We start from the raw sequence: 263,995 nt of genomic DNA, 5'->3' as shown, positions 1-263,995 counted from the left end.
AATAGGGGGGAGGGGGACTTTTGACTGGTAGGGGCGGGGGGGGGGGGGGGGGGGTGGCGTATAAGAACATGAACAGTGAACACTTTGTATCTTCTTGTCAAAACTTGACTATTGTAACTCCCTCCTTATTGGCCTACCGGCATGCACACTTAAGCCTCTCCAACTGATCCAAAATGCCGCAGTTTGCTTGGTCTTCAACCAGCCAAAATTCTCTCATGTCTCCCCCTGTCTCCTATCCCTATATTGGCTCCCGGTCGCTACCCACACAGAATACAACACTCTGATGTTGGCCCTCAAAGCAACCAAAGGAAATGATGTTGGCCCTCAAAGCAACCAAAGGAATGGCTCCCCCATATCTCGCAAGTCTGATCGAAACCTACAAACCCTCCCGCTCACTCAGATCAGCCAACGCAGGGAAGCTGGAAGTACCGTCACTAAAAACGCCGGGACAACGCTCCACACGTCCCAAACTCTTCTCCCTTCTAGCTCCAAAACTATGGAATGTACTTCCCATTGCAATCAGAACTGCAGCCTCACTCCCAACCTTCCGCCATGGTCTGAAAACCCACCTCTTCAGACTCCATCATGGCCCGTAGCACTTGCCCTAGCCCCAACATTTTTATATAGACTTGGATAGCATTTTATATAGACTCATAGCATTTTTATGTAGACATAGCACTATAAAGTATACATGCATAGTTCCATTATATAGATATTCCACTGTTGTGTTCTTAGCTTACGCATGATTCATGATAACTACTTTTATGTATGTGATGTATTGCCATGCTTTTTTGTTCTTGCTTAATGTAAATCGCTCTGGATTAAGAGCGTCTGCTAAATGCCTAAATTGTAAATTGAACACAGTTTGGCACAGTGGCAAAACATGTTGTGTACACACAGCATAGCCTGAAAGTACGTGGGAGACTGGATAGTCCGTGATCATGCTCTGCCAGCTCTTCTCTCTCACTCTCCCCGTCTCTCTCTGTCTGTTGCTTTCTCTCTCCCTCTTTCTCTCATGAAAAGGGTTGAACGGGGGAAAACCCTGGCAATATAATGATAATTAATTAAATAATGCTGGCGGTGAATGGCTCTCTCCATGTTACACTTACATAGGGAGACAAAAGATGAAAACATGCTACAGAGCTACAATTACCATAAGAAATCGGAAAATACATATCAGATGGCTCGCTAGTTAACATGATATGATACTAGCTCTGGTCCATATAGCTCCGTTGCATTTAGAGCTACAGTATGTTAGCAGACCAGCCACTCGTTTGTAGCGTAAATATAAAGAAAGTTTTACCTGCTCACCAATACAAAGGCTGCTTGTGTTATTAGAAAGCTTACTTTCCGTGGTGGACGCCCCACACACAAATCTTGTCTGAGGTTTTCTCTTGGCAATATTGGTAGAGGGTGCAGTGGAGTAACTAAAAGCATTTTTTCCCCTCATCTATAATTAGTTTGTGTGCCGCAGCCTCTGCCTCAGCTCACAGCTTCACGTTGCGATGTTCAGAGTATGCAACCAATGATACTGCTTCACGTTGCGCTGTATGGGTTATACTTTTACGGCCCTAGTGGCCGGAGCGTGAACTGCAGGCGGACCTGTGGATTCATGACCGGGAAACCCCGTGGAGCTGGGCTTTAACATTGAGCGCTCGTTTGCACTTCCACTTTTGACCAGACGGTTCTTCCGGATGCTTCAAAACGCCGCTGAGCAACTTCCACTGACATGAACAGTGAGGGGCGGGGGGGGACTATCGCTCCGGTTCAGTCTCTATCCTTTTATTACTCTATGGTTCAGATTAGTTTTTTTATGGGTAAGTCTCCCATTGGCTTAGAGGCAGCCAACGGTCAACACTAGAGGTATGTGTAAATGGTGTCCAGCCGCTTTTCAAGCAGCTGGCAAAAACATTATGTACTTTTTGTGAATTTTTTGAATACTTTGAGCCCTGCCTGCCTGCACCCGTCTCTTAGGCAATGGCAGAGCCCATCAATGGTGTTCCCTTTTCTCCCAGAGAAATGTCTGAAGCTTTAAAGAAGCATGAGTTGTTCATGAAAATATATACAGTATACGGTAGCCTAGCCACTTATTTTGTTAAACAGATGGCACATGAAAACAGAAAGAGATGTGTATCTGTGTGAAATGGATACAAATGTTTTTCTGCAGAACATTTTGAATAAACATCACTATACCTGCTTGTACAATAAGTGCTGTGCCCGCGTGTTATATAAACACCTGTATCAGTATCATTACATAGGCTGTTATTCTCCAGTCTAGAAGACTGTATCTGGCAGTAGACCAGTGTTTCCCCTCATGTTACACTAAATCCTCTTTATTTTAATAGGGAATAGCTCCTCTCTGCTAATCCCATTGGAGTCAACTGAGCATCCTGTCCACTTACATGTTGGACATGAAGCATTTCATTTCAAGGACAAGATTTGTTCTTATATTTGCACAATTTTCCATAAAAGATCAAGAGATGTTGATTTACAGTAGGCTATGATCTGAAAGGGGTGCATGTGTTTGGTCCGACATACTAATAGTCCGACAGGCATTAGTCTGACACCCTACCCAAAGACCAAACCCTAAACGTAACCTCACAGGAAGCCACGGGTTAGTTTTAACCTGCCACAGGTTTGTTTTAACCTGCCATGGGTTAGTTTTAACCTGCCACGTATGTCGGGAGCCACAGGTTAGTTTTAACCGTTGTTGGGAGCAACGTATGCATCCCATCTAAAGTTAATGAGTGACACCAATATTATGCCCACACTTCAAGCCTACTTGTACAGGCTGGATCTTGAGTGTACTTGAATGAGTGAACACATTTGCCAGCAACCTTTCATACTGAACATCTGATTTTATTTTATTAAGCAGATGTTCGGCAAGTGCAAAACATGCTGCCTGAGCAATACAGCGATCTCATTTTAATTCACCCGAAACATACATTTTGTAACCACGACCGTCGACCAGTGACGCTTTAGTTATGAGCCATGCATAGGCCTATAGCTTGTTTTGATCAAAAGCGCAATCTGGGAAAAGAACCCGAACTCTTAACTCTTTGTCTACTTTGTCAGTAGATGATGCTGGGGTTGCAGGGGTTAACCTTGATTTACCCATAGATATATGCTGAGCACGAATGCTCTTTTTCAGCAGCGCCCTGCACAATCACACAGACAAAACAAAGGAAAATGAAAGGGGCTGAAAGAAACAAATGAGCGGTCAAAATTGAAGTTGAAAATGCGTTCTCTTTCTTGGATCAGAGTAATTGGATAGAATTGTCAACCCACCTGAAATTTGTAATTATTTTCCTTTGTTTACCAATTGGGCTGAAGGAACTGGGAGATTGACCCCTGTCCCTTGAAGAACTCGATATATAGATCCTAAACTTTTTAACAACTAACTTTACATTTTTACCAAATAATATCACTTACAATGCATAAAGTAAATGTTTCACAAACTGCCTTTTGTTGTTGATTTAATAGCGGAGATCATTCATGGATGGCACACTGTAAGTGTGATTGAGTGAGTCGGATATCCCGATGAGTGATATTTGTAGGGTATATATGCGTTTCTGTGGAGGAAGAAATGTAAGTGCTTAAATGCTTTAATTTCTGGTTTTGTGGAAAGGTCAAAATGTGCAGGTGAAGATATCAGAATATAACTGTATCTATAAATTAGGAAAAGATTCAAAGATCCAAATGGAATCAATAGATGATTGGGTGAATGACTGGACTGAGAAGGAAAGAGAAGAGAGATGCCAGTCCAGCCAAATGGAAATATGAAGGGTGGTTTCAAATGGACATTGTTTTGGTGGTTTGGGGATGCCGATGCACAGATACTGTAGCGGCATAATACTGATGAGTTCAACCAACTATACAAAAATGCACCTTGCTTGGCCCCTTCCTACCTGAACCCCTAACCCACTCACAAACATCTTCTACACTGTTTACTGTTTGCCCCTTAGGCGCCATGTCATTAAAAAATAAAGTGAGGAGTACATTATTCAGATTCCTCAAGATTTTAGACGGGCATCTTGCCATGGGGCCATCTTCCAATATTCATTACTTACTTACGCCTATTACCCCTTCTGGGGTTTAGGCCGTCGACAAGAGTTCTCCAAGCATCCCGATCCTCAGCCAACACTTCCAGCTGTCCCCAAGTGTGGCCCATAGCTTTCGCATCTGCCTCCAAGTCTCTGCGCCAGGTGTTCCGTGGCCGACCTCTCTTTCTTTTCCCTTGGGGAAATATTCATACCGCTGGTTAATCTTTCATGTGGCAAATAAGAATGTCAGTCTCCAGGTGTTCTTCAGAATGTGTATGACTCTGATTTATTATAACACGCTGTGGCACATTGGGAGTCCATGGAGTTTTATTTTCAAGGACCCGCATAACACCCCTTTTCCACTGGTTGGGAACTGGTTCAGTTCAGAACCAGTAGTCCATGAGCTCCAAAATTGGAACGTTATTATGATTTGAGTGGGCAAAACCATACTACCTATATTAAATTGTTTATAGGAAGCTTCCGCTCATGCTTCCGCTATGCTTCGTAAGGAATCTCAGGAAAGCTTTGCCCCCTTTCGAAAACACACGCCCCAGAGCCGGAAGAGTCTATGATTGTGTATGTCCATGGCATTGAAGAGAAATGTCCTTTTGCACACCTACGGTGTGTCGGGAGTAATGAACTTGAATAATGTAGTAATAAAATAGGAAAGCCAGCAGAAATATAATTTGTACATTTGAAACACTATAGGATGCCAGGTCAATAATGACCTGGCATCTGTCTACATACATCTAAATACACAATTGATTGTCAAAATGTAATGGAATCCCTGTTCCTATATTGAGCACATGGCATTTACATTCTATGCCTGCAGGCAGGTGAGGCAGCGTGGTCAAGACTGGTGTCCCTCATCATGGCATAACAATACATGTCAGTATTTCAGAGTCACCCTGTCATTACTGGACTAGAGCTTATTTAAGTCATATCTTGATACTACACCTTCCATGAACTCCCCCTGAACTTCCTCCTCTATTATACCTCCACTTGACTGTGCTCCCGGTTTTCCCTCCTCTACTAATTCATTAAAAGGAGTCATATTTTACCTGCCAACAAACATATCCTCAAGCATATGTATGTATAGTAATTAGTCAAAGGCAAGTTGCAATGTTTTGTTTAACACACTAATACAATGCTATAGTTGCAGTGATGGAGATACACATTAAAGAAAAACGGCTTGGGAAATTGTCCCACACATTTATACAATGACAGGATGCTTGATCTTACTTTTGACACAAATACATAATTCACATCTACTATTTAAAGCATACATCCCCGTCTGAGTTAAGTGATCATTGTATATTATGCCTGGAACTATATGGATGAATGAGTTCTCACTAGATTCATTGAGGTTTGGAACACAGCGCACACAAGAACATTTTGAGGTTTTTGAATACCCTTTATGTCTGTGTGTTGGTTAAATTAAAACAATATTGAACCAATGAAAAGTGGTAAAAATTAAGTGCTTTGGACAAAACCTGGGCATTTGCACCACCTTCTACATGTCAACTAGACTGATGCACCTCCGATCCTCAAACATTCCCAAATAATGACAACACTGTTCTACAACAAAATATTCAAGAGAGCACACAATGTGCACATTTTCATTAGTTTAATGTGGCTTCATTCTGACAGCACTTTCCCCTGTCTTCTCACGATGGCTCTCTGCCAATGAGCCTGTGCATGTACGTCCTTGCCCTCACCCTTCTTTCAATTAAAGCACATTGAATTGCCTTGTTGCTAAAACGTTGCCTGTGTGTAACTTTGTTTCAGTATTGAAAATGCAGCCAAAGTGCATTTTGGGCACATCATTTGATTTATTAAAATGTACGTTTTTTTATTTTTTCATTTTGAAAAAGTATACAAGGGAAATGTTTTAATTGCATGCTTTTACTTCATACTGAAAGCAAAACTCCCATACACTGTCTTCAAATGCAAAAAAAAAGAATTTTTGAAGACAGCGTGGTGGAATTTTTTCTTTCAGTACGTTGGGGCTCTCATTTGGTCTTCTCCTAAGTGCCTGTCGCCTTTGTAGATGAGCAGATTTGTTGCCTTTGTAGAAAATAAGTATCAATTTGGGGGTCCTTGACATGAAAACGTTTGAGAACCATGTTAAAATGTTCTGCTTCTAACGCACTGCCTAGAGCAGCAACACTTTGTGTGCAATAAAATAATTGAAAAAAGTAATTGGAAAAAATGCAACCAACCCCCCCCCCCCAGCTGTTATGAGCCTGATGTCGTGGGGTCAAGTGACATGTCATGTATGTGAGTTGTGAGGTTGTGCTGTAACTTTCTAAATGTTTTTCTTTTTTTGGCTTTCGCCGGAAATGGGGAGAGAGATGGAGGGACATGCAGTAAAGGCCTGTAAAGAAGTAATAAAGGGGTTATAAGTTATAACCCTTGCGTGGGGTTGTGTGTGTGGGTGACGCTGTGTAGTGTGTACTCTCTGCTGTTGTCTGTGACTATGGGTGCTGTGCTGCAGGTGCCGATTGAGTGACGGGATGATTGAGATGTAAGTGCCGCACAGGAGATGATTGGGTGCAACCTACCGAAGGGTATAATAAGAGGCCGGTGGTTACCAACTCCTGCATTCTCCTCTCTCCTATCTCGCAGCCTGACTACCAGGCAGCAACCACACCATTTGTTTTCTCATTGATTGTATTGTGCAAAGATATACTGAACTAACGGTCTACAGGGGTGGCTAGCATTTTAGGTAATTGTGGTAATTGTTAGGTAATTGTGGTCAGGTAATTGTAGTCTTTTGGTTGTAGTATTTTGGATAGATAATAAGTTAGGATGGTTTCTGTTGTTTCTTATTTTGCTTGTTATGGCCCTGGCTAATAGGGGTAGGCTACCAGCGCACATAACAAAAACCAGGGAAGACGCAGTTTAAAAGGTAAATTGGTATTTATTAAATAAACAAAGTAGGAATAAACAGATGAAGTGGGGAAATCAGTAAAGTCAGTAGTGTAATGCGTGTATGCAAGAGTGGATTAGTGTATAGTGTGAGCGAGAGTGTTACTGTTTATAGTAGCCTAACATAAATGTTGGAAGGAGTGCATAGAGAGGGTGAGGTGCAAAAATCAAGGATCTGCCAAAGGGCTATCATTAGTGTCATAATTAATCTGATGCTGCGTTGGTGCGACTCACCCCATTACTAACCCTAACTGCACGACTGTGTAGTCTGATTGCCTCTATCATCAAATCTGCAAATGACACAGTGGTGGTCACAAACCGCAAGAAGGTGGCAGACCTGTTCCTGTGGGAACCTGTTGCTGTTGCAGCCACTTCATTAATGTCCAAGGCAAGCCAAGAACAATATTCCCCCACCCCCCAAGATCAATCATGGGATACCAGAGGTAGGTGAGTATAGTTACTCTTGTGTCACATCACTGAGGACTTTCTTGTGTTGTTTTTCGTTTCTCTTTTAAGCAAACGTTGCCTGTCATGCTTATTGGTTTTTGTCTTGTTTTTATCTATTGCGTTTAATTGATTTATTTCTTGTGTTGTCTTTTCTTTTCTGTTAAGCAAAACGTAATTGTGCCTGTCATGCTCATTGGTTTTCTTCTCTCTAACCATACAGAATTACATTTTATTCATAAAAACGTTGACTGATTGATTGAATAATTTATTATAGAGGAATGCATGAGGTATACAGTCCGACATTTAGGGCGCGTTCGGCTATGCGTTCGGCTATGCGCACCGGGAATCAGAGACTCAGCCTTTTCCATAGCTCCAGTCATCACCCACATAGTTAACCTCTCCATCAAACAGGGACAGGTCCCCCAAGATTTTAAACTGGCCAAAGTAACCCCCTTGTACAAAAAAGGGAGTAAATTAGAACCCGGCAACTACCGCCCTATTTCTATTCTAAGCTCCATCTCGAAAGTGATGGAAAAAATAGTCTATGAACAGGTTGAAAAGTATCTTGCCACTAATAAATTGCTGTACGAGTTCCAATCTGGTTTCAGAACATCCCACTCCACTGACACATGCCTCCTCTATTTGAGCGACCACATCAAACACGAGGTGGATGCTGGAAAATACTGCGGCATGGTCATGCTGGACCTCCAAAAGGCTTTTGACACCGTGAACCACTCCATACTGGTTAACAAGCTTAAAGCTATTGGTTTTGATAGCACATCAGTGAGCTGGATGCAATCCTACCTGGAGGGGAGAGAACAGATGGTGGAGGTGAACGGAACACTGTCCCCTCCCCTCCCAGTGAGCTGTGGCGTCCCACAAGGAAGCATACTAGGGCCTTTACTGTTCCTAATTTATGTTAACGACATGACTTCAGCTTGTGACTGCAACTTGTTCCTGTTCGCAGATGACTCAGCACTGCTGGTCTCGGACAGGAACAAACTGCAGGTTGAAAAGACCCTCAGCTCTGAACTCGGTAGAATCTGCACCTGGCTCGCTGATAACAAACTATCCTTACACCTGGGAAAAACTGAATCCATCCTCTTCGGATCAAATAGTAAACTCAGCAAGGCAGATGGCTTCTTGGTTAGAGTCGGTGACAGTATTATCACACGAAAAGATGAAATTACCTACCTAGGTTCCATCCTGGAGGCTAATCTTTCCGGTGATAAAATGGCCACCAACGTAATCAAAAAAGTCAATCAAAGAACAAGATTCCTTTACAGGATCTCCTCACTGGTCAGCAAAAACACCTTGAAGACCTTAACAGGAGCCCTCGTACAAGGTTTCTTTGACTATGCATCCACCTCTTGGTACCACAGCACCTCAAAGGCCCTTAAAACAAGGCTCCAGACCTCTCAAAACAAACTGGTCAGGCTCCTACTTGGCCTCACCCCCCGAACCCACCTCACCCCTGCCCACTTTGACAGGCTGGGATGGCTTAGGGTCGACGACAGAGTACAGCATCTTGCAATGGGTCTGGTCCACAAGATTCGATACACCACCAAGATACCCATGTACCTGTCTAAATACTTCCTTAATGTAAACGAAGTCCACACCCACAACACCAGAGGGAGTGCAACAAACCATGTACAACCCAGATTCGGCACAAACAAGGGACTAAATTCTTTTCGCTCCTATGCCACCAAAATGTGGAACGCCCTACCAACAGTCATTAAGACATGTGAATCCCTTGACTCCTTCAAAACCGCTCTCAAAGGGCACCTACGGACGGCTGCAATTCGAAACTGGCCTCTGTAAAATCTGAATCCCCCCCACCCCCCCACCCCATTTTCCCTCACTGTATATTGTATCTTTTCCCTTTTTTGCTTCCCATATGATGAATTCCTGTTCTGTTCTTTACCTACAGAGAAATGTCTATTTGTATGTCTCTAAATGTTTGTATGTCCTTAAATGTTTTGATGAATTGAACAATGTGGACCCTGTTGTAAACAAGTGTAATGCTTAATTGGGTCGTCCACTCACAGTTGACAGTCTTTGTATTGAGTTTGTGCTTAAAATGTACTGTAAATTCTACAAACTGTTAATAAAGATTTCAATCAATCAATCAATCAAAGAATGTGGTCAGTTTGTTGAGTGTGGTGGGCGGTGACGTCACAGAGTGCGTTCAGTGTGCCTTATTTACGAACGACCAGTTACAACACACCATTCGCACTGAGCAACCCTACCCTGAGGGTAGGGTTGCTCAGTGCGTGCACTCGGCACACCCGGTGTGCAGCGCACTGGATTTTCGAACGACAACGCACTGAGTGCACTGAATAAACGAACGACAAGAGAGCACACCAGTGCGTTCAGGGCGCATTTCCGAACGCGCCCTTAGGCTAAAAGGATAGTGCTGCTTTAAATTATTTATAGTAGGATAGGACTAAATGTCGGACTGTAGGCCTACCTCATGCAGTGCCAAAAAATAAAATATAGTTTATTAATTAAATAAAGTGTGGATGCTGGCCCATGATGATACCAGACCTTCGTTAAATTAGCCTCGGAAACCCAGACGTGAGCTTGTAGATCAGCTATTTTTGTTACTTTTGTGTGACACTAGTGTGACAAGTGGTGCATTAATTTACAAAAATAAAAAATACAAGGTTGACTAGAGTGGAGAGCACATTCGGAAAACATCCCCAACTGCTACGCCCAGCCAGTAACATTGCATAGACTGATGGACGGGCTTTCACATTCATATTCAGGTCAGCCACTCACAGGGTTGACCCCTTCTGGTAAGACGCTGTTGTCCTGCCGTCGCCTATTAGACCTACACCTTAACTTAATTTGTCATTCTGATGCAGTAACTAAAATGGCCAGAGTCAGCAGAGAGGTGAAACGTTTACTCTGACCCTTACTGACATGGCAAGAGTAGGTCATGTGATGGCTGTGCAAAGAAGGATGATTAAATAATTAAGTACCCAATTTGTGCTGAATATAAGACGTTTTTTTCCATTGAAATCCTACTATAAATGCGCCACGTCTCTGCTGCGCGTGTGTGTGTGTGTGTGTGTGTGTGTGTGTGTAATGCACGTAACTCGAAAACCGTTTCACCCACCGACTTCACATTTGACACACACATTCTACACTCCCTGTCCCTGAATAACTAAATTCGTATTATTTGTTTCTAGGTTACAAATAAATAATCTTATCAATGAACTTATTGAAGACGCTATTGATCTTTATTCCATCACAATTCTTCTTTTTTTAAGGTCTTCTGCTGTGTAATGTAATAATGACAACATATAACAATGTTGCTGGCCGCCCGGCTCATATATATGCATATGTACTTGATGTAATATGGACCTTTTCTTTTTTTTTATTGATGTTTTCAGGCCTGAAACAACAGAGCTTCTTAATACAGCCCAGTTTGTGATGTGACATCACACCCACATTGCTACACAGCATCAGGCTGGGCTACAGGATGAAATGACTGAGGGGGAGCAGTTGAAAATGGTGAGGGGGCACACATCGTTTTTATATAGTAAAATAATATAAAACGTAAACAGAGGGGGCAGAATTGTCAGGACCCCCTCTGGCTGTAGAGGAAAGTTAATTGGTGATAAATGACTGCTTATAGATTCAATTTATATTGTGCGGTCAAGGGACACAGAAACAAGTACAGGTATATAATTAAATCATACACTAGACAGGACATAATGTTACCTTAAAAAGTTATATGACAATATTCAAGCATGCATGAGATAGATGCTCATGCCATTAATAACGACCTTATGATGTACCTACTCCCACCATGAAAACGTGCGTGAACTGCTGGGTTAGATAAATTGGTGCAATGGGTCCCTCTGGTGGCATAATAGTGATCTACATGTAGTATGTATTCAGTATTATGGAAAAAACTATACCTACCTTGGCCTAAACATCAGCAGCACAGGGAACTACAACCAAGCTGTAAAGGACCTGAGAAACAAGGCAAGAAGGGCATTCTATGCCATCAAAAGAAACATCAAAATAGACATCCCAATTAAAACCTGGCTTAAAATACTGGACTCTGTGATAGAACCAATTTCCCTCTATGGTTGCGAGATCTGGGGACCATTAGCAAACCATGACCTTGAAAAATGGGATAAACACCAAACCGAGACCCTACACACAGAACTCTGCAAATCCATTCTCCGTACCCAGCAAAAAACACCAAATAATGCATGCAGGGCAGAATTAGGACGATACCCACTCATAATCAAAATAAAAAAGAGAGCACTTAAGTTCTACAACCACCTAAAAGAAAGTGACCTAGATGCACTCCATAACAAGGCACTCACACACAGTGAAACTCTAGAGAGATGCCCCCTCAGCCACCTGGCCCTGGAACTCCGGGCACAAACACAAACAGAGCCACGAGATAGAAAACCCATTGGACTAAACCAAATTATAAAACAGCAAAAGGAAAACTATCTGACACATTGGAAAGAAGCAACACAAAAGTAAACTAGAATGCTATCTGGCCCTAAACAGAGAATACACAGTGGCAGAATACCTGAGCACCGTGACCGACCCAAAACAAAGAAAAATCTTAACTAGGTACAGACTCAGTGAGCACAGTCTCGCGATCGAGAAAGGCCGTCATAGGCAGACGTGTATCCCGAGAGAAGACAGACTATGCACCCACTGCACACAAAATGAAGTGGAAACCGAGCTACACTTCCTAACCATCTGTCCATTGTACCAAGACATCAGAGACACATACTTCCCACAGATTACAACCACACACAGAGATTTTGAAAACATGACCAATGACAAAAAAATCCCATATCTGCTGGGCGAAGTACAACAATGTGCAAACACAGCAGCAAGATTTGTGAGTTGCTGTGATAGGAGAAGGATATCAAATGGAACACAACCACCCTAAAGACTAATCATTGTGTATATTCCTGCACTATACAGGCATCGAGTGACCTGGGTACATAGAATTTGATCTATTGAAGATTCTGACCTTCAAATGTACATCATTTTTGTATTGATTGTATTGCTGTATTGTTGTATTGTTCTTTCTGCTTTGGCAATGTAAACGTATGTTTTCTCATGCCAATAAAGCCCTTTGAATTGAATTGAATTGAATATGGAGCCAGAACGGTCCGTGTATTTTACGGCCATTTGAATTATAATTTCGTATTTGACAAACAGTAGGCCTATTCAGAATACGGTTTGGTGTTCTGAAAACTGTTTGTCAAATATATAAATGGTAAATTAAAACATAGAATATGGTTCGTTTTCTGAATACTGTTAGAAATTGTTCATTAAAAACTTAGAAATAGGTATTTAAAACGAAAATATAACCCGATTCTAGATTTTCGTTGGTGTCGTTCGAAGCAGAATTAAGAATTCAAAACACGACGCATCGCGACCTGTACTGTGTTCTCTGGTTCATTTCTCTGCTGTAACGTCCATCACTATAACGCTTATAACGCCCTTGGGCCTATCATCTCATCATGACAACCAAGCTATGGAAGTAATTGAAGTATAGTAATGAATAGTGGGAAAAGGCATGCACGGCTTGGGAAGCCGTGGATATGCACGGCTTGGGATAGCCTCTCCGCTTGGGATCATTTTTTTACAGTCTGAGCTATCCGTGGATATGCACGGCTTGGGATATCCGTGGATATGCTCCTGAGGAGGAGGATTCTAAAAACGACTTATAAATCCCAAAGCCTTGTTTATACTTCACTGTGAAACGGTCCTATGCTGGAAAATAGCAGATATGCAAACTCACAGCACATCTCATTCAAGACACTGAACTTGCAGATCTGCCATTTTTGCCATCCAAATGCATTATATGGTTAAATGGGCCCTAAAAGACGCAGAAATTAACTAGAAAAAGTGCCCTTCTGGGCACAGGTCTCCACCAGGAGGATAGGAGAGTGTGTGATGTTTGGCAAAATGTTTAGGAGTAATTTAAACGTGTGTGTGTGTGTGTGTGTGTGTGTGTGTGTGTATGTGTGTGTGTGTGTGTGTGTGTGTGTGTGTGTGTGTGTGTGTGTGTGTGTGTGTGTGTGTGTGAGAATTACCTGCGGGAAAGTGAAGGCTCGTTTGAGAAATATTAAGAACAATCAAAACATTGATGTCCATTTATTGGAAACACCCAATCAATCAATCAATCAATCAATCAATCAAAAAGCTCTTCTATGATTAAAGCGCCAAACGGAAAGATAAGGATGGACTTGGAAGCAAAAGGAATGCCCATAGCAGATGTAGGCTACCCATCATAGGGATGGATGCAGTGGAATTAGGAATCCTAATTGGCGGAGACCAATATTGGAAAATGGTCACAGGAAAAATGAGACTGAATGAAGGGCTAGTTGCACTGGAAAGTGTATTTGGATGGCTGATGCAAGGAGAAGTCACCACGCTAAATATCATAACTGAAGTTGTGGACATTGAAGTGATGCACATCAGCGTCGGAGAGGAACAGGCACTGTCAGATCAGTTACGCAACTTTTGGGAAATCGAATCCCTTGGAATCCACATGAAAGAAATGCATTCTGAGAAGGAAGACATGGCAGTGTATCCCAAGCCGTGCATATCCAAGGCTTCCCAAGCCGTGCATGCATGCCTATTCCCACTATAGGCTGAGGAAGAAATGCCACTTGACAGTTTTCAAATCAGCCTCATGGTGGCGCTACAACAGGCCAAGTTGCGTCTCTCTCACGCACACACACACACACACACACAAAATGGCAGATCTGCAAGTTCAGTGTCTTGAATGAGATGTGCTGTGAGTTTGCATATCTGCTATTTTCCAGCATAGGACCGTTGCACAGTGAAGTATAAACAAGGCTTTAGGATTTATAGTAGTTTTTAGAATCCTCCTCCTCAGGAGCATATCCACGGATATCCCAAGCCGTGCATATCCACGGCTTCCCAAGCCGTGCATGCCTATTCCCACTATTCATTACTATCTAGGCTATACTTCAATTACTTGGTAATTGGTTGTCATGATGAGATGATTGGCCCAAGGGCGTTATAAGCGTTATAGTGACCCACCTCTTAGACCTCTATCAACATTCAATTGAATAACAAATACCTGTAATAACACAACAATCGACACAGATGACGATGATGAGGCACTTATAGTCTTATGTTATTGAATCCATCTCTCCATCTCATCTCTCTCTACATCCATATCTTTCTATCTATAAAAACTTTGTACTTTTGTTAGCTAAAATGGAAATTAACGTTAACGTTTTACATGATGGAACTGTTGAACAATTTATACTTTGTTGTACAGCGGTCTCTGGGTGGGAGGCGTTGTGATCTTAAGTTGTAGATCGGCTATAGTGGAGGAGCTTAGGGAGAGATAAGGGTGATTGGGTGCTAATTCATCACAAAGCGCCAAATTTTGCACAGATGTAGACCAGGACATGCTCTAATGATTTAGCTATGGGGCACCCGAGCTGGCGACCTTCGGGGTCGCCACAACAGCCAAATCCATGTAGCCACCATTAACATCCTATATAAGGCAATAAATGTCTAACTTGTCTAAATGTTAACTTGCATGTAACATGTCAAACTGGGGGGTTTTCATGATTTTTTCTTTAATGCTTTTTTGTGGTTTTCGCCTGTATTTTATATTTTTTATGGAGGGATAGACAGTAGGCTGAGAGAGATGGGGGGGGGGGGGGGGGGGGACATGCAGTAAGGGCCGTTGGGATCGGGAGTCGAACCCGCGGCACACTGCCAGACTGGATTACCAGCCAGGGTGCCTGGACCGCTGAGCCACGGCCCAGGCCACTGGGGGGTTTTCATGATTCTGAATCCATTCAAGCATTAGTTTTGCACGAAAACACTCCGCTCAAACATGCGCTGCTCCCGTGCTTGCGGTTATGGTTAGGTTAGGGATAGAGGTATGTTGTCGGTCTAATGACCGTTGGACCAAAACACGCTTTTAGACAAATTAGCACAAAATATCCCTAGGCTCCTCGACTACTATTCTCGACGTACAGACATAATAGTATATATAGCCTACCCGCTGCTGAATCAAACACACCAAACAGCAAGTGAGAAAAGGCAGTTTATTGATCATATGTCAGTTTCACCCTTCACCACATAAAATACCACATCAATCCCTGTCGTCATCAGTACATTTGGCAGGTACAATACAATGAACAAACTCAATATTCTATGTTCTTATGAATAGGCTGGCAATAGAAGTTCCTTCGCTTGATTCACTCAGCTAGGGAATGAAACTTTATAACCGTTTAAAAGGACGACTTCACCCATCTTCATATCCTAATGCTCATGATACTAATGCTCATGATATGGTACTATAGTCTACTCAGAGGAGGGCTGTGGACAGTTCAGAAACGTATCTACCAGTGACGTGATCGATGAGGAATACAAGCTAATACAGGGGTTCTCAACATTTTTGGTTGGAGACCCCCGGAAATGCTTTGGCCATGTCTCGCGACCCCCAATACAAATTGACCACTACAACAGAGCGTCGGAGTCTCGCCCCATTTCATGATGACGAGAGACCCAGTAAATAATTCCTCGTTCATTTCCCTCATACACTTTACACAACTCGAGTTGTGACAAAATTATGATAATAAACACAATGTTTTAGGCCGATCAAATAATGTGTTAGAAGAAAAACAAACAAACTGGCTTGCTATAATGGAAGCTATTGTTTACACGTTAATACAAAATGAAATAAAACGTGTTTAACGATGTCACTGGCAGGCGGGTTCCTGAACTGTACAAAGCCCTTCAATGAGACACATACTGGTGAAGTTGTCCTTTAAGTATACTGTTGGGGCTGGTTACATACTTTTATTGCACAATGACATAATGTTCACAATGACATAATGTTCACAAACACTCCTTCATTTAACAGAGTATTGCAGAGTGCCAACCACTACAGCTACAATGTAAAAATAAAAAAATAAAATCTGTAGGATTTAGGAATCAGGAGTCTACAAATCTTGTAATTTGGTTTAAACTTAATTCCTGATCATGCCATTCCTACAGTCATAGTCATGTATTGTAACCTCTATGTATTTTTTGTTTGCATGGCTCCATTTTTATGTACTTTATTATTTTCTACCAATCCGCTACTCTATGAGATTTTGCTATTTATCCGCTGGACTATATGACACAAGAAGCATATGGCAACATGCAGTGATTGAGAGACCCCGCCCACAGCTCACCTGGCTGATGGAGTCATGGGCAATCACAATGTTGGGGGCCAGCTGGAGAGTTTGACTCTGTCAGTCCAGAGTGAAGGTGAACAGAGAGAGTGAGACAGACAGTCTATACTGAGAAGCAAGAGGATTTATCCCAAGTCTTGCTATAGTCGTTTGTTGGATCGTTTGGATTTATACCATTGGAGAAGGAGAACTTTCTTTCCATTTTTGGATTATTTCCCTGGAGTTTGGATTTCGATTAAGGATGGACTTTGCGGAACAGTGTAAAGGATGGTAAGAGGAGACTTACCACTACACATAGCCCCTTTCGGGACCCTCCATAAAGCTTTTCTGAAATTTGGATGAGTTTTATGTAGGGTCCCTGCTCATAACTATATTTTCATATGGGAATTCTGGAACGCAGACATAAATATTCTCTCTACGATCGTATCTGCGGCGTTTGACGGCCTTTTTTAGTTTAAGTTATTCTGAATTCGTGAACTATAAGTACCTATACAAACCGCTGCGAATATCTCCTGTGGCGCGGAAGCCGTTAAGTATTTTTAATCTTTGTTTGACCGATTTGGTCGCTTTATTTCTTCTTGTTTGTTTACCGTTTATTGTACCGCCTCCCGGTGTGCGGTTGGCTTGTGCGGCTACGTCCCTGCCTCTGATCTGCTCTGTCATAGCTATAGCGCCACTAGCTAGCCAGATAGGCGGTACAATGAGGTGTCAATAAACAAGGAAGGAAGAGAAGAATCAAAGCGACCAAATCGGTCAAACAAAGACCTTAAAAATACTTAACGGCTTCCACGCCACAGGAGATATTCGCAGCGGCATGTATGGGTACTTATACTTCACATATTCAGAAGCCCTCACACGAAGAAATGTCGTCAAAGAGCGCAGATAGGCGTTATCCACGTTGTTTATGTTTTATGTATGTCCGCGTGGCAGGATACTGCTGGAACAGGACCCAATGGTCTGTGTCGTCAAAAAGTCAGTAACTTCAGTACCATTGGGTTCTGCTTGGAGGGCTACACTACACACAGCATTGACTGGTTTCCATTTGGATTTATTTTTGGACATTTAAGTTTAGTTTCAGACAGTGCCAGGACACTTGGGATTTCCAGTAAACCCTTTTGAGGCAGTTTTATTTTATTTCGATTTAATTAAGTGAACATTTTGTTATTAAACTTTATTTTGCTTTTGATTTAATAAATTACAGTTAAACTTATTTACTGATTCCTTTAGTGATTTGTATTCTATACTATTACTGACCCACCACCTCCCTCATTTTGCTATAATTGCATCTTCAATTGTTATTGTCGCAACCCGTTATAGTATAATGTATTTATTTTACTTCAGGCTTTATATTGTTAAAAAAAACAAGCAGAATAACACAAAATTGATACTACTCGTTCATTATTTGAGCAACAATTAAATCAAAGTCTATTTAAATGTGTCATCTAGGGTCGACTCGATGTCCAATGTCTATCATTTGAAGAATTATTAGCAGATCATTGGGTTAACCGTATGTTCCTCAATGTACCAAAGGACGACAAAATCTGGCTTAGCTGAGAAAAGATCTGACCTGTCTGAAGTGAGTGGTACTGTACTGTACTGTACTGTACTGTACTGTACTGTACTGTACTGTACTGTACTGTACTGTACTGTACTACCTGGCCTGTCTGTGTCTGTGTGTTAGGCTGTGCAACAGTGACACTTGGTGGTGAACAAACACTAACGCTATTTCCGTGCTCGGACACAGCCAGGGACAGACCCACACACATAGCTGTCTATAGACCGATTCCGTAGCAGGTCTCATGGTCGCAGCTTACGTATTTCCTGTAGGCGGACTCGACGTAGCTGCGGGGTTTAAATCCTCACCAGGCGCACCTCTTCTACTATAGTGAACGGCAGAGTGACGGATGTTTAGTCTGCCTCAAACGTTACTCTTTTACCTCCTTTTTACTAACACTAACATTACAAATATGCCCAGAACATCGTGATGAACCTGTGTAGTTTATGGCTGCTCCAACAGTAGGGCTGACCTCGATTAGTCGACTCGATCGGAACGGGTCTCAGTCGACTGACCACCTCTTAGTCGATGTTCATCGACTATTAGTCGACTAACAGCAAATTTATTCATCTATCAGTCGACTATACAAATCCTTAGTCGGGGACAGCCCTATCCAACAGTAGTGGCAACATAAAAAAGAAAAAGAAAACGGAATGTCAAAATATCCACCGCGGTGGCTGAGACCAGAGCCATTGAGTAATGGTTGAGACAAAGCAGTGAAAGGTCCTGAAAGATACATAACGTTAGTCTTTCCCAATACCCAATCTTTCTGTTTTATGAACACAAGGCTGCTGTATTTTATACCTCATACTAAGCATTTAAAGTATGAGGTATAAAGTACAGCAGCCTTGTGTTCATAAAACAGAAAGATTGGGTATTGGGTAAGACTGACGTTATGTATCTTTCAGGACCTTTCACTGCTTCGTCTCAATGGCTCTTGTCTCAGCTACCGCGATGGATATTTTGTCATTCCGTTTTCTTTTTTATGTTGCCACTACTGTTGGAGCAGCCATAAACTACACAGGTTCATCACGATGTTCTGGGCATATTTATAATGTTAGTGTTAGTAAAAAGGAGGTAAAAGAGTAACGTTTGAGGCAGACTAAACATCAGTCACTCTGCTGTTCACTATAGTAGAAGAGGTGCGCCTGGTGAGGGTTTAAACCCGCAGCTATGTCGGCTCCGCCTACAGGAAATACGTAGGCTGCGACCATGAATCGGTCTATAGGAGAACTCAAAAATAAAGAATCCACTTATTTTATCTGAAGCAAGCAACACTACATTGATTGATGATTGCATTGTTTCTTAAATAACAAAATAATGTGTATTCCAATTAAATTGTATAATTTAATGTTTTATAATTACTTTTATTATGACCAAGTACTTTTCTGAAAGAAATATTGAACACAACCAAACTCTCAAAGTTCAAACTTCATTAACGACAGTACAGTATTAGTGAAGTACAAGAGAGCTCTGCATTTGGGATGCCAAATGAAATCTAACCTGTTTCTTCTGTTGACCAATTCCTTTTAACTTATCTGAAGCCTGCATTATACTTCTGTCGTGCACGGAACACAGCTGATATACAAGCTCATAGTTACGTACTGTATTGTGAGTTTGCAGATTGGCTATTTTTGGTGCAAGTATAAATCAGGTTTTACAGAAGAGTGCAAGAGAACAGCTACAAGGAAAGGACAGACTTTATACATAAAGCCCTTCTAAAAACTAGGACTACAATTATTTGCTTCTCGTGTTGGACATTGAGTGCATTATTTGAGATACATTTATACAGTAAATAAGTAGTTAACCGTATACACAATATCAAAAACTGAGCAATTAATAAATTAAAGATATAAACCTAGCCTATCATTCATACTCATTAGCAGCGCTATTATCAATTGAAATAATGTTTTCTGTTAAGGCTATTTTATATTTTGTCAAACTACCGTGTCATGTGACAAAAAAAAGTATTTTCTACTGTAATAATGTGTTGATATGAAACACATTTTGTTACATGACATGGTCATTCAATGAAATATAAATTTGGTATTGTGGTAACCAAAACAAAATAAGGAAAAACAATATGTGCCTAACAGTAGTGCAGACTTGTTGTATTGTATTCTGTTCAATACATTTCATAATAATTTAGAACGTCAAATTCAGTGCTTCCAGCTACATAACCGTCCTGGAGGATAGGTTTACTTTAAAGCCGCACTATGTAGTTTGGGGTATCATCAGTGGCCACCAGTGGCGTGCACAGACATTTTGAGGGGCAGGTGCTCAATTGAAAAAAGGGCACCTTGTGTGGCGCGTGGAACCGCTGGCTGCCTTATATGTGAGATTTATAGATTTCCGGGCATAAATAATATATTAGCAGCTTTTAATCCAGAATTGGTCGATGTCACCATGTACCACATACTGTACACTGTAAAAATAATAATATGAACAAACAAACAAAAAAATTCAAAAGGGCACATTGCTGTCCAGAGGGCAAAAGAGCAGGTGCTCTAGCCTAGCACTATCTCGTGTCTATCTGTGCACGCCCCTGGTGGCCACTTTGGACACACATAACAGCCAAGGATTTTGACTTCATTACCCAAGATTCTCTGCAAGCATGTCGAGGACGTGCTGTGATTGGCCCAGTCGTCGGGTTGACACGCAGTTACATAGTTACTGCTTTAATTTTATAAAACGTTGAACAATTTGAATTCAAATGTTATTTTTCCCCCCAGATCATAAATTATGTTAAAACAGTAAATGTTTAAAATAATATCAAACTTATGCCTTAAATGGACATACAGTAAGAACAATGTTTGGCGCTTTACAGAATGTAATATCTATGAGGTCATTAGCCGAGCCCTTAGTTTTGAGCATATACAATAAGTAGTTGAGCACTTTGATCAAATACTAGAGATACATTATACTCTAGTTGCTTTGCCAAACAGTAAGACATGAAACATACTGTATGCATGTACAGTATCAGAGCTAAACAACAGCGTTGTTACCTTCTAGCCTAAGCAGCAATTATAACAACAAATGCAGTAGTACAGTATCTACGATGATAAATATGTTATATTTATATGTTAATATTAAATGTGTCTCTAGACTGCCCAGATCTTCATTAATCAAGGATGCCACCTAAACCTATACAATTAGACCCAAGCTTTAGCAACCATTTTACCTCATTTAGCAATGTAAACGCTTCCATCCTGAATACTTTACAGGACAATAATTAATTACCCTTGGTAGAAAAAAATAATACTGTGCTGAATAAGAATAGACATACAGCCTGATTCCAAAATGCAAAAGATCGTCAACTTGAACAATTCAGCTGAAGCAACAAAACTTTGGTCCCAACGATCCTTGCCCTAGCTTAAAGGTTACGAGAAATTTCTCGAATGGACGGTGAAGCACTTTTTTCTAATATAGAAATTCTGTTTACTACATCCTAAGCTTGTCTATAAAAATCTACTCATTATAGTTTGATTAACTATTCATAATATATATTTTGGAGTAATTGGAGTTCTTATGATTGTATTTTGAGGATTCAATATGCCAAACATTTTCGCATATCCTCTTTACAGTCTTGGATACAATGTAAACAAAGTGCAACCAATTACTGTATATGACAAATATATAATCCTTCAAGTCATTGACGGTGAGGTTCTGTCCTTTAAAAGATATGTACTGGACGTCTTGATGAATTTTAGGTGAACCAAGTCACCTGCTTTCCTTTCTTTCTCACCTGTATGGAAACCCAGCGAAGCAAGAAGAGGTTCCACACATTGAGCAGTCCCCATGCTCCTCACACGCCACAATCATTTGGTCTTTCCTGGAGCTTGCGAGAGACGATGAGGACGGCGGAGAGGGATGCAACAGACGCATGGAATAGCAGCTGCCACATGTTCCTCAGGCCAAACAGATAGGCATTGCATAGGATATTCACACTCCACAGAGTAAAGGCCATGATTTTCTTCAGGGATGAGTGGAAAAGGTACAGATGGCACTGTTGGTAATAGAGGGTTTTCATTGTGTTAATTACACACGCCAAAAAAATAAACATGATTGCATTAAAGGACCACTTCACCACTTTTCAACCTAACTTCATATAATTGGTCATCACTAATGTTCATGATAGAATGCCACATTTTGTTTCTACTCTGTCTGTGTCTCATGGGAGGGCTGTGGTCAGTTCAGAAATCCGTCCACCAGTGACATCATCGATGGGGAATACAAAGCCAATTTAATAGAAACTGCAGGCTTTCTATTCCTGAAAAGTTGCAATACGATAATGGAAGCCATCATTCTCACGATAATAAAAATCTAAATATATATATATTTTAAATCTTGTTTAAAATAATATCTGCCTAACGATGATGTCACTGGTGGAAAGGTTGCTGAACTACCCACAGCCCTCCTATGAGACACGGACTGAGTAGGAAAAGAAAATTGTGGTATTTCATCATGAACATTAGTGAGGACCAATTAAATGAAGATAAGTTGATAAGTGGTGAAGTGGTCCTTTAAGGATGAAAATGATTGACGTGCACTTTTACCTGAGAAACACAGCAGAGAAATGCCAGGAGAAATGCCACGACATTCCATATGCCTTCATTGTCGTCCTACAGTATGAGGAAAACAATAAAAATATCAGCAGTGTTTAAATGAAAGGCGTTCCTACTTCCTAACATTTACATTTTTGCTGATACCCTTAACACCCCGATCGCCCGGGGGTATTTAGGACCATTAAATCAGGGCGCCCAGCGATTTGCAGCTACGGAGCACATTTCAAGATGCACCAGGCGCCATCTGGGATGTAGCTGAAGTAGCTAAATGGAGCCAAAACACCCCGAGGAATACGATGGGCCGTCAAAAACATAATCTTTGGTTAGAAATTAGAATTGGACAGATTGATTTAGATCAAGAGTTATTTACGTTTTAAGATTTTTCCTCTCATCCACTAAAATGGATGGGGACCACTTTGGATGACGTCCCAACCGGAAATTACATCAAATGTTGCCCAACAGGAAGCTCCCAGCCTGTGGAGCGGTGTGCTCGGTTATGATATCATATCATTAATGTTCTGTCCTGTGATTAATCTTTTAATCGTTTATGCCGCTCAGGGTGTTAACTGCACAAACAGGTTAATCATTAATGTAACATTTCTGTGGCAATACAATACACAGTTGGCAAAAAAGTAACCTTGTTAGCTTGCTGGCATGTACAGTATAACTATTTCCAAACAAATTACTTCATTTATAGTTACAAAAGTACCTTGGTTAAATACAAATCAACAAATACTCTTTGTGTTGATCACATTTAATCAAAGAAAATCAGTTTTATTAAATATTATAATAATAAACTTTAATAAACTTTACAAATCAATCAATACTATTGCTGAGTATTTCTGAGTAAGCTTCAGACAGCTATAATTAAATTAATATGGAAGCGACCACATATCAAGCTCTGGTGGTTTGTTTCTAACAATTGTCAGCTCTTTGTTTTTCCTTTTTCCCTGCTTTGTCTTTCTTCGTTTTTGCTACCATTAGTTTTCAGTATGGAAACTTTGTTAATGTACAGGTACATTGTAAAATGTTATAAAATCATCAATAAAATATATAATTTGTTGCTGTCTGGATGAAAACACCGTTTTTGTTTTTGTTGCATAAATCAATGCTATAAACACCATTTACGTCTGTGTGTTGAGTAAAAACAATATTGAACCAATGGAAAGTATTAAAAAGTGCTTTGACAAAAAGCTAACTATTTGAGCTCGATGTTTTTTTTTGGAGTTGGGTGGTTTCTTCCAGACAGCTATAGAGATTTTCTTTTTCAAAGCAAAAGTCAATACTGGCCCATACTTGGAAGCTGTATTCTATGAGGTGGACGCCACGGATGAGATTCAAAGATGCACACATGATATTAAGTACTAGGGAGAGGATGCCTGGCGCAGTAACGGGTGCCAGTCTCAGATTCTGACCTAAGTGACAAAAGGAAAAACACACGATCATAAGTAAACAAAACACAATGATATTCTTTTTTTTCTCCTGCGGGACATTGTATTTTCTTCTGTAGGGAACAACTAGGCAGCTAGACCAGGCAGAATTAAATTAACACTATCCATCTGAAACGGAGAAGCCAAAGACATGTTGACAACTTGACATGTCAGCAGATGTCAGGGAAGAGCAGAAAATATCTTTAATCTCAGAGTTGTGAAAGGTTTAATACTGGATGCTTGGAGTGAGGCAGTTATTAATATAATATGGCTCTACTCCTTCAAATACACATGTGTTAGCTGCACCACTGTTCTAGTCTAGTGGTTCCCAAATTATTCAGGTCGAGACCCAAAAGAGAAATTACCGGTAGACGTTTGCCCGGGACCCGGGCAAACGTGTTGTGTTAGCGCCGGTGACCAAATGTTGCAGTTTGTTGCAGTGGTCACCTCTTCACCGAAAACTGGACTATGATTAGGCCTTTACCAGATTCAGGTAGCTACTAGCTGCTTTATATTATATGCTCGCTGGGTGTGAATCAATGCCATGCATGAGTCTTACCAGATTCAGGTAGCTGCTGCTCTATATGCTCGCTGGTGGCTCCGTTAGTTAGTTGCAGTTGCACATCCTCAACGGTGAGGACTTGTGGGGGCCGGAGTCTGAGCTCCTCCTGGACCTCAGCCAGTGTGACCTCCAGAGCCGGACCACCACTCTGGTTGTACTGCTGCTTCAGCTTCTGAATGGTGCCGTCTGTCCGTTGGAACACATAATGCCAAACATAGTGCTTATGGACGAGGCTGTCACGATTACCCAATTTAAGTTGACGATTCATTGTCACATACAAATAAATGCGATTAATGATTTAAAGTAGCTATAAGCAATATGTCAATTTTATTTTTGAGGGGCGCCTTTAAACACAGGTTCAATGTTTGTTTTGTAAACACCATTGACAATGAAGCGAAAATTTACATCATTATGCCTCATTACGTCATATTGTCTCTTTATTGTTAATGGCGTTTAATGTTGAAATCACAATTTCATCACCTATTCAACATGAGTTAGACTTTAATTAGCGCCCCTCACTTCACACGGGTGTGATTTTGTGATTTTTTTATGTGTGTGGCTGGGTGGGTGGGTGGGTCTGAACACGAAAACAGCATGGTTGTTTTTCACCACCTGTGTGTGCACAACCTAACACACACACAAACACACACACGCACATATTAACTGTATATATGATGATTTTGGGTGTGCCAGTACAGTACAGTAGAGAGGACAGAACCGTTTCGGACGCAGGGCAGCATGCCGGAACTGGGCCAACCCCCTGTGCACGTTCCTGGGGGTCTGGATGTTCCGCCCCCCCCCTATTTGGAAAGAGCCAATCTACATGCTCACAATGTGTCGTAAAGCGTAGATCATTTTGAAATTTTAAAATGGGTCATTCTGCACAATGAGTTGTATAATTTTATGCCAATATCTTTTGTACTTTTACGTACTTTTCAAGTAAATGTTGAATACCAAATATTTTACATGTAACAGAGTATTTCTACATTGATACTTTTACTTAGGTAAAAAAATTGAGTACTTCTTCCATCACTGGTCAGGCCTCTGTGCAATGTCAGAAAGCTATTTGACGACATTATGCAGTTATGCAGCTGGCACTTGGTTCAAGGTTGGTGTCAAAGTCAACCGCTATGGTCTCCCAGTTGAAACTGTCATCATCGCAATTTCCTTGTAGTGGATAATTGCAACAATGTTATTCTTAGTATAGTTCTAATCCATGTAGTGTTGTTGATAATTTATGTCAAGCCTGACCGTGATCTCTGAAGGAATCTTAGAAGTGTCACATGATGTGTGTGTTGCCACATGACTGCCAGTATGTGTGAAATCATAAGCTGCGTTCGAATTCATTCCCTATGCCCCATATAGTGCACTACTTTGGGGTTTTAGTGTCACTGTGTAGTGAGCATTTTTGCACCCTAATGTAGTGGTCTGAAGTATCCCACAATGGGAAAAATCGGGAATTGTAGGGACCATCCGATGGTCACTACCATAGAGTAATAAAGGTCACCACAGCGAAGCAAATCTACCCCATAATGCACTGCGCAAGCTCGCTCTTGAGCGCAGATGCACGCGTTTGCGAGCGTGCACCTCAGATGGGCAGAAGAACCAGCGAAAGAAATCAACACATACAAATGTACTTTTTAAACATTTGTTTTCCCCTCTCTTTTCTTCCCTGGCGGATCTCGAAACTACAGATCTCGAGACAAATGACCTAGTGCATTTATTTGCAATTATTTTATTGATTATATTTTATTTATAAATAAAACAAGTATATTCATTTGCAATAGTATTCTGATTCATTCTATCACCCAGTGCATGACGTTAGGAGAGGAATCAGTTGCTGTAGAATATATTAGCGAGAATAACCTATTTTATCACAAATGTAGGCTAAACTAAATATAATGCATGTGAGACACATTCATTGTGTCACGAACATATGTTTTATTAATATTCATTCATTCCTACATCATACATTTTACACGTACCAAATTCCAAGAATGGATAGGGCCTGGCTGCCAAGGCGACCGCTGTGCCGTGGAAGCGCGCGGTGAACTCCCAGCGCAGGTCTTCCAGGAAGCAGAAGGCCATGGCCACAGGGAGGCTGCTGTGACACACAGTCATGTAGGATACACCCTCGGAGGAGACGAAGCTGAATGAATGACAGAGGAGATGTGTTTAGTAAACAAACAGCCGGCCACAGCTTGACCAATATAGACACGACAAATCAAAATCAGATTTTCTTCCCATCCTCTTGGGTTGCCATTACAACAATACAAGAACGCTCTCCCCCAAAACACGCTCGCCTCGGGTCAAATCCGGCGACCACAGAGGTATTCCTAAACGTAACCTCAGCTAAACTATGTCAACTCAAAACCTTAAGCTTATTTCTAAACATAACCTCAGTAAACTATGCCTAAACCTAATTTTATTCCTAAACCTAATATCTGTAAAACAAATTAAATACCTCTGAACCTCTGGGGGCAAGCGGTCCATTGCGGTTCTGCGATTGTGTTTCGGGGTGAGCCTTCTGGTCACCCCATAAGGGTCAGGGTGCCTTTTGTTTTTCAACTAGAAGTAGAAATGGAATTATTCCATAGGCACCCTGACCCATAAGGTACCACTAAGCAGCACTAGTTTATATCCCAAGATGGCACATGTGACATGAAATAGTCTTAATGTGGGTGTTCATGAGTCCTTACTAAATGTTGAGGCTGTGGCCTTTGAAGGTCCCCTTCTCGGGGAGCAGGCCGAGGGCCTTGCTGATGGTCCTGAGCTGCTGCTTCCTCTCGTGGAGCTCCTGCTCGTGTTCAAAGTCTGTGGAGGCTGACAGGGGAAGTCCATCCCTGACCCGAACCACGAAGGCAAACAGGATCAGAGGCATGATCCACAAGGTCCATGGTGAAGAGACAACCTAGAGACAGTAGACACCAGGTCGACAGGACGAGTCAACATCATCCTATGTAACTGTCTACGAGTATATGTTTGAATTGAATCCATAGGCTAGGAGTCAGACCACAATGGAAACAAAAGTCCCAGCACTTTTTTTGTGTTATACTTTTAGTCTAAATGTCTGACTGTACCTCGTGCTGTTTACATTTCTGACTAAAGTATTAAATCAATCAAATTAATCGATCAATTTATTGTAGTTGTGACTACTAAACTTGTATGGCTCCTTTTCTCACAATTCTGCTCTTGACTGGCAATGTATTGCAGAAGGCAGAAGCCAAGATGGCCCAATAGTTCAAATGTAAATACAATGCTGTAACCTGTCCTGGTGGTGTGTGTTTATTATCCCTTACCTCATTATCCTTGGAGTCATAATTTCAAATGGTTGGATAGCTTATAGACAGGCTAGCTGTATTATAGCTACAACATAATGTAATAACATAAAGACCATCTGCAAGCAACAGTTTAACTGTGCATAACGGATGTGACTTTCAAAATATCAACTGTGAACAGAATTTGAACTTCGTAAAATAAGTGAGCAGCAGATTTTAATCAGATTAGCAAACAAGCTAGCTAAATAACAATGTAACTACTGGGTGTAGACAGGAGACAAAACAACATGCGAATTGCGAACACGACCACACCATAACACTGTATCTCGTACGGCAAGTCAAGAAGGACAAAAGAGATTTAGGACGACGTCCCCGATACTGTGTTATACAGATATTAGTGACCTATCGAATCATGTAACATAGCAGCAGCGCTACAGCTTGAAGAGAGATTGTATGATTTCACAAAATGTCAACATGTAAAATAATTAGTATTATTTTAAAATAGCAGATCTACAAGCTCACACCCTGTTGCATTGCGAATTTTGCGAAACGTTGCTACTTGATTGGCGAATTTAGCGACCTCTCTGTGTAGCCATGTAGTCAAGTAGCGAAGGGTCACCAATTTCGGTATAACATCTTGTGTTTTCTACCACACCAAGCCCTATGGAGTTATAACATGCTGCTGCTACGGTGACCAGTCAGTGACTAGCTATCTATTCTGCCGTGCTAGCTACTGCATACAGGTTGGTAAAGACATATGATCAAAGATCAAACATCTTGCATTAGGTATATAACAGTGATTTTTTTTATCTTCCCTTTTAAAGACGTTATTATTATTGTGAATGAGAGACACGTTCGCTGCCAGCTGCTAAGCTCTCTCTCTCTCTCTCTCTCTCTCTCTCTCTCTCTCTCTCCCATCTTGGGTGGAAGGATAAAGGCTATGTTGCATTATTTTCTTATACATCTCTGATGGAAAATGTGTGTAAAACCGTCAAGTTAACTCACTATAGACCTTTAGTTTTGATTATTCTACCATGAGTCCCTTCCTGGTGGTGTGAGGTACAGTTTGTTGCACGGATGCATCCCCCCCCCCGGCTGCAGGCTAGCATTGCTAGAATGGAATTCTATCCCATACTTGTTAATCGCTGCTGGGGCTTTAGGGGGGCTGTGGCCGTGTGGGTCTCATATCCTAACACATTAGAGACACAGAGACAGTATGCATTTGATCTGATTGAGTTGGTGTCATTGCATGGAATGTGAAGCCGAGCTACAGTCTAAAAGAAACCGAAAGCACAATGGGTGACATATCCCTGAAAGTTGAAGGTGATTGTTGTCGAACTAAACATGTAATCCTTAACACTTAACACAATGCATCCAGCTTCTATGCTACGAGTTAGGGCATTTAATTAATACAAACCAAAATGCTTACACCACAGCACTCACAGCATGTAAGTGGTTCTTTGAACGTTTTCATGTCAAGGACCCACACATTAATAAAGTATTTGGCCGCAGACCTAGCTCCATCTGAAAAGAGTTTGTGCCACGGATCACAGATCCCCCCCCCCCCCCCCCTCCATATGTGGAGCTGTCTATCATCACCTGGGTCTCCATGCATATATGAAGATCACGACACTGACCTCATCAAACCCTGTATAGCCATACATGGTTTGACATACTAGAACTGTATATGGAGCCGTCCAGCAACTCTACATCTGTCACCAGATTTATAGTTTAACAACTGCTTCTCAACTGTGCCGTATTATGAAGCTCTGTTGTTTCAGCGCGACCTCGCCCTTTAGGTCGCTTGTCGCCCTCAAGGCGTCTTACTGGTTATATAGGCATACGTTTGATTTATCTGCTTGGGTTGTCTTATTAAGTTGTATACTTGACTCAATGCCAAGTCAAAATAAGATGGCATGTGCAGTGCATTTGTACTATTTTTGTCACTGGTGTTATAATTCCTTAATTACAGGCCCCTGTCTGAATATCAAACAGAAAACCGTAGTCTGACTTTAGTATCTTTCAAAATGCCTGCAACTATTATAGATACTATTATTTAGATGACAGATACTATTATTTAGATGACAGATACTAGACTAAAGCCTAAAGGGAATTGGGGTGTGGCTGGCTTGGCCGTATGTAAACAAGGTCATTCTCACGGCAGGTTACAAATAAGGGATGGACTGATAAAATATTTTCTATTCAGAATTTCAGTTGTACACTTGTGAAACACATGTGTTTCTGCTAATGCAGATTCTAGGCCCTCCAAACTATTTGCTTTTATAGCCTTCCAGGTATTCGCTATGAAGAATGACTGTTGCTGTTCTTGTTCATTGCTCCATAGGATCTGTTTGGTATGTAGGCTTATAGAGAGGAGTGTCAACAAGACAAGGTCTTGAATACATTAAAAAGCAGGTATACAGTATGTATTATAGCAGATAAGCCTAGGCAACAAGTTGCTTTGTCATTTTATTCTAGGGCTCAAAAGATATATGTTGTCAGCTGTCTGAGGACTGTTGTTAAGTACACTCCCTGCATTGTGGAAATAACAGTTCCCTTATAATGATAGAATCTGTCACATGTAAGCCGCATAGTGCCAGGGCAGCTGCAGAACAATATGTACCCTAGACTGGTTAGTAGTGCATCTTTGGTTACACAGGGTTTCTTAGTTTAGCAGGACCTTGACACCTCCGCGATTTAAATCTAAAGCGTTATCTCATCTGTCCGGCCCCAGTTTCATCACGTCGTAAACACGTCCACTAGTAGTGTGGGAAAGAGGGGAGGGTCTCTAGTGACATTTCATCTGACATCTAGTATCTAGACTATCGCTGATAGTTCAGAGGGACAATGGGATTGGGAAGAGGACTAGGGAAAAACATGCTTTGAGGAAGTTGTGCTGTGACTGGATTTGCATAGTGGTACATTTCCCCATAGGCTTGACTGGGCTCTCTCTTTTCTCCCTCTCTTTCTCTCCCTCCCCTCCTTCCTGTCGTAGTCTTGTCTCTACAGTCTACTTCAGCCCACTTCCCAGTTCCCACTATACTTTTCCTTGTACTTGTCTTGCTCTGAGAAGAATGAACTAACTGTTTTGCTGCATATCTTATCGCTGGACTGAGGGAAGACTATATCTTTATACCACTTTTTGCTCATTCCACTTTTCAGGTCATCCAGACCTGAATCACAATGGGAGTTAAAGACCGTCCTCAGTGCTACTTTGATGTGGAGCTCAACCGGGAACCAGGTAGGAGATGCGGAATACTTTTCCGCTGAAATTGTGTGAATTGAACCTGTAGATTTTTTTTTTAATATATATTTTTTTATTAGGTTTTTAACATTTTAAAGAACAAAACATTTCGTTTCCCCACACCTTCCCCCCCCCAGCATGAATACAAATACATCATTGTCCTCTTTCTCTGTAGAACCTGTAGAACTTTGATAGATAATATGTAATAAAGATGTTTCAATTGGATGTTGTAGTTGTGTAGTTACTGCAGATATTGTGACACTTAAAAGTTAAACTCAAAGAAAGTCTTGTCTAGTTATACAAGGGCTACTAGGGATAGTGAGCCTGATGTGGCTGGGTTCAATTGTGTGATAAAAAAAAGAATCCACAACAAAGTGGAACAACTTGGCTATCAATTCATTGTGAGAGGGGTCTGATATTATTTACTTTGAATGGAAAATGTAGTTCACATTTGTCTGACCTAAAATGAAAACCAGAACTACTTTGGTGACAGTTCTGTCTGAAATAATTCAATTAACTTTGTTTGGGCACATTAGGATACAATGAACTCACCCTCCCTCCAATTCCCTTAAGCATTGTTTATTATTCAGTTTCACCACTTCCCATAACATTGCCACAGAATCCCTCTAATTGTTAGAAGTTATAATATGATATAAAGTTATATAAATATAATAATCGTGTTGTCTGAATAATTAATGAACATCGTAGTTATATCCATGGCCCATTTAAAAGACGTCCTAGTTTGTACCATTATCAATGTTTTTCAAAATCTACAGTATTGTACCAATCAGCAGCAAGACATCTTTATGATTCCAACCATCTCCATTTCTCTCTAAACTTAAAGCAATCTTTCCTATGGTAACCTTTTCTTTCCCTTTTTCTTTTTCTTTTTTTACAGTTGGGCGTATAGTCTTTCAACTTTACTCGGATATCTGTCCCAAGACAAGTAAAAACTTCCTCTGTTTGTGTACTGGTGAGTAGAACTCCAAACATAGCATAGCATAATATGCTTTAAAAAAAAAAGAAATGACGAGAGATTAATTTCTTATACCCTATTTTATGACTACTCCGGAACATGTTGTTGTGAGCTTGTAGTCGCACCATTTATGAATAGTCATAAGATAAGATGTCACACTGTAGTTGTATATTGTAAAAAACCTTCCCATAACTTCCAGAGGAAATTATCTAAAATGTACACAGTATATCACTTGATGGCATACAGAAGTTAATGGATGGATGGAGAGCCCTGGTCGCCCTCTATAGTCTGACTCTAGATACAGTTGTTGTTGCTGCACTGTAGTGGAGATGGTCTAACTGGAAATGGCTATAAATCTCTGGACAGGAGGCAGATCAATCCACCCTCTCAGTTTTCAACCGCACCTGGTGGATGGGTTCATGAGGCTGTCAAGGGCAGACTGACATACACCTACAAAGTGACACACCATTAGTGTGGTCATTTTGCTCTGGCTCAGTGAAAGCTTTTTAGCGTGTCAGTTTTAGGAGCCGCTCAGCTTGCACCAAAGGAAACCGAACCCTTGTGACGATGCCGGGGCCAGCAAAGTAAAATCCCAAGTGCATTTATCAACCTAAGCTTGGCTGTTGCACAGTCAGTCCTCTGTACCCAGAAGGAATTCCAAACGCCTGTCTCATGAAAACTCTCCTTTTTGACCAAAGTGCAACACCTTGGGGCGTCAGGGAGGGGGCTGCTTTGGTCCAATATCCTGGCCCCACACACACTAGACCAGCAGGGAAGGATCCCCTCTTTCTTTAATGAACGACACAGTCCTCCTCTGCAGACTTAACAAGAAGATGCCGGAACAAGGTCATCTGGTTTATTAAAACCCTCCCAACCCACCTGTGGTTTCACTGCATTGTTTAGAATAAACCATTTGTGGACGACGTGGCAGTGGCAACATGCAAGAGCAGGAGTTCTTAGACCTGCAGGGTATTTTATGGTTCCTTGTACACACTACCACCTTCTACAAATGCAGGCCTGTTGTATATTTCAGCGCTTCTCAAACCTTTCTGGACCATTGCCCACTTAAAAATCTTAAGAGTGTTCACGGCCCACCCAAATGACCACTTAACACAGCAGCCTGTCGGCCGCTGCTCTAGGTGGTCAGATGGAAGTTCTTTGTACATTTTCGGAGCCTGTTTCGTTTATCATCAATCGTGTCATGTCATGTGTCGATTGAACCAACGTAGTGTAAGTTAAGTTGCTAATATTGCTATATATCTGTAAGTAGTAAGCCTTGCTGAGCCATGATGCCCATAGGGCAGGAGCCTATCTCCTGTTTCTGTAGCGTGAGGCAGCTTGATGTACAAGTACACCCCCTGGACATGGCGCTAGTATGTCGCAGTGACTATATATCTGTATCACAATGAAAACCCTCAAGTTTTCTTTTTTTATACTATCATTAAAATCTTAGTGTTTGCCAATTATTTGGGGGACAACTTGCAACTACACGGAAGCCCACAGAATGGCTAGTATATTTTATGTGGTTTGTTCTGTACTACTAGTAACTCACTTCTCTTTTCAGGTGAGAAAGGAACTGGCAAAGCCACAGGGAAAAAGCTGTGCTTTAAAGGCTCCACGTTTCATAGAGTTGTAAAGAACTTCATGATCCAGGGAGGGGACTTCACTGAAGGTCAGCATGCCTTTTAAAATAATGACTATTTAATAACCAGTCATTTACTCCCAAACTCTTGACTGGGTTCATGAGAACAATAAGAAATGTGACCTTTTCCAAGGTGACTTGAGTTAGGACTGACTATATTTAAAACACAGTTTCACAGTTTTGTGAAATTTTACATTTTTTTAAATAATTTTGCTCTCATGTACTTCTATATCTTTCTGTCGAGCAGAAGCATTGTGTCTCAATTTCTTATGTTTTTCTATAACTTAATGCCCTATTTTATACTCGTACTATACTTTATACTCTATGTCTACAGTACAAGCTCAAAGTGTGACATGTTCTGACACATTTCGCCTACAATGACATAACCAAATTAGAGACACCAGGTTGAAACTGTAGTTGTTGTGTTTGTGTTGTTTCTTTAATATATATATATATATATATATATATTTTTTTTAATATATATATATATATATATTTAACAAAAAAAAAGTATTAACAAGAGATTGTGACACAAGAAATTGATTTGGACATGCAAGGTTTACACCTGACAGCGACAATCTAAGACGTAACAATTAAAAACATAATTCTGATCTCTGCAGGGAATGGAAGAGGAGGGGAATCCATATATGGGGGCTACTTTGAAGGTAAGCAGGAGTGTTTGTGTGATATGTGATAAACCCTGAGGATTGTTAATTCACAAACCTATAGACCGATTCAGAAACTGGTCCCCTGGTCACAACGAACGTATTTCCTGTAGGCGGAGACGACATATCTGCGGTGTAAACTCGCAGGTCTTATACTACATTGAATGGTAGAGTGACTGATGTTAGTCACAGTAGTGGCAACATTTAACTTTGGGGAAAAACGGAATGTCACAAAATACACAGCAGTGGCTGAGACCAGAGCCATAGCGTAATGGTTGAGACGAAGCAGTGAAAGGTCCTGAAAGATACATAAAGTCAGTCTTACCCGATACCCAATCTTTCTGTTGTATGAACACAAGGCTGCTGTACTTTATACCTCATACTAAGCATTTAAAGGTATGTATATTTTTTTACATTCCGTTTTTCTCCAAAGTTGAATGTTGCCAGTACTGTGCAAGTTTACACCGCAGATATGTTGTCTCTGCCTACAGGAAATGCGTTCGCTGCGACCAGGGGACCAGTTTCTGAACGTGTCTATACATATCCGGGAACCTCCATCAAAGCTAATTATGCATGAGCATTCAGTTGCATGTGCCTGTAGTGTTAAGCACAGGTTAACTCCCGCAAATATGCCTAATAATACCCAATGCCGACTTTCCCTTTCCATTGTCTTATTCTGCATAATTGTCCAGCCGAAATAATGGGTTTTATACAAATCAGCATGGAGGGTAGGCGTTCTCTTTATTGAAAGCTCCAATCTTCCTGCCTAAAATTGTCAACGTATTCTTTTATTTATAGAGTGTGGTCTTTTGCAAAATGAGAAGGTAAGAGATGTACACAGTTCAGTAACACAATGTCATCATGTGGATAAATGTTAGCCCTGGTGTTGATGGATGTCACCATTCATAGAGCTATCTGATGACTTTGAGACGCCAAATACTTTGGCTCCTTGTATTACTGAATGCTTTAACTGTATGGTGTCATAGGCATGTTCACTTTGATTGTTCTGACATGTAATTACAGGCCTTCTTTTGCTATTTTAAGTTGTGGCTAGTGGTCTCTCTGACCGCTGTTAAGATCCCATTAAGGTATCGAATGGAAATAAGGTACTAATCCTCACTGTGTTATCCCTGGTCATTTAAAAGCGTAGTGTAATTTGCTCTCCACTGAGAGCTTTTGTTTTGAATTACCAAGTCAATCAGCTAAGGCCTGTAATTTAGGTGGTGTATTGAGACTTATTTATGCTTTTCTTCATATCCAGGTGTGTATGGTTGGTTGTCTAATTTGAACAATTGAAACCCAAAAGTTTTTATGGTTTGCCAAAATTGTTAACATGGTGTGGGTAGGCAGATGGGTGAGGCAGTGGCAAGGCTTACTTAAAACCTTTCTCTCTCAGCCTCGCACCACATCCCTTATCATTCTACAACGGCTACATTCTGAGACATCCCCCCCCTCTGTCTCTCCTCCCAACAGATGAGAACTTCATTCTCAAACACGACAGAGCATTCCTGTTGTCGATGGCCAACCGTGGGAAGGACACCAACGGTTCACAGTTCTTTATGTGAGTATCATTCACTAAACTGCAAATTTATTGGTTTCCTTTTTTGTGCATGTGAGCCAGTCCTTTTTAAACTTTTGTTTTAGGTTGTGCGTTTTGTCCCTTTTTTTTTTTCTCCCCTCAACTGTTTTGATTCCTCAGAGTAGAATTTGACATTCTGTGTGAGAGTGTCAACAACCCTTCTCTGTGTGCAGTTAGAGTTCAAAGTGCAGAGAAACATGGATTCATTCTTTTTGTCTACAAATGTGTTACATTTTTTCTCTTGCCGTTTTTGTGTAACATTTGCAGAAACTCTAGCATCCTGCCCTTCCAAGGTAATGTGTCTCTCCAAGGCTGTGTTTCCTCTCTCTCTCTCTCTCTCTCTCTCTCTCCTGACTGTATCTGTATCTTTAAGTAGTCTTGTGTTAACACAATTTTTTCAGTACCATGGCTGGGCAATATGACTTCAAATCAATATCACGATCTTTTTGTCTCGATTACGATCATTGTGAGCTTAAAGAATATATATATATAATTGCAAATAAAAATGTAAAAAAAAAGTATGCCACCATTGTACAACAAAGTATAATGCATGGTCAATTTAGTTGATTACAAATTTGAAATTATTATTATTTTGTGTGGATTCGTTGATAGAAGTATATATTAAACAATTAGTGCTTCTCTATTTTTCTGTTGGTTATTGGTTCTAAATACCCTTATTGATATATTTTCGGTTAATTGCCCTGCCCTACATAGTAGGTTGGACACTTTTGGATATATAAATTATATTATTCACCAATGGTTACAGCTGCCACATCTAATTCAACCACGCTTTCCAGGCCTCTCATTTCAGTACAGGCCCACCATAACTAGGCTACGTCAACAAAAATGTGTTCATGCATTTACTGTAACTGCTTGGTACTCAGACTGCACACTTTGCATAATCCGAAATTGAGTAGATCATTTCCAGTACCCATTGTTCAGTGTGTATTTATTCATTTACTCAGATTTACACACAGGGATTCTCTGCTCTGTCCAATTTATTTTGTTATCTTAATCATGGACAATGAGTCTCATGAATTCTGTTCCTTTTGTGGAATTGTACATACAGTAAGTCCATGGTATTAACAATTGGTTCAATTATCTTGCTTATACTCATCCCCTTTCCTTTTCTTTTTTTTATGACCCAAACACTGCCCTCGGTTGACCCAAACTGGCTCGATTAATGACCGGCCATTCTTCAAACAGCACGACGAAGATGGCGCCTCATCTAGATGGGTAATTGACCTTGATCAGGGATAATTAATGAATCAGTAATTCATTTTTAATGAGGACATGTTACCAATTTATTCACACAGAAAGTGTCACAGAACCTTTTTTGTCAAGCAATGCTTGTTGAAAGGATCATTCAAAAAGTTTGGAGATGTGATGAAGTGAAAAATCAAAGGTTCCATGAATAAATAAAACGTAATTGTTAAAATAGCAGGTCTTCAAGATTGTGAGCTTGTAGATTATTTTCACTCATTAAATAGTTCTTGTAGGCCTATGTATTTATTTGGAAGTATGGGGAGACGGGGAGACCTCAAAAGTATCTTTTGGGTATTGAAACGTTTGGGAACCACTGCTATATCCCACTGCAGAGTCCACGTGGTCTTTGGTCTCGTCATCTCCGGATTTGAGGTGATAAAGAAGATCGAGGGGCTGAAGGCCGACTCGGCTAGCAGGCCTTACGCCGATGTGAGAGTGGTCGACTGTGGACAACTGATCACCAAGTCTGCTAATGATGGTAGGCTTTCATCAATAAATTATCTTCAAGTCTTTGATTGAATACTTACAATGATTGTTTAAACGGATAACCCAAAAAGCCATAGGGGCTTGTTTCCATTGTGGTCCTCCTCGCTGGAGGATTGATGACCTACAACCGTAACCCACCCTATGGGCCGATTCATACTCTTATTTAGTGCCGAAAAAAAGTCTGGAACACATTTTGTTTCTTATGTGAACAACGTGCTGTTTATTTATTTGTAATTATTTTAGACAGTATTTGTTTTATTGTTGAGAAGTTGAGAGCGAGTGGGGGAGGAGAGGAGCAGGTCTGACAACAACAACACTAGTGCAGCCAGATGGATTGCACGGCCAGCAAGAGGCATGCTACTGCCCTCTCTGCGGAGCTCACCTCCTGGCCACAAGCATTTCGAAGTTGACCTGTGTCTACCGACTACCGGGGTTTCCTTGGCTTCACGGCCGACAAATTGAACTCGAAGCTGGGCTGAATGAATGAGGAAATACCGCTGTAGTTGCCTTGTTCGGCTCGTCAGACAATTTCAGTGGCGCCGACTTTAAGACGGTTCCCGCCCACCGAATCTCGAATTACGTTGCATTGTAGTCTCTACAGAACCGGACCGAGTTTTTCTCCTGTAAAATAGGAGTGTGAATCTGCCCTATGCCTTCCTTTTATTCATTTGATTAATTAGTTATTTATGTAATCTTAACTAATGTAGCCCAGCCTGAAGGGAACCACATCTCTGTTGAAGACTTTTTCTGGTATGATACGAGATAGTCCGAGACAACATTTGTGAGTATGAATAACTCTACCTTGGTTTGTGGCTTAAGGAGAGAGTTGTTCATGTTAACAAATGTTTATTGTACTGTATACCATGGTAATAGCATGCATTCTTACATAAATTACTAACAATTTTGCATTGTAGAACACACTCCCAAGACTTTAAACCTTGCAACCCGTGCAAAGCAGAAAAGAGATTTGACAATTATATAATTTTTGGAATCTATAAATAGCTTTAGGCCTACGCCTTTTTAATTTCTGTTTTGTCTTCATCCCCAGAGCAAAATGTGTGTGTGTGTGTGTGTGTGTGTGTGTGTGTGTGTGTGTGTGTGTGTGTGTGTGTGTGTGTGTGTGTGTGTGTGTGTGTGTGTGTGTGTGTGTGTGTGTGTGTGTGTGTGTGTGTGTGTGTGTGTGTGTGTGTGTGTGTGTGTGTGTGTGTGTGTGTGTGTGTGTGTGTTGCCTATCAATGTAACTGGGTCATTTTTTGTGTCGATTCCGTAAGAGGATGGCATTTATCTGCTGACATTCCGCCTGGCATTAGAACAGGGCACGTAACTCGATCTGCTATTTAACGAGGGTCACTGATGTTATCTGTGTGGAGCTGAGCTGGCTACTGCCTTTCCAACTCTTAACAGAACTGCTTTCATTGCCTCTAACATGGCAGGACGAAGCCTCTCTTGTGGTGCCATGTAATACAACCCTGAGAATGACTCCTGAGCGTTTGAACTTGTCATCACCTCTTAGGTGTGCATTTAGATCCCAAAGGCAGACAGCATGGCTGTATTCTTTCTTAACAGTGTTAACTCTGCAATGTTTTCTGGTATCAAAAAGCCAATTGTCTGGTTGGATTCAGGAAGTTTTACATAAAGGTTTATCGTCGTCTTCTTGCAAATGAAGTGTTGCTATAAAATACAAACGATGTCTTCCTAACTGAACCTTTACCAAATTGTTGTGTGAGATAACATGCGTGTTGTCATTTTACTTCAGTACTTGAAGGCAAGAGGAAAAGAACTGCCCATTCAGCAGACTCATCCCTCAACTCCCAGGACTCTCAATCCTCCTCTTCCACTGAGTCCGAAAGCGAATCGGAGGGAAAGCACCGACATCGCAAGCATAAAAAGCACGGCAAGAGCAAGAGGACTAGGAAGAGAAGGAGAGTGTCCAAGCGGGAGAAGCACAATGACGTTGCACCTTCTGTCCAAAGGTGATTTCATCATTGTTGATTGTCAAAACAATTAGAGCCTGACCCATGACATAATTAGTCAGTTTTGGAGAGTTATAGACCAGTGGTTCCCAAAACGTTTTGCTCGAGACCCAAAAGAGACATTTTATGTCTCCCTGCGGGACAAACTAGTGAAAATAGCAGATCTACAAGCTCCCAACGTAATTTCAAAGCTAACAAATAAGGAAAATGTTGCCTTTGCTCCCACAGTCCTGTGAAGGCAGAGACGGCAGAGGGAGAGGGTGAAGTAAATGAAGAGAAGGAGCAGGAGCAAGGTGTGAAGAGAGGCAAGCCTGTTGTTCGGCTAGAAGAGATCCCTCCCGTGCCAGAGAACCGCTTCCTACTGAGACGAGACATGCCAGCTCAGGAAGAGAAGCCAGAGATGTGAGTTCTATTTTTATGTACCTTAAGTAGGTAATTTGGTTATGGGCCTCCTTTCATTTACACATGCGATAGTACAGTACATGTAAGGCTGTGTGATTATCAAACTAAATGCACAATATGGAGGTTAATTACAATACTAAACCTGAGAGGGGGGTTTGTCTAATAACCACACAACTCGGAATTCCAATTATACCATGGCCAACGATTAAAATATATGTAGTGTTTCAGGACAGAAGAGTTCTTTTAAAGTTTACCTTTGTAAAAAAATATGTGGAATGATGGTGGCGACCTTAAAGAAGGTCCAAGGCAACTCTGTTCTGTTCAAGTAGAAAATCCTTTATTCCATAAACACGGATTACAAAACGCTGTTGTTTCGGCCTTCATCAGGGTCCATTGAAACAAAAAAACCCTCTCCAAAGAGCACCTCTGTAGTCGCCACTATATGTAGTGTTTGTTCGCATTTTGCGGTCTTTGAATAGAAACTTTGCATTGGCATTGTCATCAATGTCAAAATATACGTCACCTTACTACTCCAGCAAGTGGGAGAAACCAAAAAGACCACATGATGTAAATTTAAGTCATCGGCTCTTAACCGTTGGCTTAGACTCAACGTAAATTTACGCCAACAGTGGTGAATGTGATTAAATGTTCAGCTTGATCATTTCAGGACCAAAGAAGAAGAATCATCTCTTCCAAGTGACATGAAACCAGCAGTCACTAAATCTGGACGGAAGATCAAAGGCAGAGGAACAATGGTACGCTCATGTCTCCAAGCTGCAAACAAAGATTGTCGATTACATTTTTCCTTGTGACGCTTAACCACATGAGCCCCTATATCTCTATTCGTCGAACGTTCTGCAAAATATAGGCTAAAATGGTAAAAATGGCAGATCATGCACTCACAGCATGTCGTGACGTGTTGTGAGCTTTTAGATTGGCAATTGTATTGTATTATGTCCCATAATCACACCCACAACCCCTCAAGGAAAAATGAGGCAATCTGCAAATTATCACAACCTCTGTTACCTTTGTGGTGCATAAGATAATGGCTGACAATTTGTGTTAAACCTTTTAATCTGTTTTTATCTCTCTCTCTGCAGAGATACCATACTCCCACAAGGTCTAAATCCCGCTCTGCATCTGTGGAGGAGCGTGGGAGCAGTGAGACCCCTCCGCATTGGAAAGAGGAGATGAAGAGAACCCAGGTTTACCAGCCTCCTCCCAGCGTGGAGCGCTGGAGCAAAGGAGACAAGTATGACTGACATGTTGAACTAAAAGCTGTTTTCATGTACCGATCCGACTTTTTTCCCCGTCCCGATACCATTTCTGATACGATTCTAGTGTGTAATTTAAACAAATCTAAGACTGTGGATCTCAAAGATGGTCCAAATGGTCTGTAACTCTGAACTTAGGGAGTAGGGGCAGCATACACACACACACACACACACACTTTAAGTTTTTGGTTGTAGTATGTACTCAGAACCCCAGGAAGAGTAGAGGCTCATTCATGTCATGTGTCTCTAATGGGGTCATTTAATAAACATAAACAAAGAATATCCTTTGCATTCACATTTTAATGTGAGGACCGAAACGTTTGCTTTTTAATTGCACCATGAGCACATAGCATGATAATATAAAAGAAAAAATATTTTTCTCAGTCTAAGGAGTTTTACTTCTTTTTCTATACGGTGAGCGAGTCTTTTCCTGTCAAAGTTTCCATTCACATTTTTACAAATCTTTTTTTTTATGTAACATTGTAAATGTTTATGGTTTGTTAGTGAATGATGATGATAACAAAGTTATTCACAATTTAAACGTTCTATAGTAGTTTGTTTGCTTGACTTATTATTGTTCTTAACAGATTGAATGACCGTGACTCAAGCCGATGGGACGACGGAAGTGACTCTGCGTGGTCCCAGTCACCAGAACACTCTTCAGACCACAGTTCTGAAAGATCCAGTCTGCAGCGCCCTCTCAAGAAAGAGAAGAAAAAAGCCAAACGAAAGAAGAAGGCGAAAAAACGCAAACGCAGCAAGAAGAGCACCAAGGACAAACGCCCTGAGTCTCACCTGCCAGATGGTGAAAAATCACTCTCTTCAAGGAGGAGGTCAAAGACCACAAGATCCCACTCTCCGTCTCATTCAACCTCTAGTAATCGACACTCAAGTAGTAGGAGAAGGCGGTCCTCGCTGTCCTCGAGAGACTCGCGGTCCTATTCCAGGTCCTACACCGCCAGCCGATCCAGATCTCGTAGGAGATCCCGGTCTAAGTCTTACTCGATGTCCAGGAGTCCCTCCCGTTCTAGAAGTCGCTCTGTGTCTAGGTCCAGATCCAGATCCAGATCTCAGACCTATTCTCCTTCACGGTCCAGGTCCAGGACGAGATCTAGGTACAGATCCAGGTCTGTGTCGCGATCCAGGCGGAAGAATTTGGCCAGATCCCCGAGGAGCAGAATGTCAAGCAAGCCAAAGCCTCAGGCCTCGGTCCAAGTAAAAGAGAATGTCCCTGAGAGCAAAAGCACAGTCCCAAGACTCCCTAATATTCCAGCACCAGAAAGTGTGCCTGTGATACCACTGAGTGACAGTCCTCCACCATCACGCTGGAAACCAGGCCAGAAGCCGTGGAAGTCGACCTACGTTCATGTTCCGGAAATAAAGGCAAAGCCCGCCTCAGCCGTCCTGCCATCCACTGGTCAAGCAGGCATTGGTTCTACTGAAAACATAAAGTCTTTGGCCACATCAGCTGGCCTCTCGGGGGGTTCCCGGGCTGGATATGGTCAGACCGATAAGACCCACAGGCCCACAAGGCGGTCACAGAGCAGGTCCTCGAGGAGCCGTTCGTACAGTCACTCGAGGAGTAGAAGTGACTCCAGGTCGAGGTCCCCTCGCCTGTATGACAGCAGGTCGTCCTCCTACAGCCGGTCAGGCTCTGAGAAGAGACACGATAAAGGCAGTGGTAAAAAAAAGCCATTGGACAAGCAGTGGAAAAAATATTACAGCTCTCTGAGGAGGATAAAAAATGTAGATAAGTACATTTCAATTCCCGACGGTCAAGAGCCCCACTCGGAGTCAGGTGGCACAAACAGCGACCATAGTCCTAGTCTAAATTGCTCCAAGGGAGGTGACTCATTAGGGCAGTTGAAAGAGAAGGGCATCCCTCAGGATCAGGGGGCAAAGCTTCATGATCCTTGTCCTTTGGAAGACTTGAAGACGGAATGGGACAGTGATGGTGATAAAGATAGTCAATTGAGCAGTACCAATAGCCTATCAAGAAAACAGAAAATGGCAGCTCAAGTCAATGAACCTTGTAATAAGACATTTTCTGCCCATGTGGGATGGGATTCTGAAAGTGATGCTGAGAAGGTGCCAAGCAAGGCACCAGCCATCTCTGAAAAAGAGGAGGGCGAGGCTAGTTCAGAGTCTGAACATGAGACCAGCAGAAACACTGCAGCGTCAGATGGAGCAATCGCTCAGGCTCCCATGATTGCCACTGCCCTTAGCCAATCAGAGCAGACTCCTCAGAAGGTCACAGTGGTGGAGAAACATAAGAGCAAGAAAAAGGCCAAACGGAAGCATAAACACAAGCGGAGAGGTGAGTCCAAATCAGGGTCTCGTCGCACTAAAGACAAGGCAAAGAGATCTAAACATCAGAAGTTAAAAGAAACCTTTCATTGGCAGCCACCTTTAGAGTTTGGAGAGGAAGAAGATGAAGATGAATCCCAAAAAGAGAAACGTCTCGAACTGAAGCTTGTGAAAGGGATAGACAGCCGTGCAGGAATCAGTAAAGAGAGGCCCAGCAGATCCCCTGTTGTTGGCCCGGATAAGAATGGCCCAGGTTATTCTCCTCCCAACCAGAGCAGTTCATTGCAGACAGAATCTCACAGAAGAGAACATCAGGAAAGAATGAGCAACCAACAAACGACAGTCCATGAAAACCCCAAACAAGCCGATTCAGAAAGGCAGTCATCTAACAGAAATAGTGTGAACAGTCCTAACCTGCCCATTGTTCGAGATCAGGCCGAGTCATATGAAGATATGGATATATGCACCCCAGAACATGATACTGAGACCATCGTTGAACCTCGCGTCACTGACAATTCTTTCAACAAACACTCTGAACTCACCCTGAAAACCACTTCCATCTCTCCAAATAAGATGAGCAAGGATGGTGATTCCGTCTGTCAGGCGCAGAACAAAGAACTGCAATCTGCACCACCTGCCGCCTCTGTGACGGGAGCTGTCGGACAGCAAGATGAAGCAGGCCTGGGCAAAGTTGCTGTTGACATGAAATGGAGGCCTCTGAAGGGAACGTCAGGTTTCCAGTCAGTGAGTCTGCCGCCGATCACCATGAAGAGCGGTAGACTTGCAGAGAACCAGACCCCCAAGTCCCAAAGTGTCAGAATGGAGATTAAGAGCAAAAGCCGTGTCCGACCAGGATCCCTGTTTGACGAGGTCCGTAAGACGGCACGACTTAACCAGAGGCCCAGGAACCAAGACAGCTCCAGTGAGGACAAGTCCCCCACAGCGTCGGGGACAAGGCAGTCTCGATCCGGGTCCAGGTCCCGGTCCAGAGGGCAGTCCCGCTCTTACAGCAAATCCAGGAGTAGATCGCGCAGCTCCAGCTACTCTTCCAGGTTAGAGTTGGAACAATTGGATGTTTTTTGTTACATCAACGTTCGACAGGGTTTTAGCTATTATAATCTTGTGGAATGTATGATGTGGATCATGTAGTAAGGCTATTACATTTTTAACAGATTAAGAATATTCTTTTTTGGGGGGAAATTTGTGTCTGTCGTTTTAACTCTTGAGAATAGAAGTTTGTGACGTTAAAACGTTTCTTTTTTCGTTAGGAGTAGAAGCAGAAGTCGCGGCAGAAGACGTGGCAGGGGAAGGTCACACTCACGCAGCAGCACGTACCACAGCTACAGGAGTCACAGGTACAACCTGGTGGATATCTATTGATCCCAGAGGAGAAATCCTTTTCATTCATTGAACGTGCTGTCAACCTGACAGAACAATGCCCTTGGAGCTGGCTGAGAGTGTCAGTGTCGTTTTCACAGATGCTGTAAGCAGGGATGCCCTAAGCAGCTGTTTGAAATCGCAGGAGATCAGAGCTGGGAACATTCCGTTACAGGATGGTCCGATCTTAATGATCAACATCCATATCGTATAGAGACACACACACTCCAAAGCCTCGCCTGTCATTCAGAACGAATACTTTTTGGGGCCCTTTGGTTGTTTTTGGGGGATATTATAGCATACTGTCCGGAGCAGTGATCCCCTCTGCTGAAATGTAATCCTAACTGAATCATACATGCTTTAATGAAATGGCGTACAATATTGTATTACAATGTCCAGAAATGCAGGACTGAACTCACCACCTGTAATGATTTTGTTCCCATCAGTCGGGCGTACAGCCGAAGCCATTCCAGAGGTCACTCTCGTCGACGAAGGAGATCCAGGTCTGAAAAACTCTTTACTTATGTTAACTTTTATATAATTATGCAACGATAGTTTTACTCTGGTGTTAATTTTCTTAAGAGAATTACCACGTTGACATTGTGTCATGTACTATTACCTAAATGTAATTTTAGGGTTTTAGGTTTTAGGTTTTATTTATTCGCACATAAAAAAGGTTAAAAACAGGAAAAAGAAATTCATACATATTAATATTGTGCAGGAGAAGTTAAAAGCCAAAAGGCTTATTGAGAAACCCTAATTTGAAGAATCAGACATTAAATATAAACAAAACAATACCAGTAATGCATTCAAATAGGTATGCTTAAATACAAAATTACATGCAGTACATATACATACAGTATATATTATTACAGTCATAATAACAACCCATCTGCAGATCTACTCACACATGTAGCCAACTGTGAATTGAACTACTATGTTTTGGATAAGAGTGTTTGTTTGTAGTTTGCTTTAAAGACTAGCAAAGATGGAGATCTTTTCAGTCTAGAATCAACAGCATTCCAAAGAGTAGACCCTCTATATCCTATTGAGAACTGCTTAAGGGAAGTACGACAATAAGGTATGTGCAGGTCCTTGGATTGACGTGAGGGCATATGAATGAATTAAAAGAAAAGAAACAATTAAAACCAATTGGAAGATTTTGATAGTCATATATGCATTGTACACAAGTATACATATCTGTAAAGAATTTACCTCGGAGACAGACAAAATGTTTAATTTCTTGAAAAGAAAAAGAGAAAGAGAGTTCAAATCGATCTGAGGAGATTTCTAGTCTAACAAATCTTTTGAGATTTGAGATGAATGAGTGCTAGCCCATATTATAGGATATGTAAGGAAAAATCTAGGAAAAATCTAACTATAATACAGGGTTAAAAAACAACTTCTGTTCAATAATGTACACCTTCCTAATTATGCCTACATACAGACTTATTTGCTTTTTTACAAACAAGATTTTGTTTTTAGAATTGGAGCAATCGCACACTGTATATTGCAATATTAGTCTGTGTTCTGCAAGGACATGACTTAAGTAAGTTATTTCACAAGGTGTGTTACAGTACCTACAGTATCTAGCAAACATGGTAATTTAGTTGGTTCTATTTATAACCAAAAAGGTAGGAACCTCCTGCACATGCATGGCTGCATGCAGGTGTGAGACACATCTTCTCCAACCTAATAACTTTCAGCCTCAGCATTCCATGTAAACTGCAGGAAGGTTACTCTATGTGGAGCGGAGATAGTCTGACTGCGTGTTTTATGAGAGGAGAAATACTTACTTGCATTGTCATGAGGTGAATTATGTATTTAATCAGAGAATGATACACCTGTGCCCCCCTCCACACACACACACACACACACACACACACCTAATGTCACAAATATTCATTGTAATTTAATCGTTTGATTTATGGTATTTTAGTTGGCACACTGCATTGGATGGCTAATTTCTTTTAAGGATTGCAACTTTAAAAGACTATGATGTGTATGTAAACAACTCATTAAATAAATAATTGATGCATCTGAATGCTGCCAACGTTCCATCGTTGCTTGAAGCTAGTTTCTAGAAGCTAGTGATCTAAAATGCTATTTAGATCACATTTCCCCCGAATAACAGTAGACTTTTCATCCGGCTTTATGGTAATGCAGGTCGAAGTCCTATGATAGCTACTCCAGTCGGAGTTGTAGCCGGAGTGTGAGCAGAAGACGAGGGCGCAGGCGGAGTGACAGCTCCAGGAGATCAAAGCACCGCTCCAGGTAAGACGGAGTGCTCCCTGGTGCAGCTCTGCAGACCTCGAGCAGGTGGCAGGTCTTGCCTCTGCTTTTCCTTTCCCTTCACTCTTCTCACTGTGGGCCAAAGTCAAATGGCATGGTTTAGCCTTAAAGCTACCACAACTGCATTCAAGAGTTCTCAATTTCATCACGAGCCCGATGGGCTTGGCCTGGGTTTCAGGCCGACAATGTCTTAATTGGTCTGTTTAGGTCTGGTATTCTACGAGTACATGTGCAAACATAGAAGGAAAGTCTAAATTAGACAAACGACACTACAAATCCAGCAGCTCACAACTATCCAAATACTATAAAGTACACATGTACTGTAGCGTAGCATGGATCAGAAATCAATTTCTGTTCCCTGTGACCGGTTTCAAATCTCCGTTTACCAGCTTATCCCACGTACCTTTTTTCTAAACATGATGTGGTCGATTCTAACCCTGATCTGCAGGTCCTACCGCACCTCCAGTGGCAGCAGTGGAAGCAGCAGGTACAGCTGAAAGCCACACTTCAGGGACAGTTTGTCACGTCGACGTCAACAGCAGAGGGACGACACAAGCACAAGGTCTGGCCACCACCGTGTCTCGACCACATGAACGAGGAGCATGTAGACGATGCTGCTGTCGGGCCGGAAACCGCATGCAGTCCAAAATGGTTACTTTTTAATAGGAAATGGAACACGGAACCTGTGTTCAAAATGGATCCAATGTACAGTAGGTTATTTAGGCGTTATTTAGTCACAAGCTCTTGTTAATACTTTTCATTGGTTGGATATCATTCTACCCTCAATTCAAAAGGGGGAAGCGTTTATCCGTCTGTCTTCTACCAAAGCATCCAGTTTGCACAAATCTCTACATGCACAAATAGTACGGTAATGCATGCCATAGGAAATACAACGCACTACATTGCATCCATGCAACTGTCCTATTAACTGTACACTTTGTACTTTTATGAAAATACGTTCTTGCGCAATACCTACTGCCCTGCTTGCTGTGATGAATTAAAATGCGTCGCCACTAGAGGCCCCTCCCCCCCCTTTATTTTACGCCTGAATATAAGAAGCAATTTAATATTTTTTTCCAATGGAAATAGCCTAACAAACGGGGTGGTATTATAATCGGTGACTAGACATTCAATGTTATTTTTTGAAAAATGGGTGTCGTCTTCTAATCGGAGTCTTATATTCGGGACAATACGGTATATATATGTGTGTTTTATGAAACCCACACCCACAGGCACACTTAACCACTTTCACTTATCAATCGGCTGTTTTTGCTACTTTTGTGTGACGCTGTAGTATGACAAAATAGGGCATTAAATCAAATAAATCATAAAAAGTTGTAATATGGACATACAAGGTTACTCCCCGACAGCAGTGATGAGTCGCAGCTTCAAAGACCAAAGAACACATACCATCTTTTAGCTTGAAAACTGGATAGTTGTGGTGATTGACGCCATATAAATAGTATAAATTAGGCTTAGGACTAACCCACTCCTGAAACCTCCTTTTTAATGATGTAAATAGTCTGAGAGGCGTAACAACAATTTTCTATTGTACATTTATATACTACTTTATACTTTGTATTGTCATAATAGCATGTCAACACAGTGTATGACAAGGATGATGCCTTAAGCTGCCTTAAAAGGTAAGGCAGATGATTTGAAAGTGAATTAAAAGGTAAGGCAGATGATTTGAAAGTGAATTAACTTTTCTATGTGAAAATACCTTTTTTATTTTATTTTGCCGCTGAGTGAAAGTGAAAACGTATTGTTTCTTTTTCATGAATGTAACAAATAAAGTTGCTGTCTGTCATCTTGATTACACTGAGAATGTTGCATTGTTTATAAACTGAATAAATGCCATCACAAGTTACACCATTTCTCTCCGTATTTTCTCAATGAGAATCGAAATTGGAATTTAGACTAGTAGGAAAACATACTTGATTGTTATATGCAAAAGTATTATATGGGTAATAATAATGAACGTCAATGGCGCCATCTAGCATGTTCTACGGATCTGCATGCATTATTTGCATTCACAAACTTGCACTGACAATAAATGAAATATGCTAATAAATCATAAGCTGCTGTGTTGGCATCAAAATGCATCAAAGGCTCACCTGATTGAAAGTGACTTAATTTTCCTGATTAAAAATAAATACAATGCAATTAGAAGTAGCAGAATAATGTAGCCTAACACTAACACCCCCCAAAGCACTTGACTTCACCAGAACAAGGGAATGGGGCTACAAATGTAATAAATAATTTATCATAGCATACTTAGTACTAGCCTAATTGAAAATTGGGTTCCCTCCCTGCAAAAAGTGCCAACATTTGCATACCGAGCTATGCTGGTAATTGTTGAACCCACCCAATGTTTCGCCATGGAATTATAGAGGGCTGCACATTGTGTATTCAACTGAAAAAGGACATTTCACTGCTGGAAGAAACTGCAGTCACTCAATGTTAATAGTATTTGTAGTAGATAACAGTAGCACAAATTGAAATGTGCACCCTATGGCCAGAAAAATAAGAAGTCTGTGTTTGACTGGATTGTTGAATTTCTACAATGCCCATAATGCTTTAATGCACTACCCCTCCTTGTGGAGAGGTGGGAGGCTGCATGGAGTGGTGTGACTTTGTAGTCCTGTAAGACCATGTTCATGACAGGTTGTTGGTCATGAACATGGCGTCATAACTAAAAATACTATATAAAAAAAAGAAAAACACATTACACACAGAAAAAAGAAAGTGTTTCTTGTGTCCTAAACATCATTAAAAGGATAAAGTACCAATCGGCACAGGTCTCCACCAGGGCAGGTCAGGTTGTGGCCTCCTGGTGGCGCTATAACAGGCCATTGAGGAATATTTGGGGAAGAGGTTCGTCGTTGGCATCCAGGGAGTGTGTGTGCAAAGTTTGGCATGGATCGGGCCAACGGTGCCGGAGATTAGCTGATAACGGACATGTGTTTTGCCTAAATCGGCCTCATGGTGGCGCTATAACAGGCCGTTGAGGAATATTTGGGGCAGAGGTTCGTCGTTGGCATCCAGGGAGTGTGTGTGCAAAGTTTGGCATGGATCGGGCCAACGGTGCCGGAGATTAGCTGATAATGGACGGACGGAAGGACACACACACGCACGGACGGACAGACGGACGGAAGGACGGACGAAGTGAAAAACATACTCTCCACCTAGTCTTTCGGCCTGGTGGAGACAATAAGCTCTAGTTGGCAAAAGGGGTGAAGTGGCCCTTTAAGCTCAAACCACGCCAAAAGGGTCGGATCAGGACGAGACGGTTTTTAAACGCGCATTCAGTGTCAGTGATTTGGGTGATTTGGATAAAACCCTAATCCGCCCCGGTAACAAGATGTGCACATGCACGCACTACAGTGGGGGACACGCAACAGGCCAACAGCACGCACACCAAGGTCCGCCCCCCACTCGATCATGATTGGCGGAAGGCCCCTCTCTATGCTGATGGATGACTGCTGGGCCACCTAGCCGAAAATGAAACCTACAGTTTTTTTTGACCCGAGGGGTTAACTGGGGAGAGGGCGGAGCCGCAGAACTCCTTATTGTTGCATTGGTGTGGTTGACCTTAAAACCGTTTTGTCCCCAGGAGTCCCTACCGGTGTGGTTTGTGCTTTACAGGTTTGTAACTCTTGAGTTATGGGGGACCTTAAAATGTAAAGGTTTTCGCAGCAGTGAAAACTGTAGAGAGGATAGCAGAACTTTGCACACATGTACCAAAACCACATGTGTCAAATACGGAATACCCTCTCTGTACACATTAGATTAGATGTGTTAACATCTAAATTGACATGCAGGCAACTAAGGATTTCTAAAGGCAGTTGGTGTATATTGGTTCTCAAGGAGGACCACTGCTGTGACCTCCGGAATGGCTTCGGCTGTACGCCCGACTGATAGAATAGAATAGAATCATTGCAGGTGGTCAGTTCAGTCCTGCATTTCTGGACGTAATACAATATTGTACGCCATTTCATTAAAGCATGTATGATTCAGTTAGCAGAAAGCATCACTGCTCAAAAAACACCCAAAGAGGGAACACATTGCCCCAAAAATAATTTGTTCTGAATGACAGGCGAGGCTTTGGAGTGTGTGTGTGTGTGTGTGTGTGTGTTGTGTGTGTGTGTGTGTGTGTGTGTGTGTGTGTGTGTGTGTGTGTGTGTGTGTGTGTGTGTGTGTGTGTGTGTGAGTGTGTGAGGTGTGTGTGTGTGTGTGTGTGTGTGTGTGTGTGTGTGTGTGTGTGTGTGTGTGTGTGTGTGTGTGTGTGTGTGTGTGTGTGTGTGTGACTGTGTGTGCACCGTCACACAAAGTTTGTCCCTGGCATAACTGGGACAGTGTCCGTTTTATCCGAGAGCCAAATGCTGAATAGCAATTTATTTTGGACTGACCCTGTGTCTGTTAAAATATTCAGACTCGTCTTTTCATTTTGAATCTTGATTGATTTATTGAATTAGTTATTAACAGTATGCAGAATGGGTAAATTTCAAAGGAAAGCACAACTCAATACAAAAACTGTTGGGCAACACCATAAAGACACCATAAAGACACTAAAGCATTCCACCATTTTCAATTAAACATAACATTTAGAGACGTACAATTGGACATTGTGTGCATTGACCTGCTGTGGTACATGGAAGTCTAAAACTTTTGATTTTGTATGATGTAGCTATGATGAGAAGTTTTACGGTGTGGCACACTAGGGGAAGAAATCATAAGGTCTTCACTTGAGGCAATCGGATGAAAACACAATTATGTGTTGTAAGCTTGAAGTACAGTATATCCTAACCTTTAACCCTCTTGGGTGCAGGCGAGGTACAACATCCATGTATGAATCAAAGTAGAACATCCAGGAAGCTGAAAGACCATGTCCAGGTAGACTTGGAACAGCTCAAAAAGCCAAAATGACTTTTTGGAAGCCATAAAATGCTCCTCAGGGCTTTGTCCAGGGGAATGAACCTCTGTTTTATCATGTTTGCCCTTTAGCCGGAGCATCATCAATGCTTTGTAGGCCTATAGACAAGAATGTGCTGGTATTCTGTTGTACCTTCTTCTATCATACCAACTTCCACAATAACACGGGACAGAGGACCTTCGACCCTGCATCTTTGGAATAATTTCCCTAAAGAAAGTAGACTGCGAGTGGAACTCCCCCATCCTGATGATAGTACTATTTCTGTTTACTTGACATGAGGGGCTGTATTTTGCGTGTCTTAAGTACCAGGTCTTATTACCTAACTTGAGTAAACTAAAGACCTGGAGGCGTGGTCAATGCTCTTTGGACACTCAGAATAGCCAAATGGCATTGATCACGCCTCCAGGTCTTTAGTTTACTCAAGTTAGGGAATAAGACCTGATACTTAAGACACGCAAAATACATCCCACTACTAGTGTGTACAAAGATGCTAACGCACACCAAAGTCCTTGTAGCAGTGCCGGCATACGGGAGAGAACTGCAGAGGTAATCTTGAAAAAACAAGACCTGCTACGTCCTAAATAAAATATTGGCACTCTGGCTATTGGGTGTGCGGCCACCTTCTTTTTTTTCAAGATTTCCTCTGTACTTGACATATGGGCTGTATTTTGTGTGTCTTAAGTACCAGGTCTTATTCCCTAACTTGAGTAAACTAAAGACCTGCAGCGTGATCAATGCTCTTTGGCCACTCAGAATAGCCAAATGGCATTGATCACGCCTCCAGGTCTTTAGTTTACTCAAGTTAGGGAATAAGACCTGGTACTTAAGACACGCAAAATAGACAGCCCTATAGTATCTTGTCAAATGATATATTTCCCTTTCCCCCCAAAATAATTCCAAATGTGCATGCCAATAAAAAAAAATGTGAGTGGTGCAACCACTCCGTTACGGAGCTATGTGGGTGGGTGGCTGTGTGGGTGGGTGGATGGCTGGGTGGTAGCCTACTGGGTATGAGCACCGGGCCGTCACCCTCACTTTAAACAGGTGTGATTTCTTTTTTTTAAAGAAATATATAAATAAGCGGAACAAAATGACCAATATAACTACATTTGAAAAACTACTCCTGTGGAAAGGCTATATTAATTTACTTACATTGACCCTAATATAGACCTGTTTTGCACACTCACATGGTATCCATATATCTGATCAGGCCCATGGACTATGTATTATTGTGTTATTTTTGTGCTATCTATATGATTGACCACAATGGAAACAAGGCCCCTGCAGGGACTTTTTGCGTCCAATCAAAACTAATGGGGGTCCTTGACATGAAAAAGTTTAGAAAAACTGGTGTCGTTCTTTGACGTTCTATATCCCGCATTATGCATATTGTATTGTTTGTCAAAATCCAACTCTCGCTGTCTGCCAGTGTCTGGTATGTCTTTCCCCTCTCAATGCCCTTGGTTATTGTCCCTCTACAACATCCTATATGAAAGCATTTCATGCTTTATGAAATGATAAAGCGTTTCACACACACACACACACACACACACACACACACACACACACACACACACACACGCACGTCGCACGCGAAACCCTAAATTCCACAGAGAGCATCTCCATCTGACGTCATGCCCTTACATGGAGCGCACATTAGAAGACGCGCTCTTTTAAGATTGTGTCCTTCGTCAGGATTCAGTCAGTCCATAATAACATTTGCAATTTGAAAAAATGTAAATAATGTCAGACAGACTACAGTACAGAGAAAATATGCCTGTCTCGCAACTCCACGTTAATACAGTACCATGTCCCTTTAAAACGTCTGACAAAAAGCCCATATGATCCCCGAGCTCCAATCACCAATTCCTTCAGCAAAAGCAAGCCTCTGCATTTTTGTCTGTCTGAATGCTACTGTAGCACGGGGGTAAAAAGACTGAGGAGGTTAAAGAAAAGCTGAAGAAATGTGAATAAGCAACGGTCATTTTCATGGCGAACGGAAAGCGGATGCAAAAGGCGTTATATTGGGACTCCTTTGAGCCTCTGGACGCCGGATCAAAATGGTAGGCTTCGGCAGAGCGCTGCATTTCTGTTTATTTTTTGTCCCTTCTTGATCTCTTGCAAATTTGAGCTTCTTAGCAGGCCGATCAAACTTGCCCACAGTTCTGTCCCGCGAATGCTTTTGTGCCAATCTCCGTGTAAAATGATTTTTTTTGCATTGTATTGTTTCTCAGGGCGAAGTTTGCAACTTAATAATGCATATCGTAAGTTGGAAATTGTAAAGCTGCTACAAGAATTGCAATGGCTACAATAGCTACATTGTTGCAAAGGAAGAGTTAAATTCTTTCATATCAGGGTACTTCAGCAAGGATCATCGTGACTGGTGCGTATTTGTGGAACTGTAAGTGAATATTATAACTATAAACAGTTGCCCCTCCTTTTGCACAGCAGAATTGGCTAATGCAAGGAGTTGGTATGCAATTATGGTTTGCTGTTACTGTCTGGTAGTCTCCTCTCCTTGACTTGTCTTCAATTGTAGGGACCTCAGATAACAGACAGTACAGGTGTCTGTACATGCTATTGTATAGGTTGAAGGAACTCTGACAAATAAGGTCTGCAGTCATTTATCTGCCCTCAGTGCCCCGTGCAATATTATTACATTTGAAGACCACATTCTGTGCTATACATTTTTATTTATTTTGCAAGCATTGTACTGCATTGTCGATCTTCATAGGTGCCCATCATTGTTTAATATCATAGTAGTAAGTAATCTGTTACCTGATACCTTTTCTAATACTGCATATCCAAAAAGATGCAGATCATTTCAGTGATAACTAACTTTATTCAACTCTGTGAAGCTACAGCAGGCATGACATTTATATATTCTCTTCTCTCAGGCCGATGAAAGGATGCATGAAATTGGACAAACGCGAGCAGCAGAAAGAGAGAGAGAGGCAGGCAGACATGCGGACATTCAGGCAGCCAGTCAGTATGGACTCTGGGGTCATGTTAGGATGCTTCCTTAGGAAAGCATGTGGAGCTGGCTGCAGTGGTGGAGTAATCCCAGGCAGCGCTGCGTTCACATCTGGAGGCTTGGGTTAATAACTGGGTCAGGTCAGTGGGGTCAGCCATGGTGCTCGCTGGGTGGTTTCTGGTACATGGGAGCAGAGACAGAAAGAGAGAGATGTTTGTTAGCATAATTCATATTTGTATTTATTTTATCCCCCTCCATCACCACCACAGCCTCCTTTTCATTTACCTTTTTCTTTTTTCCTTTTTTGCACGGATGATGGTAAGCTGTGATGGCAAGCTGCAAAGAGGCGGGTGAAATGTCCCAGTAAATGTGATCAGAGTTACTGCATCTTGAATATGTTGGTAAATGCTGACATGCCCCAGATCATTTAGGTAATTACTCTGTTGATATCAAAACACGATTATGGCCAACACATGTGTGAATTGATGGGAAAAGTATAGCTTCATTTGTTGAACTGCACAGTAATGACAGCTATAAACTGTTACTGAGTATAGTGCGCCACACAGTGAATCTAGGAAATTCATACACAGTGAAAGTGATGATGTTCTTACTATTCAGACTATATTTTATCAGTTTAGTTCGTGGCCAAGTTTTGAGTTGCTCCTTCGTATTGGCCCTGTATCCTCTCTGGGCCACTGGGGGTTTTACGTAATGGACTATTCAGGACATTCCTTCCTGCCCACCCTTGACTTTGAGGCTTTGCTGTCTCTTGGTGCTGAGCAAAGAGCTGGCTTTAGTCCTTGTGACAAGTGCAGTCATCCCACAGCCCAGCAACAAACTCTCTCAGACATCTCCGGCCCACAGTAGGAGGGCACTCTCCTTGGAAACGAAGACCTTAGGTGCCGCTAATTTATGCCCCTGAGATTAAAAACATTAGACAGGGCCTTTGCAGAATGCAGGGTCAAACTCACTGGGCTTATGTAAGCACTTTTTTTGTTTGTTGGTTGAAATAGATTGAGTTTGTTTGAAGTCACTTCTTCAAGTCTCTCTCAGAATAAGTGCTGTCAGGAGTTTCGTATTGTCTGACAATCACACCACTGCTGCACATCATTGTGCAGAGACGGGACAGTTATTGAAATTTTACTCCTATTCTGCTTTCTTCCACATTTATTTCATTTATTTGAAATGTATTTAGAGGATAAGCCCCTTGAGATGTATCTCATAAAAAAAAAACGATAAAATAATAATTGAATGTTTATGAACCTCAGTCAAAAATCCTCCACAGAGCTTTGAAGTTGACATGAGACTTAAATGTTTTTTTGTTTTTTTTCATGGTCAGACATTTGAAGATATTTCGAGAAATAATCAGGGTCCCACCCAAGTATTCCACGGGCTTTTACTTGAATTTGGGCCAGAGGAGGAGATTTAAAACAGATGGGCATGAGTTTAAACTCTTGTTTTAAGAGAATATTTAGCACGCAGGACTGAAGAATCACTCAACTGAGACCATTGCGTACTGTACTGCATATACAGGAGGTTGACTTTTAATCACACACCTTGTTGAATGTTTTCATTTTATCCCGGAATGACCGGTACTCACTATACATGAAATGCTACAGCAAGTAAAATGTTATTAAAATGTAAGATGTTGTGTTTTTTTTGTTTTAGAAGATAGCCCATGTAATTATGATAATAGCCTACGCCAGTTTGATTGATTGAAGTTTATTATTTATTAGCAGTTTTGCAGAATTGCAGTACATTTCAAGCACAACTCCATACAAAAACTGCTAACTCGGGACGACACCATAAAGCATTACACTTGTTTACAATAGGGTCCACCATTTTCAATTCATCATAACATTTAGAGATGTATGTACAAATATACACTTCTATATAGCCAAAAACAGGAAATCATCATAAAAGGAGGTAAAAAGGGTAAAAGTTTTGAATTGCAGCCGTCCGTAGGTGCCCTTTGAGAGCAGTTTCACACTTTCGCATATCTTAATGACTGTTGGTAGGGTGTTCCACATTTTTGTGGCATAGGAGCGAAATTAATTTAGTCCCTTGTTACTGCCGAATCTTGGTTGCACATGGTTTGTTGAACTCCCTCTGGTGTTGTGGGTGTGGACTTTGTTGACGTTAAAGAAGTATTTAGACGGGTACATGGGTATCTTGGTGGTGTAGCGAATTTAGTGGACCAGACCCATTGCAAGATGCTATACTCTGTCGTGGGGGGTTCTCAACCCCCCAAAATAATCACTTTTGAAGAATTGAGGCACGTATTGTGAGCTTGTAGATCAGTTGCCTCTTTCTCATATTATTTGACAATTTGGCCAATATTTGACAAGTTGTTATAGTATACAACATAGATTGTTGATTACCTTTGATGCAGTAATGGTATTTTTCTTTTCATCCTTTTCTTTCTTTTTTTCTTTTAGGTATAGTATTAAAGGGCATTAAAAGTTGCCCCCCCCCCCCCAAATCATGGGAGGACCCCCCTGGGGTTCTCGACCCACAGGTTGAGAACCACTGGACTATCGATACAGTTCCCGTCTGAACCTATATCGTAGCAACATACACCAATAAGCTCTCTCCTGTAGGCCACAATTGACATTCAGTTCACAGTAAACCCAATGCCATTTCAGTTTTTAAGCTCATATTCCCCGATTCGGGGCTGCACACATTGATTGGTCCGGAGGACATGGCTGTGATAGAAAGACGATGCTCCTCCTCCGCTAGTTCCCCACTGTCCTCGCTGACCTTCTCATCCAGGGTTGCCATGTCTGGTTGTTATTATAAGCCACTCTGGGCTTGTTTTTGCTGTGAAGTTGCTTGTAAATATTGGTATAGTTGCATGTTGTGTTTGGCATGTTTCTAAAGTGTAGTTGCTTATTTGGGCTTGCTTCCTGCTCATACAAGATAAAATGAGACAAGACAAAATTACCTTCTTTTTTTACCCAAGATATGATGTTGTTGAAACTAGCAGATCTACACTCAGTCACAACGCATCGGTTGTGGACTTGTTTTCATAGACCTGGCCGCTTGTTTCTCTTGCAAAATCATGGCAACACTGCTTCTCATCAAACATATCATTTCACTCCACACGCACATTGTTTCCCCACACCAGAGATGCCACCGATAAGCAGTGTTTTAGAGGCTTTGTGCCATGGTATGAAAGGGATGATGATGATGAAGATATCATAGCTTCATCCCCTGTAATACCTACCCCCTGGGTATGGCTTTGTCAGCACCTCTCCTAGGCTCTAGTCGTCACAATGTTCTTTAGTCGTCACAATGTGCTTTAGTCTCTGGCCCGGTGTCAGTTAATTATTCCTACCCGACTTGGCAACATTGAGTTACTATGAGTTTACACCCGATTCTATTTTGTGTTTTGCAGGGTAGTTGGTTATTGGATTTTGGATTTTTTTTTCTTGGCATTTTTTTGTAAATAAATGATGTGTGTGATGAAGTTTGAAGTGTGTGTGTGTGTGTGTGTGTGTGTGTGTGTGTGTGTGTGATGAAGTTTGAAGTAAGTGTGTGTGTGTGTGTGTGTGTGTGTGTGTGTATGTGCGCACTTGCGTGCCCTAAACCTGTGCCTGTTGGCTTGGAATAGTGCGTTGTGCCTCCAACAGAGTAGTGTTGTGTGAATCGCTTACGTGTGTGTGTGTGTGTGTGTGTACGCACGCACGCACACACACGTGTGAAGAGGAGATGCCAGCACCACAGGCCCCTCTCTTGGCCAGGCCTCCTGACTCAGCGCTTCCACTCCCCGCTCATTGGCCCAGACACAAACTTCCTGGCAGAGCTTCAGTGCGGACACTCTAACCTCGTCGCTGCCCCGCCAGGCAGTACCTTTTGATTATTCTACACCTCCTGAGTCTAGCTCAGTCATATCAGGTCCGGGCCGTCAGCGCGTGATGTCTTCTTTCAACGTCACGTCGTCCAACTTGCGCCTCCATCTCCCACGGCCGCGCAAATCAAAGATAATTTCACTTTTGCTCAAAAGGACAACAAGGGGTGAAAGCTGAACCTCCGAATCCAATCCAAATCCTGTGTGACGGTTACCCTCATTCGGCCATCAGAATTGTTTGTTTACAGATGAGATTACAGTCTCCGATGAGACACATGCTGTTTTCTCATCCTTATTTTTGTTTGTGCATCCCAATTTCATGCTTGACTGAACCCATATCACTTGTAGATTGGCTTGTCACCTGTGGTTGCATTAACATATAGATGAAATTGTATTTTAAATTTCATGGTGAGTGGTGGTGTGTAAACTCCACACATCTATAATAAGTTAACCCCCCCGAGACTATAGCACATAATAACTCTTATGCATATCACTGATTTGAATGAATGGGATTAGGGCAGAAAGGATATTGATGGTATTGTAATTGGGGCCAGCAGTGAATTCTGCTGTTGATTTAGTAAGCTGTACGTACAGTAATACAGAATTCAGAAATGACCATCAAGATTCGGCATACTTTTAAGTGCTTTCCAAAAATTGGCCTGTTTGCTGTATCTACAATATTATGATTACTGTAAATTTCACTCAGATTTTCAAGTGTGTCATGCATGTCAATCTGTTTGGCAATGAATAGCCTACACTACAACGTGTGTATCATAACACTTAAGTATATTAGTCAACTACCTGCTGTGGATGATTATATCATGTATGTAATGCTTTCGGCAATGCATTAGTACCAGTAAGACGTCTGACGTCGCGTGCACGCATCTGGGTGACAGCAGACTGCTTGGCAAGCACTGGCGCTTTGGCATAAGATCTTAATTTTCGGGCCTGTTAAGAACTCTAGTTTAAATGGACCGGTATCAGTCAAAAGGGAGACATCGAAGAGGAAGGATGGATGGGGAAGGTCAGCTTCATATATGGAGATCTAAGGGTTTGAGGTCAGATGCAGAGTTTCTCCCTGACAGCATAATCGGAGCAAATATCGTGCCTGGTGGAGACAATCATGTGGGGAGGTTGAGAACCCCCGGCCTATAGGATCACATTCCTCCAGAGACATCCTCCTTCAGGGCTGTCTTTCATACCGTCTGTCTCATTAAAAGCAACAGAACACACTTTTTTCTGTGCCCTGCACACAAGGGAGAACACCCCCCCACACACACACACACATACAAAAACACACAAACTTCATCATCTGACAGAGCTCTGCCGTTTTACTGAATATTTGCGTGTTCGTGCCACTGTAGGGTGTGAGCTCAGTACATTTTATGAACTTTTTTTAATTATCAAAGTCACCTTATTATCATATTTGTAAAAGGAAACTAAAGCTAAAAACAGTCTAATGTTCTACAAAACTGAACTCGTTGTACCTTCATTATCATACTGTATGTGACCATATGGCACACACGCACGCACGCGCGCGTGTGCGCGCGTGTGTGTGTGTGCGTGTGTGTGTGTGTGCGCGTGCGTGCGTGCGTGTGTCGGTCGCACAGGGTGGGGTGGGATACATACGCATGCAGGTCTGTTACTGTGTATATTCTTACCTCAAGGTCAGTGCTATGGGTCTCTGCGCTGATTGGATTGAGAGGAGAGCAGACTGCAGACGAGGAAGAAATTCCCCAATAGACAGGAACTGAAGGAAAGCAGACAGGACCTGGCCCAGTCTAGTTTTAACGCATTGACAACACACTCTCACTGACGTGGGGGGGGGGGGGGGGGGGGCGGACCTGAACATGTGGCCAAATACAGTATGATGGTACGGGATGATGACTGCAGACCACGTGGAGTAGACTACCAGTATTGCCCGATTTTAGAATGGATAGAATGTCCCCACTCCTTGGGGTGTTTCTACTAGGAGCAGTGAGCAGTGAGCTGCCTGTCTATGGCACTCGGCACTCTGGAGCAATCGGGGGTTAAGAGTCTTGCTCAGGGACGCACATCGACACGTTGCTGGCCTGGCCTGGAATTGAACTTGGGACAACCGGTGGCTCTCACTCCCCAGGTTGGCTCGCTTACCACTCAGCTATGGCAGCGCCCTTTTGCAAAAGAGAAATCAGCAACCAGGTCTATGAAAACGAGCCCAAAAGAAGCGAATCCTAGGCTACGGCTATTTGAAAATGGACGATCTCACAAGCTCACGACGCATCGCATTCTGAGCTTGTAGAATGTCTTTTTCAAAGCAGGTGATCGGGCCTCTTCCATTAGGCCTTGTGCAGTCGGTTCCAGTACCAAAAGGCTGTGCGATAGGTGGCGCTGTGGAACCTGGTTGTATCAATGGCTGGTTGAGCTTGCTTCGTGGTGCCTTGTCTAATGGTGGAATACGTACCGTATGTTTTGCCTAGATAGCATTATATGTAGACATACTGTAGCACTCTATAGTGTATAGTTCATAGCTTTACTGTAGTGTACAGATTTTCTACCGTTAGACAGATGCTATAGGTTCTTAGCTTTCTTATGATTCTTGATGACAATTATTTATGTATTTGATGTATTACCATGTGTTGTTCTTGCTTACTGTAAATCACTCTGGATTAAGAGAGTCTGCTAAATGCCTATAATAATATTACTGCGATATTATTATTACTCGCCATTTTGCTACTGTGATGGAGGGCTATTGCCTGTAATCAGTAGGCTCTCAGAATGCTCACAATGGCTCCCCGTCGCTCGAGCTGATGCAATCCATTGATGCACTCGTCCTAGACCTTGCATCTAGCCTCTCTCCCCTGTCAATGGTAGTGGGGTGGTGTGGCATGAGTCCTCTGCCGATGCAGGCTAGCAGTATGGGTGACTGCATTTAGCCATCGCTAGTCCACAGTTAAAGTCCCTTTTCCAACCGAGATTGTACCGGTTTGGTTCCACTTAAAATTAAATGTTTCATAACCCTAAAACTTGGTTTGGAACTGGAACCAAAAAATGGCTGCCGTTTTTGTGAAAGCATCAAGGTTCCAAGAATCTAGAACGGAACCAGTTCTAGAACCAATGTTCTTTTAGTGGAAAAGGGCCCAAAGAGGGATAGGTGGAGGGTTTGGATAATGGTTTTGGCATGGCACATGGGTTTGACCCATAGACTGTAAAAAATATGGACAAAGCGTTCCCCGGGTCTAACATGAACGTAAAATGAAGCCTGTCAGTCCTTGTATTGTAAATCGCCATCTTTCTAGATCCGTTTGGGCCCAGCTGGCCCATTGGCTGGCCCAGACAACGAGGCGGGACTTCCCCCCTTCTTCTTAGTTGGTTTTTATTTTGACTCGAGTGGGTGGGGAATCCCGATCATAGACTGTAACCGTAGCCACGCCCCTCAGAACATACGCGACTTTATGGTCATTCTTTTAATAAATGGGACCATCATTTTCCAAAAAGAATATTATGACATTAGAAATGAGACTTTAAACTAGTGACTGGAAGCAGAAAGTATTCATGACCATGTTTATTAAGGTAATACAGTCTAGGTGAAGTTGGGCCCAAATACATGGACTTCTATGGGGCTATGGGTTTTTTTTGGGCCCAATGACAGCGCCACAACAGGCCATTATATGAACTATATGAAGATGAGTGTGCAGGTTCTTTTCTCTTTCTCTGTTGGCATGGAACAGCCACGGTTCTCTCATCCATGGAGACGGAATCCGCTTCTTTTACCATCTCATCTCTGGGCTCTCTTTGACCGTACGTTCAGTCAGTATCAGCAACTGAGAGAATTTAGTGGTGGACACTGGACACACAGAGGTCACCGGTGTCTGTCATTAACCTGATGCCTTTTTAATGGCTGCCTGATTAGAGTACCCCCCCATCATGACATGCCTTTGTTCTGCCCTGTGCACCTTCTCTTAATGTTGCCTGTCTGTTTATTTATGAGGTGATCCATTGCCTGTGACATAAAAGTATGTATGTGGGCTTTTAGAGGCACTGGGCTGGGTTTGTATGTAGGGTCTGGCTGTCATGCCAATGGCTTGTGTGTGTGTGTGTGTGTGTGTGTGTGTGTGTGTGTGTGTGTGTGTGTGTGTGTGTGTGTGTGTGTGTGTGTGTGTGTGTGTGTGTGTGTGTGTGTGTGTGTGTGTGTGTGTGTGTGTGTGTGTGTGTGTGTGTGTGTGTGTGTGTGTGTGTGTGTGTGTGTGTGTGTGTGTGTGTGTGTGTGTGTGTGTGCGCGCGCGCCTGCCATCCTCATCCCAGTGAGAGAGAGTGGTGCTGACACCGTGCCCACTCTGCTTCCTTGCGGTGTCACTCAAACAGAACCCCAACCTGGGCCCCTCAGCAGGAAGTGGTCGGTCTGAAGCAGACTGCTGAGTGTGCGCTTTTCTTCCGTGAGTGAGAACTTAAAGTGGCCTTGGCTGCTACCGGCGTAGTCCAGGTACTGTATGACACCCAAACGCGTCTGGGTGAACTTGTGTGATCATTGCCGGGTGCATGTGTTTGGTCCGACATACTAACAACTAACTAACTAACCGACAGGCATTAGTCCGACACCCTAACCCTAACCTCACAAGGAAGTAAGCCACGTATGTGTCTTAACCGGCAACGCATGTCGGGAGCCACGGGTGAGTCTTCACCAGCCACGCATGTGTCAGACTGTCACGTCGGACCAATGTATAGGTGTAGGTGCCCCATCATTGCACCATCATGATCTACTGATGGATGGTTATGGTTTGCTGTTGCAAACTGCGGGCATGTCATTTTATCCGTTAACTGATAGGGGCGGCAGTGGCTCAGGGGTAGAGTGGCCAGATGGGAACTGCAAGGTTTCCGGGCTCCCCCAGAGTTTGTGTTGAAGTGTCCTTGAGCAAGACTCTGAATTGCTCCCGATGTGCAGGTTGGGGCCTTGCATTGTTTCCTCTGCCATCGGTGTGTGAATGGGTGAATGTAATGCACAAACCATGTAAAGCGCCTTGGATAAAGGTGCTATATAAATGCACCATTTAACATAGCTATCATTATTTCAGTTAATGAGCCATTTGTGGCGGGACCTGGCACATTGGTCTGACAGCCCATTATTCCGTACCCCCAAAAAGTCTGACAGATGTTAGGTAAGGGTTTAGCAATCAATAAATACATTAGACCAAGTGTTGCTTCTGAATAAAGAGCCGTCAGATCAATGCCATAACAGTTCTTTGGCCACAGTGACTAGTTATTACTTGTAGTCCTGTGACGAACAGTCAAAAAGTGCTTTAGTTTTCGAGATACCCCTACCGGAGTTAGGACCAAACACAACATAGTTTTTCCTCATCTCTAAGGTCTCCCAGACATGAAATGGATTCTTGTATAAAAATATTTTACTGCAAAAGTTGTGAAATTGATATATAAAGTTATACACCCCAAACTAAAAATAAAGCCTGTCCGTCTGGGGGTTGAGGCACTTAAAGTCATGTAGATTCACAATGGAAGCTCTGAGAGGTTCAAAACTTGGCATACTTGAAGCCAGAACATACCTCTACATTCTAGAAAAGACTGAATGTCAATATCTGAATGTCAATATGAGATATAGTCATTTGAACACATACCTACAGTAGGCGGAATTGTACATCTATGTAGATGTCTTCTCTACTTTGTAGTGACTCTGGAATGGATTGTCATAGCAACACATATGAGGGCTTGTAGGAAAGGTGAGGTTCTACTGAATCCAGCAATACCAATTGTGTAAATGTAGCTTGCATAATCGTGGAGTTATGCCACAAAACATATATGGTGTCCCAAACGGGGGGGGAAATAAAACGAATGAAATCTACAGTATCACATTAGTTTTATTTTTACTTCACTTATCAAGGGTGGGAAAACATAAAAAATTCACTTGAGTAGAAGTCCCTAAAATGTATGAAATGTCTCAAACTTTAGAAATTGTGAACAAATAGATGCCGCTTCAACAATAGTACAGATAAATATGCAAGCCTACAGTGGAACTACTAACTATTATTATGTTGCAGCACATGACCTGGATGTTCCCTCATCAAGCTCAAATCTCAATATTATCCTCATAAATATAAATAATCAAGTTATTAATTTCTGTTATTTGAGTTATTTGGTTACAGTCAATTTATACTACAGTATTTGGCTCCACCTATGTGCATCTTATGTGATCTTATATGTGAAGTGTATCGGAAATCGGGGCCGATCATGCCATTTTTAAATGATCAGATCGGGAGCACAAAAATGTGATTGGGACATCCCTAGTATCAATATGATATCCATATCATGATATTAGACTGGATATCGGAAGCTCTGAGAGGTTCAAAACTTGGCATACTTGAAGCCAGGACATACTTCTACATTCTAGAAAAGACAGTAAAGACTGTCTTCTTTACTTTGTAGTGACTCTGAAATGGATTGTCAAAGCAACACATATGAGGGCTTGTAGGAAAGGTGAGGTTCTACTGAATCCAGCAATACCAATTGTATAACTGTAGCTAGCATACACTAACGTATATGGTGTGCCAAACGGGGAGAAATAAAACAGTCCCAACTCCTAATGAAATCTACAGTATCACACAGATTAGATTAGTTTTGGCTTCACTTATCAAGGGTGGAAAAATAATAACAAATTCACTTGAGTATAATTAAGTCCCTACATTATAATGTATGAAATGTGTCAAACTTGAGAAATGAGAATGTGTGGTAAAAATTTATGCCGCTTCAACAATAGTACAGAGAAATATGCAAGCCTACAGTGGAACTACAGCAGAACTATTATTATGTTGCAGCACATGACCTGGATGTTCCCTCATCAAGCTCAAATCTCAATATTATCCTCATAACAGCAAGTTATTAATTTCTGTAGTTATTTGGTTACAGCCATTTGGTTACAGTCAAGTTATACTACAGTATTTGGCTCCACCTGCATCTTATTGCCTACAGTATGTGGCTTTCTTCATAAAATTACAGGTAAAATCATTTAACATATTTTGGAATGTGAAAAGATGAGATGAACCTTGTCAAATCAAGTAGCTATTTAGCTGACTGGAGTGGAGAGTAACCTAGCATTTAGTTCTCTTTAGTGTAACAGAGCCTACTGCCTGTCCAGTAGTCTACACTGACAATAGCAGAACCCTGCCCTGACACTGTTTCACCAGAATGGAAAATAGACTTAATTAGTATCACTTGTAATATGGTTACTGCACATACTATAGCCTAATAATAGTGTGCGCAATGCACAAATACTGTACAAATTCTGAAGTGTATCTTTAAAATTTTACCAAAATAATATATATATTGGATCCAAATCTTTGTATCATATTTGCTAAACAGTTGGAAAAAGGCACGAAACAAGACCCATAATGTACAAAGCCCACGGCAGAAGACCTTCAACACTAACTGTTGTTCAACAGAGAGATGATGTTCATAAAACCCTGGCAAACCCAAATTCAATATACTCTCCTCATCATATATCATGTTGAGAAAACTACTCCAGTAAGACCAGAGTGAGAGCATGCAGTCTCGTCAAGAAGACTGAATAGGGTACAACGATGCAGAGGCCAGAGGACAGGACACTGATAAGTAACAGTTAGTGAGATGAGAACGTGATGAATGCACGGTTTAGAAATGACACTGGGTATGGTGAGTCCAATTTAAAGTCAAAATATGTTTTCTTCTTTTTGGTTTAGGAACAACAGGGTAAATAATTCGTATGCATATATATTTACCTAGCCTAAGGGTTTACTAAAGGATAAAATACTAATAGGTCGGGAAGCAAAAACATGAGACCTAACTATGTTGTTAATTTTAAGGCCCCCCCCTGCCAGCCTAGAGAGGGGGGGTTACCCTTGTTGAGCTGGTGTAGGGTCACACGAGGGACCTCTACCTTGAAGTCTAGAGATGCACTTTTCATTTTATTTTATATTTTTCTTCTTGTATGTTTTTTTGTATATTTGCAGCTTGTTTGGGCAACTAGGGAGATGCTTTTCACTTACATGTTGAATATGCAGGGCATAACCTAAATGCAGGATATAAAGATAGTTTCATTTAATGTAAATGGTTTAATTAATCCAATTAAGAGAGGAAGGATACTTTCGAAATTGAGGAAGGACAAGGTACAAATAGCATATTTACAAGAGACCCACCTCAATGATACAGAGCACGCCAAATTGAACAAGTCAGGTTTCAAATATGTATACTCATCTTCTTACAAGTCCGGTCCCAGGAGAGGAGTAGCCATACTGATCTCACACACAGTCAATTATGAACACATATCAGAGGTTAAAGACAAGGAAGGCAGATTTGTATTGATAATAGGGAAAATAGAGGGGACCATAGTAAGTTTACTGAATGTGTATGCCCCTCCAGGAAGCGACTGGTCATTCTACAAACAAATATTCGATATAATGGTGACAAAATCACAGGGCATCCTCATCAATGCTGCTGATTATAATTTTCGATTAATACCACATTTGGATGCTTCTGGAGGCAATCCGGAACCCAAACCCATAGCCAAGAAAGCAACTGCATTGATGAAGGAAGTAGGAATAATAGATGTTTGGAGAGAAATGTACCCGACCAGCCGAGACTACACTCATTATAGTGCTCCACATTCGGTATATTCTAGGATAGACTATTTCTTCGTTCTCAATAGAGACTTTCACAAAATAAAGCACTGTAGCATAGGCCCGATAGCTCTGTCAGACCATAGCCCTATCTACATGACTATATGCCTTAATGGAAAACCGAGGTCCACGCTATGGAGATTTAATTCAAGTATTTTAAATAATCCAACAACTAAAGCTGAACTAAAAAAAGACATAGAAACATATCTTGAGCTGAATGACAATGGTGAAGTAACACCGTCAGTGCTCTGGGACGCCCTTAAGGCTGTGATGAGAGGCAAAATTATTTCCATCACTGCCCAAGCCAAGAAACTGAGGAGACAACTGACACATGATTTGGAAATTAAATTGAAACACCTACAAAGAAATCATGCCAATAGCCTGGACCTCGGGGTAAAGCGGGAGATGAAGGAAATAAGGAACAATTTGGAGGATTTGGGGACACAGGAAATAAAAAAGAAAATGCTGTTCACCAAGCAACGCTATTATGAGGTGGGAGGAAAGTCAATGCGACTACTAGCTTACAAATTGAGAAAGCAACAAGCAGACAATACCATTTTAAAAATAAAGAATCCTGAATCTGGTGTAATAGAGACTAGCCAGGAGAAAATAAAAGAGAGTTTTAACACTTTTTACAAGAAATTATACTCCCAACCACAAACTAATAACGAACCTCAGGTTGACTCTTTTCTTGCGTCTCTTGACCTGCCTACTGTCACGGAAAACCAAAACAAAGATTTAATAGCCAGAATAACAATAGAAGAAATAGAAGCAGCGATTTCCAGGCTGAAGGGAGGCAAATCGCCAGGTACAGACGGCTTCACGGCTGAGTGGTATAAGGGTTTGAGAGAGGATTTGGTACCCGTTCTATTAAGAGCCTTTAACTGGGTAATGCAGACAGGGGAGACACCGTCTTCCTGGAAGGAAGCAATAATCTCAGTTATTCCGAAAGAAGGAAAGGATAAAGTCGAGTGTAACAGTTACAGACCCATCAGTTTATTAAATTTAGATTATAAATTATTCACGTCCATATTGGCACAAAGATTAGATGAGATTTTAATTTGTATCATTTCAAAAGCGCAAACAGGTTTCATTCGCCAAAGGCAAACACAAGATAATATCAAAAGAACTCTACACATTGTTAGCCAAATAGTCCAGAGTGGAGAGGAGGCAGCTTTACTAAGCCTTGATGCCCATAAAGCCTATGATTCAGTATTTTGGAGCTTCCTATTCAAGGTATTAAAGAAGTTCGGGTTTCATAAGTCTATTATCAAGACATTCCAGGCGTTATATAAAAATCCATCTGCTAGAATAAAAATTAATGGTGACTTGACGGAATCTTTTACTCTGGAACGTGGTGTCAGACAGGGCTGCAGCGCTTCTTGCAGCCTCTTCGCAATTTTCATTGAACCATTAAGTCAAATGATAAGACAAAATAGAAATATTAAAGGTGTAAACATGGCAGACGGTGAACACAAGTTGGCATTATTCGCAGATGATTTATTAATATATTCAACACAGCCCACACAATCGATTCCAACTCTAATGGAGGGACTAGAGAAATACGGATCTTTTTCAGGCTACAAGCTCAATATTGAGAAGACCCAGGTTATCACTTTTAACTATAATCCACCTGAGACTATGTTGGGGAAATACGACCTAAAATGGGACGCAGACTCGATACGGTACCTGGGAATTGTCCTGCCTAAAGTTTTATCTAAAATAACAGATCTTAATTATGGCCCCCTGAATGATAAAATAAAAGACGATCTGGCGCGTTGGAGCCTCGTCCCTTTTTTGAGTCTTAGTTCCAGGATAGACTCGGTCAAAATGAACATCCTACCAAGGTTATTGTACTTATTCCAATCCCTCCCAGTCGAGGTGACAACCAACCAATTTAAAGAATGGGACAAATTAATATCCAGGTTCATATGGCAGGGGAGGCGACCCAGAGTTAGATATAAAACTTTACAATTAAAAAGGGGAGCAGGGGGACTGGGCCTCCCCTGTCTATTTGACTACTACTGTGCCGCTCAATTGAGGACTCTTGTGTACTGGTGTACGCCTTCATATTCAGCAAGGTGGAAAGACATTGAGGCAGCATGGGCTCGGGAGGTACCACTAGCCGCCATAATTGGGGATGATAGGTTAATAAAAAATATGAAAGATAGAAATAACCCCTGGATTAATACAGCATTAAAGATTTGGCAAGAAACACTGAAAAAACGTGACCTCAAAAATGGTGCCAGAATGCTGAGATGGTGTGCGTACGACACGGAATTTATTCCAAACAGAACTGATTGTCGATTTAGGGGTTGGATCTCTAAAGGTATAACCAATTACTACACTTTTGTACACAAGGGGGCACTCAAGAGCTTTGAATCTGTTCAGAAGAAACATGGCTTGGATAAGAGTGATTTTTACAGGTTTCTACAGCTTCGACACTATATAAATCAGACTCTGAGCGGTGCCTTGTTTTTGGAGTCTTCAGACCTCATGAGGGTGTTCTTGTCGGCAGGAGACTCTCCTACATGCAGTAGGATTATCTCTAGACTGTATAATGGTCTCCAGCAGAACACAACTGAAAATACGATATATGTCAAAGAAAAATGGGAAAGAGAAGGGAATTTTACCATAACTGAAGAAGAATGGGAGAAAACTTGCAATTCGCTTTGGGAGTCAACATGTTCAAACATGTGGAGAGAATTTAATTGGAAAAATCATATACGGTATTTTATAACACCTCTGCAAAAGAGATATAGAGGTACAGGAGTAGACTGCTGGAGATCATGCAATCACAATGCAGCGAACCATTTTCATGTGTTTTGGGAATGTCCAGTTCTAGATACATTTTGGAAGGAAATACATGATCATTTGGAAGCTGTGTTTGGGATCATCATCCCCTTTCAGTTCGATACATTATACCTAGGTAACCTCCCATATGACTCATTTGATGCTAATGATAGAAAATTAATTCTGACCCTCCTGGTCGCTAGCAAGAAGGCTATCACTAGAAAGTGGCTGCAGCCACAACCACCCACAGTAGAAGAATGGATCGAGATAATCCATGACATATACAAGATGGAAAAATTGACATACTCACTCAGATCACAGGAAGAAAAGTTCCTCTGGATCTGGACTAAATGGACTGAATATATTGCACCTGTCCGATCAGACTTTTGCTGAATAGGTAGTTTGTCATCACTCATCCTGTGCCTCTTCCTACTTTTGTTTCTATTTATTTTTTCACTCCTCTCTTTTCTTTTATTGTATCTTGCCGAATGTATGACCCTGTTTTTGTTTCCAAATAAGTGTATTGTAAGTTTGTGAAAGCTCCCCCTTTCCCTGCAAAGCTGCCCAGATGTTTTTGATTTTTGTTTTTGTCTGTTTTTTTTTTTTTTTTTTTTTTCTTGTCTGCTTTTTGTTTTTGTCCTTTACAAAAAAAAGAGAAAATGTAATTTTGGTCACCATTGAGCACATAGGAAACATATCTATATATTTATATATTATATGCAATTGTTATTCACTTGATCATATGTTGTGAAGATGTTCATAATACTTGCAAACGATGACCAAAATAAAAACATAATTTCAAAAAGAATAGGGTACAACATTGTTGAATAGGATACAACACTGTTTAACATACAAATATATTGTTTCATTTGTGGGAAGGCCAGCACAATTGATTGATTGATGGATTTAATAGTTTATTAGACATAAATGTAAGAACAGCAACAGAGTACAGTCATACAATCAGTCCAAAAGGGATAGCACAAAAAAGTCCTTGCGGTCTTGTGCAATCAGTTCATAGACAAAACCAGGACTACTGGTCAGAGTACCAGAGACAGGGCCTTCACATTCAGCATCAGAAAGCTCTCGTACCCAGATCTCTTTGCATATTTTTGCTCCCGATCTGATTCCGATCATTTTAATTTTGAGTATCTGCCGATACCGATTTTTCCCCATCCGAAAATTATATTTTTATGCAATATCACAATAGTACAATATCCCAAATCACGGACAATATCCAGTCTAATATCATGATATGGATATCATATTGATACTAGGGATGTCCCAATCAGAAATAACAGAAATGAATAACTTGATTATCTATATTTATGAGGATAATATTGAGATTTGAGCTTGATGAGGGAACATCCAGGTCATGTGCTGCAACATAATAATAGTTAGTAGTAGTTCCACTGTAGGCTTGCATATTTCTCTGTACTATTGTTGAGCGGCATCTATTTGTTCACAATTTCTCATTTCTCAAGTTTGAGACATTTCATACATTTTAGGGACTTCTACTCAAGTGATTTTTTTATGTTTTCCCACCCTTGATAAGTGAAGTAAAAATAAAACTAATGTGATACTGTAGATTTCATTAGTTTTATTTCCCCTCGTTTGGGACACCATATATGTTTTGTGGCATAACTCCACGATTATGCAAGCTACATTTACACAATTGTTATTGCTGGATTCAGTAGAACCTCACCTTTCCTACAAGCCCTCATATGTGTTGCTATGACTATCCATTCCAGAGTCACTACAAAGTAGAGAAGACATCTACATAGATGTACAATTCCGCCTACTGTAGGTATGTGTTCAAATGACTATATCTCATATTGACATTCAGATATTGACATTCAGTCTTTTCTAGAATGTAGAGGTATGTTCTGGCTTCAAGTATGCCAAGTTTTGAACCTCTCGGAGCTTCCATTGTGAATCTACGTGACTTTAGGTGCCTCAACCCCCAGACGGACAATTTCACCACTTTTGCAGTAAAATATTTTTATACAAGAATCCATTTCATGTATGAGGCCTTAGAGATGAGGAAAAACTATGTTGTGTTTGGTCCTAACTCCGGTAGGGGTATGCCGACTTCTGGGGGCAGTACTATTGTCACAGTACTATTGCACAATGCCTGTGCGGAACAAATGCCCCCATCGGTTATGCAATACCTGTTGTACTTGTACAGGCCAGTAAGTGTATACTGCCAGGGGAGCTCTTATCATCTTACAACATGGAGGACAAAACAAACAACATTAAACTCTGTCCATGTCAATGGCGTTTTGTTTAAGGAAAAACAAACAAAACCGGTATGATAAGTTAGGACACCAATTGTGATTGGCCGGAATGTGATGATGTATGATGATGATAAAAGCACCCCTCATTTCACGTGTGATTTTTATTTATTTATTTGAAATAAATCGGTTTCTGAAGATATGCAAAGGACACTCACTCACTGCACTCAGCCACTCTGTCCGTAGGTTACTAACTCACTCACTCACTGTGTCCACAGCTCATCTCGTAAACCACTGGGATGGTTGAGCATGGGACAAGATTTCTTGTCCATGATCACGTATTGTTAATATTTGTTTTTTTAGGACTTACATTTTATATTGGAGGTCTGAAACAGAAATAGACTGGCCACACTTCCTGCCAGAGATATTCACTCCCCTAAGCGCATAAACCTTTCTAGTTTATGATAGTTTTAGGGAGCTTTAAGGCGTGGTGTATGCTTAAAAGGGCGAGACATCTAGAAGAGTGTCTGTCTGTCTGTCACTGTCGGTCTGTCTGTGAGTGAGTGAATCAGTTTGCTAATCAAGAAAACCACTTGACCAATCAGTCTATTGGGCATGCTGCCAGTAGACCAAGGACATAAATCCCTGAATATCTTTCTGATTGTGAATGTTTTGTATTTATTGTTTTACTTTTAAGTTCATACTGAAAGTCAAAGGGTGGTGGACCGTGCTGAATCTTTACCCAAATAGGCTATGGAGATGACGGACGTCATAGACCAGCTAGTAGGATACATGACGTATGAGATCCACAAGCCACTATTAGACCATGTCTTGTTTTGATTCATTTAAATGCAACACAGTACAGTGTCTATGGCTGGAATTGAACCAGGGACGTTGCAAATAATGTATGTGGGGGTGACACACTATCCGGTCTGGAGAGAACTTCTCCCTCACCCTACAAATGATTCTGCAGTGTGCTGTGAGTGACATTGGGCTAATAGCTCAGGGTGTTCAACGATCACAAACTACACCAACACAGACAACAGAGATGGGGCATTGGGGCCCTATTTTTTTTCCAGTGCCTTACCGTTTTCTACTATTTTGAAAAACATTTTAAAATACTTAAAATAGCCGATCTACATCGACAGGTTGTGAGCTTGTAAAAAGAAAAAAAGGCAAAGAAGTTTAGGGATAAGCGGTAAGGCACTGGATAAAATAGTGCCCATAGCCTTCATTAATAATCTCCCTAACTTGTACTATCACTTGATGTGATACCAGGGGGTACATACTTAGTTTAGACTAGTCATTGGTTAGACATGGGTTAAGGTTAGGTTTAGGTGTGCTGCCCTGTGGGAGGTTAGGGTTAGGGTGAGGGTTTGAGATGGGTTGTAGTTGTAGGACTAATGACTGGCCTAACCAATGACTAGTCTAAACCAAGTACCGGTACTGTCTAAACTAAGTACTGCACCCGATACCAGATCTGTGTTCATTTCATACAAATAAGAAATCTAAGACTATGTTGAAATATATTTGTACAGCATCCGCCATGATACAAATGTAAGCCTGCAAAAATACACAGAAAGGCATGTTGGCCAGGGAGAAGGGAGGGGGAATAGGAAGGATATTGCTGCTACGCAAGGTTCCAATGTTTTATAGTTTATACTTCCCTTACAGTGGCCTCACATCGCTTTTCCAGATAAGCGTGCACCACCAGACTGCAGTAAATGGACAAGAGAAGTTTTAAAATGGCAGCTCTTGGGACGTCACGCAGCACATCGACAGTGGGCCAGCCGTTCAATGGAGGAAATGCAGACTTTATAGAGTAGTAAATCTAGTTGGCCCGTCCAGGGCATTGGTGTGTGTGGGGGGGAAGAGGGCATTTTCCCCTGAATGCCACCAGTGAAAGTCAAATTAGAAGAGGGATTTTTTTTTCACTCCCAATTCTACGAAATGCTTAGGCTCGTCCCCGCCTGGCGTGGTTCCATTAGTCGTCGGGCCAGTCGCTGAGTGCATACCGCCTGCCTAGGCCAGTGCTGAAGTCTATAAGTATTCTCCTGCTACTTACAGAACAAACCACTGCCAAGACAATGATTTGACTGAGATAGAGACACTGAGTGAACTCCATGCACCTCTGTGACTGTCTGTGGCTACTTAACGCTCTGGAGAGCCTTCTAATTGCCTATTGGCCTTCTCCATAAATCAAACAATATGTATTACAAATGTTAGTCATACTGCATGTAGTGTGTTTTTTTTTTTACTGATAATGAGGACAAGAAAAGGTTCACAGATACATTATAATAAAGAATTGCATTTTTATAGCGCTAGTGCACTTTTACAATGGGTTGTTCATTCCTACATTGGGAGGCCGTTATACTATTTCAGGCATCTTCACCAAACACAGCCAGTGCAACATGTCAGATGGCACATAATATGCTGCGTAAATGCTCTGAGCGGAGCCCATTTAAATGACACATCCTGGGTGTGTCATTAATCCAGCCTTTAGAGGTGTTTGTCGCCGGTATACGCTGTTTAAGATTAATGAATAATAATAATGTAATCCTCATGCCATGTGATGGAGAGGGTGGTTAAAGGTGGTGCTCCCTATAATGACAGCGAAACAAATGCTCTGACTGCTCTCCCTCGCTGACATTTAGAGGGGAGGAACGGGAGTGGCAGGGGTGATGCCAGGTGAGGACAATGAAGACAGACAGGGGATCGGAAAGAGGATGGATGTGCTCTTTTAAACTGAAAAGCGCTAGCTCTGTGTTTTTTTGTGTTTTTTCTGCATTTAGTGTTGCATGTCGTCTCTTGTCGTGTGGGAAACCTCATATTTTCAAAACTGTTACTTTTCAGCTGTGGTATGATGGGTAGGGTGTAAGTAGGGCGTTCATTTACGGGAAAAAAACACAAAAAGTTACAGTACACATAAGAGATTTTGGCCCGACAGCGACTATTATTGTTACAGACACAACAAACGGGCCACCGCAGATGTCTGCCTGTGGCAGAAATATCTCTTAACCGTCTTCCTGCCATTGCCGAAGCCCTTCGGCAATCAAAGCCTCAATTTGATAATACACCTTGCTGCCATTGCCGTAGCCCTTCGGCAATTATACTTTTATAGTGCATATGATCGATCACGCCATAATGCTACTCACGTTAGCCGGTTAGCTAGCAGTTTTGTTAGCACTGCACTGGATCGTTCAGATTAGATCGCGGTCGCCATAAGAATCCATTCTATCCGTTTCTTTCAATCGCCTGTATCTCCTATTCCTTGTCCCAGATGGCATTTTTGGTCAAAACAGCGTTTCTTTGACGGCACAGAGCCGACGTTGTGGAGTGCTATATGTACCGGCATTGATTCGATTATGTAAACAAAGGTTGTCTTGGCAACGTAAAGCTGGCAGGGATAAGCTCACTTCCGGTTGAGGCAAAATGTGGCTTTTCAAAATAAGAGCTCAAATTAAAAAAATGCTGGCATGAATTAGGTCCTAATTTCTCAATAAATGGCAGCAGTAAAAGGGTTAAGAATCAAGTCTGGATGGAATTAATGGTGCAACAGTTCACCGGCAGGAATGTGTTTGTCATTCATTAGGCCGGGTATACTGGATGTTGGTCTTCACATTATATGAATACAAATCAGTGTGAAGTGCAAGGCCTTTGATCATGGTCTGATAGAGATGGAGCTGACGAAGGGGCGAAACAAATTAAGATACTAGGTATCGTGTGATTTTGATTGTTGTAATATTGTGATAAAGCATAAATTATTCATTCTAATTTATGGCTTTATATCTATCCTTAGTTTTCTCATAATATCATCATCACAAGTGTCATTATCAATATCGAAATATTATGAGATTTGATTTAGTCAATGTCACCCAGTGCTAATCATTTCCTTTGGCATCTGGTGCAGTTACCTAACCCAAAATAGAAATATATAACAGTTGATGGAAGACTACTGACGAGATACATGCACATAATACTGCATAATATTGCATTCAGATGGTATGTAGACTGTAGAAATGTACAATACAGAGAGGACAGTCTACACACAGACAGAACATCTTTCTAGAGTCAACCCATATTCATGTCATTATAGCAGATGGCTCATTATGGTTTTCCAAACCCCATGGACAGATTTCATTTTGTTTACTTACCAGGGCCCATGCAAAATTGAGGCGAAATAAATGCACCAGTTAGCTTCAAGCAGTCCCTGGGCAGGGTGTCACCAAGCCATCACAAAATCCAATACAAAATCCAATTTGACAATAACAACAATACAGTCAAGAACAGTATTTAAAAAAACTGATGAAACTAGAGGCAAGTTGACATTCGAAAAGCATCGGTGTGTGCATAATTTTGAGTTTATTTTTATACATTTCTTTTAAATCCTGGCTATGCATTGTGGAAGAGGAAAGACATTGCTGAACCCACAGGGAAGGAAATGCATAATAGGATGAAGGTCATCACTCAAAATTGTTCTGCCAGCCAGGGGCATGTGGGTGGCATGGACGTAAAACTTCGCAGCCCAGTAAGCCCACCAATCTAGTGGTGTTGGGCAGATGGGTTATGGCCGGCTGGGTGTTCCGGTTTGTGTCGATGGAAGTGATGTAGTGTACTTGAAGTTCCTATTTAGCAGTATCACAATGTAACAGCAATGTGTAACAGCTGTGGCTGAACCACATCTAGCCAAGCCTTGTAACTGACTTTCTTGTGGATAAGTATCATAATTAAAAAACAAAAACAAATGTCGTTTTAATGTTAGATTATCATCGTAGTGTTTTTCTAATTATTTGGAGGCCCATTGGCAATATCTTCATGGTCCACCAGTGGGCCCCGGCCTACAGGTTGAGAGAGAGCCACTGATTTAAACGCTCTCCTCCGATGCAGATATTTGGGGTCAGTTATCCCAGCAGCACCAGGAGTCTATTCTATTTGCATAATAAGTCCACCTATTGTACTTTTATTCATATCATCCAGGAGTTTAGGCTTTGGCCCAGTCTACAACTTTTCATTGGATGCGATTTGGCGTGTCGAGATTTGCCCTTGGGCATGTCTGTAGCCTCGCGCTGAAAGATAACCCAATCTACACTACACTTTGGCTCCAAGTACAAAACAAGTGCGTAAATCCATGAATAAATCTAGCATTAGATAATTGAATTCTTCAAAGAGGCAGCAGGATTTTCAAGGTTAAAATGCAAGGGCCTCGACATTGATCGTAAAGGGTGAAATCGTTAAGCAGCAGGCGAAGCTAAAGAATTGATCATTTGCAGTTTAATTGTAATTTGTAGAGTTACACAGACTGGAACGTACTGCTCACACAGCAGAGGGCTCATGATGGAGCAGTGGTTCCCAAAGTAGCCTCTGTCCCAGCTTTACTCATCGGCCAGAGACTGCATTGCCAGAGACTGCATTGCCGGAAGTGTGGGGCCAATCACAACACTTGTTTCATACACGGCGAATGTGTAAAGCGTCAACGTAATTTACTTGAGCGGTACTTCCGCCAAAATCCTGCTACTTTTCAAATTTCGTGCTCAGACCCAGGCACCCACCCAGCCAGCCAGCCACACACATACGGTAGCTCCGTAAGGGAGTGGTTGCACCACTCAAAAATGAGCAGATCTACAAGCTCACAACAAGTCGCATCGCAACACTGCGGACCCGGGAGAGACATGATCACATTTCTCTTTTGGATCTCGAGCTAAAAACTTTGGGAACCACGTGTAGAGAGTCTACCGTTTATTTTCTTCATTTTCTGTACTTGGGAGAGAGAGAGAAAGAGTTCCCATTCTGCCTCAAAGGAAAAAAGGGCAGGAAACTGATAAATTCCATAAATTGTTGGTGGGGGGGGGGGGGGGTTTAGTTAATATTTATTTATTGTGATTTCCCCCCTAATTATTTCTCCGGACATGTTTTGTCTTGTGTATAATCCGCAGGTCCCGGGGGACCGCATAGTGAGTGGGTGTTCAGAGAGCGAGCTAATGGGAAGAGGTGGCACTGAATATCAATGCTCGGGCCAGACAGTCATTGTCGTGTGTGTGTGTGTGTGTGTGTGTGTGTGTGTGTGTGTGTGTGTGTGTGTGTGTGTGTGTGTGCATCCCGTGTGCATCCCGTTTGGATCGAAACCCTGCCCTTCCTGAGCTAAATTAAACCCACCTTGGGAAGCAGTGGACCTTGTTAGTTGTTGCAGAGTGCTGAGGGTTCTACCTTTTCAATGACCCCTACTGTGCAGCCACTGCTGTGAGTCTGTGACTTTGTGCTGTACTGTACACTTAACACCGTGGAATGTATTAACATGACAACATGCTAATTACTCTTGGGTGTTTCGAGTTAATTGTTATTATTAATCGCCTTTTTGTTCAGTAACATGAAGGCTTTGTTCTTGCTTACAATCTCCCATCAATGGAATGAGTGGTACTGGTAGCTGAATCCCCAATTCCCTCTGTTTGCACTTATGGAAAGTACAGTTACTCAAGTACTGTACTTCGGTCAAATTCTATGGTAGAATTATACTATATATACTTCAGTATTTCCATTTTTCATTAGGCTACATTACTACTTGCACTTCTACTCAATTACACCTCACAGGGAAATTCCTACCCTAATACTCAACAGTCAACACAATTATTTGAAAATTAGTTACGAACTTGGTAGATTTATATTATTAATACAAAACAATACTGCCACATTTTATACTTAGGCATTGGTAATGCTAATACTTTTGTATTACTCGGGTAATATGTTGCGGTATTTGTGGCATAATTGGGTCGAAACATCTGAGTAGCTTCTTCCACTTCTGTTTTGTGTGTCCACTGTCCAGCTCATAGTGGAGAAGACGACAGACTTCCCCTCTACTGAGTTCTCTCTGGTGGAGGATGTGGCCCTGCACTTCACATGTCTGATGGACAGGCTGAACGAGCAGCGCCTCTTCCAGCCCGACCTGTGTGACGTCGACATCGTCCTGGTGCGCCAGCGTAGCACCTTCCCCGCCCACAAGGGGGTGCTGGCGGCCTACAGGTGAGTTGGCACTAGAAACCTTTGGGGTCGATTTAGGACTTCTATTTTACTTACTTCTATATTACTAATCTAATTACAGTATTATGATCTGGGGGCGTGTAGTATGTCATATTGCAATTTTGGGCATGTTAAGAAGCGCTTTTGACACCCCGCGGAGTGCGCAAAACGGCCTTGAATTAGTCATGGGTGTGTTTAAGGCGTGTTTGAGACGTACCCAATCAACATGTCCGTACTATTCTCTTTACCAGTCAGCTGATGTCACATACGGAATGCGCACTTTGGGGATCGTGGTATGACATTTCTTCAGGCTGGCACCATAGAAGACATGACATGCCTTTGTCACATTTGGGTTAATTATTCCTATTGCACTGCATGCTGTCACCTTTATGCCTCAAAAGAACAGACCCACCTTTCAGATCGGAATGGAATTGCGAGTAGATAGCAGCATATTGGCAAATTGGCAATCCATGCATAATTAATTAATTCGATAACGATAGAACCATGTACCATACAGCGAATGAAAGCAAGATTCCTAAGGAATATGGAGATTTTTACATTTAATAAAACGGTTGAGAAATGAGAGAACCATGAGTGGTTATAGGCTAATATCAACGTTTTTTTATGAAAGACCAAACGGGCTGTGAACTTGAAGAGCTCAATCACCATCCCGACACGGAAGAAATATAGCCTAGTGCATGCATGTATATGCACTGTTGCACTTGCACACAGTAGCCTACACACGCTCTTTATTTGTTTCTATTGAAAAACACCAGTAAAATAACGTTTATTATATTTTATTTCATTCAAGTCACGACGAAGGAATGAGTTGAATGCGTGCTGCGTAATGCTGTGGCCCCGATGGTATGGTCTTCGCTGAGTTCGCTCGTAGCATTTTATTGAAGAAGACTTGAATCGGGTGTGATACAGCATATGAAAGCACATTTCCCACGGATTATGGAGATGTTTTTATTTATTTTTAAGGTTGAGAAATGAAAGAATTATGGCCGTTTCTAATCTCAACATTTTTTTTAAAAAGACGCAAAACTGCCATGTCTCATAGAAACAAGTAAATAGGTCTATAAAAATAAGCGCATATAACAGGGGTCTGTAACCTATTTTAAATGAAGTGCCATGTTTTTATTTTCTAAATAGTGAGTCTGCCATATCCAGATTAATTTGAATGACACCACATTAAAATAAAAAAACATTTTGATTGTCCACAAATATAAAGTTCTTCCTTCTTTTTAAATATGTTCTTGCACATTGTTATAATGATCATTATATATCCCCCTGCAGTCAGAGTTCATAGTTTTAATGAATGAATGTGATGCATTGTGAGCTGGTATAGATCTGCTATTTTCAAAAGTAATCTTTTTATTTAATTTTTGGATTAGCTGTCCTTAGTTGGGCAAATGCATTCATCTGGGGATCCTTGACATGGGAATGTGATGTGTGAGGATCACTGGTTTAAACAACATTAGGAGAAAAGCCCAAATAACCACTTTAGAAACAAGAAAAACAACCACACAGAAAGCAACTTTACAGAAAAATAAGCCGCTTATAATAAACAGACATGGCAACACTCTACCAGCCTCCCAGAGCCGCTCAAGTGTCAAATCAAACAGTGCTTTTTGCGTTTATGAGGTGGTCAGACCCACGTCTAATCGTTATGCGCTGAGTGTCTTTAGGTCAAGGGGCTTAATAGCAAATTGCGCAAAGCGAAAATAATTAACATATGGACACTCCCACAATGCTAAAATATTCAGGACCGCGGTAAGCCATAATGTGTGTGCGTTCAACACGGGTCAGTGCGTTCAACACGGGCCGATATGCCTTTCATAATACGAATGTGCGCAGAGCGAGGCCAATTTATGTATTTCCATTGGTAAAACGCACCTTCAAAATCTACCCATTAGTCTTCTGACTCTTCTCTGATTGCGTTATTAAGCCAACATTGCACAATGAATGTACATGTACTGTTGAACGCTACCACAGCTGCTATATTAAAACAATAAAAATACAGGGAAACTATTGTTATTGCTGATATAGATACATGGTATCTTCTTGCACATTTCCCAGGTTGATGTGACTGCTATTGTGTGACACAGGGTCGGCCCTAGCATTTTCATGGCCCTAAGCCAGATTGTGTTTGGCCTCAAAACTCCAGCACAACCACCAAGCGTGTGCACGCACACACGCACGCACACGGGGTACAGGCTTTAGTGATACTCCAAAATGTAATTAACAACTGTACTTACCGTGACTGTAGTCTGTGACTGTCCACCAAAAACGGCCATAGTCGTCATCACAAATTTGGTTAAGTGGCTATGGCTATGGCCAAACTAGGGGGTCTATAGCCAAACTAGGGGTCAAACTAGGGGGTTTTCATGATTCTGAACCCATTCCAAGCACGAAAAACATTCCTTGGGCTAAATTCGGCCATAGCCACTTGTGGCCCAAATGTGCTGACCTCATCACATTTGTGATGACGGCTATGGCTGTTTTTAGCCCAAGGAGTGTTTTCCATGCAAAACTAATGCATGGAATGGATTCAGAATCATGAAAACCCCCTAGTTTGACATGCTACACATGCTACTTAACTCTTTTATTGCGGCTAGCTGTTAGCATAAATAGTTCCAGGTGCCACCATATGCCACTTTAAGAGTCAGAAGTTGCCCGCCCCCAGACACACTCACTACACATACTATAGTATCATTGGCACAAGCTCACACTTTTTAATTTCGTCAGAAGCTTTTACATGGCGGGAGCATCGTGGTACAAAGGCACAGAGTATACATTGGGGTCCGTATATATACGGACCTGGGATATAGCGTCCCCTAGCGGCGGGGTACGTATACGGACATTGGAAAGAAAGAATTGAAGCACAATGAAATTTAGAACATTTTGCCTTATATTGGTTGTTGATGGTACCCCAACTTTCAGCAGCTGTCAAAAATTCCCCTAGGGTTGTCAATGTGGGATATGTTAGTGGTAAGAAATGTATTCCCAGATTTTATTAATATCCCCTGACTAATTGGAAATAAATAAAGCTGATCTGCCATCACCAGAGATGACTGGACAGGAGCAGACATCACAGGGAGAAAGAAAGGCCAAGCTGCTCAAGAAGCGTGATCTTCTGAGGTGGGAATGTTCACAGGTTTCTCAAGTTGAGACGAAGAACCATTTATGTCCATAATAACTATCCATAATTTATAAATAAAGCATGTGCGTGCGTGAGGGGGGGGGGGGGGGGGGACTGCGTCTCGCTTCTTGAAACGAAATACGAGTGGCGACCAATAAAACCCTCCCTGAATTCTCTGATCCTACAGCCCCTTCTTCTGAATTCTGTGATCCTACAGCCCCTTCTTCCACTCCCTGTTCGCCCAGAGCAAGCAGCTGCGCCGCGTGGACCTGTCCCTGGACGCGCTGACCTCACAGGGCCTGCAGCAGATCCTCAACTTCATCTATACGTCGCGGCTGCTGGTGAGCGGCCGCACCGTGCGCGACGTGCTCAACGCTGCCACGCTGCTGCAGATGGGCGACATCGCCGCCTCGTGCCGCGACCTCATCGGCAGCCAGTCGCTGAGGGCCTCCGCTGCCTCTGCCGCCGACCTGGCCGCTAGTCGCGACGGGCTGACCGGCGGCGCCGGCCATGACTCGATGGCGCTGCCCGTCGGACAGCTGTACCGGGAGATCAAGCAGGAGGCGGAGCTCGGCAGGTATGGCGTATGGTAATATTCAAATTTCCAATATGGGGAGAAAAACAATATTTTGCCCGGACGGTTAGCTCAACCGTCTGGGCACCTAGGCTGCTGATCCCAACCATAGACTGTAAAAAATATGGACAAAGCGTTCCCCGGGTCTAACATGAACGTAAAATGAAGCCTGTAATAATATGCTAATTCCTGATGTAAGTCGCCATCTTTGGTACCAGCTGGCCATTGGCTGGCTCCGTTTTGTATACCAGCTGGTCATTGGCTGCCCAGACAACGAGGCGGGACTTCCCCCCTTCTTCTCCGTTGGTTTTTATTTTGACTCGAGTGGGAGGGGAATCCCGATCATAGACTGTAATGGTAGCCACGCCCCTCAGAACATACGCGATGGTTTTTTTTCTTTATGGTCATTTTTTTAATTAATGGGACCATAATTTTCCAAAAAGAATATTATGACATTAGAAATGAGACTTTAAACTAGTGACTGGAAGAAGAAAGTATTCATGGCCATGTTTATTAAGGTAATACAGTCTAGGTGAAGTTGGGCCAAAATACATGGGCCTCTATGGAGCTATGGGGCTTTTTGGGTCCGGTCCAGCGCCACAACAGGCCATTATATGAACTACCGATTTCAAATGAGGCTTCACGAAATATCTGGCTGACTGCCCCCCTGATCCCAACGGCCTTTGCTGCGTGTCTCCCCACCATCTACAGTATCTCCCCATTTCCTGTCAGAATACTTTCATCCTATCAATAAATATGTCTTAGAAAAAAGAAAAACAATATTTGAATATAAAACAATAATGTTTAAGATATTTTTTGGGGAGGAAGGTTTCCTTTATTGATAGATTTCAGTATAGTTGACAGGAAATGGGGAGAGAGATTTGGGTTGCACAGAGCAAGGTCATCGGGGCTCTGTTTACCAGCCTAGGTGCCCAGACGGCTACACCAGACGCCCGGGCCTAAAGAAAAACAACCAAAAAAACCCCAATATATATATTTATTTGACAGCAACAATACAAAAAACTACCGGTATGTATCAAGTTATAAAAACAAACTAAATATATATATATATATATATTTTTTTTTTTTATTGGATTGGAGCAGCACACGCTCTTCCACTGGTATCCTGTTTTTACAAGTAATTTTCTATGGGCAAAGAATATATAATAAAAAATGATAATCAAATATATTCGATATTCGGGCAAATTTTTAAGATCAATATTGAAATTGAATTTGTGTACACACCTATTGGCAGGGTGTACACGCGCGAAGGCAGCAGCCCGTTCTCCGTGAGGGTGGAGGAAGAAGGGCCCCGAGGCAAGATGGCCGACCGCGCCTCGCAGTACTACCAGAAAGACGAAGGCTCAGGGGCCATGGGGGGGTTGTGTAAGGTCAGTGGTGTAAAGTACCTTCAGTGCATTTACTCAAGTACTGTATTTAGGTACAATTGTGAGGTATGTTTCACTTTAGTGGAAATTTCAATACTTTTACTTCTACTCCACTACATCTCAGAGGCCAATATTATACTTTTACTCCACTGCAATTATGTGAAAACTTTAGTTACTTCGTAGATTTTGATTATTATTACAAAACATTCAGCCCTACAGATTTAGACCATCTGAAGATAGTCAAGCTCACAATGCATTGTGATGTGTGGCATTGTGAGCTTGTAGATCTGTATTTTTATACATTTTAAACATTTGAAAACTTGTGAAATGGGACATTCTGCATAATGAGTACTTTTCTATTTGGCACTTCTGTTTAGCATAGAACTGGAGGTCTAGAACTTGGGTTCGGTATACTCTAATTACTCTTTGGCCTGCAGAGTACACCGATGAGGTGTCACTGATCCAAGTTCTAGCCCTCCAGTTCTAGGCTAAACGGAAGGGGAGGGGACTTTTTTTATTCTATTAATGACATAGTTCAAGTACATTTTGAATTCCGGACTTTCTTGTATTTCTATACATTGCGGTACTTTTACCACCATTGTGTAAAAAGGTGGAGGGCAACGGGGACGAGTCCTCGGAGACCTCAGACCTCCACGCATCCTTCAACAGAGACCAGATCATCGTGGAGGTCAACCTCAACAACCAGACACTCAACGTGTCCAAGGGCTCAGAGGGCAAGCTCGGCAGAGGCTCCATGTTTGGCCGGCCGCGTGCCCACCACCGCCGGGACTCGGAGGAGGAGGAGGAGGAAGAGGAGGAGAACGACGAGGATTACGATGGCGAGGACGCACTTAGGGATGAGGAAGAGGAGGAGGGCGACGGTAATGACGAGCACAAAGGAGCCGAGGACATGTTGGTGCAGAGCAGCGAGGAAGAGGAGGATGTGGTGGACGAGGAAGAGGAGGAAAACACCCTAAACATTCCAGGTTTGTTTACGAAGGAGAAAGAAACCAGGAAGACACTCTTCTGGTGGGAAGAGTTTATTGAGATGGCTAGTTCATAGTAGAAATTAAGGCCCTCATTTATCAACTGTGCGTACGCCAAAATATGGGCGCATGCCGAAATTACCGACATTTCCGGCAAAGCTTGAAATTGAACGTGACAACGTTCAAAACCCACGTCTGCTCGGCAGCTGGCGTACGCTTTGTCCTCACCTGTTTTTCTGTCGTAGAACGGCGGAGCAGCATTGTCTGACCAGCTGAGAGGCTGCCAAAGGCATGAAACATATGTATTCACTCCTAAAATGTTAATATAAAACTGTACACTGCCCGTATGTATATGGGCTACATGTAAAAAAAAAAAGGAAAAGAAAAAAGGAATAGACCTACAAGATGTGTCTTTGTGTCATATGAAATTTGTAGGAGCTTTCCAACTTTACAATTAAAATCGCGCTTGATTTAAGCCATTTAAACAGTGTTTTACATGAGCGCATACATGCGAGGATTTGGGCTGTCTGTGCTGGAATATTTCCATGACGTTGGAAAGTAGCCATAGTGCAATGCAGCTGCGGAGAGTCCCAACGTGGTATAGCCTACTGTAGCCTAATCTACAGCAGGCCGATGTCTTTCTGGAGTTACGGTATATGTGCAATATAATAAACCCGACGCGTCGCTCGAATGCCAAATGTACCGTGCCAGGCTGCCAGCGCAAGTGGGAACTGCATCGGAGATATAGGTATATTACCCAGCCAGCCCACTAACAGCCACACATGAGGCTATATACGGTTTTGGCTGCACATTCATATAATGACAGTTGACAGCCCGGCCACTGCAGTGACTAACGACTGCGAGGCAATCTAAATAGACTGTCGAACGTGCATGGTCACTTGGTCAGTTGGTCACGGACGGACCACTGTGATAGAGAGAGACAGACAGACAGACAGACAGGACAGGAGGAGCACCTGCAAAACAGCAGCGTGTGTGTGCCTATTTGTTATTTAATTATGGTTCACAGGTTCAGGTTTTCGTTCACTAATATATCTTGTTGTATATTAAATTAAAAATACTTTAATAATTTAATATACAACTAACAACACACAGTGAAAGTTGCTTGCAAATAGCGATATGTGCGTGCGTGCGTGCGGGGGGTGAGGCGGGCAGCAAGGGAAGCGAAGCGAGAGGAGAAACAGACGGCTTTATTTAATGTGTCATGTAGGTGCGTGCGTGCATGACAGCAAGGCAAGCGAGGTGAGAGGGAAACAGACAGGGTAGGCCTACAACTTTATTTAATTCATGCAGGTGTTCGTTCTTTATTTGTTTAACAACACACCAGTTAGTTGGGCTTGCAAGTTGCGTGTGCGTGCTGTGCGTATTGTATGAGAGAGGGGGGTGAGGCGGGCAGCAAGGCACGGGAGAAACCTATTTTTTCATGTAACCATGGTTTCAGGAAACGTATTGCCGTTGTTCATGTCGCAAAAACGAGGGCGAGGCTAGATTTAATAGGGCGTGCCAGATGAAATTCAGCCGTGACATTTATTAACGTCAGAACGAAATTAAGGAAGGATCAGCTGTTTGCGATCACTTTATAAATGCCGTGGCGACGTGGGTGTACTACGAAACCTGCACTCGAATCTGTGGCAGATTTTACACTCGATTGATAAATGAGGGCCTAAAACTGGGCTAAACCATGTGTAGCTGACAGCACGGCCTTCTGCACGGTATGAAGCTATTCCAGGTTTGTTATTGTACTGCAAAAGATTTCAGTCTTAGTAATAAATTGGTTTCGTGTGTGTGTGTGTGTGTGTGTGTGTGTGTGTGTGTGTGTGTGTGTGTGTGTGTGTGTGTGTGTGTGTGTGTGTGTGTGTGTGTGTGTGTGTGTGTGTGTGTGTGTGTGTGTGTGTGTGTGTGTGTGTGTGTGTGTGTGTGTGTGTGTGTGTGTGTGTGTGTGTGTGTGTGTGTGTGTGTGTGTGTGTGTGTGTGTGTGTGTGTGCCCACGTTCCCCTCTCCCATGCCGATTGGATCGAAACGCTGCCCTTCTTGAGCTAAATTAAACCCACTTTGGGAAACAGTCGACCTTGTTGTGTGTATGTATAGAATATGGTTATAAATTCAACAAAGATGATTGAATAATAATAAACGTTCCAGCTTTGGAACAAGCTGCCATACCGGAGCGAAGTCGCTGTGGCACCAGGGCCTTGGCCATGGCTGCGGCCGCCGCCTCCATGCGGCAGACCCTCGGCGAGGCCGCCATGGCCAACCAGCGGCGAGGGCGCAAGAGGACGGCCGACCCGGAGAGCCTGGGCCAGAAGGTGAGGCTGGAGGAGAAGCAGCACTTCGCCTGTAAGAAATGCCCGCGGGTCTTCAACAACCGCTGGTACCTGGAGAAGCACATGAATGTCACGCACAACCGCATGCAGATCTGCAACAACTGCGGCAAGCGCTTCCTGCTGGAGAGCGAGCTGCAGCTGCACCACCAGACAGACTGTGAGAAGAGCATCCAGGTACTGTGGCTTTCAACCAGTAATGGTGATCCTTTGAGCTTGTTCAACTTGCAGCATGTTTTTTCTTTTTTTTGATGGTCCTCTTTGGTTTGGCCCGGCCAGGGATTTGAAACCCAACTCCCTCCCTAACTCTTAGGGCGGACACTCTGTTAAACTATATCTCGAAGCCGAGAGTCTAGCCAAAAGGCCACTATAGTTTAACATGGTTAAAAGGACGATACTGCTGTCAGTAGTACTACAATGTCAATGTCTTTATACAGCCTCAGGCATACTATACTCATGCAGCATGGAGCATGGAGCATGTTCATGTTTTTCCCAGAGTCTTTAAAACAAAATGTATTGAGCCAGTGTTGGCTAAACATCAGTGCACGTTCATGGACATTTTAATTTTGTTCATAAATCATTCTCATCTCCAAAGACTATTTTCAGATAGATTTTTCAAAACCGTCTCTTAACTGCATTAAAACAACAACATAACTTTGACAAAATATCTGTGCATTGAAATTGAATGTGTTGGATTAGCTACAGTATCTCAGGCAAGTTTAAAGTCTGAAAGTAGATCTTAGAATCTCACTGAAATTTACAGACCTTCTCGAGAATCAAACCCACCATATTTTGCTTTGGGAAATGGTAGACCAAAAACAATTTGAGCCATTGTTGGCTTAACATGCCAGACTATTGGCATGGCCCTTTAGCACTATGAATACATTCATAATGTTTTAGAATGTTTTTGTATACAATCCGATTGTAGACAGTATTTGGACAGTCAGTGATACATTCTACAATCTCTCAGTACTTCCAATATTTTCATGATCAACTGCTGATTCATTCTGCTCACACTTGCGTACGTACAGTGTGTGCATAAGTGTCTGTGTGACCACATACACTTAGATGTGGGACTATTTTTCTTTCTTTTTATTTAAGATATCTTTTGCGGTTTACGCCTTTTTATTGGTTTTTGAAGGGACAGACAGTAGGCTGACAGGAAACGGGAGAGAGATGGGGGGATGACATGCAGTAAAAGCCGTGTCGGGCTCGGGAGTCGAACTCGCGGCACACTGCGACTGGATTACCAGTCGGGTGCCCAGACGGTTACGCCACCGCCTGGGCCGGATGTGGGACTATTAACTTGAAAAATTACTTAAAAATAAACAAAATAACAATGTCTACAGTACACCCTACATTTGCTATCTTTGTGCTTCAGTGTGTTACGTGTGGCAAGGCCTTCAAGAAACTGTGGTCCTTACATGAGCATAACAAGATTGTCCATGGCTATGCTGAGAAAAAGTTTTCCTGCGAGATCTGCGAGAAGAAATTCTATACCATGGCCCACGTCAGGAAGCACATGGTCGGTGAGTCACTTCATGAAGGATCCAGTGGGTCCAGCGTACATCAGACTGTTTGTGGGTTGCTGTCGAGAGTGTAATGTTGAGATAGCATCTGATTACATTCTTTTGGGTTTACCCCATTTCCAGCGGCTCCTGATTGATAGAACTGACACGCCCATTAAGTCAACAATGAAACAGTTTGTGCCAATGTAGCACAGAAGCCTAATATCTGCAATGGTCACAGGGGAGACTTGGGTTTGAATTCAGCTGGTAACATTGGGAGCTCGTCCAGATCGGGCAGTGAATGCCCTGATTGAAGCCCAGAAGCATAATGATAAGTGTATGTATCATCCTTGACAAAGCGGGGGGGGATTTCCCTATGGCCCTTTGTGAATAATTGAGATTGCTGCCTCGAAAGTATACCTCTGTTCAAAGAAGAACAACTCACATTTAATTATAATCTGTCTCTACTACATACATCATATACCCTTGAAAATGCAAATCCATCACAGTTATGGTTTTAAATTTGTATTGATAAAATAATGTGATGACAAAATATGCTGCTCATTCTGCACAAGCTATTAAAAACTTAACAAACTATTAAAAAACAATGTTCACTTAAATTACGAATTAGTCTAGTCCTAAATAGCCTGCACTGGGGCCCCGGCCCGTGTCACTATGCTATGGCAATGGCACTGGTGTTATTTTTTTCAAATGACCTGTCCTAGTAACTGTACACCGCTTTAGTGGGTGGGTGCACAGATGCGCCTGTTGGCAACTGAGGGTGGCCACATCATGGAATTGTTTTGACTCCTTGACAGGATGACTTTTTACACAGAGCCTGGTAGTCGATGGTCACTGAGGGGGCGCTTGTTTTACAGGCAACCGGATTAAGGTTGGTGAGGGGTCTGTTAAAACGACCGGATTAAGGTTGGTGAGGGGTCCGTTAAAACGACCGGATTAAGGTTGGTGAGGGGTCCGTTAAAACGACCGGATTAAGGTTGGCGAGGGGTCCGTTAAAACGACCAGATTAAAGTTGGTGAGGGGTCCGTTAAAACGACCGGATTATGGTTGGTGAGGGGTCCGTTAAAACGACCGGATTAAGGTTGTTGAGGGGTCCGTTAAAATGACCGGATTAAGGTTGGTGAGGGGTCCGTTAAAACGACCGGATTAAGGTTGGTGAGGGGTCCGTTAAAACGACCGGATTATCGTTGGTGAGGGGTCCGTTAAAACGACCGGATTATCGTTGGTGAGGGGTCTGTTAAAACGACCGGATTAAGGTTGGTGAGGGGTCCGTTAAAACGACCGGATTAAGGTTGGTGCGGGATGCGCTGCTCTGTGCTTGCGGTTATGGTTAGGTTAGGGTTTGAGACAGGTAGTAGCCGGCGCTGTAAAACAAGCGTCCCATCAGCGCCCATCGAAACCGAGGCTCTGCGTAAAAGGTAGTCCCACTCCTTGACACGGCAGAGGAAATACCTTATCCTGAAACGACTTCCTACTAAGATTAAACAAGTCCATTGTCCTCAGATATGCAGTACCAATTAAGCCTAAGGATCTCAAGGTTGTTGCTTTGTCAGTGGCAGCATGGTCTACTTTTAACAGCTATTTATTTTTAAACTTTCAGCCTGTTTATACTGCACTGCTGACATTTGATCAAAAGTGATTGTTCATGAATCACCATTAGCTAATGGAAGTGTGTGTGTGTGTGTGTGTGTGTGTGTGTGTGTGTGTGTGTGTGTGTGTGTGTGTGTGTGTGTGTGTGTGTGTGTGTGTGTGTGTGTGTGTGTGTGTGTGTGTGTGTGTGTGTGTGTGTGTGTGTGTGTGTGTGTGTGTGTGTGTGTGTGTGTGTGTGTGTGTGTGTGTGTGTGTGTGTGTGTGTGCGTGCGTGCAGCCCACACCAAGGACATGCCATTCACCTGTGAGACGTGTGGGAAGTCATTCAAGCGCAGCATGTCCCTCAAGGTTCACTCATTGCAGCACTCTGGAGAGAAGCCCTTCAAGTGTGAGGTCTGAACTCTCTTCATTAAGCTCTTCTGCTTCGTTATACACACACATGCATTACTAATACTGTATAGTTATCTTTCTCACCCTTGCATGTTGCACTCATTGCCACTTTAGAACTGCAGCGAGCGTTTCCAGTATAAGTACCAGCTGCGGTCCCACATGAGCATCCACATTGGACACAAGCAGTTCATGTGCCAGTGGTGTGGCAAGGACTTCAACATGAAGCAGTACTTTGACGAGCACATGAAGACACACACTGGTGAGGAGAACCTTCATAGGACTTTTGATAGTTTTCAAACCATGTTGGATTCCCAGCAAGGCAATGTCGATAGCAGTGGTTTCTCAAAGTATAAGGGGGTCCAGGGACCAAATGACAGGTCTGTAACTGTAAGATTGTACAAATGGAACCAAATGTCCATGAAATTAAAACGTTTGAGAACCAGTGGGGGGCGGCCATAGAGTGGTTAATGAGCCCGCCTGGGGAGCCAGAGCCCCTGGCCGTCCCAGGCACGACCCCAGGCCAGGCCAGCAATGCGTGTCCCTGAGCAAATTGCTCCCTGAGTGCCGTATGGCTGCTCAGTAGTTGGAGTTCATATAGGATGGGTAAATGCAGAGGACAAAATTAATGTCATGTCACCCCCCTATGTGCAAATATACAGTGACCCCAAAAAGGGATTGGGGACCAAAATGATTTATTACTAGAAAATTGCTATTTATTTATTGTGTTGCTGAAAGGTAAGCTTTTCAAGCATTTTAACCCAAATCTCATCACACTGTGTCCACAGGAGAGAAACCGTACATCTGTGAGATCTGTGGCAAGAGCTTCACCAGCCGGCCCAACATGAAACGGCATCGCCGCACGCACACAGGCGAGAAGCCGTACCCCTGCGAGGTTTGTGGCCAGCGCTTTCGCTTCTCCAACATGCTCAAGGCCCACAAGGAGAAGTGCTTCCGCGTCAGCAACCCGATGATGGTCGGCGACGTCCCTCTCGGCCTCGACCGCTCCATGGACTCGGCCGTACAGGTCCAGCTGGGAGCGCCGCTCTCTGCCATCTGCGCGACCACGCCCCCCGCTGCCGCCTCCGCCACCCATCCCCTCCATGGCGTCCCGCTGTCACACCCCCTGCTACACTCCATGGGGGGGCTGCCTCCCACGGCGCATTTACCCCCGCCGCCACCCCTGTTCTCTGCTGGTAGGATGAACTCCAACAACTAACGGTAGCGTCAAGAGCACTTTGGTATTTTATAAAGGTTGGGTTTATTTCCCCCCCCCCCCTCTTTGCTTTGACTCCTTGACCTTGGAGAAGACTCCTGAGACAGGAGAGCGATGTACAGTATATATATATACATATATATATGTATACATATATACATCAGTGACATTTGCACAGAGGAAAACAACTGCCATGTGAAGCCCATCCAGCTACTGCAGTGTGCTGGCGATTGGTTTCCACTGTTTAGTCTTAGCAGTCTGAACAAGTGACGACTAACATTAATTGGAGGCTTTTTAGTGACAATATAGTATAACTCTATTATACACTTACTGTACCATATTGACAATAGTTATTTTATATTCTGTTGAATACAGTAGATTAACCTCAGAGTCCAGTAGGACATGTTGTAAACCATGCTTCTCCCTCATCCTCTGCATTTACTCTCTATAGTGTTCGGTTTAATTTAACCATAACCCTGATTTTCAGTTAAACACACACACACACACACACACACACATACACACACACACACACACAGTAGTGTGTTCTAACGTGTTACGCTGGGGGCATGCAGACTTCGATAGCCTTTTTCTTGGGACAATGTGACGTCCGAGGTGAAGGCTTATGTCTGGCTATTGAGGTGATAATGACCACTGGCCATGAGAGTTTACGAAGTAGTTCACACATACGTATATACGTTAGAGTGGTTACTTCATTCGGTGACCACGTGCGTGTATATACAGTACGTGCACATGTACACGTGCCATGCGTGTGGGAGGGAATAATTATGGTATACCCTCCAAAAAAATAACTAGAACACACCACTGCACACGCGCGTACACACACACACACACACACATTTACATACGGTAGTCCTCTTCTATTCACATTGCATTGATTGTAGTAGCAACACTTGTTGAGTGGGAACTAATGAACGCTTGCCCTAAACCTAAACCAAAATAGAGTGCGGTTCAGACCTGACCCAGCAATAACCAAATGCTGATTAATATGTTTGAACGTATACCTGTATATGGCGTTGGCCAATAACCAAATCCTGTTAGCACCTGCTATATTTAGGTAATGTTATACAGCATTTATAAGCAATTCTGCACCTTATTATTAACCCTAGTGATATTTAATTGTCTGTACTCTTAATGTCTTCTCTCTTCTGTTTTTCTTTTTTTTTATCGTGGTAGCGTAAGTTGTGGCACGTTATCTTTGTAAGGATTGCAGAGAGGAGAAGAAGAGTTCATGTACGATGCACTGGTTGTGTGTGTGTGTGTGTGTGTGTGTGTGTGTGTGTGTGTGTGTGTGTGTGTGTGTGTGTGTGTGTGTGTGTGCGTGCGCACACAGGGGTGTACTGGATGTGGTGCAAAGTGGAGTGCAGCTCCACTACTTCAGACCTGCATGCGTGACCACACACGCGTACCCGTGTGCGTCGACCAACCAAACGGCTTTCGCACCCCTTACCAAAGCTTACAAAAGCTTGCGAGTGTCATCCAACGTGAATTAACATAGGTCCGAATGACCCTGGCTGGATGCATATCAATGGTCCATTGTGTGACACCTACAGTACTTATCAGTACTGTAGGTGTAGGACATACAGTCAGATGTTCTGAAGCAGTCCAAAGAGAACGTTTGGATAACAGTGGCTGATGGATTCACGAACTAATCACATTACAGAGGTGATGTATGCAAGGTAAAAGCATATGACAACGCTAAAGTATCCCCATTATGCAAGTAAATAGAATACAATTTGATATTGTTGGTTAATAAATTGGCCTACATATTAGAGAGGTTATTTCAACCGGCAATCAATTGCGCACACGTGTATGTGCTGCGAGCATGTGCGTGTGATGTAGCTCTCCACTAGTTAAAAAATCCACAGTGCACCCCTGTGTGTGTGTGTGTGTGTGTGTGTGTGTGTGTGTGTGTGTGTGTGTGTGTGTGTGTGTGTGTGTGTGTGTGTGTGTGTGTGTGTGTGTGTGTGTGTGTGTGTGTGTGTGTGTGTGTGTGTGTGTGTGTGTGTGAGTGTGAGAGAGAGAGATATATGAAGCAGAAAAGATTGAGTATAGGTGCTGTGGGAAACTGGGATCCTTAGATCCAAAAATCAGCCAACCACCGCCTGATGTTCCCCAAGGTGGGAAGTAAAATTATGTTGACTCTTGTCTGTTGCTTACATTAAGCAACATGCTGTCAAACCCTGTAGATCTGGCCTTGAGATGATATATGGCACTTTTCTGTGACTTACAGTATATAGTTCAATATACCAATCCCTGTATTTGTAGGTTTTAATCCCATGTTGAACTGTGGGACGCTTGTTAACCTGGCATATAGTGTTAAATAGTTTGTATGCGGTTCACATCTCACCTAAATCTTTTACTCCTGATGTGTGTTATGTGTTTGCAGAAAGCCAAGAGCACAGGGAAAAGTTTTTACTTCAATCTGCCTTTGAGGTGGTTGACTTAAATACCTATGTGCATTGTATTGCAATGTGGTCGATATTTCCAAATCATAAGCATAGTGTCGTATGCTTGTGCCGAATCCTTTTTGAGGAGCTTTTTAGAGAGCACTGAGTCAAAACAATTAATAGTATTGCACAGTGAAGCTCATCACTAAAATATAAAGTAGCCTAAGCTTTATTGCTTTGTGAATTTAATTGTGCTGAAGAAAAGGAAAAAAATACAGAAAATGTAACTTGTGCCTCTACTTGCACTTTTGACAAATGATATTCATTTGAAGGAGTAGAACTTATAGAATTTTAATTGAATCTTAATCATTAGAATCTGATCGATCGATAACTTTTTCCACAAAGATATACGCCCTGTGCACTATCGATGCTCACTTTATCTTTAAATGACCTACAGTACTTGTAGCATTAACTTGTGTATATATATTGTAAGGTGTGATCTTTGTGATTAGTTCCTCAAGTTTACATTTGGATTCAAATTAATACCCCCCTCCCTACTCCCACGTGTCTTGGTTGGTACTATTGAAAGTCTTTGAAAGTGGATAAGCTTTTATATGTAATAAGCTGCGTTATGTTTTCATTTCTTTAAAATAATTGCTTCTGCACCTTAGCATACGGTAGCTTATATGTCACCCCAGTTAGTAGTTACATGTGTGTTTATAGTAGTTGCCATGGTAAAATGGGGTTAGGGCCATTTAATCGATCAACTACATTGATAATGGTACTTTTTTAGTTTGAGGGGTTTTCTCAATGTGTCTAACACATTTTGTTCTTTGATTTGCTGCTTTTGTACAGGGTCCAGTTTGGGACTGCCCTTTAAATAAGAGGTTAGATCTGGTGAGCTGTTTAACTTTGAATGCTATATTTTGGCTGTGGTTTAAAAAAAAAAAAAAGAAAGAAAAGGGGGAAAAAAGAGTAAAGAAAACTGATCCTCTTTGGAGAATGAGCTCTACAAGCACTGTTGCCAGAAATTAGGTAAAGCCCTTACTTTTAATACACTTAAAACAACAGCAACAGATATTTGGATGTATTTTATTGTGTTGTCAACATCTTATTCCTATATCTGGAGTTTAATTTTATCATTGGTTAATGGGTGCTTGTGATTGTTGGCACAGCACAGATCTCTGAGACATGTTGCCCTCATGTGGCAACATAGTGTACTGCACTGCCTTAGGGAATAGAATAGGATACAAAAGAAATGCTCTCTAGAGCACCTTATCCTTAAGCATCTCTAGTCATCATTATATAGGACTGTACTTACTTTAGATGATCGAAGATAATAAAAAATAGAATATCAAGAAGACACAATCATGTACGTGTTTTGCCTACTTGACTGTTTTGACAACACAAGCCCGAAAGTTATTATTGATATGTTGCGGTGATATTTGGATCCAATGTGATACTTGATCACATTTGCCTTATACGGAGAAGGAAAGTATATGCCATGGAATTGAATGTTTTTGGATATGTAGATGATGGCTAAGGTGAGGAGGAATAGTAGTTAATACTACTGATAAATGCACTTTGAACTATGTTGCCACGCTAGCGCATGATGGGAACATGTATGCAGATACAAAGTGACCAACAGTTAAACCCCAATCTACAGGTATGCCATTTTATATTCAAATGTACCTTGGGGGAGTTTATTGTGTTCATAAAAGGTTTTGATCAAGCATGACAAAAATGTCTAAAACCACAATCAACCTTTACAGGTTTTTTGGACATGGTTGTACAGATTATGTCGGGTTTATTATTTATGTGGGAAGTCTATGGCCATGCTAATATGTGGTGGGTTCAGTTCTGACATGTTCTTTGCTGTTTTAAATAACAGTGTTCATTGGGGCATAGTACTGCAGTGCACTGCAAGAATTTTATCTGCGAGGAATCAGAATGTCACCCCCCCCTAGAACAAAGCCAATGTACACTGTGTATATTCGTGTGTGCTGCTGTGGTCTGTGGAGTACAGTATGCCTGCTTTGCACTGTTCTTATTCAGTACATTAATATGTATTGTTTGTAATTGGTCTCTCCTCAATCACAAAACTTAAAGGAAAACCGCATAGGCTACTGCCAAATTGGTTATAGATTGACTATAATATTCATTGGTGTTAGCACTTTATGCACATATTTAGAACGTGGCACAGCGCTCAAAGTGTTAGAGAAAGGTCTGGGTCTTGAAGATTAGAAATCACGCTGAAACAGAATTCACAAAATAGATTAGAATCCTTTTGGTCTTCAACAAGGATGACAAGACTGAGGTCTGTTTGCTCAGCTGCTCCCCTGGGCCATATTTTGCTTTTATGTAACACGTGGGGGAGGGAAACCCCACCCCGCAAGCAAGGGTCGGGGTTCCACCCTGACTGACATACAGTAAGAGCAAAAATAAACAACTATGTGAATTGTGCTTTGACATAGATTTTAATGTTATTTTGACATTATTAAATAGAGATTTAGAAATTGAGAGGGGAATCCTTGCACAGTCTGATACGTGTCTGTCTTCTAGACAAGTTTTTATGTTTTATTTTTTAATGGCCAAATTCTCCTTTTTCTAAAGGCTAGCAGCCAAAGGATTGTTTTTCATTAAGCAAAGGTGGACCTGCCCTTGTCCTAAAATTAGGGTACGTGAGCGATTAGGTGGTGCTTAGCACCCACAATAACTTTGCATTCTGCAATGAAGCAAATGTTTGTCGTCAAAAAGAAAGGGGTGTGTGTGTGTGTGTGTGTACTGGTTCAGCTGCTAGAGAGCAGTGGTGGAAGAAGTACTCAGATCTTGTACTTAGGTAAAAGTAGCATTACCGCAATAAAATAAATGTCCTGTATTACACATTTTAGTGGAAGTACAAACTTTTTGGCATAAATAAAATACCAAAAGGTAAAGTATGATTTTCAAAATTTGCCAAAATCTTTCAAAGTTTGCAGATCTACAATCTTAATGAAGATTAATGTGTATTTTGTAATAATCTAAATCCACAAAACCGGTAGTTATACTACAAGTAATTAAGCAGTTGAGACGAATAACAGTCCAAGTCCACACTAATTGTCCATAATGTATACATTATGGGTAAGGGGTCAGGACAGCTAGGCCTTTTCGGGGAGGAGTCAGAATACTTAGACTGTTAACTTATTTGTCTCAACTGTAGTGGAGTAAAAAGTACAATATTTGCCTCTGAGATGTTGTGGAGTAGAAGTATAAAAGTATTGAAAAAATTGAAATATTCAAGTGAAGTAAAAGTTCCTCGAAATTGTACTTAAGTACAGTGAGTAAGTACAGTGCTTACATAGATGTGCATGTAGCTACTTTCCACCACTGCTAGAGAGGAAGTGAATTCCAATAGGAATTGTGTCTCTGGCCTTGGTGGGAATTTCATCCATGCTAGCTTAAAATAGTATTACTTAAGAGAGAAAGTTTGTATATATGGATTTTAAAGACCTTGTTGTTTTTGAAGATAAAGAACTACAGTAGACACAAGTCATTTTCTGAATAGACACGTTTTGTTTTCTCTCCTTTTTTATTCAGCTCATATTTTAGGTGCAAACTAGAATATGACATTTGAAGTCAAAGTGTTGAGAGAATAAGTTATTTTGCACATTAAATGTTTGGACTTTCCCCTTTTGGGCAAAGATATAATGTGGTAAACCATAGACAACAATGTTATACTCAAATCAAAGATGTATTAGGATAATCCATATACCCCTCCATTTTTGCTGTATTTAACCCATATCGCAGCTGTATTAAAGAATTCATAATGTGTACTGTTATTTGCTGATTCTCTACTTTACAATGTAAACACAATGTCTTAGTTAACTCTGAAGTACAAAGACCATGTGTAGGCAGTAGTTGTCGACTCTATAAACAGAATACTAAAACACAAGGACAATTGTGTCTAGAGGTGCTATTAACATTAGACTGTATTTTGTCTTTTATTGTATTATTGACTATAGTGTTTACTGTCTGTATAACACAGAAGAGCGTAATTAAATCATTTCAATATTAAACAATATAGATCTATATTATTGCAAATATAGTTGTGCGTTGTCTTTTTTATTTATTTGTTTGTTTTACTTCTGTGCAGCAGAGCAGAGACACTGAAAGAATGACATTAATTTTAAAAGACTCAATATTCAAGGATGTATGAAGGCAGTCACCAACTTAAAAGCACAGGGACATTGCCTCAATTTAACCAGTTTTTGTTCTGGGAAGGTGCATCCAACCCTTCCAGTGCAAGAATGAAAGTTATTATTTGTTTAGTAGTAAGGTATTCAATCAAGCTATGTTCTCTGGTGTTACACTACATAATGATTTCGCTGCCCTCTACTGTGTCTGGATGTGTACAGCTTCCTGCCAAGTGCCGAACATTTAAAAGTTGTTATCTTGGTGACTGTGTTATACATTGTCAACAAAGTGCACATATCGTTATCCCACACAGTGCAAAAAAGTAATTCGGCTTCATGGATTTCTTACTTTTAACAATATCACTCCAAAAACGATGGTAACACATGTATAAAAACATTGATCAATACAGAAAAAAATAAATGGTAATATCAAGCCAGCACCACACAGTTACACAGCAATTGTATATCATTGTATAAAAGAAAATCGAACCATTTTAGCAATAAGGCCCAAATACATTACACTGACAATTAAGAAATCATACCGTGGTACATGATGCTCATCATGCTCACACTGTGGCCATTTTGCTATTAAGTAAATATTTCTTTATTTTTTGGTTTCTTAATTTCTTCCCACCCGCAAATATGACGTCAGAGCAAAATGGCCCCTCTGAATAATGAATATAGTCTATACATGTTATTGGCCACATTGGTTTACCAGACCTCACCTATTTTCTCCAAAACTGCTTTTCTGTTTGGTTTGGTTTTATTTGTCCATATTCAATAAATGTTACAGTTTGTATCTGAATATCTTTGTCAACTTTAGTGAAACTCACTGTAGCCCTCAAGCAAAAATGCAACACAGATTAGTTTGTACCTGTCCTTGGACTTCTATTAACCACAATGGACTCCTTAACCAGATAATGATAATGGTTTACACCTTGGTGAGACGGAGACTGTTGAGACGCACTCCCAGGACAGTGGCCCCGGAAGCATACTGGATCTCTCGGAGGATTCCATTCCATGTTCTCTCGGCTTCATTGAATCTGTAGAGGTCAGTGCATTATTGCCATTAGTTGCTGAAAGCCCTGGTCAGATTGTCATTTATTCAACAGTAAGTCAGAACATGGTGATTTAAAAAACAACTAACATTTCAGAGCTTATTTGACACTGTGAGTGTCAGTTTGAATTGTTCTCACCTCCAGATGTCCATCATCTCTTTGGGGAGAAGCTCATCACTGTCCTCCACGGGCATCATGGCGAATCCACCCACAGCGTACATCAACCCGCCAGTAGACACCAGGCTCAGCGAGCTGCGCTCCTGGGGAAAGTCGACAAAGTCTGACCACCTAGAAACACACACACAAAACAACAAGACTGTTAAGTACCAGTAAGACGACCTAAGGGCGAGAAATATGGGAATATATGGATCTTTTCGTATTGTTTTATTGACGTTTTCGGGCCGGGTAGAGTGTAATGTGTGTAAATGTGTGCTAATTAGTAAGGCAAGGCGGGGCCTCGGGCCAGCCCAGTTAGGGCCCAGGTAGGGCCGGGCCTTAATTTTTGGGCCTGTTGAGAACTCTAGTTTTCGACCTATGGTGGCAACAATACACTTAAAAAAAAAAAAAATATATATATATATATATATATACTGTATATGCAGAGGAACTCACTTGTTTGTAGTGATGTCGTATACTTCGATACTGTTTGTCAGTCCGGTGTCGGTGACTCCTGCCGCCACGTAGATCTTGTCCTCGTGAACGGTGGCTCCACACAGGGAGCGTTCGATCTTCATAGGAGCCAGCTCCTTCCATTTATAAACCTTGGTGTCGTACGCACACATCTTCTTGAGGCATTGCCTGTGTGCACAGAGAGTGTGACATTATGGAGCTTTGTTGTGTCGCACACCTGCCAACATTCCTCGGGTTGTATCTGTATACTCACTTGTTGTCTTCCTTGCCTCCAATCACATAGATCACGTCATTGTGGGACACTGTTGCATGTCCGTAGACCGGGTAAGGAATGGGCTCTGACTCTCCCCATTTGAGGGCTCTGTGGATAAGAAATAAAGGGTCCATCATATGAACATGTGACATGACCACCATCAGCTCGAAACAACTATAGGCAGCACAGGCACTTGATAATAATCATGGGAAAAATAAATTCATGTCAAAATCTGAAGTGCCTTTTCTGTAAAACATGGAATTCTAAGTCTTCTCCAGTGTTTTCAAGAAATGGCTTATGTGTAGTGCCGTGAAATGTGTTGATTTGTTAATATTAGGATATACTGTATGCGTCAGACTTGTGGGATCATACCAGTAGCCCTATTCTAATCTTCACCAAATGCAAAACAATAACATTTTATATATATATATATATATATATATACATCCTATTTCCAGAGCACGTTTCTGACCCATATACTCACTGTCTGTCGTAGCGCAGCACGGAGTCCAGCGTAACCTCCTGTTCCTTGAGTTCCTTCCCTCCCAACACGAAGATGCAGTTCTTGGCCTCAGCCATCCCGAACAGGAAGCGCGTGGAGGGGATGGGGGGCATCCCCAGCCAATTAGAACTGACCGGATCATACTGTGAAATTTGATTGATTGATTGAAATATTTATTAACAGTTTGTAGAATTTACAGTACATTTTAAGCACAAACTCAATACAAAGACTGTCAACTGTGAGTGGACGACCCAATTAAGCATTACACTTGTTTACAACAGGGTCCACATTGTTCAATTCATCAAAACATTTAAAGACATACAACCATTTAGAGACATACAAATAGACATTTCTATGTAGCTAAAGAACAGAACAGGAATTCATCATATGGGAAGCAAAAAAGGGAAAATATACAAATCACCAGAGTCAAACCGTTGTGCTGTAGTACAGTACACGTAAGTGTTTCATCATGCTTTCATCAGTTTTATGTAGGCCCTACCTGAGTTTAAGCAGTGGTGGGAAAAGTACTCACATTTGTTACTTAAGTAAAAGTATCAATACCGCAATGTAGAAAAAAGTCCAGAATTAAAATTTGACTTGAGTAAAAAAGTACAAAAGTGGTTCGACTCCCGATCCCGACGGCCTTTACTGCATGTCACTCCCCCATCTCTCTCCCCATTTCCTGTCGGCCTACTGTCTGTCCCTCTATAAATAAAAATATATAAAATAATGGCGGAAGCCACAAAAAAACAAAGTACCAAAAGTAGAAAGTACTTATGTACTTATGCAGAATGTCCCATTTCACAAGTTTTCAAATATTAAAATCTTTTGAAAATAGCAGATCTACCAGCATGCATCACGATTCACGATGCATTGTGAGCTTGTAGATCGGCTATTTTCAAATAGCCTTAGTTTAAATAGAGCTGAAGTGGTTAATGTGTGTTTTGTAATAATAATTTAATAATAAGCTTTCAAATATTGTAGTGGAGTAAAAGTACATAATTTGCCTCTGAGATGTAGTAGAAGTAGAAGTAGAAGTAAAAGTACAGATCAAATGTTTCTTTCCTAGGTAACCAGGTATGAGTTGAATATGAAATATGCTTTGGTTTTAATGAAATGAAAATGTTATTCATGAATGAAAATGTACAGAGGTAAATTCATAGTGGTGTTATTGATGCACATTGATAAAATAGCCACTCGTACATTTTCTTGTAACGCAATCAGTTCAATTGAATTATATTTAAATGGATCTACTCATTTATCCGGCTTCTAGGACAGCTATTCTAATAGACACCAACCTGCAGGAAGTAAGAGCTGACTGGGTCCTCTGGGTTGTCTTCGTCAAAGAATAATCCACCGGCCACAAAGATCTGGTTCTCTTTGGTGACCAGACTGGCATGGTTCTTAGGAATCTGTGTGGAGAGTGACGCCACAAAGCAGTCGTTTCCTGACGGGTCATAGGCCACCGCACCTGCATTGTTGATCATGAATATGAAGTTCCTTTTGAACATGCCGAACCGGAGGTTATCGTTCAGGATACCTGGGAGGAGGGCCTCTTCCTCTTCCTCCTCATCTCCATCGTTCTCCTCTTCACCATTGTCCTCTGTCTTTTTCTCCTTCTTGCTTTTGGTTTTCTTCACTTCCGGCAGTTTCCCAGCGCGAGCGTCCCGGACCAGCTGCAGTTTCTCCTCTATCTCGGGATTGGAGGAGATCAGTTTGTGCTCCTCCACCACCTCTGTCATGTACACCTCGTCGACCAGACGCAGGCGGACACAGTCCAGCAGACCCGGCAGGTCCTTCTCCCTGTTCTCTGTGTCTTGGTGCGCCACCCAGGCCATCACAGCCTCAAACACGGTCTCCTCCGTCTCCACGTTCAGTGAGTCTGCCGACAAAATGGCTGCCAGCTCGCTGGGCCCTAGCTGGAGAAAGTCCTCGGCTCTGGTAATGATTTTGAAACGCTCACAGGCGTAGTTCCGCGCGGAGACCGCCAGTCTGGGGCAATCCAGCATCAGGCCCAGCCTGAAGATGGCCAGACAGTTGCTGAGGCTAAGCCTCTTCTGAAGGAAAGACACGCATACAGTGAAAATGGAGGGGATCTGCAAGATGTTGGCAACGGCAAAGATGTCCTGGACGTTCTGCTCCGTCACGTTGATGCTGGACGTGTACAGGTACTTGAGGATCAGGCCCATGACGCCTGGCTCCACTTCCTCCAAGACAATCTCCTTCTTCTTGCTCTCGTCCAGGTCGGACAGGAAGATGCCCCGGAAGAAGGCGCTGCAGGCGCACAGGACCAGCCTGTGGCAGCGGAACTCTTTGTCTTTGATCTTCAGAACGCAGTCGACCAGATGGTCGTTCTCCAGCAGGTCGTAGAGGCCGTCTTGGAGCAGCGTCTGCTGGTACAGCCTGGGCTCGTCCAAAGGGTTTATGGGTAAAGCCATCGTCGCTGGTCCTCTGGCGAGGAATGTGGTGTCGAAATGGCTTTTGGCGAAGAGACCTCTTGTGGGTTTCCGATCACACAAAAGTGGAGCTTTCGTAGGTCTTTGTGGGTCTTCTTTCAGTTCAGGCTCTGTTGCTGTCTAACCTGCAAAGAGGAGGCAAGGGGGTTGATCACTCTGCTATTCACCCACACCAGCTGAACCCCAGGGCGGCCCACTTCATCAGCTGTCCTGAGCCTTCAGTTGAGCCCCAGCTGGGGGCTTATTTATAGGCCTGGGTCTTTGGTGTGAAGCTGTGGCAGCAACCATTCTGGAACATGTGAAATGCAATACCCACTCTTTCACACTGGGCCACCTCCCACCCCCCACCCTGACCCACCCTGACAGCTGACACATTGCTTCATGGGAAATACGTCCTTCCTGAGTCATGTTAACTTCTTTACTAGACAGCTCAGACATGAGCTTGCCCCCTTGTGGCTTTTTCTTCAACTGAGTCATCATACCAACCTGTAAGCACAACATATATATTACGGGTAACACCGTCACATATCCTTTTTCTAAGCCTTACTAAAAGGACTGCATTCGATTCCTCCATGGACCAAATTGACCGTGTAACGTGTGGTTTTAGGCCGACTGTGGTGTAGAGGGCATCCTCTGTCGCTGCAACTACTGTTCAGCAGGGAGTGGAACTGGGAGGGATAGCATGTTCTTCTGCACGTGTCATGCCCTCCTGGTCAATTCCTCACTGTCGGGTGAAGAGAAGCAGCTGGCGACACCTTGTGTATTGGAGGAGACATGTGGTTGTCTACTCTCTCCCTAGACCAGTGTTTCCCAAACTGGCAGTTGGGGGTCCCCAGATGATTAGCTTAATTATGCAACATTGTTTTCTCACTCAACAGTAAACAAACCAACATACACTAGGCCTATAAGTGTATACTATAGTATACAATTATAGTATACACATAGTATACACTGTAAAGTCCATACAAATGTGTAGATACCCTGTATACTATACAGGGTATCTACACCTTTGTAAAGTTAGTTTAATTACTTTTAAGACCTTTTTAATGCCAAATTGTCAAATATTACATAAGAAATAGGCAAACATTGTGAAAATAGCCAATCTACAAGCTTGTAGTTTGGCTATTTTCATAATATTTATCTGTGAAACTAAATGTAATGCCTACAATTACTGTAGTGCTGGTCAGGGTGGGGGGGTCCCCAGTTCAAATATTCACCCTTTACCCGTCCTAGACCAACGGTAGGTTTGGCAGAGACAAGGACTAATACACATGGGGACTGGGGTGATATAATGACTAAATTGGGGTGGAAAAATAAAAGGTTTTTAGTAGTTAAAAAGGATATATAGACTATAATAAACTTAGATTACTTTCCAGACCCTACTAAACACCTTTATTTAAACACAAACACTATTCCAACTGGCATGCCTTGACATATCTCAGAGGACAGTGTTGGAAGTGTTTCCAGTGAGCATGCAATGAGCAGAAATACCCATGTCAAACAGACTTTAATGACAACACTCACTGACTGTTGTATTAATAGGGAGGGGGAAAAAGAAGAAAAAAAACACTGTCTCAACTATGCTTTTATACATTATGATTGCACACAAACATATGCACACATAAATGTACATACACTAACTTTTACTCTATATACTATTCTTGTATTGGAGCCAAATCCAATACCAAATGAGATGTAAATGAATAAATAAACATAGAGCCATAGCCACATTTATTTTCATTATTTGTAATGGCTGAGAACGTGATAACAGAAGTTTGCATATGTCTGTAATTTTGTATAGCTGACAGTTTAAGAATAATGTTTACATAATATAAAACCAGGAAGAAAAATGTCAAGGCAGTTGAAGGCACATCAACAGTCCAGTTCACTTTAGTGCCTATGGTATGTTACAACAAATAGGACTGTATTTTCTTCATAAACCATTTTTTATATTTGTGTCTTTACAGTTGTTTGGCTTGTTTGTAGGACGTTAAGGCACTTAACAGCAGAATCAGTCTCCATTTAAAACATTAAAATTTAAATTGGCAATAATAATACATATCTGCAGACCGTGCTTGGCACTATGCAGTACAGTATGAATGCATTATCCTTCATTCTAGCACCTTAATGTAAACAGATCTCTCCGATTATACATTCCACACATTCAAATCTTGGCTGTTGCTGCTTTGTTATCTGTGTGATATAACCAAGAAGACCAGTGGTGGATGGTGACAAAGTGCATTTTTAGAGTAGGACTATCTGTACTTGAGTATTTGTATTTTTGGATACTTAACTTACACTCCACTAGTAATGTAAATGTAGTACAATTACGTTTGACCCCACTACTTTAACTGTACATGAACTCCCTCACTTCCTTCAAAACCACACTCAAAACACATCTCTTCAGCATAGCCTTTCTCAGTTGAGGTCTAGTCAGGCTGTCTCCCCAACCCTTGTTCAACTTTTTATCGTTTTAAATGTAGTACTTTTTGTTTTCGTTTAACTTTAGTTAAAGTTGGTTCCTTCCTTTGAGCTAGGAAAAAAGTACATATTTGTAAAAAATAGACGATCCACAAGCTCACATTTGTTTTTTTAAGTTCTGGAAAATCCTTTGGCATATTTTTAAAAGCATGTACCTCAGTACTTTAACTCAAGTAAAAACGTTCAAATTTGACTGAGCAACTTTCACTTGTAGTAATATTTGACCAGGAGTATTTGACTCAAGTACCGGAGTTGAGCTAAGCACTTTATCCACCACTGCTGAACGGGGCATTTTGGGGTTTTGTTGTGTTGAGCAGGAGGTGTAGACTACGCTGTTCATCCATTCTCTACTCGGCCTTCTCCTTGCTGGGGTCTACGACGGGCTGAACAGCAGCGGCTGTAGGTGGTGCGGTGGTGGTGGTAGTGGTGACGGTGGCAGTGGTGACGGTGGCAGGAGCAGTGGCAGGGGGTGGGACTACTGGGGCGGGTGGAGGGATGGGATCAGGGTCGTCAATCAGGGCCTGGCTCCTCTCCATCTCCTTTATCACTTGGATCAAGCAGTAGGTCACAAACATGACCACGATGGTGGTTATGGGGAAGCCTGTAAAAGAAACAAATCAAAATGAGAATCACAAACAAGTCAGTAGTCACTACTTAAGCTCTACTTTACAAAGTAGGCGGGGGGAAAGTGGGGGGAAAGACTGATTAGGTGCATTCAATCCCAGAGGATATATGTAGACTTTACGGTGCGTAGGCCGTACAAGGAATACAAGTATAGGCCTGCCCTACACTTATCAGTGTCAGTTGCCAATACCATCCTGAACATTCACATTTTCAGTATTAGCTTGCCACAATTCCCAGGAAATTTCAAATAATTGACTCAAATAAAAAATTACATTTACCTTTAATAAACAGTCTCTTGGTTACCAACCACGCAAAGTCCAAACTGTTCAAAGCCAGAACGTTGTACAAAACAATTGTCCAGAAGTTGAAGGTGTTGAAGACAGCTCTGATTCTGCGAGACATTCCCTCTGACATCGCCACCTGCAAAGACATTTAAGAAGCTTTTAGTGTTTTAAATAAAAATATAACGATTATTATTATTATTATTACCCACAGTTTTCGAAGTGGGGGCCGTGCCAGGAACCCCTAGCTGACTCAACCTACCTCGCATGAAGCAAAGGGCTCCATGGAGAACAGCGTGGCAGTCCACAGCTCAAAGTTGAGGCCTAAGCAATTAAAGAAGGCCCAGATCAGCACCACCTGGCAGGGTCCCAGCCATAGGATGGTGATGCCATAGGTGCACAGTGTAGCCACCAGCTCATCCAGCACATTCTGATGCTTTCCTCCCAGGTGATCATACACATACCTGTGCATATAAACCAGAATGAGTCTCTGCTCCCTCCGATTTCGCTTTAGTACAATACAATTAAATAGATCTGAATGTATCGCAGTTTAGCGGTTGTTAGGATACTCACTTGCACAGCCACTCATTAATTCCTCTGTCAAAATGACTACAAGGGAGATGAAGTAAAGAACAGCTTTAGCATTTCAGACTATAAGACTATTATAGAGGCCCATACATTAGACGGTTCTGAAATAAACTAGTCAGATCCTGATGTGTAAACATTACTCACGTTTCAGAAAACACATAGAGCATGGTGATACATTTTGGGGGCTTCGGTGGGTCCAAATGATCCAGTCTGGATATTGTGTTGATGACTCCAAACATGACGGCTGCCTTCACCCAGTCGTACACCAGGTTAGAGTACGCAAGTCCCACTGAAACAGAACCACACCGCAGGTTAGAATACGCAAGTCCCACTGAAACAGAACCACACCGCACGCAGGTTAGAATACGCAAGTCCCACTGAAACAGAACCACACCGCACGCAGGTTAGAATACGCAAGTCCCACTGAAACAGAACCACACCGCACGCAGGTTAGAATACGCAAGTCCCACTGAAACAGAACCACACCGCAGGTTAGAATACGCAAGTCCCACTGAAACAGAACCACACCGCAGGTTAGAATACGCAAGTCCCACTGAAACAGAACCACACCGCAGGTTAGAATACGCAAGTCCCACTGAAACAGAACCACACCGCAGGTTAGAATACGCAAGTGACAAGTCCCACTGAAACACAACCACACCGCAGGTTAGAATGCGCAAGTCCCACTGAAACAGAACCACAACACAGGTTAGAATACGCAAGAGTCCCAATGAAACAGAACCACAACACAGGTTACAGTACGCAAGTCCCAATGAAACAGAACCACACCGCAGGTTAGAATACGCAAGTCCCAATGAAACAGAACCACAACGCAGGTTACAGTACGCAAGTCCCAATGAAACAGAACCACACCGCAGGTTAGAATACGTAAGTCCCAATGAAACAGAACCACACCGCAGGTTACAGTACGCAAGTCCCAATGAAACAGAACCACACCGCAGGTTACAGTACGCAAGTCCCAATGAAACACAACCACACCAGGTTACAGTACGCAAGTCCCACTGAAACACAACCACACCAGGTTAGAGTATAAAGTCCCACTGACGGACCAGCATTAATTGACTCTTAATTGAATCCATAATGATAGCTAAGAGGTATACGCATGAATGAAGTGAGTGGCAAAGTGAGTTGCAAAGCGAATTTAACGTAGTTTATCGTTGTTTAATACAATCAGGTAGGACTTTTATGGGCTGTTAAGGCCAGAAAGTCGTTTTTTGACACTCAGTAGGTGTTCCCGCATTAACTTCCGGGTATGATGATGATGTCACACGCATACCCTCTATTCAAATGCCTGGATATAACCGCTTTCCTATGCCAAAATAAAGTCAGGAAATCCACTAACTGATTTGAAGTGAATCCAGATCTACATGAACGTTTTATATTGCTACTTATGTATATTACCACTAATCATGATTCCAATTAACAATCATGATGGCCAGCTGGCAAACACACCATCTACATGCCACAGCATCGGAATGGAGAGCAGGAATAGCAGGAACCGGCTCACACAGACCTAGAGCCCAGTCCGAGAGGTGCTTGAGGAGCTTCATGTCGCTGGGGATGGTCAGAATGTACATGAAGTGGAAGAGGGTGTCCACCACAAGGATGGCGCCCAGGTGGACCAGGCCCTGGAGACTGATGTTCCACATCTCACCCTCCTTCCTCGTCAAGTTGGACTGGTTGACCTGCAAGGGGCAGCAGCAGACACATGGTGAATTGGTTACCTCTGTTCATCGCCAGCTGTGAGTAGAACTGTCCATGTTTGTACTGTTGTAGTGTATAGACCGATTCACAGAGGGTTTCCTGGGGCTGGGTGCGGCCATTACTGAGGTGTAAAATTAAGCACAGCAGCACTGATTAGCTACACCTGGCCTACGGAGCACCTGCTCCATGGATTACACCTCAGTAATGGCCGCGCCCAGGGCACCCCTCTGTGAATCGGTCTATAGGCCAGGGGTCTTCTGTTTTTCAGACCAAGGACGTAGGGATTAGGGAACCCCATACATATAGAATTGTGTTGCATATTTAAATTATGATTATTCCTATTCTTTTTGAGAAAGCCTTCCATGTATCTTGATCATAGGCTTTCAAAGCTAGTTCACCTTACTGTAGATTTTGAGATATTTGATACTGTCTGAAAGTGTTTGATTTGGGACTCGGCATACATACATACATACATACAGTACTGGTCAGTCAACACAGTCAAAGATCCCTGCTTAATACATAGTATGTAACTGTGCTGTACTGTACCTGCACATAGAATTTATCAAAGGTCATGATGGGGCCAAAGTAGAAGAAGGGCAGGTAGAAGTTGTACTTCAGCAACTCCAGGAAGCTGTAGTTTCCATCTGTCCTCTCACAGTTCTCCAGAGCAAAGCTCATACAGCGCATGATGGTGAACCCACAACCTCCATAGAACAGAACATGACGAAGATCAAAGTCCCCTTCCACAAATCCACTCTAAATGTCGCAGAGAAGGAAGCACATGTGGCAGAGAGGAACGTTAACGGCGTGCACTGTTTTGTTTTGTGAAACATCATTAGGATTAAATCTGCTTAAGGAATTTTAAATAATGATCTATTTAAGTCAGAGTATCAAAACAATTACGTCTTGTGGCCACATGGGGGCGGCAACATACACAAAGAGTGGAAAAGAGTGTAAGCTAGATCTTTAAAATAAAGCTCTATTCCCATAGTGCTAGTGTTTGTTCCCTAATGGGTATCTCTGTCTCCCAATCAGTGATGACTCCTACAGGATAAAACAAGTGAATGTGTATATGTATATATATATCTCAAAACGACAACAAAGCGAGCAGACAACATCGGAACTGGAACACTATAAAATAGAAGTTGATAAATGGGTACTCTCTTGATTCTCCTGATACAATACAATACAATTGCATTGTATTGTATTGTATCTTAGTATCAATATGTATTACTGATGAATTGAGTACAATGGACCACAATAGAAACAAGCCCCTTGGGGCTTTTTGTGTTCTCCTTTTAGCATAACCCTATTCAATCAATCTATAAATCAAAACATTTGATGTAATACATGAAAATGTGTCTGTTTATTAAAGAGCTGGAGAGACAGAGATACTCATTACTGAAGAAACATTCTTCTATACTATCAGAACATAGAGCTTTAAGTTTTTAACCAAAGAAATATCATTTACAGCACCTTTATCTAGCCTACTACTTTTGTGAAAACATTATCAAAGGAAACTTTGAACACAAGGCACAAGCACCACATAATATTGTAACTTTACAAAGAACATACAGGGCACAACTCGGCTACATTTGCTACTTTTGCACTACATTTCACTTAACATTCTCCAATGGTAGCACCGCAGTAAAAGCAATGATTCTTAACCCATTTTGGGCAGGAACTCCTTTTGGTGTTTTAAACATTGTTATAATTTAGCTATTGAAAAATAGCAGATCTACAAGCTCATAGCGCGCCACCGAGTGGCACTCTACGAGCTTGTAGGTCTGCTATTTTTGAAAAATCGTGAAAATATTTATTTCAGAAAACTGGAGGATTTAGAAGAACTTTTTTAAATTTCGAGGTCAGGCCTTTTTCCATACGTGGCTCATAGCTTACCTGCCAGGACACAAAGGGCTCACACCTGAAGGTAGCGAGGGTGACGAGGCCGGTGACGAAGCACAGCCAGCGGAGCTTGACCAGAGAGATGCTGTAGAGCAGGATGCAGTGAGACAGGAGCAGTGACACGTAGGTCCAGCCCATGCTGGTCCACACGGCCAGCAGCCCATACGTCATGTACACGAGGGACCTGTGCTGTGGTACAGACAACATCCAGAAGGATTAACAAAGCCTTTGCTTATCTACTTTATACTTAGATGTACTATACAACAATGTCAGCTGCTGGGGGGCACGGTGGTTGCACAGTCGGTAATGGTGTCGCCTCACAGCTAGAAGGTCCTGGGTTCGATTCCCGCTGGTGACGCTGTGGGCACTGGGGGTGTGTTCCCTCCTCCACGTCATCGGTGCCCATACCCGAGGCGGGGTTGGTGAAAGGGCCTTTCTGTGTGGAGTTTGCATGTTCTCCCCATGTCCCCTACGGTAGGTACCCTCACAAAAAACATGCAGTAATCCTGGTCTCTAAACTACCTCCCCCTGGCCAGTCGGGGTGCCTGATGGAGGGGAAAGGAACTGGTCGGAATAACGTGTTCCTTCCACGAGCTATGTCCGGCTGGGGAAACTCCCCCGTCAGGTGAAAAGAAGCAGCTTGGACTCCTCATGCATAGAAGGAAGCATGAGGTCAGTCCGCTGTCCCCCCAGGTTGGCAGAGGAAGTGTAGCGCCCAGGATTACATTAGATAATTGAAATTGGGTGAAAACCGTGGGATACAAAATGAAAACTAAAAAACTATGTCAGCTGCCATAACAGATTTTGGACTGGCAACATGGTCGCTGGCTCGCTGCATGCAGCCTAAAGGAAAGTGATACCTACTGTAAGTATTAAAAAAGCCACAATCGGACTATGGACTGGTTTCCACCTGTCAGCCATCAGACTGTTAAACAAGTGCTGAGCCCTGTCACCATGTCGGTCTTGATGACACAGCTCAGCACACAGGCATTATCATCACTTAAGGGATATAACTATAAATAGAATACCAAACAGTCACCCAAAACGCAGTCGCCTCATATTCCTATGATTACATTTTGTAACTGCAAATTGTTGGAGCAGAACAGTTGGCCCACTCTTTTACTGTATGTGACAATAAACGTCATAATCAGTCATTATTAGCTTCCACTATGTGGAGATTAATGGCAGCCTGAGATATACTAATGCTCATACACTCTGGCACTAAGGATTGTATCAGTATACTGCACACAGTTCACAAGTTTCACAACCTATAGCCGCTATTCTAACATAAGCATTAAGCATGAGATATACTTAGTTGCACATGGGTGTTAAGTACTGAAAATAGCCAATCTACAAGATCTCACACGAAGCACTATGAGCTTGTAGATCTGAAGTTTTCAGAGCCCATGCTGACATGCCAAATGGTACCATGATACTGCAAAACCTGGTCCCTTTCATGATTTACTTTAACTAATGATATAAAAAGCTACTGTGGTCGGGGCAACAATACATTAGTGGCATATGGCTTCAATTGTCATACAGTATAAATACAGTAACACCCTGTAGTATCTTTCCACAAGAGGCAAGTCATCCAGTTGCATGGCAACTTTTCATCAATGGTTTTGATTTAATGGTGATTTAAACGTGACACTGTATTAATAATACAAAAGTAAGCAAACGTTAACTTGTTTGACACCGACTGCGTAGATTTTCTTTTGGCATTTTATCATGAACATTAGTGAGGACCAATTATATGAAGATAGGTTGAAAAGTGTTGAAGTGGTCCTTTAATATGAATAGACCAAAGTTCCAATTGCCATTATACTAGCATATAAATAAATGCAACCTTAGACATTTTAACCATCAAAATCAATCATCCAATGAGCCAATCAATGATTTAATCAATCAATCAGCTGTGCACGCACCTGTGGAGCTAGCATAGAGCAGATCTTGCCAAACAGCACATGTCCTGAGAGAGCAAACAGGATGTGGTCACGGAACGTGGAGAACCACATCACCCACTCAAAATCAGCTGTATCCTGCAGAACAAAGTGCACACAGTCACAGTAAGTAGACAGATTTGTTTATCAATTAACTTTATGGTTACAACACTTTCTTTCAGTTGAAAATATGACATTTATGTTGACTAACATGCATTCATTGATTGAATACTTTACTAACGGTTTGCACATAGTACAGTGGTACAATTTTAAAATGGAGCTAAAAGATAAAACAAAAAGGCCTAAGGGTTTGTATAAATTGTGATCCTGTGTATTCAATTAATTGAGATCTTTGAAGACATACAATAATATACAAGACATCATCAGCACTAGTAACAATAACATGTACTGTATATAGGCCTACAGTGGGGAGGAGGGGGGTTACTAGGAATTTACTAGGAGTCTAGGACCAGTTACAAAGTCACACTTTGACTGTTTGTAGGGCATTCCACATTTTGGTACAAACCATAGCAATGGAAGGAATTTAACCCCATGTTTGGTTGAACGAGATAAGTGGAGCTTTCTGTAGTGTTGTGCGTGTGTGTCTTTTATTTTACTTTGAAGTAGTTTGACAGGTACATGGGTGTCCGTGTCTTGAGATCTTGAAGACCAGGCCCATTGCATTATGAGTCTAGCTGTTCTGATTCCAAAATTGCAAGTTGCTGTACTCGGGGGAGAGTGTACCTAGTAGTTGAGTCACAGACTAAGGTTCTGTGACCATCCTCTGGCAAGGATGGTTTGATGATTGATTTGACCTCTATGGACCCTTTATAAAAGATTTAGCTCCCAGGTCCCTCGCAAAAATCCCGGCATTTTTTGCTAGAGGGCCAAATTCAAAATGGCGTCCGGCGCCATAGCCAAAAATGAACTTTTGATCTAGATGACCTAGAATCATGTATGAAGACACTTTCCATACAAGTCAAGCATGAGGATTCCAAATTTGACACAATTTTAATCATAAGACCTCGTTTTGGCCCCGGAATTCAAGATGGCTGCCATCCAGTGGAGTGAAAACATTACTTTTGAATAGGAAAGCAATCTATTTGGGGGTTGTAATTTTTACAGACACATAATACATGTGTCAGATAGCATTCTGTCACTGGTTTCTGAATCATCAGATTCAGGTGACTCCACCCTCCTCCTCTGTGCATCCTCCTCATCCTCATCCTCCACCTCCTCACTCCCTCGTCATCTTCAACTGGTAGGTGTGTTGGGAGAGCAGGCCGCAGGTGGCAGACAGGACGACGGCGACCACCCACCAACTCTCAATCTGTCTGAGTGGTGCTTCAGTGTGGGGTGGAGCACTAGATACACCAAGTAGTTGGTGTGGAGGCAGTGTTGGTGTAGGCTATCTCCATCTGGAGTGAGACAGATTCATTATTTTTTTCTTCATTCTCTACTAATTGGCAGCACAGGCTTCTTGTCTCCATAGATTACCTGTCCCTTATATGCAAATAACTATTGTTCTACCTCCTTCTCAAGGTCAAGGCTATCTCCACACCGTGAGAGCTGCTGCTGTGCCACAGAGATTTTTACCACCTTGTCATGATTTTCCTTTGCCATAGAAGCCTGAGTTGGCATCACAGCCTGCATAAACAGTGAAGAGGATGGTGTCAGCGTCAGACTGCTCAATGCTGTAGTCTTCCATCGGTTGTTGTGTTGACAAGTTGATGCAATGTGGGCCAACAGCATAGAGTTGACAATCGCTGCATTCACATCAGAGCATGTGAGCGGAGCGAGGGGATTTTGACGTGAGCGTGGAGTGGGTTTTTAAATGGGTCAGATTGACTTCCGGAGCGAGAACTGTCCTCCGCTCCGAGCCGCTCAGTGCACACGGCACGGCACTGTGCAAGCTTGGCTAGCAGTTTACATCAATCATTGTCTCTCAAGCAGGCCCGGCACCACGGGGGGGTAAAGGGGATGTTTGCACCCTTAAATCAACCTCTTTGCCTTTGTGCCCCCTCAAAAATCTCAATTGCCCTCAGTCATTTCATCCTGGCGCCGGGCCTGCTCTCAGACTCAAGCCCAGCCCCATACGTGTAATCTGCTTCACGGACTGTCCATGAGAATAGACATACAAATCACCAATGCACCGCTCATGGCGTGTCGACAGTTTACATATCTGTTCTTTTGGATTTGGACACATGACGATGGGCTACAACAGAGCATGTGAGCGCGAGCAGAGCGAGGAGCGGAGCGGGTGGATTTTGAAGTGAGCGCGGAGCGAGCGTAGAGCGGCGTGGGGGGAGATGAACGTGAGCGCGGAGCGAGCGTAACAAAAGCCGTCGAGAGCGGAATTATCGGCCGCTCCGCTCCGCTCACATGCTCATTCACATTCATTTTTGCAACCACTCATTGTTACTGACACTACACAGTAGTGTTTTGAATGCTTTGGCAGAGGGGAAGGTGTCATTCAATTTCATGTACGTGTTGTTAACATGTGCCTTACACTTACACACAGGTCTCGCTCATCATCTTTAGTTGAGTATGCTGCATTGTATGGGTCATTCAAACATGATACGGTGAGCATCACAAGGATGATGGATTACACCTTGTGGACATAGTCCAACCACTTGAATGGGTTGCCTTCTTGATCTCGATCTTCCGCTGATGGAGTTGCCATCCTCCAGATCATGCCCATCCTGGGCACTTTCCGTGTGCTTCCTCTTGGCTTCTTTTCGGGTGGCAAGAGTGTTGTGTTCCGCTCTTATGCGGGCCAAATTGTTAACATTTCTGGAGTGCACCAGCAGCTGCTTTTCATTTTAGAGGATGGAGAGCCAGCCTGACTTAATTTTGCTGCCTTGTTCATTGTACATTCAATCTACATGTCCTAGGCCATATTTGAATAATGGTTACCTGTGATGGACTGAGTGAAATTAGTATGAAGGAAGGCAACCTGTTCAGCAGGAAGAGCTGTCAACATCATCAGAAGTCAGGCAGACACCTCCCATACTTATTGTTGTTGTATGTTACCATCCATGGCTGCATAGCACGCAGAGAGCTGACATACTCTTCCCAGTTGCAGATTTGGACTGCATGCACATTCTGCATTAGCTGTCATGAACAGGAAGTGCCTCCAGTAGTCTGCCATCTCACTGACCTAATTATCTAATTGGGAGAAAAGGTTTCTGATGAGATTCTTGAGATCTGCATCATCCACCAGTGCTGCATGAGCAGCAGCAAGGGCTTCCTGGAAGACTTGTATTCCTCAGAATATCAAGATTCTCTCATCTCCTCTGTTAGGTTGGATATCAGCCTCTCCTTGGCCAGCTGACTCATAAGTGCCTCATACAGTACATCAGCCTCAAGCAACGCAGCCCCTCTTATAATTCTTGCCTTTCAGCACACAATCAACAGATCCCTCAGCAATGACTCCTCCCGCGACAAGGATATCTCCTAGCTCACTCCCCTTGTCAGAAGCAGTGAGTGCATTCTACGGCAATGAGACGCGGCGCTGCCGGGGGGAGGGCTGACAGCTGCCGGGGGTAGGTGGATGGATTATGACAGCTCCGTTCTGCTGCACTGTCGGTACATTCGGCAGCCGTGCTCCAGACGCCGCAACTGCCGGTAAACTGCTGGTAACAGCCGTGGCATCTGCCGGGGAAACTGGGATTGTCGGACTGATGCCGCAGAGAAACACTGTCGCCTGCCGTGGGTGTTCCGCGGCTGATGCCATGCGTTGCGTCATGCTTGTGGTTAGGGTTAGATTTAGGGTTTGGGGTAGAGTGTCGGACTGATGCCGCCAAGAAACACTACTGTACCTCCTGCCGCGGGTGTTCCACCGCTAATGCCGCTGCCAGAAAATGCACTCGCTCTCTCCCCCTTGTAGCGCTTGTTGATGGCACTCATCACACACACTGTGTATGGTAAGGACCAAGAAAGGACAAGATGTCATGGTACTTGTCTGGGTTCTCTGCCTTGATCAGAGTGATGAGGACACAGAATGATCTCCCCGTAAAAACGCAAAGAGCATGCGTTTTGTGATACCTGCAACAGGGCCAGTTGAAGAGGACGAGGAAGTTGAGAGTGAGGAGGAGGATGAGGAGGTGGAGGAGGAGGATGATGCACAGAGGAGGGTGGAGTCATCTGAATCTGATGATTCAGAAACCAGTGACACAGAATGCTCTGACACATGTGTTTTGTGTCTGTAAGAATTACAGCCTAGATTGCTTTCCTATTCAAAAGTAATGTTTTCACTGTACTGGATGGCGGCCATCTTGAATTCCGGGGCCAAAAAGAGGTCTTATGATTAAAATTGTGTCAGATTTGGAATCCTCATGCTTGACTTGTATGGAAAAGTGTCTTCATACATGATTCTAGGTCATCTAGATCAAAAGTTCATTCTTGGCTAAGGCGCCGGACGCCATTTTGAATTTGGCCCTCTAGCAAAAAATGCCGGGATTTTTGCGAGGGACCTGGGGGCTAAATATTTTATAAAGGGTCCATAGAGGTCAAATCAATCATCAAACCATCCTTGCCAGAGGATGGTCACAAAACCTTAGTCTGTGACTCAACTATAGCTGTGCCTAGCTCTGCCTAGCTCTGGTCCATGAAGCTGAACCAGAGCTACCCTCCCTGTGCCATCCCTTCTTAGCACAATGAGCAGGGGTGAGGTACTGTACATGAGTTCTAGGTGTAGGCCAAATATAGTAACCTGACCAGTTTGTTTCTGACAGGGTCTTGCAATAGTAGTCTTAATTGACCCAAATGATAGCTACTGAATAAACACTTTGAGAGAGAGGGGGAGGAAAAAAAGGAAAGCTAATTATTTTCACCACCTGACATTTGAGTGTCAGCTCAGGTGTTTTGGTCCAGCACCTTGTAATTTTGATGGGTGTGCTGTGCGACTGTGCGTTTATTTAAGCTGTAGACACCTTACCATTTTCCTCCCAAAGTAGTACCATCCTGGCTTCACGCTGGATTTGAAAGTCTTTCTGTTTACATTGGCTGGAAGAAGATCAAAAAGGACAAAAGTCACAGAAAACTGTGAAATCAAGATCCAAAGAGATGCCATGTGGCTATATTGTCAAACAAGCAGCACCTTTTGACACACAGTACGATACTACAGTTCCATTACAACCACCGTGAACCACAAAATAAATAACATGTTTTTTATCACACCACGTCTTTATTGTCTCCACCAGCCGAAGGCATGGGGGAGAGTATGTTTTGCACTCCGTCCGTCCGTGTGTCCGTCCGTCCGTGTGTCCGTCCGTCCGTCCGTCCGTGAGCAGCTAATCTCGGCCACCGTTAACCCGGTCGATGCCAAATTTTGCACACACACTCCCTGGATGCCAACCATGAACCTCTGCCCCAAACTTTCCAGAACGGCCTGTTATAGCGCCACCAGGAGGCCGCTTTGTACAAGTTTTTGCACAGTACACCTACAGATTTTGTCCAAACATCACGCAAATTGGTACACAGTCTCTCTAGAGCCATTCAACCAAACCGGTCTTTCAGATTTCTCAGACTCCATCCTGATTGGTTAAGATTGGCTTCCAAAATTCACAGGAGTGCTCAGTTTCAAACAAAATGCTGCAAATCATGAACACATCGCGTGATTTCCGTGAAATTGTGCACCCACATTCCCACTAGGCCGAGGACGAAATGCCACATGAACAATTTCAACTCAGCCTCAAGGTGGTGCTATAACTGGCCCAAAAGTGTTTTTACCTCTAACTGCACAGATCTGTGGATAACTTTGTATGCCAACTCCCTAGAGGCCAAGGAAAAACCTTTGCCTGGAATTTTTCACATCTGCTCTTTATAGCGCCACCAGGAGGCCGACATATGTAAAACACATTTTCTATTATTACTCCTTCAGATTTTATCCAAATTTCACGCAAATCGGTACACATGATCTCCATAGTCATGTGATCAAGAAAGGTTTGTTTGATTTCTCATATTCCATCCTGATTGGCCACGATTGGCTCCTACAGTTTTCAGGAGTAGCAAATGGCCACAACTCCTCAACGCAGCGTCCGATTGCGATGAAACTGTGCACGCATATTCCCACTAGGCTGAGGAAGAATCCTGGTGGAGACCTGTGCCGATTGGCACTTTATCTAGTTTCCCTTTTGATGTCCTTGGAAACGGACATGGATGCTTCAGTTCACTGGTGACATAATCACTGCAATAACTGCAGGGCCATACAATGCTATTTTCCTCTTATTGCAGACACCTGATCTCTTGACTTCTGCATGGCCTGCATAGCTACTACTTTTGGCCCTCGCCACTGAAATGCCCCCCCCCCACACACACACACCCCTGTTATTTTCCTGACACAATACACTGCAGCGGTCTGTTGTAACGCACTCTTAAGGCAACACCATCTGTCCCTGTGGGTACCTTACACGTCTATGGTGGTACTGGGTACATACTGTATATATTATACTGTATGTGTATTACTGTATGTGTATGTCTACCTACTACTACTGCTGCTTTAGGCAACTACATCAGAATAACATTTAACCGTTACTGTTAAGAGTAAAACAATGGATTGATGCATCAGGCTCCTGCAATATAAATGCTTGACAGTGTTTATATGCAGTCTAACTTGGACCTGATTAAAACCTATACTTTTATCGGAGGTGTGTGTGTGTGTGTGTGTGTGTGTGTGTGTGTGTGTGTGTGTGTGTGTGTGTGTGTGTGTGTGTGTGTGTGTGTGTGTGTGTGTGTGTGTGTGTGTGTGTGTGTGTGTGTGTGTGTGTGTGTGTGTGTGTGTGTGTGTGTGCTGAGGTTAATCTACTATATTCAACAGAATATAAAATAACTATTGTCAATATGGTACAGTTGTTTCCCCAGTCGTCTCCATACTCACAGCCTGACACCTCAACGATCCAGCTCGTGGCCCAGAACATGGCCAAGCACAGCACAGTGTTGTAGAAATAGAGCTCATACTTGGGAAGTGCAGCTTTGATCCCCATGGTGGTGACACTGACGGCTCAGGAGCCCCTACTACACAGACAGCAAAATAATCACAAACCATTCTGGAAGAAGGTCTGTGCATTTCGACAAAATGTAGGATTTTGTATTCCATTAGGACAGTGGTTCTCAACTTGATCCTTTGATCCCCATGTGGTGACACAGAAACTGACAGCTCAGGAGTCCCTAGACTCCCGACTACACAGACAGCAAAATAATCACAAACCAGCCTGGAAGGTCTGTGTGTTTGTGCATTTAGCATCTGTAGCCAAAAAGTAGTCATTTATAGTCCATTAGAACACGTGGTTCTCTACTTCAAATATGGTTATTTGGGAGGGTCACGGCCTGAAAAGGTTGAGAACCACTGCATTTAGGACTACTATATACTGCACTACATACATGTCTAGACAGTGATGGTGAGCTGAGATGGGAGACTTATTTTATCGCATCTTATCTTTGTATCTGCGCATGATCACTATAAAACCCCTGTGGGTCACACTTACTAAAAGAAAATAAAGGATTCTAACTATCTGCATACTGCAGGTCAGATAATTCGTCCCAATCCAATGGCCTAGTAAAATGTCATAAGACATGTCAATGTATCCAAATATAGACTTATCTATGTATGTGCATCATTTAAGCTTCAAATCATTGAGGGCAGTGTCATATGTCAACTAGGCTACTGTATGAATTCACAGGCCATAAACATTGTCTCCAGATAAACTTATCAACTAGTGTTTACCCAAATTACCCAATATATATCAAAGAAACCCTGTTGCATGATTTGAATATGAAGTCAAATCTGCAATAAAGGTATGGTAGTCATGTTCTCTTTTGGATCAGTATTTATTTCACATTACATTAAGCTTTCAAAGTTGAAGTTTAGAGTGTATCAAATGTATAAAACGGTAAAGCCATTATCATGGTTTATCTAGCTTTGTGATCCTGAGCTCTCAAGTGTTTAGCAAAGCAGTGTAGGGCAAATGTGCAACTTTCCACTGATTGGTATTCTGGGGCATTGAGGCATTTAAAGTGCAGCTGTCTGCTATTTTTAACTACTTATCACAATTGAATAAATGCATTTATTATTCCTGTTCCATGCCTTATGGATGAGAAAGAAACCATCTCGATAAACAAAATGTTGTCACATTTACCATATAGGCTACAAGACAATATTATATGCATCATCAATTAGCTATCTGGATATAAACTGACAATTAGCCTAGATGCTAGGTATATTGATGGTTATGATTAATTCGAAATTTAAAGTAGGTCTATTGATGGTGGTTATGATGAATTAGAAAAGTAAAAATAATTAAACATTATAGTAGCCTATAGTCGTTTCTTTCCTGCACAATGTCCAACTGAGACACAAGCTGTTGAAATACCATAGTCATGCATTTCATTTCAAGTTGTCCTCAGCAACACCTGTTTGTGATAGCCTACTTACTGACCTTGAGCGCGCAATGTGGTGAACCCAAAGAAGTTGTTCTGCAAAAAACAAATCTAATTCCCTTCAGAATAAAAAGATGAGTAATGGGTTATTCATGTGATAATAAATTAAAACGCCCCCAATAAAGCGTTCTAAAGGCAGAAATTGTGTGCCTCCACAAGCGGAGCTGGTGGGCGGTGTGGTGACTGGTGAGTCCCACTCACATGTCTCCCAGTGAGGGAGTTGCGAACGATTGAAGGTGAGCGCTCATGTATATTTATAGTAGGCTTCGCTACATGATGCAAGCTATACTTACTATTTGCTCTGAGGGGTGGAACACATAGCCTACTACAATAGACTGTTTTGTGTCAAACAATATGTTAGACCGATAGAGTGAAGTTACAGTTCAGTAGCGTATTACTATAGCAACAGCAAGTCTGTGTGCGCACGTGTTGCAGTCAGTGTATATAAATAAAGAGCTCATCTAAAATTGTTATGGATAGATCTGCTTCTGGCTCATGCATTGAGAAGTGGTAGGCTACACAGCTCGTTTTGTGAGAAATTATAACTTTTTATCCTATCGTGTAAAAATATATAAATAGAGAAAACCGTTATATAGGCCTATTCCTTTTTTTCTGATTCTGATATCGACGAGTGTCCGTACTCCGCGGTGAAATGTCCAAGTATTCTGCCACTCATGCATATCTGGCAATTTCTGGCAAAACGACAGTTCAAAGGAGGGAGCTGCACTTTTCTTTTCTTCTTTAGCTATTTTCAACATTGTTGACAGCTCTGTTTTGGGAGAGTAGCCTAGTAAGCCTATTGCATTGTTGAGCTTTGACCAAGTGCCCAGCATATGTCTGATGTCTCACATTCAAAGCAACCTCATCTGACTGGAGACAGTGGAGGTGCAGTGCAAGACTGCCAGTGCCCATGAGTGATACAAGCAGGAAAGTGCTCCTATCCTGGAGCATAGGTCTCCGCCAGGCCGGGTTGCGTACCCAGGTCCTGCAAACTTTGGAAGTTATGCTCATGCTGTGGAGTGTGGACCAATGGTCCACAACACACTGTCATAGTGATGTCTATTGATGGGCGTATATGATTATGTCTGAGTCCGAGTGATGTGGCCTGCATGGTCCCATGATCACAATTAAGGTATGGCACCCCCATATCTTGCAAGTCTGATCGAACCCTACAAACCCTCCCGCACCCTCAGATCAGCCAAAGCAGTGAAGCTGGAAGTACCTTCACTAAAAACGCCAGGACAACGCTTCCCATTGCAATCAGAACTGCAGACTCACTCCCAATCTTCTGCCGTAGTCTGAAAACCCACCTCTTCAGACTCCATCTTAGCCTGTAGCACTTGCCATAGCACTTGCCCTAGCCCTGACGACCTTACAGGCATATGCTAATAAGGCTCAACTTATCTAACCAGCCCAGTGGCCTTGTGGTTAGTGTCCGCCCTGAGACTGGGAGGTCGGGGTTCAATCCCCGGCCGGGTCATACCAAAGACTCAGCATCAAGGGTTAGATTGGGGGTAAGTCCCTGCGACATACTAGCGTCATGTCCAGGGGGTGTACTTGTACATCAAGCTGCCTCACGCTACAGAAACAGGAGATAGGCTACTTACTTACAATTGATCTAACTTAGATAGAATTTTATGTAGACATACTTAGCACTATATAGTATATACAGTATGCATAGTTTCAATATATAGATATTCCACTGTTAGGTTCTTAGCTTATGTATGATTCATGATGACGATTTATGTATATTACTATATTTATTGTTCTCGCTCTGGATTAGGAGCGTCTGCTAAATGCCAAAATTGTCCTGCCTATATGGGTGTATGGGGTTTGTTTATGGTTAAGTCGTACTGTATATTCATTATATGTTCACACGAAGAAATACGATAGCAACCATGAGGTACAGTAATTGTGCTTTTATAAGACCTATGGAATATTTGACCAATCAAAGACTGGAATAGGTGTGACAGTATTTTCAATTGTTACAAAAATAATAATTACCGTATAAGACAGTGTATTGGTCAATATAGGAAAACATTGCAATTTCTAGTATCACTAAACAGCTCTCAAAGATAAATACATATAAACAGTATAGTATATGCATTGCAAATGAGTAAAACGAAAGCTCCCATGTGATTGGGCTCTGTTATTGTATGAGCAGGCCTAGTGGGAGTTAAGTGAGGTTGCTGCTGAAGAGACCCATTATACTCTGCAAGAAAACCCTGGTGGCCACCAGGGATTGTGTTCACACACACAAGCAGTTACTACTACTACTACTAGTATACTGTATCATGCAGCTGATGTGCTACAAAATTCTCTATTTTTGGATTTCGTTGCATCATCTAATCGTTGTATTACTGTAACACGTGCATTTACATAAGAAATAAATGGATGCAGCATAAACATTGGGAACCTTTTCATACTTTTTGAGAATTTAAGTATGTGTTATATTAAACCAGTTCCATGTAAATAACAAAAAGTACTCTTAACAGGTTTTTTTAGGAGACTATATCAAAATGACAATATCGGTGTGTGTGTATAAAAACATCAAAACTTGAGTGCGGAATGTTCTCAGAGGTAGAGGTCAGAGAGGTTTTACAAGTAGTTCATGTTCTATTCTTTCTTTACAGTTTCTTGTCCCCCAAAGATGGGGTACTTTTTCTCCACCTCCGCCCAAGTCAAGATCCCACTGGCCAGATCTCGAACAATTCCTGGCAACTCATTGACCTGTGGACAGAGTGGTTTATACCTCAGTAAATGTAAATACCTTTAACTTGAAAGCAGTGGTGGAAAGTACAATACTATTGGTATCGATATCAAAATGTACCAAAAGCAGAAAGTACTCCATAATGCAGAATATGTCCCATTTCACAAGTTTTCAAATGAATAAAATGTATTCAAAATGTTGAAATTAGCAGATCTAAAAGCACACAATGGGCAATTGTATGTTTTGTAATAATAATCTAAATCTACAATGTAACTAGTAATTAAATTTCCAAATAATTGCAGTGGAGTAAAAAGTACAATATTTTTGACCCCTCTATCACTCTGAACTATGTTTTTTGTGTCACTACGCCCAAAAAGTTGAACGAAAGTTGCGCTGATATTTTAGAAATAGGTCAATACAAATGACGTTAGTTTTGTGAATTAATTTACTTTTACTGCGTGGCCCCAGTGCCCCCCATAAAATGACCGAAACTACTTAATATTGACAAAAACCAGAGCAGAACTCCCACCACGGGACTCGGGCAATCAATTAATACAGTTGCAACCACTATATTAATGGCAAGTATTTCATACAGCTTTAAGTAAAAATAAATCTGAACTATCCCTTTAAAGTAGCTCACATTAAATACACTTACAATAGGGTACACGTTCTCACATGAATATGAACTTTCTTTACAATCCAAGATCATGACACACATGATTGTTAGTTATCAGGTGTCCATGCAGTGGAGTAAAAGTAAAATTCTTATTTTAAATGTACTGAAGTTAAAGTGAAAATATAAACTGAAAGTACAGTATCTAGAGAGAATGAGATCCTCCCAAAAACTACTTAAGTATTGTAACATACATTACTTTACACCACTACCATGAAGAAACAGTCTTTAGTATAATACAAATATAGCGGCAATAATTGACCCAGTAGGATTAGAATCAATCATATTATTTTGTGCTGTTTAAAGCTGAGCTAAATGTAAAATGTTGTGTAGTGTGTACCTCGGCTCTGATCTGTGTCATTGAGTCACGGTCTCTCAGAGTAGCTGTGTGAGGCGTCTTGTTCACTGTGTCAAAGTCAATGGTGATGCCAAAAGCCACCCCGATCTCATCCGTCCTGGCATAGCGCCTCCCGATGGATCCTGAAGAGTCGTCCACTTTGTGAGACACACCGTTTTTGGTCAGTGCCTCGGCTGGGAATACATTTAACAGAGAGACAAAAAAGTTAAACTGAGGCTTTGATTCACACCTAGTACACAATATGTAAATAAATATTGATTAGATAATTTATCTAAATTATTGAAATAAAAAACAATCAAGCGATTATACAAATATTTTACAATTTTGTAAAATAAGAACGTTAATGAGTACAATAAATTAGTGAGATGAGATACCGTCACTACTCACATAATTCCCAGACAAAAGGCATGAACTCCTCTTTTTGGCTCAAAGGAAGGACGGAACATTTATATGGTGCCACCGTAGCTGGGAAGCTGAAAAACTGGAGAGCAGATAATGTCAGCTTTACTGGAAAGGAGCAACATACTAATTATTAGTTACATTAATAGTGTTCACTGTAAAATACAATCTAAATCACAACTGTAAAATATAAACGCCGACTTAGTAGTTATGTAATGAGTGTAATATAACATACAATAATTACGTTCTAGCTTGACAAAATATTGATGGATGAGGATATGGTTGTAGTTTACTGGGCATTTTATTTCAGCTTCAAAGAAATCCTACCGTCCTTTGTTCATCACCGGCCCGGACACCGAATGAGTGCTCAAAGATGCAGTGCATGATTCTTCCGATGCCAAAGGACGGCTCGATTACATTGGGAACAATCTCCTCCACTGTGTGGGGAAAATAGAGAGCTGGGTTTTCCCATGAGAACAAAATGGTACAGGTCTTAGTCTGTGTTTGGAGTACTTTCTTACCATGCAAAGTCTTCTGGATCCTCTTTACACTGACCATGTCTTTAGTGAGACTGAAGGTTTTGCCTTCTGTCTCAAAGGTGAACTCTCTGTATAAAAAGCATAGTTGCCTTTACAATTACCAATTATCCTTTTATAGCTGCGCAAAATATCGTTGACAAAAGTGGAAGTTACTTGTAGATCTAATAAAACATTAAAAAAAAAACATTTCTCACAAAGGTAAGAAAGTTCATGGGCCACTGTTTTTATTTTTATTTATCTTTTACAGCCTGAAACAGACAATAACCACCTCAGTCAATATTCACCCTTTCTCAGTGAGTAGCTTCTCCTGGTCAGTAATGTAGCATTCATCACAGATCGCCAGGAACTCCAGAATTGCCTTGGCATCCTTCTTGTGTACCATGCCTATGGCTCCTTTGTTGGGTTCAAACTGTACAACATTTACAACCTTGTGTGAATATATTAAGGACAATGAAGGGGAATGGAAATGCAACATAGTACTTACATGACTTATTTTTCGTAGGACACAGGGTGATGACTAAGGAATAATGTGGAACAGAACAGGGGGGAATTAAGTAATTGTACTAGTATTCCCACTACTGTGTTACTGTTAATTAAACAAAATCCTTGATTTTCGTTGATTGTGAGCTGAAGTTATCTAACAAGCACACAAACTGACAGGACCGACTACAATACCCTGCCACATATTGCTGCAGGCATGGTAATTGACTCGGGATCATTAATTTGCGACACAGTGGACACTGGACAGAATATCTGAAAAATAGGACATCACAGTTTGTCAGGTTCTCTGCATGGAAGGATATGGGTTCTTTCAGGTGCTTCTCGGCCACTAGAGGGACCTTGGTGGCTCTTGAGTGACATGTGAGATCATAACAAGAGCGGTCGGCACATCCTACAATCTCAATCCAGCCCTGATGGGGAACAAAAAGTATGAACTATTACTAAATATAGGTATAGAATAGATATTTGTTTATAATTACAACCTAGTATATAAGATAGCAAGGATGAACCTACGTAAGATGTTTTGGCCTCTGCATCCCAGCAGTCGCAAGCGTAATGGGCCATCTCATTCTCCATGTGCTGACGGAAGCGTACTTTCTCTTTGGACAAGCCGACCTTGATCAAATAGAGGTAGATTCTACCGATGAAGTAACCCAGCACAGTGTTGTTGATGACTCCCTGGAGACACGATCGGAGACAAACATTGTGTATTCTGTATTCGTGCTTAACGGGCCATAATCACAATTAAGCCTCCTTAATTAGTCTATGACGAGGATATTTCTTCACTATAGTCCAGCAGCCGGGGGCGTAGAGTGGGAAATTTGGTATATCGTTTTTTTTTTATTGGCCTTTAAAATATATAATATATATATATATATATATATATACTACATACATTCTTGAATCCACCTGCTGCCTGGCTGTTAGTGTTGAGCAATTTATTTTTATAGGGGGTTAACTTATGTGACCATGCCATTAACAACCTACCGGTGTGTATATAAGGGAAAATTTCATTAAGTCATTATGACGGCCATAGCCATCATCACAAATGTGATGAGGTCATCACATTTGGGCACATATGGGCAAGTGGCTATGGCTGAATTCAGCCCAACGAGTGTTTTTCGTGCAAAACTATTGCTTGGAATGGATTTAGAATGATGAAAACCCCCTAGTTTAACATGTCACATGCTACTTAAAGCATAATGAAATGTTGTAAATGTTGCCCATAGGTTGTTAATGGTATGGTGACATAATAGCCCCCTATAAAAGAAATTGCTAAACGCTAACAGCCGGTCAGCACGTGGATTCATGAATGTATTTGTATATAGACAATATTTTAGGCCAATAAAAAAACTATATACAAAATGTCCCACTTCGAACAAAAAAAGCCTGTTGGCTGCCGGACTACTATACCTGCTCCACAGCATCGCCCAGTCTCATGATGTGAGCTGACTGGCCACTGGTCTGGGCCTTGGAGGAGTACAGCAAGATCTCAAGGTTGGCCACATTGGAGAACTTGGGGTGGACCTTCTCAGTTGGATCCACAAAGTGCTCGATCTCAGCCATGGTGAACTCTCTGTACAGAGGAATGACAAATGTTTTATGCTGTACATTTAGAAAGCTATAAACCCATAATGATATGTTTAGTACTCTAGGTTTGCAGTTATAAATAGCAGACGTTTGTTTCATGACTACCTAACACGGATGAGTCCAGAGCGAGGAGAGATCTCATTTCTGAAGGAGTTACCAATCTGAGCTGCACCAAAGGGAAGCTTGCCCTGGTTGAACTCTAACAGACGCTTGAAGTTAAGGAACATTCCCTGGGCAGTTTCAGGCCTCAGATATCTGTAAAATTAAAAAAAAGTTTAATACAATGAATGAATGTAAATCAATATGATACAGGCTATGGTCCCATCCTTCAGGCTGTTCTATTTTGTAGCATGCTTTGTTGTTGTGTTGTGATGATCAATACCCTAGCATGTTCCCCGCTGGGCCAATGGATGTTTGGAACATCAGGTTGAAGGAGGTTGGTGGTGTAAGGCCATTTCCAGTTGAGGGAGATTTCACATTATATTTCGCAAAGAGATCTGCCAACTGTTGCTGAGAATAATTGTCCATCTGAAACGGAGAAGCCGAAGACATGTTGACATGTCAGCAGATGTCAGGGAAGAGCAGAAAATAGAGCTGTGGAGTGAAAGGATGCTTGGAGTGAGGCAGTTATTAATATTATATGGCTCTACTCCTTCAAATAGACATGCGTTAGCTGTAGTATACGTTATTAATTAAGCAGTATATAGGTTAAGTTTCACTTTGCATAAAGGCTTTGGAATTTTGCAGCTTTGACGCGTGTGCGTGCGTGCGTGCGTGTGTGTGTGTGTGTGTGTGTGTGTGTGTGTGTGTGTGTGTGTGTGTGTGTGCGTGTGTGCGTGTGTGCGTGTGTGCGTGCGTGCGTGCGTGCGTGCGTGCGTGCGTCAGACCTGAGTGATGACATCCTCCATCTCGTCTGCCTTCTCCACTGAACATTTGTTGTCTATCAGTTTTTTCAAGTGAGCTGTGGTTGGACACATTTAGCAACTTTATTTAGATATGGCAACTGACTCAGGCAAATGTTTATCTTAACTAACATACTGTATAGTTTATTTTCTTTTTTTAATAAAGAAACTCTTAAAGGACAACTTTTGTCAACCAAGGTTCAGGTTTTGGGTTGTTATTAGACAAAGTAAAAGATGAGTATAATTTTTATTTTATTTGCTGCTTTCGTTTTAGGGATTTTAGCCGTTTTTGACAGCGGGGCGGGGGCATTCGAGCATGGGGCTAAATATGTATTTATTTACAAAATGTTATAGCGATTCTTTTTTTATTATTTACTATAGTCCTACTAGACCCAAAGAAATCTGGCCACAAAAGATCACGGGATCTACTGAATGTGTCAAACTGACATATTGAGCCTATGACACACGGTGTGGCTTCCCCCCAGTAAGCCTCTTTCACATTCAGTAGATCCTGTGATCCTTGGTGGCAAGATGTAATTTCTTGGGGTCTAGTAGGACTATAATTTAAAAAGACATCGCTGTAAAATCTTGTAAAGAAATACATATTTTGCCCCATGCTCGAATGCCCCCGCCCCCCTGTCAAAAACAGCTAAAGTCCCTGAAACGAAAGAATGCAGCAAATGAAAAATAATTAACACTCATCTTTTACTTTCTCTAATAACAACCTAAAACATGAACCTTGGTTGAAAAAAACTAAAGTTGTCCTTTAAGCACAACAATCTTTGACTCAAGTCTTTGGTTTGGTTTAGGACTGAAGGGTCTGAGCTGGTGATGTGACGTCAGCTGATTCACAGTAACGGCAGACTTGAAAAACCCACCACTCAACTTCCCACCTGACCTAACACCGGAGGCTAAATAACTTGCTGACAGGTTAAATCATGCCCACTAGAGATCCCCTTGTTAAAAACTTCCTCTGTAGTAAATATTCAAATAAAAGACAGTTCGGCAGAATTTGTCATTGTTAAAATTCCTAGCTGATGATGTCTGATGTGAATGTGATCCTATTGTGTTGGACGATTTATGAAATAGACACTCCCAGCTGCTTTTTGGCCTATAAGTTGGGCTTTCTTGAAGAAACATTAGTCTTACTAATATAGGTAGGAACAGTAGGATGATAAAAGGTCAACAACATTATGGCTTCAGAGAGAACAGAATTCACCTTTAAGGAGGTGATCAGCACGAAAGCATTCCCCAGTCTTGGCATCTTTCACCATGTAGTCAGCAAATTTGTCCACATGCCCTGATGTCCTGTAAAGGATAATTTGTTAGTTATACTTAATTGTTCAATACAGACATAAATGGCCGTGTTTGGGGAAGGGCAGGGAAATATCTGTCGCTGCGAGTGAGTCATAGTCATACAGGTTGCTGTGGGTGCCTGTTCAGTGGTAGCCTGGCTCCAGAGTCCAGACTCACTCCGCAGAGTCACTGAGTGGACTTCAGTCTGACATACAAGGCTATACTACAGAACTGGGAAGAATAGCTTGTCTCTCCACTAGAGGTTCTCTGATCAGGTTTTTTTTTAGACTGATCCCGATCATCGATTGTTTTTTCTCACGATCGGCCGTTTCCAATATTATTTATTATAAAACCCACGTCAAAATGGTTCCTGTGTGTGTGTGAGGAGGAAGGGGAGAATGTTTAGGCCTGTCACAAAGATGCAAAATGATATTATACTACTGTATATATCTAATTGACTTTTATCGATCGGAGCACCTCTACTCCACATGAGCTACATCCTCCCAGTGAAACGCCTCACTGTCAGGTGAAACGAAGTGGCTGGCGAGTACACGGGGGAAGTGGGGAGACAAGACACTGCTGACTGATGGGACTTACTTGAGGACAGGCTCTGGGGTCAGCATGCAGCAGTCGATCTCCAATATTTGCTCCTCCTGGATGAAGTGCTGCCTCCAGGTTTGCAGGATGTTGTTCTTCAGGGCACAGCCCACAGGGCCAAAGTCATACAGACCGCTCACACCTGAGCAACAAGCAGGTTGTATTGGGCTACATTGGCAGTATACCTTAAATGCTTTTTTAAGATGTAATTCAAGTGACACATTCGGACGTCACAAAGATTGTAATTTACCTATGCCCCTTTATTTTCTATTAGGAATTTGTGTGATCTTTTACCTCCATAGATGGCAAATGCCTGGTCATAGAAGAATCTCCTCTTCAAGGTATCTTCCATCTTTGATCTGTCCACCGTGTCATCTTTGGGTTGCAAAGCTAGCTCCTGGAGATTTAAGAATGGATGAATTATTCATACAGTAGGCAGCTTATGGCATTATTGAAAGATTGGGCAATCAATTCTAATTTAAAGGAGATCTGCATAGCCTAGGCCCTATACAGTTGACATTAACGTTCTCATTTCTGCAAATTTACTGTGAAAAGGAGGAAATAGGTTTGTGAACCTCACCTTGGCTTCAAGGATTCTCTTCCGTGCTTTCAATTCTGCAACTGCTTTACTGATGTCTGCTTCAGAGGAACCCTGCTCTCTCATTTCATGCAGCAAATCACCCTTTGGAAAAGAAAAGTTTTTTCTCAAGTATTTACTGTCTCTATGACAGTCTGTCAATGACAGACTGAGACTGTCATGAGTGACTATAGAGATGTATTTTATCGGTTTTGACATTTGGAGATACAGTAAAGTAAGTCAAGACTTCTTCATCCACAGGTGTAGTTAAATTATTTCCCCCAAATCATACATTTAATTTGTAATTTAGTTGTCAGCTCACCTGTTTCCTTACTGCCTCTCTCAGAGGAGCCAGAACCTCTTCCATCTTGACAAAAAGGCACAGGTAGCGTAGCCTACTACTACTACTACTACTACAACAACTCAACTGTGACTGAGTTCAGTTGGACCTGGAGATTGTCTCATGTATGAGCAGAAAGAGGGAGCGGCGCATTGCCAGCAGTAAATCGTAGTCTCTGTAACCGGTCCTTTTGTTGCATCATCCACGTAGAAAAAATAGGAGAAACAGGTTAACTGCTGTCAGGTTACTGTGCCAGCCCACAAGGGGCACTGTGCACCCATCTTCCAACTGCGTAAAGCCATAGAGAGCTATGCGTAAAGCACGATTCGTAACTTTATCACACCAGGTTCGTAATGTCGCGCGTCGAAAATACAGGCATACAAGCTCACACGTTATCGATTTACAAGCTACGCAGCTTGTAGGTTGAGGTTGACATTATGCAGTAATGTCAAGCTTTTAAGCAACTCTTGACACATCATGAGATCTTGACACAAGCGTTTTGAGTGCATGCTGTCTCTCTCTAGCCCTTTTGGTTTTAGCTCTTTTGGTTTCCTGGTGATGGAATTCTACTAATTCCATAATTTTAATAGCCAACTCTATATTCTATTAACCATGACAGTTGTCAGTGTGTCAGATCATGTCAAGCCTTTCACTTTCAGTTGTGGCTTAAGACATAATAGGAATACTTGTTTGGAGTCACTGATTTAATTTAACTTGATCTATTATATTTTAAAGGCAACCAAACCATGCATGTTTGCCATAACACTCCATTATGGTTAGAAACAATAGAAAGCGTTATGTCCATAATACCTTTTTTATCAAAAATGGGTAGTGGTTAAGAGAAACTGATGCCTGACCTCATAAAGTAGTCAGATGTATGATGGCTGTTGATGAGATACTATAATAGGCTTATAGTAATAACTTATTTACACATTATGGGCCTGATTCTTCAACGCGCTTCCGCTTATATATTGACGTGACGCTAGCGGAAAGGCATTTACGTGGATTTCCCACATTAATTTGGAATTCATGGAAATGGCCGTGAACTTGACGCTGACTTTGGTTGATCGGCAACTCCGCTAAATCCTCCGCCACCTCTTTAGGTGGCGGAGAAATTTGCGGAAGCATACACTTGCATATATAGATTTATTCAGAAGGCTTTAGTCTTCATGCTGAATCAATAAATAGTCCCCAAATCTCAGATAAAATATGTAGGCATGTGTCCCCAACATATTGGTCGATCAGCACATAAAAAAACGATATATATATATATAATATATATATATATATAAAAGCCGAGTGCACTTGTATGCCTAAATGCATATGCATTCTAGAGGCAAGTTAGCCTATAGAGTCCCATAAGGAAACTGCCCCTGCAAGCCCCGACACCTTTTTATTTATTTATTAGGATATTTATATAGCATGCCATGCGCGATTGCGCTGCTCACTTGACAGCCTTCTCTAGGCTACTCGCAGTGCAAGCGTTGTGAGCTTGTAGATCGGCTCTCGCGCATGTTAAAAAACAAACTCACAATTATAATAAGAACATAGGCCTACACTTATCTGCATTTTGCACTGTACGAATCTAACGTTGTTTAGTGTGTGTTAGTGACTGTATTGTTTAGTGAGTCAGTTCTCTTGACTGTCGGTGTGTGTGTGTGTGTGTGTGTGTGTGTGTGTGTGTGTGTGTGTGTGTGTGTGTGTGTGTGTGTGTGTGTGTGTGTGTGTGTGTGGCGGACAGCAGCATGCTGCCGCTGAACCGAGTCCAATCTGGGTGAAATTTACATTGGAAAATTAATATAACGGCGCGGTGAGCCCGGCCAGGACAGAACACGGCCCGGCCCGACTGACATTCTGGTTCACAGACATGCCGGTCTGACAGACAGACAGCAGTCACGAGGGCTAATTAGCCCTATAAATCCACATTATGGCATCAGCGCGTGCAATTTGGCCAGTCAGTTTTAAGCCAGCTCACCGTAATTCATTATAATATGGGCAACGTTGTAGCTGTGTAGGCTGTAGGCTACTACATTGATCTCATCATGAGATCAATCAAGTTTGCCAAGTGTCCCGACTCCCGCGAATCATTTTAATATGAGGACATCATGAAATGAACCATGCACTTACATCTGACAAAGAGGATATAGGCTACCCGCTGTATATGGTTGAAATTCTAAATAGCTATGCCTACATGTCCATGCTCAGAACAAATCCATTCTCCACTATATGCATTCAGACAGCTGACAGTGAGATGATATTAATCTATTCCCCGAATGAATCAATGCAGCTCTGATTAAAAAAAAGTATCGGATATCTCTTTACTTTTGCAGGGCGCCTTTCTTTTTTTTATAACCCTGCAGTGCATTCATCCTGTCAAAATTAACTACTCTACAAGCTCATCGCGCTGTTGTATAGAATTGAAATCCTCTGTGCAGGCTATGATGACGTATTTCGAGATTTCCTGTTGCCCTTATATGGTGTAGAATGGGCGTGGATGTTCCAACTAACCAGGCGACACCAGGCGAATCGCTTGGGAAAAATGCGGAAAGGATACACTCGGCGATCCGCACAAATGAAGTGATTACACCAGCTTCCCTGAATAACACGTCCTCTCAACGTAGGATGATCGGACGGATAAATACGATATCCGTTTCCGCCACCGTTACACTCTGGCGCATTTCGTTTTTGAAGAATCAGGCCCTATGGCTATAATTTATGGTTTAAATTTAAATTTCAGGGCACGTTGTCTGAACTTGTCTCTCACTGTCTTTTGGTTTCATTGTGATGGATTAATTATCAGTGTATGGACTTTGAAACCAAACCTATATATTTCTATATCATCGTGCAGGACAGGCTTTGTTCTGGTGTTTTGGCTGAGTGCCAGTCATTAAACCTTTCACTTTCAGTATTTTCATTTAAGTTTTTTTGTGTGACACCCTCTGGTCACCCACAAGCCAATTTTAACAAAGATGTCTATTACTGATTTAAAAATTAGAAATGCTTGGACACACTGTTCTTTAAATTTAATTAAAAATGTCTCGGGTCTGTTGTCTCAAAGGCTCTTGTAGGACCTAGACTGGGAGGCATAGCCCTGAATCTTAATGTTCACGCATCACCTTAACCTCTCTAGCAGAGTGGAAGTTATTGATATTATTTGAGTCTATTAACCAACCTAAATTATCTGACTTGCATGAAGTTGTAGTCAAACAGCTGCTTGTTTGACCCTTTTTCCGGCGATTTAACATTTGAAACTTCCTAATATGAGCCATTTAAGTCTAAAGTCTTTGATTGGCGGAATGAAGAGTTCAACAGTTTTACTTCCTACTGGAAACATCAAACTTTGAAGTTCTTCCGGAATTTTGTCTGGTTCCCCACTGGTGTAGTAAGAGAATAAATTACTTTATAATATTGATTATGGGGTGGTGCTTTGTAGACAGATGGACCTAGATTACAGAATCACTACCTGTAGAAATAGTATCATCATTGCACTTGCAAGTTGCAACTTCGCAGACCAATAAGTACACTACACCAGATTAGTGTTCACACACTCACTTTTGACATAATTAGCTTTGTCGCAGGCTTTCTCCTATGAGAATACATGGATGAGAACTATGTCATACCACCTAGTATCCAAGGAACATTCTCTGTACCAGGAGAGCATGTATTTCAAGGAACAATATTCTTTGTGGTATCGTGCTTCAGAAACTTGACACATACTATGATTACAAGCCCATGTCCAGTTAAGTGCTGGTTGTGTTTAATAAATTCAAATTCAATTTGCCTGAAATCTGGAATGGTGAAAGCTTCTTTCACGCAAGACTCAATAACATTGACAGGTGGTCTCCCTTTTAACGTATGATTATACAGAACACTGAATTTCGGTGAATAAGTTGTTCTAACACAATAAGGACATCCTCTGTGCAGTCAAGTCAATCAGTTGCTTGTCAAATTACAGTTGCAAGACTCTTCCTGCGGGTTCATATGCAAAACGTCTCTAGGTATTCATAGGCCTGACAGGCAGATGAGTGTGAAGTTTATTCTTCAGTGTCTTTCTTGCTGGTCTCCTGTCCTTCAAAAATAGGGTACTTCTCACAGACGTTTCCCCAAGTCAAGGTGCCGTTGGCCAGATCTCGGATAATCTCGGGCAACTCACTGACCTAAGAAAAGAGGCAAAGCAGTTTGTTTACTTTTAGATTAGTCTCTTCTAAACAAACGAACAAAGATTTTCGTAATTGTATTTTTAAAATATATAATTGATGCAAAGGAAAAATGAAAATGTATAATTAATGCAAAGGAACGTAAATTTAACATGTAGTTTCAGGTTTTCTTCTGATAACCTGAAACTACATTATCAGACGATAACTTTATGCAAGTTGCACAAAAACATTAATACAAATGTGTCTCTTTATCAACCCAGACTCTTCTCTTACCTGCCATACACACAGCTTTACCGTTTGATAATCGATTAAACAATCAATATCATTTTCACTACAACCAAAACCATTTTGAGCTCGCCAAGAGCTGCCAGCACTGATGTGACCAACAGACGGTAGTTCAATACATAAATTAGGTTGTGTTGTCAACTTTTCCCTGGTATGTTATATTTGCACTAAAGTGAGTCCTGAATGTTTGCATAATTTGTCAGCAGTTAAATAGGAATTGTTTTTAAATAGGAATTATTTGTTCATTGGCACCTGATGCCAAGGAAGAGCATAGAAGGGAAGTTAGAAGTGGGTTTCTACAGTATGAAACCAAGTTGTGATGGCAAGAGGTTTAATGAGCCTTGTATCTGTTAGCTCAACCCCTTTAAATGCCAATGAGAGTAAAATCCATGTGTACCTCGGCTCTGATCTGTGTCATTGAGTCACGGTCTCTCAGAGTAGCTGTGTGAGGCGTCTTGTTCACTGTGTCAAAGTCAATGGTGATGCCAAAAGCCACCCCGATCTCATCCGTCCTGGCATAGCGCCTCCCGATGGATCCTGAAGAGTCGTCCACTTTGTGAGACACACCGTTTTTGGTCAGTGCCTCGGCTAGGAGTAGGGGGGATGAGAGAGCAAACCAGTGAGTGACAACATGGTATGAGTATGTTTTTTATTTTTCGCTGGTAAAAACAAATATCTTTGATCATTATGCTGGCACTTACATAAATCCTTCACGAAAGGCACAAATTCCTGATTTTGACTCAAAGGAAGGACGGAGCATTTATATGGAGCCACAGTGGCAGGGAAGCTGAAATACTGAAAAAACAAATCATTGTCAGTATGGAGGGAATAGAATACTCGGAAAATGGTATTCAAGAACTAGTAGCACTGTTGAACGTCTACTCTCGTTAACATTGTTTACTTACCGTTCTTTGTTCGTCACCTTCTCTGACTTGGAATGTGTGCTCGAAGATACTATACATTATTCTGCCAATTCCAAACGAGGGCTCAATTACATTAGGAACAACCTCCTCCACTGCAAAAATAAATAAAAAGTTAGTCGTCTCTCATTCACCCTTCGTTACTTCTTAACCCAATACACCGTCACTTAATGCCATGCTGCAAGCTTTGCTTCTGCTGTTTTTGCTTTTTGTCACTGGCACAAAACATTTTTAGATGGGGGTCAGCAGCCAAATGCATACAATTTGGGGGTCCTTGGCACGAAAACTACTGATTTAGAAGTAACTGCACAGTATTGGGTATTCATTCAACTCTGAGAATGATCCATTTGTCCACTCTCAAGAGTTAAATTATCACTCAGTTTTTCATTGCGTAAGAAACCGTGGTCTCACCATGCAGTGTCTTCTGGAAGCGTTTTACACTGACCATGTCCTTTGTGAGTTTGAAAGACTTTCCTTCAGTCTCGATTGTAAACTCTCTGTAAGAAACAGATGAGATTATTGATATCATAATTTAAGAAGTCACACAGATTATCACCCCCGATAATCAAGATTGTCATCACTCACCCATTTTCACTGAGTAGCTGCTCCTGCTCCGTAATGAAGCACTCATCACACACAGCAAGGTACTCCATCGCTAGCTTGGCATCCTTTTTGTAGGCCTTGCCCAGGGCCCCTTTGTTGGCCTCAAACTGTACAACATTTACAACCTTGTGTGATGATGTTAAGGGGAACAACAGAGGAATTAAGAGGCAGTTTAGCATTCCTAATAAAAGGTTAAACGATGTATTATGCTCTAACTGGTGTGTTGGCATAAGCAGGAGTTTAAAAGGATATGGGCTCCTTCAGAGGCTTCTCAGCAACCAGAGGGACCTTTGTAGCCCGTGCGTGGCATTGGAGATCAAAACATGAACGATCAGCGCATCCTACAATCTCTATCCATCCCTGCAGGGGACACAAACAAAGATGAGCAAATACTTACAACTTACATTTAGATGCATCCATTAGTTGACCATACTGACACAAGCGGCCATTTTACTGTAACATCATACTCAAGGGAAAACCCCACCCAGGCGGGATGTGATGACTATGCAAAATGGCAACCGTGTGAATATGGTCAATGGAGAAATATTGCAAAAGCACCAAGGAGGACCTACGTAAGAGGTTTTGGTCTCTGCATCCCAGCAGTCACAGGCATAATGGGCCATCTCATTGTCCATGTGCTGACGGAAGCGTAGCTTATCTTTGGAAACACCAACTTTTGTGAGATAGAGGTAGATCCTACCAATGAAGTATCCCAGGACGGAGTTATTGATTACTCCCTAAAACAGACAGAACATTGACATCAGACTGGTTTCCCCGAAGGCAGCATTATGACCAATATGAATTATTTAAGTATTTATTAACAGTTTGCAGAATGGGTACATTTCAAATGAAAGCACAACTCAATACAAAAACTGTTACTGTGGACAACACACTGGTAAAGCATTACACTTGTTTACAAAAGGGTCCACCGTTTTCAATTCATCAGAACATTTAGAGATGTACAAATTTAGACTTCTATAGAAAAAAACAACAGGAAATCATAAGGAGGTAAAAAGGGGAAAAAACATATAGTGTGGGGGGCCTTCAAATGGATTTTTCCACAATGGCCCGAAGGCAATCTCAGTAATAAGTACAGCGAGTTACAGTATGTCATTACCTTGTCCACAGCATCACCAAGCGTCATGACGCAGGCTGACTGGCCACTGGTCTGGGCCTTGGAGGAGTACAGTATTATATCCAGGTCTCTTACATTGCAGAATTTAGGGTGGACCTTCTCAGTCGGGTCCACAAAGTGCTCGATCTCAGCCATGGTGAACTCTCTGTAAGAGAATCGGGTTAAGGTCTTGTATGAGCATAACCATGTGAATCAGAGTGTGCAGTGCGCCTCCACAGAAGCACTCACCTGACACGAATGAGTCCTGAGCGGGGAGAGATTTCATTCCTGAAGGAGTTGCCAATCTGAGCAGCAGCAAACGGAAGTTTTCCCTGGTTAAACTCCAACAGACGTTTGAAATTGAGGAAGATTCCCTGAGCGGTTTCAGGCCTCAGATAGCTGAAAATGTGGATTAATTCACTTAATTGCCAGATAACACGTACAAGACAAGCCTTCCAAAATCAAGGTACTCAATGTTTGTTTACAGTGTTTATATTTGTTTTTTACCCTTTCATATTGCCTGATGGCCCAATGGATGTCTGAAACATCAGGTTGAAGGCGACGGGGGCGGAGACATCATTTCCTGAGGTGGGCGACTTGACGGCGTATTTCACAAAGTAGTCGGTCAATTCTTGCTGGGTGAAGTTGTCCATCTGGAAATCAAACACAAACAAACTCAAGATTGTTACATCATCCCACATACAGAATGTTGCTCATGATTCCCTTCAAGACCACTCGTCTTCAGTTGTACTGACCTGAGTAATGCATTCCTCCATCTCAGCCTTCTTCTCTGCAGCACACTTCTTATCAGACATCAGCTTCTGGAGGTGGGCTGTGGGATGCATATAAAGAAAGAACAGTTTAGCTTTCTCTTAATTTTGTCTAGGGCTGGATGAAGATGACTAGTTTCTAAATGGAAAAATCAATCATTAGACAACACAACAAGCGAACGTAGGGCCATCGAGCATCTGTAGCAGACATGTTTTGGTGGTAGTAAGACATTAACAGCCAGGGTTCAATCACTCAACTGTCTGGGCTTACTGAATCAGGCCCGTAGGCGTAGGGAGTTGGGGAGGGAGAGCTGTCTGTTCAGCCTGAGCAAGCCATAGCACAAGAATAAGCAGCAAGCCAACAACAAATGTGATAGTGTGGTGTGGTTTTGTTTAGTCTTCTTTTATCTCTTTTCGTGTACTGAATAATAATCCAAGCATTTTTAAAAGAAAATATATAAAAGCTATAGACTGTGCCAATCTGAATTTTCAATACATTCTCGAATCGATTCAGTGGATAAACTCAGAGTAGCTTACCTAGTAGTGTCAGCGACAGGTTTAACTTGACTTTTCAATAATGCTCAATAAGTAAGCTGTTGGTGTAACTAAGACAGTTAAAATCCAACAACAATGTATCTTTTACAAAATCTACATTTCCTGATTTTAAACCAGAAGTGGCTATACATCCAAATATCATAATGACTTCTGACTTGTCAATCACAATGTAGCCACGCCCTAAAGCAAGCATACAATGTTACTTTAAATGGGGGCCATCATTTACAAAATAAGCAGACTTCATTAGGAAAAATGTTAGAGGTAATGAATCAAAAGAGAACTATAGGGTAATTTTCCCATTGACTAACATCGCAATCAGGTTCATGCTGTAAGGATAAAGTCTTTGTAGGAGAAAGAAATACTTTCTGCAGCATGAATGCCACAAAAATGATGGAAAACACTAAACTTTCACATTTTCAAATAGCAAGTAACTTAAAAGACAGACTGAAAATCCCTCCCGAGTACTCTGTCCACGAGCTTTGGCATTGCTCCAACCCCTGTCATGCCAGATATGTTGTATTCTTATGGGAATCCAGTGTGATCCTTGCTGATCCTGCAGTTTCCCTTTTCCCTCAGGCACATCACTGATATCCCAGCTTAGCCAACTAGCAGAGGCCTCACACAACAAGACTATACAGTATCCACTCTTGATGAAATACTGAACATTAACTCGACTGAATTTCTGAAGATCCTACCCTTCAGGAAAGGGTGCAAGTGAGTGAAACAAGGATTTACTTTCTAAAGCCGAGAAGTGGCCAATTAAACCCAAGTGAAACTCAATGGAATACAGGCAGACTGGCTTACCTTTGAGGAGATGGTCAGCCCTGAAGCATTCACCATTCTTGACATCTTTCACCATGTAGTCAGCAAACTTCTCCACATGTCCTGAGGTCCTTGGGAAATACATAAATTATTATGTAGGCCTGAAAAGGGATTTATGAATGACATTCATCATACGTCATAATAATCGGCACCACTCCAAGTATTGATTATTTGTCAGACAATGTAGTGTAACATTTTTATTTATTTTTTCAGGTCTGAACGCAGCTTTAGAGATGCTCCAATAATCGGCCACTGATCGGCCTGGATACATTGATTTCACAAGCAAGAATGAAATTCAGGTTCCAGTTTGAAACCAGAGAACCATTGCTTTAACAAGGAACCAGTGTGTGTGGTGCACTTACTTGAGGACATTCTCTGGGGTGAGCATGGTGCAGTCGATCTCCAGAATCTGCTCCTCCTGGATGAAGTGCTGCCTCCAGGTTTGCAGGATGTTGTTCTTCAGGGCACAGCCCACAGGGCCAAAGTCATACAGACCGCTCACACCTGAGGAATATTACTGTAGGGTAACAGAGAGCTTAAATTTGTCTGTGTGTGTGTGTGTGTGTCATTAATCTTGTTTTAGATTTAGGGGCCGTGTCCACATGAAGCGTTTGCGTGACGGAGCACTTTGGATTGATGACATGTCCAGAGCACTACACACAGGGTTGGGATCCGGAACCGGAGGAACCCGGATCCAACATTGAGGAACCGGAATCGGTTCCATCACATTCAGAACAGTTACCTGAACCGGTTTTAATCACACTTTCAGAGCCGGTATGTGGACTTCAATGTCTGCTATACAATTATAATTCTGGTGGCTCTCACGCTTTATAATTTCTAGGCCACCACTTGAGTGTACAAATGGAACCTAGTGGACCCCATTTGTACACTCTCAGAGATACAGACCTGTAAGGGTCCATTTGGACCTTTTTGAGAGGGAATTATTCAAATCCTAAAGGATCCCAACGTAGACCCCTCTGCTCAATGATTGTTAGCGTGTCTTCCTAACCATCCTCTGCGCAGGAACCTCTCCAGAAAACAGAAGAAAGCATAGTGCCAAAAGAACGCTGGACGCCGAGAGCACTGAAATGCAATGCTCCACGCTAGGAAGATGAGCGTTCCAGCGTGTCTTTACCATAGAAATGCATGGCAGAAAATCACTGGTAGCTCAAAAATGCTTTGTGGCCACGGTTCTATAGTTTTCTTACCGCCATAGATGGCAAAGGCCTGGTCATAGAAGAATCGCCTCTTCAAAGTATCTTCCATCTTGGTTCTGTCAACAATGTCATCTTTGGGCTGCAAGGCCAGTTCCTAAGAAGATAACAGTTGTGGCACAGTCTGTCAACTAGCCAAATTGCATCCATCATTGCATACCCCTTATGGCTAAACTTGTTAGGCATCCTTTGAAAACATTTTAAAATAGTTCAAATAGCCGAGCTACAATCTCACAATGTGTCGATGTAAATAGGCTATTTACAGGCTATAAATGTACAACCCTTAAGGGACCCTGGTTAATATATACAATATGTACTGTATATAGGGTTTAAGTTGTTAACCGATTTACTCCGCAAGAAATATTGACTGACCTTGGCCTCAAATGTTCTCTTCCTTGCTTTTAATTCAGCAACAGCTTTAGCGACGTCTACATCAGGGGCGCCTTCATCTTTCATTTTGCGCACCAAATCTCCCTAAAACAAAAGAAGAAAAAAAACATAGGTGGAAACTAGACATCATGGAGGAAAAACCATAGAAACATTTTAGCCACAAGCAACTTAGATGCTATAATTCTATCTAGCATCAAGTTGCAATACCCATTACCAAACCATGAGAGCCCATTCATTGAAACCAAAAAGTGCCATCTCATTGTATTGCAGATGATTTTGAACTAAGTGTTTGAGTTTGGAAGCGCTAATTGGAAATCACTCAATGGTCCTGCGTAGTGCGTACCTGTACTACCCGTTTTTAAAATGTTTTCGAAATTGCACAATGCAGGAGGTAACAGGACCTTGCAACTCAAACACAAAATAATCACCTGCATACAGAATTTGACAGTATCTTGACAGATACAAAGAGGATAACCCAAGCTTTTCTTACAGCTGCTGCAATAGTGTATAAATAAATGTTGAATACAATCAGAACCAATGGGACTTGAATGGGCCATCAAGGGTTCAGGGTTGGAAACTTGGTAATATTGCAACTTAAATATCAGCATTAGCATTAAAGCTATGCGAGCAAATAGACACATTTAATATGACATCTAATAATAATAAGCTTTTCATACAGGGTTGCAGTTCAAAGTGCTTCACAGGCAGGATATACATCAAGTGCTTTACAGTTAGGTCATATAGGTTAAATCAAACAATACAAGACAAGACAGTGAATGTGCATGACATCAGACATTGAGATAAAAATAGGCATCTATTGTCTACATTCGGTTTAATGTAGCTCTGGTCCAAGTCCAACGCATTAGAGCTAGATTTTAATGTATCCAGCCTGCTGCTATCACAGCATGTTTATGATTTAGACTAGCTCTCTAGTCTTGATGCAAGACTGTGACCGTCTTCTGATCCAAAGCTATGAGCTCTCTAAACCAGTGTAGGCTACACTGTCTACACACAGTCACAGAGATCCAATCATCAGATAAAATCCTCAGTGAGCGCAGCTTTAACACTGTTATTTTACAGATTTTACTGTGTGTAGCAGGCAGCATCAACACACACACTTCTTCTGAACCCCACCCAGTCCACTCCACAGATGTGTGTCGCACAGTCAGACAGCAACACGCAGCGTGCTGAAACGTGGCGATAGAGAAACTACCAAATGTCAGCTAACGTTGCCGGCTAACACCCACGCAGGCTAACTAAACTGCAGGCTTTCAAATTGACTATATATCACTAGCATTCATTTAAGTATTGAACCACTACCACAGTGCTAAAAAGGTTGTGCGACTGTGACACAACAAACCATCCATATCTCATACAAGGGCAGGACGGTAAACTATACCGGCCCCGGGGATTTACCTGTTCTTTGACTGCCACCCGGAGCGGGGCCAGAACCTCTTCTATGTTACCATCCATGGTGTTGTTCTGTTGTCCTTCGGAGGAGACTAGCTGCTGCTGCTGCGACCAAAAGTCCTTGTTGTGCTTCTTCCTCTTCCGCGAGCAGACCGACAGTGAGAAGGGTCTCTGGTGGCGGGGCGAGGCTCTCTGCGGCGGGCAGAACAAGTTGGAGGAGAGGGTAGTGGTGCTCCGGGTCCTCAGCAGTGCTGATGTTGCGCTACGGAGTAGAAGCATATGGTTGGCCACCACAGCGCGGTGCCAAAAGAATGATGAAATCTCTGCAGCTAGGTACATGGCGCTGCCGCTCCGTGCAAGCACTTTCGCCACGCATTTTTGGTAAATGTATGCGCTTGGTGATGTCGGAGCAGATTCGAAGAATGTGTCAGAGTTTGTCTGTGCTATTTTTGGGCTAACGGCGCCGGCCGCGGTTCAAATGGTTAAAACATTTAAAGTAAAAGTTATGGTAATTTATATTGTAGAAATTAACAAACTTATTTCTTTGATTGAAATCAGTAGGCTGTCTGTTTTAACTAGAAATTATTTGGTGCAAAGAAAATCTAGGTTTCTCTAGACTATGCTCAAGCGAGTCGTGGGTTCGATTCCCATGTAGTGGTTATGATGATGAAATGAAATTATATAGATATAAAGGGGACAAGGTGTTAAAATTATATAATTTTACAATATTTGCTGGGGACCCCCTGGAACACCCTCAAGGACCCCTGGGGGTCCCCGGACCCCAATTTGAGAACCACCTAGTGTGTGGTCAAATCTTAATTTGGTAATTGTGCCAGTGCCACCACTGTGCCAGCTACACCTAATAAGTCAGTGTTTTGTGTGTTTGCTTCTTTCAAATACGCGGCACAAGTCAAGATCTTCGCTGCCATCTAGTCCCAGGCCAGGCCAGATCAGTTGCACGGTTGGTCAACTAACCACTATTCCCCTCAAGGTGGCAACATTGGCACACTGATATAAATATGCTGAGGCAATACTCTAAACTTGTATTAAATGAAAATGTCTTCCTCGCCACTAACGAATGAAGGTCACACACACACACACACACACACACACACACACACACACACACACACACACACACACACACACACACACACACACACACACACACACACACACACACACACACACACACACACACACACACACACACACACACACACACACACACACACACAGTAAGATTTGTATTTCTAATATGATGAAAATGTAGTGTTAAAGATAATTTACCACCTGACTGAGTCAGACTAGACTCCTCAGGAGTAAATACCCAAATAGTGGTCAATTTAATTCAACATCGTATATTAAGTACATCAAGTTATACTTGATTATTACTAGTATTATTCTATTGATCCTTAACTTTTTCCCCCTGTAATTACAAACAAACAGAGATTCCCAGTGTGGGGAAAGGCTACAATTCCAGAGTATCCAGTACACACACAATGCAGCATAGTATACTTTCTATATCCTGTAGCCTCAGTCACAAGCCGATCTGTTCATTCTGTTGTTATATCCTGTAATCTGCAAGGAAGAGGATGATGATGCACAACAAGCCCCCTTCAGGTGTTTAAATCACACGCCTCAAGTCTCATTTTTATACTTTGGCATTTCCAAGCACAGTTGTTTTTATGCTGAAAGTGACACTGTGTATGTTTTTAACATAGTTTTTTAATGAGGTGTGTGTTTTTTATTATTTATTGTATTGTAAAGCACTTGGTACAACTTTGTTATTTAAATGCGCTATAAATAAAGGTGGTAGCCTATATGGCCAACTCTGGAACAATACAAAGTCAAGAACGATGCGAGTTGAGAATGCATTCCCGACCCAGGTATGATAACTGAATGATATCAGTCTGTAACTGTCACCCATGCCAGTGTTTAGAAAGCAGAATAACTCAATTACTTGCCAAAAGCCCCAGAGAGGATTATGAGATTACAATTCCTCACTCAACTACACCCACATTCATAAATCATCCACCAGTGACATACCCAAACTCGGTAAGAATGGTGAGTATTATGTCAACTTAATATCAAAACCATGTTTGATTTAATTATTCATCAGTACAGATATGACTCATCGTGCAAAGAGTGTTGCCCAACTTGCCCACACCCACACACAAAATATCCAGCTAATCACATCTTCGCTCTTTGTGCTACTACAGTTCTTCTCACTCATCATCAGGTATAGTGTATGTATCCTGCTCCTCCACTCCACGCTCTTATTAATTGGGGTGAGTTCCAGAGCACTTCCCGGTGCCCTGCAGTCATCTTTCTAAGAATGATTATTTGTGTGCCCAGAGAGCTAAAAAAAAAAAAAAACTACTGTTAATTATTTCCACTGAATGTTATTTTTGCGACTACGCTGGGTTTTACAGAGACACTTCCTCACAGCAATCTTTCACCCTATTGTTTTCAGACAGAAGAGAGAGAGAGAGTCATAACAAGAGTGAGAACCGTTTTACTGGTAATTAATGTGTGCATGACATAATATATATTCTTTTTTTTTCTTTTTCTTTTTTGACAGCCAGGCAGGCCACTAGGACGGCAGGCCACCTGGAATAGTCCCGGTGCTCCCGATGGCCAAACCGGGCCTGCATGACAAACACAAACAAAGATGGTCTTAATGCCTTCTCTAACAAAAAGACTCAACTGCTATAGGCCTAAGCCCAAAGAAATGATGCAGGGTCATCTATCTAAAGGGTAATGATTGATACTGACTCCAATTAGGCAAGGTTCTTTGAACAAATCTATTCAGAGTCCAACCTAGTGGATGTGACTTAATGTGGCAGGCTGAAAATTCCAATGAAGTGTTTCACTTCATAAGCAGGCCTAAGCATTTTCCATTGTTTGATCTTTTCGAATCAGGGAGAATTGGTCATATTTGGTCATATTTTATTGGTCACACACAAACACCCTAGTTTTGTTGCAACACCTTGGTTTTATTACTGGGAGAGACCCAGAGAGGATTCCCATTTTGTATCCCCATTTTGCATTGCAAAGAGAATCCCGTCCTCTAGCTGGCTGATACCGACAATAAGCCTCTCCAACCTACTACTCTCTATAAATTATCACATTTTAATTTGAGGAATGATTGAGCTTATCTCTGTTTTGCCTCTGTAATATAATCAGGTTGTGGTCACTGATCACACAGTGCTACTGTGTGGTCACTGGCCAGATTGATTTCAGCGGGTCAGTCTCGTGACATTGTAACCTGAGACTGATGCAGTGACCAAGCAGTGAGAGAGTTTGTAATGTGAAGTTGTTCAGAAACACTAGAGGTGTATTGTGGTGTCAACTGTACATTGCCCTTATTACAAGCATCAGATGTGACCCACATTGAAAGAACACACTGTTGATTAAAACCTGTAATTTGAAGATGACCACATATGTCATATTATGACAAACATACTGGCCATCATCAATAGATGGTTCCCTTGATGTGTACACTCTCGAGCTGTTGCAACTTTTGGGGGCTCTTTTGATATTGTGCAAATCTGGAATGTCTGATGTTCCGATTACGATGCCAGATTATCACATGAGGAGATTTGTTAATCAGTGGAATAACTCAGAGGTTGTACAAATGGAACCGCCCGTAAGGGTCCATTTACCTCCATTTCTACACCCTTAGAGTTACAGACTTGTAAGGGTCCATTTGGAACACCCTCAATGAACCTTGAGGGTCCCTGGAACCTCCTAGAACGTCCTAGATTTTTTTTAAATTACACAATGGTATAGGAATGGTATAGTACTCTGTATCGACCGATATGCAAGTTATGGTTATCGGAAGAAGAAAGAAAGAAAATGCTATCGGTACAGCTCTACAAACAGCAGAGTACGCACATGAACTTATATTATGTCCCTTGGAAGAGGAATCCCCTTTGTCCGACAAGTTGATGTTTGATTTCATGCAGTACACCTGGGTTTGAATATAGATGGTTAGGCTACGCTCAGGCAACACATGTATTACACAAGAGTAAAATGTCATCCTCTTAAAAACCCATACAAAAATAATCCCCTGATGGCAGCAATAAGAATAGGGTCTTATTGCTGTGGTTAGAGTCGCCCGGAGACTGGGAGCTCAGGGTTCAATCACCGGCCAAGTTGAAGTCATAACAAAAACTATAAAAATGGTACCCAATGCTTCCCTGCTTGGCACTCAGCATATCAAAGGGTGGATTGGGGATACGTTCCTGTGACATAAAACTAGCATCATGTCCAGGGGGTGTACTTGTGCATCAAGCTGTCTCATGCTACAGAAATAGGCTCCTGAACTGATAATATGGGCCTTGGCTTGGGATTTTGGCAACCCTATGGCAGCAGTTGGCACCATGTACTTGTACTGTATATATTGTAGATGGTAAATTGTGAATGTGTCTGTATCCCCCTTCAGCACATACGCACGTACTTGCATGCGCGCGCACACACACACAAACACACACACACACACACACACACACACACACACACACACACACACACACACACACACACACACACACACACACACACACATATATCATGATAATATGTCAACAGGATCAGGATAACGCATAAAAGCTAACCCTAACCCATGAAATAAAATATATATTAACAATAAAGACATCAATCGATCGATAATTACCTATAGCCTATAATTGTAACATTATTTGTGCATTTCAGAATCACATGCATTTTCAGCTTTCACATAACAGCTTTACAAGGAGTGAGTGAAATTCGTTTTTGTTGATTGTTATTGCATCCCTGATTTAGCCTGAAAGATGCTACCAAAGTCCAGGATTCCAGGGTTAGGCTAATGTCATCACGGTTCTCAACATGTGGGGTTCTCAACCTGTGGGTCGGGACACCCGTGGCCGTGACCCAGGGATCAGTTCCCCACATGATTTGAGAGAGGGTAGGGGGGGGGTCAAACATTGGATATAATAGATAGACTATATTCACAAGTGATTATCAAGGATTCAAGGACTCAAAATAATTATTATTTTGAGGGTCATTTTATTTGGGAGAAAAAGTTGAGAACCACAGAAGAATATTGAATAATACACAGTCAGGACTCGAGGAGTCGAGGGTGCAGGCAGGGTGGTCTGGTCTGACTGTTGGTCGTCATCTCTTAAAGTAAACAAAAGTCCATATACCCTACCCTACCCGACCGTATGACACAGCGGAACCCATCAGGGCTTACAGTAGCGGGGAGGCGGGGGCTCCTCCGCTGCCTCCTGCCTGCAAAAACAACCAACAGCAGGGAGCAGAGCAGACACGGTTTCAAGCGCAGCAGGAGGATTGCCTCTTGAATTAGATTTTCTTCCAAGAATAGGATAGCATACCTACCCCGGGACTCTCGTCTCAAATGTTGGACACTGTATCGCAGCTCGCCGTGTCTGTTTTTGTTTTGATCAAGCGACTAGTATATGTGACCGCATACGTCGAATAAAATGGGATTTTAATGCTGCCTGCAAACAGTGGACGGACCTTCTAGCAGCCTTGTGTGTGTAGAGTCAGGGACTCACTGTAAGCTAGGTGATGTTTGCCAGGAATAAAGCTGTGTTGTAGCTGAAGGAAGCCCTAACATCTCCGTTTCCATGGACAACACGTCCATAATAACACAGGTTGCTAATCCAAAAGAGGAGGAAAGTATCTCGTCAAGTCAAGATAAAGGTAAAGACGAATATATGAAATGTTATGTAAATATTCCACGTACAGCGGTTTTGGCGTGCCTTTTTGACATGCAGTGTTGATTTTTCGACATGCGTGGAGAACTGGAACATATTTTCAGTAAAGAGACAGTTTTACATTGCATGCATGAGGTTTGTGTGATCAGCAGCCGTTCAATGCAAAAAAGGATGGTTGGTCAGCAGGTCAATGGTCGCAGGTCTGCAGGAACTGACAGAAAGAGACTGTGTGTACTGTGTAGGAAAACCTCCATTGTTCAGAGCGATCAGCCCCACTGTCACGATTCTTATCTTGATCGGACTATCAAGTAGCCTATACATGTGTCAAGAATACTTCTTCTAGAAGGTAGTTTTTTTTAATGATTTATAGGCTACTGTAGGCCTACTGTAGTGGAAAAACACCAGCCTAATCAGCCCAATATGAAACATAAGGTGACTTCAAACAAGTGACATAGGCCTACTGTACGTATCCCTGCCGTGGAACGTGGATCATGTATTTACTACAGGGGGCGGGTCTCTAGTACATTTCCCCCCTGGTCCTGATGGCGATTTAATGCATGCATCACAGATTATACAGCACAGCAGCGTATAAAAACAACAACAGCAGCAGCAAGAGTGTAAACAAAAATAAAATCCTCTACGCCAACTAGATTAGGCCGGGGGCCACAACTGTAGAATGATTGTGTGTGTGTGGGGGGAAAGCGTGGAAATTTGTGGGTTCTCAAAATGCATTTTGTGACCTATTTGAAGTAATTGTCTTGACATTAACGAGCGTCAACGAGCACCAGCTGCAAACACACACAACACACACACACACACACACACACACACACACACACACACACACACACACACACACACACACACACACACACACACACACACAAGTAGGCTAGTAGCAGTAGTCTAAAGTGACTGGTGTCTGTCTCATTTCAAAAGCCCTTGAATATAATAGAATATAATTAAGGATTACTGTCATTATCATAATCGTACACTTCATATCACACACACCATACCTGTAACTTTCATTAGCTATCTCAATTGAATTTATTTATTTAGCAAATTGTTCCAAGGGCTACTAGGGGGCATTTGGCCCGCCAGTTGAATACCCCTGCTCTAGGCCAACGTCAACATAGAATTGATGTAAGCTACACCGTGTCCTAATAAAAGCATTTGGATATACTGTATAGAAAGAAAGGAAAACCACCCAAAATAAAATCTCCCATGTTCCATGTTGATTCTGGCACGTTCATGAATCCAAATGAGATTGTCTTCAGTATGCAGTGCATCTGTCCACAGTTGTCCTACACGCAATTTAACTTGTGTGTGTGTGTGTCGTTTAAACCAGTAGACAGTTCTCAAACATGTTCATGTCAAGGACCCAAATCAATGGGTATACAATGGGTATACAATACATGTATTTGTCAAAATCTGGCAACACTGAATCTCGTCCACAAGAGAGAGAGAGTTGCCAGATTGCCCAGCAGGAGGGTGTGGTTTGGGCTTCGGGACCAGGTGACGTCCCAGGGTCCCTGTAGGCCCAAAGGACCAGAGGTTATTATTATTATATTTTTGGGGCTTTTTGACCTTTATTGATAGTGAAAAGTGGAGACAGACGTTGAGTGACATACAGCAAAGTTTATCAGGAACGCAGGACTCGAACCCGCCATTGGCCTGATGCGTTGTAAGGCTGCATGAGGAGCCTAGGTGCCGGACCAGAGGTTCTTAATCTTGTTAGTCGTCATAATCAACAGTCCTTGTTTGCATTGGTGCTCTTTGATTGTAAAGTTTTAGATTGATTTGAAAAGAATCACACTATAGCGCGCATCATTATTTTGAGAAGAGCAGAAATTTGTCTTCAGCAAAACTTTACATTGCCTGCATTACCTGAGTGTGCATGTTCCTCTTGTCTTGACTTATCCTAGACTCAGGGCCAGCCAGGGAAACACCCCCTGGCCACCCACGGGAAGCCCGAGAGGCATACCATTTTTGGGTTTATGATCCGGTCGGAAGCGGATGATAATTTATGTCATGTTGTAGTCAGGTTTGAAGTCATCAGGCTGAAACCCCCAAACCGGAATCAGAATTACCCAAAATAATTCCCAGCGATCAAGGGCATCATAATTTTAGAGCCTACCCAATAAAAGACGCAATGCGGTGTAAGAATCCGACAAGTTTCTTCAAGTACTTCTTGGTTAGTTAATTTGCTCGTATATCCATCTTTTATTCCAACTCGTAGCGACTGAGCAGACTAAAAACAAACAGGGGGGGACCAAAACAAAGCAACGCCGGAAAAAACAGAACTACCTTTCTGGAATTTTGTAGTTTTTTTATCATCCGGTCTAGACCGGATCACACAGGCGATTTAGGAAGACAGACCAGGCTTTCCTCTGAAGTGGAAAGTCTGACGAGGTTAGGCCACAGGACAGATAATACATAAGCCGAATAAATAGATATATTTGGCTCTATTATATATACGGTATTAGGCTTCTCGGTTTCACGCAGCCTCTACCTAGGCATGTCACAATTATTACATAAAAACACCTTATCGCAATTATTTGACATAATCACAATAATTGTTTTGCATATTCGTCATAATCGTCTGGAGTAGCGACGCTGCTTCTTCGCCTGGATAGGAGCCAGCTTAGGTGGTTTCGGGCATCTGATTAGGATGCCTCTCGGTGTCTCCCTATAGGAATGTCCTCGAGGCACGTCCCACTGGGAGGAGACCCTGGGGAAGACCAAGGCGCAGTTGGAGGAAACACATCCACTCACTGGCCTTGGAACGTCTCGGGATCACCCAGGAGGAAGTTACTAATGTTGCTCTGGAGAGGGAAGTCTAGAGCTCTCTACTGGAGCTGTTGCCCCCGCGACTCGACTATGGATAAGAGTTTGAAGATGGATGGATGGATAATCGTCAACATTTCCATGTTGAATTTTTTTTAATCTTTTCAAACATTTTCAAAAGTAGTAGAAATAGCTGATTTACAAGCTCAAAAGATGTCACAATGTGATGGCTATTCCCCTATCTTTAGGGCGAGGTCGCACTGAAACAACAGAGCTTCTTAATACGGCACAGTTAACCTATTTAGGCTTGACGTCGAAATAAATAAAAAGTCTTCTGAAAGAATATATATTCAAAGATTTGTGTCACATTTTCACGACTTTATTTTTTTTTGCTATTTTTCAATAGCTAAATAACGCTTAGTTAAAACACCAAAACGGTTCCCGTCCAGAATGGGTTAAGAAGCAGGAGTTAAACTATTAATCTGGTGTCCGTGAGGTCAGATGTAGAGTTGCTGGCCGACTCCATATCTGCAGATCTAGGTGATGATCCAGTCCAGACAGTCTTCTCCATGTCTGGCTATCCAGGGTTTGGACAAAGTCACTTTCTTTTGTTCTATGTTCTATTGTTGTTCGACGACAGAAACACAATTTAATCGTTATTTTATTCACCCCCACTGGCCAATGAAGATTAAGATATTGGGCTTCGGGGCTTCAGGCAGCGCTACTCTGCTAGATTAACATGAAGACCGCCTCCATTGGACACCACCCATCCATGGAAATGAAATCTATGATCATGGCCATGTAGGATCAATCATAATTTGATCGTGATCCTTTGACATGTCATGTCATTAATGAATAGGGCTCCCTCAGGTCATCAAAAACAAATCGATGAAAACAAACCCTCAGAAGGACCCATCATCCTGTCTTAACTGCATGTGCTGCTGTGGCAAATCAAGATTAGGGGTGGAACGATTATGGATTTTCATGGCACGGTTATAGCAAGAGAAATAATTACGGTTTCAGAACTATCACGATTATAAGGCTTACATTTATTCCGCAAAACTAGCAATGTCAGAAAATCACACAAGTGTTTGTAAATTAGAGTAGAAGATCTTCTTTAATCGCAATAAAAGTTATATAATTGCGATTATGCGAATCAATTCCATGTTGAGCAAGGTTCATAGATTTTGAAACATTTTCAAAAAGGGCTGTTGTGGAATTATTTTGGGAAAAAACAATGTATGCAACAGTTAAAAGTCTCTGTAAAGCAATAAGACAATGAGTTTGGCTGATCAGACTTCACTGATGTGGCACCTATCTCAGCAGGGGAGCTTCCTGAATGGAACATCTGCTTATCTACGCCAACCCTTGTCAAAGCATAACTTGTGGGACTGCAACTCTCCAACCCCCTTAGGGTGGACTGAGGCCATCTGAGCGCAGCCCCCCACACACACACACACACACACACACATACACACAATATTACACAGCAGGGTGAATCTATTTTCAGAGTCCTATCATTTATTGAAGTACCATAATTCCCGGACTATAAAGCGCACCTGAATATAAATAAATATAATATACCAGATAAATTTAGGGAAAAAAACAAATGTGTACATATACGAGCCGCACTGGATTATAAACCGCATAGAGGCCATAGCCGGCCATAGAGATAGATTTAGAAGGTCCCCTAGTGGCCGTTAGCTGTAAAAATCCATAGATTAGCCGCACCGTTGTATAGGCCGCATAAGCATGGGAAAAAAGTAGCGGCTTATAAATTAATTACGGTAGATATTTTATCTTGGTGTGACAACGTCATCATAACCTACTGTAGGTCCTTTTTAAGTGGTGCAACCACTTCTACATCCAGCATGCAATGCCCTGTACGTGTTTGTGTGTGACCCTGTGTGAGCACGAGTGGTGTGCGCATGCGTGAAATTGGAACGAGAGAAGTATGTGACATGGCTGCCACCTGCTGGACGCAAACGATACAGAGAAGAAATTGGAATGATACAGAGAAGAAATTGGAATGATACAAATTGGAACGATACAGAGAACCAATAGATGGGAGTTGCACCACTTGGTTCACACTGGTGTGATTTTTAATCAACGAGGTGCAGGGGAGTTCCTTCATTTTAGTCTTAGGGCACATTAACACTAATGGTGGGATCAAACCAGGAACCTTCCAGAGTTCCTGTACCCAATCGGTGACCCTGCCTCGTGAGCCACTGTCTGTCGCACCACAATAACTGGTGTGGAAAAACAGAGAAGGCAAGCTTCTCTTCCCTCCAAACGCAAAACTCACTGTTCATTTTGCAGTCGGTTACTTTTCATGCGCTAATGTAATAATCCCAACTAATGGGTCAAATGTACTCAGCAGGGCCAATCAGCCCTGCAGGTTCTGCAGATCATCCATGCAGATGAGTCCCAAGTCAGACAGGTATCACTGAATGAGCCATTTACTTTAATCAGATTAATCAGAGCACAGCTCAGCTCTTGCCAAAGGAGTGTGCCGACAGATCAAATCAGAATCCCCATCCATTGCAAGAATTCCATGGGTGGTGTTTCTAATTAAGCTATCGTCTTCACTAACTTACTAGTTTAGTTTACAGTTTAGTTTACATTTCACTCTCATCTGTCAATAGAAATAGGTTGGACTGTGAGTAGCAATTTGGATGCCTCAGAACGGAAGTATACCTATAGTATATCTTCACCTCCAGTCACAGTTCAAGGCTGCAGGAGGAAAAGAACTCGCAGAGGAGAGCGAATACCGTGTTCTCTTCCTACAATTCTTCTCATAACAGTATCAATGTCTCTGCTATGAGGCTTACTGTAGGAAAAAACATTTTAGGACAGAGGGTTAGCAGTATGTGTTTGTGACTACTACAGAGGTCCTCATGACAGACTCAGGTTTGAAACGAGACCACGATACCCATGGGGCCTCATTGGTTAGTCAGGCTTAGAGAATCCTCTCCCCATCCTCCCTACGTGTGCTCAGAAAAAGCTGAAAAAAGAATGAATGAATGAAAGAAAAACATAAATCCTCATTGCTGAATATTGCGTTTAAATTATGTACTGTATATCGTCTCTGTCTTGTGGAATCCTCAAACGTCCAAAATTCTAATTCAAAAACCGCAAAAGAACTGTAGCAACAGATCTACAAGCTCAAAACTTCGTGATCTGCTCCTTTTGATGCTTTTGTGTGACGCTGTAGGGCAGCGTAGGGCAGCGTAGGGCATTCATTTACGAAAGAAACACAAAAAGTTAAAATATGGTTTCTGCACCACAGCAACGATATACCAGAAGATTTTGTATGTGCTTGGCTTCTGGGATTGTCTTGGGAAGTTGGCGCTGCCGACCTGGACGGAGCCCAGTGCACTACATTAATTTGGTGTTTACGGCTTGTGGACCACACCTGCAGGTGTGTGTGGGCAGCAGAGTAAGCAAAGGGAGTGACTGTGATCCTTGGCTGCCCGAGAGTCCTTGGCACCGCTTGCCTGACTCCTCTCTTGTGTACAGGAACTTGCTGCACACTACACACAGCAGTACAGAGTACAGAGGCACTCTCCACTCCAGGCCAGCTTGATGCATGAAAGCAAGAGGCTGAACAGGAGGAGGATTTGCAACACATAATCCTACATGTATAAACCCATTAAAAAAGGGAAGCATCCGTGTCAGTTTAGATTATTGTGTTGTGTTGTGTTGTTATTGTGTTATATTGAAAAATAGCAGATGCATCTGTTTTTTTTCCCTGTTTTTTTTTACCATTTGTGTGAGGACTACTGATTTAGAAGGCATTTGTAGAATCGGCCTCAGGTCTTAATGGGATAATCATGAGATGTTATCTGTGTAGTTTGGAGTATTTATCATCCCCCAAACACGTTTACCCTTCGCCCGTAGGATTACAGTAGATGCTATCCATCCCTTGTGATTCTGATTGGATTGTTATGAGCCAGAGCCTGCAGTGTGACCTCCTCCATTGATCATCTGAGGTCACTCCGATTCGAAGGAGAGAGAGAGTGGCAGGGTGAGCGAGGTAGTGGGTGTGAGCAAAGCTCGATTCATTGGTCCAAAGAGACCTTATTACAGATTCATGAGCCTATTGCAGCCAATGCTGCTCAGAAAAGCTGATTATCTGCACCTCCATGGTAGCGTTAAGATATTTCCCACCAGCATATCTTTATTGCATTTAGTCCAATCCAATACTATATTGGGCTGTGATTGAGGTAGCTCATTGGGAAAGCTTGCAGGGTTTATTCCAAGGCAAAGTATTTAAGCTCCTTGACGGAAAAGCTTGTTTTTCTGTGTGTTGTAGAAGTGGGACTTGACTATCATCATTGTAGAGATGACATGGGCATATTATTATGTAATTAGTTCAGCTAGTTCAATGTTTTTCATGGCTCTAAATATCGGTAACTTAAAATTACATTACTATATTCCTGTTTTGTACTGTATTCTCTGTTATCTCAATGAATTTGACTTTGGTTTCAAATGTTTGCAATTCTTTTTTCTCCTGTACAAACAAGTCCATGAGCAGTACTAACACTGATTGGGTGTCCATTTAACCTCTTAAAAAGTCCCTACACCAAATCTCATCACCAAAAATAACTGATCTACAAGCTCACACGTAGATCTGCTATTTTTGCTGAATGAACAACCAATGTTCATGAATTATTACATGCCCAGGCCAGAATAGGGACACTAGGATTCCCGTCGTTACTGCTGAAGACTAAAAATCACGTCAGCCTGCCTCGTTGATTATTATTTTTAGTTTTGTTACAGTTGTTCCAATTTTCTGTATGTAGGTGGCTTGATGCACCCAGAATAGCAGAAGTTAGCTGTCAACAGAACATGATTTAACATGGTTATTTATGCTAAACTGATCCTCTGATATATGGCATGAGTGCACGGAGGGGAGACGGCAGGCATAGAGAGAGGTGGGTTGTTGGGAGTTGATAGGCTGCAGTTAATTAGGAGGCAATGTAGATCTATGGATAGTGATGCTATTGCTGTTATGAGAGCGTTGTGATACAATTTGGAGGAGATGCATTTACTCTGCAATTCAAGTGCTTATGAGCCAGTTGAGGTCTATGGTATGCTATGTGTGTGCATGCGCGCGCTATTCTTCAGAGACTGTGGGTGAGGGATGCTTGTGTGGCTCTGCATAGAGTGAGTATTTCTGGGTGTATTTTTGGGATATAAGTGTTGCATGGCATTGTGGGGAGTTTTATTTTTGCATTTGGCCTGACATAGCTTATATGTTATATTTGTTTGACTTGGGACACACCTTAATTGAAACTTTCCAGGAAACATTTAGAGGTTGTAATAACATTGAGTCAAAGTGGCATTTCTAAGTAAACTCATTTTTTGCATGGGAAAATCTTTTTCCCCTTTGATTTAATTTGAATAATTTCACTTTGCCTCGATCTGTGCAGTCTGAAAGTCCCTACGCACCACAGGTAAATAAACAAAGTTATTAAGGATAATTCTTAATGAATAAATATCATAAATAATTATGAATATATCCATAAAGCTGTATGACTGAGGCATCAATTGTTGAATAGTTGGTCCAAAACAAGGGTTCCCAAACCTTTCAGTGCCGCAACCCCCCCAAAATAATAATTGAACCTGGGACCCTTAAAAGTCATTCAATTGTAACTTTAGAAATGTCTATACCCTGTATATATACACTTAGAATGTATGTTGGTTTGTTTACTGTTGAGTGAGAAAACAATGTCAGTTGCACATTAAGCTGGAGGGGGTCCCCAGATGAGATGATTACATCTGGGGACCCCATCCAAAATTCTTTGGGGACCTCCCTGGGGGTCCCGACCCTCAGTTTAGGATCTCACCAGACCAGGACACAGACAAAACTAGACAAAGTGCCAATCGGCACAGGTCTCCACCAGGGCAGGTCAGGTTGTGGCCTCATGGTGGCGCTATAACAGGCTGTTGAGGAAGATTTGGGCCGGAGGTTCGTGTTGGAGGGATACAGGTACAATGTTTTTCCATGTGTGCATACATAAGTTGTATACAGATCGATGCAGTTATAGCTAAAAACAGGAATTGGCCTGTTATAGCGCCACCGTGAGGCTGATTTTGAGGAAAAAATTGTGGCATGTCGTCCTCGGCCTAGTGAAAATGTGCGTGTATAATTTAATGGAAATTGCACACTGTGTTTGTGATTTGTGGCCTTTTTTCGAAATGGACGAATCGTGTGAGCTTTGGAAGCCAATCTTAGCCAATCAGGATGGAAGATGGGAAATGGTGGCGCTCCGTGTTGATCACATGACTATGGAGATAGTGTATACCGATTTGCGTGAAATTTGGATAAAATCTGAAGGAGTAATAATAGAAAATGTGTTTTACATATGTCGGCCTCCTGGTGGCGCTATAAAGAGCAGATGTGAAAAATTCCAGGCAAAGGTTTTTCCTTGGCCTCTAGGGAGTTGGCATACAAAGTTATCCACAGATCCGTGCAGTTAGAGGTAAAAACACTTTTCGGCCAGTTATAGCGCCACCTTGAGTCTGAGTTGAAATTGTTCATGTGGCATTTCGTCCTCGGCCTAGTGGGAATGTGGGTGCACAATTTCACGGAAATCACGCGATGTGTTCATGATTTGCAGCATTTTGTTTGAAACTGAGCACTCCTGTGAACTTTGGAAGCCAATCTTAACCAATCAGGATGGAGTCTGAGAAATCTGAAAGACCGGTTTGGTTGAATGGCTCTAGAGAGACTGTGTACCAATTTGCGTGATGTTTGGACAAAATCTGTAGGTGTACTGTGCAAAAACTTGTTTTGCACAAAGCGGCCTCCTGGTGGCGCTATAACAGGCCGTTCTGGAAAGTTTGGGGCAGAGGTTCATCGTTGGCATCCAGTGTGTGCAAAATGTGGCATCGAGCGGGTTAATTAACGGTGGCCGAGATTAGCTGCTCACGGACACACGGACGGACGGACACACGGACACACGGACGGACGGACACACGGACGGACGGAGTGCAAAACATACTCTCCCCACATGCCTTCGGCCTGGTGGAGACAACAACAGCATTCTTCTGTTGCTTCTGGCATGCTCTGTCCTAATCAGCTTCCATCCACATTCCACACCCAGTATTGTTTAGTTATTATTATACCACTTCTCTTTCTCTGTATTTCTAGATTATATTGGCACAGTGTACTACAACCCTGAATGTTACATTTAACCACTCAACTAGCCCTATCTTATACCTTGTTAAACAATGGTGTCGTGTCAAAATAGCGAACATATTATATATATTACCTACAGTATAAGCAATTTTTACAAGCAACACTTTTTTAACAATGCCCAAAATAGGTTGAAAGTGGGGTAGCTCGTTTTTGTGAAGCCCATTGTACATGGTCCAGCAGCCACCCCTCCCTCCCAGTGGGACTGGGGATTGCTGTCTGACTGCCACACACAAAGTCTCATCCGTATCCATGGTTCTCACAGCACATTTCTAACAGGACTGTTGAGTAGGGATGCCAACCAGGTCTCACCCACACACGGCTTGGCAATTCCATACATACGTACACTACTACACTGAAATCCTCCCCGTAGACCGCGATGGAGGGGCGCCGTCCCAAGTGAACTTCCGTGCAAGCTAAAGCGAGCGAGTTGCCGTGGCGAACATTGCGAAGACTCTGCCCCGTCCGAGTTGTAACCCAATAGCACAGAATCATAAATAATGTCAACCCGACAATATCCCAAACACGGTAAAATAACACGGATTGGCAATTCTGTATACACTACTAGTGAAAGCCACGCCTCCGTCACGGTCAAAGACGGTAGTAGTGTAATATGTATGGATTTTGGGGTTTTCTAGTCGTGTATGTACGGAATTGCCCATCCGTGTTATTTCACAGTGTTTGGGTGAGATCGGGCTGGGGATGCAGATATACTGTGCCAACAGCTGGGATTAATTGAACATCTATTCAGTGAAATTAATATTGTCATAATAATAATGGAAGAGATCAAGTGTGTGTGTGTGTGTGTGTGTGTGTGTGTGTGTGTGTGCGCGTGATGGATGAAATGAAAGACGATGCTTTTGAATTGCATCATTTCACTGCTGAGACAGACAGGTACATAGCTTGGGTTCTGGCGAGGGAATGGCCTCCTTGTGTACCGTTCCATCTGGCACTTATCCCCCAGTAATTGGACGTCTGAAAAAAAAAAAATTAGTCCAAAATGATTTCCTGTGACACTTAATCCAGTGTGCTGTATCTGATGCATTAGTTTGGCAATATGTTTGTTAGTCATATCTAGAGTTGAGAGATCTCAAGGGACAATAGAAGGTATAGACTAGAGGATATGCGCATGCATAAAGTGAGTGGCAAAGTGAGTTTAACGTAATTTATCAGATAGGACTTTTCATCCGCTCTTCAGCCGCTCAGACATCCAAGTCAACGGACGGGCACTGGACACGGTGTCCAGCTTCAAATACCTTGGAGCAATCGTGTCCGGTGAAGGTTCCAAACGGGAAGTCCTTGCCAGAATTGCACAAACAACTGCTGCCCTGGCAAAACTCAAGCCCATATGGAAAGACAAAAACATCAGTCTGGCATCAAAGGTGAGACTACTGCGTTAACTTGTCATGTCAATCCTTCTGTATGCTTGTGAAACTTGGACTCTTTACAGCTGAGCTACAGAAGAGAATACAGAGTATGGAAATGAGATGCTACAGAAGACTCATGGGTATCTCCTACACCCAACATGTCACAAACGAGGAAGTACGGCAAAAGATCAGCCAAGCCATCGGCCCACATGATGACTTTCTGACCACTGTCATAAAGCGTAAACTGAGGTGGTACGGACACATCACCAGATCCTCAGGCCTTGCAAAGACCATCCTGCAAGGCACCGTACGAGGTGGCAGGAGAAGAGAGAGACAAAAGAAAAGATGGGAAGATAACATCGGAGAATGTGGACACACTCTTAGAATTGGACGGGATGATTTAGATCAAGAGTTATTAACGTTTTAAGATTTCCGGTCTCGTCAGCAAAACAGGGGGGGGACATTTTCGATGACGTCCCACTGTGGAGCGATGCGATCGGCTTTGATATCAATAAACTTCGTCTTTTTGATAGAAATTCGTCCTGAGCGCTGGGTGTTACTAATTGAAAGGACAGTGAACTTCGTCCTGGGCGAACGGGGTGTTAAATGCAGGAGCCTTCTCCTTTTTAGTACATCAGTGGTTCTTAACCTTTTCTGGATCAGGGCCCACTTGAAAATCTCAAAAGTGTTCGCCATCTGACCACTTAACACGTTAGCCGTTTGTGTTCTGTTCCAGCTTGGATCAATGGAACTAACATAAACACAATAAAACAATATTCCTATTTGTCTGTTTCACAATGATAGCTAATCTTTCAAAGCTTTAAAGTGTTTTTTAGTGTTTTGCCAACTCTTTGGGGTCCCACTTACAATATCCTCATGGTGGTCCACCAGTGGGCCCCGGGCCTCAGGTTGAGAAACACTGCAGTGCAGTACACGATACACTTAAATGCAAACATCTGGCCTAGTTGTTTACCTCTTTTTTTATGTGTAGGAAAGACTATCGATGAGGAGTGAGTGATAAATAAATACTTCAGAGTTGTGCAGCTGCTTAAGTATTTGAGAAGAAGACATACATTCAAGCCAGATTTTTGTTGCGCTTCTATTCATGCTGGCGACTAAACATGAACAATCTTCCAGTTTCTTGGACGGCAGCGAACTACAGCTGTTGGTGTCAAATATTGTTAAGTTCGAGAGGACATCAGTTGGTGTGTGTGTGTGTGTGTGTGTGTGTGTGTGTGTGTGTGTGTGTGTTTCCCCCGTTAACTGTAGCTTTATCTTGCTGTAGTACTTGCCCTAGCCTTGACCTCCTACAGGCATATGCATAGGCTCAATTTATGTAACTTATATAGCACATTATGTAGACGTAACACTCATCTTAAGCTTACGTATGATTCATGGTGACTATTTTTATGTACTTGATGTATCACCATGTTTTTTGTTCTTGCTTACTGTAAATCGCTCTGGATTAAGACTGTAAATTGCTTACCATACAGTAGATGTGTGAGTATGTGGAGTGTGGAGGACGTGTAAAACCGATAAATGAATGCTTGAACCGTCACAGCCCTGAACAACATGGGCTGACTTGCTGTGGGTCTGCTGGTTGCGTAACTCCAGCTGAAGAGTCAGATCTCCTTCATTATGTCTCTGGGAGCTCTCTGTGGGTTAATTCCCGCTACGCCTGTCATAGCCTTCATTTCGCAGAGTGCTTGAGCAGCGGCAGGCGATCCCACGCTGCCTATACGACATACAGTACACGGCTAAAGGCAGAAAAGTGGAAGGGTGAATCCAGCCTACAGGCACATCTCTGTGTCAGGGTTCATTGCGGCCATGGCAGGGATTAGTGGTTCGAACATGTATGAAATGAAATCTCTGCAAACCCTGTTTTGAGGATTTGAAATGCATGATCGGGAGATGAAACAAATGTCAGTTACATAACGTGTGTTTATATATATATATATATATATATATATATAATTATATATATATATATATATATATATATATATACACGCACACAAGGATAAATATGGCTGTAGAGACATAAGGGAAAGCTGCTGGAACTAACAGTAGCACATGGGGCTACCATTTTAACCCAGGTCTCAGCTGTGTGTGTGTGTTGGGGGGCCTAAATGTGAACCTATTTATTTTGATCATACTGTAGGGCCTACTGTTATGGTTGCAGTGACCGGACCGCCTCGCACGTAACCCACCACGGGACCATCAAAGTAAACACACATGGACTGGACTGTCAGGCTGTGCTCAGCTGACAGTGTGTGTGTGTGTGTGTGTGTGTGTGTGTGTGTGTGTGTGTGTGTGTGTGTGTGTGTGTGTGTGTGTGTGTGTGTGTGTGTGTGTGTGTGTGTGTGTGTGTGTGTGTGTGTGTGTGTGTGTGTGTGTGTGTGTGTGTGTGTGTGTGTGTGTGTGTGTGTGTGTGTGTGTGTGTACACATTACGCAATCAAGTGCATGTGGCAAAGCAGATGCTATAGTATTCACTGTATAAATATTATTTTAAGACGACCATAACAGTCTCTCTAGGTGGGATTTCCCCCCTGTTTTGCAGACAGTAAATAATCTCTTCTCATTTAGGGCACAGAGTTCAAAACAAAAGGTTTCTATCATGTGGGATCTCACTGAGTGAACTATATTGTCACAGGAGTTTGTGTGAACTGGACCTATAGCTTGAGAATGGGAAGTTTTAACCTCTTCTGCTCCTGTGCTCCAAATGAGAAGTTTGTCTCAGTTTCTTCAGACAAGGAGACAAACTACTGGAGAGATTCCTTGCATAATTGTGATATTCTTTGCTAACCCAAAGCACAAGGAGCTCTGACTGACTGTTTGCCATAGCTTCAGCACAGAAACCTCTCCATCTTCGACGTTATCGCCAGTCTCTGACTAGACTGTACCTCAAGTTTGTTTGTGTAATGTGTATCTAGTGTGTGTGTGTGTGTGTGTGTGTGTGTGTGTGTGTGTGTGTGTGTGTGCGCGCGTAAACTGCTCTTAATTTCAGCTGCGTACGACGGATCAATTGGATCTCTTACAGTGTGTTATATAAGCCTCAACAGCTGGACCAACATTTGATTCATAAACCCCACACAACCCAAAAACAAGTGTGAAGAGAGAACAAGACTGTAGTCTTGTTGGCCCCTTTGGCATTTCAGTTTAGCCTGAGCTAAATTCCTTGCTATGATAAGTTACATTTATCAGTTACTCCCGCTCTCTATATTCTTCTCTATATTCTTGAGTTCAGAGAGAGAGAGAGACAAAATTGTGTCGTCGCCTATAAACGTATCTCCAGTTCTCCACAACGTTTAACCAGATCCTGTTTTCTATCTGAATTATTAAAGGTCCCCACATGGTCTGCTGCGCTCACATTCACCTCAATGTCCCGCAGCTACTGTACACACGTTACCTGCATGGCTGGCCAGCCAGCTAAACTTCTACTGGAGCACAGCTTGGGTCACCCAATCACTGTCAATCTCCCGTTGCCGTGAGAAAGGTCACCCCAGAACACAGCCTTCGAGGCTGAATGTCCTCACATTAACCCATGAGACCTTTATTCGCCATGAAGGGAGGAACCACATGCAAAGTTAAACTGAGAGATGATGTCCCGTTATTTTTAAACTTGGCACGTAGGCGCATGTGCATGCCTGCATATAGGCCATAGAGCCTTTATGAGCATGCTTTAATACGTTACTGTAAGGGAGGCCCACCTCAAAAATCTCCGGCTAAGCCAGGCATCATATTCCCTGCCTGGCGTGTTTCCCATGCTGTGGGTCATGGGGTGATTATCTCTTCCTGTCAGGAATGTGGAGAATTTCCGGAGTTTTCCCCTCTCTTCCGGCCTCCTTAAGCCAGATTTATACTTTGTTGTGTGACGTGTCGCCTACCGAAAATAGCAGGAGTCGCGGAGGCGACGTGTTTTGAGATCGTAGATCAGCGATTCTTTTAATACGCTGCGACTACACTGTCATACGACAGAGCATACAGGCATTGGTGGTTGTGACATTTCCATAACGAGCACTCCATGAGGAGAAGAAATGGGCTACTGAATTGATTGCCATGTGTATTCAGTCACTGAATAGAGAGCACCTGCACAGAGGGGGATAAGGTTTTGGTCTGCTGTCTCTCTCCTCCTCTGGGGAGCTATTGTTGGGAACAGCCACCAGTGCGTCACCCTTTTACCCAGATTTTATAATGGGGTGTGTATTGTGTAGTTCGACCATTCAACCACAGATTGTCGCCTATACCCCTGTTGCAGTCTGGGTAACCTCGGCGAAAACTGCTGTGATTCATTTAACCCATTTTGGGCGGGAACCCCTTTTGGTGTTTTAAACATTATGTTATAATGTGTAGCTATTGAAAAATAGCAGATCTACAAGCTCATAGCGCGCCACCGAGTGGCGCTATGAACTTGTAGATCTGCTATTTATTTATTTATTGTTAAAATGTGCCTGAAATCTTTCAGAAAATTGTCATGATTTAACTTACTTGACCCCGATTGTTGTTGTTGGTGCGTGAGAGTCAAGCCATCTGGAGTCTACTCGTTCAAATCCAGAGCAGTAATAATATCTGCCAGGCTGTGAAGGCGGGAGGCGATTTGCCGACGATTGTTTTTATCCCCGTTATGTGTGTCTCCGTTTACTGTATGTGTATGTGTCAAATTATACGGGTGGGGGATGGGCTATTTTGCTAAACATGCGAAATATCATGAACGCATCGACTCCAAATTTGAAGCACACCTTGAGAGGCCTCTAAACAATGCAGAGCCAAAAGTGACATCACTTTGACCCATAATAATATATATTATTTATTATTATTACTTTGACCCATAGGAGCACCAAAAACACGACAAATGTGAAGATGCTATTATGTTGCTATTACTCCCCACAGCTTCCACGGATCCTGACAGGTGTTGTAAAACCCACAACTCACACAGCCCTGCCTATAGGCAATCAATATGTGCTCTACTGAGCACCCCTTTCGAGTATATATCAGATGAGCGCTCTGGATTGTACTAAGCATGCAGCTTATCTCGGCTCCCTCCTTGTGGTGTTAATGACAAATGTTGCTCTATAACCTTTTAGCCTTTTCCTAGAAAGGTGTTGTGTTCGGGACTGTAATACAAGCTGACTTCAATCAATGAAGACTAAAGAAAGACTTTATGTAATTGTTGTAATTTGGGTGACCACCTATAAGGTCTCTAGAAGTCTCCTTCTAAACCAAGGGGGGAGGATCCATCGATTCGCAGGCGTGGAGAACATATGCCAACACATATCTTCTGAAGTTTATTATATCATATTGCACATAGAGTCAGTGACAGTCCCTCCGATACAGAAATGGACAATCATCATGTCATGGTTATCAATATGCTTCTGCAGATAAATGTTTTGTCTCCGAGTCAGGCAGCTGAGGTCTTAAAATCATAACCGTAATGTCTGAGCCTGCATTGTAGTGTATTTGTTTATTAGCTCAGACTCGTGTCCGAGTGCACAAGACGTGCGTGCGTGCGACCGTGCGTGTGTGTGTGCACGCTCGCTCTGCACACTCGGTCCAGCTATGTTGTTTGTGCCAAAGGGAGAGAGCTGTGTTTGTGCAGGGTGGCGGACCTGGAGGGGGTGGAGTCAGCTCCAGACGCAAGTATAGGCTGTCTCACCACGCCAACTCTCCCCACCCATTCTATGCCCTTGTCTCACCCTCTATCTTTCTCTCCCTCTTCCTCTCTCCAACCTGTTTTTTTCTTTCTTCTTCAGGGTGGAGCATTGTTGATTAGACCAGGGTGGGAAAATGTAGACACAAAAGTCAAAATGGAGGAGCCTTTATTATGTGGAAGGCTTGAAACCAGGCATGGGAGGAGGAGAGCGGATTTACATCACTCTAACTGAAACTGTCCCATTTTAGAGTCGCTCAGTGGACTGTACTGTCTTTAACCCATTCTGACCTGAGATCAGATTAAAAAAATGTCTTCTGAATCCTGACAGTTTTCTGAAAAAGCTATGTTTCTTTGACAGTCGTTCTTCGATATTTCAAAAATAGCAGACCTACAAGCTCGTAGCTGAGCTTGTAGATCTGCTATTTTTCAATAGCTAAAGCACAACATAATGCTAACACCAAAATGGGTTAAAGGACATATTTGGCTACGGTACTCTGTGTGTCTGTGCGTGTGCGACTGTGCGTGTGTGTGTGTGTGTACGTGCTATTGACCTTGCTCTCACGGGGTTAATGCATTCTGTATGACTGTGTTTCTTTGGTCTAATCAGATGCATTCCTGTTTGCTTCTCCGGCTGCTTGAACCATCAGTGATTAAAAAGACAAATAATCGATATAATTTATAGTTGCAGTGGGCATTCTGTATGCATTCTGGCATGCTGTCAGTCAGACTTTCCATGAAGTGCATCTTGGCCACAATCTTCAGGGATGCCCCAAGCAGTGAGCTGGGTCTACCAACTCATGGGAGAGTCCACTGTCCCATGCATCAATCTGATGACTCTAAAAACAACCTCAGCATGCATGGCTAAGCAGGCCTGCTTTGTCACATGACTGTGTGTGACACATAAGAAGATGGCAGCGACTGAGAATGTTTTGACATATTTTCTCAAGCGCAAAAGACAAATAAAACCCCTTTTTAAAACACTTTTCCATCAAATTTGGTACATTTATGCACGGTCTTGGACTTGGCACAGTCTTAAAGGGATATATTTCACTTTCCATGGCCATGACAGTATTGACGACCTTTTTCAAAGTGTCAATTTGTGCCCTGGACTATTTGGACGAGTTTTTGACATTTTCTGGGTACCCAGTCAGACGACCCTTGCTTCCACTGGGTGTTGTTTTCGTAGGAGACTATTTCATTCTGCAATGGTGGGTCGATCCAAAGATTTCCCCTCCATTCACTCCTGTTATGATCTTTAGCTGCTTTTTTCTCTGAATCGTTTCTCCATCTGTGCCTGGATTGGCAATTTGGACCTCCAATTAAAAATCTTTGATGCCCCGCGGTTAGCATATTAGCGCTTCTAGGAGCACCGAAGGAGCTCCAGAGTGGCTCAAAGATTGGAATTCTGATTGGAATTCTGTGCCAGCACCTCATGTTTCCATGGTGTTTATATTTTCTCAAGCACAAAAGAAATAACAAAATATAGCTTCAAGCAGCAATAAGGCGGGACCAAGAAAGAAGGCAATAAGAACAATATGCACAAATAAGCTATAGAAACATGGAAGACTAAGCTTGAGAAAAAGAAGACCATGGAATGTTGACAGGGTTATTTTTTTATTGTGGGGGCAGGGATCTTGAAGACTCATACACTGAGTTGGCGGTGCCCGGATTTGAACCCACAAACGCGTTGAGAACCGCAGACGCGACCGTCTCTGCAGCCCCATTTGCAACGCGTTGAGAGCTTGTAGATCTGTCTGTTTTTGCATCGCTGGTGTCAGGGTTCGTTCACGGTGTCAATAACAAAATACCCTAGATTACAGGCGGAGATAATAGCTAACACCACCAACTGCATGTTGTTAGCCTAGCTTGTTGTTAAAATGGTAAATGTTGCATTTATATAGCACCTTTATCCAAGGCGCTTTACATAAATTACATTCACCCATTCACTGATGGCAGCGGAAACCATGCAAGGCACCAACCAGCACATCAGGAGCAATTAGGGGTTCAGTGTCTTGCTCAAGGACACTTCGACAGCCTGGGTTCTAACTGACAACCTGCCGGTTACCATCCAGCCACTCTACCCCTGAGCCACCGCCACCGCCGTTGTTGCTAATGATTTGTCATTCAGTCTTTTCCTTTTCTCTCATTTTTTCCCCCCCGACTTCACGGGTCACGCATTGGGTTGTGATGAGACACGAGACAGCAGTGTGCATTCTGGTGTGACTGTGGATTATAAGACTGCATGGGTCCGGACTCGGGAGAGTAAACAACATGTAGGCTACAGTACATTAGGCTCTCTCCGTCCCTCAGCCAGAGTGAGAGAGGCGGCGCGCTTCCCCCCCGATGCTGACGGGACTCTAGGAGGATACCATTATAACGAACGAGAGGAGGGGGTTTCCACTTTCCACCCGGCTGCTTTTAGGCCTTTGCTGGCCTAAATTGATTCGCATTTTGCTCACACTTACAATATTTCGCTGTAGGTTAATAGAGAAATAAAGAAATAAAGAAAAATCACCTAATAAAAATAATCGGCGATTGGACTCGTAAAATCACGAGACACCAACGAGACATCTTCGTCCCTTAATAAAACCGAAAAAACGTTCCATCAAATTTGGTCAATTTATGCACAGTTTTGGACTTTCTTGGTCTTAACGGGTATTTCACTTAAAAAAAATGTTTGGGGCACCCCAGACAGTTTGCTTCATTCAGTATTAACACCTAGTGCGCCAGCATTTATGAATAACTGATATAATTCATGGCAGCATTTTCCCCCGTTCAACTCTTATTTTAAAGAACCAAAAACCCAGACCGGATGTTATGATCTTATGTTAGTGTGTGACGATGGATGATCACTTCCTGTGTACCGTCCCTGCTGCTAAAACATGATGGAGGGGGATGACATCGTCTGCTCTGGGCCGTGGAATAAACCTTGTTTTGACCAGAAATGCCATCTGGGACAAGGAATAGGAGATACAGGCGATTGAAAGAAACAGATAGAACGGGTGTGTATGCGCACAACGATCAAGATCGCGAGATCCAGTGTTATTGACACCAGCTAGCAACACAAAGCTAACGTGCATTACGACTTGATCAATCAAAAGCACTATAAAAGACCAATTGCCGCACATCTACGGCATTGGCGTTAAGCGTAACATTTATTAATTGACGTAGATCAACGCCAATGGCGCCTGATGTCTTTTCTGTCGCACATTGTGATCATCAAACATGTGGAGCCCAGTTCACTCTGGCCCCTTTTCCTCTAAAATAACTTTGGTTCTAGAACAGGTTCTGTTCTAGATTCTTGGAACCTGCTTTCATGGAACTGGCGGCCATGTTTTGGTTCCCCTTCCAAACCAACTTTTAGGGTTCTGAACCAATTCATTTTCAGTGGAAAGCTGGGGGCCTCTGTGTCTCTTTTGTCAGTGAAAATAGGCCATGGGCTTTAGAGGCTGTGAGAGGGCGACCGGGATGATGTAACTACAGACCTACGGTACATGTGTGATTATGGTAGGCCATGTTGTTTTCTCTCTGACAGAGTCTGACTCTGCAGCACTGAGACGGATGCTAATCGCCCGCTTGCCACACATTTGTGATTTCATATTTGCGTTATCATGATCCTCGTATCCCGCGTATAGTCATGTAAATCAGGTCGATCTACAGTCCACAGATGATGAACACAGAGGGACGATGGCAACCGTAAGATGTTTTTCTAGTCATTAGGTCTTGCAGTTCTCTCGGTATGCTAGGTTCCTTCTGTCATGGATGGAAGAATGCAGTCTTGATTACAGGCGGTGTCCCTTTCCCATGCATCCTGGCATCCCCCTAGACAAGTAGACATTGGTGTTGCAAAGCAGATGGGATCATAACTCAAGTGGCTTTTTATCCTATACATACTCTCTCTCCCGCACTCTCTCCCCATGTCTCTCTCTATCTTTGACTGACTGTCCTCATTGGTTGTGAGAGGAGAACCGTTGACGTTAATTAACTAGGCTACCATCCCAGAGGGCACTACGAGTGGAGGCTATTTTTGTCCCCGTGCATGCTTCCATAAAGCATGAATGTATTGTATCGTACATGTCTTGCGTCTTCTGTCATAATAAATAATGTGAAGCACTAGCTGGGGTCTCTGTGACTCACATCGTTGCCTCGTTCTTTGGATGATCCTTTTAGGCTTTGTTGTTAGCCTCTGGTGTTATGTGCACTCGCTATGTGAACCTGGCAGGTGGAAATAAAAGGCAAATTACTTCTAAAGCGCACTATAAGTGCTGATCCAGGGTCTTTTATAAAACAGTGATTCCGATTAGAAGTGGGGCATGTAATGACCTATTCTCCCTCTCTCTCTTTCTGTCTCTCTCTCTCACTTTCTTTTTTTTTCTCTCTCTCTCCATCTCTCTCCCCCTTTCCTTATCTGGCTTTTTGTTGTCTCTTCTATTAGTCTCCCAGTCCAACAGCAGCCTAAAGAAACACCGGAGTCGGAGCATCTTCAGCCCTTTCTTCTGCTGCTTCCGCAACTACAATGAATACCATGTGGAGCCTCCGTCCCCTAACAACAAGAGCCTCTCACTGCCCCCGCCTCCTCCCGAGGAGAACGGCAGCCCGCCGAAGGTACAGCTCTTTTTTTGTTTGTTTTTCATGGTTGAGCAGCATAAAAATGTATTAACCACACATATAATGGACTGAGAGTACAGAAACTAGATATAACAAAACAACTACAGTATAATCTTGCTGCTGTCCTGCAGAAACCTCTTAACCCCCTATAACCTTTTGTGTTTTTATTTATGTATTTGTTTTCATAAATGTAATGCCTAACTTGAATCATACTACAGACAGCGTCACATAAAAGTCTCAAGAAAAGTCTACCAGATTCACAAGCTGAACACCATTTTTCAATTTTTAATCCTGAAAAGTAACAGTTTTGAACACAATATTATGAGGTTTCTCAGCCGACAGGGATGATCTGTGGAACTCTGTATCTTATGTTTTATGACTGCAGAAGAGGTCCCAGTTCTACCTGAAGGAGCAGGCTAAGTATGAGCCGTATTTTTGTGTGGCCTCGATAAAGCAGAAAGCTTGTAAATGTTTTCCTCTTCCTGCAGAGGGCTGGGCCTTGGAGTGAGGCGCTGTGCAGTCTCACTCCCTCCACAAATCTTTCCAGCTGCTCCAAACCCGTTGAACCTAGAGGTTGTTTACCATCCACTGCTTGAAAATACGGGCACACTTCCCACAGTGCATTCTTCGATATCCGCCTACACACACACACACACACACACACGCTCCCACACACGCTCACGCAAAAACACATGCTCACACATGCACTCACACGCACATGTAACCACTACACAAAATACACACACACTAACGCCACATTGAGGACAAAAATAATGAAAGAACACAGGGACATGCATGTGCACACACACACACATGCACGCGCAGTTGGGAAGTACTTGCTCACACAAGTTTGCAGAGGTCTTTCTTAACTACACCATGTACCCATGAAAGCACACACAGTCATGCACGCACGCACCCAAACACACGTGCACACCTCTGTGTATCCGGTCCTCTTAATCCTCATAAAGTAGGCCTTGTGTGTGTCTGGGGTGATGGATTGCCTGGTACCCCCACCCCCCTCCCTCCTCACACACACACTCTGACCAGTGTAGTGAGTATGTGTTAAGTGAACATTCTGCCCACGGAAAAGACGCCAGGCCCCCCAGTCCCCCTCCACAAACACGGCGTTCCACTGCCAAGGCAGGTACGCTAGGACTATAAATGGAGCGAGATCATATCACCTTTCCACTCGTGTGTACCTGTAAATGGCTCTCGTTTGGGGTTGGAATGTGTGGGGCCTCTTTACGGGTACTCCACATGACCCGCTCCGGACCCCTTCTTAACAAACCAGTTTAAAGGGCTGCCAGCAACCCTTGATTATTTTATTAGCGATTAATCTATCTAGTACTTTTTCGATTCATCGAATGATTGAGAAGCACTATTTTTTTGTTTATCGATTGATCATTTAAACAATAATTTATACTTTGTCGCACAATGGTGTTATGCAGAATCAGAATAAATTTTAACAGTGGGCGACAGCCAGACGAATTTACCAAAAAGTGTATTATTTGGAAGTGCATTATTTGTTGCACAACTCAGTTCACACAGGTGTGATTTCTTTTTAAACTTTTCACCTACATCATGACATTCCCCAAAATAATAATAATAGCAATATGGAATTGTTTACTAATCAATTGTCTTGATAACATATCTATTATCGATTACATAAATTAACTGCTGCAGTCCTAAACTTGGTTCCCGTTAATTCTGAATGAACCTGGCGAACCTCAGGAAGAAGAAACAGCCTTGTTCTAATGCTAGCCGGCTGATGTTTTTCTGTTCTTGGCGGGCTCGCCCTCCGCCTGCCAGCCCTCCCCACAGATCGCTTGCATGCTTTCTGGAGCGCTGGCCAGCAGTATTTGTTACTATGGTAGCTCTGTTTGTGTTCTGACTTTCTATCACTCTGGTATTATATGTCTCGTTCTTTCTCTCCCATTTCTCGACCACAACCCCAGGGTTTTTTTTTTTAATCTGTGCTGTTTTCCCTCTCTTTTCTCTTTCTGTTCCTCAGTTGTCCTCTCTCTGCGTTTTCTTATTCCCTTTTTTCTCTCCAGTGGTGGAAAAGAATACTCACATTGTTTACATAAGTGAAAGTATGTCAGTACTACTATGTCAGTCTTTCTTCGATTTAAAAAAAATAGCAGACCTACAAGCTCATAGCGTGCCACTCGGTGGCACTCTATGAGCTTGTAGATCTGCTTTTTTTCAATTGCTAAAGCATAACATAGTGCTAACACCAAAAGGTGTTCCCACCCAAAATGGGTTTTAACCCATTCAGGCCTAAGGCCGATTCTAAAAACGCCTCTAAATCCTGACCTAAGGTTTCTGAAAAACTTCAAATATTGATATAGCAGAATCAAAAATGTTACATTTTTGAATACTGTACATACTGTACAGAACCCAAATATGGGTTCCCGGCCTGAGGGGGTAAGGTACAAATAGGGAACCCCGCCCAGAATGGGTTAAGTACCAAAAGTATAAAGTACTCATTATGCAGAATGTTCCATTTCACAAGTTGTCAAATGTATTATGTATAAAAATCTTTTGAAAATAGAATATTTTTATTTTGGAAAGTACATTTACTCAAGTACTGTACTTTCTACTGTACAATTCTGAGGTATTTGTACTTTACTAGAGTATTTCCAATTTCCAGTACTTTTACTTCTACTCCACTACATCTCAGAGGCAAATATTGTACTTTTACTCCACTACATTTATTTGAACACCTTAGTTACTAGTTACTTTGTACATTTGATTATTATCATGACAAAACATATATTAACCACTTCAGCCCTATATACATTTCAGCCATTTGAAAATAGATGTTGATGTAGATGTTGTAGATAAGCCATTTTCAAAGTACTGCATAATGAGTACTTTAGCTTTTAGTACTTTAAGTACACTAGAGCCCGTTGGGCACTGGCCTACTTGAAACGATGCAAGTTGGAAATGCATGCCCCACCCAGTTATGTGTGGTTGTGGTGTGTGTCCCTTTTATGCCCATATATGGAGTTATTTGTTAGGCATGCCCAAATATGGAGTCTATGCAGATCTCAGAACAACTATTGTGATGTCAGAAGACTCAAGGCTCATTCATAGAATGGATTTTCGGTGGTGAGGTGACCGAGGTGACCACCGCTCTGGTGGTGAGCTGACCACCGCTCCGGTGGTGAGGTGATCACAGCTCCGGTGGTGAGCTGACCACCGCTCCGGTGATGAGGTGATCACAGCTCCGGTGGTGAGCTGACCACCGCTCCGGTGGTGACGTGATCACAGCTCCGGTGGTGAGCTGACCACCGCTCCGGTGGTGAGGTGATCACAGCTCCGGTGGTGAGCTGACCACCGCTCCGGTGGTGAGGTGATCACAGCTCCGGTGGTGAGCTGACCACCGCTCCGGTGGTGAGGTGATCACAGCTCCGGTGGTGAGCTGACCACCGCTCCGGTGATGAAGTGATCACAGCTCTGGTGGTGAGCTGACCACCGCTCCGGTGATGAAGTGATCACAGCTCTGGTGGTGAGCTGACCACCGCTCCGGTGATGAAGTGATCACAGCTCCGGTGGTGAGCTGACCACCGCTCCGGTGATGAAGTGATCACAGCTCTGGTGGTGAGCTGACCACCGGAGCTGAAATAACGTTGACCGCTCACCGCGGCTCGTGTCGTCATGTTGTAGCTCGGTGGTCACCTCACCACCGAAAATCCAGACTATGTATGAGCCTTCAGAACAGGCCAGCTCCATATATGGAGATATAGGGCCAATAGGGGTGAACGGTTCTCGAGTTACGTGGATTACGCGTGTAAGTACAGACGTACACACAGAGACTTGGTGCATTTATAATTAGATAGATAGATAGAAGATAGATTTTGATGCCAATACTTTATACATTTACTCAATTACATTTTTAATTTTGGACTTTTACTTGTAATGGAGTAGTCCTAAGTTTTACTTACTAAATTAGATACTTTTACTTAAGTAAAACAATTGAGTACGTTTTCTACCAATGCTATTTTCAAATGGTATAAGTAACTAGTTTTAATTTATTTATATAATTGTAGTGTCGTAAAAGTACAATATTTGTCTCTGAGATATAGTGTAGAAGTACAGTAGAAGTAAAAGTACTGGAAATACTCCAGTAAAGTAAAAAATATAATAAACTAAAAATTTTACTTAAGAACACTACAGTACATTAAGTGTAATTGTACTACTTAGTTACTTTACACCACCTCTGTGTTGTTGATGCTTATTCTTTCTTTTCTTTCATTCTCTCCCTTCTCTCTATCTCTCTCTCTCTCTCTCTCTCTCTCTCTCTCTCTCTCTCTCCATCTTTACCCATATGTCTATACGTCTCTTTTTTATTTCCTCTAGTGTGACCAGGTGCAGGTCGTCTCCATCCCCAGTGTATGTATATATTTTTTCATTTTATTCTTTCTTTGTCGTTTTCCCTCATTGAACCTCCGCCTCCTCTTACCTGTGGTCGCTGTCCTATCAGGGGTGCTTCTCATTTGCTGCGTGGCATGCATGTGTTGATCTCGAATACAGCTCGCCTGCTTAGCCCCAATAACATTCCGCACAGACCTTGGAGTATATATGAATAGAGTAGAGACGGCACCCGAGTTCTCCTCCCATCCACTTGCATTAAGTTGCTCTAAAGTGCATGAGGCGATTTCACTCCTACTTCCGAGTAGGAACAGAGTGCATTCTGGGATGGATTGGGCCCAAACACATGAACGCGCTGACGTTGACTGTCATTGCACGCGTTCACGTATGAAACGGCGTTCACGTGTCATCGTGAACGCGCACAATGATAGTCAACGGACCAGTGCGTTCATGTGGGCCCACACTACAATACCAAATTCGGCCACTATGTCCATTTCACCTCAGTGTTTCCTCCGGGTGCCGTCTCTATTCATATATTACTCTAAGGCACAGACGCACATCCTCACCGTAACATTTCGCACATCCTCCTCGATCTGATAGCAGCAAGACGTTCCTCCTGACTTGACTGATTTATGCTTCCAATGATGAAAATAGACGATCTACAAGCTCATAACGCAGTGTGAACACAATGCGTTGTGAGCTCATAGATCTGCTATTTGCAGATAGTCTGTTTTAATCAACGTGTAATGCTTATTGTATGTTCCATTGTTCAATGTTGTTGCTCACAGAAAATAGCCTTTTAGCACGTTTGTGAGCTTGTAGATTCTGCATTTTTTTGGCAAGCGACATCATCACATGACAAATTGACGAGGCTTAAGTCTTGACCTTGACCATGACCTTCTTTTTCCACTGTAGCAGAAAATAATAACCCAATGCCTTCTTTAGTCATTTTCTCATATAGGTCATACTGATTGAATTCTGTTTTTGTTTGGAACAGCCGTTTTGAACAAATTGATGGCTGAGAGTGTGTGTGTACCGTTGGTGTAATTCAGTGTTTTTTGTGGAGTATTATTTTGTCAGATCTTAGACCAGAAAACAGGATTTATTTGCAGAGAGCGTCCTTAGAGATACAGTGCTATACATTGACTTATTTGGGAGGTATCGCATATCCTGCTGATTTAGTGTAATTCAGGATATTCACACTCACAGCGTTCCATGTCGTGGCCAAGTAATGAACTGCATTACCCAACAGGCACCTCATTTCCCTGGCAGGAAGCCCCTGTGGGGACAAGGTCTGCTCCTTGTTCTCAAGGACCTTGAGAGGTGAATCTAAATGATTCCGACTGCCATTTAGACGAGTCCCTCCCTGCTCTAATGCACTGCTACCGACGACACCACCGCGTCAACTCGGCAGCCAAACAAGACATCATTACATCACTTTACGACCATTTAAGACCGCCAGGCCGATTTCTATAAATGCCTTCTAAATCAGTAGTTCTCACACTTTGAAGATTTCTCAAAAAAAACTTTCCAAAATGGTACTTTGTTGTACTTTGTTCACACTTAAATCTGTGTTAACCTGGGACACAAATACTGAAGCAAACCAAGTACGTATGCAAAGTATGCAACACTTGTCACTGCAGTCACTGTGTGACTAAGTGTAAACATTTTGAAATAGTGTCCCCCTGCCTGTGGCACGTTGGGGGCCATTTGTCTCTGTGTGCAGTTCGCTAGTGAAAATGTCAAGGTCAAGGCTTGTCTTTGCCTGACCTGCACGTATAAAAGCCCCATTCATCAGGCCGTTATGGGATGCCTTTCAGTGTTCCCTGTTCCCAGGGAATTCTTCTCATGCTACATCAGCGATAAGACATGATAAACACGATCAGCCTTGAGAATGCACGCACGCACACACACACTTACACAAACATTTTTCTCCTGAAAAACCGATAGGAGAATCATAGATTGCGTCATAAGAACTGTGTTCGAGAAATGAACCTAATCAGTCGGGCGATTGTATTCATATGGATATGAAGCATCAATTGACAGTGAAAAAGTACTAATTTTTCTACAGGGTAAGAAAATATTATAATTTTTCTCCACAGACATTATCAAATGTGATTCAATATCATGAAAGGCACAGAGTCACATACCTGTCGAAATTGCCTGGGTGGTTTGTTTATTTTTGGAACACATTTCGTATATGATGCCAACAAAGATTTATCCAAGGGATTTGCAAGAGAAAAAAAATAACGCCGTCACCCAGGGGTAGAGGGAATGACGTCAGCCAGGACTTGGGCACTCTATGGCTGGCATGCAAAATTGGTTATTATGTCAAATCTTTTTGCTTCTCAGATGCCTCTGTATTATGTTGGTGCTTAAGAAGTTCTAAGGGTTTGTTTTTACTCTCCTCATAGTTAAATGAACACTCCAGATTTGACTTTTTTTTTCAGCAAATTAGATTTTTAGAGTTTTTTTTAATACATTTACAATTTTAATTTAAACATTCTGAAATGTTTTAGTGTTGGTCTAGTTTTAGTCGACTAATTCTACAGTTGATTTTGACAACAAAAATGTATATGGGCAGGCCTTGATGGCGTCTTAATGCCTGATTTCACACTAGGTTGCATGCTGAAAATTGCCGATCAACACGCTCGTGTTGCCGAAAGCTTGTAGATATGCTACACCCGAGCACATTCAAACTCGTCTTTTAGTTTTACTGGATCTCTTCTCTACTAGTTCACTGCAGATTTGTGTGTGTGTGTGTGTGTGTGTGTGTGTGTGTGTGTGTGTGTGTGTGTGTGTGTGTGTGTGTGTGTGTGTGTGTGTGTGTGTGTGTGTGTGTGTGTGTGTGTGTGTGTGTGTGTGTGTGTGTGTGTGTGTGTGTGTGTGTGTGTGTGTGTGTGTGTGTGTGTGTGTGTGTGTGTGTGTGTGTGTGTGTGTGTGTGTGTGTGTGTGTGTGTGTGTGTGTGTGTGTGTGTGTGTGTGTGTGTGTGTGTGTGTGTGTGTGTGTGTCTGCCCTCTCTACCTGTCTCCCTCCACAAGCTTGCTGACGTAGCCTGACATGATCACTTAGCAGAAAGTACTTAGTAGAAAGTGCAGATTGTCCCATTTCAAGTTTTCAAATGTATAAAAAATATTTTCAAATGGCCAAAATATATGCAGGGATGAAGTGGTCAATGTTGTAATAATAATAAGAAAAATCTACGAAGTAACTAGTAACTACATTTTCAAATAATTGTAGTGGAGTAAAAGTACAATATTTGCTTCTGAAATGTAGTGGAGTAGAAGTAAAAGTAATGAAAATTGGAAATACTCCAGTAAAGTGAAAGTGTGTCTAAAAATTGTACAGTAGTTAAGTAAATGTACTTAGTTACTTTACACCACTGCAAATGGCTCGCAGGGAGACGTGAGCGCGACAACAAGGCAATACTGACCGTACCATACCGACCGCCACCCACCGTGGATTAAAGTTCTCAGTCGTGCCCCCGACTCATTTTGCTCGTTCGGATTCCATAGAGAACAACATGTCTTTCTCTTCTTGTCAAACTCGTGGCTTTCTGTAGTCTAAAAAGGATGATTTATACGTGGTTGCTTACGGGTGTCACACCCACCAAAAATAGAAGAATACCAAAACATCATAATTTCACATATTGTGCCAAATGTTACTATGGGGGGACTCCTTTCATGCTGTTTTACAAATCTCAGATTGGGACTAGATTATTATTATTATTATTGTTGTTATTATGTCATCATTATTATTTAATCCATGAACCTAACACTGTCCTTTGCAATAAATTAACCAGCAGGTGGAGAGTTTGTATCTCTTGCCACGTTAAACTGAAGGCGTGAGTCAGCATCACACTGCATCATAATCGCGATTTTGAGAGCGTCCATAGAAAGCCCAGAAATATGCTAATGATGTGGGTTCACTTCACTTCACTATGCTAAAGTTTTCTTAAGTGGCATCCACTATGGCCCCCTAGAGGCAGAGACTTTCTACTGCAGCCAGGAGCAGCCAAACAACCGCTCTTCACTGCTTGGAGAAGTCACACTCACTCTCTATGCACAGCGGTGTCTTGTGCGTGTGCGTGTGTTTTACAGCCTACTCGCTCTAACGACCTTGTGTGTGTGTGTGTGTGTGTTCTTTCTCTCTCCTCTGCAGCCTCCTGCCAAGGCCCTGCTGCCAGAGGTCAGTATATCAGACTATGGCAAGAACTGTGTGGTGATCGACTTGGATGAGACCCTGGTGCACAGCTCCTTCAAGGTATGCGCACGCACACACACATGTTGCACGCACACACGTCACACGCACACATGACTATGTACTTCATCCCAACTTGACCACTTTCAACCTGGTGCCCCTGTTTTTGGGCATGTCAGTGATTCATTATATGCAAATACATTCAAAAGATTTCCTGACATTTCCAAAAGTATCAAAACGTTAAAACAACTGTGAAAAGATCAGATCTACCAGCTCATGTGCTGGAGACAATTTCTGAGAAATGTTGAAATTGTGAGAACTGCTGATTTAGAAGGCATTTGTAGAATCGGCCTCAGTTCTTATAAGTGTACTGCCCACAAAAAAAGTTCAGAAACTTAACTTTTGTCGATTATTTCTTCCCTTCAATAATAATATTTTCTGTCTTTTTTTCCCCTTGATTAGTCACCCCCCCCCCCCCTTTTATCTCAGTTATAGTTTATCTATTCATCTATTTTCACAATTCTAATAGTTTTCTTTAAATGATGATAAAGAGGAACCGTTTTGGACATACAGTTACGAAATGTTAATTAATGTGTTGCTTGCTTCTCTGTTCTGAAAAAAAATAAGGAAAACAGAAAGGCATGCACAATCGCTTCATTTAGACACACCCATCTCTCATGCGCGTGCACACACACATACACACACGCACGCGCTGGACGGATTTCCCCGAAATCCAATACAATTAAATTCTTCTATACACAGAACAAGCCTGAGAGACGGATAAGATCTCTGTACACTGTGGGAAAACAAAACAACTGAGAGAGAGAATTTTCTTTTCTGAAATTAATTACAGATTTGTATGATTCTCTTATTATTATACAATGCAATTTTATGATTATAACATGTGGCAGTCATCCTCAAAATTAATGGTTTAAATGGTGTTGCAGTTATTGGGATAATTGAAAGACAACACAGACAGACAGACAGACAGGCAGGCAGGTATGCCTCAGTGTTTGCACGTATCATGCATGGATAACAAACTCTGATGCTGTGTACACCCCCAATATTTACCATACAACTTCCCCCCCCCCCTCCTCTCTCTGCATCCCTCTGTCACATATCTGGGTACATTGGACAAGAATAGAAGTGGTTGTTTGTTTGGTCTCGAAATAGTCTAGTAATCCCAGATAAAAGGTGTAGCCAGTAGCCCCATCTGTCTCTCTCCATCTCCCTCTCTTGGCTGATTCAAGCAGAGTCACACAACGGCACCGCAGATGCGATATTGCGATTGCGCTGCGAGCTTGTAGGCCAGCTATTTTCGGCATGCAACGCCATCGTGCCCCGAAGTATGAATCTGGTTTATTTCTCTTCTGTCTGTGGACAGGTGTCTTAAAGTTATTCTCTGACTGGCCCGGACTTAGAGTATATATATTTATAGAGAAGGCACCCAGAGGAAATCTTGAGGCGAAATGGACATAGTGGCCGAATGAAGGTATTGCAGCCTGGCCCCAAACACATGAACGCGCTGTCCGTTGACTATCATTGTACACGTTCACGACGGACGACGCTCGTGCGCGTTCAACGGCAGCGCATTCATGTGTTTGGGGCCACTCACCATTGCAATCCGTCCCAGAATGCACTCTGTTCCTACCAGGAAGGAGGAGTGAATCCGCCTCATGCGCTTTTGAGCAACTCAATGCAAGTGGATGGGAGGAGAACTCGGGTGTCTTCTCTATAGATATATATACTCTATGGGCCCGGACCACTGGCCTAGCGAAGGCTCCAGTGTAGCCTGACAGCGCGCTGCTGCTTCGAGTCCCAATCCTGACGGCCTTTGCTGCGTGTCACTCCTCATCTCTCTCTCCCCGTTTCCTGTCTAACGAATGTACTAACAATAAAGGAATAAAAAGCCAAAAGAAATCTTTAAAAAATGTATATTCTTTGTAGCCGTCTGTTTCCTTCACCTGCAGACAGCAGCAGCTGCTTATTATGGCAGTTTCTGGTGGGATACCGTTTGAGAACTTCGAAGAGAGCTGAACATGACGAAACCACTGGCTTGGAATAAGCACCCATATGCGTTTGTGGGCATCACATGCTAGCAAGTCTGGTGATCGATGGTGCTGGCCATAAGATTCAGATTGTCTGTCTCTTGTGTGTCCAAGCAAGTCCACATACTGTATCCTGTCTGTCTCATGTGATCAGTCCAGTGTGTCCACTGTAGGGGAAACTTTAGAGGGACAGACAGCTGAGACAGGTGTCCTATATGCTGAATGCTATTGAGCTCTATATCTTCTAATTACAGGTTTATGCCCAAAGGCAGCTAGCTTTGTCTTTCATATGTACTTCCATGTGTTTTGGAAGTAGGGTTTATATTCTAAACAAGGCTTATATTACTCCTTATTCAGTATAACACTGACATGTAGGCCTTTTCTTGGGAAGAGCCAGATAATACATCTAATTATTATGGATTAGTTCAGTGTAGCCGACATTATTAATATAATTGCATTAGCCTTGGAGGCTGGGAACAGACGCAATTGTCCAGCATTCTGATTTGTATACTGTATTCTCCATGACAACATCAGCATGTGCAATACATATTTGTATACAAAAGCAGAAAAAGAGGCATTTTTTTCTTTTGCACACAGCGAAAGCTGCAGTGCAATTTGTGCTTTCGAGCCATAATGGAGAAAAAGTACCGCTTGCTCCACCACATCATTGTCCTTTCATCTTCTTTGCTACCTCCTCCATTCATCTCATGCTGCCTATTCGGTCCTTATCACGTGCCCATTTATGTGACGTGACAGATAGTTAACAACAGCTCCAATAAAGACAGAGACGAGTTTCTTCATTGGCAGAATGTTTACGGTAGTTGTAAAACTGCAATCAAAAGAAAGAATTGTATTACAGTCATTGTACATAATCTTCTCACATTAATACAAACTCAACATCAAAGGCAGTCAAATTGGTTCCAATTGAGGTCAATCACCACTGCACTAATTAGTAGGATCCACAACAGGTGTATCATTCTCCAACAGGCAAGGTCTAATCATGCACAGTAAATTAACAACAATTGCACTGAAGCCAGCATGGCCAAACAATTGACATAAACTTAAATTGTACTTTCTTGGCAAGAAACAGGCAAGTTACATTTAGGAAAGTCAACAAACACAAAACACAAGCGGTTTCACAAACCCTACTGTTACCCATGTTTTGATTGTAATCTGTAATGTCTTGAAACAAACTTATGTCATACATTGCTTCTTGTCACATGTCATACATATACTTCTTGCTGCACAGTACAATCATTTTAAGAAACCTAAACAACAGAAACTTACAGACTCATGACTCTCTAGGACCTAGAGAGTCATGAGTCTGTAAGTTTCTGTTGTTGCTAGAGTTGTTGCTAGAATCTAGGTCCTGTGTGAGTAGAGAATAATTCTGCTGCTGCTAGCTCTCAGCTCTGAAGCTCAAACCAGAATGACAAAACAAGGAAGTGTTACAAGAAAAGGGTCCCCCGGCCTAGAGGAACTAAGTGTCCATAAAGCAGTATAAGGTCGCCCCCTAGTGGGCTAGGTGGCCATGGGGCAGAACACTGCCTCTCTTGCCACCGCCCCCATCTTCTTTTCAAACATGACATGAGTTAGGCTATCGTTGCAGCTGTCTTGTTCCAAGCTTCTCTTTGGTGCTTTTCTTACGTTTGTATTTGTATTTTTTTATATTTTAATTACTACAATTCAAAGGCAGATATTGTACTTGTTTTAAGTTGTACCATACCATGAAGGGAAAGGACATTATGAATGCAAAATTGCAAATATTATGAAAACAGCAGATGTGCAAGCTCACAACGTGTCGCATCGATTACTTTTGGATTTCAACTCAAAATGTCAATGCTGCTACAGTATGTATGCATTGATATTAAAAAGAATATGTACTTTGTAATGTGTACTTTTTTTAATGTTTTTTTTGGGGGGGTTTTCGACTTTTATTTATTTTACATTTTTATGGAGGGTATATAGAAAGTAGGCTGACAGGAAATGGGGAGAGAGATGGGGGGGGGGGGGGGGGGTGACATGCAGTAAAGGCCGAGTTGAACCCGCGGCACACTGCCAGACTGGATTACCAGCCAAGGTCTCGACCGCTGAGCCATGGCCCAGGCCATACCTAAGTGCTTTTAAAGTAAAGTACCCAAGTACAGTTTTCATGGCTATTCTCTAACCAGCCGCTTTTCAAGCAGCTGGTAAAAACTAGACAAAAATGTTTGAGAGTGAGTAATGGAGAAGAGATCCAGTAGAACTGAAAGACAAGTCATTTTAGGTTTGGTTGCACACTCCGGAAATAGCTGATGTACAAGTGCCATGGATTTGAGTGCGTTGTGTTTACTTATTTATTCTTTACCGGGGAACGTTGTGTTGTTTTGAAGGTTGTTTTTCCTTGTGTCTTCCTATACCTGCAGCCCATCAGCAATGCAGACTTCATAGTTCCAGTGGAGATCGATGGAACCGTCCACCAGGTACTGTACTGTATTGACACAGGATGCGGGAGAGTGTTTGTTGTTTGTGGTGGTGGTGGCAGTACACTCATGGGGTGGGTGTGGTGTGTGGGTGGGAAATGGGAATGTATGTGCGCAGTATGAGTTTTTTGTGTGAAGAGAGGCAGATTAATTAACCCATTCTGACCTGAGATCAGATTCTAAAAATTTCAGTTTTCTGAAAAAGCTATGTTTCTATTTCTACGTTCTTCGATTTTTCAAAAATAGCAGACCTACAAGCTCGTAGTGCGCCACTCGGTGGCCCAAAATGGGCTATGAGGCTATAGCCTATCCTATAAGGCTATGCTGACTGTGGCGTGGCTGTCAAAACAGGTGCTGGAGGGTAGAGTGCAGATGCTTAATAATCTTGTGTGTGTGTGTGTGTGTGTGTGTGTGTGTGTGTGTGTGTGTGTGTGTGTGTGTTTTTTGCTGGGCGTTGGGTATCAGCAATTCTCTAATGACATTACCCAGAAATCAGTCACTGCATTCATAATTTGGAGCCCTCCCACATCTAGCAGTGTATATATCGGTGGGGAGAGCATTAATGGGAAACGATCAAGATGTGTGTTCATTAAAAATACGGCTCCCTCAAAGTCAAGCAGCCGTAGGAATACCTTTGAGACGGGTCATACAAGTTTCATTGAATCTAATTTTCTGTTTGATTTTGCTTTTGCTAATAACTGTGAAGATGGACATGTGGCTCTGTGATGTCAGCAAATAAACAAATCTCAGAATCTGCTATTTGCATTAAAGTTAAATCTCAGAATCTGCTATTTGCATTAAAGTTGCTGTTAACGAGAGAGACAGACAGACAGACAGTGTGTCCCTGTTGCCAGGTTTTGCACAATAAAGAAGGAGTATTCCCCGTCTTGCTTAATGGTTGATTCTGTGTGCGGCTGCAGCATCGGCATCCATTCAGAAGCTGTAACGTGGTTCAAGTAATCCAGGATAGGCTTACTGTGTCTGTTTTGGCCTGTTCTTGGTTACTTGCACTGGGGGGCAGCAACTAATCACGGAGACAGAAGAAGATGGACGCACACACAGCAAAATCAACAAATATAGTAAATCATTTGTATTGCTCTACTGTACCTACCTCACTATGTAGCTGTTTTACTTGTTTTCTGTTTCGGACTTATTTAGTTGTTTCTGTGTTTTATATCTTATGTGTTTTAATTGTTGATTGTTGCTCGACAGCATTGCAAATTAGGTCTTTTCGAGAACAAAATAAAGGTTTCGGTCAATTGAAAAGTGGTTTTGTGTAAGTAAAAAGAGATTTGGAAATTGTCCGGAAAAGGTGTTTTTCCCCTTTCTTGTAACGTGTGTGTGGTGTTTCAGGTGTATGTGCTGAAGAGTTGTAACGTGTGTGTGGTGTTTCAGGTGTATGTGCTGAAGAGTTGTAACGTGCGTGGTGTTTCAGGTGTATGTGCTGAAGAGTTCTAACGTGTGTGTGGTGTTTCAGGTGTATGTGCTGAAGAGTTGTAACGTGTGTGGTGTTTCAGGTGTATGTGCTGAAGAGTTGTAACGTGCGTGGTGTTTCAGGTGTATGTGCTGAAGAGTTCTAACGTGTGTGTGGTGTTTCAGGTGTATGTGCTGAAGAGTTGTAACGTGTGTGGTGTTTCAGGTGTATGTGCTGAAGAGTTGTAACGTGCGTGGTGTTTCAGGTGTATGTGCTGAAGAGTTGTAACGTGTGTGGTGTTTCAGGTGTATGTGCTGAAGAGTTGTAACGTGCGTGCTGTTTCAGGTGTATGTGCTGAAGAGTTGTAACGTGTGTGTGGTGTTTCAGGTGTATGTGCTGAAGAGTTGTAACGTGCGTGGTGTTTCAGGTGTATGTGCTGAAGAGTTGTAACGTGTGTGGTGTTTCAGGTGTATGTGCTGAAGAGTTGTAACGTGCGTGCTGTTTCAGGTGTATGTGCTGAAGAGTTGTAACGTGTGTGTGGTGTTTCAGGTGTATGTGCTGAAGAGTTGTAACGTGCGTGGTGTTTCAGGTGTATGTGCTGAAGAGTTGTAACGTGTGTGTGGTGTTTCAGGTGTATGTGCTGAAGAGTTGTAACGTGCGTGCTGTTTCAGGTGTATGTGCTGAATAGTTGTAACGTGTGTGGTGTTTCAGGTGTATGTGCTGAAGAGTTGTAACGTGCGTGCTGTTTCAGGTGTATGTGCTGAAGAGTTGTAACGTGCGTGGTGTTTCAGGTGTATGTGCTGAAGAGTTGTAACGTGCGTGCTGTTTCAGGTGTATGTGCTGAATAGTTGTAACGTGTGTGTGGTGTTTCAGGTGTATGTGCTGAAGAGTTGTAACGTGCGTGCTGTTTCAGGTGTATGTGCTGAATAGTTGTAACGTGTGTGTGGTGTTTCAGGTGTATGTGCTGAAGAGTTGTAACGTGCGTGGTGTTTCAGGTGTATGTGCTGAATAGTTGTAACGTGTGTGTGGTGTTTCAGGTGTATGTGCTGAAGAGTTGTAACGTGCGTGGTGTTTCAGGTGTATGTGCTGAATAGTTGTAACGTGTGTGGTGTTTCAGGTGTATGTGCTGAAGAGTTGTAACGTGCGTGGTGTTTCAGGTGTATGTGCTGAAGAGTTGTAACGTGCGTGCTGTTTCAGGTGTATGTGCTGAAGCGGCCCTACGTGGACGAGTTCCTCCAGAAGATGGGGGAGCTGTTTGAATGTGTTCTCTTCACAGCAAGCTTAGCCAAGGTAGGTTCCACTTCCTCTGGGACGGACGTACGGTAAAACCACACAGTGGATGTCACAATAAAGGCATTGTATCTCATTAAGAACTGAGGCCGATTCTACAAATGCCTTCTGGTTCTCAAACGTTTTCGTGCCATGGACCCCCAAAATGATATGTATTTGGCCACAGACCCCCCTTCTGAAAATATTTTGTGCCAGGGAGCTTGTATATCTGCTATCCCACCACTAAAATCACTGTTCTAAATCTTAAACGTTTCTGAAAACACATTATAATAATGTGACATGCGTTGGGCTGTGACCAATAAAACAAAAAAACAAATAAAATGCTCAAAACTATTCATGTAGTTTCTCTTTTGAGTGTACAGATGGAACCATAACATGGTTCCATCTGTATACTCAAAAGAGAAACTACATGAATAGATACCAAATGGACCTGTAAGGGACCATATTATGGTCCCTTACAGGTCCATTTGGTATCTGTTGTATAGCCTACTCTCAGAGTTATGGGGGTCCTTGAAATGAAAAAGTTTGAGAATCACTAATATACAGTAGGTGATACGTTATTTGTACACATTTCAAAAGTATCTTGAAACCCGTGCATCCTATTTCTGGGGGAACATTCCCCCAAAATACCAGATCTACAAGCTCACAGTCACAACCCATCAATGGGATTTGTTGTAGAAGGGGAAAAAAGACAAAGTACAGAGCCAACTCCGGTCAACTCCGGACAGTCCCAAATTTGCACATTGGTATTAATACATATGGAAAGTGGTGGTAAGCAAGTCGTTCCTATAAACATTGAACCAAAGAACTACACGGGTACGTTTTTGCTGTGGTGTGGACGTTTTCTGTCAGACTTCGAGTATACCTTATCTATCATCGAAACATGCGTATCTATCTGACGCTGTACATCGGGTGAACTTGTGTATTGCAGTATGCCGATCCCGTGGCGGACCTGCTGGATCAGTGGGGGGTGTTCCGGGCCCGGCTCTTCAGGGAATCCTGTGTGTTCCACCGGGGGAACTACGTCAAAGACCTCAGCCGGCTGGGCCGGGAGCTCAGCAAAGTCATCATCGTTGACAACTCGCCTGCCTCGTACATCTTCCACCCGGAGAACGCTGTGAGTCTGGCTTTCTGCGGAGCCTTAACCACGGTTTTAAACCCCATATGGTTGAGCGGGGTCCCTTAGGGCTCTCCGCTAGTGTATTTTCAGTTTTCCGTTATTGTGTGGAGCTTTGGCTGAGAATAGACGATCGACGCTGTGAGCTTGTTGATCTGCTGTTTTCCGCTGAAGCTTTCCCCACAGTACGGATACATGGGTTTAAGTGGTTAATAAAAAGTCATAAATTAAAAATAAGGCCTTAACACTTAAAAAATGCCACAGAGAGGTAAAATAAGATTTAGGTCTTGCTTGTTTTATTTATGCTTTAGTTTAAATTATTAACCACTTAGTTCAAATCCATTAAGGTCAGCTTTGTTACTTTTGTGAATTTAACAAAAAGGTAGGAGCGCACACCAATAGTCGGGACGTGCTGCGATAAACTTGAACAGAAAAGAGGAGAGGTCGCACAACAAGTCACGATGCAGAATACTTTATTATAAGATGACCAACATTTCGGCAGCAAATGCCTTCTTCAGGGTATATCCTTCTTCAGGGTATATCCTGAAGGTGTGTGACCTCTCCTCCTTTCTGTTCATTTTTGTGAATTTAACATTTCTACACTACATCTCAAGCTGAGCTCGTTGATTAGGCTATTTTCGACTAATGATACTGTCGCTGTTCAATTTACAACAAAGTCTATATCTAGGGTGTTAAATGGTTAAAGTCATCTCTTTCTCTTTCTTTCCCTATTTGTGTGTGTCTCTCTCTCTCACTCACACACACACACACACACACACACACACACACACACACACACACACACACACACACACACACACAAACACACAAATCACACTGTTCCTCGAACGGAAGTATGTCAACTGTGTAGCTCTGATGCTGACAGCAATGGATTATAGAACAGGAGCATTGTTTTAGTAACGGGGTCAAGGCTGGCAGCAGTGTTTTCTGTGCTGTGTTCGTATTTTTCTTTTCATTGGGGGAGGGGGGGATGTCACTCAGGTCATTGAAGCGCTTCCTTATCATCATTATTCACACTGTGTGCGTGCGTGCGTGCGTGCGAGATTGATTAACCCAGTCGATGCCAAACTCTGCACAAACACTCCCTGGGTGCCAACAACGAACCTTTGCCCCAAATTTTCCAGAATGGCCTGTTGTATGAGGCAGATTTTCACATTTTTACCTATAACTGCACTGATCTGCGTGAAACGTTGCTTGCACACTCCCTAGACTAGAGGCCAAGGAAAAACCTTTGACCTGCATTTTTCACATCTGCCTTTTATAGCGCCACCGGGAGGCTGACTTTTGTAAAACACATTTTACTCCTCCAGATTCTGTCCAAAAATTGTTACACAGTATCTCTAGTCATGTGCTCAAGACGGTTCTGTCCGATATTTCATATCCCATCCTAATTGGCTAACATTGGCTTCCAAAGTTTGCAGGATTGGCCTCAAATCATGAACGCAGCGTGCAATTTACCTGAATCTTTTCACACACTTTCCTACTAGGCTGAGGAATACATCCCACCCTTTTCACATTGGCACCACCAACAGGGTGATTTATGTTTTAATCTAAAACCTTCAAAAACGTTGAAAATAGCCAGTTTGTCATGCTCAGCTATTTCTCAGTAAGATACAAAACACCTGTGGAACTACAGACTAACGCAGAACTACAATAAGCTACAGAAACTGACAACATGACTAAATGCCCAAACCAGGAAACGGGAACAGAAGAGAAATGTAAAAAAAACAACTAACACAGACGATGTCCCAAGGCTGAGGAGCGGGCCGTGTATCAGAGAGTATCACCATGCCAACATTTTAATATTACAGCAACCATGCTGTTCCATGGATGTATTACCGTTCCAATTTAGTTTTTCCCATGGCAAGGTATGAGGAGCGCTCGTTATTGTCCTCACTGTCCCAATGTATGAATGAATTAATCATTGTAAAGTGCTTTGAGCACATGGAAAAGCGCTACAAAAATGACATTCATTAATACTGTTGTTGGCACCTCTGCCTTGTAATGATTGAACCCATTAAGACATGAGGCCAATTGTACAAATGTCTTCTAATCTAAATCCTTAAACGTTTTCAAGTCAAGGTACTGAGTCAAACGAAAACCCTAATATGAATATGGATTCCCCTAGTGGCACATTCCTCCACTTGCACCTGATTTTAATTACAGGACAACACCATTTTGACCTCCTGATTGGGCGAAACACCATGAGAAAAAAGCCATTTCACCAGGTTAGGTCTTTAAAAGAACAAAAAGAAGCACTCCTCTTCAGAGAGAATAACACCTTGGGCACTTCAGGAGAGACCACCCAAATAAAATACTGGAGCACTCGACTGGTCTGCATGTATTCATTATTTTTGCAGGCGTGACTGACGTTTTGGTTTGTATCTACCGTCTTCCTCAGAGTCAAACAGGGTACTTCTCTAAGGACAAAATAATATCTATATAGAATTATATGCATGGATGGATCCCTAGCACATACAGTAACAGCTCTGTTAACTTGAGCTGACCAATTCTCTCCCTCCACAGGTCCCGGTACAGTCGTGGTTTGACGACATGACAGACACTGAGCTGCTGGACTTGATCCCACTGTTTGAGGGTCTCAGTACGGAGGAGGACATTATCAATGGATTACAGACTCTAAGGGCCAGGTAGCAGACACTACCTCTAGCCAGGCACTGTCTGCTACCTGGCTCCTGGTCCACCTAAGCTGGCCCTGGCCCACAATAGGGCCCCTGGCCCGCGGCCCTGCCCTCCAACTCTCCAACGGGAGTTGACCACAGAGACCGCCAGCAGGAAAGACGGAGAACGTTGGGCTTACACGGATCCTAATTAAGAGAGTATACTTGTATGGACTATGGAATATGTGGTTCTCAATCTTTGTTTTAATTATTTCAAGGACAAATGGAACCAAATGGACCCTTATGGGTCGATTTGGTTCCATTTGTACACACAAAATAATAAAAAGCAAGTCTTTTGCACACCTACAAAGGTGACAGGTGCATAGGAGAAGACCAAAAGAGGAACCGCAACATACTGAAAGAAAATCTCCTGTACACTTTCTTCATATGTTAAAAAAGAAAAGAAAAAAGGATTCATTTTCTTTTTTCAATTTTTTGTTTTGTTTTGCATGTGAATACAGTGTGCAGGAGTTTTTCTACACGCTCAGAGAGCAAACTCTCACGCTCGGAGTTACAGACCTGTAAGTGTCCATTTGGAACCCCATCAAGGAACCCTGAGGACCCCAACTTTGAGAACCACTGGATGACGACACATGTCCACAGATGTTGTTCATTGTCCAGGTACAGGTCTTCGTTCTCCCACTAGCAAGAGATTCTATTGTATTACTGTATGTAAATACTATATGTTTATACATATACAACATTTTTCTACGAAAGAGAGGGGGTTTAACTATCCTGTCATGTAATATTTTTAGTTACCAAAAAAATAAATAATATACACAACAACAAAAACAGAGTTTTTGGAGTGTGAGGTGGCCGGCAATAGTCGGAAACCTTATGTTTATCTGTGCTATGCAGGCTGTCTTTTCTCGCTAACCGTTCATTCAAAACAACTGTGATTTACCTTATCTTACAGGATGAAGTGCCTTCATTACTGTGTATATTTTGTTTTGTTGGTAATGGGGTAGATGTGTTTATGCTGCATATTTACTCGAAACTCCAGAAGTATAGTTTAAATTTGCCACTTAAGCAAAGGGAATCGAAGAGGATAATTGCCATGTATAACTATTAATCGAAGTAGCTTGCTGTAACCTGAGAACTCCTTGCTTTTGCCTTTGAGTTCAATTAATATAAAATGATGACATTTACTGAAGCATCTAATGGCTCCACATGACATCCTTTGTACAATGGCTGTAAATTAATAACAATTTGATACATTGAAAACGTACACTTTATTCAGGACGATTTGGCCTCCTTATATCATCAAATATCCTTATAATGGTATCAATGTCGTCTCCCCCCCTCCAAAAAAAAGGTATGGAAACTCTATAATGATTAGCATAGATTAGATGAAATTATATTTATTGGGGAAAGGGCGTTGGGTGAACTGTAAAGAATGCTGTTGAAATCGTACTGTATAACGTTATTAAAGTTGCAAGTTTGCACACTGCTGCCTGTACCTTGTAATAATATCTACTGTATCAGCTGACCTGCAGATTTAAAGGGATTTATCTTAAATACATTCAGATTATTATTACTTAAAGCAGCACTATGTAACTTTCCTTAACCCACTTTCCTGCTCAAGTACTGAATGTTTTACCATTTGGATGAATTGAATCTCGACCAACATATACGTATGGTGCCCAGGTCGCGTGACATCATCAGGGATGGAGATGTGGAGACCCTGATGTCATAGAAAATGTGACCTGCTGTCGCAGTTAAGCCCATATATGGAGATCCCTGATGCCCTCACTATTGGCCAGCAACTCTACATCTGACCTCAAACCCTGTTCTGACATTCCATTATGTTGATCCTTCCCCATCCAATCCATCCTTCTTATTCGACTTATATCGGCCCCAAAGTTATTAGGGCAGCTATGCCCGGCAGCCGGCAAGACATGCTCCTTTTATGGCCAGCACAGAATTCATTCCCTGTTGATCTGACCCCCCCATGCCAAAGCGCCAGCGCTCGCCCAGCAGTCTGCCGTCAATGAGGCGGATGCATGCACGCGACCTCGGCCTCGGGCGTCTTACTGGTTAATAAAATTACATTTTATTCATTAATTTGTTTTTACAGTGAGGCTTTGAGTGAACTTCTGAAGATCAAGGCAAAGACAATCCTGAAAGAATCATTGATTGGCATTGTCTGAGATATTTTATCAAATATCTCAGACACATACTATTGTTCAAAGTATGTGTTTATGTTGGTGCAGAACAAAATGGACTTTGGACATTCTCAATGTAATGCTGAGAGTTCTCTGACAATGTTCAAGTGAATTAATAATTTTGCTATAAACTAGTTAATGTGCAACCATGGAGGGAAGGCTTTGTTCATATATTGATGTGAACCTGTAGTGTAGGCCACTTGCATAGTGACCGGTGTTGCCAGATTTTGTGAGAAATCAGCAACCAAAATATGAAAAGAAGCTACTATAGGCCAGATGACATAACTACCAATATTTATAAGCAGCTTTACAGAAAAACAAGCCCAAAGTCTCATATAATAAGTAGACCTGGCAACACTGATATATTGACCATTGCATCCACAGCTGAGCCTGCTGGTCAAGTCCCTCTGGAGTTATTTTCTTTGCACACTTAATATTTTACTTTCAATTGAAATATGCTTGGATTTAGGAGCATTGAATTGTTAAGCTGACCGTGCTTTGATGATGATGATGATGAGGAGCTTGGGAATCAAATCCAAACATGCAAACCCTTGGCTTAAGGTAAGAACAATTAGGAGTTTTCCATTTAACTGTGATCATATAAGTAAGTAGGTCAGAGTGGCTTGTTGTTTTTATAATGATATATTTGGGGCTTTATTCAGATTACAGTAGAGTATATGACATGAAACAGGGAGAGAGAGACAGGGAGCCTAATGGGTCTGTTGATGAAGACAAATAGTTTATCAGCTCTGCCTAAAATAAACATTATAAACCAGTAGAGCAAAACCTTAAGGTTTCACTTTACTTAATGATCCCCATCAGATGTTTTCCCCTCAGGACCTGATGAGTAATGTATTTTAAATTTGCATTACTCTAATCCTCATCTTAACGGAGGATTAATTAGAGCTATTTGTGCTATTGATTCATGATTCACACATAATGCATTATTTACAATATATAGCCTACAGTGTTTTAATTATATTCTTCATACATTTATTGGATTTCAGCTAAATCTGTCTGATTCACTCTGTTTTACTTACAGTAGCCTGAGGAAAGTATGCCTAGGGTATTCATATCACAATAATTGTTCATAATTAGTCTGGATTTGTTCCACATTACTGTTTGTCACAACAATGACCAAACTGTGGTTACTAGACTGTATAGACTAAACAAAATTGGTTCTTTGGCTCATTATGTCTACCTTTGAAATGGTGCTAGAACCATTGGAGGTGTCTAAACTAAGGTCAGCTGGTGTTTAGTTAGCTAGTTTTTGATAAAATAAATATGTACAGTAGTTAGCTAGTTTTTGATAAAATAAATAAATATGTAGTAGTTGCAACATGTGTGTTTGAAGAAAATCTTATGGAAATTGTTGTGTGGATTATAGGGATTTGCATCATGGGAATGCAAGGAATCCAGGGGCAGTGGTTGGTGGGGGAAGAAATAGTCACATTTCAAGTAAAGGTATCAATACTGCAATGTATAAATACTCTGTTACAAGTTAAAGGAATTCAAAAATCTAATTGATTAAAAGTACAAATGCATGAAAATGTACATATAGTACCAAAAGTAAACACTGCAAAATCACAGATCTACAAGTTCATAAAGCGACACGTTGTGCGCCTGTAGATCTGCTATTTTCGAATTACCGAAAGGTCTGAAGTGGTTTTGTAATAATAAATAAATAAATACAAAATCTACAAAGTAACTACCGTAGTAACTAAAGTTTTCAAATTGTAGTGGATAAAAGTACAATAGGCTATTTGCCTCTGAGAGGGTAGTACTGAAAATTGGAAATGCTCAGGTAAAGTAAAAAAATAACTAAAAACTGGTACAGATACAGTACAGAACAGTAGTAGGCTACAGTACTTGAGTAAATCTACTTACAGTAGTTACTTACTTTATACCACTGTCCAGGTGGAAATTATTTTTGATTGTACAGTACAGTTCAAGAATTATAGGCCAAAATGAGTTGAGACTGATCAGTCTATTACAGTACATTACTCATTGACATCCACAGCCACAGCCACACGCAGGCACACATGCACCTGTACGTGGAGATAACCTGGATTAAAATTGGCTCGTACAGTTTTGAGGCCAGGAAATTAAATGTAGATGCTTTTCACTAAGATCCTGAATGTTTGATGTGCCCAGAAACGTGTGTCACGCTTCAGAGGTATTGAACTTAATCGGTGTAGGGTTTCTTTATTGACTGAGTCATTTTGGAAATCGTGTGTGTGGGAGAGAGTTGCTGACTTTGTGGTATTGTTAGCAAAGAGACTGAGGGAAGTGCAGGTGTGTTTTTAGACCTGGGTGGAGAGTCAAATAATACACCCAACCCCCTCAGCCACACACTACACACACACACGCGCACACACACACGCGCACACACACACACACACACACACACACACACACACACACAAGCACACACAGTCGAGCAAGCAATAGTAAGAGCAGCCAATTCTTTATTATCCTCATTACATTATCCACGCACGGCTACAAGAGAATCCCAGACAGCAAACTTGCACAAGGTAAGATGATCCATGATGCCACTGTGAATAACTTTACATTTGAGGTAATCAAATTCCACTTATTTGTGTATTTCTTAGAGGATCATATGTTCATATATATATATATATTATATAATAATATACAGTATATTATGTTCACTGCATATTAAAATATCTTACTTTCTATCAATTACACACTTGAATTTATTTGGTTTTTGTGACATTCCGAAGCCAATAATATGATGACCGACAGTCTGCTACTGAGTCTCCTACTGACCAATGACAAGGTCATCGAATTTTTGGCTTTAGAAATGCGACAAAAACTAAAACTGTCCATGAATTCAAGCCTTCACATGGTGTGTAATTGATAGAAAATAAGTATTTTGTTACTACAGTGTTACTGTATCATGCTTTATGAGCTGGAGCAGAATACATGTAGGTACGTTTACTGTATTCATGGAGCTCATTGTGTAGTCAGTGGAGAGACAAAGTGATGTGAAACCAGTCTTTCCTGCCAGAGTAATGGCTGGTCGGTTGAAAGAAGAGAGAGTCCAATGTTGATATTTCTTCACAAATTATTTGCTTGAAGTTGCTGATGCCTTATTATTATTGCTCTTGTGAGATGTATCATTCCCATCCACATCCACATTTTGTCAGTTTATTTGCAAAAGTAAAATGATTGACATTTTGGTCACAAAGAAGATGCCATCATAATCCGTCTCCTGCCACCTGCCATTCACCTTAAAGGGACACTTCACCCTTTTTGCAAAAAAATATATGTTAATGACGTTTAGAAGCTTTAGATCACTTTCCTGGGGGTATTTATGTGTGTAATATGTGGTTTTAGTTATTTTAGATTGTAGCAGTGAGCCTGTTGTCTCTGATGTCATGGACACTGGTCTCACTACCTTCCTGGACTACAATTCCCATAATTCTTTGGTGCACTGCTCCTCCTTGTGGATAGGGGGAGAGCTGTCTTACTGAGACAACATGTAGTCCAGGAAGGAAGTGAGCCCAGTGTCCATGACATCAGAGACAACAGGCTCACTGCTACAATCTAAAATATCTAAAACCACATATTACACACATAAAGATCTCCAGGAAAGTGTTCTAAAGCTTCTAAACGTCATTAACATATATATTTTTGCAAAAATGGTGAAGTGTCCCTTTAACCTGAAATAGATTATGTAGTTTAGTCAGCCTAGCTAAGTCGTGCATTGATTGTGTTTTTCAATAAGCTACACAACAATAGGTTGATTTGGTTATGCACTGTCAAACCCGTGACGTGAGACGTAAAGTGTCTAACAGCATGATGGGACAATGAAAGCATGTTATGTCATTTTTTATATTGATGTTTAATAGTCGCCCAATTCTCTGGCCACATGACAGTAGATTGTTGAAATCCATGAATGGATTCGTTGCAGTAGGTATAGGAGGCTAGGAGCTCTCTGAAAGATATTTCACAACTTAGTTTGGGGTATGTAATGTAGCATTTCAATTTGTGATATTGACTGTACTGTATTCACCCCCCCCCCCCCCCCCCCCCCGCCCCTCTCTCAGTCATAATTTGCCTGTCAGCCCAAGCCCTCAATTATTTGATTTCTCTGTTGTCGCTTTTATTTGCTCTTTGAGTCAACCCTTTTATCTGATAGTTTTGGATGCCAGTACTGAGTGCACTGACAAATCCCCAGTGTGTGGAGTTAGCTACTAAACTGCGGGGTGTGGTTTTACATCCTGGTAGAGCCAATCTGAGTTCACTCACCTCACACCACCTCCATCAATCAACCTCTGGCAGCCATTTAGATTTTCTATGATCGATGACAAATCATTTGTAATATAAATGATGTACTGCGTGATCATACAGACCAGTACACCTGTGAAGATGAATATCCTTCGGGACAATAAAGATTATTATTATTTTAGCGGTGGTTCTCAAACATTTGTCTGTGCCAGGGAACACCATAAGAGCAGCTGTTTGTTAGATGTAACATTCAACAATGCATATACTGTAGGTGGAAAGTGTGAAACCTCTGATCTGAATAGCCTTGTCATTCGGCTAATCTTTTGGGCATCATCATTATGGGCAGAAATGTTCAAAAATACCTCAAATAGCCAAGCTTGTGGAGTGGATATTTTCAGCATTTTGCTGGGGTCCCCCCTCCTCACAGACCCCACTTTAATAACCAATGCAATAGGCCTACGGTACCTAACTGCCATATGGCTGCAATGCAGATGTATTAGCTACTTACTTACTGTATACTGTGATGCAGTGTTAATTTTGACAGCAAATTCTGATTTAGTCTTAGTCTTTTGAATAACACCAATTAGTTTTAGTCTTATTTAGTTAATCTGAAATTGTTTAGTCTTTTATGACCGTATGATCAGTACGATCATAAATCTAGTCACAGTGCTTTGATCACAAATTCAACAGACCTTAAAGTGCATTGTGGAATTGTCCCATACATACAACGTACAACATACAGTACATACAGGATTAACTGTATTCTCATTCAGATCATGTTGCAAGCCTATTTTCCATGCCGTGTTTCACCACTGAGCGTGTGTTGTTTGCACAGTGAGTGGCACACTGGATTTGCTTATCGGCACAGTTGTATCTGACGTGTGACACATAAGAGGCAGTTAAGCGCCACCGATTGCGGAGCTTGTTTGTTTGTTGCTATAGTATAGTGGTATGCTGACACTCGTTAGCCGGATTAGAGGTGTGTCCCTGTAGGAGTTTCCCCTGTCTTTTGAGGCGGTGCACGTGTCATCTCTGAGCCATCTGCTTCTGATGAAAAGCCACATAGCTGGTGATGAAGATGAATGTGGGGATGTGTGATTGTCAGAATTCTACAGCATTCAACATTTCCCCTTTTTTCAGACTTGAGGGAAGTTAGTAATGTATAAAATGAGTGTGCTCGTGTGCTTGAAAGTGAGTTTATGTGAAAATTTAGGGACAGTCGTGCAGAAATGAGAGCCTCCTATTAGGCCTCTGTGTGTGAATTATGCACATTGCATAGGCCTATCTTATAATCGTATAATAGTATATTTTTCTCCCTACAACTTTGCGTACCGGAATATAATGTGCACAAGCAATGTTCACAAAGGACAACTTAATTTATTTTCTACCAAGGTTCATGTTTGAGGTTGTTATTAGAGAAAGTAAAAGATGCCAAGATGTCCTTTAACTATCACAATGCTTGTGTGTGTGTTGTGTTGTTGTGTTGCGTTGCGTTGTGTTGCGTTGTGTTGTGTGCATGTTTCAGCTGAACAGAATGGCAGATGAAACTCCAGATGCCTTTGCCAGTGTCAGGCGACAGCCAGGCCTGCAGATATGGACCATCAATGTGAGTCAACAAACAAAGCAAAGCACGCAGTGACAAAATGTGCATGCCCTCTTTAATTGGTCACACTAATGAGAACACCATGTGTTGTGGAGGTTCACATAGGTGGCACATCATCTCTTTTAGCTTTAATTGGATTGCTTGGCGTTGTTTCATTGTCTCGTTGTTGTTTTCATTCAGAACATGAAGATGGTGCCTGTTCCAGCCCAAGGCTTTGGCAACTTCTTTGATGGGGATTGCTACATCGTGCTTTATGTGAGTAAAGTCCTGGTTGATTTCCCCGGGGAGAACACGCTGATGTTATAGACTTTCCGCATTGAAGCCCCAGTCACTGATACTAAACAAATGGATAGCTCCACCACCACAAATAGACAACAGCACTGGAGACATTTTTATATTTATATTTTTATATTAATATTATTTGCTGTATATTTGGGCTATTTGTTTATGATGGTAGGCCTAATGTCTAATAACATTGGAGTCATTTTGAATTGTGATGGGATAAATGTAGTTGTACACTCTCAGAGTTATGGCTGGGGTCCTTGAAATGAAAAGGTTTGAGAACCACTGTACACTAAATGGAACAGAGCCTTAATTAGTATCGTCGGTAACACCTGTGAAGGAAGTAGGGAAGGGGCCCGGAAGTAAGGAAGAGTTATTTTGTGTGCATATTAGAGCCCATTCAAGGCTGAGATGTTGTCCCTCTCTAGATAAGCCAGAACAGGAACTCAGCCCAGACGGTGGACCTTCACTACTGGATAGGGAACGGCTCCTCTCAGGACGAGCAGGGAGCGGCGGCCATCTATGTCACCCAGCTGGATGAGTACTTGGGCGGCAGTCCCGTCCAGCACAGAGAGGTGCAGGGCAGCGAGTCGCCCCGTTTCAGGAGCTACTTCAAAAATGGTATTGTGTAAGTTCAAAAGGAGAGATCCCTATCCATTACCACAGAGGTTATGGGTTTGAATCCACCGTGGGAGGGAAGCCGGGCGGGGACGGTGATATTGGTCATTGCATAATCCTCTTATATAAGGGCTGGGGTGGGCAGCACCTGCCAGCAGGGAGTGTTGCGCGGGAGGAGTAGGACAAAGGCCCTACGTCCTCCCGGTGGGGGCTCCTCCCTGGCAGGTGAGTCAGTACGATACAACAGCAGTGACCTGACCACACAGAAATGTGTGTGAGGAGGAATCAATTGGCGTAACAACTAAATTGGGGTAAAACATTATTGGCTACTCTAAAAGTTAAAAAGGAGAAAAATCTGTCTTGACCAGAAAAACCCATCCCATTCATTTTTCGATATATTAATTCCACTTTGTTGCCAAATGATGATGATGTTGATTCAACTTTCAAGACCAGAAAACTAATTTCAACTTTCAAGACCAGAAAACAAATTAACAAGTTAACTAACTTGTTTTACAATTGATACTGATCCAAATGTGACCTAATATGTCTGGCGCTTGGTATTGTAATCCAGTGGTGGAAAAAGTACAAAAGTAAATGTATTTAAAAAAATATCTTTTGAAAATAGCAGATCAAAGAGCCAAAGTTTAGATTAGCTGAAGTGGTTTTGTAACTAGTAACTACAGTTTTCAAATAATAGTAGCGTAAAAAGTACCTCAAAATTGTACTCGAGTAGAGAAAAAGTACTTTCCACCACTGATTTAATGTGTGGCGGGTGGGTGATGACCCTGACATGTGTACCTGGCCTCTCCCTGCTCAGCTACAAGAAGGGCGGGGTGGCCTCTGGTTTCCATCATGTCCAGACCAACATGTACAACATTCTGCGGCTGCTGCACGTCAAAGGACGGAAGCATGTGACGGCCACAGAGGTACGCAAGCACGCACGCACGCACGGAGCAATATCCCATTCCCAATTAAAAAATTACTAAATGTTTTAACAATTTATGCAGAAGTGCAAAAGTACATTAACTGTACATTACTGGAATGTACAGTCATGCTGTTTGTCTGTTGTCTGTTGATTATAGGCTCTACACCACCTCACAAGGCAATGCACACATGTTATGTGTTGTTGTATTTGTTTTTGTATCTCTTGCGCTAGCTGTGAATTTCCTCAGATATTGTGTGTGTGTGTGTGTGTGTGTGTGTGTGCGTGTGCAGGTGGAGGTGTCTTGGAATAGCTTTAACGGTGGTGATATCTTCCTGCTGGACATGGGAAAGGTCATTGTACAGTGGAACGGTCCACAGAGTAACAGGAGGGAGAAACTCAAGGTATTTAGTCCAGGATCAAAGTCAGATTTTATATAGCCAATATGAAGCCATGAAGTGACGTACTGTGAGATTGAACATCTGCTATTTGTTTGAGAACCATCTAAATTTCTGAAAAACTTTGCTATATAGACCTATAAAATCTAAAATGACATAGATGCTTTCACGGGTTTCTCTTCTCTTCTCTTCTCTTCTCCTCTCTTCTCTTCTCCTCTCTTCTCTTCTCTTCTCTTCTCTTCTCTCTTCTCTTCTCTTCTCTTCTCTTCTCTTCTCTTCTCTTCTCTTCTCTTCTCTTCTCTTCTCTACTCTTCTCTTCTCTTCTCTTCTCTTCTCTTCTCCTTCTCTCTTCTCTTCTCTTCTCTTCTCTTCTCTTCTCTTCTCTTCTCTTCTCTTCTCTTCTCTTCTCTTCTCTTCTCCCTCCACAGGCAGTGCTGTTGGCACATGACATCCGAGACAGGGAGCGTGGTGGCCGCGCTCAGATCGGAGTGGTGGAGGGCGGGGATGAGGAAGACTCTCCGGAGCTGATGAAGATCCTGAGAGCCGTGCTGGGTCAGAGGACGGGCCAGCTGAAGGAGGCCATTCCTGACGATAAACCAGACCTGCTTCAAAACGCCAACGTCAGGCTCTACCAGTAAGAGTTCAATCTCTTACCCCATCACTCATTGTCAAATGACACTTAAAGCAGCACTACAGTATGTAACCAACCATGTAACAACTTTATAGCATATTATATATGTCCCACAAAATTATAAAGTTACATGTTTAAGCAATAACAATCATCCTTCCATGTATATTTGAGTTGGGCCCCTGCTATAGCCTAATACGGTGCTATAATGTAATAGGGTAGACAATGAGTTTCATCCTGGCATTTGCCAAGGCACCAAGGCAGAACTGCCAGTTAAAGTGAAGACTGGACAATTACAGCCTGTCCTCACTGGACATGGTTGCAGAGACTCTTGGGTAGTGAAGTCAAAGATGTTGGCTGCCATGTTATTTGCATACAAAATGGCCACTGATGATGATACCCCAAACTACATAGTGCTGCTTTAAAAGATCAGCTTCTGGACTTGTCCTAAAATAAAGAAATACTGGCAGGATATCCACTCCACTTTGGAAACCATTCTGTGTTTTAAGATACGGTACCTCAGACTTGTTCCTTTTTATTGCTGGGAAATATCCCTGAAGAGTTTCTAATACATGATAAGTATTTAATCAAGATCCTCTTAGCAACAAGTAAGAAAGCGATCACACGACGCTGGTACCAACAGGACCCACCAACTAAAGAACATTGGATGGACTTTTTTATTTTTTTTAACTTTGTTTTTATTTCAGTTTGGGCAACTTATACATTACTATACATTTTTCTTACAACTGATTTTTCTTTTTTTCACAACCTCAGCTGTTTCATACTTTCACATTACATTATACATTCATATACACAAACAACTTCACAACATGAATTTACAAGTATTCACACCAAAAAAACAAAACAAGGAAATAAAATAAATAAAAAGTGGCGAGGAAAAAGCAACAGAGCGTCAACAACACTGGGAAATGAACAATATTGAGGACAGAAATGACTGGAGATGGAGGAAAGCGTATGAGTACACCGGAAGGTCTGGGGAGAAGTGTATTTGGTGAGTTGTTACTCGGGATTCCGAAACTTGCTACCTCATTAGTAGAGGCAGTACAGGACTCCACCTTTTACTAAATATGTTTGGTTGAAGCCTCAGGGCATATGTAATTTGTTCCATCTGGTAAATGTCCCATATTTTTTCCACCCACATACTAAAACCAGCCCCACCAACATATTATGTTGGTGGGGCTGGTTTTAGCCATTTAATTGTAATGCATTTGATGGCCGCTGTAAGCAGCACATGCAATAAATATATTTTGGCTCTACCCTCCAGACCTTCCGGCAACATTCCTAACAACATTACTATGGGATCCTCTGGGATGTTTTGACCGAAAACTTCTCTTAGTGCTTCAGAAACCTCTCTCCAGAATAGTCTCAATTTGGGGCATGTCCAAAATATATGAGTATGATTCCCAATATGTGCTCCGCAGCCCCTCCAGCATCTATTCGAGTGATTTGGACAAATTTTGGCCACTATTTGAGGCGTCCTGAAAAATCTAGATATTACTTTCCATTTAAATTCTCTCCAAGTATTCGAGTTGGTTGATGGACATTATTGAGGAAAAACTAACATTCATACTTAGACTACAAGAGGATAAGTTATATAAAAAGTGGGATCTCTTCTCACAGCCTAGAGATAATGCAAGAGGATTTCTATGAATGTATCTTGTAATATGAAAAATGCAGCCTTGTCTTTGTTTTTGTCTTCCTCGATCTTTTGTTCTTTTTTTCGTATTGTCTTTTTTTCGTTTTGTTGTCTCTGTCTTTTCATCAATACAAATTAAGTGAAAAAAAGAAAAAAAAAGATCATCATTATCAGCATGCTGGCATGTTTACATTGCCTACAACTCACAGTATACTTGACATTACTGACAACCATTTTCCAAATCATACCATATACATAGAAAATCTCTACAGTTAACTTACACTGGAATGTGGACTGTACTGTATTTGTATTGTATTTTGTAATCCATTTTGTCCTCTCTCATCAGTGTGTCAGATAATAGTGGGAAGCTGGTGGTTCAGGAAGTGGCCACCCAGCCACTAACTCAAGACTTACTGCAGTCCTCGGTAAGGTCTCATATGGTTCAACTCATTGTTTCCCAAAGTGTGAATTTAACTTTAACTCACCAAATTGTTCTCAGAGTAAGGTATAACGTTTGTTATGTGCATCTCATAGTGGCAGTGGTGCCTAAAGCACTAAAGCAGTGGTTCTCATTCTCAACCTTTTCAGGCCGCAAATTGTAGGAGTTGAGGCATGTCTATTTTCAGAATTTTACTTTTGGTGCAGTAATGGTCTTGTAAGTCCTTAAATTGTCACATGGATTGTCATCTGGGCACCCCCCTAAAATCATCTGGGGACCCCCCTGGTGGTCCCAAATCCCACAGGTTGAGAACCACTGGCCTAAAGGGTTAAAGAAGCATGCTTGTGACTAGAATATTTCCAGAATGTATCTGGGCAGGGATGTGAATGAGGAGCACTCACCCACCATGAATCAGCACTCACACACTAGAAACGCTGAAAAAGAACTAGTATAATGCTTTGTATGGTCCCATTAATATTAACCTTCTAGCTAAATAAAAAAGATGCATCATTATCAGTCCTCGAGAGGATTATTAAGGCTTGAGAGGATTATTAAGGCTTGGCAATTTTCTGGTGCCGGTTATTTGCAGAAAACAATAATGGGAAAATGTACTATGAATACATTCGTAATCATTCCATCAACGATTTGTTTCCTCCCACGGTTCCCTCTCTGGCAGGACTGTTACATAGTTGACCAAGGAGGTTCCAGTGTGCTGGTCTGGAAGGGCAAGCTGGCCTCTAAGGATGAACGAAGGTCTGCCCTGAGCAGGGCTGTGGTGAGTAGCATGACTGTAAAGCAGAAATATATCGCATAATTTTTATTATAGGTACATTTTGCTCCTCAAAGTGTGTTCCAAGTTCATTTTTTATTTTTTATTTGTTTATTTAATACCGTAAACCATGCCCGTTTTCATGGGCATTGTTTAATATTTTACATGCCCACCTTCCCCACGCCATCGTTCATTTTCTTCAAGGGCTTTATCAAGGCCAAGAATTACCCGTCCAACACCAACGTGGAGGTTATGAGTGAAGGAGGAGAGTCAGCCATGTTTAAGCACCTGTTCAAGTCCTGGAAAGAGAAAGACCAAACGCAGGGCCTGGGCAGTGCTTACAGTGTTGGAAATATAGGTAAAAGTCCTCCTATTATTCTCAGTAATTAGACATTTAAAACATGTTTGATTCAGAGTTGAATCTGGTAGTATTTTCAAACAATAGGGACCGTACTCTACTGTACAGTACCGTATGGTTCAGTTCTCAGATTGTAAGTCAGACAAAAGCACTGTAAAGGGGAACATCATGTGTACATAATGTGAATCCTGCTGTCAAGAAAATGTAAGCCATGTTTTTATTTCTGAATTTACTTCTATTTGTAAAAAACAAAAAATTAATAAACAGAACAAAAAGGAAATGTAAGCCAGCCGACATAAAACATGCAAACCCTGAGAAACCCAGGGTTGTCAGATTTTCACATTCTCACAATGGAATGACCACGTTAAATATCGACAAAGTTCCCCTCCAAATAGTGTTTCACATACTTTTCCTGTGGTAGCCTACGTGTCTTTAACGTCTTGGCACTCAGTGCAATGTCTTATGTGGCAAACCCCACCCATCCGGTACACTAAGCAGGTTAAAACAAACACCATGACACAGAGCACAAAGAATGATTTGCAAGCACTGTTTACCCAGGTGTGATTGAGTTTGACTTTTGCATGCTATTACACTTGGTAATTGCCGTCGTGCTCCCTGCAGCCAAGGTGGACCAGGTGAAGTTCGATGTGATGGAGCTCCATGCACGTCCTGAACTGGCTGCACAGCAGCGCATGGTGGACGATGCTTCTGGAGAGGTTCAGGTCCGCGAACAAACGCACATACCATGAAAACTTGATCATGAAACCTATGGGGCATGTTATAGATGATCCCATCTATAACAATCCCATGTACGACTTCATTTTTGTGTGTTTTTCTCGCACCTTAACTAACGTCCATAGATCTCATAACAAAAAAATATATATATTTTTTACTTCTGTAAACCTGTGATGTGACAATAAAGCTGGTACGAGAAAAAAACCACAAAATGTTAGAATATGGATATAGGAGGTTTCTGCCCGACAGCAACGATATCCAGAATCTAGTGTCTGTCTGCGTTCAGATTTGTGTGCAGAAAAGGTACATACTGTAGGGGTGTTTACTGTTTAGTATTTGTGTTTGTTTTATCCAATTCCATTAGTTTTCTCATGTTTAATTAGTTTAGGTAGGTACTAGGTAGGTTTAGTTATTGTTTTTCTTTCTTTCCTCCCTTTCCTCCCATTTTTATTCAGCTGTTGTTACACTTACATAAATTTTTTGGTTACACTCCCTACCCTAGACAGCGATCGTCCTGACCCACCCCTAACACGTTTTCCCTGCACTCACAAACAGAGATATAATGTTCTGTCACCTATCTCGTGCCAGGTGTGGAGGATTGAGAACGTGGAGCTGAGCGCAGTAAACCCTAGCACCTATGGACAGTTCTACGGCGGAGACTGCTACTTGGTGCTGTACACGTATCAGAGATCAAACCGGCCGCAATACATACTGTACATGTGGCAGGTGGGTTGATCCCAAATACTTGAACGATGTTTAAATGTCATCTTCGCTTTAAAGCTCTGCTGTCGACGACTGGATGTATCAGCTTATATCAGTCTTTACTGTGGCTTTACTGTGACATAGGGACGCCATGCCACTCAGGATGAGATCACAGCATGTGCTTACCAGGCCGTCAACGTTGATAACAAGTACAACGGAGCTCCTGTCCAGGTCCGGGTGATCATGGGAAAGGAGCCTCGCCATTTTCTGGCCATATTTCAGGGCAAGCTCATTATATTTGAGGTGAGATGTGTCATTGGCACAATATATTTGTGGCCCTATAGACATTCTAATTCAAATTGTAACGAGTACCGTCGATGTCTACTGTGCTTGTGTATTTGGAGTGATAATAATTTCTTCTCGTGATTGATTGATTGGCTTTAACAGAATTGTTAGACAATAATATTGCTTCATGCTTCATTATATTATAATGAAGCACAAGTTCAGCAGTAAATTCATAGTGTTGATTATAAGTATGCATGTATTTGTACTTGGATTGTGTTCTGCCTCCAGTAAAGTGTGCATTGGCTTGCTTCCAGGGAGGTACGGGCAGACCTGGGGTGGTCATCCCTGACAGCGGTCCACGACTGTTCCAAGTGAGAGGAACCAGTGAGATCAACACCAAAGCCACCGAGGTACAAGCTAGAGCTTCCTCTCTCAATACCAACGATGTGTTCCTGTTGAAGACCGACCGCCTGTGCTACCTGTGGTATGGAAAGGTATGTTTTATACGCGCTTGTGTAACATCATGAATACAAGTTGCTGTCATTTATCAAAGCATGCACACACCTGGTAAGAGAGCACATAAATCAGACTATAGTCCTTCCCCACGGCGGCTAGGGCTGACCTAAGACTCTTGGATGTATGGATGTATGTCACCCTCCCCCTCTCTCTCACTGACTCTCTGTTTACTGTCACATCTACTGTAAATCAAACTTTGCCATTTCAAGGACTCTCCCATAACTCAGGGAGTGTACGAATGGAACCAAACAGTCTATTTGGTACCCCTCAAAGAACCGTGAGGGAGGGTCACTGCCGTCACTGCCGGGGAAAAATGTGTCATTCAATTATGAAGAATAGCTTTCGACATCCTCATTAAGGTGGTAGCAAGTAAGAGTGTGTGTGTGTGTGTGTGTGTGTGTGTGTGTGTGTGTGTGTGTGTGTGTGTGTGTGTGTGTGTGTGTGTGTGTGTGTGTGTGTGTGTGTGTGTGTGTGTGTGTGTGTGTGTGTGTGTAGGGCTGCAGTGGAGATGAGAGGGTGATGGGTAAGGTGATGTCTGAGGTGCTCTCCAAGCAGGATAAGCAGGTGGTGATGGAGGGCCAGGAACCTGCAGAGTTCTGGGTCGCCCTGGAAGGCAAGGCCCCCTACGCGAGCGACAAGAGGTACACACACACACACGCAGTGGTGGAAAAAGTTTAAAAACAATTACACTCATGCAGTATGTTTTCAAAATTCCCTAGAGTAACAGTGCAAGCGCTTGGCAAGTAGGCCATCAAATTCATTATGTATTCATGCAGAATGTCAGTTTTCAAAATAGCAGATCTACAAGCTTACAAAGCGTTGTAAAGAGCATTGAGCTTGAAACGTCACAGCTTTTTTTTTGTGGTGCTATAAAGCATCTGTCGCATTGGAGCCATCAGTATGCCACCTAGCTGCCCAAGTTCAGGTCGGGGATGTGCATGTCGTTTTCCTTTTTTCATTGCGAATGCATTGAGCCCTAACTATGGAAGCCAGACACATCATGTCGCCTGTTGGTCTGTTTGTGTGTCACGGTGTGACACCACCCGCCACCAGAGGGCGCAGTTACTATGGAAGCCAGGCAGAACAGCCACGCTTAGCTGTCTAACGTGTGCGCAGTTAGCTGTCTAACGTGTGTATGCGTGTGTGCCTGTGTCAGACTGCCACAACAGTGCTTCAGACTGCCACAACAGCGCTTGTGTGTGTACCACACATAGCTGTCTAACGTGTGTTTATGTGTGTTGTTATTGCAATTCAAGATCTGCGTTCGCCTCCCGCGTTCGCACGTCTTACTTGTACATAGTAAACTATCATCTATCGGACAAAGGTGAAACACACACATGTTACACACGTTGACATCCTCTGGCTCATCATATCAGGCTGCAGAAGGAGGAGCCTCCTCACAGTCCCAGGCTGTTTGAATGCTCCAATCAGACGGGCCGCTTCAGGATGACAGAGGTGGATGACTTTGCTCAGTCTGACCTGGACGAGGACGATGTCATGCTGCTGGACACCTGGGAGGAGGTGAGAGGTCAAAGGGTCATAAGCGGGGGAGGTTGGCAGACAAATAGGTAGATGGTACATAGCCTAATATGTGGATAGATGCCAGGTTCATTTTGTAGACTTGGCATCCTATAGGTTGTATGGTTTCAATGTACAGATTATAGAGGGAATGCGCATGCATAAAATGAATGGCAGATCGAGTGGTAAAGTGTTTAATGTCGTTTAATGCAATCAGATAGGACTTTTCTGTTGTACATACTGGATGTACAACAGAAAAAAAATCTGAAATCTGAAATCTGAAATCTGAAATGGGCTGCCAGAAAAGTTGTTTTTTTGCCATTCGCGCATAACTTCCGGGTATGATGATGATGTCACACGCATACCCTGAGTCTATAGATTGTTTTGATATTGTTTAGGCTGTTGATAGGTTCTTGGTTTACCTATGATACTCTATGCATTTGATACGTATTAGTGGCCTACCTCGTGTTTACCCTGCTTACTGCAAATCGCTCTGGATTAAGAGCATCTGCTAAATGCCTAAATTGTAAATTGTGGTAAAACATTTCCCCCCGCAGATCTTCCTGTGGATGGGCCGCTCAGCGAACGAACTTGAGACCAAGGAGGCGAGCAACAGTGCACTGGAGTACCTGAGGACTCACCCGGCGGGCCGCGACCCCGACACGCCCATCATCACCGTCAAACAAGGCTACGAGCCGTACACCTTCACGGGCTGGTTCAACGCATGGGACCCTCATAAGTGGAGCGTGAGTCAGTCACAGCATGTGCTTCTCAAAGTGGGGCCCAGCTAGAGACCCCCAAGGGGTTACTTGAGGTTCTAGCCTAGGGGGTCCCCGGAAGAAAATCATAATAAAGTTTAACCATTTGAACCCTATTTTATATGCTTCCTTCGGGCTTTTCAAAAATAGAAGATCTACAAGGTCACAACGCATCACGTTGCGATGCCTTGCAAGTTTGTACTGTAGGTATGCTATTTTTAAAAATCTATCATTTACATTTTTCTTTTAAAATAAAAATCTTCTCATATAGACACACAATATTTTAAGGTGGAGGTCAGTGGCCAAAAAGAAAAAAAAATAACATTGTTCCTCTAATCATTGTTGGAAAAGCATTGTAACATGTAGCAATATCACGTTATAGTTCATAGTTAATTTAATGTATGAATCTCTGGCAAACAACATTTGGGGCCAGTGCAAAACCATTTGAGAACCATTGAATCAAAAACAATCTCATCTGAGTACTACAAGTGAGCACTTTCCAGTTTCCACCCAATGCCACATGTTAAGGGCTTGAGGCACACTTCAAATATTAATCAAATCAAATACTATTCATGGTATTCTGTTATAGCAACCAATTGGGGATCTGGGTAAACGAGCCTGTAAAGCCTGTGATCATGTAAATTTGTCATAATGCTAGAAAGCACAATACGAGAATCCTATGAATACTTTCATCTAATCGGTCTGCAAAGTGTGCAAATCTATTTACACATTCACAAATCAAAATGCAAGTGTGTGCTAATCTATTCACACATTCACAAATCAAAATGGAAGAGTGCAAATCTATTTACATACAGTATTTGCATATAGTTTTGAGGCAATTTTTGCTCCATAAACGGGGCATCTCACATGGTTTTGAAGACTGCAAGATGCTGATAATTGCACATAAATGTTTTTTTATTGTATGGGGTCACTGTTGATTTACTAATGACATGACATGTGGCTTGACTTTTATCTTCTCAACAGGGAGGCAACTCCTATGAGGAGATGAAAGAAAAGCTGAGCGATGCATCGTCTCTGTCACAGATCACTGTAGTAAGTGATTGACTAACTCTAATCCCTAACACCAATCCAAGTACTAATGAGTCACTAATGAAACAAACAATAATTCACAAATTTATGGACTTGAGATTACTTCTTAATGATCCGTCATTTCATTTCTCCTCGTGTGACGTGCGGACTCTCTCTTCCCGGTGTTTTGCCCAGGTCGGGATGGGGTTTTGAGGTTAGGGTTTGGACTTTGGGCACCTCTGTGAGGTTGGGTTAAGGTTATGTTTAGGCATAGTGTTTGTGAGGTTACCTTTAGGGTTAAGGTTAGGTCTGGGCATAGTCTTTGTGAAGTTAAAAATGGGTTTAGGCGCAACTTGGGTGATGCACCAATGAAAGATCTCCCATGTGACGCAAGCACCTGTTAGAATGTTTTCACACCATGTGCCATATACCTGTATTGGACCCAGTGGTGGAAAGTAAAGTACATTTACTTACTGTAAAGTACAATTTTGAGATATCTTCTCAAATGCAAATATTGTACTTTTATTGTACTTTTACTTTAGTTACTACTTTGTAGATTTTGATTATTATTACAAAGAAATACATTAACCACTTCAACCATATACACTATTTTCAAATGATTTTTATACATTTGAAAACTTGTGAAACAGGACATTCTGCATAATGAGTAGTAAAGTACATTTTGATGCCAATATTTTGTACTTTCACTCAAGTACATTTTGAATTCCGGACTTTTACTTGCAACGGAGTATTGCAGTTTTGTAGTAAAACATCTGAGTACTTTTCCCACCACTGATAGGACCTGAACAACACTGGCCTACAGAGTCAGAACCCTGCTGCTGCTTACAGAGCCCCAGGCGGTCCCTTCAGCTCTCCTCCAGCCTACAGGCTCCACGGAGTGGGGGACACGTCCCCCAGGCCTTCTAGTCCTTCAAGCCCAGCCACCCAGAGAGCCCAGCCCAGCCCGGCTGTCACCGTGTCCCCCTCAAGTGACGACGGGCTGCCGTCTCTCTCAGCTGGAGGAGGTGCCTTTCCCCCCTCGCCGCCGGAGGACGCCCCTCTTTCCCCGGCACCCGCCGGAACCCCGCCGCCCTCCTCCTCAGCAGCAGGAGGCTACAAGGCCGGCGGCTTCCTGTCCCCGGAGCTCCTTGTCGACAAGACTCCCGCCGAGCTGCCCCGAGGAGTGGAGCCCACCCGGAGAGAGGTGAGCATGTGGTGGATCTATCGCAACATCGATAGTATGAGATATATACTGTAGGTAGGCTACACTTGTGGAGCGTCATTGTGATTCATGAAAAAGGTATTGGTCTGAGGAAGAGCCTCCTGGCTCGAAACGTTACCGCCAATAAATTAAACCCACGGTGGGAGCAGCAGTCTGGTGTGCAGATTTTATTGTTGTTTCATTGTGATTAATTACAGGGAATGAATGAATAGCCAGCACACAAGAAATGTGTGGGACATGTTGTGAGCTTGTGGTTCTGCTATTATTTTTATTTTTATGGGTTTTAACATTTTGAACACATTTCTTCTTTTATATGGGGGTCCCTGGCACAATATCCTTTCAGATAGAAGCGTTAAAGTCCATTTTACAGCCAGTGTTGTTGCTATTACCCATTAAAACCGGGAAAGCATCCGTGTCATTTTAGATTTTTGCGTTTGCTAGCAGATATACCTACAAGCTTGCAGTACATGATGTACATCTGCTATTTTTTAACATTTCTGAAATACCTTAAAATGTATTAGATTTAGAACTACTGATTTACTGTAAAAGGCATTTGTGTAGAAAGATCCTGAGTGTGCAGCAGTAATAGCAATGAGTGGCCTGTAGGGCTCAGGCTATGACCATTCCCTCTCTCTCATGTTTCCAGGACCACCTCTCTGATGTGGACTTTCAGAACCTGCTGGGTACAAACCGCTCAGATTTCCAACGCCTGCCAAGGTGGAGGCAGAACGACTTGAAGAAAAAGGCGGGACTTTTCTGAGACTGCAAAGCACATTTGAATGGGATCACGAGGGAATACTGTGATATGCCAAAGCCTATAATAGCGTATGATTTTTTTATAAACTTCAGACTAAAGCTATAACAAGTCTAGGACATGGAGTATATTTAATGTCCAACAAAGCAAGTCATTTTTCCAAAATATTTGGTTTAAATTAGTCCCACTAAAAATGTCTTATTTTAACACTATGCCAGCCATATTGCTATGAAATAATCAAGAATATTTAACCCCTTAAACCCTTTGTACCTTTACCTCAAATTCCTCAATAGCAGATTATATAATAGAACATTATGAGGTGCATTGTGAGCTTGAAGATTAGATTTATTGTGGAATGTTTGCTGAATGTTAATCCATTTTCGCCAAATGTTAATACATTTTTGGAGAATGTTCACCTGTTAAGAGTATGCTATACTCCTACATTTCCCAACATTTGATACAGAACATTTAACTTTGCTGTCAAATTGCCATGTCATGTCATGAGCTGCATTTATAGCATGAATAAATTAACCAAGAGTTTGGGTTGTGTCTTGTCATTACTTTATTTGAATGCTAGTGCAAATGCAGTTAAGTTAAATGACACATTGAAAGCATTGCCATCCTGGTCAAGAACCTGACATGGAACATAAACCCATTTCTGTTCAACATTTCTCTTGTAACATATTTGCTTGAAAATATTTTGATATGATAAAAAAGCAATGAAATTTGAGTAAAATACTTGGAGCAAATTAAGTTACAATATGTTAAGTAGAAAGTCACGTTGAAAATGACTTGATATGCACTTCATATCAACAGTCAACAACAAAAGAATTATGGAACCGTTGCAAAACAAAAGTTTGAATATCACATTTGCAAAATTATATTTTGCACATTGCTCAGCAATATACTGTGCAATCAAAATGAAAACACACACAATCACATGCACACTCAAAGTAGTCTGCTCTCAATGAGAATACAATAGCATTCATACAACATACTGTAGTGCTTGACAAAAATATAACTCCAGTGATGAACCATATTGAGGCATACAAGTTTTACAAATCAGCACATTTTAGAAAGTTTAAATTACTTAATTAAAAAGCAAGTTGTATAAACAAAACCATAAAAACAAAAAAAGGTTCTTAAACTAGTGCTTGTTGGTTTGCTTGACAAATCATTATGTTTCCATAAGCAAATACTTTGAATATTAGGGGCAAATACAACATCCTACAAACCTATAAGCCTCGTTTACCTCTCAAAAACTACCATGTATCCAAATCTGCTGACCTTTTCTACTTACAATACTACGACATTACTTATACTTTCTACATTGTGTTAGCCTCATAGCATAATTACCTAAGTCATATTTTTAAGAGCATTTTTTTATTTGCTCTTTGCTCTTTTGACTTAATTAGGCAATCATGATAAAAAAAAATGTTTTTGTTTAATTGTCTTTATTTCTGCCTAACACAGTGGGCTCCGGCTCACCCTGCCTTATTGTCAAAAGGTTGACTTGAATGTAACAAACATTCTGATAGGCTGAGGCACAATGAAGTAGCAGTGTTGGGACAGTAGAGTTAGGCAGAAATGTCAATTTAACCCAAAAATGAATTATGCTATGAGGCTAACAATTTGCCATCGATCTAACAAATATAACAAATGTATATTTTTTTAAATATCTCTCAACCTCTCAACTACACATACCACATACCGGTAACTCATTTCAAAAGGCTATAATAACAGTCAAATAATGTAAGTCAACAGTCGAGATTGGTGAATGACAAAATAACAAGAAAACATAAGCTTTGGAATACATTGTCAAGAAGAGTTTGACTTGGCTTGAACATTTCTTTATGGTCCCACAATGCTGTCTTTGGCATGGAGGTTTCCATACTGTACATGCCCTGTGCTGTACAGTAGAGTAGCCTACGGGGCGTCCAGGACCATGAGATGAACAAAGATTCCAGCGGACGAGATGACGTCGCCTCTCTTGGTGTGCAGAGGGACATGGCGATATCCTGAACATAACAGGATGAGAGTTTAAATAAGCCTGTGAAACGCACTTCAGCATACTGTATAATAATACAGTGGTGGAAAAAGCACTTGAGTAAAAGTATCAATACTGCAATGTCGATGTAGAAACATTCTGTTGCAAGTAAAAGTTTGGCGTTCAAAATGTACAGAAAATGTACAAATGTTTTTGTTTCACTGTAGATATGTTATGAGCTACTTTTTTTTATTTCTTTCCTAAGTATTCGAGTTTGGAAGCACTCGTTTTTAGTAAAGCAACCTCCTGCTGCCTCCTGCATTATGTGCAAATTCAAAACAGGTGGTACGCAGGGCTGTTGAGTGATATCCAACGAGCACTCCGAGACACTTAGAAAAAAAATAACCTGCGCAGAATTTCTTGACAGGAAGTAGCTCATAACATGTCTACAGTGGATTTTTATGAAACAAAAATGTTACAGATTGAAAGAGGATAATTCAAGCTTTCCGTACAGCTGCAATGTTGGTGAGTTTGACGTTGTTTAATACAATTTTATAAGACTTTTCTGTTGGATGAATGGGCTGTCAATGGGAAGTTGCACCTAGTTAGCACCTTGCTGGCAAGATGGCAGCGGTGCGCATAAGGTCAATTGTCAATGCATGATCCTTGCCTGCCCCTCCCTAGTTAGGGCACCCTGATTGAAAACACACCTCTTCCAAGTTGAGTGGAGTTCACCTGTGTGTCCTCCCCTAGAGCCTAGGTGAGGTTCATTCCTGTTTGTGTTACTCCCAGAGGAAGACCTTTGTCTGGTCGAAATGTGGATATTTGTATTTGTTGTGATACGATGCGAGAGTGCGGTCTAGCCAACACCAACTCGGGAGTGCTGAATCGCCGCCCTCCACACTCTCCTATCTAACATCAGGGTCTTGAGATCTACAGTGTTTGCTGCGGTAAGCAGTTTTATTTATTAAAATAATGTTTCCATCGTTTCTTCGTTTAAGGCTTTTGGAAAGGTTTTGCTAATTTGTAACAAAATACATTTTGATGTATTTTCACCCCCTCTCTGAGTTATTTCCCCTTCCAAATCCAAGCTTGAGCTTAGTTGTACTGCAATGTTTGGTGAAACCATGTGACTTCCATTGGATGCATTGAGGCGGCCATGACACACAGAAGACACAACTGTGTCTTGCGTGTGTCTTGTGGTGTGAGTGAGGCCATAGCCTTCCTTACCGTTCTGTATGCTGGTGAGAGGTAGACAGTATTGACCTATGAGATCATTCTGGGATGTCGTGTCATAGTCTTCCACCACAAATCGCACCATGACTAGTTCTGGGACATGGATGTCAAACTGGAAGTTCTCATTCCACATAGGGTTGAATCCTGCAGAATAAAAACAAGTGTCAGTCCTGTGTGTGTGCATGTGTGTGCGTGTGTATGCGCGCGCGTGTATACACTTACCATTGTTGTCAATATGGTGCGTTTCCTTGGTGTTGGTGTCTGCTGGAACGCCATAGAGCTCTACTCTGACCAGGGGGTCCACAATGGACTTGTGCTTGTCCTTGTTGACTTTAGGCAGCTGCTGGGCTGAGATCACCTTTTGTATTGATACACATAAACATGCACGCCCATTCAATTGTGCATTTCAACAACCAAATTCATATAACAAAACATTCCTCATCTTAACTTAAGTTAACGAAACTCAAACAGAGTCTAGGCTATATACTCTTTAAGTGCATTTCTGTGGTTGGAACAATGATCTGCTTGCATTGCTCGAAAAGATAATTCACTCTGTAAGCCTGCACAGTTTAACTTGTAAAATGGTATCATTGTAAAAAGTATGATTTGGAAAGCTCGCTCACCATGATGTGGAGGACTTTCTTCTTCAACCAGGGCCCTTTGCCCAGTGCGTTCGGATTGAACTGAGAGGCCAGGTCTCTCAGGAAGTCAGGCTTCAGAAAGTAGCCACTCATGGCATTGGGCATAAACCGACCCTGATTCAGGTCCATCTCCTTGGAGGCCGTCTGGAAGTTGAGGGCCACTAATAACAGAGAATGGGAAGGTCGTGGATGTAATGACAGAGGCAGTCTGTACTCTGTAGTATGTTCTCTTAATACAGAAGCGCACCTTACTATGACATGCTCACTATGTTTTTCCACAACTGCCACAGTGCCACCGCCTCTTTTACATAGAACTCATATGCATATGGGATCCAGCCGCAAGGCGCTCAGAATACAGCCAATCTTTAAAGGCACTACACGCAGCTACTTCTTGTTGTTTTGTTTGTTTTTCAGAGCAGAGCACTTTTAAAAGTTAAACGACTGAACATTTTCAGATGAGCTCAGGTGACGTTGACTGCTTTGTAGTTTGTATTCTGATCAATCACAGCGAAGAATATTTCGTTCATGATGCGTGTGATTTCCAGAAACGCCACCAGATGGAGACAGTGTTCAAAAGTTCAATCTGCAGCATCATTTTCTACAATATGTAGTGGGGTTCCCTAAGGGAAAACATTGAAGACCCCTGATCTAGAACCTTGAGAGTGTAGTAGGAGCTTGTGAATATGAGGCGTGCAGGGTACTGTACCTATCTGGCAGCCAGCGTTCCACATGGGCACAGGGTTGTAGTTGGAGGAGTCGGTCCTGGAGCCTGCAGGGTAGATTCTGCTGAGCTTGTCCATGTTGTGATGGATGTAGGCTGTGGCTGTGGTAGCACACCGAGGGGAATACAGTGAACATATTAAGACCTGAGGCCCATTTTACAAATGCCTTCTAGATCAGTAGTTCTCACACTTTCAAGATTTTGCTAAAATGTTCAAAAATAGCATCGACAAAGAAGGAACTTAAATATACAAAGAAATTACTGACAATGGCTATTCATCAAAATAGATAATATTCTATGGCAAAACTAGGCCATAGTAAATAATATAGTAGCCTACTTAGCTTTATACATAGCCAATCTACTTAAGCTCACAGCGTGTCACATCACGATGCACTGTAAGCTTGTGGATCTGCTACTTTATGCTTGAAAATGTATATGAAAGATTTTTAGCATGGAAAGGATTATGGCTATATCTAAAATGTATTGCAATGGTAAAACATCTGCACACTGGTTCAAAGCTCCCATTATTATTGGCGCAACGTTTCAATGTTCTTGGTCTTCATCAGGCAAATATCATATTTGCCCGATTAAATAAAATATGTTTTGGGAGCTTTAAACCAGAGTGTGGATGTTTTTACCTTCTCTGCACACAATCTCCTTTGTGAACAGGCCTATTGATTATGCCATAGGCTGAACGATGCCAATGCTTAAAAATAGAGAAATAGCTATAGATGGGTGCTCTTTGGTGATACAGGTAGGATTATAGACAAAAAGGGTTGTATTTTTTCTCCAAGGTGGTACTGCTTTGGTGAAAAAATATAAATATGATTTATTTATGAGCAAGGCAACAGAAAATGACCAACGCGTTTCGACCTACAAGGTCTTCGTCAGCATCTATCTGTCAATGCTTATTGTGACAAAGCCACTGATGTGTAGTTTTATTTCTGCCTCTTGGCCAGCTCCCACTCGTAAAATAAATGTCTGTCTCAATGTGTTTTTACTGGTTAAATAAAGGTTAAATCAAAATAAAAGGCCCCAATGATTAGTCAGTGTTTACCTGAGGTTTCGGCCAGGTTCAAAGCTTTGCTCTCCTTAAAGGAGGACATCTCGTAAAAGGCCAGGCTGTCCTTAGCGTGTTCAAATCCATTGAAGTGGACACTCTTGCAGTAGATGACCATTTCGGAGAGTTCTTTGGCGAGTTTGATCTTTGATTTCTGCAAGGACACAGGAGAGAGAGAGATGCAGGGATTAGGCTGCAATTGTTGGTTTAGTAGTTCTTGGTTGGGGTTCATTGTGGACCAAAGTTGATAATTGAAATGAAAGTGCACACTCACACTGTACAGATGCATCTTAATGTACCAGTACTGTAAACTGCAGAAACTGATTGCGGATCAGAGTCACCAGACCTCTTCACAGAGCACAACCGTGTACTGGACTGGATTGCTACCATATTATATTATACCACCACTACACTGTATATTATCTTAACATTCTTATACTATACCACTATATCTTATCTAACATCATTGTTATACCATATTATATAATTATATTATCTTATATTAACCCATTTTTGGCGGGAACCCCTTTTGGTGTTTTAAACATGTTATAATTTAGCTATTGAAAAATGGCAGATCTACAAGCTCATAGCGCGCCACTGCTTGTACGTAAAAATGCGTCACGAATCTTTGAGTATGTACAGTATATATATTAGAGCGAATGTTTTTATTTCGACGTCTGGCCTAAATGGGTTAAGACAATATTAGATTTATTTTTATTGCTATTGCTACTACTTGTATTTGCCTGCATCTCCCTCTTGGTCTCTCCTTCTCTCTCTCTCTTTCTTCCCCCCCCCCCCCCGACACCACGTTTTTCGTTAACACAAATTGCTTACATGTAACAGTGTCTTGAGACAACTTGTTGTGATTTGACACTTTAATAACATTTAATTGACTGTACCCATAAGGGTCGGGATCTTGCAGTGCGTACTCACTAGAACTCACCTTAGCCTTGGCTTTCTGTCCGTTCTCCTTGGAGTCCGCAGCCTCGTCCTCCTCGGACACACTGTCGTCCTCTATGCTGCTGTTGTTGTTGAAGGCTGCGTCTAGCTTGTTCGACCGTTTGCCTTTGATTAAGAACCGACCCTTCAGCTCCTGCACAGGGAAAGATGTCACAGAAGTTTCATTTTTATACACGGGCCATAAACAGCAAATTGATTACGAAATATTTCATCATTGAGCACTAAATGATAAATACATTCCCTTTTTATTTATTTTAATAAATGGGGCAGGCGTAATTTCCAGACACACACCTCATCAGCAGCCAATGAGAGTTAAATTACACTTTATACAGTGCACATACAGAGAATGCCATATTGCCCTATGCATTCATCTCATGGGTAGTATCTCTGAGAATGACGTAACATCACAGAAAGATTCCAGATGCTATTGTCCCTCCCCCTGCGTGTGTTATAAGACTGAAAGTTACACCTCTAGGTCTAGCCGCTGCTCACTAACACAGAAGAAAATAGCTTAAAGAACAGAAAGAATAAGTGAGACAAGGATAAAAACAAGGTTAAAAGCAGAAAACTATTTCGCAAAAAGAAAAACGAGGTGGCAGGGCAAAGTGCAGTTAATACAAAATAAATTTGCCACATACTCAGAAAAATAAATTTATATTTAATAACATCAAGACCAGCTGATTACATGCCCTGCCATGCATACCTACCTGGTCCAAGTCCTGTCCATGTAAATTAAATTATTTTTGGAAACTCAGTCCCTGCAGCCAAACAAGGTGTTCTCTCATTCACTGCTCAAGCCCAGAGACACATCTTGTAAGGACTCGTCATCTGCTCAAAGGTGCTCTCTGATTTTCACTAATACATTTCGCTAGAGGATTGTCCCTTGAGTTGCAGCAACTCGTTGTCTAGGGGGTCCTCCAAAATTATTGTTTGTCTCTCCAAACTCAGCAGCATCTTGACGTATGGACTTGGAACAATTTGGCTGTGTCTAAAGCCACTTTCAGACATGCACTGTATTATGGAAGTTTTCCAGAGTTGAAACGGAGGGACTGTATGTATGAACGCAACCTTCCGGATCAGTAGGAATCGGACGTGCAACAGATTTCATGCAGGCAGGACCCTTGACTTAAGTCCGGGTTATGTCCGATTTGGCTCAAACCGCTCTGTATGAACGGATGTGGTGATAGTCCGGTGAATTTACATTCAGCGTGGACGTGTTGATGACGTTTTATTGTTGACGGGTGGAGCCGTCTCTTTACTAAAGCAGTAGACAACGAGTAGTGCACAGACTGCACACTTGGCTGTATATAGAGACCAATGTTCTCTGAAAGATATTGAGATCCTCGCATCTCACTCAGGCTGTGCTTGTGTTATATTTACGTGGGAATAGTTAATGTGTAATAGTTGTGTAATAGTTAACCTGATTCCCCAGGCATTTTTCCCAGTGTTCATAATGTGAAAGTGGCTAAAGTTGTTTGTTTTCTGTTTGCATAATGAGGATCAGCCCTGATTCTAATAATAATAATGATGTCATCACGTAAAACAGGAAGACCTCAGACTGGCTGAGTTCATTTTGGTAATTTGAGAGTTAGAATTACGGGCTGGGTCCATCTTTGGTGTCTGTTTCAGGTCGAGGAGTAATGAGAGGCCCAAGGCTTTGTGAACAGTCTATAGGATGTCTCAGTAAGAGGCGCCTGTCTGACCTACCTCATCAGGTGAGGGGAAATTGACTGCCATAGTGTCACATCGGTGCAATGGCACATTCCTATGAGTCCTAAATTTCTTTCCATCAGATTTTATTGCATAATTGCAGAAATTATATATATATATATATATATATATATATATATATATATATATATATATATATATATGTCTACAATTGTAGATTGGTTATTTTCACTATCAAATAGGGCTTAAGTGGTTAATGTATTTTTGTACATTTGGATCCCAGGGAGACACAAAATGTTTATATTCAAGCTGCCTCTGGTCTATAGGATGTCTCAGCAAAAGCCACCGCATGTGTGACCTACCTCAGGTGAGGGGAAATGGACGGGCATGGTGTCTCCCACGGGCTGCGTGAGGAGAGCACTGCCCAGGATGGAGCCCATGTGCTGGGCCATCAGCTTCTGTTGCTCCAGGCTGCAGTGGTTCTCCAGGGACAGGATCACTGGGTACTCCGAGGTCTGAGGAAATGGAACAAGAACAGCATTTGGTTTTGCGGAACCCGATGTTTGACCCTTTTGATGTCATTTAATATCTTGAATCCACTTTCTTTTTAATAGATTTTCTTTTTTTTCCTTTTTTTTTATAACCGTCTTGAACCATCTTCATTTCTATTATAGCCATCTTTGCCCATCTTAATTTAACTTTTCTCATTTGCGCAAAGATTTAGCACATTCTTTTGTGTTTTTATGTTAAGTCAGCGTACACAAACAATGTGCTTCAACTGTAATCCCATGAACGAGTGCAGCCATGGAAACGACAGTCAAAGGTGTTAATTAAGCAGCATGCCAGGTCCTGTCCACATGCCACAGGTGGTTGTCTGCCTCACGTACTTTGAAGGCGTAGTCTTTGATGGCCTTGATGACGTCTTTGAACAGGACCTTGGAGGTGAGTGTGTAACCGTGGTAAATGACGGGTTCTCCGTTTGGTCCGTCCCAGCAGTCTAGCTCCACACAGCGACAGCTCTTCATCAGGGCCCTGCGAGGAAAGGAAGATGAAAGCATCTTTACCAACGGGTCACGCTCCAGATTCGAGTTTCACAAATTGTTGGCACAATTTGCTAGGTTAGGGATTGTAATTGCAAACTAATCACAAAAGACACAAGGCTTCCAAAAAATAAATTTTTGTTTCAATTTTAAACAATGTTATTACTGTACTTAAAGTTACAGAATAACAAATATTGTATGATGACTTGGACTGATATCAACAGATAATAGTAACAATTCAAAATTAGTGTGAAAAAAAGTATACAATTTTGTTTAAAATATTTGATTACCTCAACACATTCTTCATGCCCCCCCACCCCCCCCCCCCCACGGACCCCACTTTGAGAAGCCCGGGTGTAAAAGGTATACATACCGTATGTAGGCTTCGGTGCTGCTGGGGCCTTTGAGCTGGTCCTCGGTCAGGTAGGTGTTGTGGGAGGAGGAGATGTAGTAGTGGTTGAGGGGCTGACTCATGTCCTGGTACACCTGCTTGTGGGCCGGGTTCAGAATGGCACCCTCATGCTGGTTCAGGTACATCAGGAAGCCGTCCTTGGTCATGTGCTTCTTCTGCTTTGCTGAGGAGGAGGTGTAAAGAAGGGATATTGGACATTTTAATTATAAAGCAGATTTAAAAAAACAACCAAAGGCTGACCAAAGTGCTGCACGACATGAAAATGATAACCAACAAAACAACAAAGTTTAAACGCAAAAAGCATTAAATACAGAGCATACAAATCCAAACGGGAAGACAATACCTGAAGTTAAAAAACAAAGGCCAAGAAAGAAATAAGATTAATTTGAATGGCTATGCAGAGCATGACTTTTTATCTTGTATCTCTGTATTTCAACTTTTTGTTTCACCTGTAAATTAATGCCTTATTTTGACATAATACAGTGTCACAAAAAAGTAGCAAAGCTTGTGCACTATTTTTGCGTTATTTATTTGTTTACATTAACGTAAAAGTGGTTAAGTGTGTCTGTGTATTGTTGAACCAATGAAAAGTATTAAGAAGAGCTTGTGACTAGTTAATAACTACAATGAATCAATTGGAACACAGGTTACTTCTTTTCCATTTCCGGAAAAGCAACCGTTTTGCACATACTGTACAAACTTACAGTGACAATAAGTACGCTGAAGCCACAGGACAGCATCTACATACTCTATACACTCCCAAGATGTCCTACCCGTTTCATCCATCTCGTACGTGTCAATCAGCCTGACGGCATCTTCCACGTTCAGAGGCTCTCTCTGCTCGTTGAGCAAGAAGTTGAGCAGGTCCCTGGTGCTCATCTGACCCTCCGTCTGAGCGTACTTCCCGTAGATCACGTCTATCTCCTCCCGGTAGGTCAGCAGGTCGTAGAAGTGCTTGATCTCGGAGCCTTCCAAGGCGCCGGAGTGGGACGTGTCACATTTCTATGGGAGGTGATAATTGCGAGACAGTCAATCAAAATCGATCAATAGTTGGGATTATGAACTGAGCATTGGGATGATCGTCTTTATGGAACACCTTCCTTTGGTGTGTAGATGGTTCTACTTCTTTTCCTTTGTGGATCTACCATGTGGATTGATCTGCTACCTGTGAAGTTTTCGCTGTATGTGGATCTGCCATTGTGCTGCTACCTTTTTGCACCTTACAGCATGTCTAACCTCATGTCCATAGGCCTACGTTCTGCTATGTGGACCTACCGATGTTTTGGCATGTCTTTTGCACCTTATGTTTAACGGCCTCATGTCTATACCTGCTGCTGATTATACTATGTGTATATATGTAGAATGGATATATTTTCCCCCTTTCCCATTCTTTTCCTGGAAAATGATGAAATGGAGCTTGCGTAACAACTAAAAAGATGTCACCCACTGATTGATGTACATTGTACACCCTGTAAAGCTGTGGTGTGACAAATAAACCAGATTCTGACTGTGATTCTGAATTACGTCATGATGAAATATTCTGTCGGTGATGAGTAAAGACAGACTCACAGCAAAAAGCTCCTCAGCATAGGTGTCGGCCACCTCAACGTTAATTTGTCGCAAGAAATGCTTCAGCTCCTTCAGCGTCATCTTGTTGTCCTCATTCTTGTCCGCTTTCCGCATGCAGTTGAAGATCCAGCTGACATTACCATGTAAGGATTTGCCGCTATGCTACTTCCTGCTCAATTCATACATGTAAACCCAGTCCTGCTTTATACAGTAGCCGGTTTTCATTAGATTTGACAAAACAATAAAGGTAACATACAGTAATAACAAACTGATGATTTGAGATCTTAAGAGTTGTACACTTACAGTATGTGTTCTCTCAGAAATGCTGTTTGGAATATTTCCTGGAGTGTGCATGTTAACATAGTTAGTACAGTATGTACTAGAGATGCCCTCGCAGCCACCTATTTTGCTTTTGCTACATATATTAAAAACTGATACATCTTCATATTGAACGAAGGCATCACAGAGGCCCCCCATGGATTGATTACCTCCTGCCAGTGTTTTCCAAGGAAGCACAGTGTTGCTGTGAATGGAAATCTTCTGTTCTATGCATTTAATTTTTCTCATGCATCTGTGCGTTTTAAAGGATACTGCTCGCTCTTCTGTTGGTGGTTGAGGTTGCGCAGGTTAACTATGATCTTCTCCAGGCCATTCACCCACTGCTTTGCCTCCTCGCCGGTGGCCGCCAACAGGTCCAGGTTCTTCTTGCGGCCCTTAAAGATGATGGAGAAGCAGCGATCCTCCACACTGGACTCTGTGTACTTCTGGAGGCCTTCAGACTGACGGCCTTTGCGCACCGAGTCGATGTCATCGATGGAAACTGGTGGGAGAGACTCCAAGGTTAATGTCGTTCCTGAATTCTGTTTTTCAAAGGATCAACAAGTGCTATAATTGATTGTATCATGTAACATTAGGCTTCAAAGATGCTGTTGTGGGATTCTGGATCAATCAATAATTGACGAGGCAAATAAACGGGAGTCGAGACAAATTATTCTCAGGTGGTGATGTTTATGCCACAAGTAGTGGTAAAATATAAAGGTTAGATAAAAGCATTTAAACCATATAGAACAGTTGGCCACAGCCTTTAACATGTTTGTACAATTGGGCAATAATAAAGTACACCTTACAATTCCACCAGCAGTTGGGCCCTGGAAAAGGACTAAGGTATGCTACATATTAGCTAATCTATTGGCACCAGTATTATTGCAAGGGGACTCCCAGACTTTTCTATCTTATCTACAGGAAGTCTGTGTCTTTGTGGGTAGCTTGTTCATCTGTGAGGGACCCAGATACCATATTTTACCATGCTCTTGTTCAGTGGCAGACTTTCAGTTAGTGTGGGTCTCTGAAGGGCAACTCAAAACATGTGGCTTTCAGAGACTCATTGAGTACACTCTTTGATCAGCATAACCTTGTTTGATAATAAGGTTTGTAGTAGTTTTATTATTAATTTTCCTATTTTGCCGCCACCACACTTTAGCTGACATATCAAAGACAGAACTGAACATGTGACCAGTGACCACTTTTCACTGCCATGGAACAGATATGGAACAGATTTGTAAGTGTAACAGTCGGATAGAACAAAAACATGAGTGTCACGTTAAAGTATGAAACCTCGAGAGCCCCTTAAGGACTGCAAAGATATAATCTCTCTGCCATTTTGTTGTTGTCTGCTGAATACTCATTCTCTGGCAAACCACACACATTCCATGGAGATCTGGTTACTGCAATACTTTGATGCAGTCTAGGCCAGCTTTGATTCTCTTGCCTCATATAAGTCGCCAATTTCTAGACCTTATTTTCACTTACACAACTTTGCGTATCATCAGACAACCCGACCCACTCACACACTATCATACACTCATTTAAAAGACAACATCAACAAACAGGACTTCAGTGCGCACACAGGCCCCACACAACATGCTTTTGGGGGCCAGCTCTATTGTTGAGCAGCTTAATGTACGGAAGAGAATGCCCACCCATTGGTGATGTAACCACGGTCAATGGCAACAAACTCTACAGGCTAAAGACTACAGGCTTAGCTCGGAGGCCATACACTGTGCTTTAGGTTACAGCCACAGTGTTTTTCAGACACACACCCTTTTGCCGCGCCTGCAGTGGAGTGTCATGTTCTACTATGACCATGAGTTGTTGTCAGACTGCCTCAGACTATCTAGGGACAGCCTGCGCTCTGTGATAAGTCATGCTGCGTCTGCTAAATACCAGGGGTGTAAAGTAACTACGTACATTTACTCAAGTACTGTACTTAAGTACAACTTTGAGGTATTTTTCCTTTGAAGATTTTATTAACAGTATTTAGAATGGACTACATTTCAAACGAAGTCAATAAAAAAACTGCTACAAGGATGAAACCAGAAAAGTACTAAGCCTTGTTTACATCAGGGTCCATTTTCAATTCATCAGAACATTTAAAGATGTACAAATAAACACTTCTATGAAAACAATCACACTTGTGTGAAGTGAGGGTGAGGGGCGTTCTTATTGTCATACATCATAATACATCAAATTCCATGCTCAGCCAATCAACTAATCTCAAATTTGGTACACACAGAGGCACAAAGCTGGACATAGGAGGGTCCCCTCAAAAAGGAAATCATCATATATACTGTATATACTATAGAGTTAAAGAAAGTAAAAAAGAAGATCGACACTCGTGAAGTGAGGGGCGCTCTCATCATACATCCCATTCCGTGCTCAGCCAATCAAAGTAATCGATTCCGTGCTAACGGACAGACACACATACTGTACACACAAAGATGTGCTTAGGAGGGCTAGCACCCCTCAAAAGGGAAAATCTTTACTGGAGTGTTTACATTTTTCTGTACTTTTACTTCCACTCCACTACATCTCAGAGGCAAATGTTATACTTGTCTTTTACTCCACTATAATTATTTGAAAACTTTAGTTACTAGTTACTTTGTAGATTTTGATTATTATTACAAAACATACATTAACCACTTCAGCCCTACATTTTGGCCATTTGAAAACACAATGTGTTGCATATTTTCAAAAGATTTTTATTAAAAAGAAAATGTGTGAACATTTTCCACCACTGCTAAATACCAAATTGTAAGTTGACAGGGTAAATTGGCTGGACCTCTGTCTTCAAAGCACTGATGTGGGGGGGGGGGGGGGGTATACAACCAAGGCTATAAGTGTCGATTCAGCTGACTGCTGGTTGAACAAATGCCTCGGAAGCAACCAGTCAGAAGGGAGGCATTAGTTTTGTGTGTGTACGTGCACATATTGGAAGTAAACAAACCATTGGAGGGACTGAGAATTTTTTTGCGGTCTCGAGAGTATTCCAATCTGCAGTCAAGAGATGGTCCGGCCGCAGTGTCCAAGTCATGTCATGTCATGTGTGTCACGCAGGCATTGCTGAAATTCCAGATCAAATTGTTTGCACAAAGAGAGCATTATGTTGGCCTGACAAATTTCACCCGACTGATTCTCAAACCACTCTCAATAATTAACACTGACAATGAGATTTTCTAGCGGGAGCAGTGGAATAGGGGGTTAAATCAACGTGTTTGCACATGTGGAACCCTTTGGCTTAACCTTTGACTACGGAGCTATCGTAGCATGAACTTCAAATACACAGGACCACAATGCACACAAGCCCCTAGGGCTTTTTGTGTTATCCTTTTTAACAATCATTGTAAATCGTACCTCTGTACTAATTGCAAACAATTATAAATATTCAATCAATGAAACGTGCTATGATATAATCAAAATTGTGTACTGCTGGAACCTTTGAAGTGCAGATAATGTCTTCAATTTAACCCTGAGGCCGATTTCTACAAATACCTTCTAAATCGGTAGTTCTCACGCTTTCAAGATTTTGCAAAAATAGCAGATGTAGAAGCTCTCATTTTGAATAGCTAAAATTAACGCTAAAATCTAAAATGGCCCAGATGCTTTAATAACAAGCGGTTATAGGTAGGCCTAAGTATAGGCCTATAAAACAGACTATAAACTATATTGTCAGAATGTAGAAATCTGCCTTTGACGGATCCAAGACGACAAACGGCATAATTATACCAGTCCGAAAACCATATCAGACTTTAATGCAAGTCACAATATCATAAGTAATAACATGACAACAGAGCTTCAAATACATTCCACGACATAGTCACACACACAATAGACTCCATGTTTACTTAAGGAATTCAACAAAGAAATGTGGGATAAAACCACCTAATTATCTTTTCACTTACACCTGTTTGCATACGGTATGTGTGCTTCAATCTTTTCTACATCAGACAACAGTAATGTAACTGCCATGCAGAACCCTTCCAGGTCCAAGTGTTCCAATGGACCCAACGTAGATATTATCTAGTTGCTAGCTCTTGTTAATACAGAAATATGCTACTTTAGCACAATGCTGTCATACGATGAAATATAAAATAGGGCTTAGCTGAAGCAGTGGTTCTGAACATGTGGGTCGGGGGGATCCCCACATGATTTTTTGGGGGTCCCCAGATGACAGTAAAGTGACAATTTAAGGACGTTTAACGTAAGAAAGAAAAGAGACCATTGTGAAAATAACTGATCAAGCTCACAATGCCTCACAAAGTGATTCGTTGTGAGCTTGTAGATCGGATCTGTGGAACCAAGTCAAACTAAATGTAATGCCTCAACTCCTATAAGTGCTTGTTTGGGTGGAGTTCAATTAAGCAATATTACACAAGACTTCTGCACACTTCTGCGCTGCCTTTCGGAACTCGTCGAGTTCCTGCAGCATCGCATGCGTGCATTATAAATAACACCCTTGTGTACTATTGCAATTATGCAACAGTTACCCTTAAAACTAAGATAATCGCTAAAAAATATAATAATTTAATGACAGATTTTATTTATTTATTTGACAGGGACAACGCTCATTAATCAACATGTCAGTTTTCACATCAATGTAAATGGGCCAGAGTTAGCCAAAGCTAAATTTCATCTGTAGTCCCTGATTAGCAGCCACTACGACCACAAATGTCCCAAGAAACACGCTAGCCTAGCAACCCAGTCTTTGGGAGAACAGACTCAGAGCAGCTGATTTCTTTGTTTTGATTAGGTGTTCCTATACTGTTTCAACCAACCAGATTGCTTCCTCAAAACGACCTGTTGTATAAATGTGATTATTTCGGGGGATCACGGCCAGAAAAGGTTGAGAACCACTGAGCTAAAGGATGACCAATAGAATTACTGTAAGTGGAAACCACTTACAGTAAATCACTGTAATCACAGGTCAAACGGAACGACTTGAATCTGACCCAAGCAAAAAAGTGAATTACAAGGGAGGTGTGTGTCATTAGAGATGTGAGTGGCTTCAACAGTACAGAGAGTTGGACAGTGTCTGGGACATAAGGCCTATCTCATGTGACCCATAGGCGCACACACACACTCATGTCTTTTATGTTTGTGTGTGCACGCCCATGTCTGTGTATACAAGTGAATGTCCAGCATACCCTGAACACCAGCTGGCATTTGAAAACAAAAACAGACCAATAATAAACGCCATGGTCTTCTTGATAAAGATTTGAATGCTGTGTGCAGTGAGTGAGTGCCTCTAGTGGGGTTAATTATACTGCCCTGCTGCCCATGACATGTAGTGAAGTGTCTCCTTTTGCTGTCATTTGTTTTAGTTTAGAATGGATTGGATTAATTAAAGATGATATTCTGTGCGTTCCGTGTGTCAACCCAGTGGGTTTTTAGGACATGCTTAGGTTACTTTGCATTAATTAAAGATGATATTCTGTGTGTAATTCCGTGGCGTGTCTCAAGCCAGTGGGTTTTTAGGGCATGCTTAGGTTACTTTGGCTGAAGTAAACACGGCAGCGTAGGAACACAACAGATTGCGTTTGCAAAATAACAAGTGCCGCCAGATTCTCTAAACTCTACCTCATTGCCGACGCACTTGAAAGCCACAATTTCAAGCCCACAGGAAGACAATAAAATGGGCAGCTGACCTCCTTCATCGAGGAAATGCCAATGAAATCGCCACTGTTCGGTTTCCTCCCTCTGTCCGACCCCGTCCCATCCCAAACCCCAACATAACATGTCTGTCAGCAGTAAACAACAGCACTGACCGATGTCTATTCACACAGCCAGGCCACAGCTGTTTTCATTCCACTATACAGCTCTGTGTGTGGGAGAATAATGTGACAGAGTGTGTCTTGCCTCCCTCCTCCCTAGAGAAGACACTGTGCACCCACCACTGCACACAAAACAATAAGGTGGAACCTGAGCTACAGTATTACTTTCTATCGACAAAGCTCACTGTAGCGAGATGAATACTTCCCACAGATTCAAATCATTAGGAGAGTTTGAAAACATCACTTATGACAAAAAACATACACCCAATTTGTGCTGGTTGAACCGGTGAAGTACAACAATGTGGAAACATGGCAGCAAGAATTTAGTGAGCTGCTGTGACGGGAGAAGCATTTGTGGATTATAACCACACAAAGGACTACTAATTGTATGTTGTGCACCCCTACACTATCTGCACCGACACCCTTTCTATCGGTACATAGAGCTACTGTGTACAGACAAACAGAGCACCTTTAACCCATTCAGACCTCAGGCTCATTCTACAAATGCTGGCCACCACCCCAGAAGAGAAGATGTATGTAAAAGAAGAAGAAAAAAATAGCAGATGTTGCATACTTGTAGATCTGCTGTTTTTGAATAGCCAACGCTACAAATCTAAAATGACACCGATTTTTAATGGGTTCAATACATTTCTACAAACTGCTGCTGGATTGAGGATATACCCCTGTAGTGGCAGCAGCATTATTTTGTGGCTTGGTGGGGATACAGCTGCACCATGGCCCGCAGGAGATAAACGGTCTGTCTCCTGATAGGGAAGATCTTCCCTAGTGTGTACTGTATGTATGTGTGTGTGGCAGGCTAGCTGGAGTTCACGCCGATATTTTCCACTTTGACTTTGGCCTCACTATCTGTGAATTGCTTTTGTTTCCATTACACGTCCACCCAAAAACTCTTGATTATTGGCGGGGTTAAGGTTAAGGGGTGTGTTGAGAAGCAAGAGAATCCATTGTTGCTGGCCCCTCTGGGGACAGTTCATCTTAAACGGAAAACCGTAAAGCATCGAAGAGGCCACAAAGCTAGACACAAGGATTACAAAGCTAAAAGGCTAAAATGCAGTAGTAGGGTCTTCCTCTCCCCTCTCCATCCTTTTCTTGCACTATTACACTTGAACTGTACCTACCTAATCTGGAATATGAATATGTTGTTTACACAAAGTTGGGTGTCAGCTACTGGAAAATAATGAATGAAATTAATTGGCTGTGACTGGCTGTACCGTGCGTGACACTCACAGGTCTGGTTGCTCTTGAAGGTTTTGTGGGACTCGTGCCACATGGTCTTGCAGTCCTCCTGCAGTTTGTAGAAGCGGTTCTTCTTCCAGGAGTTGGTGCGGATCTTGACCAGCTCCCCACCCACCAGCAGAAACTGGAGATCTGCATCGCCTTCCAGACCTGAGGGTTCACACAAAGTATAACCGGGTGAAACAGAGGCCTTGTTGCTTGGCTTATTAATCTATTCTACAGGGCCTCCAGCGTTTGCTCGAGACTCAGAGAGGACAGAGGTTAATGGATACAGTAGAGCACTGGTTCTCAAAGTAGGGTCCAGGGACCAACAGGGGTCCTTGGGGGTCCCAGATATACCCTTACAGATCTGTAACTTTGAGTGTGCAAATGGAACAAGGTTCCATTTGCACACACTCAGTTATGGCGGTTTCTAAGTTGAACGTTTGGGGACTACTGTAGTAGAGGCGGGAGGAGTGTAAGTACAAAATCAAATCACAACCGGTCATGTAAAATAAAGTATTTTTGTATTTCCTTAGGTATCCCTATCCCACTGAGCAATAGTCTGCTATTACCTGTTTTTTTTTTACCGTTTTTTAGCACGTTGATCAGAATCGTTCTATTCTTTGATTATCCGCCAGACACAGAGGAACACTTCTTTCACATGCTTGGTATACCGTATATATACTCCACAGGACAGGTACTAGGGACAGCTGGGAACCTCAATGTGAAATTGGCTAGCCCAATTTGTCCAAAACAAAATCACACCCGTGTGAACTGAGTGTTGCAACTCCGTGTGGGGGCCCTTGTATAAGGATGTATAAGTCATCCGTGTATAATTACGATATGATTTATCAATGTCTTTTATCCTGTATCACTATTTGTAGTAGCGAAAGCAATGCTGGTGTGTGAGGAGTTCAACTTCAACCTCAGAGTGTATCAGACACGATGGACCGGGGTAGTAAACCTCTGATAACCCGTTTGTTGTATGATGAACCGGGGTAGTAAACCTCTGATAACCCAGAGTTTGTTGTATGATGGACCGGGATCAGTAATTTTCTGATAACCCAGCGTTTGTTGTGGTCAAAGAGGATACAGTAGCAGCATAATGCGTTGTGTATAAACTAGACATGTTCCTTCACTCAGTCTGCTGAAAAATAACACAGCAGCTGGGCTAGTTCCCATGGACAGACACATTAAAAAGAGGCAAAGCCATTTAAAAACGTTATAAACCAGAGAGAGTGGCACGGTGGCACAGTTGGTAGTGCTGTCGCCTCACAGCTAGAAGGTCCTGGGTTCGATTCCCGCTCGGGACACTCAACTCAACTCAACTTTATTTATATAGCACATTTAAAACAACCATAGCTGCCACAAAGTGCTGTACAGTACTACAGGACTAAAAACACAGAATACAAAGACAACACACAAAACAAGAAAAGGAGGGGGGGAAACAAGTTCAGGAACAGAGGTCTCATGCTGTGTTAAAAGCCAAAGAATAAAAGTGCGTTTTCAGTGAGGTTTTAAAAATGGCCAGGGGGGGGGGCTGCCTAAGTTGCAGGGGAAGGTCGTTCCAGAGCTTGGGGGCAGCGATTGAAAAAGCTCTGTCCCCTCTAAGCTTCCACTTCGCCCTCGGGACCTCTAGCAACATCAGGTCAGCTGACCTGAGGGAGCGGGCGGGAGAGTAGGGGTGGAGGAGCTCAGAGAGGTATGGAGGGGCGAGACCACTTAAAGCTTTAAAAGTAAAAAGCAGAACCTTGAACTGGATTCTAAAGTTCACTGGCAGCCAGTGGAGAGAGGCGAGGATGGGAGTTATATGCTCTCTCTTACGCGTGCCAGTTAGTAGTCGGGCAGCCGCGTTCTGAATTAACTGGAGCCGAGCAAGGGAAGACTGACTGGCTCCAAGGTAGAGGGCGTTACAGTAATCCAGCCGAGATGTAATAAAGGCATGGATTACTGTCTCAAGGTGCAGAGTGGTTAAAAAGGGTTTTACCTTTGCCAGTTGTCGCAAATGAAAAAAGCTAGACTTCACCACTGAGCTAATTTGGCGATCTAGCTTAAAGTCGTTGTCCATTTTAAAACCTAGGTTGGAGACTGTTGGCTTCACAAACTGTGCCAGGGGGCCTAGATCAAAGGGAGGGGGGTTACCAGAACCATTTGGGGCAAACACCACCACCTCAGTTTTCTTATCATTGAAGCTTAGAAAGCTTAGGGCCATCCAGGCTTTAATGTCATCCAGGCAAGAGAGAAAAGCTTTAGGATCAGCGTCTTTCTTCTTTAGGGGAACATAGATCTGACTGTCATCAGCATAGAAATGGAACAAAATGCCATGTTTTCTGAGGATGGACCCTAGCGGCAGGAGATATAAGGAGAAGAGCACTGCGGCTAAAATAGAGCCCTGTGGAACACCATACGACAACGGCGCCGGGGAGGATTCTGAGCCAGCAGCGCTGACGGACATGGTTCTGCCCGTCAGGTAGGACCTGAACCACCCTAGCGCAGTTCCACAGATACCCACTAGGTGCTGCAAGCGCCAGAGCAGGACGTTGTGGTCGACTGTGTCGAACGCAGCCGTCAGGTCCAGCAGGACAAGAATGACATAGTCGCCATCATTAGCTATGAGGATGTCGTTAAATACCCTAACTAGTGCAGACTCTGTACTATGCCGGGTTTTGAAGCAAGACTGGAAGACCTCAGGGATCTTATGCTCCTCTAGGAAAGACTGTAGCTGGGCATAGACAACCTTTTCTAGTATCTTAGAGATAAACGGCAATTTAGATATGGGCCGAAAATGAGCCAACACAGTGGGGTCGAGGCCTGGCTTCTTAAGCAGTGGTTGCACTACAGCATGTTTAAAACACGTGGGAACAAGACCAGAAGAGAGAGACTGCTATTTATTTTTTATTTTATTTTCAGGACCGTGTGAGCTACGCTGGGGAAAACCTCTTTAAAGAGGCGAGCCGGGATAACGTCGTGAGGCGAACCTGAGGCCTTTAAGTGACTGACTCAGGGGTTAAAGCCAAAAGAAATCCCAAGACTGAAAAATGTCAGACCAATTTTCAAACAATGTGGCGAACCCCCCACATTTGCCCCTGTCCCTGTCCTAGACGGCGATAAAAGTTGGTGTAAAATAAAAATGAATCAAATAATAAATAAAAACCATGGCGCGCGCGCAGCGCACACCACATCAGTGCTTCCTGCAGGAAAAAGCTTTGGCATGGTGCTGGGCACGGGGGGGGGGGGACCTTCCGGCGTGCGGCCAGAAGGTCATGCGTGCCGAAAATGTTGATTAATTGATTGATTAATAAATTAAGATTAATTTGTATTATTCCTCTTGTATTGCTATTGGAGATACTGGGGAGGCACTGGGGGGGGGGGGGGGGGGGACACTGGGTAGGCAATGCATGGGGAGGCACTGGGGGGGACACTGGGGAGGCACTCTGAAGACACTGGGGAGGTACTGGACATTTCATATCACACACACCATGATTAAATTACTAGCCCCCCTTTTCTGTTTGCAGCTAAGCATGGCGTGATTTATTTCAAGCATGGCACAGCGCCATGCCAATATGTTTTCCCAAAGTTACCTTTACCGAATGTGTGTCAATCCATGCTTCATTTTATAGAAGCAGCTTTAGAAGTTATGTTGTATTATATTGCTAGTCTGGCCAATCAATAAATACTCATATTGAAATTTACTGTAGGGCTTGACTTTACAGCCACTTGGTGCATAGCAACAGTGTGTTAACCCATTCTGAACGGGCACCCATTTTGGTGTTAGCGCGATATGAGTGGCGCGATATGAGCTTGTAGGTCTGCTATTTTTAGAAAAATCGAACAACGACTGACATTTTTAGAATCTGATCTCAGGTCAGAATGGGTTAATCAGACCAGTGTGTGTCCAGCGGAAACCTCGTATGAATCTGATCTCAGGTCAGAATGGGTTAAAGCAGGGGTTTTCAACAGGTGGTCCGTGAAAGTATTGCGTGTGGTCCCTGACCATGCATTTAGTAATGTAGCCACGGAACAGTGAACTAATCCGTCTGTGCACTTGTTCCGTGGAAGTGTGTCAATGTTGTCAGAATTACTGGGAAGTCTGAGGTTAAGAAATTCCACAGAAAAGGGAAATAGAATCTCAAGAAGGGTGAAGTGGTGAAGCTCGCCTGATTAGGAAATGTGCCCATAGAATCATGTCATCATGTGCTATATCTTGCGCGTATTTGAAATGTTTTACTATATGTATATATATATAATATATATTACTATTATTAAAATAGTTAAAATAGCCGATCTACAAGATCATAGTGTGTGGATGTGGATCAGCTAGTTGAACTATTTTAAAATACTTTTCAAGATACGGTAGTAAAATGTGGCAAAATAGTTTAGGGATAAAGGTTAAGGCACGCCCAAGATATACAGTAGGGCCACATGTGTCAGTACTGTACTGTATCAGTTAAGTCCGTGGACCATCGTTTGAGAAACGGTATTCCATAGCAAGTGTTACGAAAGCACTAATCCTAGCCCATATCCCATTACAACACAACAGTGGTCCCCATGTTGATTCTTAGTCAAGGTGGTGGTCCCTGGGTCACAATCAGTTGAAAACCCCTGTGTTAAAGTAAAAAACCCCAGAGGAAGACACTTATAGGCATGTAGCCTTCAGTAGTCCATTATGCACCTTGCATTATAATAAGGTTGCAAGTGAGAACAAAAGTAAATTACAAGAGAACCCATTGGTTTGGCAACTAAAATGGGATGGTGAATTGGTGATAGGTGGGCTGTGGGCACTATATAGTTTCCAGCAATGTCTGGGGACTAGGTTGGTGGAGGGTGTGTAGAGCCCAGGATCACATTAGATGATTGACACAGGGGTGAAAAATGGGTTACAAAATCGTGGGATAAAAAATATATATATTTAAAAAAAAACAGAGCGAGAACAGACATTGGCAAAAACAAATATGCTGATGCATTCAAAGTGCAATAGCTGTTCATCTCAAGATGTTTATTTGGGGACAGTATATAGTGAATGTTCAGGGTTCTGATGAGAAAGAAACTGTTCAGTTCCTGAACCTCTTACCAGGTGGCAGGAGATCAAAGAGGTGAGAGGAGTCATTCATTATGTTTATGGCCTTTCTGACACATCAGTCTGTGTACTGTATGTCACATAAGGGGGGAGAAGGAGAGACAACCTGTCTTTTTAATGCCTCCCAAGTAGATAAGATATACAATCACATAGCTTTTCTCAATCCGTGTTATGAAAAGCCAAACCGGATCCTGAATCGGCAGCAAGGGAATTTAGTGAATTAATTCGCTTAATTGTGAAATGGCGAAATAATCATACTTTTGGGCATTTTTGTCATTATTGGTGATCATACAATGTACATGGCGTCAAATTATCATACAAGCTCTCAATTTGTAATATATATTATATATATATTTTTTACTGGTATCACTGGTCAGTCAGTGGTCAGATTTTACATCTCCGCCAATCGGCCCGTGACATCATCGCCCATAGGTAAATTCTCAAGCGGTCAGGAGGTGCACGCCTGCACGGCACGCACATCCCAACATTTCAACGGTGCTGGATCAAAAATGGATACACTGTAAAGGAAGAGAAGGTCCGCACAGTCATTTGGCCTACGGCCTTTGTCAGGTGTCAGGTGTACTGAACAGTGTGTAAAAAGGCAGATACATAATGGGAATAGTGGGCAGATCCCAGTCTGATCTGTGATCAGTTCCATTCATGGACTGATGTGAGCTGAGCTCTGCCCACTATTCCATTTATATACCTGCCTAATTAGTAATTACGCATTGTTCAGTACACCTGACGAAGGCCGTCACTCGTCAGGCGTTTTTTTACCTCGCACAACCCATCTCTGAGGTACAGAGGAAGCAGGCCCAAAAATAAAATGGCACCATTCTATAGTGAGTATCAGATGTGTGGAGATATGGTTGAAGAATGGTGAAATGCTATTCTTAGCAGTTATTCTTGTCTTGGCTTTAGATATTCTGTATAATGTACAGCAATGGTTCTCAGAGTGGGGTAGCTTGTGAGCTTGTAGAGCTGCTTGATCTACAAAACATGACAAAATGGAGATATTTTGTAAACATTTTAACAGAAATCCTGTATGGGGCCCCTGCCACAAACATATTTCCAGATGGGGGTCCACTCCACGGCCACACACACATTCATTTGCCAGTGGTTTGAGAACCACTGATGTACAGCCTGTGTAGCAGGGTGACATGATTATCATTCAGGTGGTGCAATTTGATCATGGTGCGATAGCAGGGTGTGATACAGTACATATGCTGGAAGGATGATTCATATCTCACCAACCACTTTGTATGAAGTCACCATGATCTCAAAGGGCACTTTACTGTCGGCTGGCCCTTCCCATACTGTGATAAAGCTACTTTTATTGTCTCCACCAGGCCGAAGGGCCAAGGCAAGGATATGTTTTGCACTCCGTCCGGGTGTGTGTGTGTGTGTGTGTGTGCGCGCGTGTGTGTGGCTTCATACACACATAAAGAACAACTGTGCTGTGTTTCAGGGCCGCCCCAATGCTTTTCCAATGGAAGTCACGTGGTTTGACCAAACACTTGTGTTTGATTGCCCCCCCTCCCCCCATCACACACAACTGTTTGGTTAAACCACGTGACTTCCATTGGAAAAGCATTGAGGCGGCCATGAAACACGGACAGCACAGAGCATGTTTGTCTGATGTGTTTACGAAGCCTCAGTGTGTGTGCGTCTGTCTGTCTGTCTGTCCGTCCGTCTGTCTGTCCGTCCGTTACCAGCTAATCTCCGGCACCGTTGATATTACTCCTCCAGATTCTGTCCAAAAATCCCGCAAACCAGTTACACAGTATCTCTATAGAGCGTCGCAGTCCCGCCCCCTTTCATGACGACGCCAGGCCCAGGAAATGAATCCCAATGCATTTTTCCCATAGACATTTCAAAAGGTATTTATTTAAAGACTGTTACGCCGCAGACAAAGCCAACTCTTGTCGTGACAAATCATGAGAACAAACACAATATTTTGGACCAAACTAATAATTACAAAGAAGAAAAACAACAAAAAGTGTTGTAACCTGCCGTTTTTTTCTTCTTTCTAATTATTTGTTTGGCCCAAGAAAGTGTGTTTGTCGTCATGATTTGTCATGACAAGAGTTGGCTTTGTCTGCGGCGTAAACATCTTTAAATAAAAACTTTTTGAAATGTCTGAGGACAATGAACGGAGAATCATTTCCTGGGCCCTGGTAGGGGGCGGGACTGCGACGCTCTATAGTCATGTGTATAAGACAGATCTGTCCGATATTTCATATTCCATCCTAATAACATTGGCTTTCAAAGTTTGCAGAATTGGCCCGTTTTGAACAAAGAGCCTCAAATCATGAACGCAGCGTGCAATTTAAGTGAAATCTTTCATGGACTTTCCTACTAGGCTGAGGAATACAGCCCACCCTTTTCACATTGGCCTGTTATAGCGCCACCAATAGGTGGATTTTTGCAAACCACATTTTTGAAACAAAATGCCTCAAATCATCCAATTGCTATCCAAGGCGTAAGAAGAAATGGCACCCCTTTCACATTTGCCTATTATAGCGCCACCAGGAGGCCACAACCTGACCTGGTGAAGTGTGTGTGTGTGTGTGTGTGTGTGTTCACAGCTGAATGGAACTTTGAGTCAGACAAGGGCAGGGCTCAGTCATGAGCAAAACCTAGCCAGTGAATTTAGCACAAAACACTTGGGAGTCGTGCTAAATATTTTCCTCTCCGCCACTCAAGTGAGAATACTAAGTTAGGCAGGGCTGCTCAGTAAGAAGATTTGAGTCTGTAAACAACAGAGTACCCAGTGCAGTGTGTCCACTACATTTCTGTTATGCCTGACCATGTCACGGGTGTGGGCAGTGCCACAACATTACAGACATTTTTACAAGGTCTTGCCACGGACTCACAGAGGTTGTTTATGTTTCTCTGGCCGGCAGCGAGGAGGAGGACTGAACAAAGCATTCACCGCCGCCTCTGCAAAAATCTGGGTTTTGGTATGGGGCCTGAATTCCCTCCGTGCAGCGTGGTAACGTGCACGTCACTATGCAAATGCTTCATCACGTAACTCTGTGGTTCTCATGGGATGTGAGAGTGTGGTCTAGCCAACAACACCAACTCGGGACTCCTGAATTGCTGCCTTCCACACTCCTATCTAACATCAGGGTCTTGAGCTCTACAGCGTTGATAGCTCTTGCACCGCAGTGCTTCTACATATAGGTGGTGCACTTCTTGCCTCTCCTGGCTTTGCCCTGGGTTGGCTCTTGTCTCCCATAGGCCCCTTTTTTTTAATATATGTTTATTGGTAATAGGTTTCAACAATTTAGTACAGTTTGAACATACCGTTTTTTTTTCTCCCTCACCCCATCCCTCCCCCCAGTTATCGTCATCATTAAAACAATATAACAAAATAACATTAATAATTGAGTACAGACATAACATTAATAATTGAGTACAGACATACAAAAACAAACATACATACAGACATATGATATAAACAGTAGGATACAAAAATAATACTTTAAGCACAGATAACAAAAACAATATAAATAACAAAATAAAATAAAACAAAATAAATACAATTATGAGTTGGGTCATTCGAGTTCAAAAGATAATCAGTTACAAGTTATGTTGGAAAAGATTGTGTTCGGAACGTTGTCATACATCACCCTCTTTACACAGTTCTATCATTATGAGAAAGCAAAAAACACACATAGTATTGATTCAATTAGTCTGTCGGAAGTACTCTCAAATTCTCAAAGTAGGTAATAAATGGTTGCCAGCTAGAAAATAACCTCTAATTGTAAACTTTATTTTTTCCAATTTTAAAAATCCCATAATATCCTTAAGCCACATAGCTATAGAAGGGGAAGTTGGGGATTTCCATCCCAACAATATTCTACGTCTTGCTATCAGTGTGGCAAATGCTACCATATTAGACTGTTTCTGGGTTAGAAGTTCAAAATCTGATGGTACCCCAAAAATAGCGATATGGGGTGACGGCTCCAAACGAGCCTCAAATATATCAGACAAAATCTAAAATATTTTAGTCCAATAATGTACCAGCTTGGGGCATGACCAGAACATGTGTGTGTGATTAGCTGGTGAGAGAGCACATCTATCACATTTATCATCAATTCCAGGATATTTTATTTATTTATTTGACAGGGACAAAGCTCATTAATCAACATGTCAGTTTTCACATCAATGTAAATGGGCCAGAGTTAGCCGAAGCTAAATTTCATCTGTAGTCCCTGTTTCATCTGTAGTCCCTGCATATATTGCAGCAAGTTTAGATTTGCAGTAATGAAGTCTATGGAAGATTTTGAATTGAATGAGGCCTAGTCTAGCACATGATGTTGATTTGTTGACTCGATCAATAGCCACATCCCACCATTCATCAAGAAATGTTTCACCCAGCTCGGTCTCCCACCTATTCCTATTTTTGTCCATAGGGAGGATGTTTAATCTCATAAGAGATTTGTAAGTCACTGAAATTTGGCCCCTTTGCCCAGGATGCAGTATTTTGCCCCATGGTTTATTTGCTGGTTTCTCAGGGTAGGAGGGAAATTGATTTTTAACAAAATCTCTAACTTGAAAGTATCGGAAAAGATTATTGTGGGGTAGATCATATTTGGTACGAATTTTCTCAAAACTACTGAATACATTTCTCTCATAGAGATCTGAGAATTTGACAAGACCTTATCTTTCCACTGTTTGAAAGCTAAGTCTGACATAGAGGGAGGGAATAGGTGATTGCCAAGTATGTATGGGACAATTTATAGAGCCATCCTTAAATTTAAAGTGGGAGCGTAACTGTGACCAAATCTTAATGGTGGCAATCACTACTGGGTTTTGGGTAAATTTAGATGGTGATAGGGGTCATTTAGAGTAGAGTGCTACTGGGAGAGACATTGAGTAGCATGATTTAAATTCCAGTACACACCAGTCAGTTAGAGGGGAGTGGAACCAGTAGGCCATTTTCTGAACATTGGCTGACAAATAATAATAAGTAAAATTGGGTAGAGCTAACCCCCCATCATCACGGCTCTTCTGTAGAACATTTCTTAATTCTGGGCTGTTTACCCCCCCAAATAAATGCTGAAATCATCTGATCTAAAGACTTAAAAAAGGATTTAGGCAAGAATAGTGGAATACATTGAAAGAGGTAAGAGAACTTTGGGAGTATGGTCATAGGCCCCTTTTCCACCGGTTGGGAACCGGTTCAGTTCTTTTTGGTTCTTAGTCCATGAGCCAGAGCTCCAAAATTGGAATGAATTGAGTGTGCAATACCATATATTAAATTGTTATCACTGTGAAACTTCCCCAGTTGATTATTTGCAAAAAGACAATGATTTATTGTATTACAAATCTTAAAATTTGAAAAATGCAAATTAGGCACCATTTAGGAAAAGATAATATTACACACGTGGCAGTGCGCGGAAAAAGCAACAAGGTTTTCTTCATAACATGATGCAGTTCTCAGTTTGACCACAAAAAGGTACGTCATACGTCACATGTTTAGAGGGGAGAAATTATATTTGAGAAGGATTTAAAATACAGTATGAATAAGTTCTGTGTCGAATTGTGGGCTAAAGTATTCAAAGTGAAAATGGTAGTCAAAATAGGTGAGTCTATTAATTCACTGTAGTAATACGTGTGGGACTAAGAGTAACTTTGGTGAAAAAGTAGCATTGATATTGGTTTATCGCTTCATTTTGGAGCAGTGACGTTTTTTTTTAATGTAGATTGATTTTTTCTCAAATGAATAATAGATATTAAGCAAGTTAAGAGACAATGGAAGAGGACACTAGAATAGTTCATTTATAACAGATGGAAGAGTTTCAACAATCTATCTGTATTCAAAACGTTTGTGTAATGTAAGTTTATTCAACATATAATGTAGGCATGTGTTGATGTATGTTTTGTCGAAGTTAAATTAGTTAAAAAGTTGATTAAAGAGCCTATAGGGGTCTTGGAAAATGATTAAATAATGTTTAGCTCGATTGAAACAATTGTATGTGGCTGTGTCAGACGGACGGGAGCGGTCCTCCCACTTACGCGTCAGTGGTAATTCGTCTTGATATTAATAGAGCTAATTATTGTTTTCTCGTATGAAATTTTGTGTGCAAATAATAGTCAACGAAAAAGGCAGTTAGGTGCAACGACGTGCAAGGTTTTGCTGTTAATATCGAGATAATTTAGCCTGTAAAGGTGAGATAAGTTAACAGTAGTAGCGTAGATGCTGCATTTACTCCGGCTGCTAAAACAGACTGGAATAATGAGATCGCAGCGTGCTGTTATCAAAATCGAGGCTTTCGTCAACGGGACCAATTTCAAAATAAAACGGGATTATTAAGCATGTCTGTAAAAACTTGTGTGTTTTGAAAATGGAAACACAGGGGTGAGACAAAGTTGTGGTGTGGTTAAATGTCAGTTAATTGTGCTAAATCATGTTCCATTTTTGCATTGTTTGAAAGAGTACCTAGTTGTCAGAAAAGTGGTTTAAATTGGAGTAAATAATTAGATAAATTGAGTCATAAGTATAGCCTATTATGAATCAAAGAGGTTTTCCTCAAGACGTGAAGAGAGTTTTTCGTTATTATAGCTTAGACTCTGGCCTGTTAAGGTAACCAACCATGCCTTAGTAGAGCAGAATTTAAAGCAATATAAACGTATATATTATGACGTCCTAAATATCAAGAAAGCGGTAATATTCAACTATCAGGGCTAAATGAGGCTAAAGAGAAATCATTTATGACAAGCTGTATATCCTAAAATGTAAAGTGCAATTGTCAATTTTCATATATGCATGAATATGCCTGGAATTATTTTTGGGAGCTTTTAAAGTGTCACTTTCTGTTGTTCTTTTCTTATGTTTAGTATGTCATGTGATTGGGTCAAGGGGGGTGTAATAGAATTATTGTTCCATATTTTTATGTGACCATCTAGTGATGGTCAAGGGGGGAAATGTCGTATATGGACTCGATAATTCTGTACTATAGCATGCTATAATCAACTACATTCTGTGCTAAGTTGATTGTCTAGTCTGTCTGTCTGCAAGTTTAAAGGCAATCACGCATAGTCAAGTACCTTGGCTGGTCAGGTGTGATAGGAAGGTAGCATACTATTGTTTCAACGAAGAGGCCACTCTGTATGCATTTCTATGCCACTGTTGATATGTTAAAGTTTAAAACCCCTCCCAGAAACTCCTCTGTTTGATGGAAAACTGCATATATATGTCTGTAAATACAATGTTGAGGAAGGCTTGTGGGGGCAGCCTGACCGTACGGTCAGGTGTGCTCTAGGGCTCCGCGGCTCAACTCAAGGGCCGCGGGAAGCCCTCTGTCTTTGTCTGACTTACTGCAATAAATACAATCCATCTACACTTCAGCTCATCTCTCTGCCTGCGTGTTTTCCCCTCCGATCGTCTGAGGTTTTTGATGCTGAAATACTCTTCGTCCTTTGTCTATTTTTAGTCCAGTTTAGTGAGTGTATAGTTAGAAATTACACGTCATTACTACTGTGGAAGGGTTATCAATATCATATATTAATTTACTTATATTGATTCTATAAACAATTTAATATAGGTATGGCTTTGCATACCTTTAACGTTCCAATTTTGGAGGTCTGGCTCATGCACTATACAAATTGGTTCTGAACTGAACCGGTTCCCAACTGGTGGAAAAGGGGTCATAGTGTCAGATTGCTTGCCACTGGTTCCGGGTGCCTGACTCAGTGCCCTGCCAGCCAGTGGTTCTCAAAGTGCGGTCAGCGGACCCCCAGGGGGTCCTTGAGGGCGTTCCAGGGGACTCCCCAGCGAAATTGGTTAATATAGCATCAAAATCAGTTTAATCCCTTTAACCCTGTTAAAGGATTATCATTATCAGCGTGTTGTGCTATTTTCTACAGTAACCAGGAGTAAACAGTGTGTCATCTTTAAGCTCTTAAGCAGAAAACGATGTGACAGAAAAGGCAATATGACGTGTCAGTAGATAGAGACGCGCACTGGAATATGCTCCAAAGGTAATGGGTTTGTTAGTTACAACCAAAAATGTGACGACGTCACGTGTCGGTTTGACTTACTTTCTTTAGTGATTAAGAGCCAGCTGGCTCTTACTCAGTAATTGAGGCAGCGGTGGCCTAAACTGGTTAGAGCAGGGGTTTTCAACTGATTGTGAACCAGGGACCACCACCCTGACTTAGAATCAACCTGGGGACCACTGTTGTGTTGGGTGGGGATATGCAGTCACAAGAAAGTGTCAATCTTATGTTCATTCTGACATCATGGGTCAAGTTTGTAAATCATTCGTTTTGTGTAGATTATTGTTCAACTGTATGGTCATCTACGTCTAAAATGAATCTAGCTAAATTATAGGTTGCACAAAATAGGGCAGCCAGACTTGTTCTGGGCTGTTCTATAAGAACTAGTATTGTAAATATGCAGTCCAGCCTCTCATGGCTCACTATTGAGCAAAGAATTTCCTCAAGTTTGGCCACATTTTTCTTTGACCTCCAAACATGGACGGCCATCTTATAGGTCACTGGGTCATTCAGTTCTGCTTCTCAACTAGTGGGATGACATTTTTAACAAATCCTACATTACTAAATGCATGGTCAAGGACCACATGAAATACTTCCAGGGACCACCTGTTGAAAACCCCTGGGTTAGAGGAGCGTTTTTGTATCACCAAAATGTTTGCGGTTCGATTCCCTGGATTACGTCTTTATTGTTTGGATGTGTGTGCTCTTCTATTTGTTGTTAATAATATGACATGTCAACCATGGAAATGTTTTGGGAACATGACCCCTCTTCAAATCACATCATGTGTTTGAAAGGAGCAGATGATTTCCTGTTTCTCTCTTTATGCTTAGTAATCAGTTTCAACGACATTGAAGGAAGAGAAAAGGTTCTGAGCGTCACCCTGTTGATTTTACAGGCCTGTCACAATCATTATATAATCGTATTATTTTTTACATTATTGCCGTATGGGTGGCTCTGGCTCAGGGGTAGAGTGTCCAGTAGAGCAGCCAGATATGAATGGGTGAATGTAATGTAATGCACAATCTATGTAAAGCGCTTTGGAGCACTAGGCTATATAAATGCACCATTTACCATTTCTCGTCATATATCCATCATATCCATCATAATCAACATAAACAATTTCCTTCCTTCCTACATTTTCAAACATTATCGCCATTGTTAAATGCCAGCTACAAGTTAGTAATCATCAACTGAAGCATTACAAATATTACTGTTAATGAAATATCATAAATGGGGTGGTATCGCATTGGCACAGACTGGCATACTCGCCGATACCTGCAGTGCACTCAGGTACCTGTAGTGCAGTGTCGACTAATGTACAAATTTACAAATACACTCCTGGTTTTACTGTGTAGCACGGCCACTGAATGCCTCTGAGCCAGTGGCTAACAAATTAGATTGACACATTTAGTAATTTGCACTGAGGGACAGCTCTCTCCCATGTTTGACTCTGTTAATTACATTATGTGAAATTCATGCACCGCAGATGAGCTTAAAAGAAGTCCTTCACCGTGTGGGAACATGCATACTTTAGCCTAAACTGGTATAAGTAGAAAGATGTCCTGAGCATGAAGAAGGCTTGCAGCCACCAGCCTACAGTGTGTGTTGTGTGTGTGTGTGTGTGTAAAACAATCAGGACAAGAGAACCAAAACAAAGGGTAACATAACATAACTATAAATGCACCAAGTCTCTGTACGTCTTACGTCTATCTGTAATCCACGTAACTTGAGAACCGTTCGCTCCACCAACTCAAATTTGACACACGTGTTTCTCACACCCACAGGGAGGGAGCCCGGTGTCGAGTCGGTCGGACCCATGGTTGTCCAGAACCGCCACAAAAGGCCTCTGCCCGGGCCAGACTCCATATTTGGGCATGCCTGACAAAGAACTGTTCTGACATCATTCTGACGACTGACTCCATATTTGGGCATGCCTGACAAAAACTCCATATATGGGCATAAAAGGGACATGGACATAATATCTGGGCATTCATTTACAACTTGCATCGTTCAAAGTAGGCCAGTGCCCAATGGGCACCGCTCTAGAGTCTCTAACGCATAATATCTGGGTAGGCCAGTGCCCAACAGGCACCGCTGTAGAGGCCCCACGGGCAGTGTGGGCACCGCTCTAGTTTGTTTAAACTTTAAAGAACAGAAATGTAAAGAAACTGCTATAGGCAACTCTGTCTACTCTATACCAAGTACCAACAAAGGACTGCAGCTTATATTTTCTGTCAATACTATTATTTTATAACTTAAACTGTGTAATATCAAGGCTACATGCTTCAAAATCAGGTGTGTGTGTGTGTGTGTGTGTGTGTGTGTGTGTGTGTGTGTGTGTGTGTGTGTGTATGTGTGTGTGTGTGTGTGTGTGTGTGTGTGTGTGTGTGTGTGTGTGTATAAAACAAGTTCTGCTTAATTAAAAAGGCCTATACTCAAATGAACCATTGCGTGACGAAACGCTCCATCATGTGTAGATGTTTATGTGATTATCATCACCACGTCCTATTACCAAAGATCAATTTGTTTACAAGAATGAAATAGCTTTCATTTCAATGGCACTCTCTCGTGAGTCAGTCAGGCAACTACACAGTTCTCACAGGCCCAAAGAATGCACTGCTCCAGGCAACATGAGCAGCCTTTTACAATACAAAGGCTCCTCCATACTATGGAGGAGTCCATAGGTAGCAGCACAACTATTTACAACCAACAACGACAAATGATGCACAAAACACATGGTGCAGTTACAGTAGCATAGCGTACCGATCCTACATTATGATCAAAAGGCAATTAGTAGGGGAGAAGTTAACGTTATTCAGATTAACTGGGAAGTTGTTCGTGCAAAAGAAAAATACCAAAGTGCATGTCTCGTGCACATCGGTATCGGTATCTTCTCTATCTGCGAGTAAGGCAGTCTGTGCCAGAGAGTCTGTGCAGTGTGCACGCACGCTGGCACGCAAGTGTGCGTGCAGAAAACTCAGGTACGTATAGTCTGTCTGGATCGCCTGCCTGGAAACTTAACTTAACTCACCTAAGCGTTTCCCATTCTCCTGCGCAATTTTTCTCACGTGCTCTTGGAATAGCTGTTCCTCTGATTTGGTCCTCTTGGGACGCTTATGCAGACACGACATTTCGTGATACCCGGCCAGAAAGATGTCTCTATGCCCGCTTTCCCTCTGGAGAACAATTCGTATGTATGTAGTTTCTCCCGATCGCCTCGTGGGGCGTGTCTACTTGGGTAACAGACAGTACTTCCAAGTTCTCTCTCCAGGTCATGCAAGCAGCAGCACGCAGCAGCAAACATTATGCCCATGCCCGGCCAGCCAACAACTGTTTTTTAGATCTTTAATCCTACCCTGCTACTGTGAAAGGATTTAATTTAACGCCAAAGAAGAAAGTCGTCTCATAAGCAGTTATGATGACTCATAACTGTTTCGGTGTCAATAACACTGCTTGGATTTAACAGAATAGACATTCACCGAAGAAACAAGCTGTAAGTAGACCAGCTAGGCCTACAGATAAATCACAATTTAACCACTGCCTTAGGGCTATAGGCAGTGGTTAAAATGTGATTTACCTGCCTGCAGGCACCTGTGTGGCTGTCTCTTCATCACAAACAATGGATATTGCAAGTGCAACAGCACCACCCCATGGAGGGTTATGTATGAAACTACAATCAATGATATATTCTATTGCTACAGTTTAGGATTTGTTCTTTGAAAAGTAGCAGCAGATTCCCCTCTGCTCTGGTCCATAGCTCTAATGCCGTTGCATCTTGCCGTTACATTCATTAGAACTATGGACCAGAGATAATTCCCCCCCCAGATTTTTACAGTAGCCTACATTAACAACATAGCCTACCTGTAGAATAGAAATGTTGATGTTTCAATGACCAGCTATTGTTGACAATTGTATTTAGCTCAGGTGATCATAGACTATATGGAAAAGTTATGGTCTCTGCCAGGTCGAAATGCATGGTCAAGACTATGTTTTGTTATTATTTTACAAAAAAAAAAAGCTGAATATGCTGTTACTAATATGCAGTCAAATACTAGTATGCAGTCAAGTTTGACAGCTGCATAGGCTATTGTTCATGTTGATTCCACAAGCCACTGATGCAGCGCGCGCGCGCGCGCGCACACACACACACACACACACACACACACACACACACACACACACACACACACACACACACACACACACAAAACCCTCCTAAACATTTTGAGGAGTATATGAACTATAATATATTGTAAATAAGGCGGATAAGATAACACAATTGATTAGCAATTAATAAACTGCATGCTTTACTGCGCGTAAACTGCGTATTGCGCACTGGTCTGCTGCTGCTGTGGAACAAAAGTACGCACGTCGTTGTGTAACTTTGATTAAATTGTCTTCATGGGTAAATCTCTCTGGTGGCGACATTAATTTCCAGTCTGCAGTGCCAGTGGTGCCACTGATAAGACTCACCATGTTTTCCCGCTGTGCCGTTTGATTCCATTCTGTATGGATCAGTCAGAAGTAAGCATGCGTTGGCGGCTAAACTCTCCGTCTCCTCCTGTTGCGCTCCAAAATGATCTGGTACACACCCAAGTCCAATGTTGACTATTGGTAATCAAATGGTAGCCTTCTTTGCCCAGTCTCAGGATATAGCCTAGTACTTGTGAACTGCGGACTTCAGTTAGTCCAGCTCTGAGCCAACCCAGACAGTATGCAGCAGCAAATGCCAACCCATCGTGCTCTTATGTGCCCTCAGTCCACACCCACCGCTACACCGGTTTGACAAGTAGGCTACTCTATTTACTCATGACTTTGATTCGGCAGTCTAGCCCGCGACACGAGGCTGCACCTTTGCAATGGACTTCTGAGATTGACAGTATGAGGATTGGCTAGCAGCCTAGCGCATTTAACACAGTCTGGCACTTAACTGTAACAAACTATCTAGATCAATGTCATGGTGGGAGTGCGTTTTCTGTCATGGTAGCCTAATAAGCCTATATGCAAGTCTGTCAGTACACTTGGATATGTCTGTGGTGTTTCCTTATTATTTACTTCCTTGGGTAACCTGAGATGGACCTGCATGGCTGGCAGCTCTGGTTTATAGGTGTGGACTTCTCTCTCCTCCTCCTCTCTTTGTACTGTAGCTGTACCTGTCTCACCCATTAACCACTTAAACACCAGCAACATCCGTATTGTGGGGAGAAAATAGCTGATCAACAAGCTCATTTTCAGCTAAAGCTTTCCCCACAATAACACAAAACAGAAAATATTGTATAGAACCCTGAGGGACTCTGTTACCCATATGGGGTTTGGTTAAAGATTGTCGGGTGTGGCTTCTCATAAATCACATCGCAGTGTCTGCTCATTTTACTACGATATGGGGGTTAGTTAGGGTAGGGTATTGCAACAGTTATAGGCCATCCCAGAATCCCAGTTATTTGAAGAATGAAAAAAAAAAAGATGGTACAAAGCCCTTCAGCTTTGTCTCAGTAATATAGCAAATATTAAAGGGCAGTATATGAGCAATTTGTGCCGCTGTCCCGTGGGGACGCGCGACACCACCACGGGACAGCAGCACAATTTGCTCTAATACTGCTGTTGTAAGTAGCAGCCTATAGTATCAGTCTTCTATAACTCAACTCATATCATACAGTAGCTTAGAGAGCAGGTGTTGGTTGTCATGCAAATGTCCAAGGAACTCCTATAGCTTAGAGCAAGTGTTAGGATGCAAATACAGTAGGAAGTATTTAAACTAAAGCAATAACTCAGAGCAGGTGTCATCATACACTCCTGGTCCATATCATCTTCAAAATAATAAACAAGAAACCTTTCAGGCTTGGTACCAGGGACCTCTGCATTTGAACTACACTTATAAGACACACCACTGATACAGTTTTAAACTTACTAGCCATAGCAGTAATACAATCTTCTATATTGCAACTCGATATAGCTTTGAGTGCAGGTGTTAGTTGTCATGCAAATATATGTCCAAGCAACTGGTATAGCTTAGACTAGAGAAGGTGTACACATGGGAAGTATTGTATGGTATTTTTAAACCAAATTTAAACCAAAGCAACAACTCAGAGCAGGTGTCATCATACACATAGGTGTATACACATAGGTCTAGCTAGCTTAGACTAGAGCAGGTATAACTACTGTACAACATAGGAAGTATTTTAAAATTTTAAACCAGGTGTCATCATACACTCCTGGTCCATATCATCTTAATAATAATAATCATAATAATAAAATGAACCTTTCAGGCCTGGTACCAGGTGTTGTGGATTTCGTGTGTGTTAAACTTCAGAATTTGTCGTGTAATACTGCCTTGTGTTTTCCACTCTCCACGCACACGACTCAACTGAATCATCATTTACCAACCCTTTGGTTGGTAAATTTGAGCTATTAATACACACCACTGATGCAGTTTACAAACTGACTTATTTAATTAACTTTTGGGGTTCTTAAAATAACTTCACAGCATTTTCACTAATCTCACTTTGTCCAGTTATGGTCTAAAATGATACAGTTTTTGTTTTTATTTAGTGAGACTCCTTTAGTCCTTTGAGAAACGCTTCATAGATTTGCTTTTGCTGCATATATTTGGCACACAGACCTGCGGCCTGCTTCATCAGAATGCAAGCAGACTGAGACAGAACCTTGGAGACAGGACCCTCCTTGTGCTGCTGTATTACAAGACTCTGCCTGCCTGTTCTGTCCGACGAACTCTCGTGCTTGGGGTTAGGCCTTGTGAAATAACAGTCTTGTTTGGCAAAAACCACGAGGAACTACAAAGTGAACTCAACAATTGCCTCTTTGAGTGACCCACTTGAGCACATCATGAACATGATGTGAGTTAGTCAGCAGAGTCAAGTATTTTGTTCCCGCCCGGTGTTGTTTACGATACTGAATGCCCTACACACATTGCAGAATCATTGTCTTTTTGCATGGCTGTACATGTTGCCCAGAGGTCTTCAATTACAGAGGATCTACGTTTACGTAAAGGTTGCACAAGTGCACAACAGCCCACATATCATCACCTATAAGTGTGTTGGCAATAGTTTTCAGACACACCCGGTTAAACACCATGGCACTCAGTCACAGCCAGGTGAGACTATTCTTCTTCTTGCATGCATACAATTCCATCAATGCAGGATATACACTTTAAACATTCTCTGTTCTCATGCTACTTTCAACATGGAGGTTGAGCTCCACTGAGAAACAATCTCAGTGAAACATGCTACAGTTTATAGGTATTTGTGATGCCAAATATTCTCCCCTCAAGCATGTTGCATCTAGCATTTCAAGTCCGCCTCTGGCTTATAGGCTACTGCATTAGGCTGACTGGCAAGCCTGCACAGAAAGATCATCCTATTATTATTTTTTGTAGGGTTCAATCATACTTGCAAGATATGGGGGAGCCATACCTTTGGTTGCTTTGAATGCCAGCATCAGAGTTTTGTATTCTGTGCGGGCAGCGACCGGGAGCCAGTGGAGGGAGCGGAGCAGGGGGGAGACACACACACACACACACACACACACACACACACACACACACACACACACACACACACACACAGTACAAAAGTAAAAAGTACTCATGCAGAATGTCCCATTTCACAAGTTTTCAAATGTATAAAAAATCGTTTGAAAATAGCAGATCTACAAGCTCACATGTGAAGTTTTCAGATAGCCTACCGTAATTGTTGAGGACTAATATTTGCCTCTCCCTTAGTGGAGTAGAAGTTAAGTTAGTACAGAAAAATGAAAATACTCCTGTATCTACTGAGTAAAGATACATGGTTAATTTACACCACTGGTTAATTACAATCCAATAATATGATTATGAAATAGTATTGCATTCTGCCAAACTATTACAATTTACAATTTACAATTTAGGCATTAATCCAGAGCGATTTACATTAACCTTTGGTATTCACTGTAAGTATACTTTCTGCAGGACTTGTAGCCTACTTGTAATTCTGAAAACTGTTAATAAATACTTCAAACAAACAAACAGCTGTATTTCTACATTGTTGTATTGCTACTGTATTGTATTGAAGTAGCCTACAACAATTCTTCCACAATTGGTGCAGGGCCAGGCAAGCCCTTTTCATGTTTATTTCTTTCCTATGTGCATGTGCCTTTAAGAGACCGTTGCTATGGCTACCAAGTGTCTACAATCATGGCTGACAAGCAACAAGAGGGTGATTATTTAAAATGCCCTACTACAGGTTTGTTTTGTACCTCACTGAATCTTTGCTACTTGTGTCTAAGCCATTTAGTAAAAATATACAATTTTGACTTAATGCGCATATGCATAAAGTTGTAGTTATAGCCTATTTCTTTATTCATTGTAGACCAAATACCACCATGGTTGTGTGTGTATAGGCTTATTGCTAATAAATGCCTGGCTGAATGTTTCTCTCAAACTAATGGTTTAAGATAATTCTATTTGCTATAATGTGTTCCTAAACACTGTAACAGCTAATGAAATGCAATAGCCTAATATGAGTGATGGAAATACTAGCTCTGGGACTGTGCTAATATGCTTGTAGTCTACTTTACAGCAACCGTGCTGGAAGAATCTGAGACAAAACCCAAAACAGGGTTTGATATGTCCATGCTCCGCCATAGACCTAATTCAGAAAAAACACAGGTTAGAATCACACAAAAACAAAAACAAACTTTCTGGTTACCGTATTTAAAAGATATTTATACTGGCAAACATTTCCTTTGCAGCTAACCGTCCTAACATTTCCTCTCCATCATATAGGATGTTTCTCACGTGTTGGCCAGCATTTTCAAGGACCTTTACACAACAGAGGTCATTGGAAGAGACATATCTGCCAACCTCGCCAAGACGAAGAGGGGAGGCAGTGACTACCATGACAAATATGTTGAAGAACTCCAGCAGGTACAGTGTGTAGTCCAGGGTTGCCCAGACTTTTTTGACTCGAGAGCTAATTTCAAAATAACCAGCGCAACAAGATCTACCCACCAAAAAATATGATCTCATTGCTATATATATATTATATAATAATAATATTTGAAAGAACATGACAAACACACTTGGAATGGGAAATATATGGGGGGGAAATGGAAATAGTTTTTGTTTATATTTATTTTATTTAAATTGTATATGTTTTAGGGCCATGTCATGTGGTCTACCACCTGCACAGCCTTTGTGATCTACTGGTAGATCGCGACCAACCTTTGCGCACCCCTGGTGTAGTCCATGTAGCCCAGTGGTTCACCCCTGGTGTAGTCCATGTAGCCCAGTGGTTCACCCCTGGTGTAGTCCATTTAGCCCAGTGGTTCACCCCTGGTGTAGTCCATGTAGCCCAGTGGTTCACCCCTGGTGTAGTCCATGTAGCCCAGTGGTTCACCCCTGGTGTAGTCCATGTAGCCCAGTGGTTCACCCCTGGTGTAGTCCATGTAGCCCAGTGGTTCACCCCTGGTGTAGTCCATGTAGCCCAGTGGTTCACCCCTGGTGTAGTCCATGTAGCCCAGTGGTTCTCAAAGTGCGGTCTAGGGACCCCCATGGGTCTTTGACGTGATTCCAAGTGGTCCCGATACAAGCTCATAATGTGTAGATTGGCCATATCATTTTTGTATTATTTTGTTATTTTACAAATATTGGCAAATCTTTATGGGTGTCAAAATCTTTTAATTTGTTTTCTTTCAATAATTGTATTTTCCTTTTTCACACATTACCTTGACTGATACATGACTCACCAGGCTATAAAACAGACAACATCTAACTCTATCACAAACTAACATGCATACATACATCATCTACTTCTCAATACCTAAACCCTTTGGGATTCTGTCCCTTGGGTGTCACTTGGCTCCCAAGTTTGCAAACCACTCTTAACAATATTTCAGCATAGTCGTCTTCTCCAATATATACTACAAAATCTTTTCAAATGGGGATATGGCCTAATACTAGGTGGGGATCCTTGACATGGACCACTGATGTAGCATACGCATACCTAATACCTATCAAAGACAATAGTGTACATTTTACAATGTAAAGGATATACTACTATGTGTTTATTAATTTTATTACAGGCCCATACTGAATACACCCAGCGTATAAAAGAGGCAGATATGCTGGAGAACCATATAATACAGGCACGGCTTCGTGCCACAGCCAAGGAAAACCAAGTGCACGAGAGAATGTTAGAGGAGGTGGGAGAGACGTATGAGCAGCTGGGGATCCTTCCAGGTGAGATGCAAACTGACTTATGGATTCATGTATTTTATATTGATCTCTGCTATAAATGTACTGTACGATACTATAGTACACTGCCTAAGAGTTGTATTGTAGTGTGCTGTATCAGTATCACTGAAGATATTTGGGAAGAAGAGACAGCTGTGGTCTATGTTCTTAATCTGGCAAACAGACTCACCTAAATCTGGATTCTTCCTGCGTTCCTTCCTCTGCATATATGCGTTCCTGGTGTTGTTATGCACTGTTTGCTGACTTTGCTCCCACCGCCACCCCAGCACCGCCGGTGGGCTCTGCTATTTCTGTTCCCCATGGGGGGGTTGTTATTGTATATCTGTCTCCCTGCTCTTAATGGTTAATGATGGTTGTATAATTGTGCCGAGCAGGGAGGAAAAATGTAGCAGAGCCGAACGCCAAGATAAAATGTTATGCACACGTATTCTCATTCTATAATAAATATTTGTGACGGATCTACAAGCACACATCAAGTTCCGCTGTGTGCAGATGTTTGCCTATTTTTGCCAAATGCTTGCTCGCCTATTATGACATTAAAAAGCTTCTGTCATTTCATCCCTTAATTCTTCAGCCAGATCAGCATTTGTGAGGTGTGTGGACAACGATCTACTCAAAAGGAACAATCTGATTTGTCCTCAGGACTACCTGACGAAGCCAGCTCCACTTGTGGAAGCACCCGCAGGTTGCTGCCTCGCTTTATATGACATATAATTTGTAATATATTGACTAACATCCCTATAACATTGATTAACTGTTTTCTTTTGTTCTTTTCAGTGAAGTCCGACCCTCACTATGCAATTCCTACTTTCACTTACGAAATGCATGTTTGCAGAGAGCCTCAGGATGACGATTATACACTGATTCCGGGGGCAGAAAACGGCAACCTTAACCAGGAGAATTCCGAGTCCACCCTGACCCTGGACGCTAGCTCAGACATTGACATGAAGGGTAAAACACCCCGTGAGGTGAGCAGTCAAGATAACAGTGACTATGTTTTTAAATTGATTAGAAAACATGCATAACATGAATTATGATGTTTCTTACAGGTTAAAGAGAACCAATGTAAGATAACATTTAAAAAACATCAAACAGTAACACGTTTCTAAGAATTCTGGTAAAAGCTTGAATATTTTGGGCAAAAATTAAGTGAGACACTACAGTATTAAATGGAGGGCGTCAGTTGTTTCCCAATCTATATTTCACCTCCCTTGCATTTCAGGAACCTACCCGGGTGCGTGCCAGGCCAAAGTTGGTTAATAAGCTGTGTACAACGAACATGGCAGAGAAGGGGGACATACTTGAGAGTCTAAAGGACCGACACCGCTTCTTGCTCAACCCCCGATTCCTCCCCCCGAACGTGCAAGCGGGAGGGAAGTCCCTCATCTTCCCTCGCATCAACAGAGCTGAGAAGCCAGTGGAGGGGAAGGAATCGCTGCTGGATCAGAGGTACTGTAATTTGTGATTACTGATCTGTGATTACACCTGGAGTCTCAACACGGGAAACAAAACATCTATACTTGGCAAAGTGGAATTGCCCCTGACCAAGGGAGTTCTAGTGCATGCGTTCTGCAACAGGGGGTCTGGGAACCCTATGGGGTCCTCAGAGTTACTGTCTAGATTTGGTCCGCCAAATCTTTGGGTGATAGGATATTGTTTTTTATATTAACCACTTGAATCCTAGCGTCTCTATTCTGAGGGGAACTTTAGCCAAAAATAGACGATCTACAAGCTCGAAACACTTCGCAGCACGAGTCACTGATCATAGTGCTTGAAAACAATTCTATGAAGCTATAGGCTCAATTAACTTATGTAACCTAAATAGCACTTTATGACTTAACAATCTATAGTGTATACACATTCGATAGATATTCCACTATCTATGCAATTTTGGAAAGGCTTAATCTGCAACACAATTCATATAATGTAGTCTTCATCTCTCTCTCAGCTAGGGTCCTTTAGCCTGGAACTTCTGGCAGGGTTACTCTGCTACACAGAACAATGTTTTTGATGCTGGATACAGCTACAGCCCTTTTACCATCAGTATCATAGTGTCTATGATGATCCAATCATGACATATTGACATCACCATGGGTCATATACAGTATCATATAGAAAAGGGTTTCATATGTACAGTACACTTGATTGAACACAAAAGCATACGCTCAGGTAATCCTTCTCTCGTATCGCTACCCAAATACAAGCAGCCTTTCCCCTTAGTCTGAGCAGTGGCACACCTTTTGTGCCAAAGTAATGATGTGTAACATGATCGTGACAGTAATAGTCCCAGCACGATGTCATTTCTCCTACCGCAGGCAAGTTCTTCCTCATCGTGTTACCACTGGTGTTGTTGTAATGATGGGCACATTATACTGTATCTGACCTATAGATTATAGTAGTTGAGAGCTTATTAACACCAAATAAAAAATACAGTTTCACAGTGGAAATATTTTCTGCTAAGTTGTTCTCTAAAGGTGCAATAAGAGATATAAAAAGTGTCAATAGTACTCACGGATCAAACGAGATCAAAACATGCCAGAGATTGCCCAGATTGTCTTTTCTTTTTTTAAATTAATAATCTGCTTATAAAAATGAGATGCTATAGCATGAACACTAGACCTACAGTATGCCACACCAGCATTTCACTGCACACATACTTGTGTGAGGAATGAAATCTCCTCAATCATAAATCTATTCATAATCTTGATGAATAATGGTCCCGAGACTCCATTATGATTGATGTGTGTTGGTATCCAGGCCAGACACAATGCAACATCCCAATACATGGAGTGGAATCGCTGGCGTCAGACAAATCTTAGGACCACAACAATCTGCCATCTGACTGTCACATTTTCAATGTCCTGCAAGCTTCTACACAATACACTCTTCACAGTTTGTGTGCATGTGTGTGTGTGTGTGTGTGTGTGTGTGTGTGTGTGTGTGTGTGTGTGTGTGTGTGTGTGTGTGTGTGCGTGCGTGTGTGCGTGTGTGTGTGCGCACACAGGTACGCACACGTACACACATGCAAGGATTATTATTATTATTATGTCCCAGAGAGATATTTCATTTCACAAGCCTGTTCAACAACACAATCAAAAAATACAACACAACATGAAGACAACACATACAGTAGGCCTACTGTATACATACAACCAACATGTCAGCGAGGCAGTTTGTTTAGTGCTGCAGTGGCTGCTGAGTGGACCAAACGGCTAAAACAAACCTTTTCCCATGCATCTCAAAGTTCCATAACTCCACCCAGATTGAATGATTGTAAAGTGACGGTTGAGGGGATGATCAGTGTCATTTACCATAGTGAGTGCGAAGTCGTGTGATGGTTTATTATTCATATCAGAAAGTATGTGTGTAGGCCAATAATGTGGGAACTTAGGAAGACCAATATCTATAGAGATAGATATACTGTATATGAATGCCAGAAACAGGCTTGGTTTACTTCTGTCTTAGAAAGTATAAACTGAAATGTACTTTACTAAACTAAATTGATTTTACTACCTAAATTGACCATGCTAACTAAATTGACTTTCAAATGGATCTCTGATACTACCTGCTCATGTTCTGCTTTTGGCCTTATGGCATCCATGTCAATCCAATCCTCCAAGCATATCATTGCTACAAATTATTTGCAAATATGATGTCCTCTCCACGGGATTTGGACACTGATGAAGAGAGGCCTTCTGGCTGCATAAACAAGCCATATCATGCGATCAGGATATGGTTCATAAAGCTAGGCGTTTGTTCTCCAGTGGTGGAACAAGCACATACCCAGTAAAAGCAGCGAATATATCAAAGTAAAAAAATACCTACAGTAACAAAGTAAAAGTACTCAAATTGTTCAAAATGTGTCGTTTAAAAAATAGCAGATAGCAGATAATGTAGATAGCATAGTGTAATAATAGATCATTGTCATACTTATTCAGAAGAAAACCTGGAGACTTGACATTCAGTAAGTGGTTGTTACTTATGATCAAAATAACACATTTGTCCGTGTACGGACAAATGTGACCCCTGTACTTTCCACCACAGAGAGGGTTTTAGTTAACAAAGAGGGCGATTCTTGTTGCTACTGACACACTGTTGACCACAACTCTGGTGGCGTATTTTATTCTCCAGTTGTGTCTTGTCAGCATGCAGGGCAGGCTTTATCGCTGCTGAGAAAATACCCCTGTGAATGCTACATATGTCTCTTTGTGCATTCTGCAGCACATATTGTATACAATTTGTTTTAATGACAAATTGACCCTTGACATTCCTTCCTTATTTTGGTCAAACTTGTTATGTTAACATTGGTTGCATTGAATATGTACGTAACATGTCAAAGCTAATGTAATTAAGCTTAATTCACATCAGCAGCCATGCATAACGGCTATATATGTTTTTTGTGTGTGTGTGTGTGTGTGTGTGTGTGTGTGTGTGTGTGTGTGTGTGTGTGTGTGTGTGTGTGTGTGTGTGTGTGTGTGTGTGTGTGTGTGTGTGTGTGTGTGTGTGTGTGTGTGTGTGTGTGTGTGTGTGTGTGTGTGTGTGTGTGTGTGTGTGTGTGTGCATTTTCCATGTTTACCTGTGTGTGTATCTACTCACTGTATGCGTGTACATTAGTATTCATTGTCTCCACCAGCCGAAGGCATGGGGGAGAGTATGTTTTGCACTCCGTCCGTCCGTGTGTCCGTCCGTCCGTCCGTGTGTCCGTCCGTGTGTCTGTCCGTCCGTGAGCAGCTAATCTCGGCCACCGTTAACCCGGTCGATGCCAAATTTTGCACACACACTCCCTGGATGCCAACCATGAACCTCTGCCCCAAACTTTCCAGAACGGCCTGTTATAGCGCCACCAGGAGGCCGCTTTGTGCAAAACAAGTTTTTGCACAGTACACCTACAGATTGTGTCCAAACATCACGCAAATTGGTACACAGTCTCTCTAGAGCCATTCAACCAAACCGGTCTTTCAGATTTCTCAGACTCCTGATTGGTTAAGATTGGCTTCCAAAATTCACAGGAGTGCTCAGTTTCAAACAAAATGCTGCAAATCATGAACACATCGCGTGATTTCCGTGAAAGTGTGCACCCACATTCCCACTAGGCCGAGGACGAAATGCCACATGAACAATTTCAACTCAGCCTCAAGGTGGCGCTATAACTGGCCCAAAAGTGTTTTTACCTCTAACTGCACGGATCTGTGGATAACTTTGTATGCCAACTCCCTAGAGGCCAAGGAAAAACCTTTGTCTGGAATTTTTCACATCTGCTCTTTATAGCGCCACCAGGAGGCCGACATATGTAAAACACATTTTCTATTATTACTCCTTCACATTTTATCCAAATTTCACGCAAATCGGTACACAAGATCTCCATAGTCATGTGATCAAGACAGGTTTGTTTGATTTCTCATATTCCATCCTGATTGGCCACGATTGCCTCCTACAGTTTTCAGGAGTAGCAAATGGCCACAACTCCTCAACGCAGCGTCCGATTGCGATGAAACTGTGCACGCATATTCCCACTAGGCTGAGGAAGAATCCTGGTGGAGACCTGTGCCGATTGGCACTTTATCTAGTTAGTTCTTGAATGTCATCATTTTAGGGGAAACTTGCTGCCTTTCATTCAGTCCATTTATTTTATGGTACCAAGGCCCACTGCAAAACCACCACTTAAGGGATTAACGAGATTTGATTTTCAACACATACCTGTAGTATAAAATGAATAAATTCATTCAAAATGCTATTCATTTAGCAAAATAGGCCAAAATATGACAGCACGATGGCCATGGAATTCCTGCCCTGTTACATGCTATCTCCTTTTTCCACATTTTGAAACTACTACATACTGTTCACAAACCTGTCTGTAATTTCTACTCGCCACCTTTTAAAAGAGGGGATATATATTCCACACGTATAGCCTATGGACTATGAGGAGTGTTGATGCCACAGTCATATTCTTCTGGAACAAAATACATGCCGGTAAATAAAAATGTAGTTTATAACTTATACAATTGGGGTGGTTGTGTTTTGTCTCTCGATCTGCATGCTCTTCTATTGAGTGAAGTTTAGTACAGGAATAGCTTTAAGATACAGCTTCCATCTTTCATTACTTGTTATAACAAGATCTCTTTCCATGGCGTCTTTTGAAATGCTGGAGATTGTTTCACATGCTGTGATACAAATCTATCATGTGAAATAAGTCTCTTTGACTCAGGGAGTTAATTGTGTTAAAATCTGAGGGAGGTGGAGTAGATTTAAAGTTTGATATCTTTTTGCTATTTTGAGACTTTTTTTGGGGGGCTAATTTAAAAGGCCCTGTGCCGAATTACTGAGCTTACTGAAGGAAATAAAGAAAATCAGTAATATAATTCAGTATAATGAATAAATAATGTTGCCCCATAAGAATAGACTAGGGTATGCGCATGCATAAAGTGAATGGCAAATCGAGTGGCAAAGTGAGTTTAACATTGTTTAATGCAAGCATATTGGACTTTTCTGTTTTGATGTATGGGCTGTCAAGGCCAGAAAGTAGTTTTTTGCCACTCAGTAGCTTAGCTCAGTAGGCGATCCCGCATAACTTCCGGGTTTGATGCAGGTTTGATGATGATGTCACGTGCATACCCTCTATACAGAAATTCAATCAAAGACAGTAACCAGGCAAAGACTGTATAAAAGCGGTGCTCAATTTCATGGCAGCAACACGACTGCTATTATAGGAGTTATAATATATACCATGATTTAAGAGACGTTTTATTTGAAAAAATTCAGGATAAGAACCCAGATCTGTTTTGGATGTTTGAGTGTTTTATGTTAAATTGGTTGTTCAGTAATGAAGTTTTTGTTTTTGGAAAATGTATAGAGAAAGCATGGCAGTTACGTTGGAGAACGATGTATCCATGAGTAACTGTCTATTTGTGTATATGTATTATTATATATGTACAATTTTGTGAGTGTCTTGTAAGCCCGTGCGGGCTGGGCATCTTATGATGTAGGACACTTTAATAAAAACTCTATCTATCTATCTATCTATCTATCTATCTATAATTAATGGACAGAAAGGAGGTATACTCCCGACCAGTGGGAGGCAGCAATGTGCCGGAAGGCATCTAGTCTGCCGGAAATTTCAAGAAGAAGAATCAAAGACAGTGGTCGATCTATCTACAGGTGGTGCCATAGATATATATAAAGTATTCAGGCTTTCTTATATATATCTATGGTGTCATGCCTATAATCTAAGTGTCATGCTCGTAGAACGCAGTACCACGCCGTGGTCCTGGTGCCAGTAATTATTTTACGTGCACGCACAGGGACGGAACGGAAGAGAAGTCAGGTAGTCACCACCAAGACCAGTCCACCACCCCCTCCCCCATGAGTAATACCCAGTGGTCTAGGTTTACTAGCGCGGCTGGCGCCCACCTCACACCGTGTGAAGTACCGTGCCGAATTAAAATGGCCACTACTTTGCATAACAACAACAACTGTTTATACCTGAGCGGTGACTGTGAGCGCACGTAGCACGGTAAGCATGCACACTTGATTTACAGCAGTGTGGAGTCTGTGAACTGCTATGGCTCCAGTAGGCTACTGCTCCATCAAAGAACAGTTACGTCATTCGTCCAAAGCTAGCCATGGTTCATGACTCTCGTATTCATCATGTCATGTTTCAGGGCTAGTCCAAAGCAAACTTTTTAGTTTCGCTAGTGTGCAGTAAAAAGATGTTTGTCTGACTATTTTAAGTCTACTTTTGTGTGACGTTCCGTGGCATAGTGGCCATGGCTGTCATGGGCTGGCCATGGCCACTATGCCATGGCTGTAATACAGGTATGGGCGTGTATCCCACCTTACAGTACTGTACCTCTTATATGCATTATTTACCTGTGTGATTATCTTTAATACTAAATGCCCTGTTTCGTTTTGTCTCCCTGACAGCTCCACAAACGAGCCTGTTCCTGTCTTTCTAGCAAATCCACCAGTAGTGGTCTTCACTAGCTATACTGTCGGTCAAGTGTATGAGGTAAGTTCATGTTTTGTCTGATACCAGGCAAACGTCACATATAGATCGGTCTACAATAATGCTGCCAATAGAGCACCGAAGTCTGACGTCAATATAGGTAGAGGGCGCAGATCCGCGGGTTCGTAGCCTACTTTTTATTTGCATTGTAATCCCC

General features: G+C 42.1%; 11 protein-coding genes across 24 annotated transcripts in view; 5 read left to right on the top strand and 6 right to left on the bottom strand.

Moving 5' to 3' along the window:
- Positions 1-20,214: 20,214 nt before the first annotated feature.
- Positions 20,215-28,315, bottom strand: sec22c (SEC22 homolog C, vesicle trafficking protein). The gene is made up of 7 exons (XM_083778197.1): positions 28,060-28,315; positions 27,460-27,671; positions 26,746-26,909; positions 24,758-24,946; positions 24,065-24,183; positions 22,760-22,825; positions 20,215-22,209 (listed from the first exon to the last, which is right to left on the bottom strand). The coding sequence occupies exons 2-7, from the start codon at positions 27,639-27,641 to the stop codon at positions 22,009-22,011; spliced, it is 921 nt and encodes a 306-aa protein (XP_083634323.1). The 5' UTR covers positions 27,642-27,671; positions 28,060-28,315; the 3' UTR covers positions 20,215-22,008.
- Positions 28,316-28,687: 372 nt separating this feature from the next.
- On the top strand, positions 28,688-49,391 carry nktr (natural killer cell triggering receptor). 7 transcript variants are annotated; one of them, XM_083778265.1, is made up of 17 exons: positions 28,688-28,781; positions 31,201-31,279; positions 32,181-32,255; positions 33,823-33,930; positions 34,521-34,565; positions 36,039-36,126; positions 37,351-37,380; positions 37,743-37,888; positions 39,653-39,869; positions 40,098-40,271; positions 40,939-41,026; positions 41,372-41,523; positions 42,133-44,904; positions 45,121-45,207; positions 45,676-45,732; positions 47,396-47,503; positions 47,970-49,391. In XM_083778265.1, the coding sequence occupies exons 2-17, from the start codon at positions 31,222-31,224 to the stop codon at positions 48,016-48,018; spliced, it is 4,254 nt and encodes a 1,417-aa protein (XP_083634391.1). In that variant the 5' UTR covers positions 28,688-28,781; positions 31,201-31,221; the 3' UTR covers positions 48,019-49,391. The 7 variants fall into 7 exon arrangements, with proteins under 7 accessions (XP_083634391.1, XP_083634392.1, XP_083634393.1 ...); XM_083778266.1 differs by lacking the exon at positions 28,688-28,781 and adding an exon at positions 30,908-30,956; XM_083778267.1 differs by lacking the exons at positions 28,688-28,781; positions 31,201-31,279; positions 32,181-32,255 and adding an exon at positions 35,364-35,389 and having other exon boundaries at positions 33,862-33,930.
- A 4,982-nt stretch (positions 49,392-54,373) lies between these two features.
- zbtb47b (zinc finger and BTB domain containing 47b) lies at positions 54,374-99,597 on the top strand. Its single transcript, XM_083778257.1, has 10 exons — positions 54,374-54,520; positions 79,762-79,958; positions 83,318-83,677; positions 84,930-85,065; positions 85,673-86,048; positions 88,206-88,561; positions 89,766-89,913; positions 91,781-91,896; positions 92,008-92,152; positions 92,679-99,597. Exons 1-10 carry the CDS (start codon positions 54,518-54,520, stop codon positions 93,107-93,109), a joined length of 2,268 nt encoding a protein of 755 aa, XP_083634383.1. The 5' UTR covers positions 54,374-54,517; the 3' UTR covers positions 93,110-99,597.
- Positions 99,067-104,790, bottom strand: klhl40b (kelch-like family member 40b). Its single transcript, XM_083778258.1, has 6 exons — positions 103,431-104,790; positions 102,115-102,275; positions 101,631-101,738; positions 101,360-101,545; positions 100,886-101,035; positions 99,067-100,732 (listed from the first exon to the last, which is right to left on the bottom strand). Exons 1-6 carry the CDS (start codon positions 104,568-104,570, stop codon positions 100,621-100,623), a joined length of 1,857 nt encoding a protein of 618 aa, XP_083634384.1. The 5' UTR covers positions 104,571-104,790; the 3' UTR covers positions 99,067-100,620.
- Positions 104,791-106,155: 1,365 nt separating this feature from the next.
- Positions 106,156-122,788, bottom strand: hhatlb (hedgehog acyltransferase like, b). Of its 3 annotated transcripts, none has more exons than XM_083777870.1 (12): positions 122,567-122,788; positions 121,013-121,149; positions 119,072-119,139; positions 114,118-114,231; positions 112,187-112,381; positions 110,834-111,043; positions 110,097-110,268; positions 108,707-108,851; positions 108,548-108,583; positions 108,237-108,438; positions 107,972-108,113; positions 106,156-107,670 (listed from the first exon to the last, which is right to left on the bottom strand). In XM_083777870.1, exons 2-12 carry the CDS (start codon positions 121,116-121,118, stop codon positions 107,417-107,419), a joined length of 1,644 nt encoding a protein of 547 aa, XP_083633996.1. In that variant the 5' UTR covers positions 121,119-121,149; positions 122,567-122,788; the 3' UTR covers positions 106,156-107,416. The 3 variants fall into 3 exon arrangements, with proteins under 3 accessions (XP_083633996.1, XP_083633995.1, XP_083633997.1); XM_083777869.1 differs by having other exon boundaries at positions 122,571-122,788; XM_083777871.1 differs by having other exon boundaries at positions 121,013-121,146; positions 122,571-122,788.
- A 2,399-nt stretch (positions 122,789-125,187) lies between these two features.
- LOC310867889 (glycine--tRNA ligase-like) lies at positions 125,188-133,179 on the bottom strand (the record flags this gene model as incomplete). Its single annotated transcript, XM_083778055.1, has 17 exons — positions 133,036-133,179; positions 132,717-132,818; positions 132,431-132,533; positions 132,137-132,278; positions 131,463-131,551; positions 130,229-130,302; positions 129,724-129,869; positions 129,447-129,596; positions 129,165-129,327; positions 128,265-128,429; positions 128,054-128,161; positions 127,535-127,680; positions 127,233-127,318; positions 127,039-127,148; positions 126,700-126,793; positions 126,295-126,485; positions 125,188-125,301 (listed from the first exon to the last, which is right to left on the bottom strand). The coding sequence occupies exons 1-17, from the start codon at positions 133,078-133,080 to the stop codon at positions 125,188-125,190; spliced, it is 2,028 nt and encodes a 675-aa protein (XP_083634181.1). The 5' UTR covers positions 133,081-133,179.
- Positions 133,180-136,775: 3,596 nt separating this feature from the next.
- On the bottom strand, positions 136,776-145,591 carry LOC310867793 (glycine--tRNA ligase-like). Its single transcript, XM_083777927.1, has 17 exons — positions 145,300-145,591; positions 143,866-143,967; positions 143,488-143,590; positions 142,642-142,783; positions 142,262-142,350; positions 140,888-140,964; positions 140,640-140,785; positions 140,382-140,531; positions 140,136-140,298; positions 139,591-139,755; positions 139,271-139,378; positions 139,001-139,146; positions 138,827-138,912; positions 138,401-138,510; positions 138,197-138,290; positions 137,893-138,083; positions 136,776-137,210 (listed from the first exon to the last, which is right to left on the bottom strand). Exons 1-17 carry the CDS (start codon positions 145,570-145,572, stop codon positions 137,088-137,090), a joined length of 2,268 nt encoding a protein of 755 aa, XP_083634053.1. The 5' UTR covers positions 145,573-145,591; the 3' UTR covers positions 136,776-137,087.
- Positions 145,592-150,572: 4,981 nt separating this feature from the next.
- Positions 150,573-193,727, top strand: ctdspla (CTD (carboxy-terminal domain, RNA polymerase II, polypeptide A) small phosphatase-like a). Of its 2 annotated transcripts, XM_083778443.1 has the most exons (8): positions 150,573-151,005; positions 172,464-172,633; positions 177,002-177,034; positions 181,176-181,277; positions 185,668-185,724; positions 188,336-188,428; positions 189,360-189,545; positions 192,093-193,726. In XM_083778443.1, the coding sequence occupies exons 1-8, from the start codon at positions 150,930-150,932 to the stop codon at positions 192,216-192,218; spliced, it is 843 nt and encodes a 280-aa protein (XP_083634569.1). In that variant the 5' UTR covers positions 150,573-150,929; the 3' UTR covers positions 192,219-193,726. The 2 variants fall into 2 exon arrangements, with proteins under 2 accessions (XP_083634569.1, XP_083634570.1); XM_083778444.1 differs by lacking the exon at positions 177,002-177,034 and having other exon boundaries at positions 192,093-193,727.
- Positions 192,794-214,205, top strand: vill (villin-like). Of its 3 annotated transcripts, XM_083778436.1 has the most exons (21): positions 192,794-192,865; positions 194,879-194,970; positions 200,189-200,269; positions 200,447-200,521; positions 200,977-201,176; positions 201,984-202,092; positions 202,382-202,492; positions 202,915-203,120; positions 205,118-205,196; positions 205,887-205,985; positions 206,184-206,337; positions 206,959-207,059; positions 207,661-207,798; positions 207,919-208,077; positions 208,374-208,553; positions 209,071-209,216; positions 209,952-210,096; positions 210,651-210,839; positions 211,836-211,904; positions 212,680-213,084; positions 213,749-214,205. In XM_083778436.1, the coding sequence occupies exons 2-21, from the start codon at positions 194,911-194,913 to the stop codon at positions 213,860-213,862; spliced, it is 2,820 nt and encodes a 939-aa protein (XP_083634562.1). In that variant the 5' UTR covers positions 192,794-192,865; positions 194,879-194,910; the 3' UTR covers positions 213,863-214,205. The 3 variants fall into 3 exon arrangements, with proteins under 3 accessions (XP_083634562.1, XP_083634564.1, XP_083634563.1); XM_083778438.1 differs by lacking the exon at positions 211,836-211,904; XM_083778437.1 differs by lacking the exons at positions 192,794-192,865; positions 194,879-194,970 and adding an exon at positions 196,833-196,943.
- Positions 214,206-214,387: 182 nt separating this feature from the next.
- Positions 214,388-250,395, bottom strand: plcd1a (phospholipase C, delta 1a). Of its 3 annotated transcripts, XM_083778441.1 has the most exons (16): positions 248,619-248,650; positions 237,571-237,646; positions 232,509-232,667; positions 225,745-225,973; positions 225,154-225,283; positions 224,358-224,586; positions 223,546-223,747; positions 223,020-223,164; positions 222,495-222,647; positions 220,445-220,594; positions 219,499-219,655; positions 218,427-218,543; positions 217,703-217,881; positions 217,302-217,437; positions 217,074-217,223; positions 214,388-215,874 (listed from the first exon to the last, which is right to left on the bottom strand). In XM_083778441.1, the coding sequence occupies exons 2-16, from the start codon at positions 237,608-237,610 to the stop codon at positions 215,783-215,785; spliced, it is 2,268 nt and encodes a 755-aa protein (XP_083634567.1). In that variant the 5' UTR covers positions 237,611-237,646; positions 248,619-248,650; the 3' UTR covers positions 214,388-215,782. The 3 variants fall into 3 exon arrangements, with proteins under 3 accessions (XP_083634567.1, XP_083634566.1, XP_083634568.1); XM_083778440.1 differs by lacking the exon at positions 237,571-237,646 and having other exon boundaries at positions 248,619-248,791; XM_083778442.1 differs by lacking the exons at positions 237,571-237,646; positions 248,619-248,650 and adding an exon at positions 250,061-250,395 and having other exon boundaries at positions 214,390-215,874.
- A 3,743-nt stretch (positions 250,396-254,138) lies between these two features.
- Positions 254,139-263,995, top strand: part of dlec1 (DLEC1 cilia and flagella associated protein) — a gene marked incomplete at both ends in the record, with an annotated part of 52,836 nt that continues 42,979 nt past the window's right edge. The window contains 7 exons of the mRNA XM_083777775.1: positions 254,139-254,249; positions 254,367-254,507; positions 255,665-255,821; positions 256,411-256,521; positions 256,614-256,804; positions 257,059-257,285; positions 263,757-263,841. Of these exons, the coding sequence (XP_083633901.1) occupies positions 254,139-254,249; positions 254,367-254,507; positions 255,665-255,821; positions 256,411-256,521; positions 256,614-256,804; positions 257,059-257,285; positions 263,757-263,841 (1,023 nt within the window). The remainder of the gene's footprint in view (positions 254,250-254,366; positions 254,508-255,664; positions 255,822-256,410; positions 256,522-256,613; positions 256,805-257,058; positions 257,286-263,756; positions 263,842-263,995) is intronic.

The sequence above is a fragment of the Protomyctophum parallelum genome, assembly GCF_964188405.1.
Source record: "Protomyctophum parallelum genome assembly, chromosome: 12".
In the NCBI taxonomy this organism is placed as follows: Eukaryota; Metazoa; Chordata; class Actinopteri; order Myctophiformes; family Myctophidae; genus Protomyctophum; species Protomyctophum parallelum.
The sequence above is the reverse complement of the archived record's forward strand: the minus strand, read 5'-3'. Positions and strand labels throughout refer to the sequence as shown.

What these genes read in the sequence shown, in the direction of transcription:
- zbtb47b (XM_083778257.1), top strand. An exon ending in AAACACCCTAAACATTCCAG is followed by an intron (nt 86,049 to 88,205) that starts GTTTGTTTACGA and finishes TAAACGTTCCAG; the next exon opens with CTTTGGAACAAGCTGCCATA. An exon ending in ACTGTGAGAAGAGCATCCAG is followed by an intron (nt 88,562 to 89,765) that starts GTACTGTGGCTT and finishes TTTGTGCTTCAG; the next exon opens with TGTGTTACGTGTGGCAAGGC.
- hhatlb (XM_083777870.1), bottom strand. Translation starts at nt 121,118, where the DNA reads ATGGGGATCAAAGCTGCACTTCCCAAGTATGAGCTCTATTTCTACAAC. An exon ending in GATCGTTGAGGTGTCAGGCT is followed by an intron (nt 119,140 to 121,012) that starts GTGAGTATGGAG and finishes ATCTTCTTCCAG; the next exon opens with CCAATGTAAACAGAAAGACT. An exon ending in CTCTATGTGTTTTCTGAAAC is followed by an intron (nt 108,584 to 108,706) that starts GTGAGTAATGTT and finishes TCTCCCTTGTAG; the next exon opens with TCATTTTGACAGAGGAATTA.
- klhl40b (XM_083778258.1), bottom strand. Translation starts at nt 104,570, where the DNA reads ATGGCTTTACCCATAAACCCTTTGGACGAGCCCAGGCTGTACCAGCAG. An exon ending in TCAGCTCTTACTTCCTGCAG is followed by an intron (nt 102,276 to 103,430) that starts GTTGGTGTCTAT and finishes CAAATTTCACAG; the next exon opens with TATGATCCGGTCAGTTCTAA. An exon ending in GAGATGATGGACATCTGGAG is followed by an intron (nt 100,733 to 100,885) that starts GTGAGAACAATT and finishes TGACCTCTACAG; the next exon opens with ATTCAATGAAGCCGAGAGAA.
- plcd1a (XM_083778440.1), bottom strand. Translation starts at nt 248,718, where the DNA reads ATGTCGTGTCTGCATAAGCGTCCCAAGAGGACCAAATCAGAGGAACAG. An exon ending in GGAGAATGGGAAACGCTTAG is followed by an intron (nt 232,668 to 248,618) that starts GTGAGTTAAGTT and finishes GTGAACCCTCAG; the next exon opens with GTCTGGAAGGCGATGCAGAT. An exon ending in GCACCATATTGACAACAATG is followed by an intron (nt 217,224 to 217,301) that starts GTAAGTGTATAC and finishes TTTATTCTGCAG; the next exon opens with GATTCAACCCTATGTGGAAT.
- sec22c (XM_083778197.1), bottom strand. Translation starts at nt 27,641, where the DNA reads ATGCCTCTGATCCTGTTTGCCTTCGTGGTTCGGGTCAGGGATGGACTT. An exon ending in GCAGCAGCTACCTGAATCTG is followed by an intron (nt 24,184 to 24,757) that starts GTAAGACTCATG and finishes TTTGTCACTTAG; the next exon opens with GTCAGAATCTGAGACTGGCA. An exon ending in TCATAGAATACAGCTTCCAA is followed by an intron (nt 22,826 to 24,064) that starts GTATGGGCCAGT and finishes CTCATACTGTAG; the next exon opens with GACGACAATGAAGGCATATG.
- ctdspla (XM_083778443.1), top strand. Translation starts at nt 150,930, where the DNA reads ATGGACAACACGTCCATAATAACACAGGTTGCTAATCCAAAAGAGGAG. An exon ending in AGAACGGCAGCCCGCCGAAG is followed by an intron (nt 172,634 to 177,001) that starts GTACAGCTCTTT and finishes TATTTCCTCTAG; the next exon opens with TGTGACCAGGTGCAGGTCGT. An exon ending in TCTTCCACCCGGAGAACGCT is followed by an intron (nt 189,546 to 192,092) that starts GTGAGTCTGGCT and finishes CTCCCTCCACAG; the next exon opens with GTCCCGGTACAGTCGTGGTT.
- vill (XM_083778436.1), top strand. Translation starts at nt 194,911, where the DNA reads ATGATGATGATGATGAGGAGCTTGGGAATCAAATCCAAACATGCAAAC. An exon ending in AAGACTTACTGCAGTCCTCG is followed by an intron (nt 205,197 to 205,886) that starts GTAAGGTCTCAT and finishes CCTCTCTGGCAG; the next exon opens with GACTGTTACATAGTTGACCA. An exon ending in ACATACTGTACATGTGGCAG is followed by an intron (nt 207,799 to 207,918) that starts GTGGGTTGATCC and finishes ACTGTGACATAG; the next exon opens with GGACGCCATGCCACTCAGGA.
- nktr (XM_083778265.1), top strand. Translation starts at nt 31,222, where the DNA reads ATGGGAGTTAAAGACCGTCCTCAGTGCTACTTTGATGTGGAGCTCAAC. An exon ending in AACGGTTCACAGTTCTTTAT is followed by an intron (nt 36,127 to 37,350) that starts GTGAGTATCATT and finishes TTCTTCAAACAG; the next exon opens with CACGACGAAGATGGCGCCTC. An exon ending in TCAAAGGCAGAGGAACAATG is followed by an intron (nt 41,027 to 41,371) that starts GTACGCTCATGT and finishes CTCTCTCTGCAG; the next exon opens with AGATACCATACTCCCACAAG.
- LOC310867793 (XM_083777927.1), bottom strand. Translation starts at nt 145,572, where the DNA reads ATGCTTCTACTCCGTAGCGCAACATCAGCACTGCTGAGGACCCGGAGC. An exon ending in TCAGGACTCATTCGTGTCAG is followed by an intron (nt 140,299 to 140,381) that starts GTGAGTGCTTCT and finishes ATTCTCTTACAG; the next exon opens with AGAGTTCACCATGGCTGAGA. An exon ending in AGAAGCCTCTGAAGGAGCCC is followed by an intron (nt 139,147 to 139,270) that starts ATATCCTTTTAA and finishes ACATCATCACAC; the next exon opens with AAGGTTGTAAATGTTGTACA.